At 36.9% G+C, this 216,598-nt stretch overlaps 2 protein-coding genes, 3 long non-coding RNA genes and 2 other non-coding genes across 8 annotated transcripts; 4 read left to right on the top strand and 3 right to left on the bottom strand.

Moving 5' to 3' along the window:
- The first annotated feature begins 31,020 nt into the window (after nucleotides 1-31,020).
- Nucleotides 31,021-118,677, top strand: LOC140696101 (uncharacterized). Its single transcript, XR_012072141.1, has 3 exons — nucleotides 31,021-31,062; nucleotides 34,677-34,740; nucleotides 118,207-118,677. It is a non-coding gene; the product is annotated as an uncharacterized lncRNA (long non-coding RNA).
- ARL14 (ARF like GTPase 14) lies at nucleotides 46,724-47,296 on the bottom strand. The gene has a single exon (XM_006200853.3). It carries the CDS (start codon nucleotides 47,294-47,296, stop codon nucleotides 46,724-46,726), a length of 573 nt encoding a protein of 190 aa, XP_006200915.1.
- On the bottom strand, nucleotides 106,361-119,657 carry LOC140696090 (uncharacterized). The gene is made up of 2 exons (XR_012072103.1): nucleotides 119,568-119,657; nucleotides 106,361-106,795 (listed from the first exon to the last, which is right to left on the bottom strand). It is a non-coding gene; the product is annotated as an uncharacterized lncRNA (long non-coding RNA).
- Nucleotides 119,658-126,517: 6,860 nt separating this feature from the next.
- KPNA4 (karyopherin subunit alpha 4) lies at nucleotides 126,518-178,718 on the top strand. 2 transcript variants are annotated; one of them, XM_031679549.2, is made up of 18 exons: nucleotides 126,713-126,856; nucleotides 148,380-148,466; nucleotides 153,528-153,572; nucleotides 154,429-154,518; nucleotides 154,625-154,654; nucleotides 154,745-154,797; nucleotides 157,502-157,597; nucleotides 158,234-158,319; nucleotides 159,889-159,975; nucleotides 161,839-162,008; nucleotides 162,114-162,158; nucleotides 165,322-165,453; nucleotides 168,508-168,636; nucleotides 170,110-170,214; nucleotides 173,127-173,198; nucleotides 174,378-174,540; nucleotides 176,921-177,015; nucleotides 178,443-178,718. In XM_031679549.2, exons 3-18 carry the CDS (start codon nucleotides 153,531-153,533, stop codon nucleotides 178,539-178,541), a joined length of 1,494 nt encoding a protein of 497 aa, XP_031535409.1. In that variant the 5' UTR covers nucleotides 126,713-126,856; nucleotides 148,380-148,466; nucleotides 153,528-153,530; the 3' UTR covers nucleotides 178,542-178,718. The 2 variants fall into 2 exon arrangements, with proteins under 2 accessions (XP_006200916.1, XP_031535409.1); XM_006200854.4 differs by lacking the exon at nucleotides 148,380-148,466 and having other exon boundaries at nucleotides 126,518-126,856.
- On the top strand, nucleotides 168,806-169,154 carry LOC116281571 (small Cajal body-specific RNA 7). The gene has a single exon (XR_004191046.2).
- A 21,603-nt stretch (nucleotides 178,719-200,321) lies between the features above and the next one.
- On the top strand, nucleotides 200,322-210,897 carry LOC140696061 (uncharacterized). Its single transcript, XR_012072068.1, has 4 exons — nucleotides 200,322-200,612; nucleotides 206,072-206,232; nucleotides 208,673-208,796; nucleotides 210,200-210,897. It is a non-coding gene; the product is annotated as an uncharacterized lncRNA (long non-coding RNA).
- TRNAG-ACC (transfer RNA glycine (anticodon ACC)) lies at nucleotides 203,033-203,105 on the bottom strand. The gene has a single exon. It is a non-coding gene; the product is annotated as a tRNA-Gly (tRNA).
- Nucleotides 210,898-216,598: the final 5,701 nt, after the last annotated feature.

The raw sequence follows: 216,598 nt of genomic DNA, 5'->3' as shown, positions 1-216,598 counted from the left end.
AAAGCCATCGCTAGGATAATGCCTTACACACGGTAGGTGCTCAATAAATATTTGTTGATAAAAGGTAGAATCTTCAAATAATATACATTTTAGAATGTTTGTACAGATGAGGACTACTGCCAATATAATATTCTAAATTATTTTTAACTCATAGTATGCTATTCATCTTTCAATTAGACAGTTAAATGACTTTTCAAAGCAGATTCTTTGCAAATATATAGTATGCGAGTACATATTGATTCAGTTATCTTGGGATTACAATAAAACTTCCTTCAATAAAGGTATCTGAAAGTTCACAAATAATTACAGCTAATGCTTAAATAGTGCTTACTGCTTCAGATGCTCAACATATGTTAGTTCATTAAATCTAACAACCATGACACAGGTAATTATCATCCCCATTTTACAGATAAAGATGCATAGGCACAGAAAGTTCATAATCTATCCAAGATCATCCAGCTAACAAATGGCAGAGCCAAGATTCAGCAGTCTGGTCGAGACCCAAGCTCTTAACCACTACCTTATACAGCCTTTTTAGTACATGCAAGCTGGAGTTTATGGTTGGGGAGACATCAATGTTTTCCATTACTTGCACATTCGACTTACAGTGTGAATATAGCACTGCTGTGGTTATTTAAAGTACCCAAATTATATTCTCTAAAAATTCAAGAAAAAAAATAAAATAAAAGGTTAACTGCTAAAACTGCAGACAATCTCAAAGCATTAGTAATGAATTATCATTGGCTGCCTCTTTTCTCCTCATCACAAGCAGCTTATTTATATACACATTGCACCACATAGAATTTTCAAAATACCCTTGCTGTTCAGTCCAAAAATATATTTCCATAATAAAAGCAATTAGCTTGTAGAATTATTTTCTAAGATAAGGTAGCAAAGTCATTACAGCTTTGGGCATGAATAACCTCACCTGATTAAGAATGTTTCTGAGGGGAGAACCCCAGGCAAATCAACCCTGGGACCAGTTTCTCCATTTCTAGTCTGTGTAGATCTGGTCAAAATGGTAAGGACCTCTTACCAGGTCCTGCCCATCAGGCTCCTTTCTGTGTAGCTATCACTTTATTACTTTTTTAAACTAATTCCAGATGTCCAATGAATTTGAGAAGTGGATTTACTCTGATCTATAATTTGGTACAATATGCTGGAATTTTTGCCAAATCCATCTGGGAAGACAACTTGGCAGTATTTCCAGATTTCAAAAGCAGGTGTGAAATAAATTTAAGGTCTGCAGGATGATAAGTACCTAAGCCAGGCTCTCCGATGACCGTGGTTTACCACTGAGCATCACATGCCAGGAACCCATGCAAACTTAGGCTGTGGATTTTAAGTGTGTCTGCAAATAGCTAGTTGTGTATCCTGCCAATTTTGCTTCATTTTCTGGTGCAAATGACAGCTGTGCTAGTAAGTGTCTGTGGATTTGACTGAATTGCATTGCATTCTTTTTTTATATACTAGTAATTTTGGATTTCAGAAAAGTGAAGGTGTTGAAAAGAGTTCATAGATTAAAAATGTTTTCATTAACATTTTTAAAGAGCAAAGAGTTTGACATTTCTCCTGAAGCAGCTGTTCTAAATCACAATTGATTGCCTTGACATCTAGTTCCAGAAATAAACAGAAGTCCTATCTCACCAGTGTTCATACCAGGAATTAATTAGCAGAGATTCTCAGACAGTAGGGTATATTCTTAATACCCAAAGAGCCCACTGAATCTTCTGCTTTAATGGTAATCTATGGGCCTAACGTCATTGGTTATCTGCATCTCACATTCTTTAGAGAGGAAGTAGAGTACAAGAAATTCCAAACACACTTTTTAAAGTTCCTCTGCATTATAATTCTCAGTCCACGGAATGGACGTTTCATGACTGGGTCTCAGCATTTTGTTTCTTTTTTCCAATCTCCAGTTTCCATTTAGTGACCCATGAGCTTCTAGGAAGTCTGATTCTATCTTCAGCTCCTGAGATTGAGCGGGTAACTTAGGCTAAGCCAATCAGAACATTGCAAACCCTCTGGCCAATCAGATGCCTCAGCCAGAGTTTGTGAGGTGTGGAAATGTGAGGTCTGAAACTACTGCAGATGTTTGGCTACCATGAAGAAAGCCAACCTGAAGAAGAAACCAACTGATTGGAGGACAGAGCTGAGAACATCAGGCAGCAAAGCAGCCGGATTGCTGATAACATCAAGAACTTCTAGGTGAAACCCCCTGAAGCCTGCCCTACCTCTGGACTTCTCATTTACACGAGCCAATGAATTCCTTTTCTTGTTTAGATGTGAGTTGTGGCTCCTGCTACTTGTAACTTAAAGCAGACATTTAGAAATTGTCTTTTGCAAGGCATAAGATGGTACGCAGAGGCAGTTCTTTAATATTGGAACCCTATCTGCCCAACTTTGTGAAGTAGGATGCTTTTGGTTGCAACCATATAAACTATCTAAAAGTGGCTTAAACAATAAGATTCAGGACCACCATGTTGTACGTTGTAAAGGTTTCTCCTTGGAGTTACGGGACATAGTCTCTCTGATAAGGCTATTTACAATACCACATAACAAAAAGCTCAGTGGTAGTCCTGATGCAAGGTCGGTTAATGTTACAGTTCAACAAGATCATTTAAGACCTAGAGTCCTTCATCTTTCCATTCTGCGTCCTCAATGGGTTGGCTCGGTTCCTCGTAGTCCCAAGATGGCTCACAAGGAGGAACACTTTTTCTCAGAAGTGCCCTGCAGAGTTTGTCTCATAAGTCATTGACCAGAATTGAGTCACCTGCCTACACAAAAGCAGAAATAAACAGGATTGGGCAAATCATAGTTAACATTTGAGGGCTCAGGAGGAGTCCCACCTTCCCTATGTACACTGCCATCTGATAATATGAAAAAAAAAATCAGGGTTCTTAGAGGGCTGCATTGGCAACTAACAGTGTTTGCCATATCCACCAGGCTACTACTAGCAAACCATGTTACAGTCTGTGGCCATACCACCCTGAATGCACCTGATCTTGGAAGCTAAGCAGTGTTGGGCCTGGTTAGTACTTGGATGGGAGAATATGTGTTACAAACATGCTGTTCTACCTTAAGAGAAATTCATCCATCAGACTATTCAAAGTGCAATTATACAGTGAAAAGAAAAGTGACACTCAAATTTTTGTGTTCTTTTATGTTATTTTATTGTATGTCAATTATACCTCAATAGAGCTGATAAAATTTTCAAGTTATTATTAGTAATGGTATCATAACTGTCATGCCTAATCCATGTTTTAATATTAAAACCAAAAGTCCCTGGACCTGAGTGAATTCAACATCAAAGATATTAAACAGAAGAGGATGCTGAATTAACCTGTTGTGCAAGCAAGGTGTATCAGATGTGGAAGCTAATATCCTCTTAATATCTTCTCTTGAGGAAAATAAGTTGGGAACAGACAGTAACTAAAATATCTGTTTCATATATTTGTGATTCAAGATATAGTATTGCAAAACCTGTATTTTTAGACAAGAAGTAAAGTTTAACCAACAATAAGTTAAGGAATGACAAACAGAAGAAATAGAAAAAGTTAGATAGGAAAGGAAAAGGGAATTAAACTAAAGAAAAAGGGAAATAGAGAAGGGGGAGCAATAAAAAGAATTATTTTTCAAAATTTGTATATGCCTAGCTGCCATAAACAACCACCCAAATATAAGTGATATCTATGATTTCAGAGATACTGCTATTCATGTAACACTTATTTCTTGAGTTTCTTAATACCATCAGTCTGTCATTACAGAAATTACATTTGCCATGCCTCATTATTTATTCTGCATTGTATTGCTCTAGCAGTAATCAAAGACATATCATGGGTTTCATGAATGTTCTGATGTATCACTTCTATTATTTTGATTATTCTGGTAGTTTTCCTACTACCCCAGAATGGTTTCTAGTAATGGAGAATTTGGCTTTGGCTTAATATTTAATACTTTTGCTTTTCTTATAACATGCTGTTAGGCTCCACTTACTTCAACATACATCTCTTGGCCTTTTTATTGTTTTGTTGCTTATAATGTCAATTGCAAACTCTGTAGGGGAAAAAGTTGGTCTAGTAAAGAGAAATTCTGTCTATAATTATCATGGCATACAGTAATAACAATTGTATTATGGCTTCTCCTTGATATAATTCAGTTTATATTAGTTAATCAAAAGTTTAATAACAATATATTACAAATCAGTGCTTCTGGGATACACTGTTTTCTACTGTCGCATCCTCTACATTTATCTCCCTTTGATGAGGATTAAATTGTGACATATTTCTCTGTGACCACGTGTGCTAGATGGGTCCAAAACTATTTCTGAAGTAATCTCAGGTGAATTTATTCAATGGCATTTTAAATTGATGCTTCAGGGGGGTGAGTATAGCTCAGTGGTAGAGTACGTGCTTAGCAAGCACAAGGTCCTGGGTTCAATCCTCAGTACCTCCATTTTAAAACACATAAATAAATAAACAAACAAACAAACAAACAAATATTAAAAAAATAAGTTGATGCTTCAACTGGAAAAATATGACATAGTGACCATAATGGCCCCCAATAATCCTCTTCTCCTAGTATTCATCAACTTGTACAGACCCTTCCCTCCAAGTGTGGGATGGACCCAATGACTCATTTCTAATGAACAGGATATGGCAAATGGGATGTCACTTCTGAAACTGGGTTACAAAAGACTCTGGGGAAAGCCAGCTGCCATGTTGTGAGTACCCAGTGGAGAGGACCACTTGGCCACGAGCTGAGAGAGCCAGCAAGTAGGTGAGGCCCCTCAGTCCAAAAACCCATGGAGGGATTGCTGAATACTACCGACGACCGCATGAGTAAGCTCAGAAGTGGATCCTCCCCACCAGAACGTAGTCTCTACCAGCACCAGGGCTCTGGCTCTTTGTTCACTACTTGTCCCCAGCATTTAGGACAATGCTAGGCACACAGAAAGCAGACAGTGGATTTTAATGAATAAATGAATGAATGATTTCCAACTACCTACAGTCCCCCAGAGAAGCTTTTGTAAATCATTGTTTTCATAAATTGCATTCATAAATACATTTTCACAGATGTATATACAATCCAGTAATTTGGGGAGTTTCTGGCACCTGGGAAGCTCCCTGCTGGCCCTCTACTTGTGGACTTTGTGTAGCCACGGATTTGACCTACGAATGCTTGTTAGAGAATCAGTAATGTCTATTCCTTTCACCCAGAACTTCCCTTCTCCCAATTTGAATCTACTTCTCTAATAAATAATAGGTTTCAGTGCTGTTGTTTTCATACTTATCTTAGCCCCAATCCCTTTGTTCAAAGGATAAGCAAGTTCAACATGTAAAAATAAGTAAAGCAGCTGTGCTCCATTACAGCTCCAAACTCACCCCTCCACTGCCTACAACTCCCAGGGGGACGCTGCAAACTCCGCACTCTTCTGAGATCACACAGCATGATGACATCTGTCTCCAGGTGTATATTATTCTTATTGATCTCTCAACTCAGGGCTCAATAACAAAAAAGTCTCCTGAGTACTGTATACTCTGAGCATTTATTACCAATTTACTACTATCGGCATCATGGGATTATGTCTAGAGGGTAAGAATTTATGGAGTTCCTCTGTCCCTTTCTTTCAGCAGAGCTGTCCTCAGGGTCAAGGTGATCCAGGGTCTGCTAATCCTTTCTCAGATTCCACAACATCTGCCAAAAGGCTTAAGATGTTTGAATCCAGGTAGCCTTAATGAGACAATATTATTAATGAAATAAAAGGAAAGTTCTATGTACTCTGCTTTTTTCTGTCACAAAAATTACAAATGGTCATTGAAAAAGAAAAAATTTTAAATCAAACAATGCAGAACTGAATGAAATAGATATGACCCACTTCACCAGGCTGAGGTACAACTACCATAACATCTCTTTCATTTTCCCTTAATCTTGGGCCCCGACACTCCTATCACCCAGAAGCCCAGTCTCTCCTTACTGAAGCTTCCTCTTTTTCTTCTCCTCATTTGGCCAAGTACCCTGGGCTCACTCAGTCCTGCTGCTTCCAAACAGGACACTGTCACCAGTGAGTAGCTGACCTCTTTGGGGCTGATTTTCTCGTGTCGCTGCCCCCTCAGGATTGCTGTGAGAGATGGTGGTGTGCTGCCCTTGCAGACCACGCACTTGACAAATCACCCGCCTCCCTGTATCCCTCCCCGGCAGCGTCCACATTCACCCGACACACAAGTGACCAAGTGGGGCCATTCAGGCAGGGATGAATGACCCAAAAAGGAGCTACTCCATGGAGCAATTCCTAATCTGGGGCCCACAGACCCCTGGTATTTCATTATAATCAGTTTTCTTTGAAAGTGTATGTTTTAATTTTGTGCTCTTAAAAATGTTATTCTAAGAAAGGGTCCATAGGTTTTACCAGACTACCTAAAATATCTACAGCACAAAAATGGTTAAGAATCCCCTGGAGATTCCACATATAAGTAATATGTATAAAATAGATAGAAAACACGTTCATACCTGTATAGCACAGTGATACATATTCAATATCATGTAGTAAACTATGGTGAAAAAGAATATGAAAATGAATATATGTGCGTTCATGTATGACTGAAGCATTATACTGCACACCAGAAATTAACACATTGTAAACTTACTAGACATATATATATATGTCTAGTAAGTTTATATATATATATATATATATAAACTTTATATATATATATATATATATAAAGAATTCCCTGGAGAATAACAATTTTTCAACTAAAAATAAGTTAAAGTTCTGTCTCTCAGACATCCATCACATATAATACATAAAAAATACTAGTCTTTTGCAATTCTGCTCTTCATTGCCCCCCTCCTCCCCAAGCCTGATTCTCCCTCTAAGATTTCCTGTTACATTTGGGGATTTTTCCTTGACTCCCACAAATGCCAACTCCTGTAGATCATACCTCCTAAAGTGAGGGGAGAGATAAACTGGGAATTTGGGATTAACAGATATACTACCATATATAAAATAAATAAACAACAAGGACCTACTTGTAACATAGGGATATTCAATATCTTCTAATAACTTATAATAGAAAAAGAATTTTACAACTTAAAAAAAATGCCTCCACTACCTCAGCCAGGTGATCAAGGTCAGCATCAACAGTGATAAATCATGTTCATAGTGTGCACACTTGATATGATATGTTCAGAATGGTACTTTACCTCTGTGGTCTTCCTTCAGAAACCTACAACTCCAGTCTGATCTTGAGTAGACTTGTATATAACTTCATATTTAATTAGAAAAGTGGTATATCTGAGTGAAACCATTTTTACAATTAAATTTTTAAATTTTTTTCTTCCAGTCTTATTGAGATATAACTGACATACAACAGTGTGTAAGTTTAAGGTGCACAGCATAATGATTTGATTTATATACATCATGAAATGATCACCACAATAAATTTAGTGAACATTCATCATCTCATATAGAAACAAAATAAAAGAAAAATATTTTTCCCTGGTGATGAGAAGCCTCAGGATTTACTCTCTTAACAACTTTCATATAGAACATACAACAATGCTAATTATATTGATCAAATGGTATGGTATATCCCCAGTACTTATTTATCTTATAACTGGAAATTTGTACCTTTTGACTACTTTCATCGAAATCCCCTCCAAGCACCCCCTACTGCTGGTAACCACAAGTCTGACCTCTTGCTGCATTGTATGTTCTGTGCTCCTTTGCTGTAAATTAATTGTCCACATATGTGTGGTTTTATTTCTGGGCTCTCAGTTCTTTTCCACTGATCTATATACCTGTTTTCCTCCCGATCTCATGCTGTTTTGATTCCTATCAAAACAAATCAGGTAATGTGATACCTCCAGCTTTGTTCTTTTTTCTCAGGATTGCTTTGGCTTTCTGGGGCCTTTTGTGGTTCCATATAAATTTTAGAATTTTTTGTTGTACTTCTGCAAAAAATATTCTTTGGATTTTGTTAAGGGTTACATTGATTCTGTAGATTACTTTAGGTGATATGGACATTTTTCCAAAGAATACATACAGATGGCCAACAGGGACATGGAAAGATGTTCAACATCAGTAATTATTAGGGAAATGCAATTCAAAACCACATTGAGAGATCATCGCATGCCTGTTAAAATGGCTATTATCAAAAACACAAGAAGTAACAAGTGTTGGTGAGGATGTAGAGAAAAGGGTGCCCTCCTACATTGTGGGAATGTAAAATGGTGCAGCCACTATGGAAAACAGTAATGTTTTCCTCAAAAAATTGAGAACAAACTACCATAATCCAGCTATCCCACTTTGGAGTATTTATCCAAAGGTTATGAAAACACTAATTGGAAAAGATATGTGTACCCCTATGTTCACTGAAGCATTATTTACAATAGCCAAGATATGAAAACAGCCTAACTGCCCAACAACAGATAAATGGATAAAGAAGATGTGATATCTATCTTTCTATCTATCTATCTATCTACACATATATAATGAAATATTACTCAGCCATTAAAAAATGAAATCTTACTATTTGTGACAGCCTAGATGGATCTTGAGGGGATCATGCTAAGTGAAATAAGTCAGAGAAGGACAAGTACTTATAAGTCACTCATATATAGAATATTTAAAAAAACCCAAATAAATAAACAAATGAACAAACCAAATCAGACAAAAACAAGCACACAGGACTGAGAACAGAGTAGTGGTTACCATGGGACAAGGGCAGGGTGGGGATGGAGGTGTGGAGGGAAGATGAAATGGCTAAAGGTGATCAACTGTATGATGACAAATGAAAACTAAGTTTTTGGTGGTGAGCATACCGAGACAGGATGGAAGGGGACAAGGTACATCCATTAAAAGAATGACACAGCAGTTAGCACCAAGATGATGGAAAATTCAACTCCCAGCAGAGTTTGAGGCCCAAAATGGCAGGAGATTTGACTTTTAGTAGACCTTGAGCTTCTTTATACACTCATTGTAATATATTAGCATACAAATGGCACTCCCCCAGGCACCATGACACATCCAAGGCTAGCCATAAAAGGTCAAAAAGTGGGCAGTGGCCAAATTCCTGGGAATCCCTCTCCTTTCGTAAAGTAGTTGGAAAATCCTCCCACTTGTTGGCTTATGAAGTTACTGAGCCCATAAAAATTAACAACTCCCACACCTCGTGGCTACTCTCCTTTCTGAGTGAGATGGACCACGCTCTGTCTATGGAGTGTGTAAATATTTTTACTTTAAACTAAACACCCTTCCCCCATGCCTTCTGGCCTCTCTGGCCTTCTGAAATAGCCTACACTAGGTCTATAGAATGTGCAGCTCTCTCAATAAATCTACTTTTACTCAACTGTGGCTCACTCTTGAATTCTCTCCTGATCGATCCCAAGGACCCTCACTTGATAGGGCACATCCCAGGGACTCACCTGGGACCTGGGACATGGCCACCTTCTCATGCCTCATTTTCCTGTATCAATACGCAGTGCATACAGAAGTAGAAATACATTGTTGTACACATGAAACATAGAATATTAAAAGCCAATGTCACCGCAATAAAAAATAAATTTAAAAAAAGAAAAAAAGAATATATGATTGCAAAACTATTGTCTTATGAAGAGATCAAAGAGTTTGTAGCCAAAACATGGATGGAAAAAAGTATTCTAGAGGTGAGTGAGGCAATTATTTAATTAAACATAATATATTATTTTCCTGGAATTTTATATTTGTAGTATTTTTCAGTCCTCAAATCCTGTAATATTTTGAGTTTTTCTCAATCTAAATAAATTTTTATTTGTATAACCTAAAAAAAGAATTTTTTGTACATATAGTCTAACTAACCTCAGAAATGTTGTACCAATTTACATTTTCACCAACAAAATCCATTTCCTCACACTCACCAACGTGACTTTTTCATCTTTGCTAATCTAACAGAAAAAAAAAAATCTTCTCACTTTAATTTGCATTCCTTTGATTGTTTCTGAGTCTGAGGTCTTTTCAAATGCTTATTGGTCATTTGCATTTCTTCTTTGAGTTTCCTCTTCATGTCCTTTGCTCATTTATCTATCAAGTTGGTTATTTTTTTCATAGTTTATCTGCAAAGGCATTTATGCATTAAGAATATTAACTTTTTTGCTTCCATATAAGCTTAACATTTCCCCCCAGTTTTTCCTTTTAGCTGTTTTTAGTGTCTCTTGATGCACTCAGACTTGTCAATCTTTTTTTTTTTCCTTATGATTTCTAGTTTGGGTACACGATAATATTTTTGCTTCAAAGATTGTATTTTCTAATATTTTCTCCTATTATTTCAATGTTTTCACTTCTATATATAAAAATTTCATGTTCTTTATGATTATTTAATTTTTGATATAAAGCAGGAACATATATTTCTATAGATATTATATGTATATTTCAAATGACTATTCAGTTAACATAGCACTATACACTGAGCAATCTATATATTCTCCCACTGACTAGAATACAGAAATATAAAATCTCCATCATATACTTTATTTTTATATATTATATATATAGTATATGTATATAATTTCCAAATTTCTAGATTAAGGTAGTTGTCTTCTCCTAGTTTGCAGAGCTGATTTTGAGTCAGAAATTAATATTTAACTTTATCCAATATATTTTTTCACTTATAGTGGTAGTTATTTAATATTTTCCTTTAATTTGTTCATGTATAATAATTGATTTGGTAATATTGAGGCATTCTTACTTTCCCTTGAACATTCTCACTTTTGCTCCTGGGCTCCTGGCTGACCCAGAACCCTGACTCCCTACCCTACACCTAGTGAGACATATTCTGTTACCTCCCCATCAATAATATCTACTTGGACCAGTAGATAATACATAATCAATGTACTTTAATTCCAGGATCTATGCATTATATGACCCGACTTTAAAAAGATGAGTTCTTAATTTCAATTACCACATATTTTAGTTCTAGAATTTCCATCTGCTTTCTGTGTATGTGTATACACATGCTCTTTATAGCTCTCTGTTGAAATTTTCAGTCTTCTAACATTTTCTTGAACATACTAACATAGCTAAAATCTATGAGTGGTAACTCCGTTATCTAGATCCTCCATGGATCCATTCCTTTTTAAAAAAAAATTATTTAACTTTATTATATTTTTTTAGCTGTTGGCAGGTGGATAATTAGGTTTATTTAATGGAGGTACTGGGGATTGAACCCAGGGCCTCATGCTTGCTAAGCGTGCACTCCACCACCAAGCTATACCTTTCCCCACTCCATGGATCCATTTCTACTGTGTAGCTGTTCTCTTGGTTTTGAACATGTCGTCTTGTATCCTGAAGGTCCTTGTTACTAATACCAGACAATGCATATGAAAAAGTTGCAGGGAGAATTTATGTTTATTTCTGGTTGGTAGTTTGGAGATGCTAGCAGTTCCAGATTCCTTCAATTCTGATTGAGGTGATTTAAAACTGGGCTCCAGTCCCTAGGAGAACCAGTCTACTTCTGGTTTAGTAATAGAGTGTAGACCTTCTAGGTCGCAACCCAAAGACTAAGGGCCTTATCAAGGCTTCCTGGCTTAATGGGTCTTGAATTCCAATTTTGTTCTTTTAACCTTAGGAGTCTCTCAGAAGCTCTGCCCAGTTTTTTGTCCTTTGACTGCCACTTCTAGAATTGGCGGATGTCACTAGGAAAAAGTAGCCCCAAATGGGCTCACATTTCCCCCTATATATCTATATTCTGCAAAAGAACAGGAAGGAAAGGATGGAGGGAGGGATAGAGAGAGAGACAGAGAGAATATACATTTTCTTGAGATTTCTGAGTTGTTCTCAAGCAGAAAGTTTATACCAAAGTTTATTACCTGGTTCATCATTACTGTTGGCTTCTTGTTTTAAATGTATATTCACATGCTCTCCCATTTTCCCTTTTGTCCTTTAGGGTCTTTTATTTTTTCTTCTACTGGTCACTGATAATTGCAAAATGTAGCTTCAAGATAAAGCCTTCATCTTTATCTGTGTCACTCAATTTTGTCCTTCAGTATAAAGATGAAGCTTTACATTCCATTTTTATTCTGACTATATTAACCTTTAAATGTTCAAAAGAAAAAGTTCAGAGTTAAAATTTTTATGCCTTTCTTTAAAGAAGACAAAAATTTTGTAATGCTTTTACTTGCCCCTTTTCCACTGTGTTTCTCTCTGCTGCTATAATATGCCATTTCTCAGGCTTTCTTTTTAAAATTACAGACTCATGTTTAAGTTTTCACATTATTCATCTTCCATTTAAAAAATCCTCTTTAATGACTACGTTAGCTCTACAACCATAATTCAATTACTTAGATTTAATTATTCTTACTGGTTTTATTGCTCACCACTATTTCTAATAGATGACAGTTCTTTTTTTCTATTTTTCCCCTTGACTTATTTTCTGACTCACAATAATTTGACTGAAATAATTTCCTCAAGTACACTTTTCTTAAAGGAGATATAAGTTCTTGCATACTTAAAGTTGCCTCTTCTTCCCCCAATATGTGAATGATGGCTTAGCAAGATACAGTATTCTAGGGATACAACAATTGCCCTCATAATTTTATAAAAACATTGATCCATTGTTTTCCAGCACATAATGTTGCAAATTAGAAATCTAATACCAATTGGATTCACTTCATCTTGCACGGACCTCTTGCCCAGATATCAATATAGGACCTGTCTTCTCCTCCTTCAAGTCTTTATTTAAATTTAACCTGCTTAGTGAGGATTTCTCTGACCAAGACTTTAAACTGCAATCTTCACATCATCTCTATCCCACTTCTTTATATTCTTCTGTAACAGTTGATGTCCTAACATACTATGTAACTTACTTTGTTTAGTGTATGTCTCTCTTCACCAGAAAATAAGCTTCAAGAGGAAGGAGAGTGTTATTTCCCCCTTTAGTTCCTTCCCCTAAGAACTGAAACCTGGCTCTAAGTCTCAACATAGGGATGCTGGTTTTTTTAATTGTTAGAGATATCTCTGATTAATCATTTAGTCCTAACACTTTCCAAGAGATATGCAAGCAGGGGAAATGTAAAGAAAATCAATTTCCAGCAGGGGAGGGTATAGCTCAGTGGTAGAGTGCCTGCTTAGTATGCACGAGGTCCTGGATTCAATCCTCAGTACCTCCATTAAAATAATAATAATAATAAATAAAAAGCTAATTACCTTCCCCCAAAACCAAAAATAAATAAATAACATTTCAACAACAACAACAAGAAAATCAATTTCCAGATTCTTAACTTCCAGAGTTACTCTTTCCCAAAACTGATGTGCCAGAGAATATGTCTGCATTTACATCAGCCCTTCTCCCACTTTTTAAACAAAGGCACACTTCTCACCGAAGTCTTACAGTGGAGCATTTCTTTCAGTGTGTAAAAACCTCCAGGGGGTAAACAAAGGAGCAACCTCCTTTAATGGTTAATCAGGTCATAATAAACCCTTAGAGCTTCTTGTCTTTCCCAGTCTTATATAAATTTTTGTTAAGAGTAAAGCATCGTGTTATAGAGTATTTTTACCCTGGATCTGGCTATATGGTAGTAGGGTAGCAGGAATACTAAAAATTCTCATGGAAGGACTTTGCCTCTTCCATTTTCTGTCTACTCACAAAAAAAAAATTTAAAGCATTATCATGGTTTTATTATTATTTTTACTTTTTACTACTTTTATTTTACTTTATTATTATTTTTACTTTGCATTTTATCTTAAAAAGCTTAGTATTTTCTATTTCCTTTTGGAAAAAAATAAAAACTAGCTACTGGACTGATTATTTTTAATATTACTGTTTACATTTCTTTGTCTTTAAATACAGAAGAAAACTTGATCATGTTGTCTAACAAAATTAGTGGAGTTAATTCTAATTTTATATATGACTCTTATTTAGTTAATCCCAAAAGCTGAGCAGCAGCATCTGAGTATACTTTTTATCATACTCTCTGTCTCATAAATAAGTAATATTTTAAGCTACAAATTACACTGCTTCATTATAAATTAAGTAATGAGAAATAGCATTTTGATGTATTACCTTTTTATAACTTGTTATAACATTGACAAATTAACTACATTAGATCTACATCATTTAAATCTTGATTGCTTTTACTAATCTATTTATAAAATATGTTCTATAACCTTTTTCTAGTGGTTTTTATACCATTTTTGAAGTGTATAACATATAAATTAAACTGAAAAATGAGATCAGATCTTTTCTGATAGACAGTAATCTGATTGGGGCTGTTGAGACTAATAGAGATAACTGGTTTGTCAATTAGACTCTTCTACTATCCAATAAAAAAAAATTTAGCTCCAAGATTTAGCTGAAAATATGTTTAAATGATGTGATAAGATAAAAGCATTTTATAAAACATTATATTGGCAAAGATACAAAAAATAAGCAATATTTCAAATTTTCCAGTTCTCTCTGGGTCTACCGAGTTAATCATGGAATCTAAAAGTGAAAGAGTAATAAGTATAATTAATAATCATTTGTTAAGTCTTGGTAAATCCTTTTTGATATATTTCCCAGAGATCTGAGAAACCAAATGCCTCTGATAGCTGGGCAACAATCATTGTGCAACTTGTGTAGTTTCCAATTCATTTCTTTAGCCAATTTGAAGGATGATCTAATTAAATTGTCAGTTAATAGATGAGGTAAAACAATTATTTATGATTATAATTTCTGGCACGTAGTTCAGAAGGAGCTCAAAGGATTAAATGGCAATGTTATTACATAACTCCTTCCATTTTTGCTACTTATTTATAAGAATATTTCTTAGCACAATTTTCTGTAAAAATGGAAAAGAGTGATAGAATTAATACAAACTCTGTCTCATTCCAGCAATAAGTAAAAATCATTCATAGATTCATGAACTAATTGAAGGAAAAAACCCGGCTATTTCACTGGGAATTGGATCTCCAACAAAATTTTACATTTTATATTTACTCACTATTTATCAAAAATTTTTATCTGTATGTTGTTTTGATTATGTGCTTATAATGGTTATAATAACTCAACCCAAAAGAAAAACTTGTTAACCCTCAGCTCTTACAGTTATTGTCAGGAAGACAATTTTAAATTTTATATACATAATTATTTTTACAGAAAAGTAGGACAAACAATAAGACTTTCATGCTTAACAATGTATTACTTGAGGGTTAAATTCTGTGGAAGAATTAAAATAGAAATATGAGTTCAAGGAGGAAAAAAGAAACATGCAAAAATTCTAACCATTTTAAAAGGACCCATTTATGAATATGTAAAGAGGTGGTAGTGGATATCAAATCATTATAATATTAAGATTCCACTGAACACTTTTAAAAGCGTGATTGAACAATTTTATTTTAAAATGTTAACATACTACAAAATGTCAAAGATTACATCTTTTGCAATTATTTAAACTAGTGATGAAAAATTTCAGATGCTAACTTAAAAATGTATGAGGGGGTTCATAGTTTTCCAAAATTAATTTGGAAGAGTTTTTTTTTAAGCAAAAACTTAATGACTACTGCTCTCTACAGCCACCAAATGCTGAGAACTGCTTCGGTTCCCAAACCCCATATGAAGTCTCTCACACAGGCAACCTTGATGGGATGCCATTGATACCCACCCAATTAGAAATCTGCTGACCACCCCTCTCAAGTGCCAGGCCAATCACAAAAAGGAATGGGCCACCTCTGGCCTCTTTTCTCTTTTCCAATCAGAATGGAGCGTCTGCTCCCTTCCTGTTCTCTAGTAACTCAGCAGGTGCTGGTGGGGGTACCAGGCACGAGCAGGGCATGAACTGGGTCCCCAAAGAACTGGTCTCTTGGACAGGTACCAAAATCTCAGACATGGCAGGGTCAAGATAAGGACTCAATTATTAGAACATGAATAAAAGGCAAGGACTTCATTTCAGAGAACATGAAAAGGATCTATTATTAGAACTAGAGATACAAGATCAAGGTGACTTCATGCAAAATAGTCATGATAAGTGCCTGAGGCTCCTGAAATTCCACCTGGCTAAGAACAGGATTTTCTCCAGCACCTGGGAAAGTAGAAAGCATATGGACAACACTGACAGATCCTCACCTGACTAAATGGAATCAAGGAATTCAAAACCCAAGGTCTTCTGACTCCAAATCCTCCTATAATGGCTTGAGTTGTGTCTCCTATAAAGATATGTTCAAGTCCTTACCCATAGTACTGTGAATGTGATCTTATTTGGGAATAGAGTCTTTGCAGATTTAGTTAAAGTATAAATTAAAATGAAATCCTACTGGATTATGGTGGGCCCTAATCCAATCACTGGTGTCCTTATAAGAAGAGACACAGAGATACAGACACACATAGAGGGAAGACAGACAAGTGAATACAGGCAGAAGTTGGAGCGATGCAGCTAAAAGCCAAGAAACACCAGAGATGCAAGAACTACCAGAAGCTAGGAAGAGGCGAGGGAGGATTCTTCTCTAAAGCCTTCAGAGGAATCATGGCCCTGTCAAACCCCTTGACTTCAACCTTCTAGCCTCCAGAATTGTTAGAGAATAAATTCCTGTTGTTTTAAGGTACCCAGCTTGTGATTATTTGTTACAATGGTCCTAGGAAACTAATATACCTCTCTGTTGAGAGGGTATAAGAAATCTCAGGGAATCTGCCACTCGCCTACTATTTGGTTTATGAAAGCTACTCAACTTTCTAAAACTCACTTCAATTCAGCCAAACATTTATTCCCTGCATTCTTAGTGCCTGTCACTGCACATTACCTGCTTGCATGAGTTTCACAATGGTAACAAGACACACCAGCTCTTGGCTCCACAGAGCTTTCAGTCTAGAGAAGAAAAGACTGGAAGCTAAATATGAAATTGTAAGAAATAAAGAGGATGACTTCATGTCCTTTAGGTGTCACACTGGGTCATTATTTAATCAGGCCTGCTCAAGGATTGTTTGATTTCCTAGAATGCACCTTTGTCTGACTTTCCAGTTTGCGATTTGATTAGAGCCCCAAATTATGAAGTTACATATTAACTTGTAGATTTCTGTCCAGTGAAAAAAGCCCAATAATAATAATACCAAAGGTTATCATTTTATTGCCTCTAAGACATTAACAATCTTTTAAATTTTTCTTTCCCAGTATGCTACATCAACCTCTTCCTCAAATGCTCTTGGAAACCAGCTTTGCCATCTTACTAGTTTCTTCACTCGTTAACAAGTTGAATACATTTTGACACAGATTCATTACATTTTTGTATGAAAATCATGTTTTTAACTTTTTGAGAATTGTACTTCTATAGACAACTATTATAAAACTTGAATGATACAATGTAAAAAAGATTAATGTGCTTCCTGGGATGTAGTAGGTGTTGAATGAGTGCGAGCTCTCCTTTAGCAACTGAGAAAGGCCTGGAAGATTCAGAAGAAGCCACCTCTTAGGGACTCACTCCAATGCCAGGGACCAGTGGCCACCAAAGCAACTGTGTATGTGCCTCATTCTTCTCTTTAATTTCATCAAGATGTTACTGCAAGGAGGGTTAAAAAGGCCTCAGTTCTTTGTCTTACCCAAGAAAAAGAATTTAAACAGAAGACTGAAAGCATGATATAAACAGAGAATCTTATCAGTAGAGCAAAAGTTAGTATAGTATACCTCCGAGAATTGAAGGTGGGCCAACTAAAGAGAAGAAAATGGCGTTCTTTGTTTCTCCTTCTTATATCCTGGCTTAGGGGATCCTGTTCTCAGGATTGATTGACAACTCATGTCCCTTGAGTGCTCAGGCATTCCCATCTCTTTCACATGCTCTTACCCACGATGCACACAGATAAACCTCTGGGAGGGGAACCAAAAGCAATGCTAATTACATTATAATAAGCACTGGGTCATGTTAAGCTGGGTCTTTCTCTCTACTGCGCAGTCGCAGCACTTGATTCTAACTGGCCTCTTTGTTAGCACTCATTTAGAGAAAATAAAACTCTTTGAAGCCCCTTATTCTGAGCACAAGGTATACTGTTATTTTCTGGATTGTTCCTTCCCCTTTCCTCTCCCCTTGCCCAGTGCTCACTTCTGTCTAACTGCCTAATACCACCTCCTTGTCTTATTCTTGTCTGTTACTAAGGCAGGCATATTAACTGAGAATTTTTAAAATTCTTGAACTCTTCTCTGTTGAGAAGCTGAAGCCTTTAAACATATCACGCCTTCCTCCTGCCATAGAGCTCTGGCTTGCTCTTGGCCCCTCTTCACCACTCAGGAATTCACTCATGGCCCAGCTACCCACCCTCTTTGCTTCTTTTTGGTCTTCTGCAGGATCTATTGATTATAAAAAGTCTGCATTTATTTAGCATTCTTTTTCGTAATCTCTTAGACATGGTTTATTAAAGTCACAGGGCAAGAATCTATGCTAAATCCAGAATTATTGGTAAATCTGAAGGCAAGTCTTGGCATCTTTACTGTAGTACAAAAATAGTAAAATCCAAGCAAGATTTCTGCAGGTTAAAAAAAAATTCAGGATTTTTAAGACATTTTTGGTTTTTAAAGACACTCAGGAATTGTAAGCACTTTCAAAAAAACTAAGTGTTACCCTTGACCTCAATGGGACACCATCATCCCTAAGCTTGTAAAGAACACTTAGTAACAACTTTCTAAGAATGGTGCGCTTTTTCAAAAGTGAATATGACCTGAAACAGTGATGAATTCAAGCATCCTCAGGCCAGTATAAGAAGCACAATGTGTAGTTACTGAAGCGTCTAGAGACAATGGGAAAAAGAAGCAAGTCACTGAGAAACTAGAACCTATGGGACTTTTTAACTTTGATGGCAGGAAACAGGACAGGATTTATGAGCTAAGCACGCGGACTGATTTCGGGTGAACAAATTACATAGCTAGGCACCATACAGGGCAGGGATAATTCATTTGTTTCTCTAACATTTGCATAGAAGGCAAACTTTATTTGTTTCAGAAATTTAGTAACACATTTTCTAAATGTTTTTTAAAGTAAAATTTACAGTGCCATATCTAATAATATTAGTGAAAGCAGATATTTAATTGAGTTTTTGTCTTCCTTATCATCAGTGTATTATTTTGTCCTTAATACAGTGATTTTTAAAAATAGACTTATTCTATTCATGAGACTCAATGAAGATGTGTTCCTGAGTCACGCTGGAAGAAAATTGAATCATGGTAATTGCTGCCATCTTGTGGGAGAGTGAAAGAAATTCAAGATACCCTTATCTTCCTAAACTCTTCAGCACCCTCTGTCTAACTCAAGCATTCATGAGTTCACTCACCTTCTCCTTCAACAGTTACTCTCTGTCAGGCCCTGGCTAGACTTGGGGAACATAAGACAAGTAAAACACAGTCTGCATCTTCAAAGAACGTAGAATGCAGAAGGTAGTCGTCGGGACGCAATGTACTCTTAAAATACCATCCCAGGAGAGAGAATCCTTCTTGGGTGGGGGTAGTGGAGGAACCCAAAAGACTTTCCCAAAGAAGCACAATCCAGTGATTCATGGATAGCCAGGCTGACTCTGTTCTATGTGGCTTTCCGTTATGAAAACAATTTCCTAGGCAGGATTTTTTTTTTTTCTGCCCATTCCTGCTGGTTCTTTCCCAGTTGTAGGAAAGGAGAAGAGGGAAGATCCAATGCTGACCGGCCTCTAAACCTCAGAGAGTATGTGGAAGACCTTTCCTGTGCCTCCGCAGGTACACCCTTCACCCATCTTCATCCTGCTCTGTTCCCAGAAGGCTGACCAGTGTGCACTGCCTCCATCCCCTCTCTTGCACTCTGGCTTCCAGTTCCCTTCAGGGAATACTGGTAGAGCAGGCATTGGCAAGACATCTGCCAAAGGAAGGAGTGTTCAGTCACGGTATTGATGCCCATATTCTCTGCCATCCAAACAGGGATCTCATAATGAAAAATCTCAGTTTCTTTCCCCGCTTACCCTTTTAGACCCGGAAGTGGTGATGGGACCCAGCTGTTGCTAGTCCCCAGCGCACTGCACTGAGTCTTGTGGTTTTCCCACACTCTGCCCACACCTTTGTGAATAATCCCTCCAAATTATCCTAATTTGAATGTGCCATTGGTTTCCTGCTTCCCCTGCTGATATAGAAGAAAATAATAAATAAATTGCTGAGTATCTAAATTCTGTATAAATGAATGAATTCAATAACTGAATGAATAAAGGCATGAATGAATGAATGTGTGTTGGGATGAGTGTGTGAATACTGAACACAGACATGTAGAATATATAAATATTTTATGCAGGAATAAGTGCATAATGACTAAGCAAATGAGGGATACCCACATGAAAACATGAATGGAAGTATGAATGAAGAACAGATTCATAAAAACATGAATTGAAACCAGTTTCAATCAATCTCCCTAAAACAGGGCTATTACACAGAAATATTGTTTAGAGAGAGGCACTCAGAGGTTAGGTTAGGGAAAAAGACTCATGAAAAGAATAAGTTAACTTTTAAAAGAGCAGAGAATAAAGGTAGGGATTTCCTTAGAGGGGCAGAAAACACGGATGGGATAGAGTGGAAAGATTAGGCTCCTTTTCCCTAGAGGGAAATCAACAACCGTTCAGAGGCTCAGAGACAAAGGAGCCGTGGGATAGGAAACCGCCAGCAACTACTGCCATGAGGATCAGTTAAACTATGGATGGGAGACATGAAAGGGTCTAAATGCCACATCTTGGTGTCAAGGTGGGAAGATCAATGAAATATTTTTCTTAAGACTCAGATATCATCCATTAAACTACTGGGTCATGTTGCAAAAACCACTTACCAAAGGATCATGGCCATTAGTACAAGGTCACTGATCTAATTCACTTGTTCTGAAAATGAGACCTTTGGTCAAGATCCAGTGCTACTTTATTCATGCTAAAACATGCAGGGGATGGAATTAGAAGCAATTTAGGTTACAAAGCACCAAATGGTATTCTGAGCCCATGTTTTCTAACTTTCTCTCCCCCAAGTTCAAATTCTTATTTAATCATTAAAAAGGGATAACAGGACACATTCATATTTACAAGTATAGTCCAGGGACGACACACTTCTCATGCTAGAAACTTTAGGTAAATTCTAGAAAATACAAAAAGTATCATTCGGGAAAAGGGTTATGACTGTTGCTCTAGAAATCCAATTTCCAGTAATTTTCTTAAAATAATCACATGGGTCTAAGAAGATATAGGGGCAAAGATGTTCACGGCTGTTTTGTTTATACAAGTTAAAAAAAAACCCAACAATGTAAATGCCCATTACTAGAAGACTATAAAGCAATAGCTAATAATAGGTAACACTTGTCAAGCACTGATCTGAGTATATATTAACTCATTTAATCCTCACAAAAATCTTAAGAAGTAGATAGTGTTATTATACCCACTTTAGAGATGAGGAAACTGAAGCATAGAGTTTAGGGTACTTTCACAAAGCTAAAAATTGGTGGAACTAGTATTTGAACTCAGGCAGTGTGGTCCAATGTCTAGATGCTTAAAACCATGTCATGCTGCCTTTATATCATCAAAATCCTCATGCATTTTTATCTTCTTAGATAAGGAAAGATGCCTACAGAATATCAATCTAAAAAAGTAGGTTACGGATCCCATGCATGAACAATTACAAACAAAAGCACAGAGACCTATCTGGATGAATGGTTCCCAAAATGGTAATTTTTTACAACTAGTACATATCATTTTAATAAAAATGATAAAGCTAATATCATAAAATTAAGCACACCTTACCTGGACACTCATCCATCTCACATGTAGGAACATTATCATCTTTCAGCCATTGGCATAGAGATCAGAGGTTAAGGCCCCCTGATTACCATGCCGGTGTTGCTGCAGACGTTACACCGTTTTGCTTCTGATGCTTAAGTGCTATCTTCTATCCTCTGCCATTCTAGAATCTCAACATCCCCATTGATATCAAGGAATTCCATTTCATGACAGTGACTATACACCTTCAGAAAACAGCAATAACCGAACTTTTCAATTAAGTGCCAGTGGCCTCTCACCAGTACATTTCTTATCTTAGTAACAGAAGTGTCTGGCCCTCCTGGGGAACCCAGTGTTATGACTTCTTAGACCCTCCATAATAAATCCATTCCAATATTTTCTACATCAAGAACCAACTCAATACTATGCCTAGGAAATTCTGGAAACTCCATTACATTTACTGTATGCTTTCATTTTGCCCAGGGTTCAAAGAGCCATCACAAACAATTCTTAGAAACAATTCCAGTGTAATGCTAGACATTTAAGTCCTGAGTCATTGGTAAGTATCCCCATGTCAATGAATTCCCCTACTCTCTAGCTATTCCCACAGTAATTAACACCTTCAAGATCCACTCACCTATCTTTTCCCTCATTCTTTTCTGATTGTATTAGCAAGGTTCTGCAATTTCTTTGGTGGGTAAGTTATTTGTTCCTAGAACAGGGCTCATGTTTCACTTCTAAGACTGGGCTTAGAACTGACTCTGATTATAAGCCTAGAGGGAATCACTATGCTATACACCAGAAACTAACACAACATTGTAAACTGAGTATACTTCAATTTTTTAAAAAAGCCTAGAGGTAATATGAGGCTGTAGGGGAAGGTCTTGAGGAGAACCAGCGTCATACTGTGAGGTACAGATTTCACGTAGGGTAATTGCCCACCTCCAGGCAGGAGGGGTAAAAGGCTGCTTCTGATGGGTAGTAAGGCTCAGGGAAATCTGAGGTTTAAGGTTCTGACTCACCCACCCTATCTCAGGTCTCATAGTCCCTTTCTTTCCTATCAGAGCCCTAACTTTCGGGAGGAGACCTGCTGGAGTTGTGCATCTATTCTTCTTGGAGCCCTGCCGCCCTTACCATCAGTTCTGAGCCTGATTTTCGGGATGGTCTGCAGAGATGGCTCTGCTTTTGAGCTGCCATAGAAGCCCTTTATAGACATCCAGGGGCCCCTTGATCGGGCTGTGTAAGCATGACTTGTTCAGGTTAAAACCAGACTAGCTACGGCCACATTCATCAGGGCTGTGGTTTACTATTTCCCTGGCACGAGTCTGGGACTTTACCCTCTTCCAGGCCAGGACTCAAAGAGGACATTTAGATATGAAGCTGAAGGCCGTATCTCTCCCTGTAGAAGCCTCTGCTGGAGCCTAGAACAGGACACATTCCAGGGGCACACAGCGGACAGGGGACAGTGGGAGACCCAGGGCCTTACAGCACAGACTGCTGTGGCTCCTCATGCTCTGTAGGCTCCAGCCACACTCAAATACTGCCTAGGCTCCTAATTAGCTGCTTATACTGTTCAAGCCCCAGTTTTTGATAACAGCTGTCCTGCAGAGTTATTTAGAAAATCAGAGATTATAGATATAGATATAGTACAGCATATAGTAAAGTATTAATGAGAAAAAGTTACTACAGTTATTCTTGTCTAGAAAAGAAAGAGCAGCCATGAGTGGCGGAAGGGCAATGCTGTGCCTGGCAATTAACACAAAAGAAAAAAATCATTTAGGATGAGTGGCATTTCTGGCACCAACAACTCTCACTGGGTATTGTGTTACCCCAAAACTGGGCTTGTTCCTTTGTGGGTGTCAAGCCAAAAGACACAGCCATGCCAAAGAGCAGGAGAAGGATTTATTACTTGCAGCAAGCAAGGGAAACACTGGGGATCTTTCCCAAAGCCATGTCTCCCCAGCAGCAAAACTGGGGAAGTTTTAAGCTAAGGTATATTCATGAAGAGGTTTGGTTGTGTATGCATATTCATGAGGGGCTTGAGTAGAAGAGGATTCAGCCTGGAACTGGGGCAAAGCCGGAGTGCAGGCTCTAGATAATTGAAGTCATGAGCGTCAGCATCATCATTCCTCAGGTTCCAGTTAGTCTAGTGAGGGGGCTGGGTCCGGAAAAATAGCTCAAGAATGTGCTTCAAGCAATCTTTACCTTCAAAACAGAACTGGAAACCTTTACAATGGATATATTGTCTCCAGTATGCTTATTTCCCTGGTCTAATAATAGCTGTTTGTTCTTACATTCTTTTGTTTCCTTAAAATCATTAACTACTGAGAACTATTCTTCTGCAAGAGCAGGCATTGTGGTCAAGCTTAGACCACAGAATGGCTTAGACCTAAAATGGCTTCTCTTACGTCAAGAAAGTTATGTCTGGTTATTTCCCTCCTGAGAACCCCTGCCCTACTTGCCTACATTTGGGAGGGGTGGTAGCCAGGGCCTTTCAGGGCCCTGGGAGGTATGAGGACAGCCCAGGAGTTGGGGAATGGCCCTGTCCTCACCAAGTGCACAAGTTTGTGCTAGAAGCCTGCTGCTGCTGGCGTCAGACCATAGATCTGTTCCCAAAGCCCTGCCCTCTCTCCCCTCAACACCCTCTCCACCAAAGTGGTGCTCAGGACCTTTGCATACCTTTGCCTAATATTTCTTAGATGGCTTCTGATAGGGAGGCTGGAGGCCTAGGCGTGGAGATGGGGGAGAAAGGGTTGCTGTGCAGCCTTAAAGCGCCATTTCTGGGGAGCCTGCTAAAGTTGTGCTCAGTATTCAGAAAGATGCACACGTCTACCCTGTCACATGCCCCTGTGGTTGTTCCTCTTCCTCCAGCTCCTCACCTCCTCCAGGGTCCAGCCCAGAACGACCCACTATTCAAATTGCTGACTCTCAACTGTACTTTTCTCGAAATACTTGTTGTATTACCTCTCTGTACAGTCCCTACACGCAATCAAGTCATTGATGGGGTTCAAGACACACTACCCGAAAACATGACACCTTGGTATAATAAATAGTTCCAGCTGAAAAAATTTTAAGGATGGTAGATACAGGAGGGTCACTCTGACCTCTCCTGTTTCCCCCTCTTCCCTGAAATAGATCATAAAACCCCATGTGAAAGGTACCCTCCCTGTACCAGCAGGAGGGAAGATGTTCTTATTAACAGATATGGGAATTTGGAGCCAAGAAATCTGTACAAACAAATCTTATTAAACTCACCCTTATCTTCTTGGTTCCTTCTACACCACTTAACTATCTCTAGCCCAAACCCTTTGTCCTGGCAATTCTTCAAATTTATTGTTTGTCTAAAATGTGTAAGAGTTTCCTGTCTCTGGTCACTTATTCTGGTGCTTCATTTTCTTAAGAAGGCTCCCATGTACATGTAAAAATTCAATAAAATTGCATACTTTTCTCCTCTTAATCTCTTTGTCAGGTTAATTTCCAGACCCAGCCAGGGACCCTAAGAGAGTGCAGGAAAACTTTTTCTCTCCTACAGCATCAAAGGGACAGGACTCATGGGAGGGGGTTGTTTTTGAAGAGGAAATATCTGGAAGGGGTAAAACAGAACAGAAATGGTGTGTTGGCATCTAGGGGATGATGCTGAAGGCTTTTCTTCCCTCTTTCTTTCCTTCCTTCCTCCTTCCCTAAGGATTCATCCAGAATTGCTTACAACTAAACCTGTTCATTGGTTCTGTGGTGCTAGAGGCATTGTTCATCTATGACCAAGGATCTGGCTCAAGTCATTTTTTTATTTTACTGAAGAAAATATTATTCTATTGCTCTTTTTCTTCCCTCACCCTTTCTTCCAGTTACTTTGCCAAGTTTCTCTATGACAAACAATGCCTCAAATTTCATCTTGTTGGTCATTACAGTTATTTCCCTTTAATAAGAAATAGTACCAAAAATATGTGTACAGAGATAACTTGCTTTGGAATTGCTAAACAAAACAAAACAAAACAAAATCATCCTGAGATGCTTGACAATATATCCTAGCACTAAATGATCAAATATCAGTGAATTGATTTGTCTTTTCAAATGTACTGTTAAAGGATATACACTGTTAAAAGGTAAAAATCATGATTCTCATACAAATGTAAAATGAATGTGTCAAAGTTTTTATTTAATTCATTAACTAATGAAGGAACCAATAAGATATTACAACTGGTTCAAAGGAGAATTCAAAGTGATAGCTTGATAGATAAGGAATGCCAAAATCAATCGACAAATAGATGCAAAAATGGCTTTTCCCATGAGGGTGGGGAGAGAAATCAATTGTCCCTCCACTGGACAGAATTTATGTGCATGTTTATGGACGAGAGGCACTTTCATTGCTCTCAGTTGCCTATCATTTACAGAGTTATAAGGAGCTCAAAGAAAATCAGAGCAGGAGATAATCCAGAAGGACGCCTGAGACAGAACATTGAGTGTTTGCTTTTTTTTTTGTCATTTCAAAGTTTTGCACACATTTTACTGAATGTTAAGTCAGGATACTTAATTCTTTGTCCATAGCATATAGTTTATATTTGTTAAAAAATAATCTGGTACTTCCAGTATGGCTTTTTATTAGTTATTCAAAAGTATGAGGTTAGGAGTCCTAGTTTGGTAATGATGTGCACAATTCATTACCTATAAAATTCATGTTTGACCAAAAAATAATTATCACTGTAAAAAATTACTTTTTTGCCAATCTGAATATGTTTACATAAGGATATGTTACTGAGGAACATGACTGTTGGATATATCAATGTTAGGGTGGCCAAATAACACACAGGATTAATTTTTTTAGTATAAATATGTGTCAAATATAAAAAGAAAAAGAGGAAAATGGCTGCTGGGTAGGCCACTATAACTTTTACCTCACTGAGCTAGGTTTTACTCTGACTTCCTATTGTAAAAAGATGGTAATATCAGGACATAGGATAAGCTGTAAGTTTGAGGGGTTTAAGAAAAAAAATTTACTTTTATTACCTATTACAGGGGAAGAAAATGTTTTCCTCGACCCTCTTAGGGTCCCTGGCTGGGTCTGAAAGTCAGACTAATAAAGACAGATTAACAGCAGAAAAGCATACAGATTTACTTAATATAATTTTTCCATGATACAGGAGCCTTCATAAGGAAATGAAGACCCAAAGAAAGGGTTAATCAGGAGTGTTTTTATGCTAAACTAGTGAAGAGTAAATAGTCATAAAATATAAGAGATCAAAGAGTCTGAGGTAAGTGTAGTAAATTGGGGCAAACAACTTAGCAGGGCCTGTTCCTTTGGATTCTTCTCTGTCCCTTTGTCTTCAGAGGAGGATGCTCCTTTCCCAGTAGAAGGAGAGCTCCTCTCATACGAGGCTCTTATGACTTGTTTCTGGGAAGAAGTTGGGGAGGGAGTCCAAAGTGATCTTCCTGCTTCTTCTGTTTTCTCAAACATCTTCAGCTGAAAAAATCTTCAATATGTCAAGGTGCCAGATTTCAGGGTAGCACATCCTGAACCCCATCCAGTACACCACTAAGCAATAGTTATGACTTGCATTTCTGCATGAACACCACCAAGCCCAACTGCCCAGAAGGGGAGTGATCTGACCACACGGTGACTCCTCCTGAGGCAGGAATGGTGAGCCTATGGTGACCCCCCCATCACACCTTGCTTATATCACTTGAGACAGTTTCCATTATGATAACTAATCACAACTTTCCAGCTCATCCAAGATACCTAAGGACGTATTCCTCCCTCTCTTCTAATAAAAACTAAATAGCTAAACAAGAACTCTTGAATGCAGAACACTTCACAGGAATTTGACAAATATGACATGTTTTCTTCCCTATTGTATTACCATAGTCACATAGATTTTGGTTTCCTCAAGTTTGCTAATCCTACCTACTCTGCAAAACAAAGGAAAAAGCATGTGGTGAAGGAAGAGTGTTCCCCATAACACCCGGCAAGGCTACAATAATGTGAATAAAGAGGAGGGTAAAATTCTAGAAATGTTTCAGAAGTAGAGTTGATAGTTTGATGTGTGATTAAATAGAGAAATAAATTGAGGCACAAGTGGAGAATGATGCCCAGGCTTCTGGGTTTTGTAACTGAATAAATGGTGGGGCTACCAGTGAGATGGAAAATTGGGGAGAAGCAGGTTTGGCTTTTATGTAAAAGAGACTGTAAAGGTGGGATCTGAATTTCATTACTTTACTGTTTTGCATATTCTCCTTCCATTCAACAGCTTTTCCACATTCTGAATAATTTTACCTAGCAAACCACCTTAAATTTCAGTTCACTTTCTCTTTTAAAAAACCAGATACCTCTATCATCTCATTAGGGTTTCTGATCAGCCTAAGGTGATCAGTGTTCTCATAATGAGTTCCTATAAATTCCAACCCAAAGAAAATAAATAAGGCATTTTAATCACCCTATTCAGCCTTGTTGCGGGGGTGGGAGGTGGATGTACAGTTTTCTGTTAGGTCTTTTGATGTACTGAAATAGCTTCAAGGTTGCCCCATGTGCTTGATTGTGATGGATACCCTATAAATAATTGTTGAAAAATAAATTTATCTTCTTTCATAACTCATTTGGCTGTAATGGGTAAGTCTAAGATCTGCTAGAAACTCCTTTAATTCATAATCACTTACTAATACCTAGCACATATAGATTTTGATTAAGTATATAAGATTTATATTGGTCCATTTCCATAGCCAATGTCACTTGATTGGTTGCAATGTTATCGATCACAACAACACCAACAACTTAGGACCATGTCACAACTCAGTTTAAAATCTCTCTTGGCTTCCTGCACAGAATAAGATCCAAACTCCTCAACTTTAAGGCCCTTGATGATATGGCTCCTGCCTGACTTCCAGCTAATCTCATTTATATTCTGTTTCCAAAACATGACCTGAATTTATTACAGAACCAAACTTGGGTCTATTCACCAGCACGCACTAAAGCCAATCTACTAACACCCTGCTGTGGTGAAGGAAAGAGCAGTGTTTATTGTATGGTGCTGTACAAGGACTCTGGGACAGCTAGTGCTCAAAAAGCCCTAACTCCCTGATGGGTTTCAGCAAAGCATTTTGAAAGGAAAGGTGAGGAAGAGAGGGTCATGGGGTATGTGATCAGCTCATGCACAATCCTCTGATTGGCTGATGGTGAGGTAACAGGGCAGGGTCACAAGGGTTAACATTATCAATCCTTAGGCTCCAGGAGGCCTGGGGGCTCTGCGCTCATGGTCATCAAGTAGTTAACATCATTCCAATTGGTGTGAGTTTTCACATCTGTAAAACAACCCAGGAAATGTGTATCGGATACTATTATCTGGGTACTTCAGAGAGGGGCTGGAGCAGGGGATACAGGGAAGGAGTCTGTCCCGGGACAGCCCCATAGGGTCCTGCTCTGTTACAAATTTACACCCTTGCTTGAAGTGCCAGTTTCTCTCCTTTTCACCCAGTCATATTCTCACTCTACTCATATTGGAAGACCAAACTCAAATGTCACTTCTACCAGGTTTTATTTGAAATTCTCCAGCATCCAACATAGAGCCTGCCAAAGATACATACATACAAAGAAAAAAAAAAGCTACATAAGTGAGTTTTTAAAAGTTTCATTCCAAGTATCTTAAATTGAATTTAAATTGAATTATCAAACCGAAATTCTTTTACTTGATTGCAATTGATATAAGTAATTAAAAACCAAAAAACTGCTAGCATCCTTGAAAAGGAAATCTTTGATAACATCTTTGGTTATCAAGAATAGAAAGTATTTTTTACATCATTTTTCTTTAATCCAAAGTATTTTTCATATAACATAACCAGATACATTTTGTAAACATCTCATGAAACCCTTATTTTAAATAATGAGACTTTTGTTATGACTATTAACCACTTAAGTGATAAAGCCCCAAGTAGGAGATGAATAACAAGCTGAACTCATTAAGTATTCTAGTAGCTGAGAAAATACAGCAGTAAACAGTGTAGATAAGGGCTTTTCTCACTGAACTAACATCCTTTCATTTTAATTGGGGGTGAGGATATGGACAATAAACAAATGAGCTTGTGTCGTGAACCAAAGTTATGACGGCTCTGTGGAGATTTAAAATCTTAAATAGGATGATTGAGTGGCCACTTTAGAATAGAAGGTCATCGAAGACCTCTCTGAATAGACAATTCTCGAACTGAGAGCTGAAGATTTAAAAAAAAAAAAAAAAGCAACAATGCAAAATTTAGGGGAAAGAGCATTCCAACCAGAGGGCCCTGAAGCATACCAGGAAGACAGAAACTGGTAGTTGAGGTAGGTGAAGAGGAACACGTAGACTATGCAGTTTTTGTTTTTATCATGCAGTTCTTTACAAGCAAGCAAAGGGAGTGAGGATTTAAATCTCTGAGCAAAGAAGAAGCCATTGGTAGATTTTAACAAAGGGAGCAACATAATCTAGATTATACTTTTTGTCATAGCTTTTTGTTTGACCTTTTAAAAGATCCCTTTGGAAGCGTGTAGAAAATGGACTGGAGAAGGTATGAGGCCAGTTGGAAGGCAGTAGGCCTATCCACAGATGATTTCGGTTCAGAGTAAAATGGTGTTTGTGAAAATGGAGAAATGAATCCAGTTTTGGAAGTTGCGTCAATGAACTTGCTGATCCATTGGATGGAGGGGAAGTAAGGGTGTAAATTCATTTCAAAATACTTTAGACTACGTTTCTTTGGATTCTTTGGAACCTGTGCATGTTCCTTTCTAAGGAGTTAAACTCTCTGACACGTTTTCATTTTATATTTGTATATCTGCATGCATATTTGTGGGCTTTAACCTTTTAAAAGTAATCTTTTATAAATAATCTTTAGCATATGAAATGAGCTGAAGAGTCAGTTGGAAACGAGAAGAGGCAACACATGTATATAACCCCTTAAAGAAGTTTTGATTAGAGGTCTTGCTTACCCACCTAGAGAGGCAGCACCTACATTGCTCTAAGGAACTACCCAATTCCTACTGTGTGTCTCAGCGCAACTATCCGACCAGACAGCTCCTTGGTCCAGGTACGTCCCTTTAAGGAGGCCAAAGCCATCATTCATTACAAACTGATGTCACGCAGACTCCACGCAAGCCCCACCGCCTGTACCTCTCGCACACTGGCTTCCAAGATCCTTGGCAGCGAGAACCACCCTCGAGCTAACACCCGCGCCAGAGGAGTCCGGGAATAGCTTGACGTCAGTATGCCGTGCCGGCCGGGGGCGGGACCTGGCTTTGCTTCGGCTCCCGGGCGGCTGCAGGTGTGTGGCGGAGGAGTGGCGTGACGTCATCAAACTGCGCGGGCCAGGCGTCGGGCTCAGTTCCCGCCCCAACTTTGGTTCCTGGGGGCAGGTGAGAGGGGAAGTGTGGGCGGTGTGTTGGTTGTATGCGGGCCGCTTTGGGTTGCCTCGGCCTTCTTCCGACTCTCTGGCCCTTCTGTCACCCCTGAATCCTTACAACTATCGGTGTAAGTAGTAGTCACCTTTTAAAATGGAAGGACCCAAGGCTCGGAGAGGTGAAGTAACTTGCACAAGATTACGCAGCAGAGTTGGATTCTCGGTAGACTGATAGTTCTCTTCACTATAAAAGGAACATAATCATAGCTTGCTTATGAAATGCTTTGAGGGGGTGCATGTAAAGCGCCTTACATGCTCCTTACCAATGGCGGGTCTGTCCATCCACTCCAGAGCAAGGACCGATTCCGCTTTCTAGCTGGGGCTTCCTCACCTCGACACAAAGGACAGAGTATACTGAGCAAAAGGCTTGAGGCCCACCATACCCAGCAAACGATGCAGTCAAAATATAGGTATCTCAGCTGCACTCTACCAGTCTAAATGTGCACCTTCTCATCTCATTTTTTTTAATTGGCATTACTGTTTATACACTGATCCGGGCTGAAAATCTAGCATTCATACTGCTCTTTCACACCCTGCACCGCTGATTACGCACTGACTCCTGTCACTTGTTCCTTCCCTGTTCTCTATTTCTACTAGATAAGACTTCATCAAATGACCTCTTACTCTCTCGAATTGATTCATTTGTTCAATTAAGAAGTATTAATCATTGATAAAAATTAATCATCACCAAACACAATTTTACCACTCCTCAGCTCGTAGTGTGATTATACTTCTTGGTCCAGATCAATGAGGTTTGAGTGGATGTGACCCATGTCACTCTTAGAGACATCATTTAATGCTGATCTGAGGTGCTCCAGAACTCTTTTCCCTCTCTCTTGCCCCACAGCAGGCAACATTTGAAATTATGGTAGCTTCATCAGCCTATAACTCTGAATGGTTAAGATGAGCAAGTGTCCATGTTGACTCATGATAAACATATAGCATGGGAAAGAGATAAACATCTTTTGTTGTAAGGCACCGAGACTCTTGGTGGCATTGGTCACCACAGTGTAACTTAACCTATTCTGATTGACACAAGGGTGTATGGCAGTGAGCAAAAACAAATTTGGTCTCTGTTCTAGTGAAGATTATAAGAGATATCTCTATAAAATATAAGTTGACACTGTCCTATTCTCTGCTTTAAAACTTTGTTTTAAAATATCTTCCCATTGCTTGAAAGATAAAGTTCAAACTCTTAGCCAAGTATTCTAGGCCCTTTACCACTTGACCCAGAATTGCACTTCTGTCCCCCTTTCCCATCTATTTTATGGTCCAGCCAAACTTTACTGCTGGCTAGTTACTGCCTTAATCCTTATGCTTTCAAATCGCTGCCTGACCCTTCACCCATGTCATACATGCTATACCTTCAAACTGGGATGCCCTCTGTCCATGTTTACATATCCTGGTTTACTCCCAAGTGCTCACTAATTACCTTATGCCAACCCCTACTAACCCTCTTAGAACACTGATAACAATATTAATTACGTGTTTCAGTGACTGTCTTCCTCTGGAGCTGTAGACTTCTTGGGAAGGTCATCTTACTCATGATTGCGTCAGACATAGATAAGGACTTATATATTTGTTAAATAAATGGATAGCTCGTTGGATCCTTCCAGGCTCACTAGAGTTGCTATCAATTCCATGTATTAATTTCCTTTCTTGCTGTAACAAATTGCCATACAATTAGTGGCTTAAAACAACACAGATTTATTACCTTACAGTTCTGTGGGTGTTGGCAGGTCTGTATTCCTTTCTGGAGGCTCTAGGGGAGAATCTATTTCATTGCTTTTTCTAGCCACTAGAGGCTGCCCACATTCCTTGGCTTGTGATCCACTTATCCCCTGTTCAAAGCCAGCAATGTTGTATCTCTGAACATTTTTCTATAGTCATATCCTCTATGAAATCAGTCAGGAAAGTTCCTCCAATTGTAAGGATCCATGTAATTAGATTAGGCTCACCTGAATAGTCCAGGATAATCTCCCCATCACAACATAATTTAAACATGTTTTCCTTTTGCCATGTAAGTTAACATATTCACAGATCAAGGGATTAGAACAAGGATATCTTTGGGGGGAGCATTATTCTGTCTACACATTTCTGAATCTTTCCCTGCTTCCCTCTCTATTTTGATATTTACCCTTCAATATCAGACAAATGAAATCTTCCCTAAGGGGCATCAGGAATCTCCCTGAAGTGGGGTAACCAAATATGGTCCAAACTGAGACACTTCTGAGAGTGAAAGGGAGTACCATTAACATTTACATCAGGTCAACAGGTGTGCAGTGGTCTGACTAGACATGGCAGAATGAAATGAATGTGTGACCTGTGGAGATCCTCCCTGAATTGGGGCGGTATTATTATAGACTCTACCCTTCAGCCTAGTCTCTTAGAAATCTAGATGTTAGGAAGCTTTACTTTCCTCAGAAAATCCGTTTTAAACTGGAGATGGGACACTTTATCTGGTTCAGAAGGCTAAATAAAGCCTTTTCCCCCACAACCTTGACAATATAAATAACATAAATAACATAATATTTCTGTTAGAGACATAAGACTTTAGTCTATGATTTATATTACATATATATCAAATGTATTTGCAAATGTGCAAATATATATCAAACTCACAACTTGACATATGCCTTTCAATTTTGTTTCTGATTAAGCCTCTTTTAGTGGGTAGTTCCAATATACCTTGTAGCCACATGACAAAAGACAAAAAGAATTCAAGGTCAGGAAACTGAAGATCTGCTCATAGTGGACTTATAAATGATGATTTTCAGCTTTGGGGAGAAAGGAAAAAACATGGTAAAGTAAGGATCCCACAGCCTTTCCTTTATCTGATCCAGATTTTCCATTTCAAAGTCTGTTAATCCTAGATCACAGAGTCAGAAGATATTTCAGGAAACCATCTTGTGTTGTACTAAAATTATTTTTATAATAACTCAAATTACTGTACAGCTGTAAAATAGTGGCTTTCCAATTCTATCATGCCCTTGACATTTTTCTCTACAAAAGAGCTTCCCCCAAACCATACCTTTTCTTTCTTGTCTTCTTGTATTTTTAATAAATATCACTACAGACTTAATAATTTTTGTTTTTATTTATTCGATGTTATAATCCATTATCATCTGTCTTCTTTTTTGATGCTCAAATTGTCTTAGATATGGCCAATGGGAGTCCCTTTAAGCCACTACTATTACATTTTGACCTATCTCCATCAGCCTTTGAGTGCTTTCTTACTCCCTGGCATAAGATATTTCAGGCTCACCTGTACTTTACCTCCCTCAAATCTGAACTTTCATTTCTCCAGGGAGCTCTGGTTCCTTCTAGTGTGGTAAGATATTTAGAAACCAAGAGCTACTGGGGTGTCATTGCCTCTTGACCCTTTTAGTTTCCTTTTGGCATGTCCCCCTTTTCATTCTTTTGCTTGGCTGAGTAGTATTTCACTCTAATATACCTTTTAAAAAAAACCAAAAAACCAGTCTCCCTATAAAAGAACATTCAGGTTATTTCCAATATTTTCCTATTACAAATAATGCCACAGTCAATAATCTTCCACATATGTTGTTTCAGATCTGGGGTTGTATATCTTCAGAGGAAATTACTACAAGATTAAAAATTCCTGCTAGATTAAAAGGTAAGTGCAAATGAGGCTTTGCTAGATAATGCCAGATTCTCTACAGAAATCATTCTTTTTTGTATTTCCACTAGCATTGGAAGAGATTATCCATTTTCCCACAGTTTCACCAACAGAAATACAAAATATATTGTCAAACTTTGAGATTTTTGCAAACATGATAGGTGAGAGATGATATCAAATTGTAGTGATAATTTGCAATTCTCTAATAGTGAAGCTGAAGAATTTTTCATTTGTTTAAGGATCATTTAAATATCATTTATTGTTAACTATGTGCATGTCTTGTACATTTTTCTATAGAGTTGGTTCTTTATGCTTTTTGAATTTTAAGTGTTCTCTTATATTAGGAACATATGATGTTTATCTGTGATACATATTGCAAATATTAACTCCCAGATTGATAATTGTCTTTTGACTTTGTTTATGATATTTGCCATAATTTTCATTTTTTCGTAGTTGAATTTATCAATATTATCTTTTATTAGGTCTGGATTGTGAGTCATAGTTAGTAAAAACTGCTATAAATTTAGTCATTAATTTTTGCTGTTATAAGTGATTTGAAATCTACAGATTTACTTATTTTGATGTCTTCAATACATAAGGTTGTAGTCATCAGTCCTCTAATGACTAGAAGTTTTTACATCTCCTTTTTCCTTATTTTTAAAGAATTTATTTAGAATAACCTGATTTTGACCTTTTTAGAAGGCAAATTGACAGTATGTACTGAGGCATAAAACTCTGCAGTCTTGAAATACTATTCTAGGGAGGAAATCTTAAACCCAGCACCTGATACAGTGGCCAATATTTATTAGGTATTCAGACAATAGTTGCACAATAGAGGAATAAATATGAGGGAGGGGGAAATACACATGGCAGTGTTTGTTGTTGAATTATTTACATGGAAAATTGGCTGCAACCTAAAAAGCCAATAGTGGAGAAATGACTAAATAAACTATGGTATATTTACTTCATTGAAAATGATGTAACACTGAAAAGTGATTAGTCTGAAAGATGTATAATAATATGGTAAAGATATATAATATATTGATGAAATGATAGATGAAAAAAGCAAATCACCAAATTATTAAAAAAGAGTTATTGAATATATACACACAGAAGAAAAATAAAGACTAAAAGAAAATGTAGCAAAATGCTAACAGAGGGTTATAAGTTCCTTTTTTCCAATCTTTCTGTTTCTGATGAAAAACTAAAAAATTTTAAATTTTCATTCTCTGCTCCCTGGCTGTTCTTAGACTCTGAGTGCAGTGATGGGGAGATCATTGGAAATTGTGAAGTAGCCCTTAAAAGAGAATTACACAAATGTACAGTGTAGAATTTTCACCCAACAACTGACAGTAGGAGCTTAATTATACACGAAAGACCAGTCTAAATGCTTTTCACAGTTTTGGGTGGCTGGATGGCTTTGGGTCTCAGATCTCTTCTCTATAAATGAGGATAATAATGGTATTATCCTATAGAGTTAATGCCAGGATGAAATGAGATAATACATATAAGTGCTTAGAACAGAACCTGACCTGCAATGAGTACACATGTTAACTGTTCTGTTTCTTGGTTTCTGGGTTTTTTCTTTAATTATAAAAACTTGGTTATAATGCCCCCATGTGTCTGTACATTGCAGTATTTCTGGTCATTAAAGGGTTTTTTTTTTTATTACTTTAGATCAATGCTTTTGAAATGACAATTCTAGGGCCATGCATTGTCCACTCAGGTTTTATATAGGCTCTGAAGGTTAAACAGCTCTTTTGAAAATAATGTTTTTTCCCATGAATATAAAAACAACAGGTTCACTAAAATTTGAAAAATACTGAGATCTATAAGGAGTTATAATTGTCTATAGTGTAACTGCCCAAACATTTTGTTGCGTTTTAGATTTCCTATGTAAATATATACACTTTATTTTTACAAATTTGGGTCAGTGTATTTTTGACACAAGATTAAGTTTTAGAATAAATGTGAAGTGTATCTTTTACTTTAAAACAAGAACAGAAAGGTAAGTATGTAGGTAATGGAGGTTATCCCATGGAAAACACAGGATCATATCTTGTCACCAGTCTGTTGTGTTTCCCATTAACAGACAACTACAGTAGGTACATTGAACTAGAATGGAAAAATGCCTTAAAAATACTTTAAAGTGAAAGACAATCCAACTTGATTTAGAAATACAATGCCACATGTATAACTTGAAGAGGGATGTAAGAGAATCAGTTTGTTGTACTAAGGAGGTTTTCCTCTTTTTTAATATAATAATGAGTTGGTAACAAATCTGTATTTTAAAATTATTTATACTCTGTACATTAAATGTGAGATTTTGTGTAAGAAATAGGGGAAAATAGAATGTAGTTTTTTAAAAAAAGAAGTTTTTTTAAAAAAATTGTAGTATAGTTGATTTACAAAGTTGTATTAGTTTCTGGTGTACAGCAAAGTGATTCAGTTATACATACATATATATATGTATTCTTTTTTGGATTCTTTTCCATTATAGGTTATTATGAGATATTAAATATAGTTCCCTGTGCTATACAGTAGGACCTTGTTGTTTAACTACTTTACATATAGTAATATGTATCTGTTAATCCCAAGCTCCTAATGTATTCCTCCTACTCCTATATCCCCTTTAGCAACCATAAGTTTTGTTTGTGAATTTGTTTCTGTTTTATAAGTAAGTTTATTTGTATAATTTTTTAAGATTCCACATATAAGTGATATCATATGATATTTATCTTTCTCTGTCTGGCTTACTTCACTTAGTATGATAATCCCTAGGTCCATCCATGTTGCTGCAAATTGCATTATTTCATTCTTTTTTATGGCTGAGTAGTATTCCATTGTATAAATATACCACATCTTCTTTATCCAGTCATCTGTTGATTGACACTTAGACTGCTTCCATGTCTTGGCTATTGTAAATAGTGTCACTATGAACATTGGGGTTCAGGTATCTTTTTGAATTAGAGTTTTTATCTTTTCTGGTTATATGCCCAGGAGTGGGATTGCTGGATCACATGGTAACTCTATTTTTAGTTTTTTAAGAAACCTTCATACTGTTCTCCATAGTGGTTGCACCAATTTAAATTCCCACTAACAGTGTAGGAGGGTTCCATTTTCTCCACACTCTCTCCAGCATTTATTATTTGTAGACTTTTTGATGATGGCCATTCTGACTGGTGTGAGGTGATACCTTATTGTAGTTTTGATTTGCATTTCTCTAATAATTACCGATGTTGAGCATCTTTTCATGTGCCTGTTGGCCATATGTATTTCTTCTTTGGAGAAATGTCTCTTTAGCTCTTCTGCCCATTTTTTGACTGGGTTGTTTGCTTTTTCTTTTTTTTTAATATTGAGCTGTACGAACTGTTTGTATATTTTGGAAATTAATCCCTTGTCGGTTGCATCATTTGAAAATACTCCTCCCATTCTGTAGGTTGTCTTTTCATTTTATTTGTGGTTTCCTTTTCTGTTCAAAGGCTTATAAGTTTAATTAGATCCCATTTGTTTATTTTTGCTTTTATTTCTATTGCCTGGGTAGACTGCCCTAGGAGAACATTGCTACAATTTATATCATAGAGTGTTTTGCCTATGTTCTCTTCTAGGAGGTTTATGGTGTCTTGTCTTATGTTTAAGTCTGTAAGCCATTTTGAGTTTAATTTTGTGTATGGTGTGAGGGAGTATTCTAATTTCATTGATTTATATGTGGCTATCCAACTTTCCCAGGACAACTTGCTGAAGAAACTGTCTTTCCTCCATTGTATATTCTTGCTTCCTTTGTTGAAGATTAATTGACCATATATGTAATTATGTGTATTTGATTATTTTTACAATTAGAAAACAAAAGAAAGATAAATAAGAAACTAATGAAAGTAATTACAGGTTGGAGATGGATGGGAAAGGCTAGGATGTGAGCCAGACTTCTCTGAATATACCTTTTTATATAGTTTTCACATTTGAGGCATGTAAATATTCTATGAATTCAAAAATTAAAATGAATATTAACTCAAAAGATAGAGTCAAATTATAAATTGAATACAAATAGCAAAAATCACCTAAAATCATATCATATTTATAATATAGATATACAAAAATTAATTAAAGTAACTTTTGAACAGAGCACTCTGAATAAAAACAGAAATAACTAAAAAGGTGTCTTGAACTTTCCTGAATGGGTTTATTCAAGATAGTGCTATTGGTATAGTGATTCTGATTTTGTTGTGCTGTAGCATAGGGCAAATGAGTAAGCATATTGATGCTTTTTAGAACCAGAGTTCTTTGTAGGAGAAGAGGGATACAAACAGGAATGGGGAAGATAAGGATAAATTCTATGGTGTTAATTCAATTTGGATGTAACTATTATTTTTTTAAAAATGTGTGTGTGTATATATATATATATGTATATATATATGTATATACATACATAAATATGTTTTCCTTGCTTTTTCCATTGAATGGACCTTTCAGTGGTGACACCCCAGTAACAATGAGCACAGCTAGCATCATTATTCTGTTTCTAAATGCCATTCCCTAATGAAAGGAGAAATAGTTAATTCCAGGTCTGAGGCACCCGAGTAGGGAAAGTACAAGATGACTCAGTGTCCTCCTAAACAAGGAATTACTCAAAGACAAATAGGAACATGTCAACAGAACACGGAAGCTGGCTTCAAGGGGCTTCTCCTGGGCAAATTTGGGACAGTTTGAGCATCAAAAAAATAATGATAGAAACAGATTATAACAGTGTCAGTAACAATACAAATTCCAGAAACCCCCTTTACACCCTCCGCCCCCAGATAGTCTGAGTAATAGGTCTGGGGTGGGGTTTGAGAATTTAAATTTCTAAGCAGCTTGCAGGTAATGCTGCTGCAGCTAATCTATGGACCTCAGTTTGAATAGTGCTGGATTATAAAACTTTGAGTTTAAAAAATATCGAGAGAGAGAAGTTGATTGCTTACAGAGAAGGGGAATAAAAAAGAAAGCTCTTTTTTTACCGAAGAATGCCAGTTGATAAATGTACAAGAAGAAACAAGTTTAGAAAATCATCGCTTTGCAATTCTCAATGTAACAACTAATTCAGAAAAGGATCATCACTAGATGATAAAACCATTAACAGAAAGGTTTTGGGGGAACTGGATGTTCATAAGATCTCAAAATGTCATACTTATTATACCAAATTACTTATTAAGAACAAGGGCAAAAGTTGTATTTTTGCCATGGGAAAATCTAGTGGGCACTGTCATAAAGGAAGTGATCAAATGTAGCATCATCAGTAATGGGACAGTCTGACACTATGTGCCTCCTAATGGATGCAGTGGGAATTACAGCTTCACTTGTGGAATACTCTTGCCAAAAATATTTAACTTGAATTTAATCATGAAGGAACAGTCAGAGAAATCCAGACTGTGGGACATTCTTTAAATTATCTGGACTAGATTCTGCAGAAATTTCTAGATCATGAAAAAACAGGAAAAGACAGGGAAGATACTCTAAGTTGAAAGTGGCATAACCAAATGGAATAGATCTTGGATCAAAAAAATTCTGTTTTATTTGAAGGGAAATTCGATTACAGACTCAGATGATATTTAATTAATGTTTTAAATCTTATGTATAATATACTGTTATTACATAAGACAGTGTCCATTTTAAGGAGACAGGTGATAAAGTATTTAGGTTGAAGTGTCAGGATGATTGGACTTGTGTGTGTGTGTGTATGTGTGTGTGTGTAGAAAGAGCACAGATATGGCCAAATTGTTATAACTGTTTAAGTGAAGAGTACACCTGTGTTAATTTTACTTTCAAGTTTTCTAAAGGCTTGAAATTTTTCAAAATAAAAAGTTGGAGAAATATTAAATCCCTTTCCCTTCCTGTTTTGGGGTGGGTCAAATGGGGGTCCTAGAATGGGCAGGGAAGAGGGGACTTCTGTGGAAAAGAAGACTGGGAAAAAGAGGGTTTCGTGACATAGAATCAAGAAGCATGATCCTGCTGCATCAAGATAATTAACAGTGGTAGCGGTAACAACCTCCAAATCGCCATGGCTTAACACAATAGAAGTTTGTTTCTTGTTCAAGTCACTGTTCTAATTGTGAAAACTGAGGCTCAGAAAGGTGAAGTAAACTGCCTAAGAGCCAAAACAAGTGACAAACCAGAATTCTCACCCAGCTGTGGCTATGTTCATTTCAGTGCAGCACACTGTCCCTGAGGGAGGGGCTTGCTTGGGGGGAACTGAGGTTAGAGTGAGACTGTCCTAGATCCAGACCTGCCATTCTTTTCACTCTGCATTATCGGATACATATTCCATCCCAAGAGGCATCCTGGGGCCCTGACAAGCCCTCATTTTAAGGTTCAGACCATTCATTCATTCCTTCTCCAAATATCTGTGAAATACCTTTTATGTCGTAAGCACTATTCTAGGATACAACAGTGAACAAATTTACTGCTCCCAAGGAGCTTACCTTCTAGGGAGGGAAAGACACAATAAGCGAGTAAATGAGTGAATGATATACTTTGAGACCATAAAAAATACTATGAAAAATAATAAAGCAGGGTAAGAGGTAGGGGGTGGCAGGGATGAGGAGGATCATTTAGCTAAGGATTCAAAGAATGCCTCTGCATATTTGATTGGAGAATGGAAGGATTTGAAGCCTGGAGAACAGTGTATTCTAAGCTGGGGAGACAGCAAATTTAGGGCCACTGAGGCTGTAGCAAATTAGCAGCAAAAGAGGGACATTAAGGCAAGAGTGGCTGGAGAGGGAGAGAGTGAGGGAAGTAAGAGGTTGGCACCAGGTAGGGTAAGCAGTGAATAGCGGGAACTAAGACAAGGCAGTGATGTGATCTGATTTCCACTTTTAGACCTCTCCTGCAGAATTCTGCCATCCGTCCAGGTGAGAATTGATGAAGGCCTGGTGGTAGTGATGAGGACTGAGAAGTGGCCAGAAGGGAGAGGAATTTTGAAGAAAGAACTGACAGGATTTCCCAATAGATGTGGGTTATATGGGGGAAAGGAAGGTGGCTCCTAGGCTTTCAGTCCAAGAAATACTCTGACACATAGTCCCATTTGGTTAATAGAAACAGAAATTTAATGGTAAAATCTGTATGTGCCACATTATTGTTGAATTCACTGTATAATAATAATTACATTTGTTTTATCTTGGAAATCAGAGGACTAGGTTTAGTAACTGCTTAACTGGTTCCTCATTTCTTTAAAATATTGTTGATAATATTCATTATGCCTCCCTGTAAGATTTCATGAGGACAAAATGAGGTAATGTTTGGAAAATATTACTCAGATGGTTACCATCTAATAACCAATTTTTATATTTGTGCAGTACTTTCAAGGTAAAATGTGCTTTCTTGTGCTTGAAGTAATTTAATCTGCTGATCATTACGCTAAAAATCTGGTGGACGTTATGTCCCAAATTATGTTAAAATACTGTTAGCAATGCCAAAGGAGAAGTCTGTCTGGCCTCTCTCTGCTTCTCAGTCTGTCTGTCTGTCTGTCTGTCTGTCTGTCCGTCTCTGGAGAGAGAGTTCATGCAAACAAGAACAGGCCGACCCCAGGGTCTGCAGAAGCCTGACAGTTGCTGTTTTGAGGGTAGTTCTTTCACATACTCAACACGCTGAAGCCTCTGCAGATTGTCCCTCAGTGCTACCTACAAGAGGCAATATTTCAGGACACTCCATCTGAAATCCTCGATCTTCCTTGGTTTTGCTGAACCTGATTTGTTCATCATCAGAACATAGTAATGTTCAGCTTTTTAAAATGACAAATTAACTGTAAAAGCGAACAGTCACTGCTACTGCTTATATATTTGCTGTTCTTTATTCTTACGCCCTGTAGGGATTTTTTTCACCTCAGAATACATAGAAAGTCAGATAGAAATATTTAACTGATATTTACTATTCACATTCTAAGTCATTAACCATGCTATTTTTTTAACTTTTTTTTTTTTAGTTAACGTATAGTCACTTTATAATGTGTCAGTTTTTGGTGTACAGCATAATGTTTCTGTCATACATATACATACATATATTCATTTTCATATTCTTTTACAAGATGTTGAATATAGTTCCCTGTGCTATACAGAATAAACTTGTTTATTCTGTCTTATAATAGTTAATATTTGCAAATCTTGAACCCCCAATTTATCCCTTCCCACTCCTTTTTCCCCCAGTAACCATAAGTTTATTTACTATGTATGTGAGTCTGTTTCTGTTTTGTAGATAAGTTCATTAGTGTCTTCTTTTTTCTTTTTTTTAGATTCCACATATGAATGTTATCATATGGTATTTTTCTTTCTCTTTCTGGCTTACTTCTCTTAAAATGACTATCTCCAGGTCCATCCATGTTGTTGCAAGTGGCATTATTTTACTCTTTTATGGCTCAGTAGTAGTCCATTGTATAAACATACCATAGCCTCTTTATCCAGTCACCTGTCAATGAACATTTAGGTTGTTTCCATGTCTTGACTATTGTATGTAGTGTTCAGCATGCTATTTTGATCAAAATTTTGCTTTGTTACACATGGATAACAAAGAATAAAATATATGGCAGTAATAAATATAAGGATGTTAATATCCACAGCCTCTTCTCACCTGCTAAAGAATATTTTGTTGATGTTCATCTAATCTTTTCCTCTTCCATCAATTCTGGGCTTTATTAGGTAGATCAGAATGAAAAGTTACAGGTGTGTGTGTGTGTGTGTGTGTGTGTGCTGAAGAGTGTAGAGGAGCATGCTAGGGAGAGCAGAAGAGAATGCCAAAGACAGGAAAAATTGGTAAAATTTACCTTGAAAAGAAAGCAAGTGACTGACAGAAGAAAAAAGATGGATCCCAGGGAAGAGAGGGGAAAAAGCATGAGAGTGTTTAAGTTTCTTGGAGGATATTAGAGATTTTTGAGGAACAGCTGTTGTATGGGGAGCGATGTTGAAATGACAGATAGGAAAGAGCTACTGGTAAGGTTTGCTCTACATTAAAAATGTATCTGCTCACCACACCCACCAAACCCACCACACATATCCAGAGTTTTCTGAAGTAGACATTTTAATTGCCTTTCAATATTTTAGGGGACTGTTTCCTCTGAATTTTACATTATGCTAAGACTGGGCCACAAAGCAGTTGGCTTAATTCAGTCTACCACAATACTCAGAAACACCAGGAGACATTTTCTATTCTGACATTTCCTATAGATATGTTAGTGACCCCTAATTTTAAGATTATTAGGAAGATTTTTTTAATCACATAGGGAAAATGGTAAAGGATGATGCACTTTTAAAAAGATGTGTATTTGCGATTTTAATAATTTTGTAAAATTAGGAAGAACTCTACTATAAAGCATGTAACATTGCCACTCCCTTGAGACCTTCCTGAAATCAGAAACTTTGTCATAGTTTTTCAGTATGTTTCTTACATTTCTATTATTGTACTTAATTCATTCTGCGTGGTTGTTTTTTTCCAAGAAACTTCTTAATATAAAAGCAATATATTGTGGCATGAATCTGTTCATTCCCTGCACACCCCCAGCTTTATGAACTATAATTGACAAATAAATTGAAATATATTATATATTACATATATAATAATATATTAAAGTACACAACATGATTTGATTTCATATACATTGTGAAAGGATTCCCACAAGAGAGCTAATTAACACATACTCCATCACCTCACATAGTTACTGTTTTTTTGGTGGTGGGAATATTTAAGATTTACTTTATTGGCAAATATCAAGGATATAATGCAATGTTAGTAACTATAGTCACTATGCTGTACATTAGATCCTCACAACTTATTCATCTTATAATTGAAAGTTTGTACCGTTTTACCAACCTCCGCCATCACCCCACCAACCACCACCATCACCCTTGGCAACTACCAATCTACTTTCTGTTTTAATGAGTTTGGCTTTTTTAGATTCCACATATAAGTAAGATCATACAGTATTTGTCTTTCTCTGTCTGACTTATTTCACCTAGCATAGTTCCAAACTCCAGTTTCATCCGTTATGAATGTCAGGATTTCCTTCTTTTCATGGCTGAATATTATTCCATTGTATACATACACCATATTTTCTTTATCCATTCATCCATCGATGGGCACTTAGGTTGTTTCCATGTCTTGGCCATTGTGAATAATATTGTAATGAACATGGGAGTGCAGATATCTCTTCAAGGTAGTGATTTCATTTCCTTTGGGTATATACCTAAAAGTTGGATTGCTGGATCGTATGGTAGTTCTATTTAGTGTGGGTTTATTCTTAATTGAGTTCAATGAAAGCAGAGGCCACACCTTATTTATAAAACAATATCATGGCAATTTACAGCACAAGCCTTGAAGTCAGACACCTGAGTTTGAACCTTGGCTCTGCCACTCCTCAGTTAAAATACCAGATAGTTTTTTGTGATTGTTATTGTTGTTTAACCTTGTTTAGTCGCAGTAGTCTTATCTGTAAAATTGAGGTAATAATGCCTATTTCTCTCGGGGCAGTTGTGAACATTAAATGAGGATATGTATGAAAGCATTTAACACGATTCCTGGCACACACAGTATTCAACCAATGGCAACTATAACTAAGTATATGTCTACTTTATTATTTGAATCCCTACTGTGTAGCATAGAAGGAGCTACTCAGATCAGATCTGTTGTTTGCTGAACAACAGGTCATAGCTAAGATGAGAGAAGAAAACTACAGGAGGAGTTCAGGGGCTGGCACCCTTGCTTTACTGTACCTTTATTTTTCTCTGTGACTTTAAGATTTGGAGTCCTGGGGGCTGCAGTGGGGGCTTGAAGCCTGCTTCCGGTCCAAAAGAGCCTTGTTGGAGGTGAGGTAAGAGCAAAGAGTGTCTTCTACCAGTACCATGGCTTCCCTGGGAGTTCTGAGCCTCTCAGGCGAATTCCAATTCAGTCTCCAGCTCCTTCTCACCTCCTGCCCTCCCACAATGTCTTTGGAGAGTCTTCTAGTGATGGGAACTTCCAGTGACTAACCTGCACCTTCACGGGGTCCCTGGGAATAAGGGCCCTCTTAAACACCACCTCCTGCATGAAGCACTTCCTGTTTCCCCAGATCAGAGTGTCTCCTGTTATAGCATTTAGCACTTATTGCCCTACTCTGGCTACTGGCTTTACATTGTTTCCCCTGTGAATGACAAGATCTGTGAGAGCAAAGTCTAACTCTAGTTCCTATTTGATCAGTACAGTGAACTGTACATATGTTCCCAAGTAATAACTGTTATACTGAAATCTACTGAAGCCGGTCTTGGGATTGCAGCCTGGAACTGAGCCATAAATAAGCCCAGACCTTGCGCTAAACCCTAAGGACCCTGATTCCTGAGCTTTAAGATACAAATTCTGCTCCCTATAGGAGAGCATAGCCTTTGGGGAATTAACAGCCTGGAGTTCATTGTTTGACTCATTGTAGGAAGTTCCCAGCAATAGATTTCAAAAAACTGGCAGGAATGGAGAAAGAAAAAACAAACAAACAAACAAAAAAACACCTTATTTAGGGGATAGGGTTTTACAAAATGTTAACATCCAACATTTTCCTCTCCATAATTTAAAGTTCATTTTTTTATACCACCCAGCTATCTCATAGGAGGATGGTGGAAATTCAATACCTGTAACAACTGGAAACAATCTGAAAGAATTCTGACTCTATTAGCAGGTTACTTAAACTTTGTTCTAGTAGTCATTTAAAAATAATACAGCAAGAATTTATTTGGTCCCAAATATGATTATCCTGAATCATCCAACATGTACAAAATTATAAAAATTTCCTTCTCAATTATCATTACCACATAGTTTTCTAAAGTGCCTGGGCCAAAATAATATTTTCTAGATATTATTCTGAGTTATTTAATTGAATTTAGGTGAAATAACATTTTAGGAAAAGTTTACCTACTCAGCAACTTGCTTTTCTCACTTGGTCTGGAAAAAAAATTACCCTTTCAACTTCATCAGTGTCTCTTTCCGCACTTGGACCTCAGTTCTGCTTGAAGAATGCTAGAGTGTCTCCTCTTGATTTCATGCGGCTTTTCACAAACCCAGTTAGCTTCTGGAACCCCTCCACCAGCCCGTCTCCGGTGACGGCGCAGCAGGGTTGCACATACCAGTTCCGGTCACTGCAGAGTTTTTTCACTTTGAACATTCTGGTGATGTCCTCTGCCGTCAGAGCTCCAGGCACATCTTGTTTGTTGGCTAACAGGACAACAGGCACACTTTGAATGTGCTCGTTTTTCAAAATGTGCTCAAATTCTCTCCTGGAGTCTTCTAGCCGCTGATTGTCCGTACTATCCACAACATACACCAGCCCATCGGTGTTCTCACAGAAATCACCCCACACAGTTCTCATTTTTTCCTGTCCTCCAATGTCCCAGACTGTGAGCAGGAGACCCCTTTCCAACTCGATCATCTCCACGTTGAAACCTATTGTTGGGAAGGTCAAAATATCCTTAGCAAGCTTTAATTTATAAAGGAGTGTAGACTTCCCAGCAGAGTCAAGTCCCAGAAGAAGAATTTGGGCTTGCTTGAGGTTTTTAGACTTCACCAAACCCATTTCAGGCTTTTTTTCCCCCCTTTAGGGAAAAAAACCCTCTCTTGGCCAGAGACAATGTTTCCTCTCAGATCTTACATGAAAGAGTTAGGAGGAAAGAAGAGAGCAAATGCTTCATATTATATTGTACGAATAGGAACTTGTGTGCATTTATGTTGTAGCTTATCATCTTGATTATGGGCAAACAGTGTTTTATTTCCAGTCCCAGCCAATCCTGAGGAATCTGTGGTGTGAGTAACCAGACAGTGTCGTAGAAGCTCAAAGGGGAAATTCTTTGTGAGTGAGTGGGACTTGGGAGGGGCCTGCCTGCGTGACACTGCAGCTGGTTCTCTTCCAGATGTTGGAAATCGAGGGTAATCAAAGGTTCAGACATGCATGGGAGCATGGTTTGGTAGCAGAGTAAAAACTTTACAGGTGGTTTGTAGACCTTCTCTAGTTATTTGACCATTTATCTTATCCCAGTTGTAAATAAAAAACCAGACTTCTGAAATGGTGAAGACAGAGTTCATCTCATACTTCCCTGAGCAGTATCTTTATTACTTCTCCTTGTCCAGATTAATTCAGTAGGTAACTTTAAACCATCCAAAGTTATCTGAACCTTACTCCAGTAATCATATAGAGAATCACTTCCTTTATCTTCTAGGTAGAAAATTTACACTCTTCACAAGACTAAATTTACAGGGGGAAGTTTGTAACAAACACTTTTAAAATTAAGCAGTCTGATTAAAGGGGGCAGATTGAATACATGCATTTATCTCTTCTCCTTCTCAAGACTCCACCAAAATAGTAGTAAAGGAATAAAAAGAAAATATGAATCCATAACAAGAGCAGGAGAGTCCATCAACAGAGTTCTGGAAGGTGGAATATAGGTGGGAGATGAATTGGGAACTGATGCAGCAGAATAAAGCAGAGGCTTAGAGTGCTGATGCACAGGATACCAAGGGGAGAAGCAAAAGGAATGACTGAAAACAGAGGATTACTCAAAGTCTGAATAAGGAGCAGAAAACACACACACACCTCTGCTGGGTGACCATTCAGAATGAGATGTTATTCCCCAAGCCCCCCCCAAAAAAAACCAAAACCCTTCTATCTAAAAAATTTGTATGATGTCAGAGAAAAGACCATGTTTTGACAGTTGGGAGTTTCCACATCATAATGCCTAACTCAGCATTTAATTAACCTATCACCAACCTGGCAGTTGGTAAACCTTGCTCATGTTCATGGAGCTCTCAGTTAGCTTCTCAGTGCACAGAGGTTTTCACACTTTATACATAACATGCCTTCAATATGATGAGAGAAGGACCAAGGTAAAAATAAGAAGGCTTTAAGAAAGTTTTAACAGAGGTAATGCAGGGAACAGAAGAAAATTTTCAGCAAGGTCTAATTAATATTTCCAGAGAGCTGAATATATTGCATTCATAAAATGAGAAATGAATGCTATTTAAAAGGCCACTCAAAAAATAAAAACATAACTCTTGAAAATTAAAAATACAGTTTCCAAATTTTAAAAAGATCAATAATAGGTTGGAATAAAACCTTTCAAAAGTAGAAGGTAGAAAGTATGAAAGAAAAGATGAGATGTAGAAAATCAGCCCAGAAGTTTCAACATCTGACTTGTAGAACTTTATTCTAGAGAGAACGGAAAATATGTAAAGAAGAAATTATCAAAGAAACAATATAATGCTATTTTCCAAAGCTAAAGAATAAACTCTCCAGACTGAAAGCCTTCCCCAAAATGCTTAGCAACTTGAATTTTAAAAGAGCTATACCAAGGCATGTAATACACATGTTTATTTTATTATTACTTTTTCAATTAAGTAAACTATTCTGGATATAGGAAGTACAGTTATGAAGAAATTAGGTAAACCTTTAAAAACATTAAATTCTTAACCAACTCATCTTGTTTCGTCTCAGAAATAAGAGAGAACATTTTCATTCATTTCTTTATCCATTTATTCAACAAATAAATACATATATATATATCTTATATTTATATATAAAGAGAGAGAGAGAGATTACCTACTGTGTGAACCACCATGTGCTAGATTCCAGGGAGAACACAAAGATAAGTTAGACCTGCCCTTAGGTGGCTTTCATTGGGGAAAAGGTAAACGATAAGTGAACAAAAATAATAATACAAAGTTTTAAAAAATGTAAATGCTGGGTGTAGGTTATAGCTCAGTGATAAAGCACATGCTTAGCATGCACAGGGTCCTGGGTTCAGTCCCCAGTACCTCCATCAAATAAATAAAAATCTAATTATCTCCCCTGCCCAAAAAAACCAAACCCCCAAAATAAAAAATTTTTTAAATGTAAATGCTGTAAGAAGAGAATAGCTAACATATTCTGGGAGTCAAAGATTATTTCAGGATGGAGGGCATCAAGGAAATCACCCTAGAGAAGGTTAAACATCAAACCAGGCCTTGTAGAGATGTGGTAAGGGAAGGGCATTTATTAAAGAGATGGTCTGTGTGAGCAGGGTTTCAGAAATGGGAACGCATAGGATATATATGGAAAAACAACAGGAATGCAAGTATGCACATGAATTTTTTTCCCCCACAACCTGTTCAGCTATCATGAAAAAAACCATCAGACAAATCTAGACTGTAGGATGTGTTACAAGACAACAGACCCAGACTCTTCAAAATATGTCCATGTCTTGAAAGAAGAAAGAAAAAAGGAGCACAAGAATGATCTAAATTAAGATATACTTTAAAAAAATAAATTAAGATACACTTAATATACATGACCCCTAAATGCATTGTGTGGTCTTTAGATCCCTTCACCAAAAAATTATTATTAACACTGGGGACATTTCACTATGAACTATATATTAGATGGTGTTACTTATCAATGTTAAATTTCTTGAGTGCAATGATGGTATTGTGATTATGTAAGAGGATGTCCTTGTTCTAAAGAGATACATGCTAAAGTACTTAGGGGTGATACCAGCAAGCTAATTTCAACTGGTTCAGCAAACACACACACACACACATACACATACAGCAAAAAAATGGCAAAAGTCAACAATTGGTAGATTTAGGTGAAGGGTATTGGGTGTTCATTGTACTATTTTTGAACTGTCCTGTAGGTTTAAAAATTTTCAAAATAGCATGTAGAGAAAAATACATAATTGTAATAAGCTAATCAAATTCAGCTGCAGTCTGCAGTAATGTAGAGAAATAATTCAGCTTACACATGTGGTGAGACTGTACTTCCCAAGATGAATTGAGGCACTCTGCACTACTGTGTGAGCTCTTCTCCACCTCCATAGTCTCAGTAAATTAAATTTTAAAAGAAAAGGTTTAACACTATTTCATATTAAATTTGATGATGTATTCTTTATAAGATCCACTGTCGGTACTGGGATAGTACTTTAATTTGTTTTGCCTATAATGAGGATAATCATACATATATACCTTCACTCTGTTTCTCATTTGAGCAATCGTACCTTGTTTTCAGGGTAGCTAACCAGGTGAAGGTTTAAATTCTGGATGAGTATTATATCCAAATGAAATTATGACTCTTCTATGAAAGAGAGTAATTTCTTTCTCAAAGTTAATTTTCATGAAAAATTCTACAAATGTTTCAACATCCTTTCCTGTTGTCGTAGAGCATTTATAGATTCATTTGTCCCAGCCAAACTTGAGCAAAGGGCAAGGTGTTTGTTTTCTGTAAATCATTCTGAGATTATGCAAATAAAGGCAGAATTATGAGAGAGTTGCTGGCAGGCTCTATGGTGTCACAAGAAATTTGTTTTAAAATAGAAGAATGAAAGAAACTTTCTTTTTTTAAACTTCTTACCATGTAGGTGAGCAGCACAAAGCCCTAACTTAGAAACTCAACCATGTACTGACCAAGGGAAGATATAGAAACTTATCTCTTGAGGGAAAGTGACAATTTATTTCATTATCTTTATTTTTTACAGATAAAGAATCAGGATGTGGTTGTGTGACTTGCTTAGGTTATGCAGACTTGGGACATCCTTGTTTTTCCTACAATAACTTTTTTATTGGTCTTTTTAAAAATAACTTTTAGAAAATGGAAGTTTAATATACATATAGAAAAATGAAAAAATCATAAATGTACAGCTCAATGAGTTGCAAATTGAAAACACCTGTGTAACTACCAGTGAAACCAGACTTAATTTTTAATTTTCCATTTTGGTTGCAAGTAAAAATTTCAGACCTCAAGCATTTCTACACTCAGTTGTCAGAAATATACTCTGTTCCTGAACATGTAATGAGAAAAACAGGTGTTCATTATCCTAGTTGAGATTCTTTGATGCTGTGAAAAATGATATTCCAACCCATGAAACTTCTCCAGGACAGAAGTAGCACTTTTATTCATATCATCAAGGATAGAGAGCTTTTCTCTCACATGGACCACTGGGTCTGGATTCAAATCTAGCCTCTGGCACTTACTAAGTGCTGAATGGTGATTAAAAACAGGGATGTTCTGATAATTTATTGTACTACATATAATAAACATGAAAACATATCACAGAACCTAGCACATGATTGATACGAATTTTCTTCCTCTCCTCTCACAAGTTTTGTATATTAGCTAACATTGAAAAATACCTGCAGTTCTTCCTTATTATGATAATCATTTCATGATGTCAAATCATTATGCTGTAACTCTTAAACTTATACAGTGCTGCATGTGAATTATATCTCAATAAAAGTGGAAGGAAAAAAATGCCCACAACTCAACCTTTTCGAGACAAGGAACAAGTTGGTGATTACCACCAGAGTACTGTATTCCCTTGGCAGAATAAAGCACTGTGTGCTGAACCCAGCACCCCAACATTGTTATGCCCCCCTCCCAAATAAGATTAAAATGAACAATGGGGCAATACAGTACAATTAAAATGAACAGAGGTATGATCTGACGGCTACGTCTGCAATCTGGTAGGGGCAGTCACTCCTTTGCCTTGGTGAAGAAGGGCATTTATATAAGGACAAATGACTCAGATATTTTTGGCCCCAGCTGCATGTGAAGCTCTCAGTATCCTCTGAAGTGTCTGCCCAGCCAGGAGCAAAGGGAGCCCAAAAAACTGGGCTGTGTAACCTGACCACCATGAACCTAACTGGTTCCCTTATCACGTCAATGATCCCAGTGATAGTTTTGCATAGATCTGCATCCTTTTAAAAATTATTTTAAGGTCTCTATTCTTTATTGCTGCTCATTTCTAACTCACAATAAGTCTGTGACTAATTAATCTATACTTTAAGAAGTAACTGAGGGTTGAACCACTTTTAAAAGCATACTCTGCACACATTTAAAAATATTTTATTATAAAAACAATATTGGGGGGGAGAGTATAGCTCAAGTGGTACAGTGCATGCTTAGCATACACAAGGTCCTGGGTTCAATCCCCAGTACCTCCTCTAAAAATAAATAAGTAACCCTAACTACCTCCTCCTCTAAAAAACAAATTAAATTTTTTTAAATAATTTTTTTAAATATTAAAAATTTTAATCACCTGAAACATTAAAAAAAATCTAATGTGATTATGAATTTCACTTTTGTATATTTTCTTTTTGTACATACAAAATTTTGACACTATTCATCAAGCTTGTGTTGAGCACATAGTATATCTGGATTTAATGCAAGACAGTGGTGATATGGATGCAATCAAAATAGTCTCCAACAGATAAACAAGATTATACTGTATAGCACAGGGAAATATATATAAGATCTTATGATAGCTCACAGAGAAAAAAATGTGACAATGAATATATATATGTTCATGTATAACTGAAAAATTGTTCTCTACACTGGAATTTGACACAACATTGTAAAATGATTATAAATCAATAAAAAATGTTAAAAAAAGTCTCCATTTTCAAGGAATTAGTAGTCTAATGAAGGAGACAGACACTAACATGACATGAATACTGTTATAAATAAGGTGATAGAACTTTAAGGAAGCACAGAATTCACCAAAAAGAAGGATGAAATAGCACGTAGTGTCCAGGGACTGGAAGCAGTTCCACGGAGTTGAGAAGCGTGAGGGCAACAGAGTCTGAGGAGAGGGGGTTGCAGGTCAGGGTTCAGCAAGCATGGTTCCTGCATGGGGTGCCCACATCACTTATTGTCCACACTTGGACAATTTCAAATGTGGAGGGGATTCCAGTAATACTTATTGTGCCAGAAAACAAGTGTGAACAGGACTTTCCTGGAAAAAACTAGACTGGTCACCCTAATGTAAGTCCTGTGAGACTTGCCAGCTTCATGCGAGGACACTAGAGCTAGTTTCAGGATGAAAGATCAGAGTGCTAGGTCTGCATAGCTACTTAAATATGTCCACTGTCACTCTCCTTTCTAGTCTCTCTAGAGCATAAACTAAGAAATTAAAGTTGTAAGAGGACACAATGGGACAATAACACCTACTTGATATAGTTGTTATGACTTCATGCTGCCTTCAAGGAGAATGGGCAGGCATGGGGCCGGGTAGTTAGAGTTAAGTTCGTCTTATTTCCTCTTTTCACCCTCCTACCTCTCCTCCTCTCCTTTTTCCTTTCCTTTTTCAATTCATTTCTTTCCCTTTTTTTCTTTTCTGTCTGGTTAGATTAGGTCACGTCAGTGAAATGCTGGATTAGTGACCAGGAATACTTACTAGTAGTTTTTAAAAAGTATTGAACTATTATTATATATTACAGCCTAGGTACATAAGTTTCTTACTTCAGCCTAGGAAAACAAGTTTCTCACTGACAAACTGGATTTTGTTTATGTTATAATTTTGTATAATCTGAGACAGAAGTAGATCATTTCTTAAGAGCAATCAAGTTCCCTTCCCACTCAACCCTTATAGTCCCCTTTCTAGCTCCAAGCCAGAAAAGTTGTGGAGGGAGATCGTGTCAACATTTTCCTGGTTGTTTGCAGCAATTAACTGTAAAATAAGTTAAAAAAAAATTCTGCCCAAATTTGTGACATGGTTTAAAGGCATCAAGATATAAGTTGAGATCTGAGTTTAAACGTTTCATTTTAAAATAAAATGTTCCTTAATATGGTCACAATGGAAAAGTTCATCTGCCATTTTTAATATATTCTAATTAAATTTGTTGGAAGTATGTCAGTAAATAGTTATATGAGTGAAAGCTAGAACTCATGTAAACAACAACCTTTATTATTCCTTTATTCTTTTCTTTTCTTGCTTTAAAAAAACTTTAAATCTTTAAAAAAAACTCCTTCTTATGATAAGCATGGAAGTAAAAATGATGACTATAAAAAGAAATCACTAAATATAATTCAGTTCTCACATCCATAAAAAATGACAGTATAAGACCATGTTAAATACTTGTGTAAATAATTATCCAGGTACTAAAATAACCAGATGACAGTTTTTGATAAGAAATTCCAAAGGGAAATTTTGAGTAAACAGAAATAAAAGGAATAATAGAGTAAGAGAGAAAAGAAAATATTATCACATTTAAAGTGACAAGTGACATAATAAGCCAGGCCACCAAGAGATAGGACAGCCCCTCAAGGTTCCCCCGGTCCTGTCACATTACTGCAGGACCTCAGGGTTGGCTTTCCAGGAAGACCAATCAAGACAACATTATTTTCATCAAAGATTATGCCCTCACACTTCAGTTCTTCATTGATAGTCCTGTTACCTCAAATAGTACAAACTGGGACACATGTTAGTTCAAGTGCATGGCTAAAGTTAACTCCAGCATGAAAATTTTCAGGGTACAGATTAAATACTCTAAGTATTTAGCTTGATACAGTTTTGAAGCACTAACCTTTCCAGGTTTAATTAGTTAAGCACAGAATCTGAAATCAGACAGACTTGGCTTCCAATCACAACTACATTATTTTTTCCTCTATGAACCTGACGAAGTTACCTCTCACCTTAATTTCTTCATCGTAAATTGGGAGAAAGAATAACTTATATCTCTCAGGGTTATTGTAAGGAATAAATGAGATATAACACAGCCTAGTACATGGCACGTGGTTCACTCAGTAAATAGTAGCTGTTATTATTTTATTATTGGTTATAGGGATAGCAGATGGTTTATATTTGCTTGGCCAAATGGGATTTATTGTTAGCAACTTTTTTGAGAGAGAGTATAAAGTTGTATCTTGGCCCCATGGGAAACAGTACTATGCTCCATTACCAATGTCTGTGTGATAGTTAATTTGTGTGTCAACGCGAGTGGGTAAAGGGATGCCCATCCATATAGCTGGCAGAACGTTACTTCAGGGTGTGTTTGTGAGAGTATTTCTGGAAGAGATACATTTGAATCAGTAAGCTGAGTAAAGAAGTTCATCCTTGCCAATGCAGGTGGGCATTATCGAATCCATTGAGGGCCTGGTAGAACAAAAAGGCAGAGGAAGGGTTAATTTGCTCTCTGCTTCAGCAGAGATGTCCACCTTCTCCTGCCCTCAGACATCAGATGGGGATTTTACACGATTGGCTCCCTTGGTTCTTAGCCCATTGGCTTTGGAATGGACCTGCCTACAGACTGCAGACCATGGGACTTCTCAGCCTCCATGATCACATGAGTCAATCCCTCATAATAAATCTCTTTCTATATTTTATATCTATAACTGTTCTATTTCTCCGGAAAACCCTGACTAATACAGTCTATTATGAGCATAGGAGGGGCATATTCCCGTATTTACCATTCTCAATTGCTGGTATCAGACAAAATATGGTTCCCAAGCCTTTAATCCCTCCTCCCAATAGTTGAGGCCACTTGATCCTCTTTTGGAAGCTAACCATAGTCTCAGTCCTGGTCTGAGATATCAAATACTTAAGCAGCTCCAATCCTCCTTTCTAAGACCTAGCACAGTCATCCTAATCGCTAACCTAGTCATAACATGGGATCCTAATTTTAACAACTAGGCAAATGTCTTTTTAATTTAATTTTATCTTATTTTTTTTTTTTGCCTTTTTAAATAAGTCCCAATTCAGACTGTTAAACCCAGGTCAGGTAACTAGGATTCTTCCACTCCCCTCTTTTCCTAAAATAGGTATCCTGACTCACATTTGCCATACTCTTTCCAAAATTAGCATCCCTAACCCTTGGACTCTAACTTTCAGTATAAAGCTCTCTTAATAACTGACTAACTTCTGTATTTTTCATCAGTTTTCTATCCAACTGCATGTTGGGACACCTTGCTCCAGCCTTTACTGAATTCTTGCCAAGTCAAAAATATACACATAAGTTTGCATAAAAATATTTACAGGAATCTCAGGATGAAATGTAAATACCCAGAAGTAAAGAAGATCTAAAGTTCACAGAAAGATTATAGGATGTTTGGCTTTCTCTTGAATAATATGGAAATTTTTAAAACACTTGACAGATTGACAGAAATCCAATGTATCAAAAAATACATTTCTTTATGCTAGAAATTAGACAAATACATCTTAATTGCCATGTGCCAAGCACTGTGCCAGGTAGTGGGCACAGAGGCTACTAAGAGGCCTAGTGGAAGAATCTTAGGTTGAGGGAGCCTTCCCAGGGCTGCTGTGTGGTACTGAGTCTGAGGCCCAGTGAGACATGCTGATGAGAGGCAAAGAGTAACCCATTATCCTCCAGGATTTGGATCTTTTCTGGAGAGTCCCGATTCCCTTCATAGAAGCCACAGCTTTCTCTTCCATCAAAATACTCCTCCTGTGGAGTGCTGCTTCCCTAGGGGTTTGGGCAAAAGGGCCCTGAACAGAATCTTGATACCTTCTCTGTTTCAGCTACCCTCCAGAGTTCCTATTTCTGGGTGGAAGAGTGCCTCCATTCCTTGGACCATGTGGTGGACCTAGCTGGCCAATATTAGCCAGTTTGATGACCTGACCAAGCTTGTGCCCAGATCATTTTATTAGCTTCTTGCTTTTCCCTGGATGTTTACTGATGATTTTCCCTCCCACCCACATCTAAGTGATCTCCAGAATCCTATCATTACAGACTCAATAACCCAATATCTGACATAGCCTACTGAAATAACAGATATAAGTTTCACTAAGGAAAGAGAAAGGACTTTCCTCTCAGCTATGGTCCAGAAGACCAAATAAATACATTTGTAATAGAGAAATGTCATGAAATATTAATTTAAATAACATCCAGGGAGCCCCCAAATATAAGACAGTCATCCGGGGATCCCAAGTCAGAGGGAAATGCAGGGAAATTTGTAGATGACATGATTGTCTACCTAGAAAATAGAACTGGATGACCAGCTAAGTCTTACATTCTGGCCAGACACTAGATCATACAAAGATAGGTAGCATTCCTCTTAGTTAGCAAAAACTGAGAAAAATCCCATTCTCAATAGCAATAAAAGCTGTAAAAAATCTAGGAATAAACTCAATAATGCATGCACAATGCCTGTATGAAGAAAATGTTAAATCTTTACTGCTGGTCTTAAAAAAAATACCAAATACAGGAAGAGAAACAACATTGTGAAAATGCCAGTTCACTCCTAAATTAATCTGTGAGATAAATTCAATCCCAATAAAAAATCAATCAGTAACACATATCTGTAGAACATTTAATTATAAGTCAGATACTATTTTAAGTATTGGAGGTACAGTGGCGAGTGACACGGACAGAGTCCCTGCTCTCAAGTTTACATTCTAATGCAAAGTGGCGAGGGGGAGATAAATGTATAAACACATAAACAAGATGCAGAGTTTCTTTCTTCATTCTGGGACCTAGGCTAATGGAGCAGCTGCTACCATGAACATTGCTGATCACTGTGATGTAGGGGAAAGAGCTCTGAAGAATCTTTCATAGTCAATTACACGTTCGGGGCCAGAAGTGCACCTACCACTTCTACTCACAACTCATTGGCCAGAATGGGTTTCATGATCCCATGTGACCACAAGGAGGCAGGAAGGGCTATCCTACTGTGCACCAAAAAGGGAGCAAACCATATCTATTTGGCAAACAGTGTGAATAAATACCTCACCCTATTGATGTTCTGATATTTTTGGGTTTTTTTAATTAGATTTAATTTTAATGTCTGGAATTTCTTTATGAACAGTACATCTGGTTTCCAAATGTACAATAAATCTTTTCAATACTATTGATTTAAAAGACATCTATTTGTTTATATAAATTTTTATTGAAGTAGAGTCAGTTTACAGTGTTGTGTCAATTTCTGGTGTACAATGTAGTGATTCAGTTATACATATACATTCTTTTTCATATTCTTTCCCATTATAGGTTATTACAAGATAGTGAATATAGTTCCCTGTGCTATATAGTAAAACCTGTTCTTTACTTATTTTGTATATAGTGGTATATATATGTTAATCCCAAACTCCCAATTTATCCCTCCCCAAGCCTCTTGCCCTTTGGTAACAAGTTTATTTTCTGCTTCTGTTTTGTAAATAGTCTGACTTACTTCACCTAATATGATAATCTCTAGGTCCATCCATGTTTCTGCAAATAGCATTATTTTATTCTTTTTATGACTGAATAGTATTCCATTGCATGTGTATTTATATATTATATGTTATATATATAAAATAAGAAGCTGTGTATATATATCCAGTCATCTATTGATGGACGTTTAGGTTGCTTCCATGTCTTGGCTATTATAAATAGTGCTGCTGTTAACATTGGGGTGCATGTATCTTTTTGAATTAGTTTTCTCCAGATATACGCCCAGGAGTGGGATTGCTGAATCATATGGCAACTCCATTTTTAGTTTTTTAAGGAATCTCCATACTGTTTTCCATAGTGGCTGCACCAAACTACAATCACACCAACAGTGTAGGAGGGTTCCCTTTTCTCCACACACACTCCAGCATTTATCGTTTGTGAACTTTTAAATGATGGCCATTCTGATCTCGTTGTAGTTTTGATTTGCATATCTCTGATAATTAGTGATACTGAGCATCTTTTCATGTGACTGTTTACCATTTGTTCCATTAATTTCTGTTTTCAATTATTATAATTTTAATGTGTATAAATTCTATTTGGTTCTACAAATCTGTGTGGTCCATTCTGATGGTTGATAGTTTGGCATTCTTCCAATAATCTTAAAATTTTTTCTTTAAATACATCAAATACACCTATATTTTATTCTATACCAGACCATTTCATTATTTGAAGACTTTAATGCCTGACTCTGCAGTGTGTTAGTTCTGCTCTTTCCTCACGTATCTAAAGTTACATTCCTTGAAAATGTATATGTGGATTTGAATTTAACAACTGTTCTTTTGAGGAGGGTCTGGATTTGCTTCCTCTAGATATTAGGAATGCTACCAACTACACTTTTGGCTTGCAGCTTATTTGGAATGTATAAGTAGTATGAATTCCAGTTCTAAACACATGTGAAAGTAAGCTTATGATTAAGAATTCTCAGGCCTTTTTCCTCTTTGTTCAGCTCTGCCCAGAGCCCAGGTGAGACTGGTAGATATCACCACTAATAGTCAGGTGGGTGAGATTTTTCTAATTCACCTACTGAAAGTCATCCTTGAAGGTACTCTATTCTAATTCCCACCTTACATTGGGTCCATTAAAACTCAGGCTTCTGGCCACTAAAGATCACATAAACACTCAGGGCTTTGCCTAACCCTACAGATTTTGTTTTCTTTTTCCCCAGCCTCTGAAGAAGTCCCCTTATTTTTAACCAGCTCAGCCTCAGACAAACATATAAAAATGTTTATTTGATTTTTTTTGTTTATTTGTTTTAATATTTTATACTGCATTTTTACTTCTGCTATACTGGGAAGGATTTTACTTAAGATGTAGTTCATCATATGACTAGAAATTGTTTAAATTTTTAGGGAGGATGTACTCATATTTTAGAATTTTATTTAAAAACATTTAAAATATATTAAAATATTTGAAGAAAATATTGAAGAATATATCAGTAACCTTGGTGATATATGGTTTTCTTAAGCTAAAATTCCCCAAATTGTAAAACCTAAGAAGAATGGATATTGGTTACTATATTTAGTAGATAAGCATTTAAAATTTTTGTATAAGAACAACACCTTAAACAAAATCAAAAGACCAAAAAAGCTAGAGGAAATGTTAACAATATAATGAAAGTTTCATATACATAATACATTATGAATTCATAGAGGTCAATAAGAAAGACACAGACAAATTAGAAAATGAGCAAAGGGTATGAACAGATAGTTCATAGGAGGATATACAAACGGCCGAATCTTATGTAAAATTATGCTGAATGTCACTGGTCATCAGAGAAATATGCACTAAAGTAGTAAGGGAGCATTTTTCACCCATCAGATGACAGCTGATAGTATGTTAGACTCAGTCACTATTAGTGGGAGTATAAATTGATACCTGCCTTTTGGAGGGTAGTTTGGCAATATATTAAAATTTAAAATATATTATTTGGGGGAATTTTGAGCCAATGGTTAGAGGATATACTCACTCCTGCCAAAACCTCAGCAATTAGTAGTTTCTTTATATAAATCAGTGAGAAAGTTCAGAACTCCAAGAGACAGATGTTAGAAAAGTGTTTTAGAAAAGTCACTTTATTTCCCTGTCAAGATAATATTAAGTGCTCAGATAATACTCATTCTGATTTCTTACCAGTCAGATGATAAGGTTTTCCACATTAACTGTTGAATTGTGTCCATGGAGCAGATAAAAGTCTTGAGGTCTGTCACCTTGGCTATGACCTGGTGACTCTGATTCTCTTGATATGATCCACCTTCCCCTTCTTGAACAAGATGATAGTCGATAATGACTAATAACATTTTCTTTCTCATTTTGAGTACTGAAGTTAGCTTCCTCTATTCATTGACAGAGGTATCACAAAGTAGCAGGCATGCAAAATTCCTTTAGACATAATGTAAATGTTGGGAAAGGGCTTGGAAGAATACTTTCCATACTGCTATGCAGCAGGGGAAGATAGCCACAGCATGTCAAAGGAAAATTAAAGGACATCATATGGTCTATCTATGGTCATACAACGTACATAAATTATCTCCTTAGACTGGAACAATCCAAAAGTCTTGCTATGTCATTCTGCCCCAGTATATTTTAGCAAGCCTATTTAGTTTATAAGCAAGGAAACATTGTATGGCAAATGGCCAAGAAAGCCTCTTCAAGACTGTCCCCAGTACCGAATGTACCCTTTAACCCACTAAGTGAACCTCTAGGGATCTATCATAAAAAACATTTGTATGTGTGTCCAAAGAAGCACGTAAATAAATGGATGTTCATTGTTTATAACAGTGAAAAATTGCAACAGCTTTTATGATCATCAATAGAGAACAAGCTAAATACATTTAAAATGTATTTTGGTTCCTCTGCGCTACAGAATACTTTGCAGCAGGTAAAAGAAGAACAAGGGAGATGTATGCATATTGACATAAAAGGATATCAGGCTATTAAGTGGGCAAAAAAGCAAGTTGCCAAACAGTACACAACAGCAAAAAATCATTTAGGTTAAGAATGTATATTAGTATATATAATATGTTAGAAATAATATATTAATATACACACTTACATATCTATTTTAGTAGGCATATATAAAAATATGTGGGAAAGGGGTTAGAAGTTATTCCCACACTGCTATGCAATGGAGGAGATGGCCATGCAGTAGTAATTGGTAATTAACAATTTCTTTATATTATTTTATCATGTTATACTGAGAATATCTTCATGTACTTGGGTAATTAAACAATTTAAAGAAGTAATTTGTTCTTACAAAGAAGAGGAGAGATTGATTAAGATTAAAGGAGCTAGAGGAGGATGCTTGACCTTGTGTCCAGGTCAGCAAGGATAAGAGGTTAAGAGAAAGTCTGAGGTGAGGATCTGAGGGGAAAACTTATTCTCTTTCTGCATTAATTTTGTTTCATTCCAAAATATTGTGCATCTGCTATATACTGGTACTGAGCAAGGGAATATTCAGAGATGAAAGTTGTAATGTCCTGCTCTCCAGAGGCTCACAAAGCAGTAAACAGCTATTCATGATGCAGTGAGATGAGCAGTAAGACCCAGTTATGCCTGATGAATCAGGAAAGTTCAAAGGATAGGAGAAGCCACCATGTGCACCCAAGTACAAGAGTTGGCTTTGTGGTCTTCCACTGTCCCCCAGTGACCACTATGTATCCTGCCATGGTTGGAAACCAAGACTGATCCTGGGTGTGCCGTGTGCATTACATCAGGAATTAAAGGACTTCTAGCAAAGTAAGAGCAATGTTGAGGGTGGGCAAAAAGGTCTCTTCCATAGGTGACAAAACTTTGAGCTATAATGACATGGACAGCAGAGTTTTAGTACCTTTAACCATCTTTATCTACCATTACCATACAGTTTCTGTGATACTTTCAATTTCTTTAACAGAGTATAATATCATTGAAGATCTGAAATTTTTAATGCAAATGCTTACTGAAAGCTATTCACACTAAAATACACATAATCAATCTGTAAGCAATAAATATGGAACAAATTAATGAATGACCAAATAAATGAAATCAGATTCTCCTGAGTTTTGATAAAACGGGGAAAGGAAAAAAGTAACTGCTATAGCAGATTGACATGATATTTCATTTTCCCTACTTCCCTTTTGTTCTGTGACCTCTCAACTTCAGGCAGCAGAAGGTGGCTGCTTCTATGGCCTTGGGGAAGGAAAGTTATGACAGAGAACAGAGAACTAAAGAGTCCATTTTCACTCAGCTTTTGAGTTTAAAATTTTACAAATTCCTGGCACAGACAGTAGACTAAGAGAAAGAGTTTTTATGGATCAAAAGCTAAAACTGATACCATAAACATCTGATTTTAAAAGAAGCCATGCTATCGGAATGAGGTTTCCTTCCTATGTTAGTCTGCTAGGGCTGCCAAAACAGAATACCATAGGCCAGGTGGCTAAAACAGCAGAAACGGATTTTTCATAGTTGTGGAGTATTAGGGGGCCGCCAGTGTTGGTTTCTGTGAGGCTTCTCTTCCTGGCTTAGAAGCTGATGCCTTCTCACTGTGTCCTCACGTGGTCTTTCTTCTGTCTGTGCCTTCCTGGTGACTCTTCTTCCTCTTATGTGGACACCAATCCTAGTGGATTAGAGCTCTGCCCTAATGACCTCATTAAACACTAATTTCCCCCTTAAAGGTCCTAAATCCAAATACAGTCACATTGCGGGTTAGGGCTACAGATATGAATTTGGGTGGTGGGGGAGACACAATTCAGTCTATAATACTTCCTTAAAACTTCTTAGATGAGCTCTGTCCAAACAAAATATAATGTAATTTAAAATATTCCTGTAGCCATATTTTTTTAAAGTAAAAAGAAAAGGTAAAATTAATTTTAGCACTATCTTATATTTAATTCAACATATCCAGGATTTTATCATTTTAACAGGTATATGAGCTGTACTAAAAATATTAATGTGATATTTTACAGTCTTTTCTTCTAAGTCTTTGAGATTGGTGTGCATTTTCACTTTCAGTATACCTCGTTTTGGACTAGCCACATTTCAAGAGCTCAGTAGCCACATAAGACTAATGGACACTGAAATGTTAGATAATCTGCAAGCTGAAGCTAGAGTCAAATAAGAGAGCAGGAGAGAGTGGCTCAGGATAGGCTGAGGCCCCAGGAGCTGGGGGTTGAGGAGGAGTCGTGATGACTGATAGAATCCTCTTGGAGGCTTGGGGATCTGAGACTAGAGCGACCTGTATTCACTTCTCAGTTAGGGCCAAGGGAAACAGGAAAGGGTAGAAGTAACAACCAGCTGTGTCTGAGACAGCCCCCCAAGTCTCTAGAGTGGCACAGGAGGACACATCCAAGTTTCTCGATCCCTAAGAGAGGTGAAGACGTGGCTCGAGGGGCATCACCACAGTTCAGATAAGGAGCTGCCAGCACTAGGACTAATGACTGGGGACAACGGGAGTGTGGGTGTGAGAGGTGAATGTCAGCCTGAAGGGGGTGTTGTTGAACCTGCCACTTCACCCATGTCCCCTAGAACTTAGATGCCATTCTGGGGAGATGGCAGGTGTAGGGGAGGGGAAACTCTAAATTCATAGAATTTATCAGAAGTGATGAAAAAAACTCAGAAGTAAGCTTATCTGCAATCTACTGATGTATATTTCTGCTGTCAGGCAGAACAGAAGCTTGAAATAGCAACTTAAGTTCAGTGATAGCTTTTTTAAATGTATTTGTTTTACAATAGCAGTGATAGCTTTTCAAGTTCAGTTTTGTGAAATGAAAACATAACTCTGGCTAACCCCAACTCTGTGCAAAGGGGAGCAGTAACTACCAAGAGGATGAAAGGGTCAAGGGTCCCTCAAAGCACAGCCAGGGCTTTAAAGCCATCTGCTAGGGAAGTCTCCACCAAGGACCCACACCCAGCCCAGCAGAGGGAGTGTTGACCTAGGAGGAACCTCAGGACACTTTGTGTACATAATTTATTGTGATCTTCCTTGTTTCTTTTTATACCTTATTTCTTCCCTACTGTCTCCATATTGATCCCCAGAAATAATTGTCCCTTCCTCTTTGTGGGTGCCCTGGAAGAACAGGAAATTAGAGTTGCGAAACTACTGGAATTTAGTGCCTTGAGGTCAGACACAGTACACAACAGAAAACAAAACACTTCTCAGTCTCACTCTTCAGTAGATTTGATTCGTGTCTCTAACTCACACTCCCGGCTTAAGAGATTCCCAGTTTGGTGGCTGCTTATTTTCTCCCTGGCACAGACCTTATTAAGCCCTTTTCGCCGGGCTGGGCTCCAACCTGAGCTCTGTGGCGTGGCTTTCTCCCACCAGGAAGTAAAACTTCTTCCTGCCCAGCACCTCCTGTGGTTGTCTTTGTGGGCAGCTTTGCTGTTTGCTCCTCGGTATCCCATATCCCTCCTCCACACCCATATCCTCATGCAACAATGAAGAAATCACAAAGCCGCAGCAGTCCTGCCCTGTGTGTCAACCACTCATGGGAGGACTTCTTTTTTTCCTTAAGTTGTAGAAAGACAGTGTTTTGGACCTAGAGAGACTTTAATGGTTATATAATTTTATGTACCTGCTAATAGTCAGGATTTTGAGACTTTATTCATTTGTTTGTTTATTTTGGAAATTCTCAAAAGGGCTATTAATGAAGGCATCTCTGTAAAAAGTAGCTTAGAGAGGAAAGTCATGCCCAGGACTGTCACTGTTGAGAAGACAGTAAAATCCAGGTCAGCTCAAAACCTGGAGCTCCCAGCAATCAGTGACACAATAATCAGAGCACTGGTAATAAGAAAGTCATAACTAGACCAATGTGGAGTGGAACCTTTTACCTTTCCGTGATTAGGTTCAAGCAAATATGCCCTTAAGGATTGGCTGAGACCACAAGCAATATTAAAATAAATAAATCTGCAGGTAAAATTATGAAATTAGAGGACCAATTTGAAAGACACCAAAATAAGTAAAGTCAACTAGAGTAAGTAATTCTATATCCACACAACGTTAGAAATTCACACTGCCATTGCTGAGTGAGCGTAACACAGCATTTTCCTCCAAATGCCAGCAACTGCACTCTATATTTAGCTAAGTAAGTTTCCCAATCCTAGGAAATCCATTCAAACATGATAGTAATGAGTGAGCAGTTTTTAAATATCTACTCTGTATATTGTGTTCTAATAATGTTCAGGGCTTGTAACCGTCAAAGCATTTTATAAGCACTTGATAAAATATCCTTCACCATTTACCTGATTCTAAAAATATCATTATAACACTTTATGGGTGATGATACGATACACAGACATCAGTGACTCATCATCAGGTGAGCCAGGATTTGCACCCAGTCATTCTGGGTCTTCAGTCCAGGGACTACTTCATGTGGACAACCTCACTTTCTCTGCCAAGAGATGAGTCAATTAATCTGATGGCAGAAACATTATTTTACCTAATTTGATTTTTTTCTCAATTGATTCTATAAAGACTGAAGTACATCACAGTGGATTCATCCAATAGAAATGTTTGAATTTATGTTTATTTGCATTTTAGATATATATGTTAAATTTCTCAGCTGCATAAATTTATTTCCACTTGTTCTGGATTTCTCAAGAAACCTGACCTTACATAAATATTTTTAAAGTGGTAATTTAATTCAAAAGATTAAATAAAACTATTTAAACAAAATATCATCATAATTAATTTTAAGAAAACATCCTTAAAGGAAAGTTCAGAGAAAAATCAGTTGCAAAAGGGGCTGCCAATATTTAAGTAATGACATCATTTTCTGAAATTTCTAAATTATATTTCAGGAAAATTAATAAATATCTGTAAAAGTATTAATTAATGTAAAAATTATTATTCAGATTTTACCTAATAAAATATACTAGTGCTTCTGTTACTAGAGTTTTATTTTCTGATTCTAAATGTACATGATGACACAACTTCTTAAAATCTGCTGGTGTTTCATTTCCTTTGTAGCTATCAAAATAATTGTCAAGTTATCATATGACCTCACGTAAAATTTTAAATAAAGTTGGCAATTCATTTATAATATAATGCTGGGAGTCTGCTTATTAACTACAAATTTGAAGCACCATGAAATCAAATACAAAATACCATAGTCTTACTTATTAGCCCTAAAGAAAAGATTTACTACCTTATCTCAACAGTATAATTTTTAATCCAAACCAAAGACACGTTCAGCTTAGTCATGAGAAAGGTTAAAAGACGGAAGCTCCTCTTGCCAAGAGTGAACAGTAAAATGAATCAAGAAATATTGATTTAATAATGGAGACCAATGTTCAGGTGGATCTGACTAGAAGTCAAAAGACAATTTCTGTTTATGAGGAGAGGGGCAACTTTTCTCTTACACTTATTTAGCATCAAGCTTTATGTTAACACAAAAATTTTAGAGAGCAAGCCAAAGTGATAGCAAGGAAGTCTGTTGTACATAAAATATCATTGTGTCTCTCATTTTGAAATCAGTGTAAAAATTAAAGAGAAGAATGAACAGCTGAAGCTCCACACAAAAACTACTAGAGCTGATAAAAGAATTCAACAAGGTAGCAGGATACAAGATTAACATACAAAAAATCAACTTCATTTCTTTACACTAACAATGCATTAGCAGGAAAAGAAAGTAAAGAAGCAGTGCCTTTTAAAATCACATCCAGAACAACAAAATACTTAGGAATAAGTCCAACCAAGGAGGTGAAAGGCTTATATACATGGAGAACTACAAAACATTGATTAAGGAAATTAAAGATGACTTCAGGAAATGGAAAGATATCCCATGCTCTTGGATTGGAAGAATCAATATTGTTAAAGTGGCCATACTGTCCAAGGAAATCTATAGATTTAATGTGATCCCTATCAAATTACCTAGGATATTTTTCACAGAACTAGAACAAATAACCCTAAAATTTATGTGGAATCACAAAAGACCCAGAATTGCCAAAGCAGTATTGAAGAAAAAGAACAAGCTGGAGGAATAACCCTCCCAGACTTCAGACAGTACTATAGAGCTACAGTAATCAAAACAGCATTGTATTGGCATAAAAGCAGACATATGGATCAGTGGAACAGAATAGAGGGCCCAGAAATAAACCCACAGACCTACAGTCAATTAATCTTCAACAAAGTAGGCAAAAACATACAATGGAGAAAAGACAGTCTCTTCAGCAAGTGATGTTGGAATAATTGGATAGTAGCATGTAAATCAATGAATTTAGAACACTCCCTCACACCCTACACAAAAATAAACTCAAAATGACTTGAAAATTTAAATATAAGATGAGATACAATAAAACTCCTAGAAGAAACATAGGCAAAACATTCTCTGGCGTACATCTAAGGAATGTTCTCCTAGGGCAGTCTTCCCAGACAATAGAAATAAAAGCAAAAATAAACAAATGGGACCCAGTTAAACACAAGCTTTTGCACAGCAAAGGAAACCTTAAGCAAAACAAAATGGTAACCTATGTGGGGCAGGGTGTAACTCAAGCAGTAGAGTGTGTGCTTAGCATGCGTGAGGTCTTGGGTTTAATCCCCAGTACCTCCACCAAAAAAACAAATAAACCCTAATTACCTACCCCCTGCAACCCCTCCCCCAAAAAACCTAAAAAATGACAACCTATAGAATGGGAGAAAATATCTGCAAATGATGCAACTTACAAAGACTTAATTTTTAGAGTATATAAACGGCTCACAACTTAATAACAAGAAAACAAACAACCCAATCCAAAAATGGGCAGACCTAAACAAGCCATTCTCCAATGAAGACATACAGATGGCCAATAGGCACATGAAAAAATGCTCAATATCACTAATTATCAGAGACATGCAAATCAAAAGTATAATGAGGTATCACCTCGTACCAGCCAGAATGGCCATCATTCAAAAGTCCATAGATGATAAATGCTGGAGAGGATGTGGAGAAAAAGGAACCCTCCTACACTGCTGGTGGGAATGTAGTTTGGTGCAGCCATTATGGAAAACAGTATGGAGATTCCTCAAAGAACTATAAATAGACTTACCATATGATCCAGCATATATCTGGAGGGAACTCTAATTAGAAAAGATATGTGCATCCCAATGTTCATAGCAGCACTATATACAATAGCCAAGACATGGAAGCAACCTAAATGTCCATAGGCAGATGACTGGATAAAGAAGATGTGGTATATTTATACAATTGAATACTATTCAGCCATAAAAAAGAATAAAATAATGCCATTTGCAGCAACATGGATGGACCTAGAGATTGTCATTCTAAGTGAAGTAAGCCAGAAAGAGCCAGAATGATATCACTCATATGTGGAATCTAAAAAACAAGAAAAAAATAAGGACACTATAAACTCATCTACAAAACAGAAATAAACTCACAGACATAGTAAACAATCTTATGGTTACCAGGGAAAGGGGGTGGGAAGGGATGAATTTGGGAATTTGAGATTTACAAATGTTAGCCACTATATATAAAAAACAGATTTAAAAAAGTTTCTGCTGTATAGCACTGGGAACTATACTCAATGACATGTAATAACCTTTAATGAAAATGAATATATGTATGTATATGCATGACTGGGACATTGTGCTTTACACCAGAAATTGACACATTGTAACTGACTGTACTTCAATTAAAAAAAAAGAATGAAGAGCTAAAACCTTTTATCAATTAACTCAAGGGCAAACTCTTGAAAGGTAACTGGAACTAAGGCGAATCAGTTCTGGGAAGTAAATTGGAAACTCTAGATTTTTTCTAAGGCATCTGTATCATTGATTCACTTGTAAAGTGAAGTGGGCTTTCTGCAATTAGAGGATCAATGTAATTGTGAAATGTTATCATTGAAGAAGCAGAGTTTCTGTCCTAATGCCAGACTGCTTCAGCTCTCCTTTGGCTATGTCTGCAGAAAATCACTGCGTCACTGGCCAAGTAAATTAACATATCTGCATCTCATTTTGCTTTTCTATAAAATGTCGGTCTCCCCAGAAGCTGCTGGAAGAATTTATTAGACAATCATTGTAAAAGGCTTTGTGATTCTGATGTACTATTGCATGCTAAGTAATAAGGATTACAAATTAAGTTTCCTTCAATGGAAACTTAGGGGGAAAAAAAACTACTTTGGGGTTCCTCTGAGAATGACTGAGACCCAGAAAGAAACTCAGATGTTCTTCAGTAGCTAGGGGTTCAGAGGGGCAAGCTTTTTCACCTCATTTTAGAAAGATACATGGGAAGGACAGAATATAACATGAATTATTTGTACCCTAAATAATGATTGTTTTTACTAATGCCAGTGCATATGCATATATATTTATATATTTTATATGTAATATAAAATATTATATTCATGTAAAATATAATGTTAAAAAAATAAGGCCAGATTTTAAGTAAGACTGTAGTTTAAACTTTTTAAAAAAAATCACCTTTGTTCTCTAATTGATTTTGCTGGTTTTGACCACATCAGGATATGAAAAATTAGTTCAAATAAGTTATGATTATTATCATGAGAGGAATATAAATATTAAGTCCTGTGAGAAAGGCCTACAAAATAGGTTGGGATGGAAGGAGCATAGTCTTTGGAATCAGACAGACCTGGGGTTGAAAACTGGCTCTACTGCTTGCTGGCTGGATGGCTTTGGACAAATTACTTAACTTTGTAATTTGTCAGTTCCTGAGGCTCAGTTTCCTTATCTATAAAATGAATAATAATACCTCCCTAAGAAAGGGCTGCTGTGAGGATTAAATGATATTACCTTATTCAGAGCCTGGCTGTCCATCAGGCACTTAAAAACAATAACTATTCTCTTTTAACAGAATCCTGTACCTAAACATGAGCCTAAATGATCTCGTCTGAGAGAATCTTGTCCAGCAATTCATCAGCACTTACAGAACAGAAGCAGACTGAGACTTCCACAAGTCCAAGTGCTGTGGAAAACTCGTCTGGGATAATTGTTCTTTTCATGATAGATTTTAAGTTTCTACTAGTACTTCATGAATTTTATGCAGGAAAACCATTTTATAGGTTTTCTCAAAGCAAGTATCATTTGTATGTATATCTATTTGTGTGTGTATATAAATATATACACATATTTATTATATATACATACATATATATGTTTATTATTCTTTTTTGATAGAGAACCACTGACAGCCATGGGATATTTCATCTATTTTCAGGATATGAGAGATGAGACATCTGAGTTCTCACCCAGTCTAACAACTTTTCTTTACAGATGAGGAAACAGGCCCAGAGAATTTGGATAACTTATCAAAATAAGACTGCTAGAATTATGCATAAATCTCAAGTCTCTTGACTATCAAACCAATTCTTTTAGTGACTTTACTTTTTTTTCCTCTTATTGAGGTATAATTTACATATCATTCACCAATTTTAAGTATATAAATTGATGACTTTTAACCAATGCATGCAGTCTACATGCCTACCATAATAAAACTGTAAACATACCACTCAGTGCTTTTAAACTATTTGTCATCTCCACTCAATTTTTCACAATTAAAGTATGCATATTTATAATTGTTTTTTTGCAGTTTTAAAGTTATAGGTGTATATAAAATAAAATATAAGTACAGCTTATTCCACTCCCTGTTCTGCTCCCCAGAGTTAGCTCTTAAAAATTATTGTGGGGTGAGGGTATAGCTCAAGTGACAGAGTGCATGCTTAGCATGCGTGAGGTCCTGAGTTCAATCCCCAGTACCTCCTCTAAGAATAAATAAATAAACCTAATTACCTCCCCCACCAAATAAAAAAATAAATAAATAAATAAATAAAACTATCAAAAATTCTCAAACACTTTACATCTTCTTAAGATGAATGATATTATATTATACAAATTTTGGTTAGAAACTTGATTATATCATCTATTATATATACACATATACGTATATATTGATATATGTGTGGATAAATGCATATCTGTTTTGGTCTACTAGCATTAAATATATATAGTTTCCTAGAGAGTGACACTGAATCTCATTTATGTCTTTTCTATGTTCCCATAGCCTGGAAACTTATTTTCCCCTCTCTTTCTTTGTCTAAAACAAAACTCAGTTTGAATTAGTTTTAGTTTTATATACCAAGGGAGAACTCTGTGCTTAATTATAAAATAATATTTAATGATTTTTTTCTTTTGCCTCTTTACTTTCTAAGTTTCTCTACTTTGTATAATCTTTTCAGGGAGTATTTTATTATTCTTTGTATTCCTCAAACTGAGAACTTTTGGCAAAATAAACACTTGGTTTTTGTTTTCTTCCAGTTTTATTGAGGTATAACTGACATATATCACTGTATAAATTTAAGATGTACAGCCTAATGATTGGACTTACATACATCATGAAATGATTATCACAATAAGTATAGTGAACATCCATCATCTCATGTAGGTGCAAAATTAAAGAAATATAATTTTTTTTCTTTTTTCTTCATGACTTTTTAAAAGAATTTGTATTGAGGTTCAGTTGATTACAGTGTTGTGTTCGTTTCAGGTTGCAGCAAAGTGACTCAGTTATACATACGTATATATATTTATTCCTTTTCAGATTCTTTTCCTTTATAGGTTATTACAGGATGTTGAATATAGTTCCCAGTGCTAAACAGTAGGTCCTAGTTATTTATCTATTTTGTATATAGTAGTGTGTATCTGTTAATCCCAGTCTCCTAATTTATCCCTCCCCTCTGCCCTTTCTTCTTTGATTAGTGCCTTTAAATAAAACTTAAAAGGCAATACAACACATTGCTGCTTTTTTTCCCCCTCAGACTGGAGTTTTTTGGGGAGGAGGTTACATATTTATTTAGCTGAAGTATAGTCGATTTACAGTATTGTGTTAGTTTCTGGTGTACAGCATAGTGATTGACTTATACATATATATACATTCCTTTTCATATTCTTTCTCATTAGAGGTTACTATAAGATATTGAATATAGTTCCCTGTGCTATATGGTAGGTCTTTGTTGCTTATGTATTTTGTATATAGTAGTTAGTATCTGCAAATCCCAAATTCCCAATTTATCCCTCTCTACCCCCTTTCCCTGACCCCATAACCATAAGTTTGTTTTCTTTTTTTAACTTTATTTATTTATGTATTTATTTTACAATGTCGTATTTTTTAAATTGAAGTATGGTTGATGTACAATATTATATGTTACAGGTATACAATATAGGGATTCACAATTTTTAAAGGTTATACTCCATTTATAGTTATTATAAAACATTGACTATATATTCCCCATGTTGTACAATACATCCTTGTAGCTTACTTTATTTTATTAATATTAAAATTTTTTTGATATTTATGTTTTCATTAAATATACATAATAGAAAAGTTACCATTTTAATCATTTAAAGTGTGCAATTCAGTGGCATTAACTACATTCACAGTGTTGTGTAACTATCACCACTGTTTATTTCCAAAATTTTTCCCGCATCCAAAACACAAACTCTGTACTCATTAAGCAATGATCTACCCCCCCATCACTCCAGACCCTGGTAACTTTTATTCTACTTACTTTCTCTATAAATTTGACTATTCTAGACACCTCATGTTAACCATCACATCATAAAAGTGGAATCTTACAGTATTTGTCCTTTTGTATCTGCCTGATTTCACTTGGCATGTTTTCGAGGTTCATGCATATTGTAGTATGGATCAGAAGTTCATTCTTTTTATGGCTGAATAATATTCCATTGTGCATATATGCCATATTTTGCCTACTCATCTGTTGATGGACACAACACACCTCTGCATTTTTTAAAAAGGAGTGCTCAATACAAAAATTAATGGATTTTTCTTAAGGCTATTAGTGTGTGTGACTTTTTCGTTTTTGAAGGGAGGGAGGGATAGTTTAACAAAATTGAATTTTGCTGTATATAATGGTTGGAAACAACATTAAATTTATGATGATATAAGTGAATGAATAATGGAACAGTTGTCTGGAATTTTAAAAAGTTATCTGGCAGTATATACAGAAAGACTGACTACTAGCATGGATGATACATACTAAAAGTCCCTTTTAGTGAAGATTATGTTTCATGCTTACATAAAACAATTCCCTGAAAAATTCACGTTTCTTTCCTTATCTACATTGAGTCTTGGGCTGTGTCTCTGAGAGGTCACACATCTTGATGAAAACTAGAAAATAAGGTAACCATCCAAGATGTTGATATAAACACATCGTAAATGAAAAAATAAGCATGCAGTTGTAATCAGAGAAGTTATACCTATTGACTTTCACTGCAATATTATATTTACATGGTAAATTGACATAGTAAAGCCATTCCAACTGTTGCAATATTGCACAACCACTAAAATTCATGATCTTGAAGATAATGTGGCAACATGGGGGAAAATGTTTGTGTTCTAATATTTCAGTAGGAAATAAGTATTCGTTGTCAAGTAATTTTTATAGAAAAGAATTCGGCACAGAAAAGGAACAAAAAGGAAATATACCAAAATAATAACAGTGGCTATGTTAGACTGGCGACAGTATAAGTGCTTCTTCCTTATCTCTAGTTATATTCTGTAATGGAAAAAAATTTTTACAAGTGCAAAGAAAAAGAGTTCTAGAAAAGAAAGTATAGTAAACATCTGTTGTTTATGACAACCTCAAATCTGCTAAAAAAAAAAAAAAAACCCACCTTACATCTTAGAGTTCCCCATGCTGTGAATTCTATCCTCCTGAAGTAAATTCTAAAATTTAACATTTTCTAATCTCCCTAGCCTGAGTCTAGGCTGAGATCCTGTAACTTAGTCGCACCTGTCAGAAACTACCTGTAAAGCAGACAAGGCCCAGACATCCATTCTGCTGACACAACTGGCTTCATTGTCATGGTTCTTAGGTCAGCAGTGGGAATAGTAGCTTCCCTATAGCAACTAAGACTGGTGGGTTCTGGGATTGGTGGTAGCTTGGCCTAGAACCTGTTCTTCCAGCCTTTCCAATGATTACCAGGGCTTTCTAATCTCCCTTCATAAATCCCATCTCATTTAAATGACCTAGACTTGATTCTTTTGTCTACACCTAAGAATGCTAACAAGGTAGGCTCACAGAACTAGAATTCACCTAAGAAAAGAAGGAGAGGTGATGTAATTAAAGACAAGATCATTCTGAACTGCAAAAGAACATTGTGATGGAATAAAGGGCCTTTTTAGTGGGTAAATGCCGCGAGTGTCATTTCCAGGCAAAGCATCTAAGAGTTAATATGTGACCCTGAAGCTCCCTCCCTTGCTACAGCAGCTGTGGGGTCCTCATGTTCCAAATGATGCAAACACAAGATGTTGGATTCCCCATCAGCCCAGGTACTTGAGAGACTGTGTGGAAGAGAGCCCCCTACTGATCCAGATAGTGCATGTACCATGAGCCAAAAATTAACCTCTGTTAAATCCGGCCTCTGAGATTTGAATTTGGGAGTTAATTTGTTATCATGGCATTGCCTAGCCTAACCAAACCTAATTGATACACAATGGTGTCTAAAATGGGATGTGTTTAATATATACATTTGAAAGCCTTGTATGATTATAGAACATTTTATCTAATAAAAGTAAATCAAATAACCACAGATTAAGGAGTTGTCATGTTTCACTGAGTAACAATATCTGGGTTTACCTGAAAGCAAAAACAACAAAAATGTAATTCATTGTGAAAACCCTAAATAGTTAATGATCTTAAAAACAACAGATAGGTTATGCATTTCAGTTCTCACAATATAAAAAAAGAATTTGTGATGCATATGAATTTTAAGATAACCTCCCCGAAAGCAGCATGTAAGAATAAGAAAAGCAAATCACATTTACTTATTGTGAAATTCTTGATGGTCTGCAGAGAGAAGTGTGAGAAACTTGCTAACAGGATTTGTTGAAATTGCTTTGGGCAAAACTAAAGGAAATGTGAACACAAAACTCATTTGAACAGATTCATCAATGTCTGCTTGCTTTTGCAGCCCTTTTCCTTTTCAAATGCCTGTACAACAGTAGTTTTTTTTTCTCCTCAGTAGTAAATGACCTTTATTCCATAAAATGTATGAGATTCTTTACCTGAAATAGCCACTGACAAGGTTATTTTCTGTCTATTATAATCAGCACCACTCTGCACTGAGTGATCTGGGCCACTGGGCCAGCCCTGGCAGAGGAAATCATCATCGTAATTCTGTTGTTTGAATGTTCCCAGTGTTCAAACACCCTAATAAATGATCCTTTACTCTGTCTTAAAGACTAAAGGGTTTTTGAAAGATTGGCTTTGTTTTGTTTTGTCTGTAGTAGAAAAGATCAAATAAGAGAACTTGGGATTAAAGTAAGAGAGATTTCTATTGGACATAAAAAAGTACTGCCAGACTACCAGAATGAAAAAATACTGGAATGGATTATTGAGAGAGAATACCTGGTCTTTTATCAGGCACATCATTAAGAAAAACTACCTTTCTAGGTCTAAAGACCTAGTCTTTCTAAAGACTAGTTCAGATACTCTCTCATACATAGTCTTTTCCAGCTCTATGGTTTTAATCATTTAAGGCTAACGTCTCTTTGGAATTTTCTTGGCTTCTCTTGTTCTCATTTATATCATTCAGTGTCTCTGTTTGACTGGTATTGCTGGGTGGTGATCGATGTCCCTTCTCTGGCTAAGTGAACACACACACACACATACGTATACACACACTATACAGAACAGGGAGTCAAATAATTCTCAGTTCAAGCATTGCACAGATTCCAAACTGTGTGAGTCTGGTAGAGGAAAGAAGTTCACCATTGCCCTCCTTGTCAGTCTGATTCATCTCTGAGCATGGTCCATGAGCACAGACCTCACTGACCTGACCTTGAGGGTATGCCCCATGGATGTCTTTGGCAATGGGAAGTGTCCTCATAGACCATTTGTCTCTCATGGCACCATGCCCTTCTCCCCCATCCTCACTGTGCTTTCACTTACTTCTGTTCTGCCCTAGGTAGTCCCCACTTTCCTCCTCTAGGAGTGGTCTTTTCCCAACATTAGCAAGTCTTTGGTCTCTTGTGACCTGGAGATTCTCTCAGTCCCTGCCTCTGGCTATGAGTCACAATTGCTTTCTTCCACCTGTTCTGGCTGCTGGATAGGAGAAAACAGAAGGTTTAGATCCTGAAGTGGAGATGTGGTCAGAAGGACATGGGCTATAGAGGTTTGTTTTCTATTTAGTTTCTTTTCTGTCTCTGCTTTGACCAACCCACTTAAAAATTCAGACATCTTGCATCATATGGTTAATATATATGGGAGTCATATCACCCTTGCTACTCTAACTTACAACCTTGTCAATCAAACGAGCACCAGTTTTCTCCCAACCCTGTGTAACATTGCAAGGTCCTCTTTTATTAATTAGTCTTGGGACTAGCCATTGTCCTCCACAAAGAGTTGAAGGAAAGACAATCTGTTCATACACATAAGGTCTTAGGAAGTTACGGAAGTTGACAAACTGTGGCTACAGTCTATGAGCCAATTCCATCCCAGTAAAGTTTTTTGGACATAGCCATGCCCATTATTGTCTATCACTGCTTTTGCTCTCCAACAGCTAAGTTGAGTAGTTACAACAGTAACCTTATGGTCCACAAAACCTTAAATATTTAATATCTGGCTCTTTATAGAAAAAGTTTGCCAACCCCTGATGCAGTATATCACATCTAAAAGGAAGACCACTTCAATCAAAAGGATTACTCTTAGCTGCTGCTTCTAAGGTGTTGGGGTAGCTTTTTTCTTTTTATCTTTTGAATAGGAGACTTAGGCTCTTGAGAAGTTAGTCTTTTCATTTTTCTTTCCCTATACCCTGCATGTCTTCATTGTGGCTAAAAGAGTTCTCATTTTTAAGTGGCAGAATCTATACAATTAACATATTGTTTGTCACTACCAAAAATTTATCTTAGATGGGCAAGTTCATAAACGTGAAACCTTGGAGTTGCTCTTGACTCTCCCTCTTCATTGCTCTAACCGTGTCAAACTGGTCACCAAGTTCTGTTGCTTCTACCTCCTAAATGTCTTCCACAGTAACCCCTTTCTCTGTTCTCAATACCATACTTGAAGATGGCTCACTCACCTCCTACTTACTCTCTTGGCCTCCAAGCCATCCCCCCTTTACTAAGTCATTCTCACTATATGTATAGTGCACCCCGCTCCACTAAATCACCACATGTACAGCCTCCCTCAACACATACTAGTCATGTATACCTCACTACATGTATGCCTCTAATCTCAGAATTGGGCTTCTGTGTCATTAAATAGCACTACTCTTTCTCTAGTCACTCAAGCGAGAAACCAAGGAATCATCTTTGATTTATCATTTTCCTTCACACCCCACACCTGATTAATCAGCAAGCCCTGTCAGTTCTATTTCCAAAATTTTATAGTGATTGTAACACTCGGCGTTAAAGAGGATTGAATTGGCACTTAGAGTTCCCAGATCCATTTAAGAATGAATCGAAGGTAAACACAGAAGTCACACAAATAGAGATCAGAATAACACCTTTATCAGTAACAGTGCTAATATTGATAGCTTATTCTTCTACCAGCAGGTGTACACATCCTAATACTGTGAACCCACAGCCAGTCAGCCTTCTTTCTTTATTTTTATTTTTTATTTTTTTTAATTAAAGTATAGTCAGTTACAATGTGTCAGTTTCTGGTGTACAGCACAATGTCCCAGTCATGTGTATACATACATATATTCATTTTCATATTCTTTTTCATTAAAGGTTATTACATGTTATTGAGTATAGTTCCCTGTGCTATACAGCAGAAACTTTTTTAAATCTATTTTTTATATATAGTGGCTAACATTTGTAAATCTCAAACTCCCAAATTTATCCCTTCCCACCCCCTTTCCCTGGTAACCATAAGATTGTTTACTATGTCTGTGAATCTGTTTCTGTTTTGCAGGTGAGTTCATAGTTTCCTTTTTTTCTTCTTTTTTTTTTTTTTAAAGATTCCATATATGAGTGATAACATTCTGGCTCTTTCAGGCTTACTTCACTTAGAATGACAGTCTCTCTAGGTCCATCTGTGTTGCTGCAAATGGCATTATTTTATTCTTTTTTTATGGCCGAGTAGTATTCTGTTGTATAAATATACCACATGTTCTTTATCCAGTCATCTGTCATGGACGTTTAAGTTGCTTCCATGTCTTGGCTATTGTATATAGTGCTGCTATGAACATTGGGGTGCATGTATCTTTTCAAATTAGATACATGCTGGATCATATGGTAAGTCTATTTACTGTTTTCCATAATGGAATCTCCATACTGTTTTCCATAATGGCTGCACCAAACTACATTCCCATCAGCAGTAGGAGGGTTCCCTTTTCTCCACACCCTCTCCAGCATTTATCATTCATGGACTTTTGAACAATGGCCATTCTGACTGGTGTGAGATGATACCTCATTATAGTTTTGATTTACATTTCTCTGATAATTAGTGATATGGAGCATTTTTTCATGTGCCTATTGGCTATTTGTATGTCTTCACTGGAGAAATGTTTATTTAGGTCTTCTGCGCATTTTTGGATTGGGTTGTTTTTTGTTGTTCTTATTAAGTTGTATGAGCTGTTTATATATTCTGAAAATTAAGCCTTTGTCAGTCACATCATTTGCAAAGATTTTCTCCCATTCCATCGGTTGTCATTTTGTTTTGCTTATGGTTTCCTTTGCTGTGCAAAAGCTTATAAGTTTAATTAGGTCCTATTTGTTAATTTTTACTTTTATTTCTTTTGCCTGGGTAGACTGCCCTAAGAGAACATTGCTAACAATTTATATCATAGAATGTTTTGCCTATGTTTTTTCCTAGGAGGTTTATCATGTCTTGTCTTGTATTTACGTCTATAAGCCATTTTGAGTTTACTTTTGTATAGGGTGTGAGGGAGTGTTCTAACTTCATTGATTTACATGCTACTATCCAATTATCCCAACATCACTTGCTGAAGAGACTGTCTTTTCTCCATTGTATGTTTTTGCCTACTTTGTTGAAGATTAATTGACTGTAGGTCTGTGGGTTTATTTCTGGACTCCCTATTTGGTTCCATTGATCCATATATCTGTTTTTATGCCAATACCATGCTATTTTGATTACTGTGGTTCTGTAGTATTGTCTAAAGTCTGGGAGGATTATTCCTCCAGCTTTGTTCTTTTTCTTCAAGATTGCTTTAGCAATTCTGGTCTTTTGTGATTCCACATAAATTTTAGGATTATGTGTTCTAGTTCTGTGAAAAATGTTCTAGGTACTTTGATAGGAATCACATTAAATCTGTAGATTGCCTTGGGCAGTATGACCTTTTTAACAATATTGATTCTTCCAATCCAAGAGCATGAGATATCTTTCCATTTCTTGAGGTCATCTTTAATTTCCTTAATCAATGTTTTGTAGTTCTCCATGTATATAAGTCTTTTACCTCCTTGGTCAGATTTTTTCCTCAGTATTTTATTATTTCCTTCCCTTTGCTGACTTTTGGTTTTGTTTGATCTTCTTCTACCTCTTTTAGGTGGTAGGTTAGGTTGTTTACTTGAGATTGTTCTCCTTTTTTGAGGAAGGCCTGTATCGTTATGAACTTCCTTCTTGGGACTGCTTTTGCTGTATCCCATAAATTTTATGTAGCCTTCTTACCCAATCACAGTTCATGTGGGCCACCACAGACCTCCCCGTGCATGGCAGAGTGCTGGTCCTACAAGACTTACAGCGTGGAGGAGCAGGACAGAATACACATGTGCAGCAGACAGGCAGCTCTCCAAAAGCAAGAAGGAGGGAGAGGGTGGAAGAGCCTGCTGATGTTGTCCAGCACTGTCTGTGCTGGCTGTAAGTCTGACAAGTCCTCAGAGGAGTGAATGATGATGAGAAAAGACTAGGAAGTTGAGCAAGAAGTCACAGGAATGGAGATTCCCCTCCTCCAACATTCCCCAGATTTTTGTTCTCTTACCCCATTAAGCTTAGCCATTAACTAGTGTTGCGGCTACCCTCCTTAGGATACAAGGTTTATAATCTACCTGAGCAATCTTGGTCCTATTTTCAAAAGATGGTACCCCCAACACCAACCACAGCTCTTCTGAGATGCTGGTAGGTGAGTGTTTTATTTTTAAATCCAGGAGGCTCTAAAATGGGTCAGAATAATATATTAATTAAACTAATTCTAAAACTGGCATACAAGAATAGAAATTCTTTCTCTATTCTATTTCTCTTCCCAAAGTACATCCAGCTACATTGTCCAATATAGCTCATCAAAGGTTTGGCAATGGGATAAAATAACAACAAACATTCCAATTGTAAAAATGTTATCAACATACAAAGTCCCAAATCTGAAGTTAAACTGCCTTTTTAAATGTATTTTCCTGGGAGGAAATTAAAGTTAAATTCCATGCAAATTAGTCCAAAGATTTTAGAGGTCAAAAGAATTAAAATCCAAAATTACATTCTCTTGCACTTGTGAGTTAAAGATCCAAATTAAAGTCCATACTTCATCTTCTCTGAATTCTTATTTTTGCCTACTCTTTAACTCGAAGGGCCTTTGCTGCCAGGTAGAGCTGGGGTATCTTTGGCAGCTACAACCTGGGCTATCTTCTTTACAGTGGTTATAGTTCCTAATATGTATTAGGGTACATGCTGAATGCATCTCCAATGTGTCCTGTGTTTAAAGACTCCAACTTTTACCAGAACACAATAGACTCTCCCAGCACTAGCCCCCAACCCACCAAATCTAGAAAACAACTCAATCTTGAAATCATAAGTAGAACTCTGTTTCCAGAGCCCAGAGGTAGTGTTACCCAAGACCCTGACAGAGATTCAGTGGTACTGGACAAAGGAGGTAAGCTCAAGAAATAACTTGGTTTAAACTTTTCATGATGCCAGTGAGCTTAGGCTAGTTATCTGAAGTCTACAACCCTGAATTTACATTGAATTGGGATCAATCTCCCATCTACTAATTAATTTTGACACAATATATTTACATATGACAGAGTGGGGTTAGTAATGGGGATATGCACATAGCCTCCTTTCTAAGATAGCAGCATTTGAGACATTACAGTCTTCTTGCAAAGTTAGAGATTTGCATTGGTGACAGCCCAAATCACTAGGCTTTATTTGATGTGCTCTCACCTTTCTGCTTATTCATAATCTCTATAATTTTCCATTTTCCCCTTGAGTTCCATGTTTGTGGCATCCTGGTGCTGAACTGAATGTGGGCCTCATCAGCAGTACATGAGCAGGCCATTTCAGTCCTGGAACACAGAGGATGTGTCCATTGCCTCTTGCTATAAAATCCTTAGAACTATGAAATCTGTCTAGGAAAGATTTCATCTAGTTGTCATATCTGATTCAGCTGAAGAATTACTCTTAGCAGATTCCTGAACTGAATTACTGTTAATGCTTCAGAGCTTGTGTTTCTCGTGGTCTGTGGGAATCTATTTCTCTCTGACGGGCTCCTTGATTCACTGTCTTTCCTCCACTTTCAAATATCCCAGGCCTTAGGTAGAACTTATGTCCAGGGCATCATTAATTGAAGTACTAGTACGTGCCTCTGGTGTTTCTTTCCCCTCTGCCGTTACCCTGTGCCTTCCAGAATGACTCAGTTGAATTTATAAAAGTTTAACCTATTTCTTAAATTGGTTCCTTTACTCTTCTAACACACATAGGGCTAGATTGAGGGCCTTCTTTCTTTTATTTTCTCTTTGCCTTTTGGCTTAGAAAAGAGACTTTTTTTTTTAGCATATTCCTCTAGGTTTTTGCTATGTAGGGGTCCACCTTAGTGAGAGATACGAAATCAATAAATTCTAAGGCTACTAAAATGTACACAGTTCAACTTGGCCACCTTCTCCTACCTGTGTAGGATAGTCCCACCTGGAAGATATTACCCCATCAAACTAACCAGTCTGAGCCTCGACTCAGCTGATTATTTTTATGCCTGGCTCTCCATTTTTATTTTTCATCCCTGCTGTGCCTTCCCTTAGAATGCCAATTCCATACATTTCCCTGACACATGCCCTCAACATACAGGCAAAACTTGCTTGCCACCTGTAATAACTGTCTGTCTCTAAATCTAACCCATATACCAATTATTTGAGTATTTTATGCTTATCTTCCTGGTCATCCCTTTTCAAATCTGTTCAAATTCTTTGTGACCACTTGGTATAATTACCCCAGCCTTCAAAAGATAGTTCCTCAATTGCCTTACTATGGATTCTTCATCTGCTCCTTTCAGAAGAGTCTCTCAGTATGCTCCTGGATCTGGCTTCTTGCAAGCAGGGGAAATGAATCAGAGTTCTTACCTCTTTTATTTTATTTTTTTAATGGAGATACTGGGGATTGAATCCAGGACCTTGTGCATGCTAAGCATGCAGCTCTACCATTGAGCTATTACCCTCCTCCCTTCATTTGTGCTTTAAAAGCCCAGTCACTACTCCTGAACTAGTAATAATTAAAGCATCTTCACCTTCTCTAATACCCTCTTCGTGAATAATTAGAGCTGAGTCCACTCCCTTTCCTTTTTGTGTCTATCCATCCTTGTCTCCAAGAGCTCATGCTGACCTTCTTGTATGTCCAGTCTCTTCACTAAGCACTCATTCTGTTTCTACTGCAAACTGAATGTTTGTGCCCTCCCCAAATTCATGCTGTATACTAATACCCAATGAGATGACTTTGGAGGTAGGGTCTTTGGTACATGCTTAGATCATGAGGGTAGTGCTCTCATGAATGGGATTAGTGTCCTTATAAAAGAGATGCCAGAGAGCTCCTTGCCCCTCCCACCGTGTGAGGTTACAGTGAGAAGATGGACATTTATGAACCAATAAATGGGCTGTCATAGACTCTGAGTCTGCAAGTGCCTTCATCTTGGAATTCTCAGCTTCCAGAACTGTGAGAAATAAATTTCTGTTATTTATAAACCATCCAGTCTACTGTATTTTGTTAAAGCAGCCTGAACAGACTAAGAGAGTTTCCTAAGAAAATTCTACTCTCCCTCCAGCTAATCATCTTGTCCTCCTTTACTTTGATTTCAGTCTTCCACTTCCTTAACTCAGAATCAGAAGGAAGCATAACTTTCAATCCACCCCAATTCCTCCTTGATTTCCTGAGAATACCTTGTTGTTGGGGATGGAAGCTCCAGGAAACAGGCCTTTGAGTTGTTTTTCTACCTCAATCTAAGAAAATGGCATGTTCTCCTTACCTTAAGAGCTTCCATTCCTGTGTATGAGTGTATTAATAAAATTTACTGTTTTTTTTATGGATAAGATTTGCAGTTTGGATCTCCAAACTCTAAAGCCATGACTAGAACTTGTGTAACAAATCCAGCACCATATAGCAGGGCTGATTCTTGAGTCTGCAGACAAGCCCCATTAATGTTAGCTGTGTCATAATTTTCTCTCTGAGCGCAAACCACTATAGAGTGGAACAAAATTCAGACAGCTGACCTAACACTACCTACCTAGAGCTGGCAATAATACTTTAAAGCCAGAACCTTGTCTAATATCCAAGCCAATAACATCTCTTGGCTGGATCACTACAATAGTTCCTGACTCATTTCCCGGCCATCATTGTTACCAAACAAGGGCTTGCTGCCCCATGCACATAGAAGCCAATACATTGTACTGGCTTTTGAGAAAAGAAAGATTTATTGCGATTGGCCAGCAAGGAGACAGGAGGCAAGTCTCTCAAATTTGTCTCCCTGATATGGGGTTTGGTCAAACTTTTATGAGTTAGGGGAAGAGGGTTGGTATGCAGAAGTGCTGGTGGGGCAGGTTTATATGGGAGGGCTTTGGCTCTTGGCCATTTATGGTAAGGATAGTAAAGGGACTTCAGCACCAGATCTTTCTGGACAATGGACTCTTCACTCTGAAAGGGTTCCAGCATTAAGGTTCTGTTCATGTCTCCATTCTTTGGTTCCATGGGGAGGAGAAATTTTGGTTCTGATGTGCTTCAGCCACATGACTTGTGTTGTTGTTTTTTGTGTGTGTGTGTGTGTGTTGTCTCTGAAAAACAATTCAGTATCTTGTTAGAAACAGGATAGTACCAGTTTGGGGCTGGATCCATGGTTATACCATTCAATCCCCCACCCCCACCCCCACCCCTTTCATATAACTGCCAGAATGATCTTTTAAAAACTTATGTAAGGTCAAACAAAGGACACTATCAAGAAATTGAAAAGAACCCATAGAATGGGAGAAAGTTTTTGCAAATCATTTGTCTGATAAGGGCCAAGTATCCTGAATATATAAAGAACTCTTACAACTCAACAATAAAGAGACCAATAATGCAATTTTAAAATTGTCAAAGGACTTGGACAGACATTCTCTGAAGCAGATATACAAATAGCCAATAAGCGCATGAAATGACTCTCAACATCATTAGTTATTAGGGGAATGCAAATCAAAACCATATTAAGACCCACTAGAATCATAAAAACTGAAAATAATAGGTGTTGGCAAGGACGTAGAGAAACTGGAATCCTCATATATTGCTGGTAGTTATAAAAGTGGTGCAGCAACTTTGGAAAATAATTTGGCAGTTCCTCAAAATTTAAACAGAATTATCACATGACCTTGCAATTCTACAAAAGAGAAAAGAAAGCATATATTCATACAGGTATATAACCAAGAGAAATTAAAGCCTATATTCTTAGAAAAACTTGTGCAACATAGAAATGTTCATAGCAGCATTATTCATAAAAAAAAGTGAAACACCCCAAATGTCCATTAATGGATGAATGGATAAACACAACATGGGGGATATATATAATGGAATATCATTTTGCCATAAAAAGGAATGAAGTACTGTTACATGCTACAGCATGGATGACCTTGAGAACATTGTGCTGTGTGAAAGAAGTTAGACACAATAGGCTATATCATTCTGTTTATATCAGGCAGGTCCGTAAACACCAAAGCCAGACTATTTTTTGCCTAAGGCTGGGGAAAGAGGCAGGGGTAGTAACTGCTAACAGGGATTTCTTTATGGGGTGATGGAAATGTTCTGGAACTACTGGTGGTGGTTGTACTCATGAACTGCTAAAAACCAGTGAATTGTACACTTTAAAATGGTAACTTATGTTATATAAATCATATCTCAATTTTCAAAAACACTGATAAAAAAAAAAGAAAAAAATTACAATAGATTTTCTACTAGATCTTCCACTAGTTAAACTCTGTAGTGGCTTCCTGTAGTACTCAGATAAAATTCAACCTCCTTACCTGGGTCTACAAGGCCCTGTACGATATGACCCCTACCTGCCTCTCTTATCTCACACCCCATCACTCTCTTCACTCCTTGTCCCTCATGTCCATTACATTCTGGGCTCACTGGCCCTCCCACTCCCAACTTTACACTTCACCTTCCTCTTGCTTGTAGTACTCTTTGCCTAGGCTGCCTCTTTCTTGTCATGGTGGTCTCAGATCAGTCACTCTTCAGAGAGGCCTCCCTCACCATTCCCATCATTATCATGTTGCCATGTGTTCTTTTCTTCATGGCACGTGTCATTGTCTGAAATGTCTGTTTATACATACATTCTCTGAGAGCAGAGATTTTTGTCTGCCTGCTGTCGGCCCAGCGCTAAGAAGAATGCCTGGCACAGAATAGATGCTCAAAAATACATTTTGAATGAATGAATGGGACCTAATTTGTATACACTGGGAATTTAGATATTTTGATGGTGCTTGAGGTGCCGAGAGTTTCACCTGGTTTTGAATGAGAATTTCAGAAACCCTATTCCTGAACACATTGAGGCTACATATATAAGTACTGAGGGAAGGAGTAAGAAACAGGATGGGTGGGGAAATGTACCTCCCTGTCATTTCCGAATTACTGAAGACAGAATTTTACAGTTGTAGAAACTGTGGTAAAACTGCCCAAATTTTATGAAGTCAGCTATAGAAATTTTGCCATGTAATTCATGATTCTGTCTGTCTCTGAAGCGCACACACACTCATCTGGGTGCACAGGAGGAGATCAGAGGGAGAGAATGGCTCTGAGGCAGCCCAGTGAGGTGTCTCTGGGATTGCAGTTCAGCCCAGGCTCCAGGCTCATGTTTTATTTCTGGAAAGAGGTAGTAATGAAGAACAGAGCCCCTGAAAAGTGCAGAACAAAAAGCACATCTGCTCTGGGGCCCAGGAGGAGGGTAAGCTGGGAGAGAAGGGGGGCATGACAACCATTAAGGATTGAACTAAGGAGCAACCAAGAAGAGGCCTATTTGGGAGTGAGGGGGATGTCAGAGCAGTGGGTACCACAGGGAAATGAGGGAAGGAAGTGAGGGTGCCAGGAGCCAGGCAGACACCCTCTGAAGCAAAAACCCTACTGTCTGTGAAGGATCTGAGGCCTGGGAACTCTATATTTTGCTGGTGAAGACTGAACTACACGCTGCTGTTTTGTGTTTCATCAGTATGACTTAGAGAAAAGAAATGTGGTTACACATATAACATCAGGAACAGAGCTCATATTCCCTTATCCAAATGAGGGAAATATCCTGTTTTTATTCTGAGATTATCTATGAATCATATATGTGGAATCATTAAGTGGAAGCAACATTGGGGTGGTGGGACCATCTGTCACTGTGTATTTTAGTGAGTTTGATCATTAGGCAAAAGATGCCTCTAAACTAAGCCAGGTGGATAAAGAATGTAAAGATAATTTAGGTTTAGATTATCAAAGGAGGGAGAAAAGTTTACTGAGGCTGGAAAGAAAGGCTAGGAGGGCTGAGAAAGTGAGGTGGTACAAAGACACCAAAGGCTGGTTTAGAAACAGTAACAAATACTGTGAAACGGGAAGAGTAGATTTTTAAGCTTAAAAAGGTAAGCTTTTTAAATCAGTTTGAGCAATTACATGCAGAATATTGCAAGTAAGTGAAAGTGATTTTTAGACAGTTTAAATATAAGAAAGGAAGCAGAACATGATGTGGCCTAGCTCACCCAGACACACTGAGGTAATATCTAGGGATGACTAGACTGTGAATCAGACAGATGTCAGGTTATAGGGCAGAATTTCCTGGCTGGCACAGATCTGAATTTCCAGAGTAGCCTGCTGGGTGGCCTCCACTGTCAAGCCATCCTGCACACTCTGTCAGCCAACTAGTCTGTCCGAAGCAGGACTTTAATCTCTCTAAAACCTTCACCGCCTTCCGGTGTCTTACTAAACCTACCCTGAGCTCTGCCTGGATCTCATGCCCCACCTGCCTATTCAGTCTTCTTCCCTAGTTCTCTCCAGAACACACCCCTCTCTCAGGCCTGTCTCTCTACCTGTCCTGCCTCTGGGCCTTTGCCCAAGATGCTGCCTTTGTCTGAAATGTACACTGTCTCCCATCTGCCCAGCCCAGCCAAACGCCATCCCTCTGTCAAGATTGAACTTACATTTCCATTCCACCATGGGTCTTTTCATTTTCTTTTTTTTCTTTTCTTTTCTTTTCTTTCTTTCTTTCTTTTCTCTTCCTTCCTTCCTTCCTTCCTTCCTTCCTTCCTTTCCTTTCCTTTCCTTTCTTTCCTTTCTCTCTTTCTCTTTTTTCTTTCTTTCTTTCTTTCTTTCTTTCTTTCTTTCTTTCTTTCTTTCTTTCTTTCTTTCTTTCTTTCTTTCTTTCTTTCTTTCTTTCCTTCTTTTTCATACTTCAGAATTATTTATTTAGTTAGTTAGTTAGTTGAAGTATTAAGGGTCTGTCTTGATTGCCCCGTCTTTGCTCCTAAAATACAATTGTTCAATTACATACCGCTGTATATTAGTTAATATTAGTCACTATTAGTCACTGTTCTTATACGTGTATTAGCACCAAGAACTAGAGGAAAGAGAAGAGACAAATTAATAACAGAGGAGAGTGAAATCCCCATTTTAGATTCTGATTTGGAGGTGGGTGTCAGTAAAGAATGGAGGAAGTATAGCAGAGTGATCCCAGAGGCTTTGGTGCTGGAGAGGAGGTAAGGTCAGCTGTAAGGAGCACCTTGCTTTCCATGTCACTTGGCAATGACATCTTCAGTTCTAAATTGAGCATCATGAGGAATGAGAAATATTTCTGAATGTTCCAGATAATGTAAGCTTACCATGCAAATTCTTGAGTTCCAGTCTACCTACTGAATCAGAATCTCTGAGGGGGGAGCCCAGCAATGTGTATTTTAATAGCACTCAGGGTAATCCTGATACACAGAAATGTTAGAGAACCATTGCTTTTGAGCATTAAAAGTTGAAACTTACTTGTGTTTTGGCACAGAACAGACTAAACATAAAGTGGCAGTTTGGGGGCCAGAGTCACCATGATGAACATTACTCCTTGCCCAGCACCGGGGTAACAGGCAGCATTCCAGACAAAACACTCAGGCACCATGCTACCGGGCCCATGGCCCACCTAGTCACCTCATTCAGACAACTGATTGCAATCATTATTTGGGTCCACCAGCCCTGATCATTATCTATTACAATACTGGAGGGGCTTTATAATACAATAAATGTTATATTATATTGTATTATAAAAACAATACAAAGACTAATTGAAACTGACTGAATCACAATATAAAAGAAAACACATGCCATTCACTAATTATAACCACACCTAATACTATAGAACAGTTACTGCTTGGAGGCATTCTAGTGTCATAGTCCAATGTCTCCACTAAAAAAGTGATGGAAATTCTTAGACAACTCTCAGGAGACTGGGTTCCCCAACTAGGTTTCACTTCTAGGCTTTGCTGATCCTCCTCCAAATAACTCACTCTGTTCTTACCACACACCCATTTGCCCAGGAACAATAGCCGCTTTACAAGTCCTTTAAAAGAATTCTCAGATCTGCATCGGCAGTTGCTCAAAGTTCAGACTTACTGACGTACCTCTCTGGACGATGGCTGTAGGGGTTCGTTTTCCTTAAATACATTGTGCTGAGCCTGCCGCCAGCCCTACGCTGGGCAGTGGCCCCTTTTCTATGCTCAGAGCTTTGCATCCATCTCTGACCAAGCATCTCTGTGCTCTGCTTCTACTGAGGTTTTCAGTGAGAATCACACCTGGTTCATTTCCTTTTGACAAGAAATAACTTCCCAGATTGAGTCCAAACTGAAGAGCATTTCCTTGGATCCGAGTATAGATGCATATAAAAATTTGATCAGTGTTGCCGAAATGCCTCTCAGAGGGATTTTCCATTATTTCCCAGAAATGTAGAGGGTGCCTGTTTTCCTACAGCCTCACTAGCAGAGACAGAAATTTCTTTTGCCTCTGAGTATCTTAGTGTCCTACAACATCTTCCCATGAGAGTCACCATGAGAAGAACTTCAATCGTCTTTCTTCAGATGCTGATTCTTCCTCTCAGATGCAGTTTTCATTTTCAATTTAATGCGAAGAATTGAATTGAGAACTTACTTGTAAATTAGTTCTCACAAGTATAAAATCACAGAGCTGGCTATGATTGATGTCTGTAATGACCTTTATTCTTATTCTCTTTGAAGATGAGTCAAGAGTTGTTTTAAAATCAGAAGGAAAAGGAAATTTTAAATGACCCTGCTCCTATTTATATAATAGATTTTGGAGTCTCATGGTACCTACCTCCATATTCCAAGACTTCTCTTTTATTTCCATTCAGAGAAAAGTACTGTTATTTATTAAGAGTCAAAAGTTTCCCTTTCCACACAGTAGCGTCCTATTCTTCATTTCTGAGACAACTAAAGTTCAAAAGTTAATCACTAATGCAGAATGTTGTTATAAAGGAAACTGGGCAGGAGAGGGCAGGAGTATATAAGCGCTTTCTGTACTTTGCATTCAATTTTTCTGTAAACCTAAAAAAATAAAATCTATTAATTATAAACTACATAAGTCAATCTTTATTACTTCCCCATTATTATAATATTTCTCAGATAAGGTAAAACCAAATGCAATAAACTGAGTGTCCAATTCAATTTTAACTCATTACAAATGCTTTCCTACCTGAAAATTAAATATCATTAAAAGAAAATGGGAAAAATAAAATAAAGTCTATTAACTTTTAAAGTAAAAAACAGAATGAGCTATGTAACAAAATGCTGTTTTTATAATTGAGAAGGACAGACAGAAAATAAAACACATTTTACAAAAACACATACAAAAAAAGACACTCATTTAATACACTAGAAAGGTGACCTTTGGGGACAGTGAAAATGGAAGTGGAGTATGATGATGAAATGGAATTAACAAAATTAGAGAGGGACATTGCATGGACCAACAATGATAACATGCCATGAGCTGATTATGATCAATTCTGTCCTGTGAACTTGAAATCCAAAGAGAAAAACTTGATTGAGATAATGTGTGTTGATGAAAAGTTATGTTCAAATTAAATTTTGTCAAATTGAATTATATTTTAAATGGATTTAAGAGATTTTTCTGCTTGAGATTATTTTAATGGAATGAGAACTTTCTGTAATTCATATAAATACATTATACTATCACATTCACTTTTCTGTAATAACCTCACAAAAATTTTTATGTATTTGCTTTTCACAATTAAGCTTATAGAGCAAGCAAATGGCTCATACTAAAATGTACAGAATTTATATATATATGTGGGATATATATAGAGATATATATTGATATATATATACACGTTTCTTCCCAGTAGTAGCAATGCCCAGTGCCTAGATTTTGAATTATAATATATTCTCTAATAAAAAGAATGAAAATTCTTTAGGAAAATGCCTGATTCTAAAATTGGGACAGGGAGAATACAAGAAAATACAACATGAAGCATCCTATTGTTCTCAAAAACAAAAGAATGGGTCACGTGAAGGAGATATGGGAGCCAAAGTGACAGAACTCCCAAAAGAAACCTGGAAGAATTTGAGAGCAAAAAATAAAGTAATATTGAAGTATAGCCCAAAGTATAAATAAATGTCCAGGAGTCCAAACTGATATAAATAAATGACTGAAAAAATGAGCAAGAGACAAGAGATAAATCTTCTTTCTATTAGAATTCCAAATAATTGTTGTAGCTATTTCCTTTCCAGGAGGTGGAGCTTGCTCTCTCTTCCTCTCTTGAGTGTGGGCTGAGTTTAGTCATTTGAGTATAGGGGGGAAAATTACTTCATGGTAATAGAAGTATAGAGTATAGGGAGGAAAGTTACTACATGGTGAAGAAACCTAGCAAACACTACCTAAACTAAGTGAGCAAGGTTAACATAACCAGTGGTAAGTCATAATAATAGCATATATCCCTGATACGATGTGATGAGAATGGTACTTTTCTGTGGCCATCCTCTCCAAAACCTGTAACACCAGTCTAACCAGAGAGAGAAATCAAATTAAAAGGCATTGTACAAAGTACCTAACCAGTAATCCTCAAAACTGCCAAGGTCATGAAAAATGAGGAAAGCCTTAAAAATTGTCACAGATCAATGGAGTCTAAGGAGACATAGTGACTAAATATAATGTGGTGTTCTGGATGGGATCCTGGAACAGAAGAAGGACATTAGTGGAAAAATTAGTGAAATCCAAATAAAGTCTAGAATTTAGTTCGTTAGCAACGTATCAATGTTGGTTTTTCAGTTGTGACAAATGTAGCCTGCTAATGTAAGATGCTAACAGTAAGGGAAACTGAGTGAGGGGTAGATGGGGGAACTCTCTGTACTATCTTTGCAACTTTCTTGTAAATCTCAAACTATTCTAAATTTAAAGTTAAAAAAACAGGAACACTCTAACTGGCCAGGTGTTTATAATGTAATTTAAAAACAGAAACAAGAAAGGAAAGACATTGCATGCAGATTCAACAGGATAGGAAAAAAAACAAATTGCTTACTTTTCACATGAATTACTGTACACTTCCTTTTTAAAAATAGTGCTATGATGATGTTACCGAACTAGTGTAAAAGGAGGGGGAAAACAGAGAGGCCAAGAAGAGGAAGAGGCAAGGTCAGAGACTAGGGTGAAGGCTAAGGAGGTCTGAGTGAGACATCAGAGGCTGCTGAGCAGGCACCATGAGCTTGGGGAGCCCACGGTGTGGCCAAGCAAGACAACCTGCTTTACCTCTTCCCCTGCCAACACGTACCTTGCCTGACACTGTGACCCAGTTGGAATTGAGCTCAGTAATGCAGAAAGAGACATTCTGGTGTCTGAGGGAGTCAGTAAGATCTGGAAATCTCCATATCCCAGATTATCCAGAACTGTCTAGGTCAAAATCTGGATCTTGTTGGCGGTGGGCAGAAGCTAAGCAACCAAGGGGAAAATTTGGATAAATTTACTCTTTGCCCTGCAGGAGCTCACCATGGTGCTGCCCAATTTTCTCAGGCACAAGAGATTCAGAAATACAAACTGCAGCGTCATTTTCCCTTTCATGGGATGGTGGTGCGGATTCATATTTAAAAAACCACTTAGAAAAAATAATTAGTCCCACCAATAACACTGATTTTAATTGAGTCCTACAGCTTAAGTGACTTTAAATTCTACTCTATAGGGAAACATTAAATAAGAATTTAAAACAGCTTGTTTTACTTCCATGTTATAAACTGATCATCATATAAAGTTTATGATTTAAAAAACCTTAGGAGATTTCATTATATCAACCCAGTGATATAATAGGTATCATCTCCATCTAATAAATGAGAAAATGTGAGGATCTGAATAATTAAGGAAATGGTTGAAGGGCATACAACCAGTAAGTAGCTGATCAAGGTTTAGACGTTTAGAACTCAAGTCATCTGAACAGAAGTTCTCAACCTGTTGTGGATTACTTCATACTCTCCACCTGCCAGACACGGGAAGCTCCCTTTATAGGCTCAAAGCTTCCAGCTTGGAGGGGTTGAAGGTAGATTCTGGTAGACTATAGGGACAGGTTGTGCCTCTCACACTGGCAGGTGAGCTTAACCTTGCAGGTTGCAATGTCCTCATTATGTGCTGTCGAGCAATGGGGCATTGGCTTTTTTCAATAGCCCCGGTTTCACAGAAAGCACTGAGTTCCAGGAAAGGAGGTTTCTTATATGACATTTAAAATATCTCCAATGAAATATGTTGATTGAGATTCTGAGATTTGCTTTAAAATAATCCAGAAGGGAGCCAAGGGGAAAAAGGATATTGATGACATACAAATGACCATTAAAATGTAGGAAATGGCACATACATGCAGGAAATAGGAATGGGCTTATAACATAAACGTTGAAAGTTTAGTGATGGGTACATTAGGCCTCATTTCCTCTACTTTGGTTGTTTGGCATTTTACAGAGTAAAAAGCTAATAAATTAACAAACAGGTACAGAAATAAATAACACCAAGACTAGGCCCTGGGGGTAAAAATTGGTATCTAAATTTTGAACTAACATAACGAATTAGTTAGAGTAGATTCACTTGTTTTTTTGTTCGTTTTTTGTTTTTGGTTTTTTTTTTGGTTTGTTTCCTTTTTTTAAATTGAAGTATAGTTGATTTACAATGTTAAGTTAGTTTCTGGTGTACAGCATAGTGATTCAGTTATGCATTTATGTATTTTTTCCTTTTCACATTCTTTATCATTATAGGTTATTATAAGATATTGAATATAGTTCCCTGTGCTATAAGGTAGGACCTTGTTGTTTATCTATTTTATATATAGTAGTTAGTATCTGCAAATCCCAAACTCTCAATTTATCCCTCCCCATCCCCCGGTAAACCATAAGTTTGTTTTCTATGTCTATGAATATGTCTTTGTTTTGTAAATAAGTTCACTTGGGTTCACTTGTTTTAATACATAAACCTTAAAAGACAGTCACTCAAGTATAATAGAAGTTTGTTTCTCTCTAGCAAAATTGTTCCGGGGGCTGTTGCAGCCTGGAGGGGTAGAGGCTGTGCTCCATGGGGTCACTCAGGGACTCAGCCAGGCAGAGATTCTGCCACCTTCAACATGTGGCTTCTAGGTTTATTCTGCTGGTCACCATCCCAGCCCATGAGAAGGAGGAAAGGGGTGCAGTGCCTATCCTCTTGAAGGCACAGTCCAGAATGGCACAGATTACTTCTGCTGCATTCTATTAACAAGAGCTTAGCCACATGAAATACTCAGCTGCAGAGAAGGCTGGGCATTGTGGCTCCTGGCTGGACAGGCATGACCTAGTTACAGCCTCTGTGGAAGAAAGAACAAATTTTGGTAGAAAACTAGCTGTCACAACAACCTAATAGACTTAGCCATTAACCAGGGCAGAGACCAATTTATCATAAAGCTTATGAAATTCAAACTTCTAGGCCTCTCACCTGCATGGGCCTCATCCAAGGACCCACGAGGAACCTGTATTAGTTACCAATTTCTGTATAACAAATTATTCCAAAACTTATCAACTTAAAACAATAACTTATTATCTCACACAGTTTCTGAGTCTGGAATCAGGGAGAAGTTTATCTGGGTAGTCTGGCCCAGAATATCACATGAGTTTGTAGCCAAGGATTCAGTTATTTAAATTCTTGAGCAGGGCTGGAGGATCTGCTTCCAAGATGGCTCACTCACGTCGCTGTGGGCTAGGGGCCTCAGTTTTTCCCCACATGGGCTTCTCTACAGGGCTCCTTGGGGTTCTCACAACATGGTAGCTGGGTTCCCCAGAGTGAATAATCCAAGAGAGAGAGAATTAGAAGTCATAATGTCTTTTATAACCTAGCCTTCAAAGTGACATCACTTCTACTATGTTCTCTTGCTCTCACAGACCAGTCTCAATACAGTATTGGAGAGGAATTATACAAGGGCATGAATACCAGGGAATAGGGAAATCTTCATCATGGGAGGCTGGCTACCACCAGGCCCCAGCAGCGTGTTCACATGTTCTTATAACATTTGCAAATGTAATATATTTTAACCTTTTTCTTAATGAGCCCTCTGCCTCAATTATTTAAGCTTATAGCCCCGTAAAACATGAATTCTTTTCTTACATGACCCTGCTTGAAATGTTAAAAATTGTTTTAGAACTTGGTGAAACTATTCCTCAAATCAAAGTCGTAATAACTAAATTCTGAAGAGGGTGAAGTACTTTTTTCCAAAATGTGTTTGTTTTCATTACTGTCAATTTTCTCTAGTCTGTGCACTGCTGATTTATTATCAATGCTAGTTGAGAAGTCAGGAGATCTAGATTCCAATCCAGATTCTAATTTTAACAAACTGGGTGACCTTCTATATATGAGATGCAGCCTGCTTCTTGAGCCGGCTCTTTTTGTCAGTATAGTGAGGAATTAGCTGGCTTTTTTGGTCAGTAGAATGAGGGGTTGCATTAACTAATCTACATAAATGCTTTCATCTAGTTCTTGACGTGAGAGAAGTTGAGTTAGGCTGGGCACATGTGCTGGAAAGGAAGCAAGGAGTATAATAAATGATGCTGGAGAAACCAACCCATGGAAAACCTTAGAAGCCTGGTGAAGGGGGTTAAGATTATTTATTCTGTGGGTGGGGAAAGACGTGACTTGGCATTGTTCTGGATGTATCGATCTGTCTTCAATATGAAGAATGAACTAGGAAGGAGGCAAGATGGGAGGAAGAGACGGTTTCAGAGGCTGTTGTGGTAAGCCAGGCTGGAGATGATGGTATCTAAAACTAAGGCAGTAGAGATGAACAGAGAGATATTTGGGAGGTGGAAGTTGTAGGACTTGAGGACTGGTTGGTTAAGCACAGGAGGGTGAAAGTGAAGGCTGACACATGGTTTCTGGTTTGAGCACTCCTGCTGACAGTGATGCTGTCTACCAGGGTAGGGAATATAATGAAGTACTTTGCTAGTTCGAGGGATTTTGATGAGGGGAGAGGAGGAAGCTAATGGGTTCTGATGTGTCTGTCTTATGATTCACGTGGTTCTGAGCCACTGAAGTAGGGATATTCAGAATGCAGTGGTCCTGAGGAGGAGTAACTGTCTTGAAGAAATAAATTTGAAAGTCAGCATTGGACAGCAATTAACCAAAGCCATAGGAGTAGAAAAAAAATCTAAAATCCCCCCTGAGTAATATGTAGAGTAAGAAGAGGAGCAGATTTGGTAGAGAACTCTGAGGAATACTCATCTTTCAATCATCAGCAGCAGAGAAAGAAGACCCCTCAAAGAACACTGAGGAGGAACAGAGGAAAAAGGAAGGACACCAGAAGATTGTGTACATCAAAGCTAAAGGGAGGGAGATGTTTCTGGAAGTGTTAGGTGAGCAACAGGGTCAAATGCTGCCAAGGGGTTATATCAGGGAAGTCTTGGTGATCTTAACAAAGGCAGTAGTGGAGGAGGTAAAGGCCAGATTTCAGTGGTTGAGGACTGAACAGGAGGTGAGGGGGTTATTGTGTCTGAATCTCAAACACTCACTCCCTCTCTCAAACTAGGGAATCTTATCACCTTTGCCATACTCTAGTTTAGAAACATGTTAGTTACAATACTAATTTTTAAAAATAGATTTTCTAACTTTATTTATTTATTTTTAATGAAGGTACTGGGGATTGAACCCAGAACCTCATGCATGCTAAGCACACACTACCACTGAGCTATACCCACCTGCCTAGAGTACTAATTTTAGACATCGGAGTACTCTCTCCCTAGCTTAAGCAGAAAAGGGTTTGTTACAGGGTGTTGGTTAGTTTACAGGCTGTCTGGGAAGGCTAAGGAAGCAACCTTGGTTTTTGCACAGTCATCGACAGCACAGCCAGGAGAAAGGCCCAGCCGCATCATGGGAACGTTCCAGCAGATATGTTCTTGCTGCCATCACCTGCTGCCTGCTACCCATGAATCCAGGATCTGGTCACTAGAACCTCCACAACAGCTGCAGCAGAAAAAACAAAAGCCTCTGCATCTGCGCTTGCCAAGAAGAACCACGTGAACTCTGCCTTGTGATGCTCACTTCTGCCTGCCAAGTCTGGCGAAGGTGCATCTGTCTGGCAGAAGCAGGAGTAACCCTTGCTACACTTCATGCAAATCTAGGAAACATAGTCTTTAGCTTCTCAGCTTCTGAAGCGCAGGAAGGCATGCGACAACGGAATGAAAAGCTGTGGAACGATCCAATTAGCAATATTGTCACTGTTCATTCCTTTGGCTCTTCAGCGTGCATTCATCCTTCTCCCCACACTTAAAATTTCAAGCCACAAATTGCAACAACATGCTCCTGCCTCTCCTAATGCCATCATTTCTTGTACAAAAGAAGTTACCTTCATTCTCTCTCCAAGACACGGAATCTCATCATTAACTTCATTTCTCTTTGGTTAATGTTTTTCCTCCTCTGGCTAAGTCACAACTCAGTATTGATACCCTGCAATTGATGGACTAAAGTGTGAAGTTAACCTCAAATGAAAAGGTCAAGAGAAAAAAGAACAGACCAAGGAAGAAAATAAGGATGGCGCCACAGGCCACGAGGCTGTAACCGGTGTTTGTAACTTTCTTCTGCCCCTACTTAGTCTGTGCTCCCTTTGCTCTCAGCCAGAAGCTTAAATGATTGAAATCATTTACCTGCTGAAATGACCCAAACCTTCTCTCCTAAAAGGTCTGAGCTTTTTGACTCTGACATAAACATTCCTGAGATTTTCCACTGGTTTTTTTTTTAATTGAAGTATGGTTAGTTACAATGTGTCAATCTCTGGTGTACAGCACAATGTCCCAGTCATGCATATACATACATATATTCATTTTCATATTCTTTTTCATTAAAGGTTATTACAAGATATTGAATATAGTTCCCTGTGCTATACAAAAGTAATTTGGTTTTAATCCATTTTTATATTCCATTGGCTTTTACCACTGCGCATGGTAGTAATAGGAGGCAAGGATGCTCTAGGTCCCAAATAGGCTCCTGCTTGCCTTCATTGTATAGTAGAAACCCTAATTTCCCTTTAAAATCAAAATCAAGCACCCAAGACAATACATGTAATCCCCCATGAGGAATCCAAAAAGACCAGGTGTCAGTCTCAGCCTCTAGTTCATTGTAACTAGTTTTGTGTCTCCTGATAAACTCACTCCTCCCTTGGATAAAAAGACTGTTGGACCAGCAGAGTTAAAAGTTGCAGGGACAGAAAGGAAAAATTTAGGGAGTGGGTCATTAGGTTTTTTTAGTGGGAAGTGTCACTCCTACTTCACATCTACGGGATTATGGGCCTGTGTGTTGTGGGCTTGGAAGATTTGCATTTACTGCATCCTGACTGATAGCATTATACCCTCACACAGTGTGGTTTTCAAGCTGGTACCTTAACTGGGTCTCCCAAAGGACCGTCTGCCTTTCTAACCCCCCCCTCCCACTTTTAGGTGATAGGATACATGGTAAGGCCAGTGAATCTAAATAGTATTAGTTCAGTGCTTTACTTCATTCATCAATAAACAAATTCCCTGGTCAGAAGCCATGGTTAATGGAATACCATAACAATGGACTAGGTACTTAGTGGGACTATAGGTAATGATGCAGGGGGAAATTTGGCATGCAGGGAGAATAAACCTACATCTATAGTAAATATATATTTACAGTATGGAAATATTGCCACCCTCTCCATGATGGAAAGAGGTCTACATAGTCAGTCTGCCCCTAGATGGCTGGTTGATTTTCCAGGGCTGCAGGCTGGATCGGGGCTCAGTTATTGGTCGCTGCTGCAGGTATGTCAAGTACTAAGAAGTTGAAATAGCCAAGTCAGCCGCACTGGAGGAAGCTGATGTTGAGCCTATGCATAATCTCCTTCCCTGCCACCATGGAACATTTTTAAATAAGGCTTTTGAACAAACACTTAGATGCCTAGGGAAGGCCATTTTGTCCACCTAATTATTGAGACTCTCCTCTGTAGGAGTCCTTGACAAGCATCCACATGGGACACAGTTATTCTCACACTCTGGGCACAATCTAAAGATGTCCATCCATGCACCTCCTTCCTCATATCTCCTTGTCACAACTTTCGATCTTTTTTTCCCTGTCACCTGACTTTGCTTATGACTTAATATAGATCCACACCTCAGAACATCTCCTTCCATTCAAAATGGACCATGGGATGTTCCTTCCAAAACTCACACATGTGCGTCTGCTTCACAGAAAGAAGGTTGTTATGTGAGAAAATCTTGATGATGATTTCTTTTTCCCTGTGAAGGGGAGACAAGGTTATCTGCTTAAAGTGAGGAAGCAAGTGACAGAATTAGTGATTTGAGGAATTCAAAAGTTTTAAAATAGGGAAAGAGCCAATTTGGAAAACAAAGAAATAATTTGGGGACAGTTTTAAAGGTGTCAAATTACATAGTTATGTGATTTTTCTCCAGAAAAGAAAAGAAGCAAAAAGCACCATAGTGGACAAGTGCAGGCATGTTCACTACAACCTCAAGACTATCCATTCACCTGTGTGGAAAAAGAATTTCTACTTCACAAAATCAATTTACCATTCATTCTGGCTAAATCAGAGTTATTATTTAGATGTTAGTTTTTTATTGAAATATAGTCAGTTTGCAATGTTGTATTAGTCTCTAGTGTATTGTGTAGAGATTCAGTTATACACACACATATATTATTTTCCATATTCTCTTTCATTATAGGGTACTACCAGATATTGAATATAGTTCCCTGTTTTGTATAATAAGACCCTGTTGTTTATCTATTTTATATATAGTAGTTAGTTAGATATTAGATTTTTAATAGCAGCTTTTGTCTAAGACCTGAGAGTACTGTATAAAAATTATTTTTCCAAATAAGGATTATTTGGAATAGTCATCTTTTAAAATCTGTAAAATCAATTGAAAGCAATGGTTGTCTCTGGGAAGAGGAATTAAGTGGCAAAAAGACAAGCGTAGAGGGAGATTTATTTTTCACTTCATACCCCTTTGTAGCTTTTGAATTTATACCTTTACATAAAAATATCTGTATAGTCCCTCAATGTGTCCAACCTCACCTGATACAAGTGCACTCTTCTGAGAGGACAGGGATCTGTACAGCTGTGACCTTCTGCTCCTTAGGGCCACTCTAGACCATATGACATATATTGGTGATTTTCTAAGCCATTTCTTTTTTTTTTTTTAATTTAAGTATGGTTGATTTATAATGTTGTGTTAGTTTCTGGTGTACAGCAAAGTGATTCAAATATATATATATATTATTTTTCATATTCTTTTCCATTATGGTTTATTATAGGATATTGAGTATAATTCCCATGCCACACAGTAGGACTTTGTTGTTTATCTATTTTATATACAGTAGTTTGTATCTGCTAATCCCAAACTCCTAATTTATTCCTTCCCTGAGTCCCCTTTGTTAACCATAAGTTTGTTTTCTATGTCTATGAGTCTGTTTCTGTTTTGTAAATTAGTTCACTTGTACCATTTTTATAGTTTCCAAATATAAGTGATATCAAATGGTATTTGTCTTTCTCTGCCTGACTTACTTTGCTTAATATGATAATCTCTAGGTCCATCCATGTTGCTGCAAATGGAATTATTTCATTCTTTTTTATGGCTTATTAGTATTCCATTGTATACATACCACATCTTCTTTATCTATTCTTCTGTTGATGGACATTTAGGTTTCTTCCATGTCTTGGCTATTATAAATAGTGCTGCTATGAGCATTGGGGTGCATGTATCTTTTCAAATTATAGTTTTCTTTAGATATATGTCCAGGAGTGGGATTGCTGGATCATATGGTAACTCTATTTTTAGTTTCTTAAGGGATCTCCATAGTGTTTTCCATAGTGGCTCCACTGTTTTCCATAGTGGCTGTACCAATTCACATTCCCACCAACAGTGTAGGAGGGTTCCCTTTTCTCCACATTCTCTCCAGCACTTGTTATTTGTAGACTTTTTTTGTTTGCTTTGTAGCAGAGAAAGAGCAGGACCAAGCAAGGAGAACAGGTAGCTAGTGTTTGAAAAACCCAAACTCTGATAGTTTTCAGGGAAAAGTTTTTATAGGCAAAATTTGGGGTGATGGCTGCAAGGTATGTGATTGGCTTTCTTCTGATTGGTTGGTAGTGTGGTAACAGGGTGGTGTTCCAGGAGTCTTGTGCTCAGCCTGAAGTTGCCATCCTCCACCTGTGTGGGGGCCCTGGTTCCTGCAGAAGAACTCAAAGATATTGCTATATGCATTACTTGAGGAGGAACCAGGAACCTGCCCCAAGGCTGCACCATTTTTTCTTGATTGTGCCTCCTTTGTCTCTGCATTTCCCTCCCTTCTCTCTTTGAATCTGCCCTTTGGAACTCAGGGAAGGTCAAGGAGGCTGAATGCAGCCTAAGTCCTACTAACAAGAAATGGAGGACACAGGAAGTATTTGTTCCAGGGAGGACTCCACAGGGTCCTGCTCTATTTCACCCAGTCTATTTGTAGACTTTTTAATGATGGCCATTCTGGCCAGTGTGAGGTGATACCTGATTGTAGTTTTGATTTGCATTTCTCTAATAATTAGTAACGTTAAGTATCTTTTCATGTGCCTGTTGGCCAGCTGTATGTCTTCTTTGGAGAAATGTCTATTTAGATCTTCTGCCCAGTCTTTGATTGGGTTGTTTGCTTTTTGTTACCAAGCTGTATGAGCTATTTTTATATTCTTGAAATTAAGCCCTTGTCAGTCACATTGTTTGCAAATATTTTCTCCCATTCCAGAGATTGTCTGTTTGTTCTGCTTATGGTTTCCCTTGCTGTGCAATAGATTATAAGTTTGAATAGGTTCCATTTGTTTATTTTTGTTTTTATTTCTATTGCCTTGGGACACTGACCTGAGAAAACGTTGCTACAATTTATTCCAGAGAATGTTTTCCCTATATTCTCTTCTAGAAGGTTTATGGTGTCAAGCCATATATTTAAACTGTTAAGCCATTTTGAATTTATTTTTGTGTGGGGTTGAGGGAGTGTTCCAACTTCATTGATTTACATGTGGCTGTCTAACTTTCCCAACACAACTTGTTGAAGAGACTGTCTTTTCTCCACTGTATACTCTTGCCTCTTTTGTGGAAGATTAACTGACCATAGGTGTGAGAGTTTATTTCTGGGCTCTCTATTCTAGTCCATTGATCTATATATCTGTTTTTATGCCAGTACTACACTGTTTTAATTACTGTGGCTTTGTAGTATTTTTAAAATTTAAAAAAAATCTTATTTATTTTTTACTTAGGTGGGGGAGGTAATTAGGTTTTTATTTATTTCTCTTTAATGGAGGTACTGGGGATAAACCCAGGACCTCCTGCATGCTGTGAGGTACTCTACCACTGAGCTATACCTTCCCCTCTGTAGCTCTGTAGTATTGTCTGAAGTCTGGGAGGGTTATGCCTCCAGCTTTGTTCTTTTTACTCAGGATTGCTTTGACAGTTCTGAGTCTTTTATGGTTCCATATACATTTTAGGATTATTTGTTCTAATTCTGTGAAAAATGTCATGGTTAATTTGATAGAAATTGCATTAAATCTGTAGCTTGCTCTAAGACATTTCTGGACATCAGCTAACCAGGGGATATTTTCTAAAATCTATGTGGTAGAAATATGGATATATATGTGGTTAGCATGTGAATTACTTATTTTCCCTGTACTTTCCAAACTTTCTATAATGCATGTAGCCAGGGGGAAAAAACACATTACAAACATTTTGTCATGTATTCACTTATTCATTTATCCATGTATTCAATTTTTTTTTGAGGAGTAGTAGTAGTTGTGTGTGTGTGTGTGTGTGTTTTCTAAAAACCAGGATGTGATGATGTGTTCTAGGAAATACAGAGCTGGAAGCCTCTAGTTGCCTCAATCTTTTTTGGATGGGGCAGAGTGTGAATAAGGAGTGATCCCTGCCTTCCATGTATCTGCAGACAGATATGCAGAAAAGTACTCAATAAAACAGAATGATGTCAAAGCAAGTGTAATAAGCCTTATGCTATGGAAGTGAAAAAGAAGAAACAATTCATCCTGGGCATGTCAGAAAGATTTCACTGAAAAATACATATTTAAGGTAGAATTTTAAAAGTGATTTGAATTTTAGGGAAGAAAGGGGCTGGAAAGTGCTTTTCAAGTTGAGGAATCAGTTGAAGAAACACATAAAAATAGGAACATGCATGGCCCATTTGGAAAAATGGTCACCATCCAGTGAGATAAGAATACAATGTGCATGGATGCTTATGGGAGCAGGATGCCGAAAGGAATGGACAGATCATATTGCCTGTGAAATGCACTGGAAAGCCACCGAAAGTGTAAAAAGGAAGAAACAAGTTCCATTCATGTTTTAGGAAGACGTCACGTGTAGGCAGTTTGATAACATAAAGATCACAGGCTTTGAAGTTAAACAGACCTAAATTTGAATCTTGCCTTATTCTCATTAGCAGTGTCATTGGGGTAAGTCATTTAACTTCTCAGTTTCGCTGTGTCAGACAAGAGTTGACAAATGAGTGCACTCACCACTTGCATGACACGTGGTAGAGGCTAAATAAATGATAGATATTATTCTTTTATTCTTTTGATATATGGGGGGTGTATTTACAAGGCAGGCTCTTGGATACATGAGCTAGTTCAGGGACTGATGTGGATTCTAGGTGAGAGGTGATGAGGGCCCAAAATAAGTAATGACTGTGGGAACAGAAATGAAAAAACAGAAGGTATTGGCATCTAGTGGGCAGAGGCCAAAGGCCCTGGAATGTACAGGACAGCCCTCAACAACAAATAATTATCTGGCCTGAAAGATCAGTAGTGCCAACAGTTGAGGACTCTGTATTAACAGAAAGAGATTAGAGGACACATGTATGACCTGTCTTCAAAAATTTTTTTAAATTATGAAATACTTAAAACATACTTAAAATATAATAAACACCCACAAACTTATTGCTAAATTTAGGAGATATTCATCAGATGGCTCTTCTACACCGAGGAAAAAGAGGTGGAGCTGTGAGTCTGCAAAATCCTTGAGGAACACTTTAGCCCTCTGTGCCTGACAGTCAGTTGTATCTGATGGAGGAACACTTACTTAAATACCTTCAGGTAAAGGTCTTTTGTTCCTCCCTCAAAGAACTTAAAAATGGAAAGTTTCTGAAGGGAATAATTTATTAAATTAAGAGTAAGAATTTTCTTTTTGGCTCATTAAGCAATATTAATGAATAACAATAGGATAGCACAATATCTAGAGAGGAAAGAACAATTGCAATATGCTATGATGAAAACTTTCAATCAATGGAGGATAACATTTCATGGAGATTTTGCTTAAATGGATGAGACAGGAGAACTGTCTAATCTAACAAGCCCCTCAGCTCCATCAAAAGCTGACATTGGTGAAAACTTCAGTGTTAGCGTGGGCAGGACCCCACATCTGTATATTCAACTATGCATATGATTTCTCCTATAAAATGCTACTAGTACAAATGATAAAAATTGACTCCCAATTCTAGTGAACATTAAAGCTTATGAGATAAATAGAGAAATACAGACAAGACAAGTCAGGCAGGTTTACACACCAGCCAAGGGACTGCTTCTGTAGTCAGGCTGATTCAAATCCACATCATAGCAAATTTCCAAGTCACCCTTGGGCAGGTAATATTACAAATATAAAATCTATACATGCCAAGGATCCACTGTACGTCTATTAAACCATAATACCTTCATGGCTCCCTTCTTAGCCATTATTAGCCTCAAATCTTATTATATTTACATAAATATATATGATATGCATTTTTAATCCAGAAAGAGCCAGTTACCTCAAGCAGAATTTTGTGAGGAATATTTTATGTCTGTAGTTTAACATGCTTATGGAACTATCTAAAGCTGTACTGTCCATTACACTAGCCAATAACCATGTACAGTTACTAAGTATGTGAAACATAATGGCCAGTGTAAATTGAGATATGCTTGAGTGTAAAAAACAGGTGAGATTTTGAAGACTCAGCTAAAAAAAAAAAGGGGGAACTAGCTCATTAATTTTATTATATTAATTGCATATTAAAATTATACTATTTTGGATATCTTGGATTGAATAAAACATGATTAAAACCAATCTCACCTGTTTCTTTTTAGTTTTTAAAAAAACTTTTTATTGAAGTATAGTTGATTCACAATGTTGTGTTTGTTTCAGATGTACAGCATAGTGATTCAGTTATACATATATATATATGTTCTCTTTCATATTTTTTTCATTATAAGTTATTACAAAATATTGAATATAGTTCCTTGTGCTGTACTGAAGGACCTTGTTGTTCCTTTTCACTTTTTTAAAATTTAATGAAAACTTTTTTTATTGAAGTATAGTCAGTTACAATGTGTCCATTTCTAGTGTACAGCACAATGTCCCAGTCATGCCTTTTTACTTTTTAAATGTAGCTTCTAGAAAGTGTAAAATTAACTGTGTGGCCTGCATTATATTTCTATTGCACAGCACTGACATAGAGCTTACTCTACACATCTGGCCATTTTTAGGATCAGGTACATTCCAATCCAGACATACTGCTGTTATCATACACACAGTATAAATCAAACTTCAGACACCACTTTTTCAGAGAAATATCTTGAAAGACTACACTGTTAACAAATGACATGTGCTAGATTACACTGTGCTAGAAATGGAGTTGTCCTATTCACGAGAGAGATTTTATTGTGAAGAGTAACTGCAGCCTGATGTCCTAAAGCCAGGAGCTGGTGGATTTTAAAAAGTATTGCTTTAAATATGGACATATATGTGACCTCTAGGGGCAGAAGGAACCATTGTAAGGATACTTAAGGGAAAAGTCATACTTGATTAGACATTTTTGGTAGGTAGATAATTACATGTAGGAAGAGGAAGCCATAGCATCTACTTTCTCAAAACGCTTTGAACAAATTCCAAGCTGAAAGGTATTAATAAATGGATGGGGAAGGAGGGTGTTAGAAAAACACTTCAGTGAAGGACAGGTGTATTTGTAATCTGTTGCTGCATAACGACATTACTATAAATTTAGTGCCTTAAAACAACACGCTTTTATTATCTCAGTTTTTGCGAGTTAAGTGTTCAAGTACAGCTTAACTGAGTCCTCGGCAAGAATGCAGTTAAGGTGCTGGCCAGGGTTGGATTTTCATCTGAAACTTGACTGGGAAAGGATCTGCTTCTACACTTTCATGCTTGTTGGCAGCATCCAGTTCCTTTCAGGATGTCAGACTGAGATCTTCAATTTCTTGCTAGCTGTTGGCAGGAGGCTGTCCTTAGTTCCTTGCTACCTGGTCCTCTCCTTAAGGAAACTCACAACATGGCAGCTTGCTTCTTTACAGCCAGGAAGAGAAAGTCTCTCAGCAACACGGATGTTACAAAGTGATCACACCTATGCAACCAAGTACATCCATCACCTTTGCTGTGTTCCATTGATTAGAAGCAAGTCACAGGTCCCACTTGCTCTAGAAGGAAATAGATTGCACAAGGACATGAATACAAGGAGGCAGAGATCACGGGGCCACCTTAGTGTCTCTCCAACACAATAGGGAACTGGTTTAAGGATATAAACTAGGGGGAGGTGTCACAGTGGTGCCTACAGGATCTGTTAGCACCATTTCAGTGACTAGTTTTCAAATGATCTGGAAGAGAGGAAAAACAACAAATTCTCCAGTTTGCCAATGGAAATAATTTTCTAAATAGTGAGATGTCTTGATGTTGGGAATAAGGAAGGACTGGTCAGTGGAAATCACAAACAACAAAGGTAGCAGCATCATCGGCAAGTGGCACGGAGACTTAACACCTGAGAACCCTGACACAGAAGCAATCACTGGAACAGTCTTAGTGGAGTCTACAGCAAGGCAAGGTGCCTCCCCTCAGGAGTGTCAGGTAGTGCTGTCCAGAGAGGTGAGCAACAGCAGAGGAAAACATGCTGGCCAGCCCCACAGCCAGACAGCAGTGAGAGCATGGAGAGAGTCTCTTCTCAGAGATTCAAAAAACCTTCCAGTGAAGGACCAGAGAAGATAGAGAGGCTCTGGTCACCTTAAAAGAGAGAGAAAGAGAAAAAAGCGTTTATATTCCACTTTATTCAGGGGTGTTTGACATGGGCAACACTAACTAGGCTGTAGTAAATGGCTATTGAAGCTCAGAAAAGATAGCCAACTGATTAATTTCTTGCAGACTGAATTAATTTAAAATGTGCTTTAATACCAAAAAACTCATAAACTAAAGCTAAACTATACCATGTTACATGAGTATGTGCCCTAATTTGTGTTCAAGAAACATTGATTAAAAAATAAAAAGAAACATTGATTGAGCAGTTACTATGCTAGGAAATGTTCTAGATGCTTGGAATACAATGTGAACAATAGGTGAGGTCTCTGCTCTCATGGGCCTCATAATAGTGGGAAGATGGGCATTGAATGAATGACTACACAAGTAGCCATATCATTATTACTGGTGACTGTTACAAAGGACAATAGAGTGCTTCTGGAAAAATAAAACAGGGGAATCCAATGTAGCCTGCAGAATCAGGATTGAAGGAAAAGTGACATTCAAGCTAAGAGCTGAAGGATGGGTTTCCCCTGCAAGAGGTGGAGAAAAGACGGGGCAGCAGAGGAAACAACACATAAGAAGGCCCTGGGTGGGAACAGATTGAGGCTCACTGAAGGAGGAGGCCGATATGGTTGGGGCATGGTGACCAAGAGCTCAAAATGACAGTAGCAATCATGCAGTACCTGGACATGAAAGATTTTTAAATTTTATTTAAGAGCAATGAGAAGCCACTGAAAAATCATATAAGCCAAGAAATGACTACTGTGGTCTGAATGTTTGTGTCCCTCCTCAAATTCATATGTTGAATCTTAACCCCCAAAGATCATGGTTTAGGACATAGGGCCCTTGGGAAGTGATTAGGTCATGAGGGCTGAGCCCACATGAATGGAATTAGTGATCTTGTAAAAGAGGCTCCAGAGAGATCTTTAGCCCTTCAACCACGTGAGGACACAGTGAGAAGTTGCCAATATTAAGTCTGCTGGCTCCTTAATCTTGGACTTCCCAGCCTCCAGAACCGTGAGCAATGGATTTCTGTTGTTTATAAGCTAACCAGTCTGTGGTATTTTTTTTTTCAATTGAGGTATAGTTGATTTACAATATTGTGTTAATTTCAGGTATACAGCAAAGTCTTTCATATATATGTGTGTGTGCGTGTGTGTGTATGATATATGTATATATGTATATTCTTTTTTCAATTCTTTTCCATTATAGTTTATTACAAGATATTGAATATAGTCCCCTGTGCTATACAGTAAGTCCTTGTTATTTATCCATTTTATATATGGTAGTGTGCATCTGTTAATCCCATACTCCCAGTTCATCCCTCCCCCCTTCCCCTTTGGTAAGTTTGTTTTCTATGTCTGTGAGTCTTTTCTATTTTGTAAATAAGTTCATTTGTTCTATTTTTTAGATTCTGCATGTAAGTGATATTATGTGATATTTGTCTTTATCTGACTCACTTCACTCAGTATGATAATCTCTAGTTCCATCCATGTTGCTGCAAATGGCATTATTTCATTCTTTTTATGGCTGAGTAGTATTCCATTGTATAAATATACCACTACTTCTTTATCCAATCATCTGTCGATGAACATTTAGGTTGTTTCCATGTCTTGGCTATTGTAAATACTGCCACTATGAACACTGAGGTGCATGTATCTTTTTGAATTAGAGCTTTCGTCTTTTTCAAATATATGCCCAGGAGTGGGATTGCTGGACTCTATTTTTAGTTTTTAAGGAAACTTCATACTATTTTCCATAGTGGCTGCAACAGTTTACATTCCCCAGCCTGTGGTATTTTATTACAGCAGCCCGAGCAGACTAAGACAAATGACATAACACGATCTCATTTCAAACTGTCACTCTCACAGCTATTGAGGATTGGATTGGAAAAGAAGCAAGTGTGAACATAGAGTGGCCAGTGAGGAAGTTTTTACAGTTGTCCAGAGAGATACAACAGTGATGTGGACCAGGGCAAAGACAATGAGATAAAAAGAAGTGGATAAATTCAAAACATATTTGAAGGTAGAAAGGTCACTTATTGGATGTGAAGTACCCTTCACAGGGAGATGGAATTTTCAAGTATGACAACCAGGTTTCTGGCATGAGCAGTTGGGAGGCCAAAGTTACCATTTACTGATGAAAGGAACACCTAGATGGGGCATAGATTTGAGGAGAAGTTCAAGAGGCTTCAGTTAAAAGATGTGAGTTGTTGTCCCTTTTTTTACCAATGGCAGTAATAATAATAATAATAATAATAATAATAATAATAACAATAATAATAATAATAAGTGTAGTGATTAGGTAACAATTGAACCACATGATTTTTGCTTTTCAAAATAAAATATGACTTAAGAGTTAGGAGATAGAATATTTATATACTGCAGAAGAAGACCACAATGTTTCAGAGCAACCTTTGAACTTTGGTCTACAATTTATTTCTGAATGGAAATGCTAATGACACTATCCTAGGTTGGCAATATTCCCAAAATCAATTCTAGCAAGTTAGTACCAAGCAAACCAAGTACCTCCAGTTGACCAATCTTATCCTTGCTGATGTAGTAGCTACCAGAAAGTAAAATCTTTGGAGCTGAGACCAAACAACTCTTTCAGAGTTTGTAGAACACAAAATAAAATCGTGAATGTCCAAGCATTTCTCTTCTGAATATAACAGAAGGACATTTCTGAACTCTTCTCCAATTACCTGAGGATAGCAGGTGATTGTTTCTCTAATCAAGAATAAAACTTATTCTGCCAACATTATTATAATGTTTCACTGCCAAAGTGATGTCCATATTGTGAATGTATCTTCTGTGTTAACATTTCATAAAATTGATTTGTTTGAGTGCGTTTTTCTTTTCCATGTTGGTTGGCCTTTCAAGTCAAACATTGTGTGGCTGCTAGAAACAGCACTGTGTCTTTTCCAACTTTGAGCCATACTGGATATTCAATGAATGTTTGCTGGGCAAAGAAATGAACATTTATTGTGTGAAATATTAAAAAATGCAGAAATGTGACAAGTGAATTCAGTATAGATAAGTGTTAAGATAAATGCATTTAAAGAAAATAATGCAGATCACACTAATGAAATATTGGGTTCTGAGCTATCAAAATTCAACCAAAAAATACTCTAGAACATAAACAACTTGTTTATGGAAAATATCTATTCTATGTTCTCTCTAGGATAGCAGCTTAATGCAATGAGCTGTAAGGGGAGTCTGCATTCACCACAATTTCAGGAATGTAGTATTCAGGTATCAAAGACAAACAGATATCGACCGTGAAAAGACAATTGTTTTTAATGTGAAAATGAATACAATTAGGTTTATAAAAACAGAAAATGGATTTATCTTGTAATTCGTCTACCTCCTTGGAAATTTCTATCAAAGATAATAATTACTTTAAACAGTCATTCAAAAACTGTGATATTGAAGGAGGAAGAATATTTCATAAAATATAAATGAAAAGGAAAAGGTTTCAAATCTCTGATGAATGTTTCACTTATTACTATTTGTTTCCATAGTTTGGTCTCTTTAGCATAGTTAAATTGTAACCTGAGTGGTACCTATTCAGTGATCCAAAACAGGGCTTCTAATTTTTATTGTGCAATCATTTATAAACCTTGGATTGTAGCCACTTTACGTGTAAACAACCCAGTGATGACTCTTAGGAAACCAGTGCTATGTGGCTCTTTCCAACAGTGTTAAGTCTATAGCCCAACATGTTGTTTTGGTCTTTAAAGACTGAGATTGTGTTGCAAAAGAAGTAATTCACCACCTGCTCATCAACCTTAGCTTCAGAAAGTGTTGTCTTTTTCAGAGGGAAACCAAGGTTGGGGAGCAGATCCAGGAGAAAGATTCGGTTTTTACTGAACAACCTCCTAATGTTGAATTTTCTTTATGTATGTTTACCACATGTGTATATTATCTTACAATAACCACAAACCACAATTTTTAGAAGTTAGCTTCATTAAAAAAAAAAACTACTTATGTACTACTTACAGTTTTTAATCTGCCTTGTGGAGATACTGCTTTCCCCAAAGTTCAGTAGAGCTTGCTGTTAGTCTTACTATAAAACTCTCCACTGTATTTTGTAAAAACCTAGCTGAACCTCTACATGGGAACAAGTTAATTCTCTATACTCCCAGGATCGTGATACCAGGAATAAACTAGACTCTTCAAAATTCAGATCTCTTTTTAATCAAGTACTTTGATCAAACCCCAACAACTTTTTGTTAAAACTGCTCACAGGACATAAAATGGGCTGAGATGAATTGAGTTAAATTGTCTTTTATTTCTTAACCTCAAGCTCAAATGAATGTGCCATAAACAGAGGAAATGCATTTAAAAAAAAAAAGCAGAGACTCCGGACAAGTCATAAAAAATTCGGTCAGTGGTAAGAAAGGTCTGGCTGGCCATGTAAGGCACTGAGGTTAAGGTGCTAGGAAACAGAGCAAGCAGAAGTCACCTGGGGTCCAGGGTCCAAATTCACCCCGGAAATGAGCCCCAGATAAGTTGGTTAATGTTATCTGTGCTCACTGTGGCGCAGTTGTACTGGTAATTTAACTTATTAAAGAGTAGTGGGCAAAGAGATCTAGGTCACCTCCATTTCCTTTCTTGGTGAGGTAGGCCCATTTAGGGCTCCAGAGTCCAGATATGAGATTATTATGGAGAAGTCCAAATCAGAATCTAGGACTTCTCTGTTCATCAAAATCTGATTAAAAAAAATTTTTTCTCTTTCTGCTCTATTTTGGCTCAAAGAAATGAAACAAGTTATGGAGAACTTAAATGTTTTGCTGACAAAGCCATCTTTTTTCCTTTAAGACTTTTCAATATTCATTTAACCTGATTTTTTTTTAATTGACATACAGTCAGTTATAATGTGTTAATTTCTGGTGTATAGCCTAATGTCTCAGTCATGCATATACCTACATGTATTTGTTTCCATATGTTTTTTCATTAAAGGTTATTATAAGATATTGAATATAGTTCCCTGTGCTATACAGAAGAAATTTGTTTTTTTTTTAAATCTATTTTCATATATAGTGGTTAACATTTGGAAATCTCAAGTTCCCAAATTTATCCCTTTCCACCCTCTTTCCCCCGGTAACCGTGAGATTGTTTACTATGTCTGCGAGTCAGTTTCTGTTTTGTAGATGAGTTCATTAGTGTCCTCTTTTTTCCTTTTCTTTTTTTTTTTTTTTTTGAGATTCCACATATGTGTGATTTCATATAACCCTGATGTTCTTGTGCAAAAAATTTTAGGGGTAGGAAAGTTTTCCAGGATGATCTATACTAGAATACAAAGCCTCTGCACATAGTCCAAGTATCTCTCCAATTAGCCTGAATATTTCATATTTGTGGTTTTCAACCAGGGTAGGACAGGCTTGACTTGTGTACTATAGCTGGAAAATATACCACAGTGATTTGAATGTATCGAATCTGTACCTATCCAACTCTAGTGTACACATTCACACATATGCATACACATCAGGGTCTATGTCAGTGTATCTTAGATTTTTATCTCATTCCATTATAGTGCCAACTCACAGTGGAACAACTCATCCACCAACTGTACAGATTTTATCAAGCTAATTTTCTTGGGTTGTATTAGGAAAACAATAGTCATATTCAATACACTTTTTAAAATTACACATGCTCTCCCACTCTGAGAATAATAGTTCTAAGTTTACCATTCAATTCTTCTGCTAACTACACCCTTTTCTTAAGCATATTCTTCACACCTTTACAATGGCAAAATTCCAAATTCATAATAATGCAATGTGACATTACAAAAGATCGCTCTAATAAATTTTGGGTGAGTTTTTATCTAAGTATACTGTCTTTATAATATATTGTGACATATGCTGCCACTTGTTAAATTCACTTTATGGTCTTGGCTCCCACAAAAATTTTATTCACTTTTCACAAAATCCCATTTGATACAGTAAGGTACCACAGACTGTAGATTGAACCTATGGGGCCTGAGATTTAAATTATAATTTTCTACTGAATCAGTCACAAAATTATGAAATAAAAATTTCAGACTTCATTTAAAATAATCATCTTTATTAAAATCACCCAACAATATTTATCATTTTAAAATATTTTAAAGCCACTTTGAAAAGTATAGTTGGCCCTCGAATAACACTAGAGTTAGGAGTGGCAACCTTCCACAAAGTCAAAAATCTGTGTATAGTCAGCAGCCCTTCATTTAATTGGTTCCTCTGTATCCACAGTCTTATACCCTCCGACTGAACCAACCCTGGATGGTATATTATTGTGGTATTTACTATTGAAAAAAATCCATGTGTAAGTGGACCCAAGCAGTTCAAACACATGTTGTTCAAGGGTCCACTGTAAAGAAATATAACACCTTAATTAATAAATCTGGAGGCGGCTTGCCAGGGGAGGCCTGTGATGTGGTCCTCACTGCAGGGACCTTGGGGCCAGGCTCTAGAGTGGGACCCTAAACTCTGGTACTTCAGTTTCTAATTTTTTTCTTGAGTTCTGTTACCTCCTTTTTGAATTCAAATTTATTTTGCTTTTTGTTTCCTATATATTTTTCTTTTTAAATTTTTTTTAATATATTTTAAATGTTTTATTTATTTTTGGTGGGGGAGAGGTAATTAGGTTTATTTATTTTTACTTATTTTAATGGCAGTACTAGGGATTTAACCCAGGACCCTGGGCAAGCTAAGCAAGCACTCTACCATTGAGCTATACCCTCCCCCACTCATATATTTTTCTTAATGTATTGTACCTCATTTTGAAATAATATAGTACCTTAGATGTTTGGTGTTCATTCTCCTATATAATCAGAGTGTCCAGGAAAATTGATTATATAGGAGAATGAACACCAAACATCTTAGGTAGAGAGACATCATGCCTTTAACTTTCTCTCAAAGAGTTCAGAAAAAGAGAGGATGTGAAAGTGAATGTGGTAAGTTTTTAACATTTGGGGACTCTGGGTGAAGGGTATATGGGAATTTTTTGTACTATTCTCTTACAATTTAGTGAAAGTCTGAAATTGTTCCAAAAATTTTAAAAAGGTTTTTAAAAGTTGGGAGATTAAAAGTAGAAAAACAGTAAGATTAATGTCACTAAGGGTCTCTTTGAGCACCTGCAGTATCCCTGCATATTACACACATGGAAAGTAAAATCTTGTTTTAAAAGAAAAATTGGGCCCCACATGCGTGCAGCTTATCTCAGTTGGTCTGCCCGAGACCCTCTGAACACCAACCCTAGTCCCCCGCAAGGCCCCATTTTCTCTCCAACAAGATGAAAGAAACTACCATGAACCAGGAGAAACTCGCCAAACTGCATACACAAGTGCGCATTGGTGGGAAAGGAACTGCTAGCAGAAAGAAGGTGGTACACAGAGCAGCCACAGCAGATGATAAAAACTTCAGTTCTCTTTAAGGAAGTTAGGGGTAAACAATATCTCTGATATTGAAGAGATATGTTCACAAACCAAGAAACAGTGATCCAGTTACTGAGAGCTGGTATTTTATATGAGGATGGCTTTTTAAAAATTTGTTTATGGATCTGATAAAATCTAGATCTCTAATATTTTTTAAGCCTAAGCCTCTGGACACTGCAGCTGTTTTCAGTTTTTGCTTAGGTACAATTCATTCTTTGCAGCTAATTAAGCTAAAGAAGTCTGGGAATAAAGTTTGAAACAAAGGTTAATAAAGTTCTTTGGCTAGTAAAAAAAGAAAGAAAGAAAGAAAAGTTGGGGGCTTAGAATGTCTCAAATTCTGGCAAGGAATGCCAGTGCAAAAACACTCCCTAGAAAGTATTCACATTGATTCACACTGATATTTGAGTCAATAAACTGCCATTCCATATTAGCAGAATCCATGAAAACTAATGAGCTAATAACTCAGGCTAAGGCCATTAGAAGCAGCAGGCACTGTCATATTGACAGAGATGAATCTGAATTATTGTACTCAGTTAACATGTGGGGCAACAATGATGCTTGTAATCTGTTGATGGGATTTAGATTGGTATAATCTGGTATAATCTTTTTAAGGAGCAGTCAGGTAGTATATATCACATTTTGGATGTTCATACCCTAACAGCAATTTTACTTCTAGAAATTTATCCTAAAAAATAGTGGGGCAAGTAAACAAAGATGTATATTGAAGGATGTTCACCCTGTCACAGCAAAGAACAGGAGACATTATGTGCCCATCAGTAGGAGATTATATAAAAAACGGTTTATCCACACAAGAGAATATTCTTCAGCCATTACAAAGTATGGGATAAATGACAAAGAGCAATATCCTGAATATATTCAATAAAAAGTAGGTTGCAGAATAGCATGCATAGTATGATCCTGAATATATTTGCATTATATATTTACATTTAAAATAGAAATAATATATCGGCATTTATTTTTAAAGATTGAAAAAAACACATGCCAAAAAGAATTTGGGGTAGGTAGATAGTTAAGGAGAATATACATTGCATTATCCATGGCAGACTACAGAATTTGCAAGGCCCAGTGCAACATGAAAATGGGGAGCCCGTCGATAAAAAATTAAGAACTTCAAGATAGTGACAGCAGAACATTAAGCCAAGAGTGAGGCTCTTCTAAGTGCAGGGTCCTGTGTTACTGTATAGATTACATGTCCATGAAGCTGACCCAGGCTGTACACTATACTATACCCTTAGATATCTATTGCACTATACCATACATTACACTGCAAAGTATATGCTAAGGTATACAATACACTAAGTGGTAGTATATGGAAGGGTGGGTGGAAATAAACATATTGTCTATCCACCCCACCCACGTCTTTTGTTATTTTGGTCGTTATAATAAGGACAATACTTTGTGATAAGGGCAATCCAGAGTGTGCTTAATTTATTCCTAAAAGGAGCTGGCACATTAAGGGTGCCAAGATCAGCGATTTGCCATTGTACCCTTTAGCTCACTCTGTATGCCACAAGAGTGCCTCCAAGAGGACTGATAGAGATTCAGTGAGGAGAGAGAGATGTGCAGCTCTCAAAAGATATTTCTGTGGCAAATTTTAATTACTTTTAAAGAGGTTCCACTTTAAGGACTATCAGGACAGATAAATGATGGGTAATTTTTTCCCTCTTTTCATGTGGCAAGTAGAAATATAAGAAAAAAATAAGGACAAAAAGTATAAACAGGAATTTCCTATCTCTAGAAATTAAATAGCTCTTTTAGGCCACTTGGGTATCAATAAATATTTTTCTACTGCTCTAAATGGTTAATGATGTCCTTGAATTAACCAAATAATAGTTTTACTAGTCACTAATTGACTTGATCTGTCTACAAGTTGAATGTTCCTCTGATGCTTCTATTTATAAGCAGAACTAAAAACCTGCGAAGTCTAATTTGGGATCAGCATGGTAGCTTATGTTCTGCTATGTGGAACATCAAGGTTTGATTAGGCAAATCCTAGGGATGTAGCCAAAAGGCAAAAGAATAAGACATTCTAATATCTCATAGGCTCTAAATAAGATGCTCTAACACTAACCAGGCTCTGATTCTCATTAGTTATAAGGACAGCATGTTTTCATAGGGCCTAATGAGTGTTGGGATAAGCATGAAGGTGATAGGACAAGGTTTCCAGTGTTCAGCTGAGTGGGGAAGTGGTGAGATAATCATGAAAAGATTTGTTAAAGATTTTTTGAAGTCCATCATAAGGTAATCAGTGGTAACTAAGCCTAAATGACACACCAGGAACTACAGATCTTTGACTTCATAGGCATCTGGAAAATCGGTTGAAACTATTTGAGATGTTCTCCAAAGAGGCTTCAGGGTTTTCTGTAACATAATGACAGAACTATAAATAGAAAGGTGATCATTCCTACGAGGTGTTGTGTATTTCAAGACTAGTATCTGGGCCTTGAGTGTGTTTAATCTTGTACTATTATTTAATTCATCTTCTGGAATTATATGTGTGTACAATATACCATATGTTACATATAATTTATGTTTAGTAATAGGAAAAAACAACTAACAGATACATAGTCTCTGTCTTAGAGCATCAGTTCTGTCTTCATTAAAGTTATTAAAATCACTCATATCCATCAGAATTAATTGTCACCAGTCTGACTAGCACTACTCTTCTCAAATTTCAAAAAGGATCCATAATCCAGGTGTAAGATATTCCTGAAGGTGGGAATCTATCATTTTCACAAATTAAAAAAGAGCTCTATTTAATGCATCTGCCCTTTGTTATATCCATAGATACTTAACTGCTTCGACCTTAAATATTACAATGACTTTTTCTTTTAAATGATATTATATACACACAAGCATTTGACACGAAGAACTTTCTAATAATATCCTCTGAAGATTGAATGGGCTATGATTCAAGAAATACTGAATTCCCCATTAATGAATGTATTACACTTAATGAAATGAAAATGTTGAAATTAGAACTGAAGCACAAAAATGGGGGTTGAACTAGATATCATATGTGCTCTTTACCAACTCTGAGACATCATGAATATGAAACAATTCTTACAGGTCTTGAATAGGGCACAGGATGGTCACAGGGAGAAGGGGAAGGACGCAAAGGAGAGACACCATGAAGATATCCTATTTATTCAATACAATTTGCCATTGACTGGACATGGAATGCAAAAGAAAAAGATGAAAAATCAATAACACTTAATGTTTTCAATTCAAGAAATTGAATAGCACCATTGACAGAAATGAGAAAGGATTACAAATTAGCAGGTTTTTCTTTTTTCATTGTTTTGATTATAAAGGAATTCCCTTGAACTAGGGGTGACTAAAACTAAAGTTAATTCTGCATTTCTGTTTTGTTTGTTAGTATCAGAGATATTTCAGGAGATCAGTCAAGATGTGGCAGGAGACCCCACTACTGACTGGACCTGCGAGGGCATGGCCCTGAGGAGGAGGCTATAGAGGAAAACCAGAATGCCTGGCAAACAGGCTAGAATTCAGGAACAGAGGAAGGAGACATATTCTGTCTTAGGGGAGACATATTCTGTCTCTGGGGATTTACTCAAGAACTGGGATGGGCCCAAGCCATCAAGGAGCTGGGAAGGCAGTGGCAGAGGGTATGCGGTTTAAACTCACCACAGGGAACTCAGCGTACACTTCACTGGCTCAATGGAGCTAGCCTCTAGAAGAATGTCATCAAGAAAAATGGTATCCAAGAAAATTCAAGAGAAAAACTAAAGGCAGAAAGGGGACACCGGAAAATATTACATTAATCTATTCAGAAAGTAAAATGGAATTGGATGTTACTGATCATTAAATTCTATCCTTGAAACATTAATTATTTTGGTATATTTTTTGAGTAAGAGCCGTATAACCATTATTTTACATTTGCAGTACCTTTGAAAAATTTGCATGACATATCATGTATTACTGTGATGACTAATTATTCTCATTTTAACTCTATCCTTACCTTAGGCTGAAACTACCTTATACAAGATGTTAAGCCAGATCTAGTAGTTCTCAAAGTATGTTCCAGGAACCAGTACCCTCAGCATCAAGTGAGTGCTTGTTAGAAATTCAAATCTTCAGATGCTTTCTCAGACCTAGTGAATCACAAACTGGTGGATGGAGTCCACCACTAGTGGTTTTAAGTCTCGCAGGTGGTTCTAAAGCACTCTGAGTTTTGAGAACCACAGCAGTAGGCATTTCAGACTTAGACCTCTTTAGAGCCTATTTAGTTAAAAATACTCTTCGGTTTTCTCTCTACTCACAACCCTGCTCTCTCTTCTGATTGCCAAGTGTGTGGTAGTTTTTTCCCACACCAAACAATTCTGCGACACCAGCTGGGTGTCCTATATTTTAACTCATTTCTGACACTACCTGGAGATAGATCCAACAGGTTAAGAGACTCAGCCCCACAAGACTGAGCCCCATTCCCTGACTTCAGACACCAATCAAATTCAAATTGTCACCTGTGCTTCTGACCCACAAGCTATAAATCAGAGGTTCATATAACCCCGTCTTGGTGTTTGATTAATTTGCTGGAGCAGCTCACAGAACTCGGGAAAACAGTTTACTTACTGGATTACCGGTTTATTATAAAAGGATATAACTCAGGAACAGCCAAGTGGAAGATGTGCCCGGGGCAAGGTATGGGGAAAGGGCACAAATCTTCCATCGCCCTGTCTAGGCTCGCCCCTCTTTCAGCACCTCCATGTATTTACCAACCTGGAAGCTCAGGGAACCAGCCATTTAGGGGTTTTTATGGAGGCTTCAGTAGCCACTGATTGACCCTCCAGTCCCTCTCCCCTCCCCAGAGGCTGGAGGCAGGTTGGACTGAAAGTTCCAATCCTCTAATCACAGAGTTGGTTCCCTTGGCAACCATCCCCCCTAAAGACTTAGGGACTTTCTAAAAGTCATCACATTAACATAAAATCAGAGGTGGTTGAAAAGGGTTTGTTATGAATAACAAGGGACACCCATTTCATTCTGGAGCTATTTCAGAAGCTCAGAAGGAAATTTGTCCCTATAACCCTTATCACTTAGGAAACTACGATGGTTTAGGAGTTATGTGCCAGGAACTGCGGAGGAATACCAAATATATATTTCTTAAATCACAGTATCATAGAGGTCCGGCAGAGATTTGTGTTATAAACCAGGGACACAACATTGGTTTTTTTGTCTGTTCAGATTGCTGTAACAAAATAGACTAGATGACTTATAAACAACAGAAATCTATTTCTCAAGTTCTGCAGGCTGGGAAGTCCAAGATCAAGGTGATGGCTAATTCAGCATCTAGTGATAACCTGCTTTTTTGTAGACAACAGTCTTCTCACTGTAATATCATTTGGCGGAAGGGATGAGGGATCCCCCTGGGGCCTCTTTCATAGGGACACAAATTCCATTCGTGAGGGTTTGACCTTCATGACCTAATCACTTCCCACCTCCAAACACCACCATGTTGGGGATGAGGTTTCAACATATGAATTTTGTATGGACATAAACATTTAGTCCATAACAATGGTCAGCTAGTAGGGGTTTGCAGTTGGTTGGGCCTGGAATCGAACTGGGGCTCCATTGCTTGAATAGGATCTTGAGCAAGTTGCTTAGCCTTTCTGATCCTCAGGTGTACCATACAGAAAATGGAAATGATCTACTTTGAAAGGTTACTGTGAACACTGAAGTTTATGTTCCTACATGGTAATCAGGAGTGCTGGCTCTTGTGTCAAACCCAGTTCAAATGTCAGCTCTTCTACTTTGTGATCTTGGACAAATTACTAAACCTCTCTATGCTTCAGATTTCTCATTTGCAAAGTGAGTAGTAATATATTTACTTCATAGGGTTGTGAGGATTCTGTGAGTTACTATGTATCAATTGCTTAGAAGACTACCTGCCTCATAATTGCTCAATAATTATCTGTTTATAATAGTAGATATACAAATAACAGTGATAATAATAAAATATTTCACATAGATAAAACACCTAGATCTAGAGTATGGTAGGTATTAAATATTTGGTACTATTATTATTATTCTCATTATAGAATTCTTATAAAGCATAGGGTTAAAGAGGTTCCAGTATATAGGCACTTCCTGATTCTTTCATATATTATTGAAGTCTAGTCAGTCTACAATGTTGTGTCAACTTCTGGTGTGCAGCATACTGATTCAGTTGTACATTTATATAACATATTCCTTTTCATATTTTTTCATTATAGATTACTACAAGATATTGAATAGTTTCCTGTGCTAAACAGAAGAAACTTATTGTTTATATTTTATATATAGTAGTTAGTATCTGAAAATCTCAAACTCCCTATTTATCTCTTCCCACCTCCTTCCCCCCTGGTAACCATAACTTTGTTTTCTATGTCTGTGAGTCTGTTTCTGTTTTGTAAGTAAGTTCATCTTTTATTTTAGATTTCACATATAAATGATATCATATGGTATTTTTCTTTCTCTTTCTGGCTTACTTCACTTAGAATGACGATCTCCAGGTCCATCCATGTTGCTGCAAATGGCATTATTTTATTCTTTTTATGGCTGAGTAGTATTCCATTGTATAAATATACCACAATTTCTTTATCTTATCATCTCATCCTCCTGGGATGGGGGAGATGGAGCTGCATAAAGGAGATACAGAACCTCCTTGTACACTTTGGGGGGAGGGGCAACTCCTGTGAATCTGAAATTATTAAAAAAAAAAAAAAGATAGGAGCAGGGAGCTTGCCTGAAGTGAGAAGTATTGGGGCAAGAGGTTGGGTCCAGTTCCTTGTTTCCCAGCCTCTGGAATCCTAATCTTCCTCTTTACAAGTTTGGGCTACTGGAAGCCCTGGGAACCTGACTAGTGAGAGAACTAGGCCAGGTTCCCATTACATCAGATAAGGTATGAATTTGCAGAATGTCTGATGCATGGAATTCTACATGTAAGGAACACTGTACTTTGTAACTTCCTCACCTAATGCTGTTTCTGGTGCATAATGAGAAAGACAAGAAATGTGTTCCTCCTGACCAAAGTTGTGTAAATCCAGGTATTTTCCTCATAGAAATATTGCACATATTGTGACTAGGTTCTATGACATTCATATAAGTACTGATTAAATAAGCCTTTGTGGGCTAACTAGAACACCTATCCACTAGTCATGACCATGTTCTTAGGCATGTATTTCAAAGAACAAATCATCAAGAAAACTTTTGAAACACCACCCATTTGTAAATCACTATACTTACAAATTAGTGTCATTAACACAAAATTCTTAAATTGAAGAGAGATAGTGACTTTTCTAGGTTCACTGATTTCGACTTTCCAAATAGTGTCTGCTTAACACTAATACCTCAAAGGTCCAACTCCCCCTAACCCACCAAGTTCCTAAAATTGTTACACCAAGGAAATGTTTTTTCTTTAAATGACACTTACTAACATCTAGATCTGGGGAACTCTCAGTTTGAGAAATATTGCTCAAGTTACATGATCCGTCCCTTTGACTATTTGGCTTAAGTGGCTCCTTCTGTGGTATTTACTTTTTAAAAATTAAAAATGTAGAGTATATATCCTTCCATTTTTCCAAAATTTAGGCCCAAATAAAAAAAACAAGTGAAAAAAGCTTTAAAAAAAATCTCTGGATGTTTGCCTGGTGAGAATACAAATAGATATCAACCAATAATCAATGATTTATACATGTGAATAGTAAGTATTTCTCCAATTAATTAGTCAAAACTAAGCTTTAAAAAAACTACGTTGAAGAAAAACTGGTAACTCATCTCTCTCAATCAAATTAAGGTCCATAGCTAGCATTTTAGACTCTTACCATTTAGGGACTTCAGTCAAAATAAAGAAGTAGTTTTTTTCCAGGCTCCTCAAAAGTCTGAAAAGTCCTGGCAATAAGGAGAAATGAATAAAGTCCCCCAGTACCTGATCAATTGTTTCCCTAGGTATAAAAGTATATTACCAAAAGAAGTAAAAGTGTACTACCAAAGGTCCAATGGTTTTCTCTTAAAAGAAAAGGAAGGAAGGAAGGAAAGAAGGAAGGAAGGAAGGAAGGAAGGAAGGAAGGAAGGAAGGAAGGAAGGAAGGAAGGAAGGAAGAAACAAAGAAAGAAAGAAAGAAAGGAAGGAAGGAAGGAAGGAAGGAAGAAAGAAAGAAAGAAAGAAAGAAAGAAAGAAAGAAAGAAAGAAAGAAAGAAAAGAACCAGTCCAACTATAAAAACACCAATTTTAGTTAAGATTTAGCAACATATAAAATTGCTTCCTGTTTCAGCAAATACTACCTAGAGTTTTGCTCAAGAAATCGTACATAATTCCCCAAACAGTAACAGAAACCTTAAGATCTATAATCTAGACTAAAGAGGGATTCCACAATTTTCAACTTAATATATGTCATGAGAATACTCCAAACTGCTTAAGTGAAATATTATCGATTATAATTATTTTTGAACTTACATTTGATCAACTAAAACTCTGTATAAAGCTTCACAAATCCTCTCACAAATCTCTAGTGCAGAACAGAGAAATTTCTCTATTCAGAAAGTGACTGTAAGAGGAGAATTTCATGACATGTAGAAAGTATCTTCATAATATTTTAGATTTTTCTTATACCAAAGTAGCAACAAATCTGGTATTAAGTTACCCGACATTGAATATTCTTTCTGAAAACAGGTCTCATATATAGGTTTTATAGTATTTGGTTATAGCTATTTTATATACACACAAAAAATTGTTAAATAGCCTATGTTGAAATGCTAATGTCATTAATTTACCATTTCCTTAGTTCAGCAAATTAAATTTCTGAAGTCTCTTAACTACAGTTAGAGCTATCATATCTTGCTAATTAGATTGCCAACCTGCATTCAGATCTATTATCAAATCCAGAAAGAATTTTTACCCCTCCTATAAATTGTGTATCTTCTATCTGGGAAGCACTAGAAGTGCAGACACTGAACATGTACAGTGGGTGGCAACAGGTCGTGATCATTTCAAATGAAAAATTTAGGCCAGCAAACAGGCTACCTAGTATTATAATTAAGGATAATTGTTTGTCTTATCAAAGTGTGTCTTTACTTTTAAACAGGTAAAGGGGTTTGCCCTGAAACCTATGTCTCATTTATTCCCTAAACTTTAACCCTGAAATGAGCATGATATCACATTAAGAATTCTCAGAGCAACATGGATAGACCTGGAGACTGACTCTAGGTGAAGTAAGCCCGAAAGAGAAAAATACCATATGATATCACTTATATGTGAAATCTAAAAAAAAGATAAATGAACTTATTTACAGAACAGAAACAGACTCACAGACATAGAAAACAAACTTATGATTACTGGGGGGGAAGGAGGGTGCAAAGAGATAAATTGGGAGTTTGTGATTTGCAGATACTAACTACTATATATAAAATAGATAAACAAGTTTATACTGTATAGCAAAGGAAACTACATTCAGTATCTTATAGTAACCTATAATGAAAAGGAGTATGTGTATATACATGTACAACTGAATCACTATAATGTACACCAGAAATTGACACAACATTGTAAACTAACTATACTTCAATTAAAAAAGAATTCTTGGACCCCTGTGTCAATTAGAAGCGGTTACAACTCGAGCAGCATTTTTAATCAAGACGTGTTAGCTTGTTTTTTTAACTTATGGAAGAAATACTTACAGAAGCTTAGATTCAGGTCCTGCCTTTTACAAATGATCAATGACGGCACACAACTGGCCAAGTACTACTGGGGGTTGGGTACATATAGAACAAAACAAATATGGTCCTTGACTTCAGACGGCTTATTGTCTAGAGAGGGAGAGAGATCTTAGACAGTAAACAAATTCTTAAAAGGGAAATTACACGTTGTGGTTATTTCCTGTTTGTATTGCATCTTTCTCAGTGGGTAACTGTGATCACATTCTTCTTTTAGGAGTATGATACTCTGCAGAGAACCCCAAGTTGTTTAATCATAAGAGAAAACCAGTTGTAGCTGGGAGACATTGAAGACATAATGGTAAACAATTTTGTAACCTTTATTATGAAAGCTATCAAGGAATTTATTCGAAGAAGTACAAAATATTCCTCTACAGACAGTATGTTGACAAGGTAACTTCTAATCACGGTGGAAAGTCACCAGTAATTTGTTCTCTTGAATCCTGTTCATGACAAAAATCCATGCTGGTGGAAAACACACACATATTCCAGCTTTTGAACTGAATTTTCTTATTCCAAACTCATTTGAAAACATCAGTGCTACAGTGTGTAATGTGACTTCAGTTAAACGATTTTGGGGGGAATAGAGATTTATAATGAACGTCACTTTAAATTTAAAATCGTCACTGAATTTATATTCAAGTTAACCTTCAGTGTGAATTATTTCCAGGCACAGCTTCTGTTTGCCTAGGCAGCTGAAAGTATACAAAGTATTGAGGACTTTAAAGTTATTATTCTCATTTTAAACGTTTTATCTTTGCACGTTGTTCTATTCAAAAAATATATACCAGTAAGGAAGTGGGAGGGAAGGGGAGGAGGTGTAAAAGTTCCCAAAGGAGTTCGACTCACGGTCTTCTCCCTCTACCTTGACAAATTTAAACACACACCCAACCCTTCTACATGACCCTTTACCCCCTGCCCCGCTTTTCTTCTGATATCCCAATTTATTTATGCCGCTGACTTCTTCACGTTTTCTTGCACATTTGTGGAGCTATTAGTTGGTATTTATTTTTAAATACATTTTAAAGCCACCGCCTTCTTCCTTTTTTGAGTACGTTCTCTTGTAGCTTGTGTTATTTCTCTCTCTGGTAATAACACTCCCAGTAGAGCTGTATATCCTTGGAACTGATTTCCTTCCTCAACAGTTACAATATTACATTTTCAATGTCAGGTGCCATGGTCCTCCGCCTTCTAAAAGTTAGTACTTAGCGGCCAAGGAGCTCCTTTAACTTCCTAAGACTAAATACCTACGCGGTGGTATCAACCCAGGATCATCAGCGCTTCCCAAGTTCCCACCTGTTGCCGGGACTTGGTCAGAGGGGATGAATCAGATTCGTCTAGAGCGTCCTTTTCCTTTTCCACCCATTGTCCCTCCCGCTTTCCGCTTTGCCTACAGAACGCACGTCACCCTTGCCAGTCCGGGCTCGAGATCGAGCCCTCAGACTTCAGACCCCCTGCCAGGGTATGGAGCCCCGTGGAAACGAAGGGGTTGTCTGGACCCGGAATGGAGCCAAGGCGCAGATCCCACTTCCTGTAAAGCCAGAAGAGAGAGCAAAGAATACCCTGGAAGAGAAGGTGCACCGAAGAAAAGAACGTACTTTAACCCGGCTCCGTCCCAGGACCCCAGACGTCTGGGGCAGTCCCTACACCCAGAGTAAACCAACCTGTTCCCAGGCCTCTCCATCCCCTTCCCGCCTCAAGCTTTCTAATTTTGTTTCGCTTCCTCCAGCTTGCTGCAGGAACACGTGGTCCCTCCCTGCCCTGCCCCTGCCGCGCCGCTCCCCTCTGGGCCCGGCCCCCGACCCCCTTTCTCCCGGCGCCGCTCGCTTCCCCTTTCCTTTCGCTCTTCCGCCCCCGCTCTCCGTCGCTCTTCCTGATTGGTCGAGCGCACCGGAGTCTGGTTGGCCAATCGGCGAGCTGGGCTGGCGGCTATGGGCGTGGCCGTGGCACCGGGGCCCTCAGATCGAGGCTGCCTCCCCCTCTCAGCCGGCAGCACATTCCGCCGCCGTTGCCGCCGCCCGGCTCCGCAGTTGTCTTCGCCGGAGCTGCTGTCGCGCTGGGGTTAGGGCCGGGGGGGGACGGGCGGGGAGAGGAGAAGGCCGCGGCGGAGGCAGGTGAGAGGAGGAAGGAAGCGGCGGCTCGGCGGGCACAGCAGCTCAGGCGGCGGCCCGGTTCCTGGGAGTGTCGGTGCGGCGTGGTGGTTGGGGCGGATCCCGCGGGGCCCGGGCGGGGGAAGGAGTCACCGGCCCGGCCATGGCGGACAACGAGAAACTGGACAACCAACGGCTCAAGAATTTCAAGAACAAAGGCCGCGACTTGGAGGTAAACTCAGGGGCGCCTGAGGGGTGGGGGTCGTGGGCCTCTGGTCGATCTCCGCCGGGACTCGGAGTGTAGGGAGTAGGGGCGGGAGCCGGGCCGCGGGGGAATGGCGCTGGGGGCCGGCCCGTCCGTGACGCCTGTGCTAACGCGCCGGGAAGTTTGTGTCGGGCCTGGTCCGCCTCCGCCGGGAGCGAGGTGCCGGGGTACGGCCGGCGCGGCCTAGGCCTGCCCCGTGGAACCGGCCCGGCGCGGGTGCGAGAGGCTGGGCCGCGCGGCTGGGAGGCCGGACGCGGCGAGTGCGGAGGAGGCTTGCGAGAGCCGCGCTGCCCCGGCCAGGCTGCGGCCCGCACCCGGGTAGCAGCGGCAGAGATGCCGGCTTTCGCTCCTGCACCGTCGTCTGGCGCGGCGGGAAGGAGGGCGGTGGGAGGTGGGGGGACGAGCGTGCGGCGACCGAGTGAGGTTCGGAACTTCCTCAGCGAGGCCCGAGTCGTCTCCACTTAAAGGCATTTTTCTGGTCTTCCCGACTCCCGCTTTACCCCTGCCTCCCCCCGATATCCAAACTACAGGAGTCAACTTCTCCGTTGAAAAAAACACCCCCGGCGTGAGAGGCCATCCTGGTGATGCTAACAGTGCCTTCCAGCGGCCTGTGTTTTACTATGGATATAGCTGATTCAAGATGTGGCTCATGGTGTTCCCTCTTCCAGGCAAAGGATACCCCTTATTTCAGCTTGTTCACAAATCTCTTTACCCCCTCCTGAGAGACCACCAGCTGCCTTCTTACATATAAAGTCCAAAGGGTTATACAAAGCTGTCATCCTCTAGTCTACAGTATCCTTTCCCTCCACCTGCTGGTGGTGGTTATGGGGGATGGGGTGGGTTGTGGAATGGCACCATCACGTTTTATTCTTTTAAAAGGTTGGGGAAAAAACTCATTATCTTAGATAACAGCTGCTCCTGAGGTTCTTAGGCTGCATAAGGTGTGTGGATTAAACACACTACACACACAAAGCACAGATTTTTGACAGAAGACTCCTTTCAGTTTTAAAAGTCTAGGTAAATAGGGTTTGGGTGTTTTTTGTTTTGTTTTGTTTTTTAATATTTCCATTCTGCATCTGAATCAGTTTAGCTTTTAAGAGAAAGTGGTCAAGTAGTATTTTTTATGTTTCTCTGTACTTTTTTATACTGCGGTCTTCAAATTCCCATTATCTGTTTCTGAACTTTGAGCATTTGCTTGACTGCGATAGTAACTATTTTTGGGACTTTCCACAAAGCCGTTTAATCTCTGTGGTAGTTAGTGCTGTCTTAGTGGGTTTCCTAGTTTGAGGGACTATTAAGTGTCTGGTTAATTCTGTGATTGTTCTCAGGTTAACATGAGACATAATTTTTGTGATCTCTTTTTGTAATGAAAAAATATAACATCGTTATTGAGATAATTCACATTCTATAGAAATTTCCATTTAAATGTAGAATTTTCGATTTTCAGTAAGTTTATCTAGTTGTGTAATGATGTGATGAAAACATTTTTTAAGTGATATGACTGTTTAAAATGAGAAAAAAAAATCACAAGTTACAAACTTAAAAAACAAATACCACAAAGATATAAAATGCAGAAAAATAGCAATTGAATGCTTGACAAATTCTTCTAAACCCCCCCCCCCATTTCTGGCTGCATTTTTTTAACAGCTTCATTGAGATGTAATTCACATACCATGCAGTTCACCCATTTGAAGTGGCTTTTGGTGTTTTCACATAGTTGTGCAGCCATCAGCACAATCAATCTTAGAACATTTTCATCACCCCAAAAAGAAATGTAAACTCATTAGCAGTGACTGTCTTTTTAGATATGCCTCTTCTGGCTATTTCATATAAATGGAGTTACACAATATGTGGTCTTTTGTGGCTGGCTTCTTTTAGGTAGCATAATGTTTTCAAAGTTCATACACATTGTTAACAAGAATGTATTAGTGCTTCATTTCTTTTTATAGCTGAATATTTTAATATATGGATATACCACATTTTGTTTATCCATTCATCAGTTGATGGGCATTTGCATTGTTTCCACTTTTTATCTATTATGCATAATGCTGCTTTGAACATTCATATACATTTTTTGTATGTGGACCCGTGTTGTCCTTTCTCTTGGTTATATACCTGGGAGTGGAATTACTGGGTCATATGGTAACTTTATGTGTAACTTTTTGTGGGATTGCTGAACTGTTTTCAAGTAATACTTATTTTTTAAATTGATGTTTCCTCTTACTGTGTATCTCTTATTATTTTAGTCAAAGTAAGATTAAGTGCTGATTCTATATGAAGACATGTGATTTTTAAAAATAACTATAAATACACATTAGGTAGATTTTTTTGAGATGTTCATTGTGCCTTATGGGCATCTTTGGTGACTTTGATAACCCTGTGTGTACATTAGGAATACGAATATTTTCACTTTTTCACCTAAGGAAATGGAATTTGACTCTAATAGGAAGTCATGCTTTCTCCCCACTTGTGATTTATTCAAAGTCACATATGCCTGTAATGAGTTACAAACATCTTTTATTATCCTTAGAAAACACTAGAATGGCTTTTTTCGTGTATTTATTAATTATATATGGCTGTGTCCCTCAAAACACTTCTTATGCCCATTTCCTCCCCCTCCAGATATGGTTTCTGTGTTGTGCTTCAACAAATTCTAAGAAAATAGAGCTTTTTGGTTTAGGTCTTATGATGACTTGTTTCATTGGAGGGTTTTTAAAAAGAAGTATGGGCCAGTGTTGTCCAGTGTATTTAATCTGATATATCCAAAATACCATTACAACATGTAATGAGTGTAAAAAACTTAATGGGATATTTCATGGTCTTCTTTTCATACTGAGTCTTCAAAATCAAGTCTATGTTTTACACTTAACAGTGTACCTCTATTTGGACTAGCTACATTTCAGGTGCTTTGTAGCTGCATGTGGCTAGTGGCAACCTTACTGGACAGCACAGGTATAGAGGATAGCATGTAGAGTGAGGTAATTGTAGCATTTTTTGGTTTGATCTAACATGGTTTGATTGGAAATTGTGAAGAGTACAAAGTCCTAGAGTTTAGTTTAAATCTAATTTCTAACTTTGTAAGTAACCTTGGGAAAATCGGTTAGTCTTATGGTTCTTTCATCTGTAAAACTTGAGGTACTTGACATCTGCTTCATGAGTATTGTGAATATGAAAAGGTTAATATTAGGGAAATGCCTGACAAATCTCTGAACATTTTATTCAGCTTTTCTGTTTGAGGGGTGGAAGAGGATTTAATAGAGTTCAATGGAATTGATTCTTACTCTCTGCTTTGCATTTGGCTCTTTGTTTTTTCTCCATGTGCATGTATAATTTAAGCTTCATTGAACTTAAAATTAATGGGGAACATTTTTAATGTAGACATATATAATTGCTCTTTTAATGGCAGTTTGAGCACAGGCAATTAGTGACCCTTCTAAAGTCAGAATTTCTAAGTGTAAGAGTTGAAACTGATTCCATCACTTTCAATCTGATACTCATTCCTATCTTTAATTCTGCCATTTTGACTTCTCCAAAATGTAGTCATGCTAACTTCCTGAAAGCATTAAAGAAGGCACATGTCAGTATCCATTTAAAATAATTTGTAGGAACTGTCGGATGATATTCAAGATGTGGCTCCTTTCATGCTGTGTGATAGAGGATCGTCATTATTGGTTGGAGATAGTAACCATAGAGAGGGTATGCACAATGCAACACAGGAAATGGGTACTGACCAAACTTCAAATAAAAAGTGTGTCAGAATAAAGCAAATTAAGCTTATCTAGCTTGTGTTTTAAAAGTAGAAGGGAATTTTCTTGTAGACTTTCTGATAAACTTGTATAATTTGTATAGAAATTCTGAGATTATCCAGTTTTGAATAGAGCATAAGTTATGTTAGAAAAATAATTAGATCTTATAAAAATACAACTTTAAGAAAAATACTCAAAAAATGAAAGAATATTAAAATCCTATGTAATTGGAAACATGATTGTCCACACAACATAAAATATGAAGTTAGCTTGAAGAAAAAATAGTTGTTTGGTTGGCAAGAGGTTACTAAATTGATCAGCTGATTTGTTGTTTTAGAAATAGCCTTGGTGATTTGTTAAACTGTACGAAGTGAAAGGCATTGTTAAGCTCTTAAGTCTTGTTAACTTTTAGAGACTGACCTCTCTCATCACAAATCTTGGAACATATTTAGTTTACTATACTTAAAATAACTACTGTCTAATTTTTCTATAATAGTCCAAGCATGTGACAATATGAAATATCTGATAGAGATATAGTCGGGAATTAAATAATTGTGCTTCCTCCCAGCTTTTCTGGTTTATAAGGCAACCAGTTTCAAAAGTGCATCATTGATATTTTTCTTAAAGATAACGAAATGTCTTTGTCTTTCATAGAGACTAGTATGACAAATGTGAATATAACAAAATTGGGGAGAGCTTTAGGAATGACTTAACCTTTACAAGAATGAAACTGCTTTAGGAAAAATGTGTAGGTAATTTTTAAACATTAATCTCTTATACCTGATAGTGATTGTGGATCCTCAAAATATTTTGAAGTGTTTACTGGAGCGGCATTCATCTACTTGAGGCCTATAATAATGAAATGAGAGCTTGTCTTTTAATGATGATTTTGGTACTCACTGGTTTAGTTTTGGAACAGGGGAGAAATCTCATTGAAGGAAATTCACATTTTGAGCATCTACTGTGTATGCTTTTAATTGTATTCTCATTTCTCTTAATATTATAAGTAGGATTTTATAGAAGAAAAAACTTAAGAGTTAAGGTAGCATAACATTCAAGGAATGGTTTTAACTCAGGTGTGTTGAAGTCTATACTATGTGTACTATACTATATTACCTCCCTTTAACTTCTCTTAGCCTTAATACAGATCTCTAAGTTGATTAAAAAGTTATATATGAAAGCACCTAGCATAGCCCATGGGGTATAATACATATTCAGTAAGTGTTTCCATTCTTTACCAGCGGTATTTTTGGAAATTGTTTATCATTTGTGGACTTTAAACTAGAAAGCACAATCCATTTAGTTACGCTTTCCATTTAGGTTTTGTAAAAGACAGGGATGAGGGAAATAACCTACAGATAAAATGAGACCAGTCCTTATATTGATACCTACAAAATAAGGAGAATACATACATGCTTGTAATGGCCTTAGTTCAGCAGTTTTCAGAGCTTTGGGGCTCAAGACCCATTTATGTGGTTAAACATAAGGACCCTCAAAAGGCTTTATTTGGTAGTTTCTATCAGTATCAATTTTACCATTTTAGTAATTAAGAATTAAAAATATTAACTCATAAAATAACAATAATAAAGCTGTTTTATATAAATGATTTCTAACAAAAAATACCTTATTTTCCAAAACCCAAAAAATTTGGTGAGAAGAATGGTCATGTTTAACTTTTTTTTTCAGGCCTCTTTAATGTGTGACTCAAGAAAGCTGAATTCTCATACGTGTGTCTGAATTCAGCTTTTGTAATATACTGTTTTGGTTGAAGTGTATGAAGAATATCCAACGTCACACAGTAGGTAGTTGAAAAAAGGAAGGAATGTTTAATAATAGCCTTTTCAGACAATTATAGAAGTTACTCTTTGATATACCATATCACACCATAAATGCCAAACTCCACAAATAGTAGTTTCTTAAAAGATAGTTGCAATGTGGAATCTGAAGCCACATTAGTAAACTTTTCTTACTCTGTTATGTTAAGATCCATTGGTTTGTCTTGCACTTGGAATATATCTTTTAACCAAGTCTGATTTTTGTATGTTGGTCATTTGGAAAGTATTAGTTCTCTGAGTTATGTAGATCTTCCAAATGCTGACACTTTTTTTTTATTATACAGTGAAAATTCACAATTATTAGTATCACCACATAGTTCATTAGAAAAATCTTATATGTTGGGAATCTGTCAAGCTTGCATTGGTAAATATAAGTTTTCCAAAATTCTTATTTTTACTGGAAAGCTCGAATTTTATCATTAGCAGCAAATACTGTAAGTTGTTTTCCTGGAAGCATAAGCTCACTTTGCTCATTTTTCTGAAAACATCTGCCAGACACTGTCTGAATAGCCATAATTTGTCTGTCAGTTCTTTCAAGTAAAAATGATGTTCCATGAAAAAAGTGGCTAGTTCAATTAGCAACTCAAACAGTCACACAAATACTTTTTCCTGAGACAATCATCCTACTGCAGAAGTGGGTATGCTATAGGAGTGTTTAATGTGTAATCCTCATTTTATCACAAATTTTTAGAAAGAAAAGGCCAGTTTTTATTAAAAGTTATATATATATATATATTTTTTTTTTTTTTTTTTTTACTATTTCATAAAGAACATTCTCAAGCAGGCTTTTTTTTCCCCCCATCTGAAATACAGTGTTTACTAATACTGCTTGGTGACATTTCCTTTTGCCTTAATTCATACTAAATAAAACACCTGCAGTTTTACACACTGCATGCAGTGCAAAAGTTAACATAATAAAAAAGTATTAGTAGAAGTCTTAAGAAAATAGTTTTAATCTTGTGGACCCTCTGGAAAGGTTTCAGTGTCCCCACAGGTACCCATTGACCACACTTTGCGAAGCACTGTTTTTGTTTATTATGTTGTTTCTGTTATAGGTAGTTGTCACTTTTAATTAATAAAAGGCTCTTAAAAGGGTTTGTAGTATCATGGTTAAGTAACATGGACAATGTGGAGTCAGGTTTGAATTTGAACCCTAGTTCCTCTATCTAATCCCTCTCTAAACTATTAAAATGCTTAATAGTGCCTGGCATATAGTACATGTAGAGTGAATGGTGGCTCTTTTTATTTCTACCAGCTTGCTACATCATACATAACATCCAAATAACCCCTGTGTTCCTTGTCAAAATAACATGTGTTTGCAGTTCCTTTTGTACCACTGTGTACCATAATTCAAATCACATCACATGAATTGGAAAAGGCTTCTTTTTCTCTTCGTTACCACTCAAGTGAAAGCCTACTTTCTCCAAAATAATTCAAGCAAAATGTCGCAGAATTACTCGTTTCTGACTTCATTTCTTTAGTCCTGTGTTATAAGTAGGTTTAGTAAATACTTATGCAGATTTTTGTACCTGTTTTCCCATAAGACTGTAAATTTAACCAGAAAATAGATCTGAATCGTGCTGTTTTGTACCCATACTGGAAAATGGTTTAAGGTCATAGATATTTGCTGATAGTACAAGATTAGCTTGATTATTTAAAATGCTAAACTATTTTTTTTTACTGTTTATTTACTATTAGAACAAAGTTTAATTAGCTATCACTTTTACCCTAAATTTAATTTACATTCAGCTTAATGTAAATTACATTTTCAATGACGGTGTGTTTTGGCAAACCTGAAATTTCATTAAAGTTCTCTTTACAAAGGTCGGAATTCTGAGATAATGTCATGTTTCATAATTTGGTGATAGACATATTTTTAATATTACAAAGCAAATCATGTTCTGTTTCAGTTTACTCTTTTTTTAATTTTTTTTGTCAGTTTCCCAGTATGCTTATCTTTTTTTTAAATTGAAGAATAGTCGATTTACAATGTTGTATTAGTTTCTGGTGTACAGCATATATGTATATATATATATATATTTGTTTTCATATTCTTTTTCATTATAGGCTATTACAAGATATTGACTATAGTTCCCTGTGCTATACAGTAAGTTTCCTAGTCTTTGAATAAAAGCTTCAGTTGTCCAGTATCTACTCTTTTTTTTTAAATTTATTTTATTAAATTTTGGGGGGAGGTAATTAGATTTATTCATCTATTTAATGGAGGTACTAGGGCTTGAACCCAGGACCTCATGTATGCTAGGCATGCCCTATACCACTGAGCTATACCCTCCCCCCAGTATCTACTCTTAAGACTTGTTTTAGTTTTATGGAATGTCTTTGTAGTTCTTTAAAGTGTTACATAAACTTAGTTATAGTAATTGTATCCTGAAAGCCCTACAGCTAGTCTCTACCTGGTTGTATTAAATAACTCTTATCGTATTTGCTACCCATCCTACCTATTCCCATCCTCTTTAGCTACTTTCAGTTATTGCAGGTACAGAGAAAAAAGCAAAATAATGTCTTAAGATTTTCAAATAATTGTTACATTATTCTTGGTACTTTAGTAAGTATGAAACCCAGTAGTTTCTGGCTCTCCTTAGAATAGTGGCTTTAAATATGATAAACGCTTTTCCCATAATATTAATAATATTTAAAGTTAGGTCTGATAGCTTTCGGCCAAAAGATTTGATTTTTTAAATATTATGAGGTTGTGTTTTAGGAAACAGAAACTCAAATTAGTCTAAGCATTATGAGAGAATCTGGCTTTCATAACCCAGTAAGTTCAGAGCTATACCTGGTGTAATAGAGTTCTAGTGAAAGTTTGGGGAGAACTCTGATTGATCAAGATTTGATTGCATGCTTAAACCTTAATCACTGTGGGCAGAGGAATATGGTTCTGTGATAGGCCAGCACAAGGTCATGTGCCACGTGTCCAGTTGTGTGTGTGTTTGATGGGGAAGGGTGTTGATGCCTCCATTTTAACCACAGGTTTGCAAAAAAATAAGTGAGTTATCTGTTAAAGTAAGAAAAAAAAAGAAAAAGCCTATTGAAGACAGTTACAAAGCACTACCATCTAATACAGATGTAGAATGTTTTCTTATTTTTCCTTTGATTATTATGTGGAGATGTTCACAAGTATATTTACAGATTGAGTTCATTGGGGTTTTTGTTTGTTGTTTTTAATTTATTGTTTTAACTGAAGCATAGTCAGTTTATAATATTGTGTTAATTTCTGGTGTACAGCATAGTGATTCAGTTGTATGTATATACATTCCTTTTCATATTCTTTTTCACTGTAAGTTATTAAAAGGTATTGAATATAGCTCCCTGTGCTATACAATAGGACTTTGTTGTTTATTTTATATATAGTAGTTAGTACCTGCAAATCTTAAACTCCCTATGTATCCCTTTCCCATCTGGTAACCACAAGTTTGTTTTCTATGTCTGTGAGTCTGTTTCTGTTTTATAGGTCAGTTCATTTGTATAATTTTTTTAGATTCCACGTATAATATGGTATTTTTCTTTCTCTTTCTGGCTTACTTCACTTAGTATGACAGTCTCCAGGTCCATTCATGATGCTGCAGATGGCATTGTTTTATTATTTTTTATGGCTGAAGAGTATTCCATTGTATGTCTACACACACATATATATACACACACACAACTACAACTTCTGTATTGAATAGTCTGTCAGTGGGTATTTAGTTGCTTCCATGTCTTGGCTATTGTAAATAGTGTGCTGTGAACATTGAGGTGCATGTATCTTTTCAAATTAGAGTTTCCTTTGGATATATACCCAGGAGTGGGATTGCTGGATCATATGATAAGTCTGTTTATACTTTTTAAGGATCTCCATACTGCTTTCCATAGTGGCTGTACCAAACTACATTTCCACCAGCAGTGTAGGAAGTTTCCCTTTTCTCCACACTCTGTCCAGCATTTATCATTTGTGGACTTTTTAATGATGGCCATTCTGACTGGTGTGGGTGATACCTCATTGTAGTTTTGATTTACATTTCTCTGATGATTAGCGACATTGAGCATTTTTTTCATGTGCCTATTGGCCGTTTGTATGTCTTCGTTGAAGACATGTCTGTTTAGGTCTTTTGCCCATTTTTTTAGATTGGTTTGTCTGTTACTGAGTTGTGTGAATTGTTTGTATTTTCTGGAAATTAAGCCCTTGTTAGTAGCATCATTTGCAAACATTTTCTCCCATTCTGTAGGTTGTCTTTTTGTTTTGTTTATAGTCTTCTTTGTTGTGCAAAAGATTATAAGTTTGAGTAGGTCCCATTTATTTTTGCTTTTATTTCTATTGCCTTGGTAGACTGCCCTAGGAGGACATTGCTGCAGTTTGTATCATAATATATTTTACCTGTGTATTCTCTTCTAGGTATATGGTGTCTTCTCTTATGTTTAAGTCTGTAGCCTATTTTGAGTTTATTTTTGTGTAGGGTGTGAGGGTGTGTTCTGACTTCATTGATTGACATGTGGCTGTCTAGCTTTCCCAACACCACTTGCTAAAGAGACTGTCTTTTCTCTGTTGTATATTCTTGCCTAATTTGTTGAAGATTAATTGACCGTAGGTGTGTGGGTTTATACCTTGGCTCTCTGTTCTGTTCCATTGATCCATAATATGTCTTTTTTTGTGTCAGTACCATGCTGTCTTGATTATTGTAGCTTTGTAGTATTGTCTGAAGTCTGGGTAGGGGGTGGTTATTCCTCCAGCTTTGTTCTCTTTCTTCAGTATTGCTTTGGCAGTTCTGGGTCTTTTGTGATTCCATATAAATTTCAGGATTATCAGTTCTAGTTCTGTGAAAAATGTCCTGGATAATTTGATAGGGATTGCATTAAATCTGTGAGTTCTTTGTTGATCAGCTGTTTTCTCAAACATCTTATATCAGCATGTTCACATTTTTTTCTCTTAATAACTTGAATAATTTTTCCCTATTCCCTTTTGTTCTCCAGCTTTAAAACAGTAACAGTATTATTTTTAAATGGTGAAAAAACTTAGGGCCAATAAACAAATAAAAAATATGATCAGTATCATTAGTCACTAGGTTCAAAACCATGATGAGATACCACTTCATACCTACCAGCATGACTATGAACAAAAAGATGGATAATAACAAGTGTTGGTGAGGATATGGAGAAAGTGGTACCCTCATACATGGCTGATGGGAATGTAAATGGTACAGCCACTTTGGAATGCAGTTTGGCAGTTCCTCAAAAAGTTAAACAATTAACATGTGACCCAGCAGTTCTAGACATAAACCCAAGAGAATAATGCTTGGGTTTGAAAACAAGCATCTGCACCAAAACTTGTACATAAATGTTCATGGTAGCATTATCTATAATATGTAAAACATGGAAACAACCTAAATGTCCATCAAGTGATAGATGGATAAACAAAATGTGGTATATGCATACAATGGAGTATTATTCCACCATAAAAAAGAATGAAGTACTGCTACATGCTGCAACTTGGATGAACCTTGAAAACATTATGCTACCTGAAAGAAGCCAGTCACAGAAGATCACGTGTTCTGTAATTCCATTTATATGAAATGTCCAGGATAGGCAAATCTAAAGAGACAAAGTTGATTAATGGTTGCCAAGGCCTAGGACAAGGAGGAGATGGGGAATGACTGCTTAATGGATATGGGGCTTTGTATGGTGAAGAAAATGATCTGGAGTTAGATAGTGGTGATTGATGTGAAATTCTGTAAATATACTAAAAACTACTGAATTGTACACTTTAAATGGGTGAAGTGTATAGTATGTGAGTTATATCTCAATAAAGTAGTATGTTTTAAAAAAGAACAACAAAACTTAATTGAGAAAAACAAGTAGGGATTGTAGCAGCTTTCCGATACCTAAGGGTCACAGGTGAACTCTTGGCAGCTCTTTTTCCACTTCTTCATCTACCCTTCCCTATATTGAATTCATTTGTTCAGCAAATATTTATTCAGCTTCTGTGCCTGAAGTTTGGTTGTAAGCAATGAGTCTAGGGCAATAACACATGCTAAATTCCTATTCTCATGGTTTTACATTCTAACAGGTCAGGATTTCTCAGATCCTGCTGTAGACTGACGCTGTGGGGTTATTCAACCACTGTGAGCTAGTGTTGTAGTAAATCCCTCATCTTTTTTTCCTAAACTCAACTTTATAATAAATAATACACCTCAAATTTGAAGAGAAAGGACATCCTAAATGTTTGGCGTCCAGTAACTTTTCCCTGGTGGTTTGTGGAAAAGCTTGATTTTTAGAATGAGAAGACTTAGGATTGTATCTCATTAGATATATGCCATTCGTAAAGTTTTACAGTAATTTTTTTTAGCCTCCATTTCTGTACAGTTAGAATCCCACTTTAGCAGATACTTGTTTTGATTAAGCTTTTAAGAATGCCAGGAATACCCTTATTCAGCCTATGTCAGGTAAGGGTGGGGTGCTAGAAAATTAAGGAACAAATTCTCACATTATCCAGAATACTTCAGGTAGGAGTGTCTTGATGGTAGGAATTCATGAAACTTTGCTCTACTGCTCTGCCAGCCACTAGTTCTACTAAATTTTATTTTTCCTAGATAATGACTCTTTTAGTCTTTATGTAATTTTTGTGTTAAATTACTGAGAGAATCTGCTTGATCTGATAAGCTCTGCACAAACTGAGGCAGATTATGGATTGGCTTTTCCCCTTCACCCTAACCACCCCAAGCTGTGGTATGAGGAAGAGGGAGTGTCACCTGTTAAGAAACATCCTTTACCTGCTCCTGCAAAAGTATCCCTAGAAAGAGAAGTTTCTCTTAGATAAGCTTGTAAATATGGCATTATTTAGTTAATGTCACTTCATTCTTAATTTTCTTCTCACTATTAAAATCTGGAGCAAATCATTATCTCATCTCCACAGTGGCTGCCTTATTTCTCTAATTCATAAAATAACCAGCATGGTTCTTTTTAAAAATAATGTAAATCAAATCACATTCCTCCTCTGCTTCCGTTGCATCCCACCACATTTAGCTTTCAGACCCTTTCTGAGACCTTCAAGGCCTTGTCATATCTGGTCTCTGTCTACTTCTCCTACCTCTCTCACTTCATTGTTTCCCTTTACTATACTCTCATTCATCTTTTAATTTCTCTAACTCTTACACATGCTTTTTCTTCTTCAGGCCCTTCACACTTGCTCTGTCAGAATGCCCTCCCCACTTCCTTTACTTTCCATCCCCTTTCCTTCACCTGCCTGGTTATTTCTCATCTTTTGAATCTTCAATATCATTTAGTTAGTAAGGCCATCCCTGAACAAGCTAACTGAAAGTTAAATTCCTCTGTTGTTTTCCTTAAGAACATTTATGATAATTTTTTAGTGTATTAACTCAATGTTAATTTCTCCCATCACACTATAAGCTCCTTGAGAGTATGGACCTTGTCTATTTTGTACACCACTCTATTCTCATCACAGAGCCTGGGATATGAGTAGCACTGAAATAAATACTTGAGGGTATCAGATGAAACTTTAAAAAACAAAAAAAAGGCATGTACTTTGATGGTTAGAATTAGTGACAAAATCAGATTTTTTTAAATCAAGTTAATTTTTTTCTCTTAAAATGGTAATGGCATGGTAATTGTGGAAATTTTTTAGAAAAATGGAAAAATAAAATATTCCTCCATAACCTTACTGCTGTTAATCTTTTGGAATATTTCTTTTTTCTTACATACATTTTTCAAATATATTTGGACTTAATTTGGGTTCCATGAGAATAACTCATAGTAAAACACAACAGCATTTCTCAACCTTGGCACTGTTGACATCTTGGACCAGATAATTCTTTGTTGTGGGAAACTTCCCTGTGCATTGGAGGATGTTTAGCAACATCCCTTGCCTCTGCCCATTAGATGCCAGTAGCATGCTCCACCTCCAAGTTGTAACAACCAAAATTGTCTCCAGAAATTGCCAAATGTCCCTTGAGTGGCAAAATTACCCCAGATGAGAACCATTGGGATGCAGTTGGTAGACTTCCCAAAATGCCATGGCTGTTTTCACTTTTCAGCTCAGAAACCTTCAAAGGATTCTTGTCTCTAAGAGTCAGTGAAAATTTCTTAATAAGCTAGATATTTTCAGGCTGTTGGTTCAGTTCTGCAGATATTTGAGTGTTGCGTAAATGCTAGTGAAAAAGTGAACACTAAAGTATCTGACCAGATTCTTACCTTTTTAGTTTATGTCTCCTCCATCCATATGACTTCATCTCAGACTTTCCTCCCACTTCAGGAAGGTAAACCCACCTTACATTTAACAATCAGTTCTGCCTTTCTGTTTTTGCTTTTATTGGGTCTCCCCTGGAAAAACCTTGTAGTCTTCCCTTACCTTACTATTTCTAATTTACATTTCCAGGTTGAACTTAAGCTTCCATGCTTCAGTTAAGTTTTCCCTATTCACCAATTCATACTGATCATTCCTTTATTGAACTCTTATTAGAGTGAGTAGTTATTTATGTACCCATATTTTGGTGTTTCCTCATATAAGATAATGTTTTTACTTGTCATGTGTTTATAGAGAAAAGAGTATTGCAAAAGGATGTATATGAGTCATACACCCACAAATCAGATAACCTAGATGAGATGGATAAATTCTTAGAAACTCACAACCTATAAGACTAAATCATGAAGAAACAGAAAACGTGAACAGATCAGATATGCAGCTAATGTGGAGACTAAATCAGTGATGAAAAATCTCCCAACAAAGAAAAGCCCAGGACTAGATGGCTTCACTGGTGAATTCTACCAAACATTTAAAGAAGAATTAATACCAGTCCCCCTCAGACTCTTCCCAAAAACTGAAGATAAGGGAATACTTTCAAGCTTATTATATGAGGCCAGCATTATTGTGGTACAAAAACCAGACAAAGACACTACAAGAAAACTGCAGACCAATGTCCCTGAAAATGTTGCCAAAATCCTCAATAAAATACTAGCAAACTGTATTCAACAGCATAGGAAAATAATTATACAGCATAACCAAATGGGATTTATTCCTAGAATGCAAGGACAGTTCAATATATGACAATCAATCAGTGTAACAAACCACATTAATAGAATGAAAGACAAAAACCACATGATCTTAATTGTTGCAGAAAAAGCACTTGATAAAATTTAATGCCATTTCATGATTAAAAAAAAGAATTCAACAAACTAAGAATAGAAGGAAACTACCTTAACGTAATAAAGACCAAAAATAAGGCTTTAGCAGACAGCATACTCAATGGTGAAAGACTGAAAACTTTTCCAGTAACATCAGGAACAAGACAAGAGCACCCACATTTACCAGGTCTGTTCACCATAGTACTGAAAATCCTAGCCATAGTCCTGAAATTAGGCAAGGAGACCTTTTGTTTAAAGGTATCCAAATTGGAAAGGAAGAAGTAAAATTATTTGTTTGCAGATCACATGATCTTATATGTAGAAAACCCTAAAGATGCCCACAGAAAAGAAGCTGTGAAAAGTAATAAATGGTTCAGCAAAGTTGGAGGATATAAAATCAACATACACTAACAAGGAACAACCTGAAGTGGAGCCTGAAAAGGAAATTGAGAGACATACTTGTTTACAATAGCATCAAAAGGTATAAAATACTTAGGAATAAAACTAACTAAAGAGGAGAAAGACTTACACTGAAAACTGTAAAACATCGCTGAAATAAAGAGAACACAACATAACTGCAAACACATACTGTGTTCATGTATTGAAAGGCTATTGTTACATGTCAGTACTAACTAAAGCAATCTATAGATTTAATGCAATCTCTATCAGAATCCCAATCACATTATTTGTAGAAATACAAAAATCTATCCTAAAATTTATATGGAATCTCAAAGGACCCTAAAACAGCCAAAAGCAATCTTGAAAAAGAAGATAAAGTTGGAGATCTCATACTTCCTGATTTTAAAACTTACCAAAAAACTATAGTAATCAAAACTGATATTCTCATAAAGTCAGACATATAGACCAATGGAATAGTATAGGGAGTCCAGAAATAAGCCCTTGTATATATGGGCACATGATTTTTGATAAGGGTGCCAAGACCATTCATTGGGAAAAGGACAGTGTTTTCAACAAATGGTGCTGGGAAAATTTGATATCCACAAGCAAAAGAATAAAGTTGAACCCTTATCTAACACCATATATAAAAATTAACTCAAATGGATCAAAGGCCTAAATGTAAGACCTAAACCAATAAAACTCTTAAAAGAAAATATTACAAAAGCTTCATGATACAGATTTAGCAGTGATTTCTTAAATATGACCTCAAAAGCATAGGTAACAAAATTAAAAATAGATAAATGGGACTGTATGAAGACTTCTGTACAGCAAAGGACCCAGTAAACATAGTGAAAAGGCAACTGACAGAATGGGAGAAAATACTTGCACATCTAATACATGGTTAATATCCAGGATATATAAAGGACTCTACAACTCAACAACACAAAAATTATTTTATTATTTTAAAATGGGCAAAGGATTTGAATAAGTATTTTTCCAAAGAAGATATGCAAATGGCCAACAAGCATTTGAAAAGATGCTCAACATCACTAGTTATTAAGGGAATGCAAATCAAAACCACAATGGGATACTACCTCATATCCATGAAGATGACTACTAAAAAAGACAAAACCAAAAAAAAACAAACTCAAATAATAAACATGAAGATATGGAAAATTGGTACCCTGATACATTGTTGGTGAGAATGCAAAATGGTGCTGCCACTATGGAAAATGATATGGTGATTCCTCAAAAAATTAAAAATAGAATTACCATATGATTCAGCAGTTCCACTCCTGGGTATATACCCAAAAGAATTGAAAGAGACTTGAAAGATATTTGTACACATCATATTCATAATAGCATCATTTACAGTAGTCAAAGATGGAAGCAAACCAAGTAACCCTCAATGGGTGAATGGAGGAGTAAAATGTGGTATGTGTATACAATGGGATATTATTCATACTTAAGAAGAAAGGAAATTCTGGCACATGTTACAATGTGGATGAATATTGAGGCCATTATGCTTAGTTACAAACAGCAAATATTGTATGAGTCCACATATTAGGTACTTAGAATAGTGAAATTCATAGAAACAGAAAGTAGCTTGATGGTTGCCGGGGGAATAAGGAAATAGGGAGTTGTTAATGGGTATAGGGTTTCAGTTTGTTGAGATGAAAAGAGTTCTGTACATTGAATGCATGACAGTGTGAATGTACTTAGCACTACTGAACTCTACACTTAAAAATGATTAAGATGGTATAATTTAACATTATTTTTCTAATAAAAGTTGTTAATTGAAAAATGGTTAAGGTAGTAGATTTTATGTGTATTTATCACCATTTAAAAGAAAGAAAAAAAACACTTGAGAACCAATATTGGTGAGGACTCGGACCAGTGGGAGCTCATTCACTGCTGGTGATAATACAGATTGGTGCAGCTTCATTGAAAGACAGTTTGGCAAGGTTTCTTATGAAACTAAACATATTCGTACTATACAATTCATTTATTACACTTTGATATTTATGCAAATAAAGGTAAATAAACTAGTATATTCAGATAATGGAATATTATTCAACATCAAGAAGAAATGTTCTGTCAAGCTATGAAAAGAAATGGAAGAAACTTAAATATATACTTTTAAGTGAAAGACACCAATCTAAAAAGGCTACATTTGTCAAAACCTGTAGAATTACCCTACTGTAAACTATGGACTTCAGGTGATAATGATGTGTCATAAGTTTGTCATCTGTAACAGTGGTACCACTCTAGTACAGGATGTTATATTGGAGGAGGGGCAGGGAACATGTGGGAACTCTGTACTTTCTGTTCAGTTTTTCTGTGGACTTAAAAGTGCTATGAAGTTTATTTAAAAAAAAGATACATATAGCATAATATTATGTTAAATGTTAAACATATAAAACTATTATAGGTGTGTTGATATATAGTCAAAACACCCACGAGAATTATTTGAGAAAAGTAGTTGCTTCTGGGGAGGCATAAAGGGAAGGGAGGAAGAGGGTTGAGATTGGAGGAGTGAGATTTTAGCAATATCTATAACACTTTGAAATTTTTGTTTCTTTAAAAAATAAAACAGATGTGACAAAATAGTGACACTTACCAATACATGAGTGTATTAGGATTTTCTGTACTTTGTATATTTGACATTTTGTGGTTGAAGTTTTTTTTTAATTTTTATTTTTGGGGGGGGTCATTAGATCTATTTATTTATTATTCACTTTTTTTAAACTGAGGTACTGGGGATTGAACCCAGGAGTTAGTGCATGCTAAGCATGTGCTCTATCACTTGAGCTATAACCCTCCCCCTGTTTTGTTTTTTGTTGGTTTTTTTTTATTTCATTCTTTTAGAAGTGGTTAATACATATGTTAAAACATAGTCTCCTTCATTGACTGCATTGATACAAGAGGAACCCTTATGGCCAGTTTACACAAATTTAGTCTGTCTTGTCCCAGAAATACTATGTCCTCATCAGAAATGGGACTACCTGCAGAGTGGCTTAGGAGAACAAGGAAGGGCTAAAGAGTGGGCTTTGTTTTCATTCAGAGAAATCTGTGTTTTGTAGATACCAGAGTTCACCTTTAGTTCTGTGACTTAATTCAGGTACAGTACTATAGTACAGTCAGTGAGATGTGGGTTAGCAACTCTGGATCTTGAGTAGTAGTTTTCGTGTAAATGTCCAGGAATGGGAATAAATGGTAACAGACACAGACCAGAATTCACAGGGGGGAAAATACTGTTTCTATGATGATGGGCCATATTACTTTACAAAGTATACAGTGATCTGATGATTCTTAGCCTTCATCTTACTTGACCTATCAGCTCCATTAGATGTAGTTAATTTTGTATACTTCCTTGAAAAATAATTTTTTAACTTTATCCCATGTTTGCAGATTCCTATTGCCTTTCATCTTACTAACTGTTCCTCCTTAGTCTTAAAGCTCTTAATTTTTGGAATACCTAATTATGCTCACTCCATAGACAATCTTATCATATCACCTGGTTTTAAGCATGGTTTATACACAGCCAGCTTTCTAAGTCGATACTTTCAGTCTTAACCTTGTCCTTGAACCCCAGGATCAACTGACTGCTTGGTATCTCATTTTGATCCATTATGAGCCTATTCAGCTTAGCATGTTCAAAAGTGATACTACCTCCAAACCTGCTAATCATTCCGTCTGCCCATCTCAGTAGATGGTAGTTCTTTCTGTTACTTGGACCAAAAACCTTTAAAGCCCTCATTGTTTCTTCTCTTTCATAATCCATTAGCAAATTTTGTAGGTTCAGTCTTCAAAATATATGCAGAATCCACATCTTGTGATCTCCGCTGCTATCACTCTACTGCACCCTATTATCTGTTACCTGGATTATTACAGTTATAGTGTATTCCCAAAACAATGGCTGGAATGATTGTAAGTCAGAGTATGTCTCCTTTGCTCAAAACTCATCAGTAGCTTTCTCTCTCACAGAGAGTGAATGCCAGTATCTTTACAGTGGCCATCCATTTCCTACTGCTCTTTGTTCATTGCATGTCAGCCACCTGGACTCTGCCTTTTCCTTTTCTCTCATGTCTGGTCCTTTTTTACTTGCTAATTACTCTTCCTTTTGAATACTGTCTGCCAAATATCCACATGGCTTGCTCACTCATCTTAAGGTTTTTACTTCTCGGCTTTATATGTTTCTCTCTAACATTTATTACTGTCTAACATACTATATATTTTAGTTTTATTCTCTTTCCCCACACTAAAACGTAGATTCCATGAAGATAGAGATTTTTGTCCTTTTGTTCCCTGCTGTGCCTTAATGCTGAGAACAGTTTGTGATGTATAGCGGCCAGTAATCGTTTGTTGGATGAATGACTGGCTTTCTGTGTAGATGTACACATCTGTTTAGTATGTGAGCGTAATTAAGAGTTAATGCTTCACAAATGGTGCTTTAGTAAAATAATTCAGTGATTTGCCTTTTAATGAGGAGTTTTCTGTTGCCATTGTAGAAGTCTTTGAACATAAGTTCACAAAAAAAGCTAATATTTTTTAAATTTTTGAGGGAAAAGTAACTTATTTGAAGGACATATAACAGAAGCAGACCTAGAATGAAAAAGTAGTGTGTTAGTATGAAGAACATTGGACTAAGGCCAGGATAATCTGAACCTTGCTGTTCTTGGGCAAGTCACTGGGCTTTCCGTACAAAATGAGATAGTTTAAATGATTTCTATTTTTTCCTGCAGTGCTATTTGTGTAGATTTTCCTGTAACAAAACCATGAATTTGAATTATGTTCATATATGTATATAACATACAAGGAAAATATTCCTTGATCTCTTGCTTTTCCTGTTTTGCTTTAATCTGATACTGTTTTGTAAATGGAAAAATAAATTGGTTTTCTAATCTGAGAATGCACCAGATAAGCAGAGATAGCAGATTTCTTCACTGGTAGTAAAGCTTGAGTTGTGTTGACTTCCTTAATTTGGTTGAATCTCATTTATTTCTTGTTCTTTGTAATTTTTCCCATTGTCTTTCCCATGTATTGCGTTTCCTACAACCTGTCATTCAGTCAGTTCCTGAAATTGTATTTCTTCTGTAAAGTACTTGAAAACATTTGAAGATAAATGATCATTCTTGCCAGGATTTGATCAGTCTCATTCTAAAAATGAAGGGAGTACCTTCCCTTTTGCTCATTATAAAACTCAAATATGTATTTGATTAGTATAACAGGTTTCTTTATACTTTGTTCTTAATCATTTTCTATAAGTGATTCTGAAACTTCACCTTGCAGCATTTCCCATCTCTGAGAAGGTTGGTTATATGTGTCTCACCAAACTTATGGTCATTTCTTAACATTTTTCTTTCCCTTCCAGTCACTTGCTCATCAGCAACACACATGCACAGACACACACACATATACTCAGAGTTCATTTGTTTGGTGATTATCTCAGTTACCAAATCTAGCTATTGAAAACTCTAAGATTTCTATGTCCTTTTAACATTTGCAGCATAATTTAAGGAAAAAAAAGATGCAAAATGTGAAAACACTGAGCAACTATACCAGAGCCACAAAATACTTCATTATTTACAATTTTGAGCCATGGCCTTTTCAGGATTCTGAGCATAGAAATTACTGCCACATGTAGTAACTTGTACAAATGGCAGTTAAATGTTTTTGTGACAACATTGTTTTTTGAAGTTGATAAAATTGATAATTTTGAGGCATAAAAAGATGTTGAAATCCCCTCACTCTACAGATGAAGAAATTAATGCCCATAAATATGGTAACTTGCCTAAGATTGCATTGATTGAAGGTAGAACTGGGACTAGTAGCCATATACCAGTAGAGTGGTATTTAGTCATGGTAGTAACTCATCTTGGGGGGAGACGTGTATGTATGCATGTATTTTCTCCTCTTATATTTTATATATATACACACACGCACATACACACGTAGCCCTTGTACAAGATGGGTAAATACAGAAAACTTTGGAAACTTAACTTTTCCTCTTCTTCTTATCTTTATTTTCTAAATTTTCCAAACAGACCTGTCTAACTTTTGAATTTAATGCATTTTCCTATTGTTTGAATATTGAGTAGTTAGTGAAACTCTACTGTAATTCCATTCCTTAGAGTTAACAACTGTTAACAGTTTCTTACATTTTTTGTGATTTTTAAAAAAATTACATTCATATACTAATACATTAAGTTTCAGTGCTTATAATTTACATGTAGATCATTTTAAAGTATGGTGTCTGTAGCCTAGAATTATTTAAAACTGCTCCAAAAGTTTGTGAAGGTTAAATCTGGCCTCCTACTATGAGTTTACTTTCAGACTTCTCTTATACTTATCTCCATTAATCTTTTTACTTGTCAGAGATGAAGAACTTGATTCTGTTTATGAAGACTTTTGCCTGTTACTAGTAGTGCTAATTAGAATTTTTCTCTACTACTGCTACCATTAGTAAGTACTATCTCTGAGAAATAAATCCACAGTTTGAGCAAGCATTTAATCTTAAGCATTTAAAACTTTATTGTCATAAATGTAAATTTTAAATTTATTTGTTAATTACATGCAATTTGACAACATGTATACTATTTGGCAAAGTCATAAATAAGCATCATAATGAATGCTGCTGGAGAGATCAAGAATGAAGATGAAAGGAGGGAGAAATAGGTAAAGAAGGGGAAAACAGATTTTTATAGTTATTTATTTTTAGCATTTGTTTTTACTATATTTATTGGGTTAAATAGCCATTGTACTTATCAGATATGTGTATATAACTTCTTAAAAACTGCTATATTGAGATAAAATTCACCTTGTGTAAAACTCACCCATTTTAAATATACAATTAAATGATTTCTAGTAAATTTTCAGAGTTGTGCTAACATTACTACAGTCCAGTTTTAAAATATCTCATTACTTCACAAAAGACCTTCTCCTTATTTAATTTTTTTCTTTTTGTGCTTTTACCTAAATATCAATATTCCTAGGGTATAAATGACAGGCTGTATGAAATAAAATCAGACTATTCTGTTCCTTACCCTTTGGATGACTAACTTTAGAATTTTCTTTAAACATTTTTCTCTAGTGAGACTTACTGAGTCCTTATTGATCTAAACCCTAACTTTTTACTCAAGAAAATTTAAATCATTCTGTTTCATACAGTGTATTATTTACATCATCATATCTTAAAATTAGTAGTTTTTAAAGTTTTAAAGAAAACTGTACATTGATTAAAAAGTGACTTAGAAATTAAGTAAAAAGAACTATATACTCTACACCCAACCAGAGCAGAGAAAGTGTTTAATCCCTAGAACCTAGCACAGTAATGGACACATAGTAATTATTTGTTAATTTTAAAAATCGACATTCCTTTTAAATAAAAGTATCATTCTGTGTTCTGTAAGATTCATTTGTTTTGAATTTTTTGACAATTTCTTGCCTCCTTTTGCCAGAATTTAGAATTTTGAAGCCATATTACAAGCAAAGAAATATAAAAATTCTGGGCAATCATCTTGAACTCTACTCTTTATTCAATACCCCACCCTTTACAGCCTTTGTCCTTTGGATAGTCTTTGGCCTATAAATAAGCCGTTGGTCAGTTTGGCAGCCTTTTGAAATTCTTCAGCAGCTTACTGCATCAGTGTAGGTCATGTGAATCCGCAGTTAATGTATTTGCGTATAGTATATAAAAACCCTGTTTTTTAAGATAAGGAAAGATTTAGAAAAAGAAACCTTACATACCCCTTTAATGGGACCCCCAGAGAAATAAAAGTCCTTGATTTGAGATGGGGTTGTGCCTTGAAAATGTCCAAATATATAATGCCACTTTTAAGGCATTTATTTTTTGCAATAAAAAGCATGGGCAAATGCTATCAGGCTGGTGCATCTGATGTCTTTCTACTATTTCATTCAGTCTTCACCTTGGAGGTAACAGCCTTCTGTCAAGAGAAGAAAACTCTTTCTTGCGCCATAAGAAAGAGATTGTCAGTTCTCTCATTTTGCAAATTAAGTTTCTGTGGGCAATAATAGCCCAAAGCTTATGTCACAAATACAGTGTCAAATTGGTTTGATAAATCCTTTATTACAAATGATTAGAAACTTCAAATTTAATAAATAAGATATACTAAAAATGGGAAAAAATTTTGTGGTACAAATATTTATGTAAATATGTAGCATCTGTTTATAATTTGTTAATAGTTTGCTTTAGTAAAAAGAAGTTAAAGCCCATTTATTATACCTTAATCTCATTTCTTTAGATGCAGGGTTTTATTTAACTAATGCAAATTTCTTAGACTACAAATAATCTCTGTCAGAAGTCAACCTATTATTGAACAAATCTTTTAAGTAGTACATTTTACAGATTTTATTTTCTGTATATGAGACACAGGACATAGTTTATGGTATTGTCACTTACTTGAGTTGCTTGTTAGTTTTGTATTATGATACAGTGAAAGCCCACTGTCTCAATAATAGTACTTTTGCTTTAATATGAAACACAGGCTCTAACATTGGCTTGAACTCTGACTTTAAAACTTGCGGGAGACAGTATGGCTTAGGGGTTAATTGGCTTTGTATGAGGCTGTCTGAATTCTAATCCTGGCTGTCCCATTTCTAGCTATGTAGCCTTGGCCAAGTAATTCAACTCTCTAAGCCTTAGTCTCCTTATTTCTAAAAAGAAAGAAATGTTTCTTCTTCTTACCTCTTAAGGCTGTAATGATTAAACTATAGTGAAAATTGAAACTCTTATTGTAATACCTGGCTAATTTATTTCATTCATTTCAAGCCAATCTTATTAACATTTTAAAATTGAGTCTTGGTATTTTTAAAACCTATGTCTGTACCAAAGTTCGAATGATCACTTAAACAAAGATGGAATAAATTGGTTTGGTCAAAAATTGAGGTAAAGATTTCTGTACATATAAGTATACCAGTATATTTTGAGAAGGAATAGTACTTATTCCTCATGTTATTCCTTATAGATAGAACTTACATTCTAGTGGGGGAGAGGGATAATAAATAAAGTTATATATAGTATGTTAGAAAGTGATAAGTGGTATGGAGAAATTAGGCAGAGAAGCTCAATAGAGAGTACCCAGACACATAGTCCCTGGATAGTTAGGAAGAGGAAGACCTCACCACGGAGGGACATTTGAAACACTCAAAGATGAGTGAACCCTGCAGATAGTGAGGGAAGAGCATTGCAGCCTGAGGAAGCAGCAGTAGTGGTAATAAATAGCTAACATGGGCACTGCCATGTGCCAGGAACTAGTTATGCACTTTACATATGTTAACTTATTTAACCCTTATTGTAATTTGTGAAATAGGTATTTTATTATTCTCATTTTAAGATGAGGAAACAGGCATGGCAGGCTATTAAGTATTACGCTGAAAATTGGAGCTATGCACTTTGACTCTAGAGTCCATCTTAGCAGTTGATGTATAGTGTGTTACAGAAGGCCTTGAAGAGAGAGAATTTCCAGTGTGTTAGAGGAATAGCAAAGTTAGGATACAGCAGAATGAATGGAGAGAATGAAAGGAGCTTAGATCTGAGAGGTGATTAACTAGGGAGGGGATGAGGTAGAAAGATTAAAGTGGACTTAAGTCGTTGCAATGACTGGACATTTAAAGTAGAGAACCATTGGATGGTTTTGAAGAAGGGAATAACATGATCTGATTGACTTTTTAGAAAAGATTCTTTACTGAGTCCTTCCCATGGAGTCTATGGGTAGAATTCAGGAGGGCCTGGGAACTTAGAAACAGTATTTCCTTCACTTAATAATGTAGCCAATAAACCTCAGTAGTTATTAACATTACCTGTGATTTTTGTCATCACCAATAAAAATCACATTATTGCAAGATACTCTGAAATACCATTTATGGTCTTCATTCCTTTGAAAGTATGTAATAGGTATTAGACACACTGGTAGATTACAATTAGTATGATAATGAAGTGCATATATTACAGTATTTTTTTTTGTATTTCTATTTTTTTGCAACTATATATCAGTTTGGGGGGGGTTGTAATCTTACATGTTTCATTTATTTAAAAACACTGAGGAGGTGTCCATTGATTTGACCAGCCTGCTAAAGAAGTCTGTGACACACAAAAATTAAAATTCCCTATGAAGATTACTTCGGTGGTTGTGATAGTAATGGACTAGGAGAAAGATGGATGGCAAGAGTGTAAAGAGGGATACAAATTAGGAGGCTTTTGCAGCAACCTAGGAGAGAGATTAGTAAGTTGGTCCAGAGAGGAGGTGGTAGAGAAGTCAGTTAAGTTTTGAAGGTTCAGTCAGTAGAATTTGCTTAACAAACTGAATGTGAAATGTGAGGGAAAAAAGAAGGGTCAGGGATGGCTCTAAGATTTTTGGTCTGTGCAGCTGAAAGAGTGGAGTTGCCATTTGCTGAAAATCTCTTTGAAATTATTAATAGATCTGTAATACTGAGTTTTTAAAAAAATTTAATGGTAACATAAGGCTTATAAAAATCAAAGGTATGAATGGTAAAAGAACCCATAAGTTCACCTTCCTTAAGAACCGTATTAGATGGAGTAGGGTACATATGTTTGTTAAATATCAAAAGTTTGGTTTCAGATATAAGTTTGAGATATTTATTTGGCATTCTGAGTATTACTTGCCATTTCTACTTAATATGTCTTGGCATATATAGTCATTAGAATGAAGTGGACCTATACATAGAAAGAGCTTGAACTTTTGTTGTTTCTGAATGTTTGAATATTTTGCAGTGAGCATGTATCCATGTGTTAGGTAACTTTAAAGTGAAAAAAATGTTAAAAAATTGAATGGTTACAATATGTGATAGAATAATTATGTGCTCTTTAGACAGAATAAAACAGATATGCATTTACCACCATGGAAGATCACTAAGACCTATAGATAAAGTAAACAAAAATAAATAAATAGGTAAGTGTGTCAGAGTCGTAGTAAATCTAACAGTGTTTACCTTTAGGTAAAGAGACTGGATAGATGGGAAGGTTCTCTCCCTCTCCCCCACCTCCCACCCCTTTTTAAAGGCAGTTGAATTTACTAACCTTGTACATGTTTTTTTTTTTTTTAATTTTTAAATTTATTTATTTTTAATGGAGGTACTGGGGATTCAACCCAGGACTTCATGCATGCTAAGCATGTGCTCTACCACTGAGCTTATATATACCTCTCTCCTGCTTTCTAAATTGGTTCATATAGAGGGTGAGATTATGGATTCTTTTATTTTTTGTACATTTGTATTTTAATAATTCTTGTATTACAGTTTTAAAAAATTATGATACATCTAATATTACAGATCTAGTAATAATTTCAAAGCAGATTTCAGTGTTTGAGAATGTGAATATGAAGATAGAAAATCATCTATATAATTATTATGAGTAAAATATGACTATGTACATATCTGATTAGAAGAAAAGATTAGGGAATGTACATCAAAATGTTAATTGCAGTTTTCTATAAGTGATGGAATTTGAGGTAATTTTTAAAAATAATTTTCTTTAATTTCTTGTAGACTATGAGAAGACAACGAAATGAAGTTGTAGTTGAATTAAGGAAGGTGAGTGATTAATTTGGAGTACTTCCAAGTATAATTCTAGTAACATTACAGCAGATAGAGAAGATAGCAAATGTATATTAGTTTCAAGTGCTTAATTAGCATTTCTTTTTATTTTGAAAATGGAAAGATTGACTAAATTTGACAAGCTATTAAAGTTGGCAAGATACAGTTTGTCCACTACCCAAAAATAGAGAACACATTATCAGATGTTTTTTTCCTTCCTTAATTTTAGATGATTTATAGAAAGTATAAGTCCATGAGTATATAGTTAACTAAATAATTCTGCTATTTACATAGTAATTACTCCCTGAAGGGAACTTGTTACTTAAAAATTGTATCAACTTTTCAAGTATTAAAGTAGGTTAGTTGAGAATATATTTTTTAATTTGTCCCAGACATTTTAGTGAAATTCATGTGGCCCTTGATTTTTATAAGGCATTGTTGATTTTTGTCTGATTTTGAACTGCCCAACTTTTGCTTTGACTTTGTTTTTAGGTGATAAAGAGAAGCTTCCATATGATATATAAAATGGTTTAGTACTTTTAAATAAATATGTATGTTTGGTTCTGGCTTAAACTGTACACTGTCTTTTTTAATCAAATTATTTCATTTTTTAGTTTGTTTTTACGTAGTTCACAGTTCATTAAAAATGTAGTATTTGGAGTTTGGGACTCAAATTAGTGTTGCTTAAGTGTTTAATTCACAATTTGGTTTTGATTTTCTGCATTTGCATTTTACTTTTAAAAGGCACTTCGTATTTTTTTGTAGGCACGGGATCACCTAACTTTATATGAAAGTATTTAGCTTTTTAAAATTTAACTGAAGTTCTTTTATTTATTTATTTATTATTTTAAAGAATAAAAGAGATGAACATCTCTTAAAGAGAAGGAACGTACCACATGAAGATATCTGTGAAGATTCTGATATAGATGGTGATTATAGAGTGGTAAGTTGTTATTCTGGAAACTTAAAAATACCAATGAAAGATTTTTACGTAAATATAGAATTTTAAGGTGATTTTTTAACTTAGTTTTCTCTAACTTTTTCCCCAGCAAAATACCTCTTTAGAAGCTATTGTTCAAGTAAGTTGAGTTTTTTTCCTCTCTTTATTTCTTGGATTTAATAACTAATTATCGTGTATTTGCATCTAAAAATTGTTTTATTTTTTATAGAATGCATCAAGTGATAACCAAGGAATTCAATTAAGTGCAGTTCAAGCTGCTAGGTAAGTTAAATTTCAAGGACATATTTAAATTTTATAACTTAAACAAAACTCACAAGTACACTGATGCTTTAGTGTGCGTAGTATGTACAAATGCTAGGGAAAAGTTGATTTTACAAGTTATTTCTGTCGACTAATAGAAAAACATTACTTATAAAGCTTTTACCTTTTATTGATTAGCAGGTTTAATTTTATTAAAAGTCAGATTTTTCAGATCCTGCCCTGGTAGCTAATTTTTCTCACAATCCTCATATTGATCAAATAGTAATAAAAACTTACTGTAGCAGTGTACAGGTAAGTAGAGACATTAAGATTTCAGCCTACAGAGACTCTCAGTCTCTTTCAGTGTAGAAATATTAAGTTATTTTTGTATATTTCAGTTGTAAAACCTATGTGCTCACATTTTAAGGGGAAAAATCAGAAAAACTTGCTGAGACATTTGTATTTAATTAATAGGTTGGGGAAGACAGGTTGTGTCATAGTACAATATAGTGGTTGCTTTGTGTTTTTATAAATAAAAGAATAACACCCTGTGTTGTGTAGGAGAGAGATACTTAAGCATTAAGTTGAGTCTAGTTTTAGAATTTCAAAGTGCAAGAGTTCATAGGTTCACCTAATATATGATCCAGTGCATGAGTCCCTTTTATGTTTATTAGACTTTTCCTACTTTTGTGTATCCACTGTAAATAACTTAGAACAGATAAGGAAATAGTAGAATTACAGTGTTGCCCACCTCAGGTAAAAGAACTTCTTAGAACAAACTTTGTTATGTAGGAAGGAAATCACAGAAGCTTTCACATCTCAAAAATGACAAATAGTGTTAATAGGAAGAATGATTAAGAAATTGAAGCTTTACGCTTATCATTGTCAGGGTTGATTATAGTATTGGAGCAAGAGCTCTTCTCAGCATGAAGTTCTGGAGATGATTAAAGCCCTAAGGCCCCTAAAGCCAGGCTTCTTAAAATATGGTCTGTTGGTCCCTAGGAAATCCTGAGATAACTTCAAAGGGTATTATTTTCACCATAGTTCCAAGACTTTGCCTTTTTTTTTATTTTGCTGTGTTAACATTCACATTGATGTTGCAAAAGCTACTGTGGGTAAACTACTAGCACCTTAGCACAAATCAAGACAATGATACCAGACTGATTATATATTGTATTTTGTACATATTGTATGTGCCATTATGTGCTTAAAGGAAAAAGGCTATTTCTCTTTAAGAATGTCCTCAATGAAGTAGTGAAAAAAAATTATTTTAATAAATTTGAAACCTTGATTAAGAAAGACTGGGTTAAAAAAAGTCTGGGTTATTTCCTACTTTGTGCAAAGAATTGTGCCATTTATTATGGAAAATACTGTGGAAAAGCATGTGGAATAAGTTCTTGCTCTTGAAGAAATTTAGAACCTAATGAAGAAGGCAAAAACTACGTAAGAAATCGTGACGTTCAATAATAAATGTAGGCATATGCTGTGGAATTCAGAGAGGGTATTGTGAAAACATATAACTTGAAATGGACTTTGAATAGATAGTTTGAATAAACAGGAAAGAGGGCATTCCAGGTGTGAGGAATTAGGATATGGAGGGCCTGGAAATGAGACTGAAATGTTGGGACAGACAACTGACCTATTGTCGAATAACAGAGAATAAGGTTAGTTAGGTAAATAAGATGGAGCCAATGTGTGAAATGGTGTAAAGCCTAGGTCAAGGAGTTTACATTGATAGGGTAGTAAATTAGCAGCTATCACTTAGTTTATATAGAATCTGATTAAGCTTTCTTTTTTATATGTATACATACGTATTTTTATTAAAGAGCAATCAGTTTACAATGTTGTGTCAGTTTCTGGTATACAGCAGATTGATAAAGCTTTTTTAAACATTACCTTTATATAGTAGTTCTGGGGTTTAAATGGGTGAAGATTTGTGTTGGGTCACATTGAGGGCTTTTCAGCTAAAACTACATACAGTCTACCACATGTGTAAATGAATATTGTTGTTTTGCTCTAAGCTCTATAAGAGCAAGGATGTCTGTCTTGTTCACCTTAGTATCTCTAATATCTCTCTGGATATTTTTCTGTGTATTGCTGTGCTTATTCCAGTTCCTTTAGTTGCTGAGATGAGAATGTTATTAAGCTTTTATGACCTCTGATTTGGTGTATAGAGTAGGATTGAAGAACTGGACACTAATAGCAGTCATAAACTTGTACCAGCATCCTGCCTATTTTTTGCCCTTTGACTTTGTTGTGACCTAGTAATGAATAATTTGGGATACATTAGTGACCTCTTAATTCCTTTCTTAGTAAGGTAAATGCCATGTTGAAGGAGTCTGCCCATTTTTTTTCTCTGACCTCAAAATTAAGTCCAAAGGTAACACATATAAAACATTTAGTTATCTTTTTATGTTATATTTGGGACTTAACTGTGGGAATAATATTACTATACTAATTTTTAAAAAGTGGTAAAGTGGTTCATGGCTATTTTTTCCTTGTTAATAATCTATAAATTTGTAAATCAATCTTTTTATAATATAGAAAAGGCTACATTATATAAATTTAAAAAGTAACTTTCAGAAAGAATATTTATGCCAGATATCCAGATTTATTATAATAGCTATATCGAATATGAATTTGAATTTAACTATATGTCATTAAGTTTCACATATGGTATATATATATATATATATATATATATATATCTATATCTTTCTTATAGGAAGCTTTTGTCCAGTGATCGAAATCCACCAATTGATGACTTAATAAAATCTGGAATATTGCCTATTTTAGTCCATTGTCTTGAAAGAGATGACAAGTAAGTACATTATTTTAAGAAATAATTTAGGATGTATCCTTTATAGGAGACAAGATTTTCTAGTATTTAGTTTGATCTTGAAAGAAAAAAGAAGGGGCTGTAAGATGGAGTGGAAAAGCCAAAGTGAAAAACAATGTAAGGTGTGTTAACACCAAGAGAGGAAGGTAAAGGCCAAACAGACTTTCAAATGATACATTTAACTTGTAAGCTTTGAAAACTGTAAGCTTTTTAAAATTGGAATTCAATCCAGGTTTAATTGTGAATGAAATTTTATCAGCTTAATTTGACATTTCTCAATATGTTAAAACTGTCATTTTGATGATGAATAAGTAGTCTGCTAGTCAGTCTAGTTTAGCCACATAGATACTTGAGAATACTGTTTGGGTAGTAATGTGGAGGTATCTTAATAAAGAGTTCTTACTAAAAACAAGTACACCTGAGGAGGCTGTATGCATTATATAGTGAAGAGATATTTTAAATAGTCATTGGAGATTTAAAAAAAGTGCTGAATACATAGATACGTTTTGAAGCAAAATATTTAATATAAAATGCTAGAGGGGAGGAATGGTTTGTAGATACTTGGGCCAATATAAAAATCCCTACTTGTTAAAATTATTATATATATATTTTTTGTAGTCCTTCTTTACAGTTTGAAGCTGCATGGGCTTTGACAAACATTGCATCTGGAACCTCTGAACAAACTCAAGCAGTAGTTCAGTCTAGTAAGTTGGTTATTAACAGACAAAAATGTAATTTTCAATTAAGTTAATTTTTTAAAAAACAGTGCTTTTCCTAAAAGAATAGAGTTATTTATATTATAAAATATTAGCTATTCTGTAACACACGGTAATTGAAATAGGCCAACTTAAGTATGTTACTTTGGTCATCTTGTCCCAGTGACTGACATTTTCCATTTCCAAAAACGCATTTGATTCTGAATCTGAGAACATTTCCTAATCATAGTAGCAGGTTACATTCTTGTAGTTAAACTTTATTTATAGGGCATCACATAAATAAAGGTGTTTTTCCATTGTCCTACTACCTGTTGGCCTCTCTTAATGAGATTTCCCTCATACATTTTGGGGAAATCTTATATAAAGTAGTCCTACGTAAAGAATGGCTTGAAAATTGTTTTTCATTGTCATTATAAGATTGGTTGTCTTTGTGTGCCAAGAAATGTAAGTGGGAAATAATTATTGGAAGTAATAACCTGAGTTTTCATGAATACTATTTGATTCTTTTACTAAGCAAAAAAATTAATAATTTTAAAGAAAGTACTTTTAAAAATCCCTTTCAAGTTTGGAAGCAGTATACTTGTCTAAGCTTGTTAAAATCTTAAGCAATAATTTCTTCATGATTTTGAAGAGGAAAAAAACTATAAGCAGTAAGCACTGTAAACACTTGTATTATAATATTACATAGAAAAGATAATTTTGGGTTCAAATGGTCTTTGATTTTGTTTTGGTTTTTTTTGGTTTTGTTTTGTTTTGTGTAGTTGACTGTTCAGTAAATTTTATGATTTCAAGACGATGTCTTAATCCCTCACTCTTTTTCCTTTCTCTTTTTTGTTCTTTAAAGATTAGAAGAGGCTTAGAATTTAACACTGCTAGTCTGTCTTAATATACCAAAAGTAATAGATAAATTAATTACTTTTTATTATAAGTAAGCATGGTTGATCCACATGTACTTAAATAGCAGTTTTCAAAGCAATATCAGAAAGAAGAAAGGAAATAGAAGAATCATTTGTTCAGTGCAATATTATTCTGTTAAACCTGTCTCTGTTTTTCTCATCTTTGTTAAGCAACAGAATCATTTTCTGATTCAGAAGGTGGCACAGGAATCACTGGCCTGGCTAAAGACCTATGTGATGTTATTTAAATTTTTATGTTTGAAAGTTATTTCAACAATTAAATTTTTTTTTCCAAATTTGAAGATATGCTGAATCTATAAGTAATTAATCTTAAAATTAGAATTCAATCCAGGTTTAATTGTAAATGAAATTTTATCAGTTTAATTTAACATTTTGTCGATACGTTAAAACTGTCATTTTGATGATGAATAGTCTACTAGTCAGAAATTTTCCACTACTGTTATTCTAATGAAAATTATTTAATGAGGATATATTTTAAATATATTTTTGATAGCTTTCTTTTGAGGTTTCGACAGAGAAACGATTGATTTTTGGTTTAGATACAGTATTTTTAACCTTTTTAAAAATTTTACTGAGATATGTAATTGACATACAACAGTATCTTCAAACATAAGTGATAACTTACGTTTTCCTCCTTCAGATGCTGTGCCACTTTTCCTGAGGCTTCTCCATTCACCCCATCAAAATGTCTGTGAGCAAGCAGTGTGGGCTTTGGGAAATATCATAGGTTTGTCTAAACCTTGTAACACTAGTCCAGCAATTGTTATCATGTGCTGTCATGTAAATACTACTAGTAGTTGAAAGGGAAAACAGTTTGCCTTTTTCAGTACTAGTTTTTGTGAAATAGTTTACAGATATTATAGCTGTTTAAGTATAAACCCATAGCAAACAGAATGAACATTTTTGTTGCTTATGATACCTTTGTATCTTTTTATATATAGTTAGCTCTTAATTATTTGAATAATTGTGAAATATGTATATGATTTAAGTCTTTTAGTTTTTCCTTTATTATCTTAGGGTTCATTTTATTCCTCAACTCTCTCCACTACCATAGAAAATAAGAAAAAAGGAGGCAGAACTTAAACCAAAATTTTTCTCTATAATGGCAGTCCTAAGAAGAATCTAAATTGAAATTTTTTAATGTATCTTGTGGATTTTAGTACAGTAAAATGTAGTAGTGTTTTCCACTATCATCATGAGGCCATCCTCATACAGGAGGTATCTGTAGCTTATAGATAGTCTCATTAAATTGACCATGATTAGCATACCTTTTGGTTTTTTTCTGATAAATAATTGTAGGAAGAATAAAGACAATTCCAACATTTCAGGAATTTGTTTTATAACTAGAGCCTAACTTCACCCAAACTCAAAAATTTTAAAACCTGTCCTCCAATGGAGAATGAAAAAATCCGGAATCTGAACTATACTATGTCCCATGATGTTGAAGTTTATTTTTGCAACAGATTTTGTTTTTTAATTGTTCTTAAATGGAAGTAATCAGTTTTACTTTGACATACCTCCTCTTCATTACCCTTTTGGGGGCCAAGATGGAAGGCAAGGGATGATTAGTGTCCGACAATGAGGAGTTTTCAAATGGGAGAATTTCCCTTTAAACTGTTCTTGGCATATGATATATTAAGTACTATTAGGAATGCTATTGTTTGTGTATCCAGAGTCCCTCGCTTTTATACCAAAATTTAGATTTAGAAATACTGACACAATATCTTGATCTTTGGTTTTTAATTCCAGTGACGTTGTAGAATTGATTAGAATACATGAATGCAAAAAGAACAATCATGTTATCTTTAAATGCTAAATTGCATTTTTTTTTCACTTACAGAATATAATATCTCAGTTTGGCTTTCATACTACAAGTTACAGTGACACTCTGGACACAAAAATTAAATTTGGCACTTCTCTAGGGCAGTGATTCTCATACTTTAGCCTATTATCAGAATTATTTGAAAGGCTTGTTAAAACACAGAATCCTGGACTCACAGAATTTCTGTTTCAGTAGATTTGGGATAGGGCCCCAAAAAATCACAATGGGAACCACTGCTCTAGGGGTATTGGTTCCCCCTTCCCTCCCTTTTTCTGGTATAGTTTCTAAGTGCATAGAGTAATTTATAATTAATACTCTTTATGCTTTGATACTGGATCATCATATTAATTCTACAAATATTTTCTCTGTAATAGTATTTCAGTATGTCTTTTATTATGTGAAAGTTTCTTAAACTGAAGAATACCATTGAGAGAGAAGATAAAAAGCAACAATTCTCTGCTCACAAAGTACACTAAAGAAGCCTTAAGCTTCTAGCATTTAGATGGCATAAGAACATTTTACAAGTGAACAGCTTATAAACCTGGATATGTGAATAATGTGCAAAAAAAAATTCTTAGTACCTTATATTGCTTCTCGTAACTCAGAGACCTAAAATGTGAACTAATTTATTGTTTAAAACTTTTATATAAAACTGAACAGTGTGTCTGGTTAAATACAGGAAGCAGCATATTGAACCAAGTCCTTTATGTTTTCTAAATTGCTTATTGTCAACATATTTTATTGAATTAATAAATCCTACTCCTACAGGTGATGGGCCACAATGTAGAGATTATGTCATAAGTCTTGGAGTTGTGAAACCTTTACTCTCCTTCATAAGTCCATCTATTCCTATAACATTCTTAAGAAATGTTACTTGGGTTATGGTCAACTTATGTCGCCACAAAGACCCACCACCCCCAATGGAGACCATTCAGGAGGTAAACAAGCATTTTTTTATTTTGTTTTTTAAACTAAAGTAGATATCTTTATGTGTATGTTTTTAATCTATGTATATTTAAAAATCTGTATGGTTCTCTCTTCAGATTCTTCCAGCTCTTTGTGTTTTAATTCATCACACAGACGTAAATGTGAGTAAATGCTTCCCATCATATATATTTATGTGTATATGTATCTAGGGCTTGCACTTGTGACATAGGGGAGAAAATGTTATGTTGGACATCGTGTCAATGTACTCGATCAGATTTTTTCTATTTCAGGAGCTGTAATAGTTTGGTATTTTTATATTTACTCTGTGTTTACCCATATCACAAAACGCAATTTCAGTAAAGAAATCAAACCTGTTATTGTGGTTTCAGCAATGACATGTGTGCATAAATGTATGTATTAGTGTTCTAAAAACTCACATTAGAAGTTCTTAAAGTTGCCAGTAAGTGATCTCTCTCACTAAGATTATATCTTTGATTGTTCATGAGCTTTTTGTGAAAGCTCATTTTGACAGCCTGATCAATGAGAGAACACATACACTTAGTGGTATTTTTATGAAAGATGCTAAAGAGAAGTATTTGTACTTTTGTGCATGGGTTTGTATTCATATACACACACCAGACCATGAACATTAGTTTCATTTCAGTAATTTCAGTAATTCATCAGTAATTTCATTTTTATTCTACTTCTTCATTTATAGTGACTTTGGTAGCGGCTTTACTTGGTATAGATATAATTCTTGAGTTTCCAAACAAGGGAAAAAAAAGTCAGTGCAGACTAGATTTTAAATATAATAAATACATTCTGCTCATTCTTACTAATACTGATAGCAAAGGAAAAAGCAACACAGGAAGTATGAATGAGGTGGAAAACTACCGTGTTTACAAAGTCAGTCTAGCTTTCAGTGTGTTAGAAGAGCTGGGAATGTAATAGGTAAGGAAATCATTTGGATAAAATGCATAGCAACAGTCAGAACCTTGTGTGGTTCTTTAAAAAACAGTTTGGTATAATCAATTTTTGACAAGCTCCTTCATTTCTTTACAATTTATAGGGTTAATACCTTTCGCCGGGATCTCTCTAAGGCATACGGAAGAAATTAAAGTTAGAATTATACTACATCAAGCAATGGGATAATATACAGACTTCATTAGATGAACGTGATCTTTGCTCTAGAGATATTTTTTGTAGCCCCAGATAGTCTAGGATCTTTAAACACACACACACACACACACACACACACACACACACACACACACACACACACACACACACACACACACACACACACACACACACACACACACACACACACACACACACACACACACACGTAAGCAATTTTTAGTTTTGGCTTCTTATAGCCAAATCCTTCAATTAAATTAGAAGTGTTAATATTTTATTTTTAAAATATTTTCAAGAAAGATTAATTTCAAAGCTTATAACTCTACTGGAAAACTAGACATCTTGGTTGACCTTATTCAGAGATGTATTGTGTTTTTTCTACTTGTATACCTCAGTACATTTGAGATTGTAACTCCATTTTTCTTGCTCTTAATATATCTTGAATTTCTCAAGCCAGTTTGCATTTTTCTTTTATAGTCACATGTTTACTAAATAATAATATTTACTAAACACAAAACCTATTTTGATAAATACTTAAACACAAGTTCTTAAATCAGGCTAACAAAGTAAAACAAAACTGCTTCAAACAAACCATAAGTGAAACGTTGAAATTACACTATAGTTGTAATTAATAAATTTATCATAGCCTATTAACTTTGCTGATAAAGAAGTGATTCTGATGTGAGCATATTAATGGCATATTTAGTCTAAAAATGTATTTGAATTTTACATGCAGTTATGCACAGGTAACTTGAAATTTTTTGCCTGTAACAACAAATTTTGGCATATGTTGGTACTCCAGAAAGAAAAAAATAGTTACTTTTGTAAGTTGAAATTTAGTTGTCTCACATATTTTGATACCACTTTATATGTGTGAATTCTTTAACTTTGTGTCTTCTTTTTACGTTAAAAATACCCATAGCGCTTTCTTGAATTTCTGAAAGGAAAAAGGGCAAACTGCTGTTTTCTTCTTTTAGAAGCTTCTTGGTCCTATTAAACCTAATGTTGGTTAAGAATTTAAAAGGTTTTGGTGGGAGGGTACAGCTCAGTGGTAGTGTCCGTGCCTAGCATGAACGAGGTCGTGGGTTCAATCCCCAGTACCTCCATTAAATAAATAAATAAACCTAAGTATTCCTGCCCCCCCCCCGCCAGAAAAAGATTTAAAAGGTTTCAGACTTTTTTGGCTTGTCTTTTGACACAGAGTCTGTATCCTAGAAGAGCTTTGGAAGTAAAGAGTCAGGCACAATTATTATTCTTGTGTCTCTGTCAATAATTCTATTATTTAGCAATTTAACAGTTGTTTGTCATACTTTTGCATAACTTCTAATTAGGACTTAACATACAAAGAGAGATGAAACGCAGTGGCCTGCTATACTTCAAAATATGATCGAATTAGAAGTTAACTACAGGGGCTTCTTTTTTTTTAAGTAGTTTTGGCAGCTGGTATAAATTATCTGTTGTCTTTCTTCGTTCCTTCCTTCCCTTCCTCCTTGCCTCTTTCTCTCCTTCCTTGTTTTCTTTCTTTCCTTCTTTTCTTTCTTCTTTTTGATTATATATCTCACTGGTTGACCTATGATTGCTTTCATTGTTTTCATCTGCAGCTGTAGGAGACTGCTGCTATTTGGGAAGTTGCCTCTTTTATAAGACAAAGCACACTGGTTAGAAAAGATGAAAATACTATAATCCTAATACAGGAGTATTGGCTTTAGACATAACAACATGGTACTGATGTGAGAACACTTTGAATATATTCACCTAGCCCAGATGTTTTGAACCACTGCATATGCTGGATACATATACTCTTTCCAACTACATACGTTTACCACAGTGTCCTTTGACCTGTTATCCCTTAGTCTGCACAGTTGAGGAAGAGAATGTCTTTTTCTCCTATTTTATGTGCTGTGTAGTGTGTTTGTATCTTTGTGAGTTAAGACTAAATACCAGTCTGTGATCAGGATCATTATTAACCTGAATATCCTAAATATGACTAAAAGATGCACGTACTTGATACAGACTCACAGATGGTGATGTTTAGTTATACTAGAGAAGATTAAGATTCTAATGAATTTAGGTGATAGAGAAGAGAAGAAAGAAGGTAGTGTAACAATCATAAATTAGTTCATATGGTTAAGAATTTTTGAGAAAATGTTCAGAGGCTATCTGAATTTTTATTTTATTCATTAGATATTGGTAGATACAGTTTGGGCCCTGTCTTACCTTACTGATGCTGGCAATGAACAGATACAGATGGTAATAGACTCTGGAATAGTCCCTCATTTGGTTCCTCTGCTCAGCCACCAGGAAGTTAAAGTTCAGGTGAGTTTTTATTTATAAAAATGTAAGTTTTTCTTACCACTATTTGTTTATGACATTCAAACATGGACAATTTCAGTAGCTTAAAGTATATTTTTAAACTAATAACAACAAATCTATGATAAAAAGAGTGAGTTACTATATCCTCATTTTGAAGATGGAGAAAATGAGGTAAGATTACTACAGTTCAACACAAACTACTCCCCCCCACCCCAAAAAAAGTTTACTTCTTTGTAAAGTACCGATTTCTAATGTAGACCAGGGTAATTCATATAACACCTTGGGTAGCATCTGAAGTAAGTATTGATATTCCACTCTTATACTCCTCCCCAGCTGTCCTTTTTTACTCTCCTCCACTGCACCTGGCAAGTTTAGTTAATGCATAGCTCCACTGCACTACAATAAAGGCTTTGTACTGAAATATGGTGCTTAGTGGCTTCCCAAATTATTTCCTTTCATTTGTTTGAAATATTTTTCTTTAATTTTTATTCTTTTATTATTTTAAAATCCTTCCACATAAATATCTCAAAGAACCTTCATCTAAAAAGAGCCAGAAAAGAGAAGGTGAAAAGTTTACACAAATATTATAAGCAGTAACTGTCAAACTACAGTGGCAAAGGGAGTTGCTGAAAGCTCTCCCTACCCTTCTGAGGTAAATAGCTTTAATATTATAATGACTGAAAGCCTGTAAAATACAGTAATAGCGCAAGAAAAGCTGTTAACCTGATTCACTATTTATCAACCTGGCTGGACATTGAAGTCAACTATGTGAAGCTTAAATTTAAAAATCTAGTTCATTTCTCTTGTATAATTCCTAGAAATTCTGTTTCAGTATATCTGGGGTATTTTCTGGGAACCTGGGCTTTCAAAAGCTCTTTAGGTTATATTCATATACTGTCAGAATGGAAACCCACTGCCTTAAAACTTAAAGCACTTTAAATTCAGAAGGAATTGATTAATAGAATAATTTGTCATTTGGAGGCATTTGTGGCTTATTTAAAACATTCCTACCAGAGTCTTATCATTAAGTTTGCATTTCTTGAATGTGGTACTTATGTCTTGCTATAGGTTTTTGGTTTGTATTTTGTTTTTGTTTTTTTCCAGAATGCATCGTCAGTTTTATTTCTGGGCTTCATTGAGAAAATAGAGCTTGGACTTTTATTTAGCCAGCTCTCAAGGAAAGTTAATGTTCTGTACTTTGCCTGATAACTAATAGAGATTTAAAACATTTTTTTCAACTTTCATGCCATAATTTAGGAACACAGAAAGAATAGTATAGTGAACCGTGTAGGTTTTCTCTGTTTCTTTTCTTCCCCTCCATATTATTTTGACACAAATCCCAGATATCATATAATTTCATCCGGCTTGCATCTCCAAAAAATAAAGATATTTTTAACATGACCACAATACCATTAGAGCACTTTAAAAAATATTAATGTTAAAATCCTTTCAGTATCCAAATTTTACTGATTGCTTCATATTTTTTTCAGTTTGACTAAATCAGTACCCAAACAAGGTCAACACATTGCATTTGGTAACTGTCTTCAGGTTTCTGCTACTCTGTAACTTTCTTCTCCTTTTTTTCTTCCCCCTATTTATTTGTTAAAGAAGCTGAGTCACTACAAAATATTTTTGAAAGAAATTAAAAAATCTTAAATAAGTGGAAAGACATCCATATTTGTGGATTGGAAGACTTAGTGTTATTAGGATGGCAGTGCTCCCCAAATTCATCTATAGGTTAAATGCAATTGCTATTAAAATCCCAGGTGTCTTTTTTGCAGAAACTTACAAGCTAATAGCCAAAACAGTCCTGAAAAAGAACCAAGTTTGAGGACTTATTATTTCAAAACTTGACTGCAAAGCTAGGAAACAAGACTTTGTGATACTGGCATAAGGATAGACATATAGATCAATGAAATAGAATCAAGGGCCCCGAAATAAACTCATTTACTTATGGTCAGTTGATTTTCACCAGGGGTGCTAAGAAAATTCAATGAGCAAAGAATAGTCTTTTCAACAAATGGCTCAAGAATACTGTATATCCATATGTAAAAGAATGAAGTTGGATCCCTACTTCACACCATATTTAAAAAATTAACTCAAAATGAGTCAAACACCTAAATATAAGAGCTAAAAGTATAAACCTTTTTTCTTTGACGAAAACATGACGTTGGATTAGACAGTAGTTTCTTAGATATGACACCACAAGCAACCAAGAAAAAAGATAATAGGACTTAACCAAAATTAAAAACTTCTAAGGAAACCGTCGAGAAAGTGAAAAGACAACCTACAGAATGGAAGAGAATAATTGCAAATCATACATCTGAAAAGAAATTTCTATCCAAAATACGTAAAGAACTCTTACAACTTAACAACAACAACAGAAAATGACAACCCAATTTAAAAATGGTTTGAAAGATTTGAATAGCATTCTCCAAAGAAAACATACAGATGGTCAGTAGCACATGAGTTGATGTTCAGCATCATTAGTCATTAAGGAAATGCAGGTCAAAGCCATGGTGAAGTACCACTTCATACCCACCATGATGGCTGCGATCAAAAAGACAGTAACAGGTGTTGGCAAGGATATAGAGAAAGTAGACTCCTCAGACTCTGCTGGTGGAAATGTAAAATGGTGCAGTCTCTTGGGAAGTTTGACAGTACCTGGAAAAGTTACTCATAGAGTTGTCATATGACCCAGCAAGTCATATGATACTCCCAGGTATCTCCCCAAGAGAATTGGAAACACATGTTCACACAAAAACTGGTACTATCATATTTTCTTTATGGCCATAATTACTATCTAAAATTATCCTTCTTGTTTGTTTATTAGCTGTCTCCTCCTACAGTAATGGAAGCTCTTTAAGAGCTAGAATTTGTGTTTGTCCTATTCACTCCTCTGTTCTAAATCAGCGTCGGACACAGCTTGCTCAAAAAGGATAGGTTGGCATGAATGAATGAATGAATGTATCTTTCATAACCTGCCTAACATACCCCTGTGGTAATAAGGAATATTTCACATAGAACAACATCTCATTTAATCTTTTTATGTTTCAGACGGCAGCACTTCGAGCTGTGGGCAACATTGTTACTGGAACTGATGAGCAAACACAGGTAGTTTTGAATTGTGATGCTCTTTCACACTTCCCTGCACTTCTGACACATCCCAAAGAGAAAATTAATAAAGTAAGTACTTTTAAATACTATTTAATAGTATATAAAGTAGCAGTTTTTATGTGTAAAATTAGGGATTTGGGGAAAAAATTAAGAGAAGATAGAATATTTTACACTTTATAACATGAATTAGTACATGATTTTCTGTATATAAAACAAACCAGTGCAAATTTGGCTCTCTTGGAAATGATGAAATAGAGATAACTGGGTGTTGAATATTGTATGATTGGAAATTTTTAATATGTAAGTTAAGTAATTAGTAAAAATTTAATCCTTAAAGCTACTTAACAGAAAGAGAGAGAGTGTGTGTGTGTGTGTGTGTGTGTGTGTGTGTGTGTGTGGAGGCTATGGAAAGGGGGCACTGACTGGTGATGCTGATATTGGAGTGCATCTGAGGCTGTTGTAGAAATACATGGGTTGTTGATTACAACATTGCCGATGATTATAACCCAAGAACAGCTCACCTGAGTAGCCTAGCACCCTAAAATCTCTAACAGGTTCATTAAATATGGTCCTGTGATCTGATCCAGAAGAGCCTGCTGCACACTAGGAGTAAAACTTCTTTACTAGTTTTTTAAAACAAAATGTTTCCTGTTAGTAAATTCATATGTTTAAAAATTTATTAAGTTTGGTAAATTATAGTAATATCCCACATAGGTAGATATTTTGTCTTATTTCATTTTGTGATTTCAGTGTGCATTTATTTATTATCTATGAAACTGGTTTAAAAAAAAACTTGTAATCATCTTGGTAAAAGTAGCACTGTTGTGATATAAAGGGTAACATGAAAAGATCGTTAAGGTAGACCAAAGGGGAGGGTATAGCTCAATGGTACAGTGCGTGCTTAGCATGCATGAGGTTCTGGGTTCAGTCCCCAGTACCTCCATTAAATAAACAAACGCCCCCCCCCACCAAAAGGGGGGGTTTAAAAAAAATGTAGACCAGTAAAGCAATCAAACATCCGATTCTGCTTTACCTCTGGAGAGAAACAGTGCAATGAACGACTATTACAAATAAGTATCCTAAAACAATCCATTGTTTCATTTTTCGTGTCTCCATTATCACGGAAAATTGAGAGATTTATCTGCTTTGGCTAGGACTCTTGATCAGAATAGAATAGCGAATAAAGCACATCATGTGAGAAGGATGCTGAATCTCGTTCACAGTTGTTTTAGGATTTGTATTTGTATTATAGCTCATTAGTTCCTTAGTATTTGTTCAACCAAGCTTCTTTTGAGTATAAGTGTTTGGGAACATTGCTTTCGAGAATTTGTTATTAGTTCATTATGACTTAGACTAGGGCCATTAGCAGTTTGTCCAAAAAAATATGGAAAGGGGATAGGGGAGTTCAGATTCTTAAGCTTTTTATTATGGAACTCATTCCATAATAAAATAATTTGGACATTATAGTGAATGTATTTTTTCTTAGTTCAGATGCAGATTTTATTTTTTAATGAGGAATATTGAAGGGGTCTTGTTCTGCAGGAAGCAGTGTGGTTCCTCTCTAACATCACCGCAGGAAATCAGCAGCAGGTTCAGGCAGTAATTGATGCCAATCTTGTACCAATGATAATACACCTCTTGGATAAGGTAAGAACAATATCTTGTGTTTATCTGAGTAAAAGGATAATACTGTAACTCTGTGAGATTAAGAATTAGTCCCATTTGACAGATTAAGAAACTGTGGTACAAACAAATGAATTATCCAAGATCAAACATCGAGTGTGCTATTTAATCATATACCATATCATCTCATGCTTTCATTAAGTTTGGGAAAGAGACAATTTAAAATGTCACAATCACAGCATAAGGGTTTTTTCTGAACACTGATCTGTTCATGAAAGAGAAAGTAACTATCTTCCTCCGTGTTTCCTACAAACTGGTAGTAGAGGCTACTTTCCTATAAACTGGTAGATCAGGTTCAGTCTTTAGGTAAGAATGCTTAATGCACTAATGAGTCACATGAGGAGACACATACTGCTTGTCCTACATCTAGTGATTAAGATTGATAAGTGAGCTCAAGTGTTACCAGCCTATTGTAGCTGATAGTTATAAAGTTATTCATCCATCTTTCATGTAATCATTTTTAGTCAGTCATTGATGATCATTACCTGGGTCCCTTATGTTACTAGGAACTGCAAAATGGTGACTTTATAATTCTGTCATTCTTTATATATTAGCCATGATTCTTCAGTAAAGAAGAATAAAGAACTTTTTCTTATTAGCTTTGTTTTACTCTAAAATACATTTCATATAGGAAGGGCAAGGTAACTGTTTGATTTTTGCTCATTATCACTCAGTTTTTAGAATGACATGGTTCCGTAACAACCTCAAAAAGAGACTAGGCTGAAGTTTTTAGTGTCATTAGCAAATTACGAATTTTTATGTGTGTATTTTGTAAGTTTTAGTTCATTGTAGTTATTCTTTCTGACACTCAAGTTGTCCATGAAACAATGGAAACTCACTAAATTTGGTGCCTTTGTCTTTTTTACATCACTCTAATAGTTTTTAAGAGCTTTCTACTTTTGGGATATGACATGATTCCCAGGTATGTTTTATATATTTTCTGACCTAGAGCTGGAATTAACTGGTTTTCAGGGTGTTCCTGGTTCCTTTTTGTAGCAAATGGTATTTGAGGTACTTATTTGTGGTACTAAGGATGATCATTGCTACAAGGTTATCATTATATCTAGGCCTAAGTGAACAAAATAGGTGACAATGTATTTTTTTAAGAAAGTGAAAAATATATGTATTGTAATTTTGTGAATGTGAGAATTCATAAAGAACAAATCATGAATGAAAGGAAGCCATTAGGTAGTATTGGGTGTTTAAAATAAGTGTTTTTATTTTCTCTTCTTTGATTTTATATATCTTTTATGCTGAAAATCTTAAAAACATGAACGTAATTGTTTACTTTATATACTGAGAGAAATAACGTAAAATCTACCAAAATAACAAGACCACGTTGACACTTACACATGACTATTCCACTTTTGAGATTTCCATGAGGATTTTTTTGTCTTCTATCAATGATATACTTAAAAATAATGTCACTTGGATAATGTACTTAAAAATAATGTCACTTGAAATAATTCCTGTGTATGTGGTTGAGGCACCAACTTGATACACAGTTAGGTTGTTTGTTTCTTTTTGTTTTTTATGTGGGGGAATTACTTTAGTTTTTTGGTTTAAAATTAGTTTTTGGTTTATTCTTCTGTTGTTTCTTCTTTAAATATAAGCGAATGCCTATGTATGTGCCTGTTCCCACCCTTCCTTACACAGATGATAGCCTAATATATATGTATATTCTTTTTCTTGCATTGCTTTAAGTGGATATATATACCCTGGGGGTCACTCCCATACCACTATACAAAGAGCTTCCTTGTTCCCTTTTTTTTTTTTCTTGTTCCTTTTTTAGCTACATAGTATTCCACTGTATGGATGTACTATAATGTATTTATTTTATTATTTTATGTATATTATTATGTGTATTATTTATTTTATGACATTTGAGATATTTGTAGTATTTTGCTGTTAAGTAGTACTTTAAAGAATAGTTTGTAAGTTTCTTCCATGTTTTTGCCAGATTATATTTAGGGTTACTGGATCTACATGTAGACATATATATAAATTTTGCTATATATTGCCCATCATCCTCTAGAAGCATTGTTCCATTTTACTCTCCTACCAGTGTCACTGACAGATATTTGTAAATTTTATCAATCTGATAAATAAGAGTACATATCCCACTGTAGTTTTAATTTTTGTTTTTCTTATTTACATATTTTTTTCTAATATAAGCATTTTTTCAGATTGCTAGTCATCTTAATATTGAACAGATTGGTGATTATTTTAGTCAATAGATTTACTGTAAGTAGTTATTCCTCTGGTGTTGAGAATTTAAGTTGCTTTTACTTTTTGACTATTATGTGCTCCTAAGACATTGTATAGAGAGATACATAATATAACTTTGTTCTGAATTATTTTCTTGGTAAATTCTCAAAGGTAAGATTACCAAATCATGAATATAATTTTTTAAAGTGATTTTTAAATTTATTTTTTTCAGTTTGTATTTGAAAGATAATATATGAGGGTAATGTCTTTATTAAAGTCTCATTGATGGTGGACATTTTGACTTTTAAACCTTTGTTATGTGTTTAAAAGGATACTTTATTTTACCTTGGCATTTCTTTGATTAAAGTGAAATTGTACATTTTTCATATATTTTTGATTGATTTTATTTTATCATTGACTTCATGTAATCTGATATTGAACAGCAACATCAATTCAATTTTTCCCAGGGAAGTTCGTGAAAAGAGAGCTCCATTTCTATAGGGTAAATTGGTTTCAATGGCTTATCTTAACAAGTAAAAATTATTTTATGCATGTAGAAAGGCTAGAAGAAAACCTGAGGAAATAAGCAGTTGAAAAATCATTTCAGAAAATGTTTTTTTCCAGTTTACCCTATATTGCAATTTGTATCCTTTGCTTTGCTTTTACAGGGAGATTTTGGGACTCAGAAAGAAGCTGCATGGGCCATAAGTAACTTAACAATTAGTGGAAGGAAAGATCAAGTAAGTTCAACTCTTACTTATTTCTCAAAACTGATAAAATTATAATATCGATAATTCCAAGATTTACATTTCATAAATCATAATTTAAAACAATAACAAGATAAACAGGCATTCTGTGATGTATAAAGGTGTCACCTTGACTTCCTTTAGTTATATTCCACATATATGAAGTATTCTTTTTTCAACTCTGGGCCTACAAGAATTTTCTAACCCATGATAAAATCAAGGTACTTATAGTCAGGGTTGTTTTGTTTTGTTTTGTTTAAACAGTGTTAAGAAAAAAACAAGACTTTTTAGGTTGATAGGGCAGAATGAAACTGCCTCACAGATTCTCCTAACAAATGAACAACAACAACCGAAAAAGAAAGCAAAACAACAGCAAAAATTGTCCAGTAGCAAACCAAACAAGGAACTAAACTCAGCCAAAAAGCAGGGGCTAGGAACTAGGGTGAGCAATGTCAGGTGCCTAGGGCATAAAATGTAAAGAGGCACTCTCAGAGTTGCGTGGATGATGAAGCCTAACACTGTGCCAGCTGCCAAAAGAAAATGACTTTTAAAGGTCTCAGATATGTTTCACAGACAGGTAAAAAGGGGGAATTTGGAACTGATAATTGTCACAGATAAGCTATAGATTGGTACTGACCAGTGAATCCACTCAAATATGAATACAGAGCAGAATATAAATATAATACATGGAAATAACTAATAAAATAGAAAAATGATAGAAAAAATACTTTGAAAATATTATGGAACCAATAGAATAGTGAATTGAGAGGTGGCCAGGTTTTATGAGAGTGTTGAATGTTACAGCAAAGAACTAGGATATGCTCTCACATTGAACAATTATAGTTTAAAAAAAAATCATCCAGCCTCTTAACTAATCTTATACTTTCTTAATGTTAAAAGGGAAAGGCTGTCTGAAGGAATGCTTATGGCAAAGAAATGTTTCATATGAAATAGAGTGATTACTTCATTTTTACTTTAGTTTTTTTACTAAGTTCAAGAAAAATATACTACATTAAAAAGAAAAGGTTAGATGAATGTAGTCTAACTTAACATGTGAGAGATGAGTTCATATTTCCATACTCAAGATTTTTAAGTCAAAATTATTCCAGTGAGATAATAGGGTACACAGATGAAGTTCACTTCCCTTTATTATATCATATTTTTACTCTTCAGGTCGCCTACTTAATCCAACAAAATGTTATCCCACCTTTTTGCAACTTGCTGACTGTAAAAGATGCACAAGTTGTGCAAGTAGTACTCGATGGACTAAGTAATATATTAAAAATGGCTGAAGATGAGGCAGAAACCATAGCCAATCTTATAGAAGAATGTGGAGGTAAGATTATTATAAACTGTTATTCTACATTTTGATGTTTTTTATAACTGCTTTTATTTTCTGACTGGGATAGCTCTTTTGTATTTTTGTGGCTTAGATAATCAAGTAACAGAATAAAGTTAAATACTATATTCTGTATGTACAGTCTTGCTTAGCTCTTGCACATGCTTAGGTAACTGAATTGTTGCCATTTATTGAACAAGCATTGTGCTAATAAGGTACTGGGAAAATACCGGTAAACAAGGCAAAGTCCTTGCCCCCAAGGCATGTAGTCTAGTCATAGAGATAAATATGAGCTGATTTAATGTGCTAATTACCCTAATAGAGTTGTACAGCAAGGTAAAATACCTAATCCATCCTGGAAGATGCAGGAAGTGATACCTGATCTGGATTTTGGGAGATGAATAAAGATTAATAAAGTAAAAAGGGATGAAAGGTGTTCCAGGCAAAGATAACACCATTGGATGTCTGAGATGAGAAGTAGCATTCAGCAAATTATAAGTAGTTCAGTGCTGAATCACAAAGTATGAGGTAGAAACTGCCAAAAAATGAGGCTGCAGACATAGCCAGTGACCAGGCCCTTGCAGTCTTAGAAGCTTTGTAGCACAGCAGATACTTTATCTTACAGGACAGTGGTTCCCAAATCTGGCAGTGTACCAGAGCCTCTCGGAAGGTAGACAACAGGTCTTAGCTTTCAACTCTTAGGATTAACATGTAGACAGAACATGGAAGTCTCAAATGTGACTGTGAAACAAAATGTAAATATTATCAAGCTGGATAAGCATAAAAATAAAAGATATTTCTGACTGAATTTGAGAAGTAAATGAAAGGAGAGGTAACAGGGTAGGAGAACCAGTCTCTTCAGCTTATGCAGTGGAAGAGTTAAGAGGCTTGAATATTTAGTAAGAAGTAAGTATTTTTAAAGTTACTAAAGTGACAAGTAGAACAACAAAGAAATATGATGCATAATGTCAAGTTGGGAATGGGAAATAGGGAAAACTGTTAGGGAACTAATTAGGAAGTGAGTACTAGAAAAATTAAAAATAGGCATAGTTAAAATTTTTTCTTGTTTTTTTTTTCTTTTACCATACAAACATTTTAATCATTAAAATTTTGTTTTTATATATTAAAATAAAAACACGGATCTTGAGCATTGCCTGCTTATTTGGAAGTGAAGACCAGGAATCTGTATCTTATAGGCTCCCCCATGGATTCTGCCATAGTGTATGACCAGCTATTGGAAGATTTTACCTAGGGCATTGATGTGTTTAAATGAAGCATGACTCTGAGGGGAATGCAACTGTTAGAGACAAGAGTCGGGAAACCACCTAGGAAAGTATATAGTGGTCAGGCCACAATAAATGAAGGCAGTGATAATAGAGACAAAGGGGAGATAACAAGATTCAAGAAATGGATAGACTGAGGTTTTTGAGATTTGATTATAGAGTATTGAGGGAAAGAGGAACTTAGTTTTTCTCTCAGATTTCAAACCGTTGTTATCACCAGTAAGAATACAGTAGGATAAACAGTGTAAATGAGGCAAAGCAAGTAACAAATTGTGTTTTGGACAGTTTGAGTTTTAGGTACCTGTGAAGTGTCTCATGGAATGATCATGCCGGATTTAAATTTTAAGATTCTGAAACTCAGAAAAGAAATGAAGCCATAGATTTACAAGTCCTCAGTCTACATGTAGTAGTTAAATTTTTTCATGGAATGGCCCTATAAGGAGAATATGTAAAGTGAGAAATGTGCCCAAATAACTTCCTCCACTTAAGGAGTAGGTAGAGGAGGAACACTTATGAAAGGGCAATTTGACTTTAATTCAGAGGCCTTAATTATTACTCCTATAGAGCAAAACAGGATCCAGTTTGCATACCAAAAGGTTAAGTTTATATATTCTGCCTAGAATTTAATAAATTTATTAATGTTTATAGGGAAAAACCCCTGAAATACTGTAGTTGATTTTGATTATTTTTCATTATACTTAATAGGTGTCTTAACATTCATATTTATTAGTCACTAGTATTAAAAGTTTTTTCATACATGTTCATTAGAAATACTTGGCAGATGCTAGAAACTAGAACGAATTTGCTTTTAACATTTAACAAACAACGCCGTTTTATATATAAACACTGACACATATCATATTCTGTTGAGTAGATACATTTCCGTTGCTTACATTTATATGCAGTTGGACACTCAGGTTAATTTTTTTAAGATAAATATGCTGTATCTTTGTGTATAAAACCTTTTTATTCTTGAGATTTACCTTTAAAATAGATTCCCCCAAATTGGATTATATGTTCCCAAGATCATTGTAACATTTTTGTCACTATTTTTAAAATATTTCTGTTGTTTCACTTTGTAAAATTTCTTACAGGACTGGAGAAAATCGAACAACTTCAAAATCATGAAAATGAAGACATCTACAAATTGGCCTATGAGATCATTGATCAGTTCTTCTCTTCAGATGATGTATTTAATAATTTTATGGTTTGCTTAGTTTTATGTATAAACATAAATCTGGATGAAATAATATAGTAAGCTAGGACATATATATATGTACTTTTGGGGAATGGAATTAGGTATATAAGAGTAATATTGATTATTTCAGAAACAAATATTTTAGTATTTTGAAGTCCCTCAAGGCATTAAAAAGTAGTACTAGCTCTAATGGCAAAAAAAAGATAAGAATTTTTTGACAGTGACAAATGAGGCAAACAGGGATACTAGTATATCCTATAATGAATCCATTATGACCCAATAATTAGTTAGTCCATGTTTAAATATATTGTCACTGTTGTTCTTAATTGCTGACTAAAAATGAATGTTAAGATAAATAGATACAATGAAAAAAATTATTATGAAATATGTTACTATATAATGTAAGGTATAATATACAAAAATGTTTTCAGATTGTCAGTATATAATAGGTGAAATTAAAGTATTATTTTTAGTATTGCCTTTTCGGAGAAGTTAAATCTAAAAATAAAGCAGTTGTTTCTTAGAAAATTATGGTAATTAGGTATAGCCACCAGTGGATTTCTTGAATGATTTTCATAATATTTCAAAAAAGAAAATGGAATGTTATTAAACATTTTGTTAACAGGCATGATTTGAACATTAACCTGACAAAGACAATACTAGAAAAGAGTTATAGATTATTTATTACAAATGATCAAGCCAAGTCCTGTTTAGAATGTAATACCAGTTAAATAAATCAGGAATAAAAATCCTGAAAAAGCATACTTTTTTAAAGGTAGCTTTTATCAAATGTCTTACAGTTGGATTTTTAGAAGTCTTAATTTATAATTAGGTTTACACAACGCCTAATGCTTCCTAGTACCTTAACATGCAGTTTCTGGTTACTCTGTTACATTGTGAAAAGAATAATAAAGATGATATGCCTATTATAGGAACTACACTATAGGTTTATCATTTTGTGGTACTTCAAAAAGAATCTTTAGACATAAAATATATAGAATGAATATTATTTTTCCACTATAAGGAGAGCTATTATTTTACTACTTTAAGCTCAAACGTCATTTGTCTCCAATTGCTGTTAAAAGATTAACCAAAGATTATACTTACTCTCCAACAGTGGTAGCGTTATAGTGAATACCCTCTCAGTCTGAGATGCAAGACTGTCTACAGTGTATTACTTCTCTTTCATTCTTTTGAAAGTTACCCATTTTGCATATTATCTTAAGTCTCCTCATTTTGACATCCCTTAAGAGAAAGCTTTTAGAAAGTGTTTCCAATTTCTAAAGGGGTGATATGACAATGTTGGCATCCATCATGTCCCTCATAATTTTTTAATAAAGAAAATGAGACTATTACTATAATGCTATTTGTGTATACTTTAAAATTAATCATTACTTTCTTTTTCTTTCTTCTCTTAGATTGATGAAGATCCTAGCCTTGTTCCAGAGGCAATACAAGGTGGAACATTTGGTTTCAATTCATCTGCCAATGTACCAACAGAAGGGTTCCAGTTTTAGAAAGATGTTGTGGAAGTTAGGTACAATGCAGCACTGAGATATATATATATATATATATATATATATATATACATATATATAAAAAGGTTTGATCCATCAAGCTTGGCTCATGGGATCTGCTGCTGCATTAAATCCGGAAAGAAAATGTGAAGATTTCATTTGGAATCACAGAAAATGCCCAAATGAGGTCAAGATGGCGAGTGGGTGCGAGTGAGAATGAGTGGCAAAATGTAATGAAAACTTTACATGAAAGCTTATTTAGGTTGTTCAAAGTAAAAAGGGCTACAGGTCACAGATCTTCAGTGCCTGAGAAGGAACATTGACTTACTCTTTATCAATTGAGGGGAAAGTGCAGTACTGTCATCTTCAAGCCTTGTAAGCATAAAAGAGAATAGGATGCCCATATAAGTCAAAGGAAAATGAGTGCAGGCCTTGCTATGAAGCAGTGTGTGAATGGACAATGTTGAATGAATGTCTGGCTCAGTGATGAAGAGCCAGGTTCATCTTTCAGACCTAGGGCTCTTCACGCATGAAGTAGACTCCTAGTCCTGGAGTGACTGTGTACGAGAGTTTGTGGTGCTGTATGTGAACGCATGCAAGCTTGATTCGCCTTCAGGGGGCTGATAACAAACCTAGTAAATCATCAAAGTGAGATCATAAGTGTTAATGTACACTGGACATGAAAACAAAGACCAGTTCAGCAGCAGCCATTGTTTTCTATTTCCCCTCTTCCCTTTTCCCACCCCTTCCTTTTTTTTTTTTTTTTTTTTTTTTTTTTTTTTTTTTTTTGTCCTTGTGTTTGTGGGGTTTTTTGTTTTTTTTTGTTTTTGTTTTTTTTTATTTTGGGGGGTTGTTTTGTTTTGTTTTGTTTTTTAAGTTTTTATTTACTTTACCTAGTATGGCTTTTTAGTTGCTTCTCAAGTCAGAAAACTTTCAGGAAGGTTTCCCTGTGCATTTGCACCAGATGAATGTTTGATGCTATGAAAAGCTTTCCATATCATCAGAACTAATTTGTGTAGATTTTTGCATGAAAGAAAAATCATAAATTTCCCTCAAAAATAGACTGTGTTGCAGTACACAAGTTGCCATAATAGTATAAAACAGTAAAATGTGCTTTAAAAAGCCATCCTTTTCATTTTCAGAGATAACATAAAGATCTTTGCATGAGGTAAATCTACAGCATAGTTCATTTTTAGATTTTGTTGAGTCCTGTAAAGAAGAAGAAAAAAGTTTCAGTTGTGATAGAATACCGTGCTGTGTTTAAATGTTACTTGTTTTCAAACTTTGTTTTCTATGAAAATGATATGGAAACTTCTAAAATGGAATTTGGTGCATATGTACTGCTGAATAAAGATCGATGAAGGGGTTTGAGTAGATGTACAAATCAAGTAATGGTTTGAACACCTTTAATAATATGCCTAATCTGTTCAATTGTTTTAGAATCTTTTTATCTTAGATGTAGGCAGCCATGAACAATCTATTTTGAGCCACTTTAGGGAGAAAACTTTGTATTTTTTAAACTTGCATAAAATTTATGCAAGTGGTTTTTATAAATTGGAATAATACCTCAGTTTTGAGGTTATGCACACTAAATTAAATGTGACATAAATTAATTTGTACAAAAAGAACTCTTTATAAGGTGGCTCATTGTAGGAAATCCTGTGCCTTCCCCTTTGAGCACAAGTGTTGCATGAACAACAGTTTGCTATAAGAAACATACCAGATTAGCCACCATTAGCATCTATATCTACTTTGTGTTTAAAAATCAACTGGTAATTCTGAAACACTGTAGAATGGATAAAAATTATTTTGTGATCATAACTCTTTGTTGAACTAGAGTATTTTTGCAGCATTCCTTGTCATCAGAAACATGGTTAAAGTTTAAAACTAGAAGCAGCAGAAAACTAGCTTGTAAAATTTATCCAAGTAGAGTGCAGGCTAGGCTGTCTTGGGGAAATAAACATTAAAACTTAAAGCAATGTTTTACATGGGGCATGTGTGTGTGCTGTGTGGATTTTTTTTATATATTAACATAAAATTAGAGTATGACTCAGGGACTTTTATTTGCTTGTCTTTCATAAGCTTTTGACCTAGAACAAACATTGCAGAAGAAATTTCTCAAGCTCTGTAATTTCAGTAGAGACATCAATATTCTAACCAACGGAAACAGGGGACAACACCTGTGCTGCTGCTTCCTCCCTGTCCTTCCTTCACTCTTCCAGCAAAATGGACTGAGAGAAACAACTTGAGCTGCGTTTTAAGTATTACCGTTAGTAACGTCAACATACGGCTCCAAAACACGGTTGTTACAAACAGCTTAAGTTACCAGAAGGTGAAAGTAACAAATATTTTTTAAACAAAAGTCTGCTTCAGAGTAAGCCAGTGAGGGTATAGTAGGCCAAATGGCTCTACAGAATAATTACCTTAGATACTTACTAGTTGTGAATGATGCTAGTAACATCTCTGAGTACTAGGGCCACCTGATGGTCTGAATATTTCACTTCCGCTGTGGTCTCGTACAGGACAGTGACTTTCTAACAGAATTCTAGGAAGGACTTTTCCATGGTCAGAAGCTTGTTTTAGCACATTTAACAGTTCACCACAGTTACTGATTTAAAACAACTCCTTGTTTGTTGTTGTTGTTCTCCGCTGACCTAGGAAACTGATGTATTTTTAACATTAGAGGTATTGCAGTGAGGGGGAAAGTGGAATAATAAGCCTTTAATAAGCTTAATACTCTTGACTTTTCTTATCTTAAACTGCCTGTTGGAGCATTGAGCCCTTCTCAAGTGCTGCAAAAATAGGAATGTTACATTACAGGTGTATGGGATAGCTCTAGTCTCAAGTATATCTTTAAAGATATTTTTCCTTTTGCTTCCAAATTTTCGAAGACTTCAGTAATTGTGTGTTGTGATATAATTAGGATTTTCCACATTACTCTGAATCAAACGCAGAGCATTCCTAAAATTGAAGCCACTGACTAAAAATACATCTGAAAGATTCTTAGCATTAAGTTTATGCTTGCCTCAGTGCCTCCGATGTATAGGGTTTTTGCATTGTAAAATGATGGCTTATTGTAACATTAATTTGTGGGACATCCTATGTAGATTCCTCATTGCTTTGGTTCCCTCAAGAAAAGAGAGAATTAAGCTAAGCTTTGGCTTTAAAGAGAAGTAATGTATTGTCTTTTGCTGTATAACAAATTAACACACACACACACTTATGGCTATAAAACAGAAACGTATGTTTTTTATTTCACAGTTTCAGTAGGTCAGGAGTCCAGGTACAGCTTAGCTAGGTCCTGTGCTCAGGCTCCCAGAAGAGATGTCAGCCAAAGCCACAGCCTCATCTGAAGTTCAGGGTTCTCCTTCATAATCCTAAGGCAGAATCCACTTCCCTTACCAAGATGCAGGAGTCTTGGCAGCTTGCTTCTTCAAGGCCTGCAGGAGAATCTCTTAATCTCAGAGAAGGCCCTAAACTCTCTTTTAAAGGGCTCACCCTTAAATCTCTAATCTCAGAGAAAGCCCTCTTTTAAAGGGCTCCTCCTGATCTGATTAAATTAATCTAATTTGATTAACCCAAAGCCAAACTGATTAATACCTTAATTATACCCGCAGAATCCTTTACTCTTTGCCCTATACTACAGCCTCATCACAAGATAATATATGTCATAGTCACAGATCTGCCCACACTTGAGTAAAAGGGATTACAAAGGATATATACACCAGAGAATCTTGGGAGCCACCTTAGAGTTCTGATACCAGAAGGCAATATCAATATTTAGAGCTGGGGCAATTTGAGAAATGATCACCTAATATGTTGTAGATTTACTTTTGGATGACGGTCACCTGTGGGAATCTAATGAAAACTCTGAGCCAGCTTCCTTCCAAAATGCATGTACCTACAGTTTTAGGGTTTCTATGGAAGTCTGAATTTCAGAATACGAATGATCTGTCCTGATCTTCCCTGTCAGATGATAGAGTTACCAAGAAGTGATTTAACCAAGATCACACAGCTGCTAAGGGCCAGATAAGACCCAGATCTCAACTCCCATACCGTTGGAAGCTGTGCTTTCAATTACTGCTCTAAAAACTAAATTCATTTAAACTTGTGAGCAAAAAATGTTTACACAGCTTTTCTGTAATTTGAGGAATGGCTAACACTAATTCTTATAGAAGCTTACCTATGAATTTTGAAATTACATTTGACCCTTGAACAGCATGGACTGCACAGGTGCATTTATACTTGAATTTATTTTTCACTAAATAAATACTGCAGGGTCAACTGTACCTTAAGTCATCTCTAGATGACTTACAATACCTAACACAGTGTAAATGCTATGTAAATAAGTGTAAGTACAATGTAAATGCTATGTAAATAGTCCCTTTAATAACGCTGGGGTTGGAGGGCCAGCCCTCCACACAGTCAAAAAAGGAAAATCCTCATAACTTTACAGGTGGCCCTCCTGTCCATGGTTCCACATCCAAGGTCTTAACTAACTACAGATGATATAGTACTGCAGTACATATTTAGTGAAAAAAAGTCCATATATAAGTGAACCCATGCAGTTCAAAGCCATATTGTTCAAGGGTCCACTGTATTTGATTTTGAGTACAAAATTGAATCTTTCATTGTGGATACCAAGAAGGTAAACTATAAATAGGCCAATTTGGCTTGAAACAAAAGCAGTTACCAATTGTTAGCTCCTGAGGTTTGATGGATTATTTACCTCTTAAATTGGCATTTTAAAGGAGAAATGGTTTTTCTTTTTAATAAATAAGCACAATAATGAAGTGTATGCTTTTTAAAATTATAAGTACAGTAATAAGCATATATGTATGCCTTGAAATAAAATCAAGGTGTATCCTGTGAAGCAGAGGTAACCTAACATCTAACACTATTGATGTAATTAATTTTTTGAAACCTGTTATTTATTGAAATAACTGTATCATAATAGTGTTTTTACAAAGAAAGCATCCAAACCATAAAGGTAAATGATTGCTGTTTTAGTCTATCTGTAGCATGAAATTACCAGAATGTTTTTTGGTTATTGATGTTGCTGTATTCATTGGTTAAAGTAATTACATAAGTTTTCTTCCTAAATATTTACACAAAATTTTAGTTGCTAGACATAATTAGGAGCAAGCACAAGGGTGTCTCAATTTTATCTAGTCTAAATGTAAGCAGTTCTGATAATCACCATGGTCTTTACTCATTTCTTTGCCCTTAAGTGTTGCAGAGACCTTAAGAACAAATTCATACGGTGGCCCCTTTAGTAGATTACCTGGCTTCAAATCCTAGCTCTGCCACATAACTCCTGTGGGACCTTGTAAAGTTACTTTATGTGTTTCTGTTTCTTCATCTGAAAAGTGGAAAGTGTAACAATACCTACCTCCGTGGGTTGTTTTATGGCTTAAATGAGTTAATTTGTGTAAAACACTCAGAATAATCCTAGGTAAATCATAAGCAGAACAGCTAGGAGAAATTCTTCAACTTGTCCTGCAAGTAAAAGTGGAAGTTTTATTCATCTTTACATTTGACAAATGCCTGAGAAACCCGCATTGGGCTAGGGGTTAAATCAGGAGTCAGCAATACAAAGCCAATTAAAATGTGTACTTGCTCTCAATTTTAGCCTACTAGGGGAGAGACCGTCATAAATGGATAAATCAAAAGCAGTAGGTACAGTGATAGATGTACGTGATACCCTTGGTAGACCCCAGTCTTGGGACTGTGTCAGAGCATTTGATGGAGAATACAAAAAATTTAGACTTCTCTCAATTCAGTATCTCCAACTTGAGACTTTCTTCAACTATTCAGACTTCAAAAATTTTTTCAAATCCCAACTCTGTTACTCCTTCATTCTTCGTAGATCACCTATTTCAGGAGCAAGGAGGTAGTAAAGAGAAAATGTATGAGAGGAACCCCCTCAACTCACTTCCAGCTTAGAAACCCACTTGTATATGTTACTTATCCACTCCTTTCTGCTCCGTTGGAGGAGATATGTTTCCTCATAACGAAGGAAGTCCCATTGTCTTGAATCCTATCTCCAGCTACTTTTTAGGAATCTTACACTATGAATTATGGCTTTTCTCTCCTTTATATTCAGCTGTTTTCCTTCATTGTAATCCTTCCCTTTAACATTGAAACATGCAACAAGTATTTCCCATCATAAAAGTACACCATTCCCTCCCCTTCCAAGTCCTACCCCATCTTCCCCTTATCACAGACACAGTTCTTCTAAGAAGTTTGCTCCCTCCAGTTGCTCAAGCCACATTCACTTTCCAACCCATCACAGTCTCATTTGCCCTCATCACTCTGTAAAGCCCTTGAAAAATCACCAATGCCTGTATGTCACTAAACTAAATGGGCAATATTTCTCTTTATCTTGACTCTCAGAAAAATTAAACAGTTGAGAACTCCCTTCTGGATTTTCACATCATGTTATTTTTCCTCTTCTCTGACCGTTGCTCAAGCCACAATGGCTTCCCTCCCTCTCTTCTGCTCCTCAAACTCCTACCCAGCATTTTGTTTTCTTTCTAGCACATCATTTTCCCTATCATTAAATGTTTAAGGGATTTAATTCTCAACCCAAAGTTCTCAGACGAAACTCCCTTTAATCTATGCAAAGATACAAATGATAATCTATGACATGTGATCCCCAACTTAGTATCGGTTTTCTCTGAAGTCTTCATACTGCCTCCTTGAAATTTCCCTTAGATGCCTGAAAGGCAGCCACAACTCAAGTTTATCTAAGACTAAGCCTATGACCTTCCCATCCAACTCACAAACTTGTTCTCTTGGATTGTTCCCTGTCTCAGTAGCAGCTCCCCTGAGTTCTCCAAAATGGCTCTTGCATCCTTTCACTTATTTCCACTTTAACCTCCTTAGTCCAACCATTATCTCTTGTCTTGAACCACTGCAAAAGAGTCTGTTAAAATGGTCTCCATCGGCCACTCTGGCTCCCTTACGGTCTAATCACCTTGAAGCCAGAGTCATCTTTCAGAAAAATCAAATCTGAGTGTACCAGCGTTGTTCCTTACCCACTTCATATCTTCTCACTACTCTTAGAATAAAAACCGACATCCATTTTTCTCTTGATAAGGTTATAAAAATTTTGATCGTGCAAAATTAGGGTAAAATAATGAATCCTCATGTACCCATCACCCAAGTTCAACCATCATCAACCCACGATCAATCTTGTTTCATCTCTGGCTCACCCATCTTTCCTATATCTTCCTTGAATTATTTTTAAGCAAATCCTAGACATTTTATTATTTATCTCTAAAAAGTTGAAGGTTTTTTTTTAGCATAACCACGGTACTATTATGACATCTTTAAAAAATTAAGTTTCTTAATAGCAAGTATCTAGTCCGTGTTCAAATGTACTTGACTTAGCCACAATCACTAACATGGCCATAGCCCTTCATTTTCAGGCCCCTGCATGTTTCTCTAGCCATTTTCACACACCACTGTTTTTTAACACCTATATTGTATAATTCCTGCACAGTAAACTACACATATTTCAGATATACAATTTGATGAATTTTGATAGTTGTATTTACCTATGAAACCACCACCACAATCAAGACAGCTAACATTTCCATCACTCCCCAAGAGGTACAAATTTCAAACTACTGATTCATCCCTTCCCACCTCCTTTACTCCCTGTGACCATAAGTTTGTTCTCTATGTGACTCTATTTCTGTTTGTAAAGTTCATTTGTGTCCTTTTTTAGATTCCACATGTAAGTGGTATCATATGGTGTTTTTCTTTCTCTTTCTGGCTTAACTTCACTTAGAATGACAATCTCGAGGTCCATCCATATTGCTGCAAATGGCATTGTCTCATTCTTTTCTATATATATATATACCACATCTTCTTTATCCAGTCATCTCGTCGATGGACATTTAGGTTGTTTCCATATCTTGGCTGTTGTAAAGAGTGCTGCTGTGAACATTGGGGTTCATGTGTCTTTTCAAATTATATTTTTCTCCTGATATATGCCCAGGAGTACAATTGTTGGATCATATGGTAAGTCTATTTTTAGTTTTTTAAGGAACCTCCATACTGTCCTCCATAGTGGCTGCACCAATTTACATTCCCACCAACAGTGTAGGAGGGTTCCCCTTTCTCCACACCCTCTCCAGGATTTATCATTTATAGACTTCTGAATGATGGCCATTCTGACTGGTATGAGGTGATAAACTCATTGTAGTTTAGATTCGCATTTCTCTAACAATTAGTGATGTTGAGCATGTTTATGTTTTCATGTGCTTGTTGGCCATCTGGATGTCGTCTTTGGAGAGATGGTCTCTTTAGGTCTTCTGCCCATTTTTTGATTGGGTTACTTGTTTTTTTGATATTAAGCTGTATGAGCTCTTTGTAGATTTTGGAAATTAGTCCCTTGTCGATCACATCATTTGCAAATATTTTCTCCCATTCTGTAGGTTGTCTTTTGGTTTTATTGATGGTATCCTTAGCTGTGCAAAAACTTTTAAGTTTAATTAGGCCCCATTTGTTTATTTTGGCTTTTGTTTCCATTACTCTTAAAAGCTGGTTCAAAAATATTTCTGTGATTTATGTCAAAGAGTATTCTGCCTATGTTTTCCTCTAGGATTTTATAGTGTCTGGTCTTATATTTAGGTCTTTAATCCTAATTTTGAGTTTATTTTTGTATATAGTGTTAGAGATTGTTCTAATTTCAGTCTTCTACAGGAAGCTGTCCAGTTTTCCCAGCACCACTTGTTGAAGAGACGTCTTTTCTCCATTGTATCTTCTTGCCTCCTTTATCGTAGAGTAATTGACCATAAGCGTTATGCACACCATTCTTTGTGCTTCAACCTCACTGGCTTTTCAACTCCTCCTCTCATGAGGCCTCCCTTTGATTTTGTTTCCTCTGCTAGAATATCCCCTTTCTTTGTTCATCCCTCAGCTTAAGCATCACTTTTTAAGGGAAACCTATACTTACTGCCCAACTTCAGTTTCTTTATTAAAGGCTGTCATAGAACTGCATTCCTTTTCTTTAGAGAACCTGGAAGTTCATAACTAATATCCACACAGTACTGGACAATAGCAGGAACCCTAGAGCACATTGCCTGGAGCTTAGAGCACAAATATCCTTCAGACGAATGAATAAATGGACTTATTGGAGCAAAGAGAATGGGTACCTAATCCAGACTTGGGGGAGGGGAGTTGTTAGGAGAGTCTTGGAGGAAGTAGGACCTCCTGACTGACTCAAGTTACCAAATGAAGTGGGTCAAGGACCTTCCCCTATGAGCAATGTCAGGGAGGGGAAAAAAACATTTTTGGTCAAAAAATTCACATCAGGATTGGTAGGAAGGGACCAGAATAAGCAACACGTAATATGCTTTATTTAGGAGAGACTTGGGGATTTTAACTGGGAGAGTGTCATTGTCAAATTTGGACTTTTAAATAAATCAGTCTGTCAATTTTGTTGAACATGGGTTTCAGGAAGTTAAAAACAGAGGTAGGAACACCAATTAGGAAGCTCTTAGAGCGAAGAGAAAAGGAGGTACTAAACAGGGCAGTGTGCAGTAGAAATAGAGAAGAAGAGGGAATGGCCTAAAAGAATTATTTGGTGATATATCCATATCAATTATCTTTCAGCTCCAAATCCACCCTCTTTGCCCTACTTTGTGACATTGAGCTGGACCATGTAAATGTTTTTCCATTACTGGCTATCGCAGCATTAGGCTTTGTCAATAGAGAGCCCTGAAGTGACTCCACAAGACTTATGGCAGGAAGACACTTCTGGATGCCAGCTGGCCATTTTTATTATTCACCACTGGAGTCCCGAGACCCTGAGGGACCAGCTCCTGCTGTGCCTTCAGGTGATGCTCTCCTAACATTGCAGCTGCTTCAGAGCAGCTCCAACAGGCTGCTTCCACAGCAGTGTATGTGTGTGTGTGTATCATATAGGAGGTATGATGAAAATGTGTGTATAGTAGAAAGTTTATCCAAAGCATAACTTTATAAGAAATAGGCCAGATTAAGGTGAAGAAAACTTTAAATGCCACTGCAGGAAATCAGTGTTCTCTCAAAAGTCAATAATAAAATAACCCAATTTAAAATGAGGAAAAATTTGCATGGACACTTCATGAAAAATGATGTGTGGCTATCCAATAAACACATTGAAAAATAAAAACTGCAAGATACACTACACACCTATCATAGAATGGCTAAAATTTAAAAAGCAAAAGCAAGAAACTAACAATACCAAGCTGACAAGGATACAAGGCAACTGGCATTCTCCTACACTCCCGGTGAGAACGCAAAATGGTCCAGTCACTTCAGAAAACAGTTTGGTGGTTTCTTATAAAGTTAAACATACACTTTACCCTTCAACCAGCAATCCTGCTCCTCGGTATTAATTCAAGTGAAATGACAGCTTCATCCACAGAAAAACCTGCCTGGGAATGTTTACAGCTGCATTATTCATAATCACCCCAGTACTGGACACAACTCCAAAATTCCTTCAACTGGTGAGTAAATAATCAAGTACGTTCATATGATGGATTATTAGTCATCAATAAAAAAAATATCGACATGAATGAATTTCAAATGCACTAAGTGAAAGCCAGATTCAAAGGCTTCATACTGTCTGATTCCATTTCTCTGACACGCTGGAACAGGCAAACTAAGGACAGAACACTGATGAGTGGTTTCCCAAGATTGGGTCGGGGAGAGAGCGACTACAAAGGGGCACAAGACAAATTCTGGGAGTGATGGGAAAGTGCTGTATCTTGATTGTAGTGGCAATCACAACTGTATTCATTTGTCAAAATTTATGTAACTGTCCACCAAAAAGGATGAAATTTACTCTTTCAAATCTACCTCAATTTTTAAAAATGCTACTGCTTGCTGAACACAAATGGAGATTTGAGTTAAAAATTATATACATCTCTTAAGATATTATAAATATGTCAGTTCTCTCAAGTTGACCTTTTAAAAGAAAAAATATGAACAGGAATATTTATGAAAATTCTGAAAAGGAGTACTGGCTCTGCCAGATTTTAAAATATAAATTCTTAATTAAAACAGTATAGAAGTGACTTATTAATAATAGTTTACTAGAGCCAAATTTTCTGAAACTACAGAAATAGACCCAAACACATTTAGGAACATGGTACCATACATTAATATAGTAATATTATTAATAGAATAATAATAATAAAGAAAACTGTGTAGCCATCCAGAAAAAAAAAAAGTGGCTTTATATTTCACACAGCATACCAGGAAAAATCCAAATGAATAAAAGTGAAAAACCTCACTAATATTATAAAAGTGCTAGTGGAAAGCCATGGGAGTATGATTTTATAAATGTAAATGGAAGATTTTTCTGAGTATAATACAAAAACTGAGAAGCACCATAAACAAGAAACTGATTAATTTATTTACATAAAAAATAAAAATCTGTGCAGAAAAATCTTCATAAGAAAGAAACCTTTAAAAGAAAAACAGAAAGAAAAGAAAGAAAAGAAAATACTGAGAAAAATACTTCCAATCATCCTAGAGGAAGGACCAATTTTTCTACCATGAAAAGGTCCTACAAATCAGTTTTTTAAAGTTCAAAGGAAAATGAATAAAACGTATGAACAGACAGTTTAAGAAAACATAAATAGCTGTCATGACTTGGATCATGTCCTCCTAAAATTCGTATGTTGATTTCTAACACTTAGTACCTCAGAATGTGACCTTATTTAGAGATACGGTCTCTAAAGAGGTCATTAAGTTAAAATGAGGTTATTAGGTGGGGCCCTAATCCAACATGGCCGGTATCCTCCTAAAAAGAGAAAATATGGACACAGGCATGTACACAAGGAGAGCACCATGTGAAAACGAAGGCGGTGACACGCTTCTCCAAGCCAAGGAATGCCCAGGGTTGCCAGCAACCCACCAGAAGCTGGGGGAGGTGCGGGGAACAGACCCTACCACACAGTCCTCAGAAGGGACCCACCTGCCCACACCTTGATCTCAGATTTCCAGCCCCTGGAACTACGAGACTATAAACGACTGCTGTTTAAGCCTCCCAGAACTCTGTGGTGCTTTGTTACAGCAGCCCCAGCAAACTAATGCAGCTTCTTAAACATGGGGAAATATACTCACGTCACTCATAGTAAGTGAAATTAACAGTAAAACCTCAAGAAACCGTTTGTGGTCTAGATTGTTAAAGATCAAAAGAGTCTGGATAACACATAATATGCTGTCATTGGTGTAAGAAAACAGTACGCTCATGAATTGCTGTTTGGAATACCAACTAGTACAAAGTCAGTGAAGGGGAATTTGACAAAATCTTTCAAAATTATAAATATATATACTCTTCCCAAATGTGAGAAATGGCATGCATGCAAATTTATCCATTGCAGCACCCGGTGAAAAATCAAAAGACTGGAATTAACCATCAATCAATATTCATATATTGGAATATTTTACACCTATTAATAGAATTAAGGACAACTCTGTGTGTTGATATAGAAAACTATCTAAAATACTGAAAGACTGAAAAAGGGAAACATATACCTGTGTATAGTATTCTTTGTATGTGCATGTATGTATATATATATAAACACATTTGCTTGAATATGCTTAAAATATCTCTGGAAGAATATACACAAGAAATATCAACATGGGATTCTCTTTGGAGAGGTACTGGGTTTCTGAAGAACATGGTTGGAGAGACACTTTTTAACGTGATGTTTTAAAAAATATTTTTGGAATTGTAAACCACGTGAATAATAAAAATAAATATATAATTTTTACATAAATAAAAATTTACTTTTTTCTGCCACAAGGTGGCAGTGTTAAAGGCTTTAGGAAGAGTGCAGTATTTTGAAATTGATCTCGTGACAGAAACTTTTATTTGACTTGTAATTCTCAAGGATCCAATCGAGGATGGAAAAAATATAAAATGTATTTTCATACATATTTTGGGAGCCATGTAAATATTTTTCCTTTAATTCCCTAATTTTGTAATCAGTATGTTTAGTTTTCTTTTTGCTTTAATCAAAACACTGTAGGCCCCTGATAAAACAAACGAACCTATGGTACAAAAGGGCTTTTAATGAAACATCACAGTCTTTCTCTCCATCCCATTTTCATTCCATAGAGGCAGATCCCTTTTATTATTATTAGGGTTACATGCAAAACTTTGAATAATATGCATTTATCTCTAGTTTTTATTTTACCAACTTTAAATAGCATATGCTCCCTATAATGTGAAAGACAAAGACTTAACTCATATGCCCCCACTTCTAATTCTTCTCTTACTGGTTTTTGATAAATTATTTTTGAATTCTTCAATTGCTTACCTTTATACTTTAAATTGTTCACTTAAACTCTATTCCTTATTCTGTCAATTTTCAACATTACCTCTTAACCCCTGGTTTGTAAGACAAGGGTTTTTTTTTTTTTTTTTTGTAGATTTATTTATTTTTAGAGGGGGTTCTGGGGATTGAACCCAGGACCTCATGCATGCTAAGCATGCTCTCTACCCCTGAGCTCTACCCTCCCCCAAGATAAGGATATTATCATTTCAACTCTTCTCTCTGAACCTCAACCACCTCCCAACTTTTGTTAGCTTTACTTTAAAAAAAAAAGCTTGACTCAAATATAATTTACATACCATAAAATTTACCCATTTAAAATGGTACAATTCAATGGTTTTTCCTGCAGTTAGAGTTGTGCAACCATCATCATAATCTAACTTTAGAACATTTTCATTACCCTAGAAAGAAACCCCGGACCCATCAGGAGCCACTCCCCATTTCTCCACAACTTTACACAACCACTGACCCGCTTTCTGTCTTCGCAGATTTACCTATTCTGGACACTTCATGTAAGTGGAATCATACACTGTGTGGTCTTTTGTAACTAGCTTCCTTCACTTTGCATAATGTTTTTGAGGTTCATCCATGTTTTAGCATGTACTTTATTCCTTTTTATAGCCAAATAATACCTCATTGTAGGGATATACCACATTTTGTTTTTCCATCTTAGTTGATATGAATTTGGTCATTTCCAATTTTGTTGCTATTATGAATAATGTTGTTATAAACTGTTAGATTTAGTTTTCATTTTATTCTGTGACCATATTCTGTAATCACCTTGTCTGTTTTGACTATGGCTTGACTCTAAAAGTTGAAAAGTAATGAATAGGATTACATTATTGTGTACACATTGCTCACTACAGGAGCCAAATCGTATGCTGCGTTTACTGCTCTACAAAGCTAACGTCACACTCTCTTGTTTCCCCTTGAGGCATCTCTTCCAGAGCTTTCCACTTTCTGTCCCCATGTAGACTCACTGCAAGAGATCATCTGGGGGCTGATAATTCCTGGGTAGATTCCATGTCTTTCTCTTTTTTGTTTATTTCTTTTGTTTTAAGGATATTCATCCTTGGGTAAAACATCCTCAGAAATAGTTCATGGAGGTAAATATTTTACATTTTCGTATGTCTGAAAATATCTTTATTTTACCTTCACATTAACTGGGGCAGGTATAGCGTTCTACATGCAAAACTAGAATTCTCAGAGCCTTGAAGAAATTATTCCATTGCCTTCTGGTACCTGATACCACGGATGATAATTCTCATGACAACTGGATTCTCCTTGCCTTGTCTGTAGTCTGCTTTTCCCCTTTCCCCTCTGAGTCTTTTTATGATCTCTTTATCCCTGGTATTTGAAACTTCGTGATGATGGAGTCTAGCGTGGATGTTGCTTCACTTATGTTAGGCAGACTCATGTCTTTCTTCAGATCTTGGAAATGTTTTGTTCTTTTTTTAAAAAAAATTATTTTCTCTCCATTTCCTCGCTTCTCTTTTTTGGGACTATAAACATTGAATCTTAGCTGCTACTTTTCATCCCTTTGTCTTTTTTTTTTTTTTTTTTTGCTTAACATTCTGGGAGATTTTTGTTTGTTTGTTTGTTTGTTTTTACTTTATATACCAGTCCCTAAATTAAATTCTTTTTTCTCTTTGGCTTTTTTTTTTAATTTTCAGTGGCTTCACTTGTGTTCCTGAATGGTCCTGCTTCACTGTGTTCTATTCTTGTTTTACAGCTTACTGGCTTCTTCAGTCTCTCTAAATATTCGTTAGAAGGTTACTTATCCCTCTCTCCTCTAATTTACATTTGTTTTTTCCTGTGATTTGGTGCTTTGCTCATCTTGATCCTTATCTTTCTCACCGCTGGTCTTCTGACACGCAGTGACCCTAGGTTTTCTGTTCATCTTTAAGACTGAGGGGTCAGGTTGATTGTTCTAGGTCACTAATGTGAGTTGCATTGTAGCTCTTTTTCCCCAAGAGATCTCTTCTTAAACTGACTGAACATTCTGCATGCTGTAGGGAGTCTGCATGTTATCATATAAAATTTGGAAATATGGGAAAATAAAAAATGTCTATTACCCACCAAACAGAAATAATTACTATTGACTTCATGATGTATTTCTTTTCAGTCTTTTCAATATGCATATTATGGTATATTTTTAAAAATAATGTTATTCCAAGTACAATTTTATGTCCTATTATTTTCATTTATAAACAATTTCTCAAGTCACAAAATGATCTTCTATGACATGACTTTTTTATTGAAGTATGGGTATGGTTGGTTTACAATGTTGTGTCAGTCTCTGGTGTACAGCATAATGTTTCAGTCATGCACACACAAATATATACTCCTTTTCATATTCTTCTTCACCATAAGTTACTACAAGATATTGAATATAGTTCCCTGTGCTATGCAGTAGAAACTTATTGTTTATCTGTTTTATATATAGCAGTTAGTGTCTATAAATCTCAAACTCCCAATTTATCCCTTCCCACCCTCTTTCCCCCTGGTAACCATTAAGTTTGTTTTCTATGTGAGTATGCTTCTGTTTTGTAAATAAGTCCATTTCTATCTTTTTTTTTTTAAAGATTCCACATATAAGTGATACCATATGATATTTGTCTTTCTCTGTCTGACTTACTTCATTTAGTATGATAATCTCTAGGTCCAACTATGTTGCTGCAAATGGCATTATTTCATTCTTTTTTATGGCTAAGTAGTATTCCATTGTGTATATGTATATATACACACATCACATCTTTATCCAGTCATCTGTTGATGGACATTTAGGTTGTTTCCATGTATGACATGATTTATGGTTTACATAGTATTTCATATTATGGACGGACCATCATTCTCTCACTAATTCTCCTGTTGTTGGCCATTTTGATTAATTTCAGCTTTTTTTGTTTGTTTCTTAATTTGTTATTATAGAACATATCCATCACCCTTGTGTGCTTTTACACTAATCTTACTTGCAATTCAGAAATGTACTCTGTTTGATTTAAGCAGTGAGGATTTATTGAAAAGAAAGCAGATAGCCCACCAAATTACCATAAATCATCTGAAACTTACAATTTATATATCGTGTGTAGACACCAGTTCAAGTAAGGGCTTCTCTTTTCCCACCTCCTGCCGCCTTCCTGAGCGCTGTGAGAGCCACTGCACCAGTCACACGGAGTTCAGTTCCCAGTGTTTCTCCTAGATGCTCTCTCCCCATCCCATCCTGGGCCTTCTTCCCCTTCCTCATCTCCTCTGGTCAGGCCTGGGGCAAAAGTACAACTCTGAATCAATGTTACTTATGTCTCAGTATTTAAATGTTATAAATTAACCCCAAATTTTTTAGAAAATGATGTATTCTAACTTTCTCCCTTGACCTTCATAGTAACCTGGAAGGCTGAGCTCTAATTTGGAATTCTTGTCCTGTGCCAGAATGTGATGGTCCAGGAGGAGCGAGCCTCCGGTCCTCAACCTCAGACCCTCGGTCCACCCTGCTGCTTTTCCAATTTCACCTGTGGCTGCCAGGAGAAGGGGCCCTATGCAGGCCTGGATGTGGGCTCGGGTGTTCGACCAGGATCCTGGGGCCCCAGGACACAGAGCATGGTCCAGAAGAGGAGGGGCTGCGTCTCCCCACACTCCGCACTCTTGTAGGGGCATGTGACCAAAGAAGGCCCCGAGGGGTCCCTGCATGCTTGTCTGGGGTGGAGCCACTTTGGTTCAGCCCAGGCTATACTTCTTCCTGAAGCCTCCTTTGTCTCTTAGCATTCGCGTGACCTCACCTTTGTCTGTCATGCTCCCAGTGCATTCAGCACGGCTATCACTCATTCAGCACTGAATCACACGTTCACTGTACTGTCATTTAGCTCTTCCCTTACAGTACTGGCTTCCTGGCTCCCCAGTCAGAAGGGTGGATTCATAGCTTAAAGGTGTCAAATATTTCAGTCATCACAACTGATGCTTCATAAGCACTTGATAAATCAAATGGCAAAAAAATAACAGTAGACTAAGCCAATAGTAATAACTTTGGTCTCAACTTCATGCCTTATTTGATATTTTTGCCATAATTGAATTACATCTTTTGATGTGGGAAAAACATAAATACATGCCACACCCCCAACACACACACCCTGAAAAAGCATCTTTTAATAGGTAGGAACTAGTGTTGTGATAAAGGTTGCTATACATCCAAAGTATAGCTCCAAAATCTGACTATTACATGGAAAATTTTAAGTAAACCAACACATGATAGAATTGTTGACTTCAACATAGGACACGCTGAGAAAAGTTTCAACATAGCACACAATAATCAGTCAACCAGGCCACAAATATATATATATTTTTAGCTTTTTTTTTTAATTGAAGTCAGTTTACAGTGTTGTGTCAATCTCTGGTGTACAGCATGATGTTTCAGTCATACACACACGTACATACATTTGTTTTCATATTCTTTTTCAGTATAGGTTACTACAAGATATTGAATATAGTTCCCTGTGCTATACAAAAGAAACTTGTTGTATATCTAAGGCCACAAATATTTCCTGAACCCCTTCTGGTTGCTGAGTACGGCACTGGGCCCTAAGTCCCAGGATATTCAGTGGTAAATAAAATAAGATGAGGTCCCTGCTCTCATATACTCATTCACGCTGAGTGTAGCAGAGAACTGTTTTCTGTGTGTGTTTGTGTATTTATCACTTACAAATGATAAATATATATCTATAAAGGGTGTAGTGATACATGTATCATTAGGCGTTTCAAGTGTAACTCTAAACCTAAATCCAGGCCAATGAATGTGCAGGGTCTGAGAAAGAACTCACAGGGTGAGCGCGGACTTACCGCTTGCACTGCAGCTGCAGTCCTTCCTGCTGCTCTGAATGTGCTCTAAGTATCGGGGGTGACACGCAGGGTGCACCGGCTCAGGACCGCTTGCTCGCCTCTCTTCCTGTCCCAGCTTCGTCTTCCTTAGGACTGAAGCTCCAATTTTTTCCAGTGACTCTATTCAAATTCTCTTGGGTTTGATTCTAAAAGCCCTAATTAAGGCTCCTTACCATTCCTCCCTAGCAGTTGGCCTAAAAGCTTTTCAGGGATCACTGGGAACTGCTCTGAATGGCCTTTATTATTCCTGCTCTTCCCTAAATCTTTCAGGTGGAAGCAGGAAGGAAGTTGGGAGACGGAGGGGGAGGAGCATGGGCACACAGCTTTGTTCAGGCCCTTGGAGAGCACGGCCTCTCAGGCTGCCCCCACCAACAGGGGAGCTTTGGTATCACATAGGGACTGCACGTGGTTGGACAGGAAGTGCCCTCACGTTTAGCTGCCTGATCAACCCACAGCTCTCGGGGGCTGTCATCCAGAATTGTAGCAGCACGTCTACCCTGGGGCCCGAGGAGGCAGAGCAAGGCGACCCGGAGGATGGGATAGAGGACAAGGCTAAGAGATGACAGAGGGGATGGCAGAGACTCGGGGAAAGCCAGGCAGCCAGGGGAGCCCACTGGGGGCACCTCCTCAGACGCAGCCATGAACTCCAGAAGCACAGGGAGGAACTGAGTGGATGATAGATTTTGCAGAGCTTCCATGTACATAACCAAAACGCGCACATGATTCAAAGGACCTTGCCTTCCCCCGATCAACTGCACAAAGTCTCAGAGGAACACCCCTCTCCGTGTCACTCAGACCCACCCTAGGGAGAGGAGCCTCAGCACTTGTTTACACACGAGACTGAGCATGACCTAAAGAGACTTCTTCAGTGACAAGAGCAACTCAACTTTCAACTGGCATTTCATTTTAAAGCATTGTTGGGTAACAACTAGTGAATAGGAGCTCCCGGGGAAAGTCTCCAGATCTACTGGATCAGCTAGAGTTTAAAATAAAAAAGGTACAGTTTATCTTTACATCCAAGGTGTAGAATGCTACGGTAGGGTTCTCTAGAGAAACGGAACCAACAGAGAGACAGACAGACAGACAGACAGACAGAGAGATTGATTTTGAGGAACTGGTTCAGGTCATTAAGGAGGCTGAGAAGTCCCGATCTGTGGTCTAAAAGTTGGGGATTGGAGAATCAGGTGCCAAAGTTGTTCGTCCCAGTGTGAGTGTGGGAGGAGAAAGATGTTCCAGCTCATGCATCAGGCGGAGTGAATTCTCCCTTCCTCCTTTTTGTTCTGTTCAGGCCCCCAGCAGATTGGATGAGGCTCACTCACGCTGGGGAGGGCACTCTGCTTGTCTCAGTCTACTGCTCCAAATTCTAATCCTTCCCAGAAACAACCTCGCAGACACACCCGGAAATAATGTTTAACTAGATATCTGGGCATTCCACGGCCCAGGCAAGTTGACACAGAAATTAATGCATCAGAGATGCTTATTGTTTCAAACCCTGAAACGGGGAAGAGTCTTCTTTGTGGTCCTTCTCTTCCCCTCTGCAACTCCCAATAATAAAGCCGGCCAAGCCTGATGTGTGATATGCTAATGGGGGCAATGGAAGTTTTTTAGATGCTTTGTTTCACAAGACAATAGTGTAGAAGATCTTAACAAAGCTATTATGTTGTTCAGAACTTTATTTTTGAATGTCAGAAGCTAGTATTACCAGTAATATTCCTAATTTCTCTTCCAGGCAGATGGATGTCCAGGGCCAACTCTAATGGTCATGTATTCATAAAGGCAAGGTATAATGCTCATTAGTGATTACAGAATATTGTTTTAAGTAAAATTAAAATCCATCTGTAAACACTTACCCAGTTCACACACTCTTCAATACTCCCTGGTAGTGTACAGACAAGAGTGACAGAATTACTCACTTGATTTTTTTCCTGCAAATGGAACTACACATAGTGACTCCCTGATTAACCTTGGATTCGATTTCACAAGGAATCTAATCACTGCTTTTCTGTTTGTGTGTGAAGGAAAAGGAAGAAATCATTACCTGTTAAATAAGCCAATGTGCTGCTATTAAATAGAGTGATGATTAGCATGATTGTTTAGTTTTCCCAAATGCTCTTTTTCTAATTTATATTGTTATTCATTCATAGCAGACCTGGAATAGCGAGAGAGAACTGTGATTTAAGGATCATTTAAGATAGATGGATTTATCTACTCCTTCCACTGTGTATTTGGCCTAAGAGATTAGTTTTTAATCTTAAATGATGAATGACAGTTTATGAGACACTGAACAACTTTTCATCTTTGCCTTTGAAGTAAAGTCAATTTTAGAAAAAAATTAATTTAAAATAAAGATGTTTCCATAAACAAAATCCTTCTATTCATTGAAAGCTCACAAAGTTTAAATAGCCCTAGGATGCAAAAAAGCTTTCCAAGTGTACTCTGAGGCTCCACAGATTAGAAGACATTCAAGGAGGGCCTGAGCTCTACATACATAAGCAGAGGTTACCTCTCTCCAGGTAGAGTCAAAACGCGGTGGTAGAGATAGTCCTCTAGCTGGAGTCAAAGAGTTTCTTTCTATAAAAGTAACACTTCTGTTGCACCCTAAAGGAGAAGAAGGATGGATTGTGCCAAAGATAAATGAGGGGGCTACTTATAGACAAAGAATATTCTAGACAATGCAGGGACCAGAGAAGAGATTCTACATCAAGTTTAACTGCCCTGGAGGTCAGAATGGTGGCTGTGGACCGAGTATGCAGTGACAGCCAAGGACACAAATCTGTTTTACAAGACGTTCGTATGAAAACAGATAGCCACATGCTGTCTCACGAAAGAGTTGGCTTCCCGGCCCCCACGCAAGGCCATGACTCAGGAAAGTAACCAAGCTGTCCTGTGCTCCATGACCGACTCTGAGACTTGCTCCCACTCTTCCATTGTTTCCTTTCTTCTCAAATTCCATAGCAGGAAATTGTCAACTCGTTCAAATACCTAAGACCCACTTTTTTTTTTTTATGATGTTCCTCTTCCTCCTTTCTCTAGTTTTTGCCACATCTGTGGGAAAATACATTCGAATTCCAAACGATTTAAAAGCAAACACCTGAAATATGCCGATTTGGAAGACAAGAATTTTCTCCCTAGGCTCAAGGAGCTCATACTGTCATTTATCTTGAGCCATCTTTTTACTGCACTTAGAAGGCACTGAATACATGGGGGGGGGGAGAACGTATCTTCTTCCTAGTAATACATATGTACTATTCTTATTTTGCCATAGTCTATACATTCCATGAGGACAATCACCTCACAGCTATAGTACCAAGAACCCCGTTGAGATTTTTTAAAAATTTTGTTTAAAATAATTTAACAGTGTCTTATTCTTAAACAAAGTTATAATAATTGATCCACTAACCCCTCCAAAAAAAAAAAAAAGCTGGGGAAGAGAGAACAAGCAGAAATCCAGGGCAACGATTTACTGTTTATGTTTCTGCCTGTGTCGAGGGCAGCGGCGTCACTGGGACTTAATCCCCCGTGTGCGGGAGGCGGGAGGTGGGGGGGTCACTGGGCGGAGAGACGGGGAAGGAGAGGAAATGGCCTCGGAGGGGCTCCAAGCAGCCAGCCCAGGGTTCGGGTGGCCACAGCACAGAGTTCTCCCCCCTTTAATCCCCTTGTAAACAGAGAATGGTATTCACCTGTGATAAAGTGCAAGCCCTAGCCCCAGCCGCGCCGCCTCGGCCTCCAGCCCCGCACCCAGGTCAGTCACAGAGTTTTGACTAAATAGGTTGTTAGTACGACAGGCAAGAAGCCCCTGAGACAGAAGAGCTCTCTAAATCCCCGAAGACGGGCTGCCACACAACCGAAGGATTGTAAAGTGCGTAAGTCATCTCCGTCCCCGTTTGCCAAACCCTCAGGACCCTCCCTGCGTGCGCGGGTCTGGTCGCCCGGCCTCCGCAAGCCAGGAAGGCGCGCGGGTCCCCCCGCCCAGAGGCCGCTGCTGCCCGGGTGTCTCCCTGACCCTCGGCGTCGTCTTCCGAGGCTGGCCCTCATTGTCCCCGGATGATTACTGTTGTCACAGACCAGGCGGGGCACAGGACTGAAGAGATCCTTTCAGTCAGGACCCGCCCTCCCCCAGCACCAGGCTTAGCCCAGCAGCGCCCTCCTTGGGCTAAGCTCCCAGGGTGCCAGCCCCTCCCTGCAAGGCACCCCCCACCCTGGCAGCTCCATGTCACTGCTGGTTCTCTCATTCACCCTCATGGACCAAAACCACTGTCTCCTCTCCCTCTCAGGCTAGCCAGTTTCCCCTTCCCAACTCTTGAAGGGCAGGGACAGATGACCCCACTGCCTGGAAAATAGAGCTCTGGGCTCGATCCTGCAGGCAGCCACCCTCGGGAGGCAGACTTATCCAGACAGCCTGGCCCCTCTCGCTCTAAAGCTGGAAGGAAAGTTATTTTATCTGCAAAGGCATAAACTGCAGATAAGCTGCTGACGCAGGAACTGATTTTAACTTTCACACCTCCCCCTCGGCCACTTTTCTCCATTATCACTCCTCATTCTCACTCCCTCCCCCCAATAACTGTCATGTTTCTAAAGTTTCTCAGCGTGTGTGTATACATATGTGTATGTGGTTATTAAAGTGACAGTTTCTTTCAAACTAAACAAATATATAAATGAATAAGAATATTATAGCATAGGCTTCAATTTGCCCACAATGGATACAACTCAGTGATTACGCATTTTTTTTTAATTGTTGCCACCTGTGAGAGTGTTAGTCATTCATCTGCATCTGTCTCCAGTGTGCGAGTATTTCTGTTGTGTGATGAGAATTCAGGGCTCTGCATTTTGACTCTCTAGCTGCATTCCTTTGGCTGCTATTCTGCTATAAAGTGCCTGTGACTCTTTCCTTAGCTTTCCTGGGTTAAATTCTAGATACAGAGATTTCCACAGGGTACTTTGCTTGGTCTTGCTAACAGAAACATGTTGATCGTTAAAGTAGATGACATCTGCTCATGACTCATCTCAGTTGTCGGTTGACTGTTCTGGATTGATTCTCAGAGGATGAGTTTGTCTTCACTTTATCTGCAAAGTCTTGGGGTGACTTACTGTGAATCCTTGCCATGGACTGAATCAGGGATTAGGTATTTGCTGGCCAGCATCATTACCATTGGCAGTGATTAGCAAGGCCTTTCCTTTGAACTGTAAAATTTCTACCTGGCAGAAACCCTTAATAGTAGCAATCACTTTGCTTTGAGACTTGGTTTCAGTCCTAAACACACCAACGAAATTTCAAGATGAAAGATCCTTGCCAGTGGCTGAGTTTCTTAGGTTCTTTTCCATGGGAAGATTGACATTTTTCTTTCTTCTTGGGTTGGGTCATTTATTAGCGTCGTTTTCATCTGGAGTCACAACCCAATATAAAGTATATCATTAATGTAACCCATTTTCTTTGCGACGACTAAAGCCTTTTGCATGGTGACTATGGTCTGGAAAGATGAGTATGATCTTGAAAGGACTTACTGAGGAGCCTGCCTCAGACCTCGTGTTACTGACCTCTCCGTCTCCTTCACTGGGACTTTATTTCATAGTCAGCCTTGAAACAAACAATGTATCTGTTTCCGGGACCAGATGAATTGGGTGGAGGAGGGAGGAGAAAGGAATGAAGGCAGGAAGAGAGGAGGCACGGGGACCCTAACCCTCTCTCCTCCCCAGCCACGTGCCTACTTCCTCATGTCAAACACCAAACAACAGGGGTGTGGGAGGTAGAGGGAATCCAGGTTTGCTGCCCCAGCTTCAAATTTGGAACTTTTTAAAAGTATTATTTAAAAGATAGTATTTACATTTAGTTATTTTCTCATTTCTGCTAGTGCAAATATTTGCAGCAATTGTTACAAATTTAAACCTTCATATATTTGCAGAGGGGAAGAACTGCACGGTTTTGCCGAACTGCTGGAATCCAGAGAGTCCTGGAAGTATGGGCCTCTGGAGCGGAAGGGAATTCTGAGATCAGTGCTCTCATTTGACGGATGAGAAGACTGAGGCCCAGAAAGGGATATCTAGAGTGGTTCAGCAGGTCAGCAGCACAGCAGGGCCCCAGGTGTCTCCTCCCTGGTTTAGTATTCTGTCGCCAGAGCTCACTCTTCAAGAAATGTCTGGGTTCTCACGATGGGCCGGGTACAGTTCTGTTCTGGGCTTTGTGGATCTACTATTTTTAAAAATCTAATTTAATTTTAAAACCATTTTATTTATTGTTTGTGGGGAGGTGACTATGTTTACTTGTTTACTTATTTATTTTAATGGAGGTACTGGGGATTGAACCCAGGACCTTGTGCATGGTAAGCTCATGCTCTACCACTGAGCTATCCCCTCCCCCTGTAGTGAATTTACTGTTAGATGGTAGTGAGTGCCAGTCTTAGGGGAGGCACAAGGTGTTGTGGGAGGGGTGAGGAGTTCACAGGCAAGAGCCCACAGGTGTCTCTAAGGACTAATGGCTGTCATTTTGGTGTGACTGGAGCGTGAGGAAGGGGATGTGAGGAGAAGGCCAGAGAGAGAGGGGGAAGGGTCAGATGTTGGAGAGCCATGCAGGCTAGTGGGCAGCCACGGAGGGATGCTGAGCAGGACAGAGAGCTGGTAAGGTCTGTGCTTTAGAAAGCCTGCTCTGGGAGGGTTTAGCTCAGCGATAGAGTGCTTAGCAGGCAAGAGGTCCTCAGTACCTCCATTTGAAAAATAAACCTAATTATCACCCATCCCTGCAAAAAAAAAAAAAAAAGCTTAAAAAGTTAAATTAAAGAAAAAAGAGAATTTAGAAAGCCCACTCTGGCTGCAGAAGGCTGAAGATATTACCCCAGAGCTTCCCGAAGTGGCATGAATGGCCTTGAAGGAAGCCCAGATTATGAGCCTCTTAGCCTCTGGGGCAAGGGCAGAACCTGACAGCTTGTTCCCGCAGCCTCAAATGGTTGTCCCAGTGTGATGGACAAAAGCTGTCATTTCCAGGGTGTACTTTGATGAGAGGTAGGTTGGAAAGCACTGCCTTGGAGGAGAGCAGAACTCTAGGTGGTGAGCTGGTTGGAGAGGAAATCCAACAGGGAGTCATATTGATCTGAACCTGATCAGAACCTGACTCTGCACTTGTCACTGAGGGGTTGTAGAGAGTGAGAGGGAAGCAGGAGAAAGAGACCCCTCATCTGGGGCTACTTAGAAGGGTCATGGTGCCATTTACTGAGACAGGAACACAGGCAAAGAGCTAGTTTGTGGGGAAGGACTGTGAGTGAAGATGTGTTAATAGTAAGGTGCCTGGAAAATACCCAAGAAGAGATGTCCAGTGAGCAGGGAAGTCTGTGGCTCTGGAGCAGAGAAGGAGGTCTAGGCTGAAGCTAAAGATGTGGGAACCCTCAGCCTTTCTGTAGGAACCGAAACTGTGACAACGAGTAAGATTAGTCAAGAAAAACGTATGGAGTGAAAGGAAGATGGGGCCTGAGAAAGGAAAGGTGTGGGCATAGAAAAGGATTCCAAACGAGAAGACGTGGCCAGAGTGAAGGAGGAAGCTCAAAGGATGGAGTGTCCTGAAAGCCAAAAATAGAGCCATTCTAGAAGACAGAGGGGGTTAAAGCCTCTCCCATTAGGCTGGGAAGGCTAATGGTATAAAAGCTATAAAAGTTTGTGTCTGAGGGTGTAAGTAACCTCCAACCCCTGGAATCCATTTGTATTCTCAATCTGCATGGATACTGAGAATATCTGAAAGGGGAAAAAGACCAAAAGGAAGTCCTATGTGAGTGATATATGTGTCAGCCAGCCTTATTGTGGTAATCATGTTCACAATATATACCTATCACATCATCGCGTTGTACACTTTAAATTTAAGCAGTGTTATTTGTCAATTATATCTTAATAAAGCTGGGGGAAAGCAAAAACAAAAAAGAAAGAGGAAAAAGACATTGTCACTTAGGTGTTTGGAAGAGATGGAGACAAATAAAGGAAATGGAGACCCTGAGAGGGTTGGGCAGAAGCTGTCGGGACTGGATAATGAGGGACCCCATGAGATTTTGGGGTCTAAGGGATGCAGGGCTGGAGACAGGGGCCTCGCTTCCATGCACTGTCAGGACCCCTGTCTCGCTGGGGCAGTATCAGGACCAGCCTCTAATGGCTTGAAGAGGCAGTGAACTCTATTTAAGATCTTGGAGAGATGAGCAAGAGCTCTGGACGGTGTGATGTTGCTGGTTTGGATACCAATGTTTGGGAAGCGTTAGCTTACAAGAAACAGAAGACTGCCTGCATAACTGAAGAGGAGTCTGGAGCTGGCGGAAGGGAGATCCAGGAGGAGATGAGGGGAGAGGAAGGCAAAGGAGGTGGTGAGCGCTGTGTGGTGCAATCCTCCAAACTCTGCTAAAGACCTTTCCACACTTACATGCTTCGGGGGAAGAGATTTCTTGTGGAAACTGGAAGTGGGGTTCAGCCCTGCATTTTAGGATGAAATGGGGGTGAAATAGAGATATCACCCATGGGCCAAGAGGACTTAAAACTAAATCCATGGAAGTTTTCAGAAACCCTAGGCAAACCCCTGAGAGTTTCCCTGGGTAGAAATTGAGGGTGGGAGGTGGTTTAAAGGACTGCACTCTCAAACTCAAGGGATGGATAAACAAACAAACAAACAGGTTTCAAGAGACGGGGTGGAGTGGGTTTTTGCACCCAGCTGACCTCTACACTGCGTGTCTTCTCGGACGTAGTAGTCGCTGGGAAGGAAGAAAGGCTCTGGGAGAAGAGAACATTACACATTATCTGTTCTTGAGGAGAATGTGATAAAGCCAATGTGCACGGTCCATCAGCTGTCAGCAAACACCCAGAACTCCTGGAGAGTGCAGAAGCCGCTCCGCTTATGAGCAGGAAAGGACTCAAAAGCCTTTTACGAAGGCCACATGCTCATTAAGTCCGAGGGACGTTACCATGCAGGTATCCACTAACTTCATTCCGTGGTGACTGGGAGGGATAAAGAGGCTTTTACTCTGAGGCACCTTTCCCCCGTATTTGTCAAAGTTTGAAAGTAGAGGCGACTTTTTACATTGTTATGTTACAGTTTACCGCATGGTTATCATTGCTTACTCTAAAAGGTGGGGTTATCACATTTCTCACTTTCTCCGTTTCTGTCCTTTTTTTCAAATAGGGAGTTGCATTACTTTTGTGAATATTTTTAGAAAGCAGATTTATTTCCCGCTTTAGGCTTCAACTGTTTCAAGAGCCTAGAGATTATTTTCTCACTTGAAAAGGGAAAAGGATAAAACAGCTTTATTGTAAAGATGAGACTGCAATAAAATTTACCTTTACTGTGTTGATACTCAACAGATGAAGATGGTCACTTGCAAGTGTGTATTTGAACTTGAACTGAACTAACTTGTCTGGTAGCAAATCTATTTTAACAAGCCTCTGCTGGAGACCTGTGGTGAGTGCAGCCGTGTGGGCACACAGACCGCCCTGCTTGGTGGTGGTTTCATCCCACAGCCCAGGTAAGGCTCATCCGTACACCGTCAGGGTTGGCTGCTGACAAAGATGTTCAAAACTATCAACATAGTTCTAAGTCCAGACAGTGTACACAAATCCAGTTCAAGCCGGGACGAATGCTGACTTGGCTCTTCATATTTCCAACTCCTTGAAATTGAGGTTCTCCAAGTTGTCTGCTAAGTAACATTTGTTTCATGACATATTGAGTTCCCTTATCAGAAGTCCAGATAACGTCTCATTCATAGAGCAAATAGCCTTCTTTCAAGAATCACTGTGATTTCTGTTGCATTTGTAGGATGTATGTCATGTACATGGATTTAAAAAAATCACCATGGGGGTGGGAAATAGCTCAGTGGTAGAGTGCATGCTTAGCGTGCACGAGGTTCTGGGTTCATTCCCCAGTACCTCCATTAAAAAAAAAATCAACATAATTCTGGCTAAGAAGGCACACATAGAAGAATGCTGAGGATTTTCTGGAAAAGCTTTCCTTTCCTGATAAAAGGAACAACAATGGCTGGCACCATCCCTTCCTCCCTTCCTTCTTTTCTAAATGGCAGGCAGATGTTATGTCTGAACTGGGCCCCTTCCTGCTACTGTGAGGGAAAGGCTGAGAGACCCACAGGGGTGCTGGTACTGATATCACTGATCTGCTGAAGAAACAAAGGGGATGTGCACTTACCTCTAGATTTCTTGTTCTGTGAGAAAATGAAACCCTATTTATCCAACTCTTGTTAACCCTTACTTTGGAGCTGATTTGCTGTTACTTGCAACCAATCCTGATTTATGTAGTCACATCTGGGTGTCATGGGACTATATCAAACTAAAAAGCTTTCGCACAGTGAAGGAAATGATCAACAAAATGAAAAGTCAGCTTACTGAGTGGGAGAAGATATTTGCAAACAATATATCTGATAAGGGGGTAATAGGTTAATATCCAAAATATAAACAGAAAGCATACAACTTAACATAAAAAAACCAGTCCAATTAAAAAATGGGCAGAGGATCTGAATAAAACACTTTTTCCCAAGAAGACATACAAATGGCCAGCAGGCAGATGAAAAGATGCTCACATCACTAATCTTTAGGGAAATGCAAACCAAAACCACAGTGAAATACCACCTCACACCTGTCAGAGTGGCTGTCATCAAAGAGACCACATATAACAAGTGTCGGCAAGGATGTGGAGAAAAGGGAACCCTCGTGTACTGTTGGTGGGAATGTAAATTGGTGCAGCCATTGGGGAAAAGAGTATGGAGAATCCTCAGAAAGTTAAAAATAGAACTGTCATATGATCCAGCAATTCTACTCCTGGGTATTATCAGTAGAAAATGAAAACACTAATTGGAAAAGATATAAGCACCCCTATGTTCATTGCAGAATTATTTACAACAGCTAAGTTATGGAAGCAACCCAAGTGCCCATCAATAGATGAATGCATGAAGATGTGGTGTGTATACAATTGGAATATTATTCAGCCATAAAATAGAATGAAATCTTGCCATTTGTGACAACTTGGATGGACCTCGAGGGTATTATGCCAAGTGAAATAAGTCAGACAGAGAATAACAAATGCTGTATGATTTTACTAGCATGTGGAATCTAAAAAACAAAACAAATTAACAAACATAGCAAAACAGAAACAGAGAACAAATAGGTGGTTGCCAGAGGGTAGAGGGATGGGAGGAGGGGAGTGGAACCAAACAGGTGAGAGGCACCAAGAGTTACAAACTCCCAGTTGCAAAACAAATGAGTTATGGATATGAAATGTACAACATAGGGAGTATAGTCAATAACTACATAATATCAAAACAAAGTGAAGTGGAAAAGATTTTGCTGAGAAAATATTTAGAAAAGTTATAATAACATTTGAGAAAATTTGAAATATTCTGGACTATTACAATCAGAGCTAGGAACTGTTTCAGTAGGTAATTTTTTTCCTGCAGTAGCTATCTTGTCAATTGCAAATGATATGTAATTCTTCATAATCCAAGATCACTAGAGTTATAAAAATAATCCTGCCAATCATGTCTGACTTATGCAGCTGAACATTCATTCTTTAGCTGAATAATTTTAAATAATAGAGTCCAGGTTTAAGAAACACAGATCCCTGTGTTGTCGGAATGCCATCAAAAAAATCGTTGGTAACTGGCGACTAATCTGGCATACCAACTTTTGTCAGTCCTGTAGCTGGACAGAGCAGACAATGAACAGGAATCCAGAAGTTGTGAGTAAATATGAAGCCCTAATAACCACTAGGAACCAGAAGCATCGAACTGTAGTCAAACAATACATGTGCATGTAATTGTTACTGGAAAGAAAATACTATCTTTGTAAATGCACAACTCATTTTTGGTTGCTATCAATTTGGTGCGGGATGAAAAACACAGTGTCGCTTCAGTGGACACCAGAATTGCAATTAGAAAAACGTTTTATTATTCATTCTAGGAAAAATAACTTGATCCTGTGAGTATGAAAGTCAGAAGTGTATCTAATAAGAAGTGGCTAAGTTGCTCCACGTGGGAACGTGAGCAGACTGTTCGGCTCCTGGGACAGACCCGTCAGAAGAGAGGTCCAGCGAAAGGGCGGGGGTGGGGTAGGAGAAGTGATGGCTGCGTGTGGTGAACAGTGGCTGTATGCTGAAGCCGTCACAAGCTGGGACCCATCTCTGCCAACATTGTCCCACTGTAACAAACATCTTTTTGTTTAAGAGTAATAGATCTCCAATTGTTCACTGACAGGTGGTGGGGATTGGGATCTTTGTTTTCAATGTGATATAGCTGGTAATTTGAACAAGAACATATCCACAACATAGCAACATTAATTCTGTTCTTTGATGGTCCCTTTAAAATGTACTCAATGGGGTAAATTCTTCCCCTGCTCCTGGATGAAAATGCCAGCAGGCTTGACACTTCTGGTCACTGTTAGGTGACACATAAAGTCCTGAGTCTTCTTTAAATTGCAAAATTCAGTCTCATTTCAGAGATGAGACCCATCGTCTAAGCTTCTAACTTGGCTTGAAACTCTAGCTGCTCCCTCTTCCTCAGAGGCCGTCCGGGCTGACTCTTCTCTCATGAGGGCTCTTCTGCAGCTCTTTGGAGACTCTGAGGTTCTTTCATGGGTTCTCTGGAGTCTGTCCCTGGGGATGTCTCACCCGAGTTCCTCTGAGCTGGTGGATGTGCTCCCCTCAGTTCCCCGTCCACATTTTCTGCAGCCTGCAGGAGGGCCGGGACACTTCCTATTTCTCTGCTGAAGCCTGCTTGCCCGTCTGGTTGGTGCATCTGGGCAGGGCCTGAGGGAGCCCCACACCAGCTCTTCTGATCCTTGGGGCTCATTCATGTTTCCTCAGCGCCCACCAACTCCGGGAGCGCAGCCAGTCTCCAAGTAGTAAAACTCTCCTTCGTTCTGGCTGTCACCTCTTAGATTTCCTGGGAATTTAGTAAATGCCAGCCCACTCCATCACTCCCACACCAGGCAGAAGGAGCCAAGCCCTCTCTCTAGGCTTGAGGTGAGAGGCAGATGCTGCGGGAGAGAGGCAGGTCTCAAAGTCCCCCCAGAAGCCCCACAAAGGGAATCCTCCTCACAAATCCTCTTCCCAACGCTTGCACACCTTCCCTGAAGGTGAGAAGTAAAGATTCCAAGCCCCTACAGGCCATAACTTCCCCAGCGTGGTCGGCCTCACAGTTCAGCGTTTGTCACCTTCTATCTTGAAGCCACAAGTGAAATGGCTAATACAAAAGCTCTCTGAGGAAAAATAATTCATTTGGCCTGAAGGGGAGGAAATTGGTCAGATTCTAAGATTTGGACCTAATCCCATAGTAGCTGGCTACAAATAGACATAATTATGTAGCTTTCATAGTGGTGTGGAGCTTAGTCTAGCTGTGGAAAAGAAAAAAGTTTTTTCTGGACTTGAGATCTGAGAGAAACTTGTCTCAGAGACATACTGATTAATTATTTTTATCGATTCTTTGACAGATGGAAAACGACGAGATGAAAACCATTCTTAACCACACAATGACATATATTATTCTCTGATCATGTGAAGTGGCCCTTGGAGAGGGCATCAGCAAGTTTAAGTGGGGCCTTGAATGTGCTGTGTTCTCTCGGACGAGGCACCTTTCCTTTGGGCCTGTGTTCACTCTCCTGAAAGTGGGGAGATGACTCTCCATCCAGTTTTCTGTGTGTCTGTGAAGCTGTGAACGCTGTGTAAGTGACAACTACAACCTTCGGAGGTCTTACTGGGAAGGTGTCATGGGTTAAATGGTGATCCCGCCAAGTTATGGCCACACCTTAGCCCCCAGAACCTGTGAATGTCACTGTACTGGACAAGGGTCTTTGTAGATAGAATTAAGAATCTCGGAAAAAGAAAAAAAAAGAATCTTAAGACGAGATCATTCTGGATTACCCACGTTGACCCTAAATCCAACGACAAGTGTCTTTATACAAGCAGAAGAGGAGAAGGCAGACCTTCAGAGGAGAAGGCCCATGTGAAGCAGAGGCTGAGACTGGAGTCATGCAGCCACCGGGCCAGGAACGCCTGGAGCCACCAGAACTGGAAGAGCCGAGGACAGATTTTACCGGCAACGTTCAGAGGAAGCACATCCCTGTTAACATCTTGATTTTGGACTTTGGCCTCCAAAACTGCGAGAGAATAAATTTCTTGTTTCAGCTCACTGAATTCATGTTGATTTGTGCCAGCGGCTCATAGAAAGCAACACAGAAGGTGAGGAAGAAAATGAAAGCGTTGCGCCTGGTGTGAAGGGCGCCTGCGCTGGGGCCAGAGAGCCACGCCAGGAGCCCGTGGCAGCTGTCTAAACTCGCTGGCATTTAGTTCCCTTCTTTGCAAAACTAGGATACAGATAGAGATGATGTTTGATTTTTTAACACTTCATTTAAAAGTTTTAAAAAGTAACCAACATAGAGAATGTTTGTGAGGATTAAGTGAAATAGTGAACTAGCCAGTGCAGTGCCTGGTTCATAGTAAGTGCTCAGTAAGTGTTTGCTGTGGGGGGACATGGTGGGCCCCTAACATTCTGGTAAAAAAAAAAACTTTTTGGTAAAAAAAAAAGAATTTCCCAAAGACAAAGAAAGTTTAAGAGACAAAGGAAAGTTTAATAGAGAGGCTGCTATAGGCAACAGCGGGCCACACAGACAGAGGTGCCTGTGTGAGCCCCAAGGGTGAACATGCAGGGTCCTTTACTGAGGAAGGGGCTGTGAATACAAAGGGAGAGGGGAACAGGTTTCTGACTGGCTACGAGTGAGGTCAAGGGCTTGGGGTATGGCAAGGTGGTATGGTTTACGACTCTGATAAGGAGGAAACATGGGCTGAGACAAGTCAGCCTGAGCTAGTGTGAGGTTAGCCATTTCCCAGGACTGTTAATTGTGCTGCGGTAAACGCACATCAGGGAAGGATGCACTTTGTCTTCTGAAGAGGAGCAGGCGGAGCCTATGGGCTGGAAGTTTGGGGATTGCGGGTCCTCGGCAGGAACCAGTCAGCACTGCATTGGCCATTGTAATTAAGGTTGTCTTATATGGGAGATGACAATCTCTTCCTCTTTGGAATGCTGTCTCTAAAACTTATTTGGTATTTATTCATATATTGCTAGAATAATCTCAAAAATGACACAGGGTACGAGAAAAATCAGACCATATTCTTCTGGCTCCAAATCTGCCTAAATGTATTTTTTAAAAAAAGCAAATTCTGGTTATTGTGATTATTAAGAGAATCCTGAAAAGGAAAGGAAAGTAACTGTATATTACCATCCACATAAACTATTTCAGGGCCTTAGTGCACACGTGTATCTGGCATTTGCCATTTTCAATATACAGGATGACATGTACAGTCAGATGGCAAGTACGAGGGTCTTTGATACTAGAAGTGCTCTAGTTTTTCTCCTTTAGAAGAGAATGGGGCAGGGTCTCGGCAGAGAATTTAAACAACAGAGGTGTTTTATCCCCCGTCTCCAAAACTTGAAAGTTAAATGTTTCTTGATTTTTCAGCTATGATGTGATGCCAGCCAGGGTTGGGAAGACATTAACCGACCCCAGACTTGTCTTCCTTGATGCAAATCCAACCATTCTGAATGTAGGGGACAGAGACCATAACCTGAAAAGGCGGTATAGTACAGATACGACCAATAAGGATCTAACTGTGAGGTGGGCAGGCACTGATTTGTATCTACTATAGAAACCCTTCTACGGACCTCAGAACAGTTGAAGGTCACCTATGTGTAGCTCCAACTACCTGATCACCAGTCATCAGCAATCTGGAGAATTCCACGGCTTCAGATCTGGGCTCCTTTTTCCAGTCTGATGCAATCACTCTAACCACAGTTTATCTGATATTACATTTAACTGTACAATAGATGAGTTTCTGCTCACTTAGATAAGCAACTTGAGTACAGAATCTGTGTTCTTTTTATCTTTCATGCTGTGCATTTATTAGGCAAAAAACAAATATTAGTTTGATGAAATAAATGAGAGAATTGTACAAAACTACTAAAATCAAAATTCTGTGAATGATTTATAAGAAAATACTCAAAATTCAAAATTTTTGGATAATTAAAATAACTGATGATGGCATGACAATTACAAACAGAATGTCTTAGAGAATTGAATATTAAGTGCCTCAATTAGGAGATCTCCAAATTTATTTCAGGTAATCGTTATCTATAAAATTAAGCCTTAAACAAAAACTTGTGGCATATGATCCAGCAATTCCACTTCTGTTTATTTATCTGAAGGAAATGAAAAAACTGCCCTGAAGAGATATCTGCACCTCCGTGTTCATTGCAGCACTGTTTATGATAGCCAAGACATGGAAGAAACCTGAGTCCATTGATGGACAAATGATAAAGTTGTGAGATATATATATGCCACTAACTTTTTTTTTTCCCTAGGGAGCAGGGTAACCACTAGTTTTTTTAAAAATTAAGATATAATTGACATATGTTTGTTTCAGGTGTACAACTTAATGATTTGATATTTGTATATATTGCAAAGTGATCACCACAATAAGTCTAGTTAACATCTATTACCACACAGTTACAATTTTTTTCTTGTTAAAAGAACTTTTAAGATCTACTCCCTTAGCACCTATATATATATATATGCAATGTAATATTACTCAGCCATAAAAAGAAGGAAATCTGGAAATCTGACCATCTGTGACAATATGGACAGACCTTAATGGCATTATGCTTAGTGACAGAGAAAGATACCGAAAGATCTGTTATATATGGAATCTATCTCCGCAAAAGAAAACCCCCACAACCCCCTCCCCCCCAAAACACACCAAACTTATAAAGACTAGATTGGTGGTTTGTTGCCAGAGGCAATGGGGTGAGGAGTGGTTGAAATGGGCGAAGGTGTCAAAAGGTACAAACATCCAGTTATAAAATAAACAAGTCATGGGAATGTTAGGTACAGCATGATATAGTGAATAATACTGTATTACATATTTGAAAGGGGCTAAGGGAGTAGATCTTAAAAGTTCTTTTCACAAGAAAAAAATTGTTAACTGTGTGGTAATGGATGTTAACTAGAGTTATCGTGGTGATCACTTTGCAATGTATACAAATATCAAATCATTAAGTTGTATACCTGAAACAAACCTATGTCAATTATATCTTAATTAAAAAAAGAAACTAGTGGTTACCACCCCCCCCCAAAAGTTAGTGGCATTTGAAGTAAAATGAATTTTTAAAAAATTGAAGTAGTTGATTTACAATGTTGTGTTAGTTTCTGGTGCACAGCAAAGTGATTCACTTATACATATATATATATTCTTTTTCAGGTTCTTTTCCATTATAGTTTATTGCAAGATACTGAATGTAGTTTCCTGTGCTATATAGTAGGATTTTGTTGTCTATTTTATATATAGTTTTTATCTACTAATCCCAAATCCCTAATTTATCCCTTCCCCTCTCTTTCCCCTTTAGTTACCGTAAGTTTGTTTTCTCTGTCTGAGTCTGTTTCTGTTTTGTAAATAGGTTCATTTGTATCATATTTTTAGATTCCACATATAAGTGACATATGATATTTGTCTTTCTCTGTTTGATTTACTTCACTTAGTATGATAATCTCTAGGTCCATCTATGTTGCTGCAAATGGCTTTATGAAATAAAATGATTCTTAATGATAGTAAGTACAAGAGAAACTGTTAGGAGGAAAACTACTATTGAACAAAAGACATCCTTTTAGTTTTCTAAGTTGCACTCAGAGATACAGCTGAAAAGGACTGTGTGAAAATAAATTCTATATAATATATTCTAGTGCTTAAAACCGTATAGTTTATATATTTTTAGGTACTAATATCAAATTTTGTCTCAAACTCAGTTTAAGACAATGCCATCATGGTTAGTAGGTTCTTCTCTTCTGAAGATGAGTTTTTTTTTTCTTCTAGATTGCTTCTAAGATCTCTTCCAATTCCAAATCTCTGAGTCTGTGAATTCTACTGCATCATGCTGAGTGCTTCCCTCCTGCCCCACCCCCTGCCCCACCTCAGATAAAAGGACCTTCGAGAACTGTTGGGTAAATTGTCCTAGCTCACTGTCCTTGATTCACTGCCACTATAATCATGGCACCCATGTGGCTGTGCTTTCTTTGAAGTCCTGGAGATGAACCATAGATGCCTTATAATTTGGAAAATTGCATGTTCTCTTTACTATAATTCTGATGAGGCCAATGTGATGGGAGATAACAGAGAATTATTTAAACTCAGTAGCTATTAAAACCCAAATCAGAAAATGTTTTAGCTTGCCTAGAGGGCACCTCTCTGTGACTGAGGCCTCCTATTTTGGCTCTGGAGACAGAGAATGTCTAAGCAGGGAGTCTGAGCACCAAAATTCATGTTTTATTGCCTCCTCTTCATATCACTTGTAAATAACTGCAAATATTTACATTTTATCCTTTTCCTAAATTCTTTCAAAAGGAGATTGGTGCAAGTATATAGGTAGAGACCCAAAGCAGCTGAACTTTCTCTCTCTCCATCTTTTTTTTGGGTAACTGAGCAGCTTAGCACCTCTGATTTTTATGCTTATGGGTTTTAAGCAAATATTTCTGCAACTGAGTGTCACTTCTGCTGTCTGGTCTTTCCAGGCCAACGTGATCTTCTGCAGAGCGCATGAATCGCAGTCCCCATGGCCCAGTAGGTCCCCTTGACTGCTGCTGCTGAGGCTGCCGTGGTTTCTGCAGGCTCCTGTAGCTCTCTGCCACTTCCCCGTCAGGCCAGGTTACAGAGATCTTTGGCAGCGTTGGGAACCCAAGGGCCTCTAAAGCAGTCTCCCTGTAGGAACAGATGTCGCCCTTCCTTTCAGGTGCCACTGCTTCCCTCTGCTGATGCATGTCTATTTGGGGGCTATCAGACTTCTCTTTCTGCTTCTCCCAAACATTCAGCCTCTTCTCTTAATTGTTCTGTATCTCAATGGATTGAGGCTTTTTCAGAAAACAAAAGCCAGTTAAGTTTAGTAAGAGGTACTTCTGCTTTCTTGCTACATACAAAACTCTTTTTAAGGGAAGGAAGTTCAGAGGAAAAACACAGGTGGAAAGTAATTATTGCTCAAAGCATTATTCAGACCTGTGAATTCATTCTAGAGGTAATTACACTTAAAATTTTTAAAAATTATTAAGACTTTATTTTATTTAGGTTCACAGCAAAACTGAGGGGAAGGTACAGAGATTTCCCATGTATTTCCTGCCCTGCCCTCATGATAGTCTCCCACATCATCAACATTCCCCACTGGAGTATGGTACATTTGTTACAAGTGGTGAACCCACATGGACCCATCATAATCACTCAAGTCCCTAGTTAACATCACTGTTACACTTTATTAAACAGAGAATAATTTTATAGAAATATGCTGCATTTATGGCTATGGAAAGATATTCACAACATACTGTTTTAACAGGAAGTTAAAAAACTATCAGGATGGTTTCAATGTTTAAAAAGTCTATGTGTATGATAAAGTCGAAGTGGATATATTGCACCGTGTAACAGAGGATATTTTGGATATCTCTGGAATCCACACATTATAAGCAAACTTTTCAGTAGTTGAATTGGTGAAGGCATCTGAAATTGACTCAGGACTCACTGATGTTACCTTAATTTGGTTTATACCGTTTCATATTTTTCTGTAATTTACATGCCTAAGACCTGAAAGTACTGGCAATACACAGTATACCCAGGCTTATAGTTTTATTTAGCACAGCGGTAAATACCTTCTAACTGCAGGAAAGAGAAGGAAGCTGTGAAGAGAGTGTGTCTTGAGATACGGCTGGATAAAGTTTTTCAAGAAAAAAGAGGGAAAAGGATTACTGAACTGTATGTTTTCTGATTTCTAGGGGTTAAGAAGATGAAATAGGAACTTAGTGGAG

This window comes from Vicugna pacos, chromosome 1, assembly GCF_048564905.1.
Source record: "Vicugna pacos chromosome 1, VicPac4, whole genome shotgun sequence".
Classification (NCBI taxonomy): Eukaryota; Metazoa; Chordata; class Mammalia; order Artiodactyla; family Camelidae; genus Vicugna; species Vicugna pacos.
The sequence above is the reverse complement of the archived record's forward strand: the minus strand, read 5'-3'. Positions and strand labels throughout refer to the sequence as shown.

What these genes read in the sequence shown, in the direction of transcription:
- ARL14 (XM_006200853.3), bottom strand. Translation starts at nt 47,296, where the DNA reads ATGGGTTTGGTGAAGTCTAAAAACCTCAAGCAAGCCCAAATTCTTCTT.
- KPNA4 (XM_006200854.4), top strand. Translation starts at nt 126,788, where the DNA reads ATGGCGGACAACGAGAAACTGGACAACCAACGGCTCAAGAATTTCAAG. An exon ending in CTTTAGAAGCTATTGTTCAA is followed by an intron (nt 154,655 to 154,744) that starts GTAAGTTGAGTT and finishes TATTTTTTATAG; the next exon opens with AATGCATCAAGTGATAACCA. An exon ending in GGCTTTGGGAAATATCATAG is followed by an intron (nt 159,976 to 161,838) that starts GTTTGTCTAAAC and finishes CTACTCCTACAG; the next exon opens with GTGATGGGCCACAATGTAGA.